At 49.7% G+C, this 243,793-nt stretch overlaps 1 protein-coding gene, 1 long non-coding RNA gene and 1 other non-coding gene across 3 annotated transcripts; all 3 read right to left on the minus strand.

Annotated features, from left to right (window-relative positions):
* Nucleotides 1-31,414: 31,414 nt before the first annotated feature.
* On the minus strand, nt 31,415-33,033 carry LOC128813699 (uncharacterized). Its single transcript, XR_008439133.1, has 2 exons — nt 32,948-33,033; nt 31,415-31,511 (listed from the first exon to the last, which is right to left on the minus strand). It is a non-coding gene; the product is annotated as an uncharacterized LOC128813699 (long non-coding RNA).
* A 27,388-nt stretch (nt 33,034-60,421) lies between these two features.
* TRNAL-UAA (transfer RNA leucine (anticodon UAA)) lies at nt 60,422-60,504 on the minus strand. Its single transcript has one exon. It is a non-coding gene; the product is annotated as a tRNA-Leu (tRNA).
* A 63,189-nt stretch (nt 60,505-123,693) lies between these two features.
* PLXNA1 (plexin A1) lies at nt 123,694-239,131 on the minus strand. Its single transcript, XM_053989233.1, has 32 exons — nt 239,055-239,131; nt 223,974-225,320; nt 217,627-217,809; nt 189,388-189,528; nt 187,218-187,318; nt 186,642-186,765; nt 184,379-184,532; nt 183,601-183,700; nt 174,709-174,823; nt 169,914-170,114; nt 161,666-161,762; nt 161,162-161,352; nt 157,442-157,593; nt 157,030-157,150; nt 156,552-156,688; nt 155,839-156,006; nt 154,872-154,965; nt 154,266-154,505; nt 154,009-154,152; nt 153,071-153,305; nt 151,564-151,706; nt 148,806-149,062; nt 144,921-144,987; nt 140,250-140,396; nt 139,289-139,448; nt 138,630-138,733; nt 138,100-138,196; nt 137,249-137,439; nt 136,406-136,575; nt 134,540-134,752; nt 131,467-131,617; nt 123,694-128,051 (listed from the first exon to the last, which is right to left on the minus strand). Exons 2-32 carry the CDS (start codon nt 225,174-225,176, stop codon nt 127,956-127,958), a joined length of 5,697 nt encoding a protein of 1,898 aa, XP_053845208.1. The 5' UTR covers nt 225,177-225,320; nt 239,055-239,131; the 3' UTR covers nt 123,694-127,955.
* Nucleotides 239,132-243,793: the final 4,662 nt, after the last annotated feature.

The raw sequence follows: 243,793 nt of genomic DNA on the forward strand, positions 1-243,793 counted from the left end.
ATCACAAACTGCATGAACGGATCCTGAGCAACTGCAGAGATCTCCACTCTGTATTGGTTTTTAAAGATTTCTTTCCCTGTAATCTGCCTTTTAGGATCTAAATGGGCCATGACAAAAGACCTCTGATTAAGCACTTCTTTTGCTTTGTTACACTTCTGGGTGAAATTGGTGTTCCTGAAAATAAAATAACTGAGTAAAAATGAAAAGAGAGAGGACTGATTGCTTGCTCTCAGTGCTGGAGGCTCTTCACTGTCTGGTCCAAAGTTGTTGGAATTTTAGCCATAAATAATTCTGGGTCAAATGCAACATTTTACTCAATCAAATAAATAATTTAATTTTAGGTTTTGGGAAACTTATTGTAGCTCTAAGAAACATTCATATAAAAAAATACTTAGGTTACTTTTTTTCCACTTTGAGGAAAACTTTTGAAGTATTTTAAAACAGAACCCGTTCACCAAAACAGACAAAGCTGCAAAATTATTTGGCTAACCCAATGCCTGCAATTCAATAAAATTATTATGAGCTAGGCCATCCAGCTTTACTATCAAAGGAAAGTAAGCTTCTCATTTAAGTTTCTTTTTCCAGTGGGATTTTACAGAGCTTAGAAGAGACATTTTTCCTAATTTTCTTTAAAAATTATCCAAGAATTATCTTTATAAGGACCATGGTGGCTGCAGGGGGAACAAGCAAATTAAACTAACTAAAACCAAAACCAACAAACACAGCAACGTTTCCCCAGTGCTTTCCCTGTGCTTGGGGAAAGGGAAGATAAAATTGAGCACCACAGTGCACAGGGAGCCCATCTCCTGTCCCTTCAGCAATCCAAGTGTTCCTTGTTCAGCAGTGAGGACATGCTTCAGCCATCACAGCCTGTACCAGTCCACAGCCATTTAGCAATCTGGGGCACACACACAAAATCAGCTCAAAGCTTTGATTTTTTGCTTTCCCTTAGGACAAGTCAAATGATAAATTACACAAATGTGGTACAAGCAAGTGGCATCTCTGCTGAACAGTGCTGATGATGCTCGCAGGACACATGCATGGCTGGAAGGTTAAGTCCCGAAGTGATGAAGTGACAAAGTGAGGAAGGATGGGGAGAGGAGCTCCTCTTTCCTCTGTGATGGCCATTGTGCTCTGGTAGGGAGGAGAGGCATATTTTTACTCATGGAATCTAAACTGCATACAAAATAGGGTGCTAAAGGGTGGAAGATAGCACATCTGAACATCTCTCAGAATTCTGCTCTTAGGAAGGATTGTTGGCATGTTGGCAGTGGAGGGGAAGCAGCAGAGGGAGTTCAGTCCCAGAAACTACTTCTGCAGTGCCAGGCACAAACACCTGAGCCAGTAAAGGGGTAAATGTCCCCATGGCTTGCCAAGCTAAAATCCCCAGCTTGGTAAGCAAGGCAATGCCTGTCACTTACAGCAGAATGAGTTTGTCTTTCTAACTCCTTCCCTCTGAAAAAGTGATTCTGTAACTCCCAGGTCACCAAGCAAAGGGAACCTGGATTGCAGAGCAATCCTGGTACAATTGAGGTAAATCCCCTTAAGAGGTCTTTCACTGCCTGGGAGGATTCTCCTTCATCTCAAGGGATTTTTTCACAAACCTTGGATCCCTTAGCAGCCCAAACACACATCTAGTTTTTATGGGTCCACCTAGTTCCCATCCAGGAAACTGAACAAAAATTTTGGTTAATGAAGTCTGGATTAGTTGTTAGTTCCAGCTGCTTCCTGAATTAAGCAGCCAGACTGGGAAGTCAGAAGCATCTTTGAGCAACTGGCCAAGCCCCTGGACCTGTAAATCTGATGGGCTGAATTCTGCTCTTCTTTGCCCTCCAGCACACACACCTGAAAAGGTCAGGGCAATCACTTCATCCTGACAGCTCTGGAGTAGGAGGCAAAAGCAGGAGAATATCTGAAAGACCCCTGTGTTTTTCAAGTTTATACACTGCTGTTCCAGGGGAGATAAGAAGTGAATTTCCTCTCAGCCCCAGAGACCTGACGATTCAACAATGTCCATACAGATGTCAGAACAGCTCTCTCCTTCATCTCTCCTTGAGATCTCAAACACCTGCTTCAACATTCCTTTAAGCAAAAGGGCAGCTGGTGTTCCAGATGTTTTACTTTGCAACTGAATGATTTTTTTTTTGTCCCTTCAGCATCCATCCTCATGCTTCTTTTTGCAATTCTATTGCCTAATTTGCAAGAGCAAATTGCATGAGAGGACAATCTTTCGCCTTTCACCTCTGCCCCATTACTCATTAGGTGTACAACTTTCAAAGTAAATGTTCCAGGGACAGAAGTAGGAGGTAGCTGAAGATTTTGTTTTTGGGGGTAGGCTCTACAGATAATTCTTGAATGGGGGAGATTAATAAAGCAGTAGGAAACCTGAAGATTTAGTGATTCAGCTCCTTTCCTATAAAACCTTGAAAAAACAGTGAAAGAGAGCCATGATTTGCCCAGAGAAGAAGGTAATTAGTTAAAGCAAGATGCATGTGTGTTTGATTAACTCTTCCCTCAAACCCTCAGTGGCTGTTACAGAATGTGCACAGAAGCTTGGTGTTCCCACCAAAAAGACGCATTTCCAAGGCTCTCCATTGGAACAGGCGAGGTGGAAGGTGGATGGAAGGTGGGAGGCAAGCACAAGGAATTGAGTTGTCCAAATTGAGCCTGCAGAGCCACATGTCATGTGCTACCCCCTCCAAGGTGTCCAAGTCCTGCTTGCCCTGGGATGCTGTACCATGAGCCCTTGGATGTGGCTGTCACCAGAGCCCTGAGCTGCAGCATCACAGCCCCTTGGTCCCAGCTCCACTGCTGTAAACGTTTGGCAAGGGCTGACTCCTCACTCCTCCAATGCTCAAATATCCTCAACCACACCTCTGGGGAGAGAGGAAATTGTCAGCCAAGCAAATTGCTTTTTGGATTGCTTTTTGTCCCCTTGTGAGAGCTTAACTTTAGGAGCTATCAGGAGAAGGGGTGACATGATCAGGTGAAAACCCCACATCCCAGAGGTTGCTGCAGGGGCATAATATATATTAATAAATTAATTCCTTGCAGCTGAGGCAAAAGCACAGAGCAGCTGCTGCTTCTTCAGAAGACTATAGATTTTTAATGAAGCAGCGTGGAGAAAAAGACCTATTTTATACCTAAATAATAAAAATAATAAAGGGAGACAAATAAATAAATAAGTAAATTCTGCTTGATAAATGCATTATTAGCTGTAGTAGGAGCAATTACAAGAAGAATGGGAAGTGACAGCTGCAGGTCCCTGATAGCCAAAGCACAAAAGGGGAATTTTAGACAAATGTCCTTCAGATAATGGATTTGTTTCTCATCTGGTTTGGGGAGGGAGGTGGGAGGTATGGGAAGCATTAACAGGCTGTGCCTCACATAAGGAACAGAGATGCTGCAGGAATAATTTAGCTTTTTTTTTTCTTCCCTAGTGCACTTGATTCCATATTTGTGTAAAGCAATGTGGGTTTCTCTGTCCTCACCCTCCTTGCTCAGAGCTATTCCCAATAAAGAGGAAGAAAAGATGGGATGACCTTCTCTATAAGCATGTCTGTTGCAGGACTGGGAGCTCAGATTAATAAGAGAGTGAGGTGACCTCTGGGAATGGGATCACCAGCTCTGGGAGTGTCCATGCAGGGGGGCAATGGAAACTTGATGGCAGCAGCCCAACAGAAACAATCCAGAGGCTGCTCTTAGGAGGCCACTTCCTCCAGACACCTCAGGGACTTGCAGAAGCAAGGTCTGCCATGGGTATCTCATTCACCAGGCTCTTTGCTTTGCCTGATCAGCCTCTCCAGCACATGAAATCCACTCTCCCCTTAGCCCAGCCCAAGTCCATTGCCCAGAGCAATGCATTTCAACACAGCAGCCCTACAGCCCTGGTGGGCCAAAGCAGCAGCTCTTCCACTGTGACACCTTCTATATTTGTGAGCCCTGGGCTGTCCAGCCTCAAGTCTTTGTATCCCCTCTGCTGACTGATGCTTGGCTGGGACATGGAGGAGAAGCAGCTCGATGGAGCCACAGGGGATCATTCTGCTCCAGACTTTGTGCCAAATATCCAAGGTAAAGTTGCTGGGATCTTGCTATAAAATCTTGCCTTAGTGCTTTTCCCAATAAGGATGAACCGTGAAAAGAAGTGAAGAAAATTCCTCCATTTTTTTCTACTGACCAGTTCTGTCCATGCCCCTAAGACTGGTATTTGGAGACACACCTGTTGCCCTTTTCATGAGGATCACACACTTTTTACTGTTTTAACCCACAGCACTTTTTAAGCCACGCAGTAATGAAAGATTTCAGCCTTTTCAGGAGCATGGCAAGGCATAGGTGATGGAAGGTGGAGGGAGAATGACTCCCCTGGATAGCAGTGCTTTCCATAATAACAGTGTGAGAACCAGTTGCAATTTTCTGGGGATGATGACACTGAGGTCAGACAAGCTGTATTGCAATTTACATCCAGGAAAATGTAACCAGACATGACCAGACAATGAAGGATCACTTTTTCAGTTATTATGAACAAAGAACATGCAGCAGGAAATCATAGAGGCCTCTCTACAAGACCTCTTTGCCTTCAGCTTAGCTCCATCCCAGCATAATTGCACTCCCAGGTTTGCATTAGTATTTTCTCCTGCTTCTCCCATGTCCTCTTCTCCCTGTGTGTCATTCAGAGCCATTAGCAAAGATTGCACAACCCTACTAGGGATCCCCTGAAGGCATATATAAACTTTCCTCACAAAATATGATCAGTCCAGCCTGAGGCAACACCCAGGAGGGAAGATTTCAACCTGAGTGGTTACAATTTGGGCAAGGTGCAACAGAAAGTGGCATATAATAATAGGAAATGTGAGGCAGCCCTAATAGAAAGCACATTATAGGCTTGTGCTCTGCATATAATGTCTTGCCTCCAAGTTAATTGCTCATCAGCTCAGTACACAAACAAAGACTGATGCTGTGACTGTGCAAGTGGCAGGTCTCATTCTACCATGAGCTTCTTGCTGCTAAAAAAGGCTTTCCCTGTGTGCTGTCCCCTGCCTGCCCAGGATGAAAAAGTGTCTGGGAGAACAGCTCCCACAAAACCAAATGGCTCTCCTGGACCTAAGGAGCTGAGGGTCTGTCACCCTGCAATGGCTGCACTCCCTCCTGTCAATAGAGGTGTCAAGCTGGAGCAGGGTTCCTGCAGTATCTGCTCATCTCCAATGCTTCTCCAGCCCCAAGAAGGCTTAAAGGCAGATCTTTGGTAATTGCAGCTCATGGCTGGTGTTTTGAAACTCTGCCAGTTTTGCTTTTGTAAAAACAGGCACCTACAGGCACTGGGACAGCAGCTGCTGATGCAGAATTATTAGAGCAAAGTCTGAGGCTGGGAACAGGGAGCATCCTGCAGTTAGGATAGGCCCAGAGGACTGGAGGCAAACCCAGCAGTGTCTCTACTGAGGTGTAAGAATATGCACAGGTCTGAAGCTGGAGGTCTGAAGGAATCTGAGGGAAGAGAATTTTTCAGGTGGGGTGGGTAAGGGTTGGAGGACAATAAAATGGGATTGGGAGAGGGTTACAGAAATGACAGGTTAACCACACATAGACTTGGTTATTCTTTTCTTACGGGGATCTAGATCCATCTCACATGAAGACAAGTTCATCCTACCCAGTCCTCCAAAGGTGTCACCTGGAAATATATTGGCACAGACAGCTGAGAACTCAGATCACATTTATAGATGACTGAAAAGAGGAGAGGAATCCTGTACACCATTATTTGTTTTGTTGGATTTTGCTTCTCCATCCCTTTTGCCAATCCTGTGTGCACAGGACTCTGTTTATTGCTCTTGAAGTGTTACCAAATAGTTCTACACAGCCATCATGCCCCTCTAAGCCTAGAAAGGGAAGGGGAGAGAAGGAGAAGCAGTATTCTTGTTTTGAGAGATGGATAGTGGCTCTGTGGTCCTTCACATCCAGGAGAGGTCAGTCCAGACCACCAAGTGAAGAATCCCTTCTTAAACATCCCTTACTCTCTCAGGAGTGGTTGTTCCTATGGTGGCAGCTGAAACTCCTGCATGGTTGTGACACAGATGGAAATGAGATCACTTCTCTCCCAGGCAGTGCAAAATTTAGCCTATTTCCACTCCTGTGCACAAACAATGGGTGAGGGCAACTCAGTCCCAGGGCTCAGTGTACACTTGCAGGGATAGGGGTGTGAAGAAGGGAGTGTTGCAGGGAGATGCCCAGTGACCAGAATTAATCCCTACACCACCCACAAAGTTGTCAGTCTCTGGATCTGGATCCAGAGATCCAAACCATCGTACCCATGACCCATGGGTACCCTTGGGTACCATGGTATCTCACAGGGGACTATTTCAAGAGCTATTTTCTCCTTTACCCACAAAGACTTTCCCACAGCACTTTTCCTGTGCTGAGTGTAAAGACAACAACCTGGGAGCCTGGAAAGGCTGTCTCCATCACATGGAAGATTGCACAGCCGTCCTAGGCAGAACAAACATCCCTTCTGCAACAGTTTCTGCTTTGTCCCTGAGGCTGCCCAGAATATCTCTGCTGGTTAGAAGGGTGTACACACACATCTTAAATATGTGTGCATGGACTGAGGTGGTCATGAGCAGGAACCCCATGTTCAGTACTCAGTAAGGTCAGCATCTCACAACTAATCTGATGGGTCTTTAAGTCTGCACCAAGCCTGTGGCCACCACATGGTACTGAAGACTGAATCTGCATGACTTGCTAAGAACTGCATCAGCATTCCTGTCTGTCCCTGCTGGGACAGAGCTCCTTGGCACTTGGCTTGGCAAGACTTTCTAAGTAGACTTAAGGGCTATCTATGAGAAAAACCAAAAATCTGGTATTCCTGATTGCATGAACAACTGGTCTCACCTGGAATAATGCAGCAGGAGGTGTAATGAAGTGTTGGTGTTTGGCAGCAAATAGGTCTGTTTCTAAACAGACAGATTACCAGGCTGTTTCTAAATGGCAGAGAATGAATGGCCAGAGGTGAAAATTGTCTCTTCTCGGGAGTGCGCTGTTTGCAATAGTCTCGCTGCCCAGGAGGATACTGTAAGTTATCCCATGGCAAAAGATATTCTAATTTGTCTTCAGCTCAGCCTACAAGTCTGTAATCAGTGCTGCTAATCTTTAATAAAAGGGGTTCACAGGAGCCTTTGTTTTTAATGACATGGTGGGTGATAGCTCTTTCTTGTTATAATCCCCTCTCAGAAAGCATCTGATGGGGAAAATGTCTCCCTTGACAGTTTGCTTAAATTTTCATTTGCCAAAACACTGAATAAAGTTCTTGTTTGTCTAATGGAACTAGAAGGAATTGTGACACTTTTATTGTTTGTTTACTTCCTCACTGGGGCACCAGCTAAATTGAAGATGTCATCACACAGCAATGAGAATCAAGCTTCTTAATTTAACTGACTGGTTTGCAAACAAGGGTCTCCAAAGGGTCTGTGCTGAACCACATAGACTTTACAGTGACCACGGACTGAAACACATCAGTGAACTACAAACAGAAGAAGCAATGCAATGGGGACATAATCCCAGAAAAGCTGCTTCTTTTACAGGGTATCTAACAGAGGCACTGGTCAGATGGTATCTGTAAAACCAGCAATAGGAAGACAAAGAGAGCAAATTTTCCTACAAATCCTACATAATTAGCAGCTGCTGCTGGATTAATGCTAGCTCTAATTCTGAATGGGTAGAGGGGGGTCTGCCTTTCTTGCCTGAATTCCCTCTATTATTCACTCTTTTTATGCCCTTAAAACCAGGAGTAGAATTACTCTCATTCTACACTACACTAAGCAAGGAGAGAAGGCAGCAGTCGAGATGCAGACAGAGGAGCAGTCCCCCACGGATCGGTGAGATTTTTAGACAGATCAAATGTTGAGCTTCAGGTAATTGGCAGAGATCCTTTAATGTCTGAGTTTAACACTCACCTACTAGAAGAGAACGCAATTAGGCAATGAGATTTGGAAGAGTCTGAAGTGCCAGGTATAATAATTCAGCTGTAGTGAGCTGTTCAGAGGAAAGCTGAAGGCTGAGAGCTGTCAATTACACCAGAGGTGAATTAATACAACCAAATTCATGCACTGAAGCATCTTATTATTGCTGTGATCACACTTTATTATGAAGCAGTTTGGGTGAGGTTATTTTTTTAATTTATTTATCTATGTTAATTTTGTACAGAGGCAAATAAGTTATGAGCTGGGAATTGTATTAATTTCACTGCTTGAAAATATTTTAATAGCCGATTAGGTTGTTTGTTAGTTGATGCTTTTTTCCTCTCTTCTTTCTGCTCATTAGAAAATTAGTCTTTTTTACAAGAAACACCACAGGCTAGCAAACCATAACTTCTCCTTGTTTTCACCCCCCACAAAATTTACTGGTCGCCACCCCCTAAACTCAGCTTCCCTATAATACATTCCCTTGCCTTCCCTGTGTTCCTTTTGAGGGCTTACATCTCCAGTGCAAACAGAAGCTGATTTTACTGTCTGGAGGGAAATCTCCCCATCCTCCCCAAGGCAAAATACTGCATTTCACTCGTACAGCAAGCACAAGGGGGCTCAGCAATCAGAATCCACAATCAAGGAAAATCATCTAGAATCACAGAATGGTTACAGTTGGAAGGGACTTCAAACATTATTTAGTTTAAACTCCCCCTCCATAGTCAGGATCACCTTCCACTAGACCAAGTGGCTCGGCTCCACCAGCCTGGCCTTGAACACTTCCAGGGATGGAGAATCATAATTCAGCCATATCCTGCAAATAATGTCACATTTTGAGGGCAAGACTGCACTGCACCCTCCCAGCCTGCCGTCAGCAGCACTGCTCTTTGCAGACCAGGATGGCTGGAGGGGAATTACACAATTCAGGGAAGATACTGAAGTGCCTTCTGGTTCTAGGTCATGATATATCACCCAGGCAAAAGTCACTGGTGTGTGGTATACATTTGGGATTGGTAAGAAGCTGTTTTTTTTCACAGGATATGACACAGAGGACACCAGTGAAGCCAAGGACCATGTACACAGATTGGACACAGCACAGGAGACTGCAGGCTGATGCTGCATTCTTGCAGTGAACAATGCTCCTGGGGTCTCCAGCCAGCACCCTGTAACTGCACAGAACTGATCTTCTGAGAAGAAGAAAGGGAAAAGCAGAGTTGGGGGAAGAATAAATAAATTCTGCAATTTTTCATTTCCTTACAAAACTATGTGAGATAGAAATAACAATATTTGAAAGCCCTGAAATGATGCTGGGAGTTTTGCCCATCCCATTCAAAGAAACAGAGATCTCTGAATATGTGCCACTTTTACATTCTAGACATCTCAAAAAGTTTAGAGAAGTTAATTAGTTTTTCACCTTGAGAGGACAGTGCTCCAGGATTTTCCTCCTCCACACATGTGGCACAGGTGATGTGACGTTTGTGGTTTGCTAGGCATTTGTCTATGGTGGAGCAGGAGTGTCTGCAGATACCAGCCACAGCCCCTGCCTCTGGCAGGTCACTCAGTCCCTGGGCTGTCTCTGCCTTTCCATGACCTGCTCTGAATGGCAAGAGCCTTTAAGGGAGGGAAAAGTCCACTTCATTGCCCTGGCTGCACATATATCAGCACAGCCTCAACAACTCTAGCTGCTGGAAGCTCAGAAAGTTAGAGGAATGCTACAGTAACATTTTTCTTTGCCTTAATTACTGAAATAGACAAATGGGAAATTGGCCCATCATGAAGATAAATAGCAATAAAAAAATGCAGTTGAGAAAAGTGTTACTGCTAAATTATAATTAACCACCCACCAGCAGGTACCTGACAGAGGTGAGAGGAGAGGCTGTGAGCAGCCCCTCTCATTGGCCATCAGCACTCCTGCAACGCTCCTTGTTACTGCACCTCTGGGGCACTTAATGCACCATTTTGCTTTCAGTGCAATTATAAAAGGCCACTTACATTTGCCACCCCCCCTCTTTGTCTCCCCACCCCAAGATCTCTAATAGTCTAAATTATCAGCAAATTGCCTATTTGATAAGGGCAAGCCATTTTGCATTGAGAGCTGAACTATTTCCCACTTCTGGGGGATAATATTAGGCAAATAACAAGCATCATTCTTTTGACATGTACAATTATTTGGCAAGTGTATGTTTGAATAGCCTGCTCCTTTGTGTGACAGGGTCCGTTCCCCATTAGCATACTTGACAGATGAATATGCTTGGTCCTTGTGGAAAAACCTGGCAGTAACCATGGTGATTGGGAGACAATGTTTTGAGTGAGGGATGTATTATCAATTTCAACGGGAAGTGGAAAAAAAAAAAAAAAAAAAAGAAGTGCACCACTAACGAGCTGATCTGCAATACAGGAGATATACATTGTTCACAGGTAATTAAACCAATCTTGGTACTAGTTTTAAACTCACATAAATTAGAGTCAGAGGTGTCTACCTGTTTTGCTGTTTTGTTGGTTCCCAATGGAGGTTTTTCTCCTTGAGTTTTAATTAACTTTCCATTTGAAGGAACTGAAATATGGCTTTCTACATCCTCCAAAGTTTTGGGGATGCCAGGGCAAAGTGGATCATGAGGACACACCTTGTCCCCGGGTGTGCTGGGGAGGAGGTAAGCACCCAACCTTAGCAGTCCCCACCACCTTTTGGGTTGCTCTGGCTGTATTTGGAGCTGACCCTTTAGAGCTGAGGAAGGAGAAGTGGAGGGAGATGTTGCCCTCATGTCACCCATCAGAGCAGGGGCTGTAGAGATCTTTCCTGATCTTGCTGAACCAAAGCCAAAATGCAGAGACTACTTCCCACCTCGTGGATCTGATTTCATGTCAGGGTAGCTCTGATATTAGTGCTGGGTCCCAGCTCCTCCTGTGCACACAGATTTCCCAGTGGAAGTTCTAGGCATGGAGGCAGGCACTTGGTGCATCTGAAGAGACAGCTCTGGATACAGCACCAGACCCTCACAGGGAGGAGAGGTATTCTTATGCCTACATTTGATCAGAGCGGCTGTTCTTGTGCCTCACCCCCTTGGGAAAGAGACCAAATAACCCATGAGTAGTAATGATTTGCATTGAATCTTGTCCATTTAAATCTTTACGGAACAGATAAAAAGCATCTCCATTTTGTCCTGGTAATTACTTTGCATCAGCTTTGCTGGGAATAGAGTGACAAAACACCCAGGCAAGGAGGATCAGGACCAGCTTTTCCTCCATGTTATGTTAGGAATAAAACCAGCAAACTGAAAGCATTGCCTAGTTCCTCTCCAAAGTCCCTCACTCTCTGTCACACATAACCCCACTTTAAAGAAAAAAAAGGCAGATTATAGGAAAAAGGTTATTATTAGCTGTTTGGTTAGGAACATATTCTCTACAGTCCTTCATTAGAAGGAATGTCCCTGCCTTTTTAGACACGAATTTGCCACCATTTCCCACACCTGGTGCTCTCTCCCTTTTATTACTGTAAAATATCGACTTGGAAAATGCTGAGTCAGGTGCCTGAGGTCAGAGATGGCAATTTTTACTGGAGTAATGAAGCCCTCTGCCTTTTAGGAACTTTTTTTCTTGCTTTTTCTTTGTTACTGAGTCTATTTTAGGCAAATGTTTGATTTTTATTTTTTCCCCCCAACCCCAGCTTCTGTCCCCATTGGCAGGTTGAGAGCTGCAATTAGAGCCAGCGTTTCTGCTGTCGGCCATATGGCCGGCAATGCAAACCCCCAGCTGCATGGGGATCCGGGGACGAGCCCTCCCCGAGGTCACCGAGCGTGGCAGGGCGTGCCCGCCCACGTGGGACCGTGCCCGGGGGATGTGACCGCAGCGGGGCTTTGCCATGCCGGTGTCACCGAGGGGAACGCTGTGACAGCACCGGAGCCCGGAACGGCGGAGGCTTCTGGCCCCTCCTGGGGAGCCCAGCTGCAAACTCCTGCAAGACTGCAGCACCGCGGAGCGGCTTCTTTCACTGCAGCACCTGTGCGGCTCCCAAAGCTTCCAGCCAACCTGGTGAGCGTGGCTCTTGGGAGTTGCATGTGCTCCTGGGTTTTTGGTGTTTTTTTTTGGAATACTCCTTATTTGGGAGCATATAGTGCCTTAAATGCAAGGTCTAGGCCAGCAAGGGCACTGAGGTTTTTTCCTTTTGTCAGAGGGTCTTTTGGAGGGGGTTTGGCTCCCTGGAAGACCAGAGAGCCTGAGTACCACTGGTGGAGAGCCACACAAACAGGGGCTCACAGGGCACAAAGCGCCTCACTCTCCTGAATCAGGCAGATTTCTGACCTTTTTGTTGCAGCAGTGACTCTCTCCTTCCCACCCCAAAGATAACTGACAACATGATAAGAACTGTGTTTTTTTTTTTACTTGATCCGTAGTCTCAGCTGTGCCAGTGACAAAAACACGGCAAAAAAATCCATTCCTGCAATCATGAATGCATTACACCCATGTCTAAAGAGCAGAGCTTTGTCCCAGATGGCGCAGATTATTCTTTTTAGTGGAGAAGACTGTTTAAGTTACTTACTTTCTGTAGAAATAGTCCTGTGAAGAAGCAGCCTGAGCATCTTTTGCACCCAGCTGCTTTTCAGGAAACCTAGCACCAAGCTGACCAAGCTGGGATTTCCTCTGGGTCTCTCGTGACATTAGCAGATATGCTTTTAAAGATGTCACATTCATAAAAGAGCAAGGATGTGACCTGACTGAGGCAGGCATTTCCCAGGCTGTTTATCACCCTCCAGTGAATGAATGAGAGCATTTGATGCTCACAGACTCTAACTAGACCAGAAGGGCACTCCCTGGGACTGCGCCAGCTGCCCTGCTCCTCTCAGACACCATAAAACTCCATGTCCCAGGGACTAACACACAGGCCACTGAGCAGCTCTTCATCCTGAAGGAAGCTGGGGAGCTTTATACATCCCATGATGTGGCCTGCCTCTGAAATGTCCACTGCTGCATTTCCCGTGTGCTGCTGTGTAACAGTATGTGGCAACACCATGCAGCAATTCACGCGGGGGAAGGAAGGCTGCCACAAATACCTCAAACTGCCTGAAGGAATTAGCACAACACTAACCTTTTAACAGGATACAGCCTCCCAGCCCTCACCAGTCCGATTGTCATGGCTGATTTAGGACCTAAGGCTCTAATACTCACCTAAAAACCAGCAAGCAAGATCTTGTCTGCCTGTGTTAAAGATTGCCATCCTGCCCCAAACTAAATCTATATGAGAAGGGATGGGAGAGGTTTCCCAGCTAAGCACTTAATTCCCAGTGCTGTTATCTACAGTAACATGTTCAGTCCTCATAAGGTGCCCACAAAACGTAATGGAAAGGGAAAGAAGATGGAACATATAAAATTTCTAGTACATGTAAAAAGTTTTATGAATAGGTGTTCAGATTTCTAAAAGAGAAGAGCCTGAAACTAGAATAGTTTAAGTATGTAATAGAAGTGTTAAGTGAGCGAACAAGAATGAAAATAACTTAACTTCCATTACCTTGTGAGAGCCCAAAGCCCACTCACACAAAATAGGGCGGCAGCAAAAGCGCAAGGCACCCGAGGTGATGGGGCAGAAGTTTTTTCTGCGATCAGACCATGTTCCCTCTCATACAGATAGAATGCTGAAAGCATGGACATCTTCCTGTGAGTCTTTCACACTGCCTAATTTAGGTTTTATACAATGCATTGCTATGCATGGGGCTGCAGAGAGCAATTGAAAACATCTTAATGAGGTGCTTGGGCTCCTTACATAGTCCACGAAGAGAGTTGGTGACTGACAAACAGCTGAGGAAGCCTGGGAGCGATCAGAGCCGCTCTGCTCTGTAGAAAACACAAAGCACAGCACGGTATGAACTTTCTCCCTTCAGGCAGGAAATAATTGCCTGCCTTCCCAAACCAGGGCGCTTCTGTGTCTATGTGTCACTAGATAAAGTTTTCAGCTGAGTAAGGCACAAAATAGGAATTGGCCACCTTCAGGGTTTATCAGTGTGGGATGGAGGGCTTCTGGGTTGCAATTTGGGATGCAAATACAAATACCCCCTCTCACTTTGCTGAACTAGCTTCAACACATGAGGCCCTGAGGAACTGCTTTTTGGAGAGAAAATCCAAATCTGGTGGTAAACTCAAGTTTTGGCAGCCAGAGCTGGTTGGGACCTTACTGTTGCCGGCAAACCTGTGCTCCGAGGTGGACGAACTGGGTGGTAAGGGTAAGACATGAACAACCTAATCTCCTTCTGTGAGACCCACAGCTGGCTGATGTGACCTGGACTGTCTCCAGAAGTGGAGACACATTTTGGGATTCCTAAAGTTCCCCACCATGAGACAGGGGCCAGTGGTGTGGTGCCCAGCTAGAGTCATACCCCACATGCAGGCTTTTCTGGGCTGCAACAGCCTGCTAATTCCAGAGAGATCCAGAATGAGCATTACTGTTAGACATAGGCCTAAAGACACATTAAAACATAATGAAGTGTCTTAATCACCCTTTACAAGCTAAATTTATCACAGGGAACCCTGTAAAATGAAAGTGAAAGAGTAATTCCACAATGACGCTTACCCAAGATGGATAGAGAGATATTATTTGTTGTTAATGAATGGCAAATTCATTGCTGTCTCATCTGCAGGAATGAAATTTGTGGGCACCTGGAGCAAGGGCCCTGGGCTGCTTTGAGAACATTCTGTAATCAGCTCACGGCACCTGTTAAAACTGCCTGGGAGCTTGGTTACACTGATGCTCTAAGGCCCAGGCACGGGCATGTCTGCCTCAAAATCCTCTGCTAACCTGGGGCTCAACAGCTCTGTGGCCCCTCCAGATTCAATTGACTCCATCAGCAGGATTTTCCTTCACAGAGCCCAGGGGGAGAGCACAATGATTTCTGCAGCTTCTTTAATGAAGCCAAGACATCTCTGCCTAAGTGGTATGTTTCTCTGCATAATTAAATATTTGGCAGTGGATAAATATTCCAGTCAAATACCCCAGGTTCCCAGTGTCTGCTGGGCACCTGCAAAGCTGCTGTCCCTATGCACGTGCATCCCCACCAGATGATGCAAAGCACAGGGAACTTCTGGTCTTTCCTTTCCCTGTCTCCCTGTGGCCCTCTCAGAGCTCCCAGCCCCCCAGACGTGCACAGCTCATTGCAGCCAAAGGGCAGTGCAGGCAGACATCCCTCAGGAGCTCTCTCTCCCACAGGCTGCCACTTGGGAAAAGCCCCAGCCAGCCTTCAGTGCTGCCCTGGAGAGCAAGAGTGTGATGAACATGCTGAGAGGCCAGATGGACCACATCCCACTGGGCTTCATTACAGACCTTTGCTCTGTTCAGCTCAAGTGGTCAACAATCTCTGTCCTCTAGACGTGCCCTGATGTGCTGTTTTCCTGTAGCCTTAATGACAGCCACGCTGTGTGTTGTGAATGCAGAAAAATACACAGACATGCCAGAAAGGCTCTTTGCTCACGTCTGCTTGAAGCCTCCAAGGACCCTGGGGCTAGGAGAGCACCCAGCTGCCCCTCCAGCTGAGCAGAAGCCATTGCCTCTGACTGTCACCAAGGGCATGTCCATTGGGCAAGCCAATGCAAACTCCTCTAAACACTGCAGGAGTGAATTGGAATAATTTCCATCACAGATCCACCAGACATCTCATGCTCCCCTGTGCCCATTTCATGAGTGCCCTTTCTGTGTGTCTTTTGTACTTTTTCAACCATGAGTTTACATCTATGTACTTTAAGACATCAGAACTCTGCTGTTTTCCTGCTCTAGCCCACGCCACTGAAAAGCTGAACTTTTCTTCACAGGGCTAATTTCTGCACAAAGCAGCAGGGGCAAGATGCACTCGTGAAGGATAAATGCTTTAGGACTGTTCCAATGGACATTATAGGAAGCCTCAAAGCACAGCTGGAGAGGTCCGGCTCACTGCTTTACCAGCAATTCACTGCATGAATGTGGATAAATAAATCATTTCACCTCTTTTTGCCCCCATATAAAAAGAACTGATGGTGCCTTTCCTTTGTCAAGCACTGAGAGATCCTGGGATAAAACACACTCAGAGTTTTATTAATTCTTCTTTTGGGCTCTTGTTATTAAAGTGATCTGTGTGGTCATGCACCTTTGAAGTAAATATCAGCAGGAAATAGAAAAAGAGAGCTCCCCAGCATCCAGGGATCAGACAGTCCCATCGATTGCAAACACACAGCCTCATTTAAACGAGTGGGTGCCGCACACACACAGCAGCTGGGACTGTCTGCTCCCAGCCAGTTCCAGCTAGATGTCCTGAGTAACCTCCTGGACACACATCCAATCAAACTGATGGTGCAGGGAAAAAATCCTTCCTTATACATTTGCAGTTCTGCCATCATCAGAAGCCGGTGGCGTCGTATGACCTTCCTGCCAGCAGACGATGGCTGAGCTGTGTATTTTCCTTGAGGGTCTCATATATCGTCCTCCTGAAACGTGGCTGAGGCAGGTAACTGTTTGTTAGGCTGTGTGCTGGAGGATTGTACAAATACAGCTTCTCCTTGTCCTTGAAGAGCCTATAAATAAATGGGCTCTTACCTTGACTGCAGGCTGCAGCATTAGTCAACACTCAAGCAGTTCATTTGGAAATTTGTACACAATAGAATCCAAGACACTTGAAAAAGCAGCAGAATGTACCTTTTTTGTGTGGAACTGGATTTAGCACTTGAGCAAACTGCTGGACTAATAGGCAGAGAGACCAAAGGTTTGTATCTGTCCACAGCAACGTGGCTCAGACAGCCATGGTGCTTGTGCTCCCTCCTTTGCCACCCTGCCAATGGCTCCAGAGCCTTCCAGGGGGAATGAAGAATCCCAACCAAGCCCCTGCCTTTGAAGGTGGTTATATCGCATAGTGACTATCTGTCCCTGGGTCATGGCTTTTTACTTGGCCTTGCAACCTGAGAAATAACAGGACCAATTCTCCTCCCACCAGCTATTCCCTTCCTACTTACCTGATCTGAGTTTGAAAAAAATTACTGTCTGTGTTGTCCAGGTCGGGATACCTGAAAAGCAGCATACCTGAAAAGCAGATTCAAAGCAGTGCACAGGAGCTGGATGTCAAAACACAATATTTCTCTGCTGGTAATTTTTTAAAATACGTAATGGTTATAGTAATTTTTTCTAGCTCTTATTAGCCTTATAGTTAGATGATTTAAATTATTACTCATTACCACACTACCACTTCCATAATTTATATTGTTTATGGTCTTGCCTCTTTAATTGTTTAATTTTGCAAAGTATTTTGGAGACTTGTTTGTCCACTGCAACATACTTTGTCAGCCTGACACATCTTGCACTGCTGTGATTTCTGGCAGTCCCACTGCACAGGAAAGCAGAGGGCAAAACAAAGAGTCCTCAGCCTTGTCACCTGCATGAAACGAGCCCAGACTGATGGGTCTTGTTCCATGAGTTATCATCTCTCACCTCAGTTGCATTGGTGGGATCCTGTGCTATTACTGAGGACCAAGAGCAGGCTCTACACAAATGCCTCTGAAGGAGGAATTAAAAACCATCACACGCTTAGTGAGGCTAAATGAGTATTCAAATTGGCTGATAAAAAAGTAATGAGGAATGCCTGCAGCCCTGAGCCACCTAAAGAAAATCAACAAATGCCAGCTACAATGCAAACACTTTCCATGGTCAGAAGTGGGGATTTCAAAACAAGGCACAGAGGGCTTGTGGGGATGACAGGGGAGAACAACACAGGGATTGCATCTGCTGGAAGATGTGCAATGGAAAATCATAGGAGAATTTCTCACTGAAGGCAAAGACAGAGCCAATCCACAGAGCTCCTATCTGAAACAGGGCACATAGGCAGAGACTCCTGCTCCATCCTCCCAAGGAGGAAAACCTCCCCTGGGTATTGTATGGTCTCCTTTAGAGCTGAGCAGTGGACTGACAAGCTTATTTCTTCAGCTTTGAAGCTCAAGGAGTATCTCTCAAGGACATCTTCAGGTTTGGGTTCAGGTTCTTCCCAGCCATCCCCAGGTTGCTGGAGGGATGTTCTGCCACCACACATGGTTTCATAAAGCATAAGGTCAGGCTCCCATTGCATTATAGTGGTTCCATAGCATGGTCCAGCTGGGGATGTTTATCCCTGTACTCACCCCCCATAAACACATGGGAACTTAGCCCACTTGTGGCTCCCCACCTTCAGATGAGTATAATTGACCTCTGGTGCTTTGTACCTCCTTCCATCAATGGTGGGGTCTTAAATTCCATGCCTTAAGCTGGGGTAGATAAAGTTGGTGAGATGAGTCCTGTTCCAGGGCAAACACCACAGTGCACAGAACTGGAATGGGCTACCAACCACCACGTCCCTCAGTCATCCCAGGGGGGGATGAAGGAGAGGAGGAGGTGATGGTGGAGATGTGTCTCTCAGAAACATGTGAAGAGAACTATATTAAAGATTGTGAAACGCACAGATACCCTGGAGACCATATAAGTATCTGTGACAAGACAGTGAGAATAATTAGCTCAACAGCTGTGGGTACTGATCAGGAGCATTTTTAACAATAGCCTGTCATGTTTGGGTCTATTACTACAGTCCAGTGAGGTATGATGCCATTTTTCCTGGTGATGGCTTTCTTTCCAGGAAGCATTGAGGTGAACTTATATTTCAGCAGGTATCTTGAGGGTCCTTGGCATATTTTGTCCCTCATTTAAAACTCAAAGCACCTTTTAAAAATGACAAGACAGAGAACTCGAGTCTAATAGACCTGTGGGAATAAAGGCTGGGTCTGCAGGTCCATGGTGTTAGAGTGTAAATGAGCTCAGAAGCAGGCCAAGCAAGATTTAGAACGCATACTTAAATGGGTAACAGGATTTCCTGGCCTTCCAGGCTCAAAATATTTCCCTCAGCAGGACGGTTGTTATATCTTTTGTGTTATTTATCTCTTCTGCTCAAGAATAGTGGCTTAGCAGAGCAGCCAAACTTCAAAATGTGAATGAACAAAGATGAAGAAGTTGCACCAAGTGTCATCCTCAGAGTATCCTGAGTCCAAGCTGGGGTGACAGCCTGTGGTGTCTCTCACACCCTCCAGAATGACACCTTCACGTGAAGAAGGCCAGCAGAGGAGGGACAAGGAACATTTGACATTCTACCACAGCTAGAAATGACAGGAGTGTGAAATAAGAAAATCCTGGAAGAGAGCCAGGGAATGTGTTTTCCAGAAGCATATAATCTGCAATTGGGCTAATTCTGATGTATTTGTGTCTCCAATTCTTTGTTTCCCTGTTGCTTGTATAACTCTTGATTGGAACATTTGACGTCGCTTTTGTGAGTTCCTAAATCCAATCCTCTCTGATGATGTACATGAATGTGCATCTGATGGATGTTTTCCAGCACCTTTTTGTTGCCTCAATTAAGGGATAATGAACAAGAATTGTTCCTATTTGTAAAACATCTCCTGCTATTTCCTGCTTCCCAATTGGTTGGACAATATGTCTTAATTAAACACAAAGCCTTGCAACTTCTTTCAGGGGAGAGCGACCGGAACTGGGAAGAGAGGAAGAAAAGGAGGAGGAAGGGAGAGGTGGGAGCCATTTGTACTTCCAGTGACTTGCTTGCAGAGGTGTTTTTGATTTGTTGCACTAATGGTCACACCTTGCAGTTTTCTCTGAGTCTGCTACTGGGGGAATGGGTAAGGACATCAGAGCAATCTCCACTCAAATCCATAACTTTATAGAATACCAAAATCAATGCCTCAGGGAATAAGAAATGAGATGTAGAGACTTTCATTTTTAGTTTTCAGACAGAATCTAGTTCATCTCCCAAGGTGCAAAGAGAAATAGCCATCACCTGCTAGGTCCTATGTAACATAAGCTTATAGATAAAATAAAATAAAATAAAATAAAATAAAATAAAATAAAATAAAATAAAATAAAATAAAATAAAATAAAATAAAATAAAACCAGAAGACATTGCACTGTATCTGCATCAACAGAGATCACAGGAAAGATGAGGTCATGAATTTTTAGCAAGCTCATCAGTGTGGGTTGATATCTACCAGGGTAGAGGATGAAGGTCCCTTTGCACTGCCTCTGCTGCTGTGTGAATGGAGAGCAGGCATGTCATGCCATCTTTCACCAACACACCGTACATTTGATTATATGATTCTAAATCACATCCCTCCAGATGTGAGCACAAGCATGTAACATGCAATTTCATGTTGTAGTCCAATTAAAGGTATTACAGAGTGTCATCTATTCTGCCCATGAAAAAGCAGCTTTAGCCTGATCTTTGGCCTCTAAGATCTCTGACTCCTGATTAAACGTCTATTTTGTCATCTTTGGATAAAGCCCAGAATGGGTGATGGTGTCAGCCCTAGGTCTGTTAGATCGGCTGCTCCTCTGCCTCCGCTTCCCTTTCCAGCGAGCGCAGGGTGCGACATTTGTGGGGAGGATCGGATTACGCGCTCCGGTGCCGTCGCTGACTAATCGAATTCCATCCGCCCTTCCTACGCCGGCTCTGCCAAACGTCCCCATCCGCAGAGGACGAGGGGCGACCGCAGCAAACGCTCGCCCCACGCGGGGAGCCTGGCCCCTGGTTTAAGTGGAGCCATATGTTTAATGCATAACACACAACGCTGGCAAAGGAGGGAGGCGATAGAAGTCTTGGAGCCTGTGTTGCACATGCAAATATCGCCTGTGAAAGGCAAGTCTGTCTCCTTTGACACTGCTTGTAATCCTGATGTCATCCTCTTCACTCCCTCTCGCGCACACGGTGTTTATTTTGTCACGGTGCATCTGAGCACAAGACTAAAACCCTGTGGGGCAGCAGAATTTTGCACATTTTCCGAAGCCAAGTCTTCATCCCCACAGAATATGCACGTTTAAATATAGAAAATGAGAGGCATGACAGAGGGATGAGGGAATTGCATCTGGTGTTTGTCATTGTAACGTAACTCTGTAGTGGCATCTGTGAGCCTAGAGTAGCTCCAGCTGAAATAACTGGACAACCCTTTCTCTCTGCTGGGATATCCCAAGCAAACCCATGCCCTGAGCTCTGCTTTTTCTTTATATTTGCTCCAAGAAATCTGGAAGCAAATATTGGATCTGTGCAGCAAAAACACTCCATTTGCTCTAGTGTATCTAACCCATCTGTAACTGAAAATGAGGAGATATTGATAGATGTTACACTCCATGACTTTGTGTGGACAAAAGAAGGGGCTTTAACCTATCTGAATCCTGGCATCATCTCCTGGTTCACAAAATCAAGAGCAGCAGCATAAGCATCTCCCATTGCTCTGCCTCAAAGTCCCAATCTGAAAGCACCTTGCCAGATAAGCAAGAAGAGCTGAATCTCCATGGTCCCCTCAAACCCGAGCTTCTCTGAAGCTGGCAGTGAAAGGACGAGCTACTTTGTTCTCTGTGTCGATACCATGTAAAATGTGCTTAGGTACTCTAGAGATGGAGGCTCCTGTAACAAAGAGATAAGCTGGAGGTGGTGGCGGCTCTGGTGATAGGGACGGGGATGTTGGAGTGCTGGACACAATGCTGAGGCTCTCAGGAAGACATCAAATGGGCTGATAAGAATATTCCCCATCCAGGCAGAGCAGAGACCCAGTGGCCAGTCCTTTATCTTTCCCCCCACATGGGCTCCCTCCTCTCCTTTGTGATAAAAAGCCTTGTGCTTAGACCAAGGGAAATAAAAAGCGCCAAACATCCCTGGGGCTCCTCTTCCTCAGAAGGGGACTGTGCCAGCTTGGCACTCTTTTCTCTTATTCCCTCCTTTCCTTCTCAACCTCTCATCTTTTCCTGGCTCTTCCAGTCCCATCCCTGTCCCTCCTGCCTGTGCCTTGCCCCAAGAGCTGGCAAAGCCGTGGACATCCCAGTGGGAGAATTGCTGTTCTGTGCACAGGAGATACCATAAGGTTTATTCTTTTTTTCCACTACAACTTAAAAAAAAAAAAAAATTCTGCTAGCCACTCAATAATTAATGCTTATGAGCACTGATTCAGCATGTCAGGAAGAGAATTTTGCACTCTTATTGTAGACTTTTGTAATTGAATCTTATGCTGTTATATTAGTGTGGCCCCAGGTGAGTATGCAATAGCTGAGGGGGAAAAAAGGTAAGATAAAGGAATTACAATAGAGCCAAGCTAATGTGAGAACAAGGAAATGTCTTCTGTGCCTCAAGGTGTTAAGTTAATCTCTGATAAGTTATTAACTTATTAATAGGTTGAGAAAGGATGAACTACTTTTCATCCAAAGTCCCAAGTGCTCCTTGTTTTCTTTCACATGCTTCTCCTTGTCAACTAATTCTCCTTTGGCACTGCTCCCCCATTGCACTGCCTCCCTCCCTCCATGTATCCTGTTTCAGCCTAAATGAAATTCACCCACAGAGCTGCTCTGTGCAGTGATCACATCGTGCTCAACACCAGGGATGTGGGGACTTCAGAAGAGATTCAGGGACAGAAATATGAAAGAATGAAAGATAAAGAACTCATTACAGAAGTTTCTAATTAATCTCTCCTCATGTTGTTGACTAATCACTGATGTGGAAAAACAAAAAGAGGGGAAAGGGGTCTTCAGATAAAAAAATGGACTTGGAGTTATGCACCTCCATCCCAGCTCTCAGTCCAGCAATGGTTTCACAAGTGAGTCTTTCTCCACTCAGGACCCAGTGTATGATGCATCACCTGAAGTCATGGCCTTTGATTCCAGTTCCTCCAAAACCAGAGCAGAAATTTCAAACTGATGAAATGGGGTGAAATTCTGAAAAGCTTTTATTGAGGGAAGAGGGACAGTCTCGTTCTTGTGGGATGTGGTTTCTCCTCATAGCTGGATTCCCTTTGCTACTGAACTCAGTAATCCTTCCTTTTGAAGCCACTGCTGTGCTTAAGGGAGGCTTTTCCCTCACTGTTCCCATTGCAAGTCTCAGAACACAGCTTGGAAACCACAGCTTGTACCCTCCTCCAGGTCTCTCCTGCCAAGGAGGGGCATCTCCCAATGGTGCAATGAGGATGTACTAAGCTGGTGGTCACAAAGTTCAAAGCTCTCCTTTAAGTGTGGTTCAACAAGGGATGGGTCCAGAGTTTCTGCCCAGAGCTGCTCCTTTCATCTGGCCAAAAATTAAAAGGGAAATGGCTTAAGCGTGCTGGATTGAGTTGCCATTCCCTTGGCCAAGAGAAGCAGAGTTAGAGAGGGTCAGAACATCAACACAACAGATTTCTGACTCTGCACCAGACCAGAGACCTCCCTGCCACATCCCACCAGAGCATGACACTGTTTCTCCAGTGTTAGAAACAAACTGTGCTTTCAAGCTTCCCTTCCAAGCTCAGACACCAGTGCTGAGATTGCAGGAAGCAGCAAAAGGATACTGTTCATTATAATCTGCAGAAGATGATGAACCTGATAATTCTTCCACATGAAAAAACAATGACCTTTTAGCTGGAGAAAGGCACAGGCCATCACATACCTTAGCACAAAGCAGGGAGGGAATAAAAACTAGCCAGCAGCCAACTTTGGAAAAGCACACAAGGGGTCTTCTTCAAATTAGCCGAGGCTTCAGCCCATCTTTCTGTTTGCTCAGAGACAGGTTGGCATCTCTGTCTCTGCTGCTGCTGCTGCTCCTGCACGGGGTAGAGAGCTCATCAGAGCATGAAAGAGATTGTGATAAAGATACACTGACTGCCAGCCTCCTTCCATTGGAAGCAGGCTCGACTTCATACCTGAGTGACATCTCAAACACCAGCACCAGAGAGGGGGAGGGAGGGAGCTGCTCTGTCTTTGCCCTTTCTGGTTTTGATATTATGATTATTATTTGCAATTATTCATTGCTAGGGCAACTTCTCAGGTATATAAATAGAAGCAAAAGAAGTCCCCTTTCCCCTCCCTGCTTCAGTGCATGCTGCTCTTTCATGCTGCACCCAAGCTGATTGAATTGTTTGATAGATAAAAGCCTTAGTTGAAGATTCCCCTGCATCCCCACTTTGTGAGCTATTCCCATGCCAGTTCTGCTTTCCAGCAATATCAGCTGTGCATATAAATTTTCAGGCTCATCTGGATGAATTCTCTTCTGCCAGCCAGCTGTTTGAAAGCATTCCCTGACACCACATGCCATTTGCTCTGTGGAGGTTGGCTGGCGCTGGGATGTTGCTGTTCTGCCAGGATGTGATGCACTTCTCACCATGACGGGGAAGGGGGAAAAACTCCTTCCAGCTCCAGGGCTTGCCCACGGTGAGTGGGTTAGTCTATATGAAGGCTTTTCTAAGCTTTGCCAGCTGAGAGCAGCTTAAAAATGGTCTTCTGTCAGCTGAAGTTCATAATTCATGCCAGATCCATGGGAGGATACCACAGGAACCATCACCAAAACACTTTCTTGTGTCATAGAACCAGTTATACTCAGGAAAGATGCCTTGCAAACACCCAGCCAGCAAAACTCAATGACCTACAAGTAACCAGGTTAAATCTATACTGTCCCAAGTGCCTCATGAAATCATTGGTGTGTTGTTCTCCCTCTGTAAATAGGGGGAAATAATAGCATTGTACCTCACAAAGGCACTGTCAGGATGAATACCCCAGTGACTAAGATTCTCACATCCTCCAGCATCAAAGGCCACCAAACACTTAAGAGAAACAGCTTTGCTTCAACAAAGCAGTATAAACATAGCCAGGGATGGAAAAAAGGATTTTCATATCTCAAAGAGTAACTCTGGGGAAGGACAAGGGAGGCATTGCACATCTTTACCAACCCAACTAATCCAAATTGTCATTCCCATTCATGTTTATGAAGTGTCAAGATCTGTAAGCATTTTCACTAAGACCTAACACTTGGTCAAATATTGAGGAATCAAAAAGAAATTGTGAAAAAACTTGTGGTTATGACCATAGCATAAATACAAGGAAGCAATCCCAGACCACAGCCAATACCTCATTGTCAGGAGATAATCATCCAAGCAGACTCCCAAGTGGTGAATTCGAGTGACAAATGGGAAGCAGACCTCCTCACAGACATGGGAATGCAGGCATTCTGTGTGTTTTTCTGCATGAAACCATAAATCATCCATAGCATTAAAATGGCTGGAGAACAGATAAAGGATCTCTGTGTAGCTGAGCAGGAATCTGAGGCCTCCTTTAAATGCAGGAATTGGCATCAAGCAGTTCACGCTCAGTTGGTGCACATGATCACACTGACTCCTTGTGTGAAGAGTTATTGTTTGAAGAATACCAACGACAGCACTGGTTTACCATCTTCCTCAGCCCTAAGGGTGTTCACAGTCCCGCAGCCAAAGAAAGCAATGGGACCCAAAGGACCCCAGAAATGAATCCAGCACAAACTTACGTGTACAAGAAAACCTGATCACACAGCCTTCAGTTTGAAGCTTGATCATGTCTGGCTGGTTCCTCTGAGCAGATCAGCTCCCAAAGGTTCTAAGCTGGTATGACGGATGGAGCCCAGCACATGGGAACAGTTCAAATACAGGTTTGATTTCCCTTGGTTATCAATAGCTGTTGCTAGGCAGGAGAAATATCACTCTACCTCCTCCATGCCCTACCTGCCTTTGGTCATGCACAAAACAGAGAGTATGACTAATACGTAACTCCCCCAAGGGAGAAGTGAAGGTCACTGCACTTGCACTGTTTTCCATGTCCCTTTACCTGCACTTACAACACCTTTTGTGTCCCCAGAATTATTGCCCCCTGATGCAGCATTATCCCATGTTGACTTGTTGTCATATTCATGGCAGCATTACATTCCCTGGGGAAAAAGGGCTCCTGGCAGTCTTGCTTTGAGAGACCCTTTATTATATTGATGCCAACAGAGATTGCCTCTTTGATAAATGAGCATGTACCTATGAATAAATACAGGAGTACATTTTATATGTATTGTATATCTGCAGTGACAAGGGTAGAGGTTTGTGCAGGCGTGTGCTTTAAATATGCATGGAGGACACAAGGCAGCAGGAACTGGCAACTGTGGGCTGCTGCCTGTATATTCCAATGCCAAACAGAGGATCCCTGACTGTCATCTAGACAAGATGTTTCCACTGCATCCCTCACTTGAAGCAGTTGGAAGATACTCACTCTGCACACTGAGTGGGTAGGATGCTCTCTGGATGCAACAGGACCTCTCTGTGAACTGGCAAACTCAGCAATGCTGGCCTGTCTTTGGTCTCTTCTGAAGCAAGGAAGTGAAGGGAGCTGGAGCTACACATGTATTCCCAGACTGACATAACAAAGCAATTGCACATGAAAATTATTGTCCTCCTGGGAGGCCTTCCTGGAGGTGCTGAGTGGGCATGGGATTGTACTGCAATGCTTTGGTGCACAGCAAAGCTGGGAGGAAACTGATCCAAAATGGTTCAAGGAGCAGTGCCAGACTTCAGAGGCCATTTTGGTTTCCCAAGCTTCCCAATGAACGGCACCACTTCTCCCACAACGCCCACCCCAGGCAGAAGTGTGCTGCCCTGGGTGCAGAGCAGCGTGGGGAGTGACCACCACGCAGAAATGATCCCCAGCAAGAAGCCACTGCAGGGGTAGAGAGCATCATTTCACTCAAAGGGTAAAGCTTCCCCCAGAGTGCTCAACTGAGAGATGCCAGGGAGTTGACCGAAACCAGATTTCATCCTCCCAGCCAGGTCTGTAAGAGGGGAATTGAGAGGGAAGACAGAAAACACCTTAGCCGTTCTCATCCCTCCCCAAAACCAGCTCACAGTCCCCGGAGGAGGGAATAGCAGCCTACCCCTTACCAGTCACCTCCCTGCCTGACACCTTGCCTCTTTCCAGGGAGCAAAGGAAACACATTTCCCAGTTCCTTCTGACCCTGCCTGAACAGCTCCTTGTTACATTCTCTGGAAAGTTAAGAAGTTGCCTTTGAATACCACAACGTCAAGGTGATGGTTACCAAGGGAACTAAAAGGAACTGGCCAGGAGAAGGTCAGACTTTTCTGGGTATTTTTTTGTGCTTTATCTTGGTTGAATGCTTTTCCAGACAAATCAGATGGGTGTCTTTCTATCCTGGAGAAATAAAGCCATTATATACTTGGAAAAGGACTGATAAAAGCCAAAAGGGGTGGCTAAGATTTCTCACAACTGCACACCATGTTCTGGGAGAGTTAACCTCAAAATCACCTATGGTGGGAAAACCTTGTAGCACCACAAGCAATTGTGATTTCAATCAAGGGACGTAACTAGGAGAGTCCTGTGGTGAGGACTTTAAAACTGGATTTGCTTGGAGGCCACAGTAGAGATACAGAGTAAAAATATCTCCAGAGCATAAAATAGAAAACTGAACCAGCAACTTGCCTGAAGTAAATCAGCACAGCCCTTGGAGCATTTGCATTTCCATGGAGCTATGGCATTTTCACCAAGAGGAAATTCAGCTCTCCAGGAAAAGACAGTGAAGCTGAGGTCTAAACATAAGATCCCACACACCAGATCATCACCCAACCACACAGTGACAGAGATGTGGAATGATTTCTGCTATAATAAGAATCCCCAGCTGTGAAATTAAAATTAGTTAGCTAAACAAAAACAGAGCCTGATGCTGGCCTTCATATGCCAGTTGCTCAGCATGGATCCCCTGGACACAGAGGACTGGGTATCTGCTCTTTTAGAAGGTTGGTTATCCAATGAGCAGGTTCATTTTTCATGCTGCACATGGCAACTATTGTGCTACAGCTGCCAGTCACACCTTTGATTTGCAGTGCTGCTGGTACCCCCAACAGCTCCCTGAATTAAATGAGATACAGGAACCAAGGAATGGCCATTTTAAGCTCTTGGTGTGTGTTGAATACCAGCTGCTGCCAGTTTTTCTGCTCTAAGAGCCCTGCCAAGCATCCTTACCTTCTGCTCTTCAGTTTGGATCTCTACCAAAGTCCTTCACTAAGAAAAACACTCTTGCTAATGAAAACCTATAACTTTGCTAGCCCCAGTTGTGAGTACTGCTAATGGCAGGGGGGCCTCAGGAGACCCCATTTTTGTACAGCACAGCCACTTGACATTAGTCAATATTAGTTGCCCTTCCAATCCCTGATAGGGTCAGACAAACAAGCTCTCTCTACTGTAAACAAAGAGCTGGCTCTACTAAACAACTAAATGTCAAGGCAGGTCAGCCAAGGTGTAATCAGCTCTCATGGCATAGCTGTGAGCTGCAAGGCTTTGTACAGGTGGCCAAGCAGACTACTGCTGGGAAAGAAACTCTTCCTCAGCTCAAAAAGGAAATCAAAACTCTTACCTCCAGCTTGGCCTTCACAACAAAAAGCCCAGCAAATCAGGCTGATCGGTCAATGACACATGGTTTTGAAAGGTTTTGATTTTGCAGACAAATATGTGTTCCCAGCACCAGGGTGCTTGTGGTTTGTGCTGAAACAGGTGTTTTAGTGCTGAATTTCCTGGACTGAGGGTTTTTCTCTACTCTTTCTCAAAGAAAATATCAGTGCAAGTAGCCTTCACGATCTGTTCATGTGCAGCCTTCATGCTCTGTGTGTGTGGTGGGGGAATTGAGCAGTGGGAGCTGCCAGTGCAGGTGGCCCTGAGCACAGCCCTCACCAGCACACATTCATCAGGCCTGGGACGGGCACACTTCCAGATGATTTATTGATATTTACAATTTAAATGCCAGTGGATCATTTAGTCCTGGTGAGTAGATGTTCAATAGGAGCAGAGAGGAGCCCTCTCCTGCCAGCCCACCCTGGCTCCTCCATCATTTAATGCCAAGCATGGAGCCCTCTCTCTGCTCCCTGGCCTTGCTGTGGGAGCTGTGTTACACACAGCTCAGCTCCTCAAGTCCTTGCTGCCCTTCCCACCCATCCACCATGCCTTGCTGATGTCAGAGGCCTCTTGGCATTCACAGCATCAGGACCCAGCAAAGAGATTCATTCAAGGTATCTCCTAAATGGAACAGACAAAGCTCTGTTCCCCTCCCATCACCCTGTGGGGATAACAACTTCTGCACTGCTGGTGTCCATGTCTGTTCTTTCGATGTCAGCTTTTGCACAGCTCTTTAGCCTTGTCCATCTGACTTAAAACTGCCCTTTCTTAGCAAGCAAGGACCCTGCCCAGCATATAACAAAGTGCATCAGTGACCTTGAAATAATAATTTGCTGTCCTGACACAGGCAGCTGGAGCACAGAGGACTTTGTCCACTTAAAAACCACCACCATGCTTCTGGGACTCTGTGTCCAGCAGTACCTGAGATGACTGAAACAGGAAGAGTTTTTGAAAACCAATTTGCTCTCCACTCTACCTCTTTGTTTGCATTTTCCATTTCTCTCAGCGTGGGGGATGAGGCTCAGTACTAGGCTCATGTTTATCACTGCTTGGCTCTTCGATTGTCACTTTACAGCCCTGTCTGCAGGCCCTGCAGGTGGCACTTGCTTTCCCCTAGAGAAATAGCACCCCCACAATTTTTCTTCCAACTTCTGTCCAAAAAATAAGTAATACAAGAATGTTTCTGATGGTGTCAGGCTTTATAATAGTTCATTCATTTCAGCCCTAAATTTGGGACTGAATTTGAGCTGGCAGTAGCTCTTTAATATACAGGACCTGTCTTATTACATCTCCGTCTAATGCATATTTGGGAGCTTTCCCTGAAAGCTCTTGTATAAAGGAGTATTATGACATCAGGAAGTCTAAAAGTACCTGAACTGCAGATGTGATAAATTCAGCAGGATGATACGTGCCTGGAATTAGTAGTTACCTTTTTCCATTGGCAAATGGCTGCCTGGGCTCCATCCCCTGGGATAGCTGTAGAGAACAGCCAGTTTGATGAGCCTAACCAGCCATTGGATGTCACTTTGGCTCCACACTAATTCAAGGGAAACAGCATTTATCTGGCAGCCAGGCAGCCAGCTCTTCGGCAGCTGAGAGTTTAATTATCAAAGGTTCAGGCGAATCTTGCTCTTGCTATCTCCAACCAGCTGCTGCAGAAAAAGAGACCTTCTGGCCCCATCCAGAAGTTTGTGAATCTCTTGCAAGTTCCCTTTTGCTGCTAAAATGAGTCCCAGCCCATTTGCCCTTTCCTGTAAAAGCTCTGGGCTTGATGCCACTAGAAAAAGGAGAGAGTGAAAATAATACAGTGGGGAAGGGCTCTGGGCGGATGGGGCTGAGCAAGCAGCAGTCAGGAACAGGAGCACTGGGCAGGCTCCAGCTGGTGCTTTGATCCAGCCGTGGAGGCTTGCACTGATAGATGGATGTGGGCACAGCTTCCTCAAACTGCAGGATGTTGTTCTTTCACAGCTTCGCTCTGCAGGGGCGGAGCAGAGCTGCTGTCTGGCCCCGTTCAGGCCAGGCAAGCTGGTGTTCCCCCTTCCTTTGTGTTCCTGCTGGTGGAGCTCAGACTGAGCGGTCTCAAAGTAAAACACAAGGGCTACATCTGCCCCATCCCACTCTTCAGCAATACAGTGGGAAGGGTGGGGATTGGAGGGGGCAAAGCAAGCAAGCTGAAGGCAAAACAAGAAGAGAACAGACTCTACAAAGGCAGGTACTCTTTGCTCAGTATTTCTGCAGGAGTAAAGACCAAGAAGATGCACCAGGAAAATTGGTGGGGGAAAAGGGGACACCAAATGAAACCAATTTCACTGCAAGAAAACAAGAGGCCCGTGAGTGAGGAATGTGGAGGAGGTGGTGGGTTCATAGGAGCTGTCCTGCTCCACTCTTCACTCACTCTGCCCCAGTACCTCAGACACTTGACATGATTCCTCCACATCTGCATCCAGGGATCCCTGTATTCCTCTCTCAGCCTTGCTATCAATCACAGCCAGTCCAAACCCAAAGATTGTTGGTGCTCTTCCAGGTTCTGCTCAATATCCAGCTCTAAGTGGGACCCTCATAACCTGAATAAGGTGCCATTTCCTATAGATCCTTTGCACTTCTGTGCCAGGGATGTCCCTGCCCTTCCAGCCCTGCAGTGGCTGGTTAATAATGTGGCCACTTAAATGCTTATCAGGGAAGTTGGTAACTAATCTGCAAGTGATGCACCTGCTTTTCTTTATTCTCGGGCTCTCTGCAGACACAATCAGACACAATTGGCCATTCTCAAGGCACATTTATCTTTTCAATATGAAGGCAAGAGACTCAATTATCTCGTTCAAAAGCTAAGATTCTGGCGAGCAAATTATTTATCCTCCCCATTCTTCTTCAAAATGCCATCAGGAACCATCATAAGCAAATACTATCAATCACTATCTGTTTTGCCCAGTCTGCCTGAGCTATCAGTAGGGATCCACATAGGGAAATACATTGTCTCCACTCCTCTCCTAAGAAAAGTCTCTCCAAAGCTTGGGCACGACTTCTGTAGTTAAGACTCCAATAGAATAGTTAGACACAATAGAACAAGAGAGCTCAGGGCATGTGTGAACCTGAAGGAGATGGAAGGAGCAGAAACCCAAAAATACCTATTTTACTCTTTGGAAACACAGTGCTCTCCCTGCCTCTTTCCTACCAACTCAAATAAACTTGGAAGCCACCCAGCCAACTGCTTCAGATGAAAGAGAAACATGCCCTGGTAGCAAGTTCCTGCTAGAAATTTAATCTTGGGCTCCTCCTTGTAGTCCAGGACCGTTGTCATTAAGGGCAGGTTGCCTTGGGTGTCTCATTTTTCCATCCTGAATGAAAAAAAAGTGTTTATTTAACACCACTTCTCCAGGGTTCCCTCAGCTTCCTGGTCTCCAGACCTGTCAGTTTACTTACAGCACTGCTAACTGCAAACTGATTAGTCCAGTCCCCCTACCCATCTCCCCCATGGTTATCACTTTCATTAACAGCAAGGGAGTGATAATGGGGAAAGATGATCAAAGCTGCTGGTATTAACGCAGAGGATTAGCAGTATTTATATTCCTGATCAGTGCAGTCTCAGTGTGAACAGGGAGCTGCCACAAATCAGCCTTTTCCGACTGAGAGTTACTGCAGTGCCACTGTCTAAATAGCTGCTGGCTAATGAGTCCTTTGCAGCTGGCTGGGGGAAGAGCTCTCTCACTTGGCTACTGCCCCTGTGATATATGATGTGCCCAGGCTGGCACCCATGCTGGGGTGAGGGTCCCTGACCTCAGGTTTCAAAGTGTTCCTGAGGTCTTGGGGAAAAGGTCCCCACTGTTGGGATGAATCCAAGTAAAGCTGGATAACAACTGAACTGGCGTGGCCACTTCATGGTGGGATTGTATCATTACCACAGCAAGGGAAAACACAACTTCCAGCCCAGTCTGGGAGTTATGGGAAGTTCAATGAGCACCATGCTGGGGGAGGGAGGGGAGCCAAAAAAACTCTGTGCCAGGTTTTACAGAGAGGGCAGGAGACTGAAATCCTCTGCAACCATCCAACAAGCAAAAGAGATGTGTATATTGATTCCAGTGAGATTCCTGCAGCCACTCAGGTGCAGGCAGGGTTGCAGGGACAGGCAGGGTACCAGCCACCACCAGCAAACCAAGGTGGAGAGGTTTCACCTGGCAAGGGCTGGAGACCAATGCGATGAGCAAAGAGCAAACAGAGGATGCTGAGATCAGGGACACAGGGGATGCAGAATCTCACTTCACATGGAGGAATGAGGACCAAAGGAAAGTTTCCACTTCTCTTCTGCATCCCCTGAGGACATTTTCAGGGGCTCCATGACCCTCATCCTCAGAATGCCCACAGAAAGGCCCCATAGCAGCACCCCCTTCCAACCACAGAGCAATATATAAACGTTCAAAGATAAACTGAGGAACAAAGACATCTCCTTTCCAAACCACTCAGTGTGTGTAAGGTGATCAATATCTTCAAAACTTCAATATTGAGCCAAAGACAGGGCATTCTTATAAATAAATCTTCACAAAAGGCAGGAGAACAGATGTCTTGTCCACCAGTTTCAGGCAGATTTTGCTGTTAGCCCATCAAGAAAAGAGAAACCTAGGTTTGATGTCCAAGTTTGAACGCTGCTATTTGGGCCATAAGGTGCTTCCTCAGGAGAATTAACTGGAGATGGAATGGGAGCTCTTAATTATTGCTAGTAAGAAACAAGGATCTTGAAAATACCATTTGTTTGCATATCATTTAGGCTCATTAGTACCTTCATGGCCAGCTAGAGTTATCTTTGACTATCTACACAACTATTTCTTGTCCCCCAGCCCCATCCTGTTGTTCACCACTTTCCATCTCTCCTCCATGCAGTGCAATAGTATCGTAGAGGGTTTATTTATATCATCATAATTGGTTGCTGTGGAGACAATCATTATGTCACAAGTGTAGGCCGGGGAGCTCTGGCTGCAGGATGAATTGCAAAGAGGCCATGGAGGTGAGCCTTGTGGTTTTAGTGCACACTCCCATCCTCCCACTCACACCGTGGACCATCTGCATCCATACACAAGCCCAGCTCCACTTGCAGATGTTGGTCCCACATGTGGCCATGTGCAAACACAAGCTGACTCGCTCTGGCAAAATCTCAAAGCAGCTTTTACCCACAAAACAGGGAGTGACAGCTGAGGGGACGGGAGACACAGTGGTGAACTATAGGAGAAGGGTGGAGTAAGGGCAAGACAGAGGCCAACACTGATGCTCCCACCCCACCCATTCTTGAGCCACTCTCCACACACATGCCCAGTAAAAATGACTCTGAAGGTGTTGCAAAGCCAAGTGTGACCCAAGGGGACTAATGAACATTTTACACAACCCCATTACTGTTCCTCACTCATCAAAGCTGATGTGGATTACCCCACTGTCTCAGCCGCACAGTTCAATCAAGATAGAATTTTCTGGAGAAAACCTTTTTTCTCTTTTTTCCCCTCAGGCTGCTTCCAAGGTCGTGACACCTAGTCCAGTGTAACAGCACAGTGTCATAGAGGATGATGTGGACTTCTCATATTGTCTGTCTCCAGGATGTGTTTGTCAGCAGGTCATGCTCTGCTTGGGTCGTGTGTATAATCAGGAGCAAGAGATGGAGGCAAGTGTTTTCTCCATGTGCTACATCCATCCAAGATCAGCAAAACCACTCACAGACTGCCCTCCTCGTCAGATCCAATTGAAGGTGAATGTAGAAAAGCTGATTGGCAGTATTGGGCTCTGGATAAATGGAGCTGTTCACCTTGGGATCGTGAGTTCATGAGAAGGTCAGTTCATTGTTGACCACCATTCATTAGCCTCTGGCAGCAACTCAGCCTCAGTGAAATAAGGAACCAGTCTTGGCTTGGGTCCCAGTGGAAAGAAAGTCTGTGTCACTGCAGCTGCTGTGCTCACTGGACTCTTGGCTGGCCCCACAGGGAAATTACAAAGCAGTTCAGGGAGCCCATCCTCATGGCTTAGCACCTACCTGGGGGATCAGCCTGATAACACAACAGAGTTTCTGCAGTGTCTCAGTGTTCGTCGGTGCAGACACCACTGCTGAGCTCCAGCTCTGGTTCATAGCTGAAGACCAGGTGCTGCCACCAAAGAATTACAGCAAGGAAAAGCTCAGACTCAGATGGGGGAGGTAGGAGAAAGGTTGAATTTTCCTGTGGAAGAAGTCAAGAGAAAGGCAAATAAAATGACTGCAGAGCAGCTCATGTGAGGACAGGAGGCAGAAGGTGAGGTTAAAGCCTCACCCTGCTCTCACTCATCACTGTTGCACAGCTTTGGTGTTGAGGGGGAAGGAGAAAAGCCTTTCCCCACCCTCCTATCCCCCTTTGCCCTATGCCCAAAGCAGATGTGGGTTCCACAGCCCTACAACCCACTCCTGTGGGCTTCTCCATTGCAGGGCCACAGGAGACCCTGGACAGGAGGTGGGAGGGAAGGAAACACCGGCCAAATGAACCATCCAGGTGGCCTGCAGGCCTTAAATTGAACATTCTGGTACATATTAAAATAAATGCAATAAACCAGGTCAGTATCATTTGTGTGAAATTCACTTATTGTTTTAAATCATCATTATCACCATCATAATTAAAATCAAGCAACAGCTTAAAGAAACTAATGAATATTTTTATACGTGAACTTATCACGGGAAGGGGAGAAAAAAACATAAAGTGAAAATGTGCCTGTATTGCTAATAAATATTATTGGAGGGACTCCCAGCTTTTCACATTACCACAGTGTGATATGACAGCCTATAATGGATTACTCAACTGCCCGAAGCCATTGTAGGAATAAATCCCTTTTAATATTCATGTGCGGTCTTTGAGAAAATAGATGTAAGCAGTTAATACTTTTCTATAGACAAAACAATGCAGTTTATCAAAACAAAATGTGTGCTTGAAAACAAAAATCACAAAGCTTCTGGACTCATTCTATTTTTTTTTTTGTTAACCAGAAAAAATAGGACCCAAAGAAAAAGACAATTTGGGGAGCAACAGAGAATAGAAAACAAGATGGGGAGAGAGGATATTAGCAGATGGGGAGGGACAGGATCAGTAGAAAGGAGGAAGAGGCATAAGAAAAATGAATATTTTGTGAATCTGTGGTTGTAAAGAGAGCACCAAAGGAGCTGTGTGAGGAAGGTGTTATTTGGCTGTGGGGCTGGTAGTTGCCCTGTAAAGCTCTCAGTGGGACAGGAGGTAGTTTATGGGTGGCAAAGGAAGATCTGGCACTTCCCAGGAAGGAGGCACGGGGCTCTGTAAGGTGTAAGGATGCTGCTAGGTGATGCTAGGGCTTAGCCATGTTTTTAGGACAGTAAAGGATGTAGTAAAAGACGTGAACAGCAAAGCCTATGTAGTGCCAGCTGAGTGCTGCTCATTCCCAGCCCCTCTGCTCTATCTTTCTGCCTTTCCTTTTGTAACTGATCTATAAACCCTACCTGGTTTTTAATCTCTGGTTTGTTTGGGTTGGTTTTTTTTCTCCCTTTACACTGCAGATCAAGAGCAGCAGCAGCAGCATAGAGGAGGATTTGTAACTTTTTGTGTGGTCAGGAGTGAGGGAATTGGAGGTTAACCCTTCCTGCCCCAGCTGTTTGTGGGTAGTCGATGGCTGGAGGGAAAACCAGAGAGAAAAACTGCCTCAGGGACTGGAGGGAATGGCTGCAGCCTTTCAGAGGTGAGGGGGCAAAAATGACAGCTTCGATCTTACAGCACTGGATGCTGCTGAGATGTGAACCCAAGCTTTATTTGGCTGGTATGGTCTGTGGCTAAAAATGGCTGTATATGTGTCTGAAACTGTGAGGGAGAGAGAGGCAGAAGCTCTTCTGCTGTGAGATCTAGGCTTCAAAGACAAGCTTAAACTGAAGCATCAGGAATAAATAAGGCTCCCCTGGGACTCATGTGGCTTTGATATCTGAGGCTGCCTGATGGGTGGAAGAATTGAGTCACAGATTCCTTCTGCTTGCCCATGTTCTGAGACAGCCTCTGATGATACCCTTTGTCCCTGGTACAACCACAGCAAAAGCAGCTCAGGGTCTGCCTTGGGTTGGGTAGGTGCCATCCAGGCTGAAGGAGACACCATGTCCTTGAACCAAATTCAGCTCAAAATGTAGCCCAAGAGACTGACAGTGCTCTGAATGCTGCAGGTCTTGGTGAAAGTTGTGATTCTGCAAAGACCCACATGGTGCTTAACTGGACTTTCTTCCAAGTGCCACTGGCTCCCAGGGACCTGCTTGAAGGAATTCAGAATAACATGCTGAGCTAACTGCAGCACCCTGAGATCCTCCCATGCTTCAAAATGCTTGGGGGAAGGACACTATCCTTTAAGATATCCTATTTTATAGTAGTAATTCTGACCATTGGGACAGGAAAAAATCCATGAATTACTGTATTATGTGTCAGACCAATCCATTCAACTTTCTCAGATTTTATTCACATGTAATTTCCATGGAACAGTGCAGTTCCCTGTCTGGACAAAGCTTCAGCTGTGTAACCATTTATGTAGCCAGCAGTGTTGGAAAGAGTCTATAATTAGAAATATTCCAGGAATGCTTGTAGAGGCAACATTTTTCCTACATATATTTATTAATATATTGTAACAGTAATCTTGTCACTGTAAACACCATGAGAGTCCCTTTAAATGCCAGATATTTTTATAGAATGTATTGAGTGATATGAAAATGGGCCAGTTTTGTAGGTCATATATTTCTTTGAAATGGAATAGGTCCAGGAGACAATTGGGAACCAGAATGGGGAGAATTCCTCCCACCCACCTCCTTCCAGCAGAGCAGAGGTGTTTCTTGTCACGAAAAGGAAAGAAAAAGTTTCACCTTCTAATTGTTGTATTGAGTAGCTCATTGACTGCACTTTCTGTTCAATACCTTTTTTACCACTCAGATTGTCTAATCAAAGGCTTTTTCCTTCCTTGGTTTAGCTTTGCAGCCTCTAGCATTGATCCAAAATCAGAAACGAAAGAGAGAAACAGGCTCTGGGAAAAGAGAACACAATTAACACCCAAGCAGCTTCATTTTTTGGGGTGCCTTTAAACATCTTGCACTTCTCAGTCTATTCTCCCATTCTTTTATTTTTTCCTTTTGTGTTCCGGAGGTTTCTTTAAGGAAAGCCTTTATCAGCTGCTCAGGGAGAAGATTAAAGCACCAGTCACCGAGAAACAGGTTACTTTTTGTGTCCAAGTTCTTAATTCACTTTATTAAAATGTTCCAAATCTTCCTTCAAGAGGAGAGATCAGAAGGACATTTCCCTGTCACCCCTGGCATGCCTTCCTTCCGGATACTTGTGCTTCATTAGAGGCGAAAAAAAACCAAAGTCGAGGCAAGGAAAAGAAGAGAGAACAAGACTGCAGTGACTGGTTAATATGGGATGTGGAGCCTTCTACTTCATGGTCACTGGCACTGCTCTGGCCCCGGGCTGGAAGCAATTGAAAGCTTTTCCCATCTCAAAGACACTTGTGTGAACCGAGTCAGAGATCTCTGGCTATTTTTACCTTTCAGGTTCAAAGAAGAGAGCTTTGCAGTGAACAAAGCCAAGCATCCATCCAGCCTGCTGCCCTGCTGCTGAAAGCAGCAAGGAAAGGGCACAGAAAGGGTGAGGATATTGAGTCTGCTTTTCTGGGTATGCTACATGCTCCCCCAGGCCTTAGGTCAGGTATTGCCCACCTGAAATAATGGCTCTCTGTGGCTAATAAACTTTGATGGATTTTCTTCCACAGCATCATCTGATCTTTTTTTCTGCATATCCACAATCTTTCTCTGCACTATCACAGCCCTTCCAGAGCAAGGCTGAAGGACACCAATACAAGCTGCTGCCTGGGCACTTCTAATCTCTAGGAGTGCCTAAAAAGCCACTTTTTGTGATATTTCGTTTGAAGACTTCCTTATTAAGACCCTTAGAAACAGAAACAAAGCATGTGATTCTTCTGAGCAGCACTGGGAGATGTCTTGGGGGGGGAAAATATCAGGCCTAAATCCCACTTTAGATCTGGCACCAATTCCACACACAAAGATGCTTCACCCCAGCTCCCCTTTCCCTTCCCTTCAGGATTCTCACGTTGGATTTTCACAATCTGTCTGCCCTGAGCCAGGGTTTTGGCCACAACACAGTGCGAGACACACCACCTCCCATAGTGGAAAACTAAAATAAGGATAGGACAGAAACTGCTCCAAGTAGCCATGATAGAGGTCTAATGAGGCATCTGCCATGACAGCTTTTCTATGTACCCTGTCTTGGTTTTAAAAGGCCACTTGCTTTGCATAAGTAGCTGCTGTTTTGTAAAGCAAGTGTATATGATGCAGACACTCCTCGTGCTTCCTCAGGGTACAATTACTTTCTTATCTGTCTTGTACTGCTGTTTCTCTGCAGCTGAAGTAAGTTCTCCAGTGTGAGGCTGTAGGGTTAATCTTATGAGTAGGGAAAGTTAAAAGGGTTGGAGAAAAGCATGGCAGCCTAAGAGAGCAAAGAGCAAGGAGGTGACATCTTGGCAGGCAGAGACGAGGAGTAAGATGTTCCTGAAAGACAACCTTCACATTTCCCATCAGTTCTGACTCACAAAATGTCAGGTTCATTAAAGGTGAAATACACACAAACTAGAACTTGAGCAGTTTTATACCCAGCAAAGCATCTATGCAATTGGCTTTTCCCCTGCATCTTGACACTTCCAAGTCTCCTGAGTCAAGAGTATCAAAGTAATTTGATATTATAATGTGTCATCTAGTTAATAAAAGCATAGTTGAAGACTACATTTTATTTATTATTTAAATTAGTCAGTAGCAGTTTGAGGCCTTGGCTGCAACGCAGCCCTGCTTAGAACTCAAGAGGCAACTCTCTTCTGCTCCTACCCCAGTGAGTGCCACATCACAGGGGGGTTTCGGAGGGCACAGAGTTCTAGGTGTGGGATCCTGTTGATTCCCCTGCCTTCCTGACTGCCTTTGAAATGCCTTTGCAGAGCCTCCTCTCACAAGACCACTGCGTACACTGCAGGAAAGGGAGCCCAGAGCTCAGATCGCCTGCGACAGTCTCCAGCCACTCAGTGTCACTGCTGTTCCTCGGTCACAAATCATCCCTTTACTGCTTTCATAGCAGGCACACTGCCGTGTTCCCTGCCCACCAACACTCCTGTTCCAGGTGTGGCACAGTAAAGCACTCTGCCTGAGGCTATTCTGGTGTCTCCTGATGGCTTCCACAACATCTTTGCTCTGTTTTCAAAGCCTCTTTTTAAGCCACTTTGAATTCCCTTTGTGTTTAAAGATCTGCTTTGCTCTTCGAGCTCCGTGCACCCTCACCAGCCAGGTTTTAAAAGCAAGGCCGTCGCTGGAAGTTGTCATTGATACGTGATGCAGAACAAAATCCAGCTCGCTCGAATGCAGCTAGATTGGCTCAGCAGGGCTGACAATGGATGAACTGGGTCTTATCAGCGGCGGGAGCAGATAGAACACGGGAGCAGCGTGCAGGGAGCAGATAGCAGCTCGGCGAGAGCAGACAGACAGGCTGCTGATAGTGCAGGGCGGGGGCAAGGTATCACTCTTATTCCCTGGCTGGTTTTGAGGCCGTTGTTTCAAAGCTGGCACCTTTCTGACCACAGCCACTGCATTAGTGGGGAAAAGAAGCACAAGTGACAGACAAGCCAATGGAGCAGTGCTGTGATGAAAGGTCTCAGCGGGGCGCGTTTGTCCAAATGAGCCACTGCCTCCCCACACGATTTATTCCTTGCTCCAAATGCATTTGTTGGATTTAACGACAAGTTGGTGGCATTTCTGCAATTAATCCTATCAAAGGGAGGTAATTTTACACAGAGCTGGTCCCATATTTCCTAGGCCGGGTTTTTGTTTATGAGGAGAGGGGCTGCCAGCTGTCTCCCAAGTCTGGGCACTAGAGTTCATGGAAAGAAACAGTGGGTTATTAACCAAGTGTCTTCTCCTGACATCTGAAAGCAGCACAGCTAAAAAATACAACCTCATATGGTCCTAACAAGCAATCTCCAAACTGTAAATATGCAACAGCGAGAGAAAGTATTTCTTTACCAGTGAAACACTTTAATGAGTGGATGGCTCAGCAAATCTTTTATGCAGCTGCTTTCCCTGCTGCAGATACTGAGATTTATGGTAGGAAGGCAGGGGAGTTAACAACCAACCAGGGAACTGCAGTTCCTGTATATTGAGGTTCCACCTCATGTTCCAATTTGACTGGTCTGATCCTTCTGCAACTCTCCCTGGATAAACCATTAATGGTCCCATTTGCTGGGGTCTTTGGGACAGGAATGGAAGCAGGTCCCAGTGCCAGAAATCACGACTTGTCTAAGCAAAAAGGAACAATCCATCCTTCTGGTAAGGGTACTGATGTCACATACCCAAAGCCTTCAGATATGGAGTGCTCTTTGAATAGTGATGAGTTCATTTGGAGAAAGAGTGAACCAATGGAGATTATGTATTTTTGCAGTTCTGAGCTTTTCCATCTTCTCCTCCAATGGAGAGGTTCCTAAGCTCTTTATCCTTCTGTCCAATTAATGATCCAAAAGAAACAATCTTCTTTCATGACAGTGGTGGACTAAGGCAAAAGAATAAGCATTTTCAGAGCGTCCTTCCTAAAGATCAAAACCTCCAACAACAAAGCCTGTTTGCAGAACAGGATCCTCAGACATGCAATTAAACAGCAGAACAAACAAACAAACTACAAAAAAACCCAACAAAAACCAACTTTACAAACCAGCACATTCTCAAGTGATTCACAAACCCTCTGAGCTGGCCCTTGAGCCACTCTTGCTGTCATGATGAAATTTTCACTTCCCTTGGACCTGAGTTCCCAGCTGGAGGAAAAAGCTCACACCCTGACTTGGCCTTTGGCAGCAATGCATTCATCTGGAAAATCTGCTGTATCAGAGACAGTGTAGAGCAATTTTTGTTATGACACCACATCTTATTTTGAGCAATTTAATAGTCATAAACCGAGCAACAGTTATATTCTGATTTGAAAATAAAATGTCTCTAGAAACTGTTGCTGTTACCACACTTTGGTGTTGCAAACTGAGCCCTTCAGTCTGTTAGTTGTTGGGAAAAGACTTACCTAAGATCATCTCCAAAAGCATTTTCTGATTGATACTTGTTTGCAAAGGCTCTGAAGACAGACCAGCCAGACACAGAGACTTGATGAAAGCTCCTGAAGGAATGTGAAGGTCTTGCTGCTGAGGACACACAGATGAACACATCAGCAGAATACATAAGATGCTTTGCACTTTTCTTATTTATCCAAAAAGCTATTTTTGTTTATTAAAACCTAGTTACTAGCTGCATCTTGCCAATAACCTGGAGTGCTTGCTTGGTTAATTTAAGCAAGCAGAGCTTTGACAAAGTAATTTTACCATCCTCGGGGATCTGCCAGCTTATGCCGGTCTTCACTATTTCAGATGAAATTGAGTTAATTTTCACTGAAATTGCTTCTTAGCATACAAACACATTCCCCATCATTGCGAGCTTATGCCTCTGCAGCTCTATTATTCTTTAATTTACACAACCCAGCAGCGAGGGATTAATGCCTGAGACATACAAAAGGCTACAGTGTGGAGAGGAGAAGGCAAGGAGAGAGAGGGAGAGTGGAGCTCTGCAGGGAATAGGTAATGGTGTTTCAGTTTTATAGTCAAAACATTTAAAGTCCGGCATTAATACGGAGTCAGCTCCTGTTGTCCTTTCACTCTGGAAACACGTCGTCCAGCGTCTCAAGGCAGAAAACCTCTCAGATGCTCAGTCAAGCCAGAAGTGATGGCAGGTCCCTGCAGGATTGCCAGGCTGAGAGGGCATTCACTGGGATATTACAAACGGCTCCACATCAGCAACTGGCTGCAGGCAGTCGAGGCGATGCGGAGCAGAACTGCAGGGGAAGGCCAGGCTTTGCCTTTGCATCTTCCACAACACTCTTCCCTCAAAGAGGAGTTCCACTCTCTGCCACACTCCCCACGCCCTGCCATGAAAATGCTGCTGCCAAGGCTCTGGGGATGCCTTCAAATACTCAGAAATTAAAATCACGGATTCCCATAAGCATCTGGACAAAAAATATAACTAGTGCCAAAGCACCTGCAAATGGGTGGAAAAGGGGGACTATCTGGCTTTTCCAGAGAGAACTGGCAGAAGTGCCAAGTTCAGCAGTCCTTGTAAAGTCTCTGGTAAGATTTTAAAGTAGCTGCATTTTAAGCTAGTCCCAGCTGATGATTGATCAGAATAGCAATTATGCTCCTTTTTTATGTTATCACTTCAATTTTGCTTCTTTAATTAAATAGCTAACCATTTCCTCTTTTAATACATACACCTCTGAGGTATATGCAGGTTATTGGATAAAATATGGCAGTCCTGTATCATATATTGGTATGCACTTGGCAATGTCATAATGGGATGTTTAAATTCCTTACCTTCCTTTGAAGGGCTGCCTTTCTTTTCCCTTCCCTGACCAGTGCCATATCAGCACCCAGTGCATTCCAGGATCCCCCTCCACTGCCCACACATTGTACATCCATGACACACCAGTTGGCCTTTCAAGGCTCCTCAGGGAGCATTTTACCTTTCTGTCAGTGTCACAGATGTTTGGCTCTGAGTTCCTTGTGAGATATGTTGTTCTTTTCCCCAGTTTGCAGCCAGCACTGCACAGCACTGGCCAACACTTTCCATCACCAGCATGATGACACTTGACTCTGCCTCACACTAACACCTTAAGCTTCCTTTGCCTGATAACATTCCCTCCTGAAAATTGTTGTGCTTAACTGTGGATAGGATAGCAGTGGGGAAGGAAGTTCTCAATGCAACTCACGTTGAAGAAAATAAAAGGAAGTCTGGTTCCCTCCAGAAACAACCTCACCATATTTCAGTGTTAGCACCAGCTCTGCTGCACTGCTGGGAAATCCCAGCCTCTGGAGCAAGTCCTGTTTGAATCCAGGTGTAGGTCATGGTAAGAAAGGCTTTGTACTAAAGACAGACTCATGAGAAACTCCTGTGCAATTAGAGCAAGATCAAATTTGAGAACAAGATAAGTGCCCTTCCCATTTGCAGAAAAGGGAAGAAAAGAAAAAGCGTGAAAACATTAATGGACAAACGGTTCCATTGAGGTGAGTAGTGAAAACTGAAAACTGGCACTTTCAGCCACATGCAGTTGGGGTGCAGCAATTATCAGCTGGTAGAAATTCCCTCTGTTGGATCTGCATGACTTTTTCTTGAAAAACAGCCCAAAAAGTTTTATTACACCAGTGGTCTAAGGCAGTGTAGCACCAGCAACACACCAACAGTAAAGATGACTGGGACCAGTGGCTCAGGAAGTGTACTTTTTCCTCCCTCTGCCATCCAAGAGCAACTACTGCCATTTTCCCAGCAAAGTTATTTCAGAAATCAACTTCTTTCAGCTCAGCTGAGTTTTAGCTTCATGCATTTTTATACACTCTCTGCAAGAATGAGAAGGATATTTACATTTTTTAATAAGCCTGACAGTTTGAAAGTAATTGGGGATTTATAATGGGTTTGTTTAGGTCTTTTTTCCACTTGAATTCCAACTGCTAGTCTTGGGCCTAACAAGCAGTATTATCTCTATGGTGATGAGGGAACCTCAACAGGAGGCCCTGAAGCCAAAGAGGAAAGCACTGGCGTGTTTTGTTTTGTCTTTTTTTTTTTTTTCCTTTGAACCTGCATTTTAAAGCAAAAACAGCATAACAAAATTTGAAGCAAGATCAAAATTCCTCCAGCCATCCAGAGCTCATAACTCTGGCTTCTTCCACTGGTTCTCCAAGAGGCACACAAGCCAGTGTCTGATCTCCATTATGGTGGTTTTTTTTTATTCTTGGCAAAGATTTGGATTTATTTGCTCTAATATGACTCTAAAATCATCTCAATCTGATTTTTCTTTTGGGGAGTCAGGTGTTTGGTGGTAAGGATGGAATTAACCTGCAAAGGTCAAGGGCTGGAATCAGATTCCTGCAGGTAAATCTCAAGGACTCAGTCCTGCATATTCCTAAAATGAAAAGACAGCTGTTCCCAGTGGAAGAGATGAAGGAGTGAAAGCCAAGAAGGGGTCTGATCCAGTTGTGATAATGGGGTTTGCTGTGGGGACTGCTATCAAAACCTCAGACTCCTGTGGGTCTCTCTGGCCTCCTTGACATGGCTGAGCTTGCAGTGCTGATGTGTCCAAGACCCCTCTAGGCAAGGGCTGCTGACATTTCACAGGTGATAAGCTCTGAGACTAAATTTTAAATCGGGTCCTTGCTTCTTTGTGCCTCAGTTCCACACTTGCTTAAGAGAAGAAAGGACAGTCCCTGTCTTCTGCAAAACTAAGGATATAAATGCAACGGAGAACAGCAGGGCTTAGTTTAAGTAAGAATTACTTAGTTTAAGTAAGAATTGCCCAACAAAACCCACAAGAAACAGTCATAATGAGGAAAACACCCAAGCAGGAGTAGCACTGTCGCTCTGCTTAGCAGACATCAGCACATGCCTTCATTTCAGTGAAAGTGAGCCCCAAGCAATGGTGCCATGGGACATTCCTGACTTTGTTAAGGACAGATCCTCTCAGTTCAACTCTCTGTGCCTCACACATCCAGGGCATGCAGGGCACACCAGATAATCCCTTCCTGCACTCCACTGTGCTGTTCTTCCCTCAGAGCAGCTAAAACTGTGCAAAGAATTACCTTCATGAGCAAAGCAGAGCTGAGATGTTGCCGCTGCTTTTGCTTGCTCCTCACTGAGTGCTTTGGATTGACACCCAGGCAAGGCATCGAGCCAAGGGGCAGCTTTCCTCAGTGGGTCTCTGGCATGGGACTGTGCATTCTTATTTCCTTCCCCTGTGGAGCAAGGAGATACAAAAAGGACAATGCCTATTCCTAGTGTTTCCTTACTCCCACAACCCCAGGAGGGGCTTCTCCAGTAGCAGAGAGAGCTGTTGTGCCTCTCCTTGCCCTGGCATCTGTGGCAATGCTGTCCACTCCCTGCTGTACCTTCCCAGCACATACATCATGCATCTGCAATGATGCTCAGGTCTTGTCTCCATCTGGGAGGGCAGCAGGCAGCAAGGGGGCTGCAGGCAGGCTGGAGGGACACATGGAGGGAGGAGTGGGAGAAGAGTCAAAGTCAGGGAGAGGAGATAAAGAGAGGTGGGATGGGAATGGGAGAAAGGCAGCAGGGATGAGAGGGGAAAGTGGGAAATGAATTGAAATGAGTTAGAAAATTCCAGGCAGATGAGCTCTCATTCAGCAGCTGAGATGTGGGGCCTCATTAGTACAGACCGACTGAAGATAGAGACATTAAGGAAGGAAATGTGTGACTCACGGGGGAAAATGGGAAAAACAGCACACACCATAGCAGCTGCTGCGTTTACTTCAATTAAAGAACAGCTCAAAGGGTATGTTAAGGGGAAAGGAGGGGGAAGCAAACAAAGGCACAAACAGCAGAAAAAAATAAAGCCAACCAGATGAAGCAACTGTTACCCCCAAACATCTAAATGAACTGAGTCAGGTATTTGAACAAGGAGCCAGCATTCCCCACCCTGTCCCTCCAAATTGGTCAAGCTGCCCAGGGAACCTGGAGCCAGGTACAAGGCAGTGAGCACTCACAAAAATACTGTCCCAGCTATCAGGTGGGGAAGGGGAAGGCAGTTTGCCTTAGCATGGCTCCATGACACCTGGGGAATGGGCAGGCAGGGCCCTGGCTGCACCTGACCCACCAGCCACAGCATCTGAGTGAGGGAGGAGGACAGCAGCAGTGGATGCTTTAATCACAGCTACAGCTCACAGCAGAGCTGTGGTGCCTAAAGGGAAGCAAATTGACTTGGCTCCAGAGTAGTGGGGAGCACTGTGGCAGCTTCTCCATCATCTAGTGCCACCCCACAGCCATCCCAGCTCACCTGTCCCAGGCTTGCTGGCAGCATCAGCCAGAGCCAGGCAGCCCCTCACAGTTACCTCACGAGTCACCATCCCTAGCTGGGATGAAAACACTTCTCTTACCTCCTTCTGTGGTGTATGGGGATGCAAAGAGCTCACTGAGATTGGTTTTCTGCTTTTTTCAGAGAGAAAAAAAGATTGACATTAATTCCAGCTGGAGACTTCAGTTATTCCAGCCACAGAGGTGTGAACATCCTGGGAAAAGAGAAGAATAAGAACACTGGGAAAAGAGAAGAATAAGTAAGGTGACACCCATCTCTTCCTTGCTCCAATAAATGTCAACCCTAATTTCTCAGACCTTGTGAACACTGAGAAATGTTATGTTAAAAAGGTCCTGGATTGCAGTGAATCCTGTTTTCCGCTTCCAGGTCATAAATACAGAAATTGAAGGGAAAAGTAGACCCAGGAGAAAAAGCAAGACACAGGAGAAGGAAGGGACAGAAGAAACTTTCATGCCTCTAGATGTCTTCTCCTTGCACTTTCCGCCAGGACAAAATGTGTTAAGGATTTCTAGGGGAAGAAAGTTTTCTGTTTGGAGCCCCCTGACTGCCATAGATCTCTGCTTTCTTTACCAGTGCCCTCACGTAGGAGGTTTATCACTCTGCTCCAGCTGTGACACCAGCCTGCAAGGGTTAGTTGCTTTGCTTGGTTGACTGAAGCCTCAAATCTGGAGGCTACTGGGTCAATCCTAACTTATGGCCTTCCCAGATGATCAAGACAGACAACTCCACGATGTCAGAAAACATCTGCTTTCATCTTTGGTTGGGGAAAATCTTTGCTCAGATTCGATCCTTCTCTCCTTACCTCTGTGGATGCTTCCCAATTCCCGGATACACCAAATCCATGACCCTTGGCTGACTCATTCCCTATATGAGCATGGCAGTGGATTTCATGACAAAGTCCCGTGGTCTCAGGATAATTACCTGCCCAAAGTCTCAGATGGAGAGCCTAGATACAAGCAAACTCCCAAACTCCTGACATTTATCACTCTAAAAAGCAGCCAGTGGAAAAGCAGCCCCCATCAGATAAGAAATGTCAGTCAAGATTTCAATGTAACTTGTAAAGGACACATCACAGCATATCTGCAGGACAAAGTGTGGTGAATGTTAAATCTCCACAGCGTGGGAACCAGCACAATGGATCACATCTCCATACGTGATAATGGGAAACTCATAATTCTCTCACACAAACTTTAATGCCAAAAAGTTGCCACAGAGAACCACAGAGGACACAAGGGCTTCTTCAAAGCATCTGAGGCTGGCAGCATTAAAGACGCTCGCTTTGAGCTGGCTCTGTGTTAAGCTTCCTCTCTGTCCCTTCATCTCTCCCCAGTCAAGCTGTGCCTCAGTCAGCACCCAGTTGTTAAATTTGGGATGGATTAAAGAGCCTGAGAAAGTGCTTTTTTAGGAAAGTGATGTTTATCCATCACTGATCTACGTGAGTGTTAAATTTCAGATCTTCAGCTCCTCTAATGATTGTTACATGGTGGCGCATTCAGAGCCTTTGCTTTGCACAGTAGTGGGGATGTTTGATCTAAAGGCTTCTCTTTGCCCAAGATTAAATCTGAATTTGAATCATCCTTTGGGGCCTAATTGCATAGGATTTTGGTGACAGTGCAGCAGGGCCACAGAGTGTATTGGCAGGAAGAAGAGGACAGGAATTCATCAAATGATGGAGCCCAGGAGATTTCAATAACATTTTGGGCGGAGAAGAAAATGAAATTCAAAGATAGAAAAAACCCAGATTTTCTTGTGCAGTGTTAAAAATGGAAAAAGGAGAAGGATAATCTCTCTAATTAAATTCCTAAAATTCCTGCAGGCTTCCAACTATTGCCAACTTAGAAGAAGTATTGACCATTTTCAGACTCTCTCTGATGGAACTGTGGGTGGACAGGGTTCAGACTGACAGTAAATTCTTCAAAACTGCAAAGTTTTGACACTGCATTAGGCATAATTACACCTGACAAAGATAACATACTCCTGGAGGTTTTCTGTTGCAGAGCTAATGGCAGAGGGCCTCTTGCAAAACCCTCCACAATAATTTCTGGATGCCTCAGGCCTTCAGGAACATCATCTTGACAGGATGATGACATCTTGCTGTGCAACCGAAGGCTCTGCTTCAACTACAGGTGGTGTGGGACCAAGCAGTTTGAAGCTTCTTTGCTTTTCTTCACCTGGAAAAGTCCATCCTTTGCACTTCAGCATTGCCACCACTTACAGAGGCACAAGAAATATGAAGTCATAAAATGGGCACTTGCCAGTCAGTTCCTCTGGTCTGTCACCTCCACTAAAGGGTAAACACCTCAACACAGCAAGGAAACACATGATAATACTGAGCTTTGTGGTAAGACAAGCCCCTTCTTCTCCCCTTCTCAATCCTAAAAATTACTTTATAAAAAGAAAAAGGAGATGTACCCCACCACACCCCCCAAAAAACACCTATCACTTACAGGGCTAAGCACAGCACTGATGGTAGGCAAGAAATACATGCAGTAACTTCAATATCCCTCCCTCACTCGATTTCTTGCAAAGCCAGCAGTGCAAGGATTGATGTGAAGAACAGCAGCTTTCCTCCCCTCAAAGGAAAGCTCAACCAGACTGGGGCTAAGTAGGAGGGAAAGGTCTGTGTTAGAGCAGGACTTGCTACAGCTTTTCCTCGGCTCCTACTCTAGTCTATCCCAGTGCCTGCCTTGCCCAGGTGGATCTGGAAAACTGCCCTAGAGATCCTAGACAAAGACAGCCTATGCCGTGTACACTGGGCATGAGCCAAGGAACACACAAAGGTGTGTCAGCATTGCCTCAGAGCCTGCTAACCATGCTCACATGAGGCTTTTTCTTCCTTCCCAGCGGCACTTCTTTCACTGCCACACCACCACACCCTTCCAGCTCCAAATTTGCATGCCCTGGGGAGCAGGAAGGTCAGCACTCAGTGCCAAAGGATGAAATGTTGAAATCCTCTTGCAGCTGAGATTAAATTAAGGGAGAAGGGATGGAGCATGCCAAAGGCAGTGAGGCTTAGATAAAAGCTCATTGTCTTCACCGGGAGCTGGGTTTGAATAAGGAGTTCAGGATTTGGCAGACTCTGTGTAAAGCATTGCAGAATGACTGCTATGTGCATGCAGCTAGTTTCATGCATAATATATATAGGAGCATACCATATGTTTAAAGCATCAGACAATCAGGCCAATCTCAGATGATATTATAAAGCTTTCCTTCAGTGTTGCATTTGTTTTAAACAGATGCATTTTTCCTTTTCTCCCTCCTCCCCCTAAGCTTCCCAGCCTGCCAACACTCATTTATAAGAAAACCAGGTGTCCGTCTTTAAAAAACAAAATAAATCAGTATACAAAGGAATCTGTCCAGGAAGAAAGCAAGTGCCCATCTCTTCTATTTTTGTTTCAAACAGGAAATATGTTGATAAACAAACTAACAAATGGACAAACAAGAATCAAAACAAGGAAAAGGAAGACATGAAAACTCACAGGAATTAGGTTCTGAATTCTACAAAGCCAAGCACTAATCATGCCAGTCCCCAAATGTACAGAACAGATGAATTCAAGAACAGAAAGTGCGCCAGTGATAGCAGATATGCTCTGGATGAAACATGTCCTGCATCAGTTATGAGAAGGGCTGGATGCTCTTGTCTTTAAAGTGTATGGTTTGATTTTATATTAATTTGTCATCAGCATCACCGGTCTCAGGGGCTCGTCTCTGCTCATTATAGGTGCTTTGCATACGTGGTTGGAAAAGAACCACCGTCTGATTTGCCTCGTTGCTGCTCTCTGCTGTTGCCGTGTTACCCTGTTAGGGAGCTGCTGGCAGCCCCCGCCTCGCATCAGGAGCTCTGCTGGGCCAGGCTCAGCCCCAGCGGCTGCCGCTGTCCCGGCAGCCGAGCAGCTCTGACCGCTGGGAGACAGCCCAGCATCTCCCAGCACGCTGGGCGCTGGCAGCACAGGGAAGGGATGTGAGAAAATCCAAGGCCAACCCACCTTGTGTGAATCATTGGTTCAAGTAAGAGCAGCTCTGTCCTCCTGCAGTGTTTCAAGCAACGTTGCCTCCATCAGTCCTTGGCGGAACAGCAAAACCACCTTGCAGGCAAAAGCCACCAGGCTCAGCAGCAGAGCAGCTGGGAATCCCCTGGTTCCCTGTCCTTCACGTGGAGTTCCCTCCACTCATCCAAGCTCTTAAGGCCATGTTCTATATCCTAATTAAACCGAAACAAAAGGAATTGGATAACAGTCTAAAAGATTTGCAAGCTACATCTATTTCACAAAATTACTCCTGTTCCCACTAGTGTAGCTCATCAGGTCCAGCACATGCTCTAATGTGTGGGACTAATAGATTTGTAACAGTGATAGCTAATATGAGTCTGTTCCGGTTACATACTTATCATGGGTCCTTGCAGGCTTTCCATCAAAGCTGCTGAATGAGAGCACTTTTTATTAAAGGAAGAAGAAAAAAAAAAAACCCTCTTTGCCCATAAATCTCTCAGCACATTAGCCCTCAAAACAATTCACTGAGGCAAGGTCGTATTTCTCTTGCATTAATTTAGATCCTTGGAAAGTTCAGTGAGATGAGAAGACAAGACAAAACACAAAAGGCTGTGTCTTCAGCTGCCATGAATCAGTGTGGCTTCCCATCCACTGAGAATCCAGCCATACATCTAAAGAGAGCCATAGGAAATATGGAACTATTTCTTTAAAGTCTTGGGGTCTGGTAGTGATAATCCATATGTTGTATTATTTTTTCAAAAGGAAGGTAGATACTAAAAGGACAGATTATATTTGAGAGGTGAGAACAGCTTTAATAGCCCAATAGAGAAAGATTTTTCAATTTCAGCAGGATCGGGTTTGCCCTGTGATGTTGGGAGTCACCAGGTTTAAGAGGAGGGAAAATATTCTGTTGCTTTGTTTTGTGTCCAGGCAGTATTTCTGTGGGACGAGCCCTGATACCAGACACAGGGCTGGAGTAGAACATGACAAATCAAGTCACAGAGGGAGAGGCTGAAGTGAAGTATCTGATCATGCTCTGCCTCCCAGTTATGTTCCATCCACTGCTCTGAACAGCAAGGAAAGCTGCCAGCTCTGAGTCCTGTACTCAGCGCTGTCCCTTTGATACCACAGCTCTCTCAGTCATGTTTACACCCTTCAGATATTTTTAGGCCTTTTTTTCCCACATGCAGAACTACACGTTGTCATCTCATAGCCTAGTTTAGTGGTTTGAGCCTTCCCACATAAATCATTTTTCCCAGACATCTGATCATTTAGTGATCAGAAGGCAGAAGGGTGGTCTGGTTGCTTTTCTTTTATCTTTCTCCCAGGTCCTGTCATCTGGTCACGTCATGGTGGCCAGGACCAAGAATGTGATGTGTTTCAAGGACAAATCAGAAACAAATTGGGAAGAGCTGTTTCTTTCCCATGGCCCAACTTGCCTCTGTGGAAGCAGATTATTTTATTTGCAATAATATACTAGTTCAAATTGATCTCCAGTTTGTCATCCACTGGCACTTCAAGGACCCCCAAGCCTTACCTGGAACTGGTGGACAATAACTTGTCAAAACTGTTAATTGCTGATATAGTTTGGAGGAGAAAGGGACCCCTTGAAAGCAGCTTATGGTTTAGGATGAATTATTTCTAGAAGAAGGAACTTGATTTTAAAAAGTTATTTTAACAATAAATCCACTTTTCTCCTCAAGAGAATAAGATTTTAATCTTCTTCACTTTGAGACCTTCCAAATCTCTTCTTTTTGTGAGTTGTTTCAACTTTTTTGGGTAGTGTTCTTGCACATACACATATTTGGCTGGTTTACCAGAAAGCAAATATCACATTACAGTAACGGATTTGTGGGCATGATCTGGTCCAACTAGACAGACAGCTAAGCACTGTAAAGAGTTCTGTCAAGTAATTATTCTCATCAAATTTCATTCTCCATCATGGTTGCGTTATCCAGATCAAATCCTTGGTTCTTCTGTAAAAATATCTTAGAATATCCCACACAAGCACCATTAAAATAAGCTATGCCAGATCATGAAATAGAAATGCATCCAACCCATTATTCTGTGAAGAAAAAGCTTTTACAGGCCAAATCCAATTACATGCCATGCTTGTAAATGAATTCCAGAAAATCTTTGTGGCCGAAAAGGTCCATGTTAGCCATTATGGGGTGTTTCTTAGCAAAAAATCTCCTATTGCTGCAACCACTCCTCCCCATCCCATCCTTGCAATGACCTCCAGCTAGTGCCAGATCCCAGCTGGTGTTGGCATGAAGCTGAGGAGTTGGGTGCTTGGGAGCAGCATGACAAGTACCCGAGGCTGGACAAGGTGTCCTCCCTTTGCCCACCCCTGACTCTCAACCCTGGCACTTCCCAGCACGAGGAACGTCTCCCAGAGCAGCAGCCTCACAACCAGGACCTGGCTATGGGTTAGCACTTCATCAGGTATTATACCCATCACTGTACACGACAGGCCTTGCTGCTGTGGAATATAATCCTGCCTCCTTCTGGGCTCTGTGGGCTCTGGAGGGTGGTGGGTGACCATAGAAACAACATTGTAAAACAGCACGGGAGGTGATGTGTAATAAACTGCTACCGCCGTGCAACACCTGGGCAGAGCGCTCCAGGAGGAGCCCTTGTGGATGCCCTGGCATGGGCTCCAGCAGGGATGTCCTGTGTGCAAAGCCAGGAGTGGCCCAGAGGACAGTTAGCATGGGAAGGGTGGCACCAACCATCAACGCAACTTAAATTCCTTAAATTAAAGCCCAGAAACCCATTATCCTTGCACACTTTTTCATTCTGTTTCTGAAGGCAGCAGGTCATGCTTGAGCTCTGCTCCATGTCCCCACACAGCTGTAATGCTGTGTAATGCTGTGCTCACCAAAACCTCCTATGAGCACATGTAGGACACTGTAAGTCTTGTCAGATATTTCTGAAGGAAATTCAGTCTCTTTTTGGCTTGTTTCAAAGCTTGTTCATGTATGGAGAACATCTTCTAATTATACAGAAGTACTTAAATATGAGATATCCTAGAAAAAGTGATATTCAGTAACCTGCAGTAACCTGCGGAGCAGGTTCCCAGATCACCATCATAAAAATATCAGCTTCTGTTCTGTCAAACAGGTTGAATGACTGTGGTGCTCAAATTTGCCATACCAAGGAGGTTTCCATTTTAACAATGAGCTTCCTGGCTTTCTCTCAAGATGTTCCCATGAATCTCAATATTTTGTGAGGACTGTGGAAGGTACAACTATAAAAGCCATGGTTTTAGGAGAAGAGAAAAAGCAGATGCTTTTCCTCCACCTTCATTATCCATCTGCACTGGGAACAGTCACCACTTGGACCTGAGATTTCAGCCCAGCGTTAACACTTCTCTTGCCATATCTACACCTTCAGCTGTGGAAAACAGTGATGCAAGTGCAGCACAGTCTTAAACTGACACTGGTTTCTGTCTGTGAATTCTCTTACACACAGGACATGATAATAAATCATACACAGAGCTTGCTGATCGATTCTGCCCAAGTAGTATGTTGGTCTCCAGGGCCAACAAACCAGCACTTAAATTAAGTTTCCTTGCTCAGTGTGCCATGCTGCAACAAAAAAAAAAAAAGTTGTGCATCCCAGGCAGGTCATTTAGCCTCTTGTGCAATGAGAATGGCAAAAAGATACACATGTAGGCTTTAGAAAATGCTCCCTCCTGATGTTCCTAAAGTGAGCTCTCCAACAGCTCAACATTTTCCCCGTAGTCTTCCTAACAATTAATGGAAAAATAGAGTCTTCTGGGAAAATTGTCACTGGGTAATTAATAAAAAATGAAAGTGAGAGAGCAAGAACCACAGAGAAGTTGCAGAAAGCCTGCAATTTGAAAGAGGTGGACTTAGAGTTGTGATGCCTTCCCAGTCTCAGAGGGAACTTAACACGTGCTCCCTGTTCCTCAGTGTTGTACTCTGGACTCTCCACCTCTTCCATTCCCACTTCTGAAAGAAGAGACATTGTGATGGAAATGTTCATGCCCTGCCACACTTCTCAGTGGCCCAGCATGAACAGACCTGTTCAAACAGATGGGGAATGGCTGTGAAGGACAAATCTCCAGAGTAATTTGGTGATCTGTTACCAGGTGATCACTTGCAAATAAAGGTCACTGCTTGTTTTCTACCTGTGGTTTCAATCTGTTTATCATTTTGATGTGGAGGGTTCATTAAAACCCAGGAAAGGGGTCCTTTCTCTATCAAAGCAGTGATGCAATGTCCTTTTGCTTTAGAATCTCTGAAATGGTTCCCCAAAGAGCAAACACTCAAGCACATTTGTATCACAGTTCCCAAAGCAGACTAGAGTTTTAAAAAACCCTAAGCTTTCAAGGTCAAAATTGATGTTCTGTTGGGATATGGGGTTGAGAAAGCATTGCTGGAAATGCCCATCTCACAGTTCTGTCTCCACCTGCAGTTTGCCAACATGAGTGCCTAAGCTGTCACAGATGCTGGCGAATCCTGAGGGGAAAGAGGATGAAGATGGATGGTCTTATGATTAAGCCAGAGGACAGGGATTCAAGGGACCTGGCATCACTTATAGACCTCCTGTGCTGACTTTGGGCAAGTCAATTAACCTCTCTGTGCTTCTGCTTGCCATCTGTAAAATGGAGATAAGAGGCTTCCCTACAGCACAGGAGTGTTCGAAGGAGACTTGTGTGGTTGACAGATGCTCTCATCCGATGCCAACAGGAGTCATGAGATTTCATTGACAGGAGAGTGATGGAGTGGAGAAGACCCACGGCCATTTGGGGTTATGTGGCTTTGTGAAAACTCAATAGGTATCTGTTCTGCTTCCCTTGCCACCTGCTTCACACCTGTCTGTCTTACAAGGCACAAACACTCTCCTGACCGAGCACTGGCTCCAATACCAGCTGTGGGAACCCACGTGTCTCATAGGATGATCCCACGAGAGGAAATGGACAAGTGAGGATTTTTGGCATTGAAAATGTCATGTGAGTCTCAGAAATAGCTATGGAGAGGCCAGCCCTGTCTTACCCCCATGAGTGTGGAAGTGCCTGAGGTGAACGGTTCTGCTTCCCTGGCCTGCTGCCCTTGTGCCCATGGGGCACCCAGATAATTCCCAGCATGGGGAGGGGTGTCCTGCCCATCACAGTAATGCAAGAGGTACCACAGCTGGCCCCACCTGTCCTTCTCTCCCACCAAGGTAGAGGAGCTCACTAATATCTCCAAGACTTCTACAGCTCCGTAAACAAGGGAACATAATTTGTGATTAGGCTTTTTGATTTCTTGTTTTTTTTTGTTGTTGTTTTTTTTTTTTTTTTGGTTTTTTTGGTTTTTTTGTTGTTGTTGTTGTTGTTGGTTTTTTTTAAGACACCAGAAAAGCATTCCTGTGCTTTCACAGGAAACACTCTATTTCCCCTTCCAATTTCACAAGACGAGTTAAAGCTTCTAATCCTGACCCTGGCAAAGCCTGCCTGACCCTTTCCTGCAAGGCTCAGGGGAAGGATTTCTTTCCCTCTCCTGGTGGGTTTGTGGGTGGTTTGGTTAGGTTTTTTTCTTCTATTAAAAACCCATAGTATTATCAAAAGGAATTGTTCAATTCGTTTAATTGGCTCAGAGGATAAATTCTTCCCTCAGCCCAGGGGGTCATGGCCATCAGCAGCTATTTATTAGCAGCATTGATTGAGAAGAACAGCCTTTAAATGGAAATAAATTCAATTCTATGGCAAAGAGTATTCCATACAGGCTATTAATATAAGACAAGGAGCTTAACAGTTTTATTTCATATTTATTTGTTCCCCTCCTCAGCTCATGGCTATCTTCACTACTCCCAGTTACTTTCCATGTTTCCCACCAACCGTCCCCTCCTCATCAGGGGAATTTCCTTACCTGCATGGGTGAGAGCAGGCACAAGAGTGATAATGACGATAGAGACTTGAATAAGCTCAGGGAGGCTCCAAATCAGGTCCCTGGGAACCACTGGAGGAAGGAGGGGTGATGGGGAGCAAGATGAGACTTCCACATGCATGCACAATAGAAATGAGAGGGGGAGAAGAGCTCTCCTATGCTCTCTGGGGAATTTTTTGTTTTATTTTTGCCTTCTCCACTGCTCAAAAACTGTCTTTGCCACCCTCTTGTCGACCCCAGAATACATTCATAGTGCACACCTTCATTCCAGTGTTTAATTGCTTGAGATTGTTACTTGTAGGCTGCTAATTTATTAAAACCAGATCTCTCGTGTTACTTTGGAGCCCACAAGAATCATTGCCTTCTATTAAAGGCAGTGGTGCATGCCTGCTTGTCTTTTTTCTCTGGCCACCTCTGTAATTGCAACCCATTGTTAAGATGTGAAACTCTCCCCTACCAGCTCAGCATCCTCCACTGGGAGTGTTTGGATGAGGAACAAATGCAGGAGACAAATTCATTTGGGATATAATCAGAAATAACTGTTCTGATGTTCACAGAGATTGCACTGGGGACACACAAAGCCTCTGAACTGTTCAGGTCACATTTCACAGATGGGCCAAAAAGTGAAGCCAGAGCCTCCTGACACAGATGGTCACTGGAAGCATCATGCAGACCTGACCTTGACAAAATATGATGATGGATCCCTACAGCATCCAATGCAGCCAGCACTGTCCTTGCCCAGCTAAGCACAGAAAGATCTTCCCTGGTCATATGGGCCATCTTTCAAGTCAAACACATCCCTCAAAGCAGACATGTGCTCCATATACTGGTGCCACAAGCACAGATGGGACTCCCATACCAGGAGATAGAGAGATACACATAGCACACATATGTCCATACACCAAGTGGCTGATACAGGCCAGAAGCTCCCTACTTCTTCTCAGCCATCACCTCTCCAACAGGTCTGTCTATCTCCAAAAGGCTGCCCAGCTGCCTTCATCATCTTCTGACTCTGCTCTGCCTTTGAAGAGCTTCCTGGCAGCCCCATGCACACACCTGATCCTACAAAACTGCTCCGTAGCATCTAACACAGAGAAGTAGCATCCCTTAAAGCAGTGCCTGAGCCTGGTTTTCAAACTCCTAAAGAAAAGAAATCGACAGACAATTCGGTGATGGAAAATTACTCTGTACTTGAGATTCTGCTGAGCAGCAGTGGGGAAGTTGTCCATCCCTCTCACATCGTTTTCTGAGATCCTGTAATCTCAAGAGGCAGATACCTCTCAGTATATAAGGACAATACCACGGCCTTCTTGTGTCATGGCACAGCTCATGTTTTAGACACAGGGTGTTTCTCTCAAATTTGGGTTCCTATGATTCACATCCTCATCTGGATTTGGCATTTAGCTCCACTGATGTACAGGTGCAAGTTCACACGTAACATCAAACCACCACCACATGTTGGGATGGTCACTGGATCCAGACCAGCTGGGAGATGCCTTGTGGAGTTTCCAGCCAGCTGTCAGAAGGACTCAGGAATCTAAATACTCCCGTGGTCCAAAGGCCACCAATACTCCACAATTCACCCAGACAGCCCATGACACTTTTCACAGTCAGTCTGGGACAGAGCTAACAGCACCTGCAGGCAGGTGCAGGCAGAGGAGGCAGAGGCATAGGAAGAGTCACAGGTACCAGCTCTCAATACTCAGCAGCCAGCAATTAGAACAACAGCAATACAAGACTAAAACAATAACATTCTCTTTATCCCCCAAACAGTTAGCTCATTTTAGCACTCTGCCTCCAAGTGCTAGGTAACAACAGGATACAAGGCAAGTGGCAGCTTTCAGTATCCAAAACAGTGTGGGTGCATCTGTGCTTGTAAAGTGGATTGCTGCTCTGGACCCCCAGTCCTGGAAATGCTGTGGTTGCAGGTGGTGGTATGAGCTCCAGACTGAATATGGGGATTTCTCAGGGATATGGAGTGGAGGCAAGCTAGACTAGCTGCTCTGGTGTCTGTGGACTGGCTTTGACCTACATCCTTTGAAGATCTGGCTCCCTGATCCTGAAATAGCCTGCCTTATTCTAGGACTGTTCTGCTTTTACCTAAGTATTTGATTTATTTGATGTCCAAATGTCCCAGGATCTATCTGAGACCTGCAAGCAGGACCACAAAGCAAAAGACAGACTTACAAAGATACAAAAAAAACCATTTCATTTAGATTAAACAAGGCCATTATTGTGGTTTAATATAGGAATTGATTATTATAAGTATGCATATTGAGCTTAACAGCTTAGATTTGTATCTGTTTCATCACTGTTAATCTTTGATAAATATGTTTTTAATAATCTCTGGGTATTTATTGAACATAAAACTGTCATATGAAATTGAGAATAAGATTGCTAAAGATACTTATTATACACTACTTCAACACAAATTCATTATTAAAAACCTTTCACTGAGGCTTACTTTTAACCACAACATAACTGATGCGGATACTGCATAGTTAATCTATAATAAATATATTTGCAATAAACTATTGATATTTAACCTGCAGTAACTGTCTTAATAAATATGATACATGGAAATGGCTTTTGAACAAGCTGCTCTTTTTTTAGCTCTGTCAGACCCTTGGAGGATGTGGGGTGAGAAGGGGGAAAGCTATGGCCTCGTATAAGGCAGTTCACTTATCAGTCCCCACAGCCCTCCCCTACCCTGGTCACTGGACTCATTGCTGTTTCAATCCCCACATCTCCAGCCCCAGACTCTTACAGGGATTTGTCATTTGATCTCAGTCCTGACTCATATTAACGTCTGGCCCCAGCCATCCCTACAATGCTGGTGGGCCATGCCATACAAAGGCTGTTAATTCAGCTCCTGGTGCCCCCAGATGATGCTCTGTCTGCCCAACAGTTTTGTAAAGTGGATAAACACCCTCAAGGGATCTGAAACACACAGAACCCATACTCTTGGGCAGTAAAAACACAAGCTTTGTGAGAATATGGATCAACAGAGACACTCAGATGAGGAGATTTCAGTTTTGAACTCAGCAGAGGCCACCAAATGCCTTTGACACATGAATTAGACAGGAGTCTGACTCCTAGCCATCAGAGGCAAAGGACTTGACCCACAGTGCTGTTGAGACCCCCTGGGATATCTCAGAGCTGTGTTTGTCATTCTTTGCATCACTTAATGACTGAGGTTAGTTGCAACAAGTCAACTATAGCAGATATGCACAAAATTTCCCTCCCAGCACTAATCAAATGGGAGAGGAGCAGAGTAATTCCTCCCCTGTCCTCTCCTCTGGGTCTTGCCCCATTTGTTATATGGCCATTCATAAGGCCCTTTAAGACATCCTGGAGGCCACCATCTGATTCTCACATATCAGAGAGAGCCAAAGATCTCAACGTGCAACTTTTAATTGAGCTGTATCATCTGCCACAAACATGAAATTAATGGTCCTACATCATAATCATAAATTCATACATAACCCCATGCACCAGCAAATAACTCTTTGCAGTGATACTACAATGGTAAGCTGATTTGCAAGAAGCGCACGCTTCCCAGGAATCCTAATTAACCAAATTAACACCATCACTTCAAATCATGTCCCAGCAGTAGGACATTTCTGACTGGCCTCGGGCTGGAGCAAAGCAGCCAAATGAAAACCTGACAGCATCTCTGTGAGTCCAGCAGCCTAACCCTCTACTGGGGGAAATATCTGCTGCCCAGCCAAGCACACAAGGAAGGGAACAAAAGTCTCGTGAGCACTTGGAGGCACTGACCCAAAATAGACCACAGCACAGTGACCCTGTGCAACGGAGGAGCAGCTCTCAGCTCCTCATGCATTTCCTAAATCTAAGCAGCAGCATGAGGAATATCGTCCTGCCATGCTGGCTTCTTCCAGGGGGTTGTGACACTGCCAAATCCCCTAAGAGAGTGCCAAATGTTGCTTTGGGTGAGTCTGAAATGGGTCTGGGGTCATGGGGCAAGGCTGATAAAAGGAACGAACTCCAGAAACCCCAAACCTGTTTTCCTGAACCCACTTGTTTGCACTGGTTTCTCCTTGTGACTTGCCCAAAATATTTAGTGCTCAACACCTTTTTTTTCTCCCCTTCTGGGTAGTCAGGTTTTTCTATTTCTGCCACGGGAAAAACAAGTCACTATTTTGGGAGCATGTGGGATTCAAGCCCATGACTGTCTCAGCACTCCCTGCATGGAAGAGGAGATCCACAGCCTGCTTATGCCTCTGTACATATTCAGCCTGGATGGCAGGGAGGCCCAGTCCCACCAGGGTCCTCACGCTGGAGCACGGAACGGCTTCAGTTCCCCAGGCACAGGGCCAGAGATCCCATCCCTTCTCTGAAGTGATGCTCCAAAAGCTGGGCTGGGAGCTTTGGAGCTGGAGAAAAAGGAGTCTCCTACCAGAAGTGGGGTTCGAACCCACGCGGGCATGCACCCATTGGATCTTAAGTCCAACGCCTTCACCACTCGGCCATCCTGGTGGGCTCTGGCCTCTCCCCTGGCCCACCAGCTCCTCCCTGAGAGCTCACACCTCACCAAGCCCCAGGGTCCCAACCCAAGGCACTTCCCAAGCCCAGTGACACCATTCTCTCCTCACTGCTTTCTTTAACGTCTCCAGCAACTGATGGAACATCTCATTAGGAGCGAGCAGGTCTCATGGGCCATGAAGAATGGCACAGCCCCTGTGTGCCACCCTAGATCCTCATGCAAGAACCACAGTCACTGGTGGTGATGCCAACAGGGACCCTGGAGCAGGAAGGACATCTCTGGGAGGTCCCTCCTGATCCCACTGGGTCCTCAGGGGAAGGGAGCAGCTCTGACAGCCTGGCAGCTCTCAGCCAGACACAGCACACAGTTAAAGCCCTGGCTCTGCACCTCAGGTGCTACTCCTTACCCCCTCCTGTCTGCATAAGGTACTCTGCTAGTGCATTTAGCTGGGACAGACAGTGCTACAGGAAGGTCTTTATTTTTCCTTTGGGATGAAGTACAGCTTTGTTTCTACTATCAAGGAGAACAAAAAAACCCCAAACACCACTATTGAACCTCATGGGATTCAAACCCACAACTCTCAGGTGCCCATGTGCAGGAAGTCTTTAGCCCTTAAGCCACAGGAGCCTGATAATTTATGTTTCTGAATTCGGCCATCCTCAATCTTCTCAGGCCAGCACCTCTACACAGAGATGTTACCACAGAGAAACTCTGCAAGGCCCTTTCACCAGAGTATTCTGTCTGCTGGAGATACTCTCAGCCAGGCTGTCCTGGTCCTGTCCTGCTTCATAGTGAGAGCAATTTCCTCCTTTCTTCCACAGGGACCCCTCATTGCTGCGCCCTGGGGTAGCTGAGCCACTTGGAGGGCTTCTGATTGGCTGATGGAAAGGTGGGAGGCACCGAAAAGGGATATTTCCCAGCCTCCAGACAGGGTGACACAGAGCTCCTCAGTTTGTGGGGGGGGGGGGGGGGGGGGGGGGGGGGGGGGGGGGTCGGGTCACCCTGGCCTCCAGAGATAATTCACAGGTGATAGGGAAAAAGGCAACAATATTCCAGACATCCCATGAGGGAATGCTGCACGTCCTGGGCTCAGCAGAGGACTGGGTCAGCCTATTCATATGCTGACAGCAGGAGAAAAACTCACAAGAGGGAACAGAAACTTTCCCTTTTTACCCTGTTCATTACAGCCACAGCAATCTGCCGTGCTGGTCTGTGTGTGCAGAATCACAGCACAGCATCCCTGGATGCCTCCAGCTGCAGCACCCACATTAATATCAAATGAAGTCATGCTCACAAAGGGTGTTGTGCTCGCCAGCTCCCGAGGAATCTGCTCCTAATGAGCGACTTCAAAGCATTAATGAGCTTGCAAAGCTCTCCTCTTCGTTTACAGAGCTGGATCTCACACGCTTGGCATTAAGACAGGGGTCACCCATCAGCAGAGGAGAATGCGTGTGCATGTCAGCGAATATAATATATTTGTCATCCTCTAAGAAGCAAAGATTAATCATGCCCTCCCAAAAAGGAAGTTTTTACGCCACATCTGCTCTTCACAGCAGGGAGAGAAGGGACCTGCCCGCAAGGATGTCCACAACCCACACTGCTCAGATCCCCAAAGAGCTCAGCTTTGAAGTTAACAACCCACCTTAACCCCTTGGGTCCAGGCTGGGAAATGCTACTTGAATTGGCAGCCCGAGGGATGAATAAAGTGGTGGAATTCTGCTCCAGTGAAGGTTTAATGCATGCATGGAGGGAGGGAGTGGTATGGATGTGTGAGAGAGCAAGCTTGACTGATGCTTCTTGCTCCATGGCATCCATCCAGCACAGGCAGGGAAGGGAGATGCTGGCCCAGAACAGCAGGGCTGCACAATGCATCTGCTGCTCTCTCCAGGGGCCACTCTCTCCCAGACACAACCCCCTCCAAGCCTCCCTGAGTTCACCATAAATCCTTGTCTTGAAACAGCCTCCAGTGGCTGGCCAAGAGCCCATTCACACCCATTTGAGGAGCTGAGCTGATCCATTGTGCTGAACTTGGAGGCAGCCAACGATCAAATTGGGAAGAGACCAGCCTGAGCACAGACCTGCTGCTGGGCACTGATTGCCCTTCCTCCAAAACCCCTGAGCCTTTTCAGCCTTTGCAGAGCCTTCTTTTTGGCTGGTGTTTCTGCTGATGCAGGGAGGGTTGGACGAGGTACGGGACAATGGGATATGAGCCTGTTCTTGCACCACTGCTGCCCAGATTTCAGACAATCTCCACATACGGCCTACAGAGGCACAGGAGTGGGGACAGCTCAGCTTCCTTGGCCTGGTTCAAACTTACCATGACACATATCCAAGGGGGTCACAGGCACAACCTGACTGTATTTAAAAATTCAGCTGCTTCCCAGGGTCTGCCCTGGCTGTGCATCATTCACAAGGTTGGTTGGCTTCACCTGCAAACCTGCACAGAGCCCTGGCTGTGTCCAGAGTCAGCCTTGCCTCTGGCAGGCTTGTAATATCAGCTGAATTACATGTACTGTCTTGGATGTCTCCTGTGCAATCCCAAGCCAGGCTGGCTGTACTTTGCTTGCAGTATCCCCACGAAATGTCAGCTTGAAGATGACACAGTGGCTATAGGCTTTCAGAACATATGTTCTGCCACAGAAAGACAATAATGTCCTGAAGTCAGAAAGGTATCATCCTTTGGTTCAGAAATACATTGGCAATGTTAACTGGAAAGCTGTTTCTCCCCTCTTCTCCCTCCAAAGGAGCTCTTCTGGCACTTGGTGTCTATTCAGTAGGTCTGTGTTTAATTTAAATAGCCTCTGGAAGCAACTCTGTCCCACATGCTAATAGTGCAGCTAAAGAGTGGTTGATTAGTAAATAATAAAAAAATCCAAAGCCTTAAAGTTAAGAGCAAAGTAGAGTAAAAAATGACACTTTGAGGGATTTCAGGCTGACACTGCTCCATATTAATGTGGAGGCAAAAATATTCTCAATATCATTACTTTAGTTAGATACAGTTGGAAAAGGGGAAAAGTGGGACAGGGTTCTCATCTGTGGTCCTCTTGTGCCCTTCCCCTGCTATGAAAGCAGCTCAGCACTGTGCTCCCTTTGGAGCTCTGTGACCTGAAGTTTTGGCAGCCCTACAAGAGTCATCTTAGGTTAAGTATGAGATGACAGCTTGGCTCCACCTTGTGCCATAGGCTTGGGGGGAAACTTTGTCCTGCTTATAGCCGTGTTCATGTAGAAATTAATGGGGAAGCTCTTAGGACTTTGTCAAAATACACTACTGATGTCCCTCGTGTCTGGAAACTACCGCATTTTGAGAGTAGCTGGAGTTCATTGACAAAAAGAAGAGTTGAACAGCATTACTATTAACTGGGCCTCAGTAGGTTTAAGAACAAACAGGCAAGCAAGCACAGAAGATCACTCTTGCTCCCTGTCTTTCCTCCCTCTTGAGAGGCAATTCAGGAAACCAAGTCAGCCTTTCTTTGTATTCACAGGATTTTTGTTATAGGACGGCTAGAAAATTCATGTTGTATTGCTATGGGTAAAGGCTTATACTCTGCAGAATGTGACATGATGCCCTGCTGCCTGTTGGTGTAAATCAGCCCCTGTGGAACTACAAACCTTATGGTGCTGTGTAGCTCCAGAGGAAAGGTTTTCCATGTAGCTTGCAAATACTGGTGTTTGGCCAGAAAACTAAAGACCACTTACTGTGGGCACACAGACTTGATTAAAAACCAATGGAGTTGTGCAATTACAGGAGGTTATTTATCCCAGAGGGAAAATATGTCTTCTTTCTTGAGTAAATTCTTTCAAAAAAACCAACTAAACCCCCATCAAACCAAAAGCAATGCAGCTACCAGAGCTAAAGTAGTAAGTCACAGACAATAACATATTTGCCTACTTTCTCCTTCTCAGGAATGGTGTCCCAGATGTTTATAATTTTCCACAAGGTATCGCTAGTCTAAATTATTCTCCCAGTTTTTTTTTCCGCAAATATTTCTTGGACAACAGAGAGTTTCTCAAAAAAATAATCTTGAGGGTTCAAAGCAGCCTGGCTTTGCTTCATTGTTTCTGCTTTGATTCTGAGTGGGCTCATAAGGAGATGTCAGGAATGAATGGTGATGGTTCAGCATTTCAAAGTCATCAACCACCCAATATTCAATTATTCCTAAAGATGTTCTGGACAGGATGCACAAGTGGTTCATCAAGACTTCACCTTTTTTCAGTCTGAATTAGATTTTGTGAAAGATACCATCATGGGCACATCTCTTCCTGTCAATGTTCCGTGTGTCTTCCAAACAGAGAAAATGAGTCACAGCTTTGCAGAAGGCAAAGCTCAAGAACACATCAAGAATCACAGTGCTGTGGTACTGATGCCTCAGATGCTGAGTGCCCAAACCATGAAGTCATAAAAGGACCTGATGTAAATAAGGACATTTGCTGCATGTTCATCTGTTCTTGCCAATGCAGTCAGCTTTTCTACAGTCACTGCAGAGAGAGAAACTCAGCCAGTCCTGACTTGAGGCACATGATCCCTTCCAGCCCCATTTTCCATGCCTGCATTTCAGCATGTATTGATCACCAGATGTCTGTAAACTGGGCTCTATAAGGGCATTCCAAAGTCACACAATAAAAACTTATGTGTTACTTACTTTTGGCTGCCTTTTCACATGACAGCTCTGGTAAACAACAGCTCAGTGAAGAACTCCATCCCTTCTGGGACCATAACTTAGGAAATACTGCAGTAACTCTCCTCTGAATCAACCCAGAGGGGAAAATGAGGTGACTGAGTTACACGTGGAAAAACACCAGTAGAAGAGGTTCACATTTGTCAAAAAAGCCTCCTACAATTATTCACATACCTTGGACAAAAGTGCTGGAATGAATGGGAAAAACCTTTTGCTCTCCACCTGCAGCATCAGCAGTGCCCACTCCTGCTTGTTAGCTCAGCAGGGAAGTGTGCAGGCGACAGATCACATCCCAGATGTCAAGGTGCATCTGCATGAATTCCTAAAATGACATGTGTTCTTTAGCCTAGAGCTTGGCTGCAGGCTAAGAGCTAAATTTGATGTTCTCTGAGGCTAAAACTTCTTCAAAAAACATTCAGGTTAATTAGGGAAGGAAAATTTTGGCTGCAGTCTGTTCAAGAAGATTGACTTGGGAAATGGTATGAAAGTCATGGTTTTTGCAAGAGCAAAGAGAAATAACAGACTCATTTCTAAAAGCCCTGCACCTAAGAACTTCAGAAAAGTGCAGAACTTCACTGAAATATAATAAAAGGGATTGCCTAAAAGCAGAACATCTCCTTTGGCTCCACGTACCATCTCCCAGAGGCACCACATCATTCCTGCTGCTCACAAAACAGCTTCTGCCTCCTTTTAATAGTTTTATTTTTAGGCTTCTCATATTTAACTCCCTTTTTCCTTATGTAAGGTGCTTGGAAAAGCTGCAGTGTCAAACAATAATTACATCAGAGGAAATTTAGAATCCACAGTGTTAAAATGAGCCTGCTCCTGACATGTGAATGAATGTAGGAAGTGAGGGGATACCGTTTTGCTGAAGAGAGCACCCAGCTGGCAGTGTCACAGCATCTCTGGTGGGCTGGGGTACCCGCCCTCGGGTGTGGGCAGGCTCAGCCTGGAGCACATCAGTTCATGCCTGCAGTAGCGTGGGATGCGATGCAGGCACTTGTTCAGGCAGTGCTGTCAGTGCCTCTCCCCAGGAGCAAGCTTGAACTAGGCTTAAAATGCAATTTTGACATCCACTTTCCACCCCTGGGTGGGCTAAAGTGTATGTGCCTATCTATAGCTGTAGCTTCACCTCAGCTAAGGATCAGGCATTCCTGGGGCCAGGATTCACCCCCATGACCACCATTATTCTGCTTATATTAGAACTGAAAGAAGGAAAAGATCTGTCTGCTTCACCCAGTCTGTGTTTCTGAGGATATGGGTACCTACCTCAGGCAGCATTCCAATACCTTTATAACTTACTCCTCACCATATGTGCTGAAGTAACTGGACATATATCTGCTGTGCTAAATTAAATTGTTTTAAAGTTAGAACTCAAACTGACATGACACTGAATCTTGGACTATGCCCAAGTATTGCCACTGCCAGGGTGTTAAAGGAGCTCACTGGTGATAATCTCCAAGAACCTGCATTGTGTTTTCCAGCAAATAATCAGATTAGAGTGAATTTGATCTTCCATCCATAAAAGCAATGTGGAAATCACTGATGACTGAGACTGCTGTGGGTGACCAAAAACTTATGGGAAGACCAGGAAAATATTTTCCTCTCTAAAAGAGAGCATCACCTGCCTTACAGTGGATTCCAAGTAGAAATATTAAAATGTTGACAGGTATCTGCTATCTGTCATGCAATGTCTAAAATCAGGTTGTGGAGAAGAGTAGGTGTATAGAGTGAGCTCACACATAGTATATACAAGAAGTTTTCTAGGGATAACAAGTTTATGGAATATATATATTTTTCTCCATATGGGTTCCCAGCTGGACTTCTTTGCTGCCTTGGAAGAGACCAACTTGCTAAAAACATCAATAATGTCAAAATTCAGGATCATCCTAATTAGATGTGACCTTTGGAGGGAACTGCTGAAGGCTGAGCACTCACCTGCTTCTGTGAGTTTACCCCTGCCTGCTAGGGGACACCACAACCATGGATGGCATTTCTGTTTTCATTTGTTGCCTCATGACTCATGCTCATGCTACCAAGATAAAGGGAAAAGAGGTTTATGAAAGAGAAGGATGGGGGTGAAGGAGGGCAGACCTGTGAAGTTCAACAGCTTCAGATCCAAGTCAGTCTTCTGTCTGGCATTTGACACCCTTAAGTTTGCTTTTCCTGATCCATTTCATTCCCATCAGCTGGCTCCTGTCCTTCTCATTCTTTGCTTCTCCCACGGAACAGAGGCCTTTGAGGGGCAAGGCCATCTCCAAGAGGAACTGGCCACCAGGAACCGTACAACACAAGCAAGCTGTCTCAAATCATGTGGCTGGTGGCTTCCTGGGAAACTGGAGAAGAAACTTCTGGAGTTAAAAAGATAGGAAAAAAATAGTTCTTCAAATTTATGCTAATTTGCTGCAACTATGATTTTTTTTTTTTACACTCAGTTTTCAGAAAAGCCACAGTGAAATGAGTACTACAGCCCCTCTGAACATCAAGCACTTCTCTCCAATGGCTTCTTTCAGAACTTCTGATCATAAACAACAGTCAGACAAACTCTAACATATTTCATTCTTAATTTGCTTTCTTTTGGTTGGACTTTCTTCTGTGTTTGGGTTTTTTTAAAGTAAGATATATCCTTTCTTCTAGGATTTATAGCCTGAGTTTGTAACAATTAGGCAAAGTAAGCCATGTGAAGATTTTTTATGATCTGCTTTAAACATAAAGTTTTGGAAAGTAGACAATGAAATTATTATTATTTTGCTGAACAGCTGTTCTAAAGCACAGGGGAAAGACTGAAAAGACACTACTATTTCTTTATTTGGCTTTCAATAGCTATGGCAAAGCAAATAACAGCTTTGGTCTTGGTCCACAATTGAGTTAATTGGTAACACCTCCAATTGTATGTCCTAAAAAACTCCTAATTAGCAGCTAAGCACAGGATAAACTAGGTAGTATGTGTTCATTTGTGTTCCTAGAGGACCAGCCAATACATAACAGACAGTTAACTGGAGATCCAAAGGCATCTGATTTAAAGTGTACACATGCAAGAAGGGATGTGTGGACGTGTGTGCAGTTCTGTCCTGTCCTGTGTCTGTACAGCACCCAGCACGAGGAGCTGGGCTCCCTAATGCATCCTCTACTCAACTGGGACCCAGTCTGAAAACTACAGAGAGTCTTTTCTGGGGACTTTTGCTGCCTCCAGCAGTCTCTGGGTCAAGGCCTGTTGGGAAATGTTTGCCACTGCCTTCCCTGGTTAATTTCAGAGAGCTCCCAAGGAGATTCCCTCTCTTTCATTTACTATTCAAGCCTCTCACACCGCAGGAAAGTACTCAGAGCACCGGGGAAGAAATGGTCCAGATATGAGCAGTGAAGGCACGGGGAAAGTAAACGTAGGTGTGCTCTGTAAAAAGAATGTTTCTGGGAGCAGTGCTAGGAATCATACACCAAGGCCAACAATTCAGACATCCAAGGAACACACTGAGAAACATGGGCAGCAGAGGCATGGGGATGAGACAACAGTTTACATTGGAGTGAGCAAGCACAGTCAGAGTCCTTTAACATATGCCTGCAATACAGGCCCAGGATCAGGGCTCAATTTCTTGCCTGCCTGATGATCCCCTAAAATGAGTTCATGCATCTCAGTGCATCTTCAATTTACTAAAAGCCTGCAGCACCAGGAGGACAGCTGGTGATGCTGGGGAACACCTCACCAACACCAAAGGGGAAGATTGGTAACTCAAGAAAGCAGCAGCTGTGTTTCAGTCTTTAGCAGCATCTGGGACACTTAAGGTTGATGGATAAAAGCAGGAGGCTGTAAGGCTGGCGCTCAAAAACTCACAAAGGACTGCTGGCTGCAGAAACAGAGGACAAGACAGTGTCAGAGCATTTTCCTGAAATGGAACATTAGTCCTCCTGTGGAGATGGATGAGGGAGAAGTTTGTAGCAGCTGTCCATGCTGCCTTCTTTCTGCTTTCTTTCTCTAAAGCACTAACATGGACAAGAGGGTGTGGTCACTTCCTCCTGTCTGCCTCTTGAGGCAAAATTTTGACAACTCCTGTACAACTACACCAAGCTGCATACGAGAAGCAGGGAGATAGTGACACACTAACCAGTCTCTCACAAGTGACTAAGCCCAGCACAGGGATGGGAACACAGCAGTCTTCTACCCAGACTGATGGAGAAAGACAGGACATGCTCCCACAGGGGGAAAATCTCTGTTAGATGCAGGTATCTCCCTCCAGCTCTCTTGCCTGGCAGGTGAAACACAACTGGTGCCATAAGGCCAGCAAGTGTTGAACAAAAGCCCTTCTTTTGGTGCTCTCTGCTCTGCTGTTTGCACGGCTCCATGAGGCAGATTGCTATCTCTTATTAACTAAATAAACAAGCAGCAAAAGTTGAGCAAAACGGAAACACATACACAGCTTGTCTGCAAATAGAGACAAACACCTCCATCGCATGGCTGCACCCAGCTGTCTGGCTGTTACCTGCTTAAACAGCTCTAATTTCCCATTAAGGTCAATGCAATCAGAGCCTCTCCTCCCAGCTGGAAAACCTGGCTAATGAAACACTCAGGCTTGTGTTGAGTCCACTTCAATGCATCAGCAGAGCTTTTTGAGGAGCTGAGGTGGGTGCCCTGACCTGTCTCCCATAAGGGTGAGTCTGCAGCCCAGACTGCAGGAGAAGGGCTGAGCAGAGGGTGCTCTGCAATCTCCTGCTGAAATGATGGGGCACTTCCAGCTTTCAACCAGAGCATTCTGCTGCCTGAATAATCCCACACTGGAGAGAGAGTGCAGAGAGCAGAGCCCTGGCCAGGTCTGTGCTCCTTTCTCCTGAATACTCCAGCTGGCTCCACTTCTAGCAAATGGTACTTATCCAGCTTATGCATCCCTTCCCCCTGTCATTCACACAGTACCCTGAAAACATACATGGGCTGAGTAAACAGTCTTTATATCTAGTCTGAGGGGTTTGAATTTTGAGCCTCATTTTTTATTCTTCAGTTTCTTTTACCTTCTCCTTTTCAAACACTGGAGCTCCTGACCAAGTTTTGATGAAGTCCATGAGGGTGACAAACAGCTAGACTATGACCACTTGTATGTAAGAAGCTATTTAACCTGATCTACGTTCTCCATGTTGCTTAAGATGAAATTTTCAAAAAAAAAAACAAAAAAAAAACCAAAACACCCATAGTCTTTCATGCCTTCAAAGTAACTATTCTGAGGATAATTTAATGTACTGAGACATTGATTCACTAAACACTGTTGGCCTGCTTACATGTGGGCAGGCAAAGTCACCCATTATTGGTGATTTATTAGCTGGAGCTGTCTCTTTGATCTTCTCCAACACCGTGCACTCGATATCCTGCTCCCATGAGGCAGCAGGGACAGCAGCCCTTTCAAGACTTTCACAATATTGTGACTTGCATTTCTTGTCCATGGAATCACCTCCACTTAAGATGCTGCTTTTTACTGGATTCAGGGGAATATTCCAGAGCCCTACAATATATGCAAAACCAGAAGTTGCTCTTGGATTGAGAAATTATTATACCAGCACCTCTAAATTGCTTTTAGCGGCTTTCTGTGCTGCCTCAGGCTCAGAAGTGCTTAGTTTGCTGACAAAAATCATAGACTTGTACACATTGGAGATGGAAAAGCCCTGCTAGCTTCAGCTAGTCCATTTCTCCTACCAAGGAGGGAATATTCCCAGCAATCTGCTTTCCCCGCTACTTTGTCTTGTCTATTTTTAAACATCCCATGTAGCAAAAATACATTTAGAATGTCAGGATTTCAGAGCCAAGTTAGCTGTGGAAGTACCAGCTGTAGCCTAACCTGCTTTGTCTAGTGGCAGCAGCTAAATTGCTCTCTGCTGCCTTTGAAGTCAATGGTAAAAGTCTTATTGGCTTCTGTGGGAGCATTCTCAGGCCTTTGGTACGGATGATTGGAGCAAATAGCTATGGAGCACTGATAAGCCATTCTTACACTATCGCTTTCCAGGCCATAACTGCATTTTAATAGGCAAGAAATTGTCTCAGCAGCAGTCAGGGTGCAATAACAGCAAAGCCATGTGGAGCACACAACACACTGGGTCTGCACTGAAGTGATTCCTGCTATGACCACACAAAGTCATATCCACGGGCCCAAACAGGTCTGGTGAATTGTGTGATCCAGGGGGAACAGTCAGAGGCAGCCCCTTTTGTACCTCCTTGATTCTAAAATCTACCAGAAGTCAGTTCTCTTCCTGGACGACTCCAATGTGTTTTCCTTTTTCCCTTTTGCTGTTTCACTTAACACCATGAATGAAGGGGGCTGGTCACATTAGTGTTCTCCTTTAGCCATCAATCATGCCTTGGCTAGAATATAGCATAGCTATGGCATTGCCCTATTATTTTAACCAAAGAATATAAAAAAAGACCAGTTGTTGAATCATAGAAGTTAAGATGTTGCCATATAAAACTTGATTCACCTTCTCTAGGATAAAACTGCCAACAGCTACCCTGTGAGATGGAGCACTCAGCAGTGGCAGTGACACAGCCCTGGTGCAGCTCAGTCCTTTTGCTTTCTCTTTTAATTTCAGTAACAATGGCAGGTAGTGAGAGCCAGGGTTGGATTTAATTTAACTGTTGTTGTGCTCTACTGGGACAACTTCCTCTGCCTCCACATTTCCTGTCTGGAAGTTCTCCCAAAAGGATGGATTAACCAATATATGACCTGTATGGGAAATGCACTTTATTGAAGCTATTTTTCTAGGGGGGAGCTGAACAGCTGTTTAACAGTACATAGCTGCACTACATGAGAGAGGGTAAAAACACAAAATATAACTGTATTCAGGTATAACCAGGATGTAAGGAGGCAGAGATAATTATATTGTGCTGTAATTTTTGCCTGTATGCAGAGGATACTGTCCTTGTGTGACAAAGCATGGGGTACCACAGCATAACAGCACAGGGGAAGGGACTTTCTTGTGCCATAAATACAGAATGATTAATACCACCATGGCAGGCCCCAGCATCCTGGCAAAGACAACTCACATGCTAAAGCTCTGTGGACATAGACACCTATCCAAAAACTGCTTTTTCTGACATGATGGAAGCAGCAAGTGACATGGCCTGTGGGGACAGCTGTAATGGAGACCAAGCACAGTTCAATCCTCTCATTTCTATAAGGCTATAGCAATCAATAGGGGCTATAAATATCCCAGAAACAGTTCCACACTAACTTCATGGCAATCCCTATCTGTAGGTATCCCAGGTCAGACTCAGCTCTTTGCCTGTACACAGGGAGCTGTTGGCTGCTGTGAGCTGCCACTGCCACCCATGGAGCACAGTCCCACTGGTGATGGCTCCTGTACCAGGCCATGAAGGATCATCTCTGGGTGGCAGCATGGGAGATGGAAGCATCCAGAATCTCTTCCAGAAGCCTCAGTAAAATCCCTGCATCCCATTCACATCCCTTCCTCCCCACCATAGCAGGTTAGCAGTGCAATTCAGTTATTGCAAATTTCCATCAGGGCTGGAGACAAGAGAAACTGAGCAGAGGCTTTAAAAGCCACTTTTTTTTTTTAATTTTTTATAAAGCCTACCATAAACCAGCAGCCAGATTTACCATGAGTTTCCTGTGTGTGCACATGAGTTATATGCACAGTAAGTGTCCCATCATCATGAATTCTGCCGATGTGCCTCTTTAACAGCCCTGATCATAGGGAATTCATTTGGTCTCCATATAGCTGTCACCTGTATTTCCAGAGTGATTTCATTCTAATTTAGCATTACTTAATGGTGAAGATAAAGTTAAGTGTTAGCCGTGTGGGTCTTTTCTTGGCTTCTCTCTCTGACACAGCAAGAGTGTGACTGCAGGGTGTTTTATGACCAATAATTCAAAAGAGCAGGGAAAAGAAGGAGCAGCAAATATCAACTGCTTGTCAATCATCCACAGTCTTTTAGCTCAAATGGTTATACCTGGACCTCTAACCTTTTCTTCTGCCATCTCTGATCCCCAGGTTTGTTTGGAGTTCTGTAGGTACTGCAACCACCAAAATATATTTTTTAGAGGTTCGGGCTTAGGAAACCTGCAGTGGTTACCCACAGAGATGGGAAACTGTGGTATAGAAAGCCATACCTAATGGCTGCAGTATAGCAGCCAAATTACAACCAGCCCTACAAGCTGACTGAACACATGAAAATGCTGTGGGGAAATGGAGGGGGTTTATAACATCAGTTGTACAGCAACAAGTAATTTGTCTCCCAAGCCCCTGTGCCCCCCCCTCCTTTTCCTCTGGCTCAGAAAGGTAATCATTCTGTATATATCACGAGCTTGTTTAAACTGGAGATGAAAAGCTACAAAAGTGCAACTTAATTGAACTCTGCATTGTGTTATTACAAATGCTGCCGACCTCACTTGCAGTCCATTATCAGAAGGTTCTGCTGAATGCTTTAATTAAAGACAATAAGGCTAATAAAAAGGCATCATTTTCTTGTCTTCAGCACTGCTGGAGAGTTGGGGCTGATGAGATTATTTCCTGTTAATGCTCTTCTGTTGTTGTTTTTAAATCTTTTTCTCCCCATGGTTTGCAAATACTGTCTGAGCCTGAGTTGTACTAGAATCATTAAGAACAAGAAAAAAATCAGCTTTGCTTCTAAAATGCTCACTAATATTTGACAAGCAGAGCTCCTCTTCCTGATGATTTCCAGTGCTTTACCCAAAGTATCAGTGCCTTTTGCTGTCAGATGCAGTCCCAGAGAAGGACAAAGCTTCCCCACGCAGGCACAGGGGCACATATGGACCGGCGGAAGGATGCGCTCTGCCCGTGGCACCTGTTTGCAGGGAGGACAGAGTGATGACAATGCCACTTGCCAGAGAGCAGGGTCTAGCCCACAGTGAGTAATGCAGCACCTCTCCATAATTAACATGCTTACTAACAGCCCATATGTGCCATCTCTACTTTCATACTGGTGATGGTATTAATGATACCATGCCAGCAGTGTTTCCAAAGCCAAATAAGGCAGTCTGCCTGGGCTGCCTTGTCTCCAGCTTTGGACCAACAAAGCAGAAGAAAAGGAGGACAACACAGGAAGGCATCAGTGAGGATTATCACAAGGAAAAGGAAATTTGTAGCCTCAGTGGGGGAAGGCAAAGTGCTGTGGGGGAGAGCTTTACACAAGGGAGATGGAAAGGTTTGCGGTACTACAGCTCTGCTCATCTGGCCCCAGGGGAATGTGCAGAGGGGTAAGTGAGGCAGGATGCTCTCTGCCTCTGGATTCACAGGGAGGACACACCACTCCCTGGCTGCATCCCTCAGACTTCAAGGACATCTGCAAGGGCTTGACCTTGTCCACCCCATGCATTCCTTGGTCTTTGGCAAATAGCACAAACTAAGAGTGGGGGGAGGTGGGGCGGGGCACAAAAAGAGCAATGGGAAATGCCCTGGTGCTCCTTGTGTAGATGTGTTTACTTAACAGGCACATCCACCCATCAACACACAGCCTGAACCCAGCAACTCCTCATCACTGGCCACAAAACAGTTAAAGCTTTGCTAGCAATCCAGGCCATATTTGAACAAGAGACCTAATAGCAATTGGCATTGTAGCCCTACTGCGAATAAGCCAAACCATCCAGTCCTACTGTGATTAAAAACTCCTTCTTGGATTAAGGAACAAGCAGCCAGATGCTAAGTAACTGAACTTTGCCCCTGCAAGGAAGAGAGCAAAGAACTAACCACTGAGCCAGCCCAGTTTGCCAAGACTTTTATAGGGAAGGAACTTTTACAATTAAATACAGCAAAAGGTTTCTTCCACTGTGAGCCTCTGAACACAGGTTGAAAGAAGCAAAGTCGAACGTGAAAGCCAAGTTAAGGAAGGAAAAAAAAAAAAAGAAAAAGTCTTGATCTGAAGGCTGGAGGCTCAAAGTAGCTGGAAACCCCATCAAGTGACTGAATGGGAACAGTGAGGGGCGGGCAAAGACCACAACTCCTCCCTGGGTAAAGGAAGAAGCTGTAATGTGAAGCAGACTGACCTAGTTACATATTTCTTCTTTGCTCCCCATTTCTCTCACTACAGTTGCCAGGCTGGCATGCTGCAAAGCAAATTGTACATGAAGTTTCTACCATCTAAGCCAGGACAAGGAGAAAGCAGGAGCTCTGCTCTGTAGACAGGAGCATATTGAGCAGCACCATCTCAGGTCTCCTTGGAGGAAAGGTGCTTGACTGTGCTACATCACCCCATACAAGGTGACTTTCTCCATCATGTCCTTCCCATCCTTCTTTTCTTCATGTGTCAACAGCTGCCTGTCATTTTTGGCACAGTGGGGAAATGATCCACAACCTGGTGACATTTGCAGTTTCATCCTCCTGAGCAAATGAGGCACATGCTCATTAAACAAACTCTCTCCATCCTTCTGGTCTGCAGTTCAAGTGAGGGAGTCTTCCTTTGGGCTAGGAAGGTCCTGCAGCCCCTGCTGCTGGACAGGTGCTGCACTAAACAGGTGCTGCCCTGGACTACTAAAAAGCCAGCAAGTATAGGGGTGACATGGTGCTGCCATGTACAAGTGCTGCTGATCCCCTTAATTCGGATAGAGTTGGGAATCAGGAGGAGAGAGGGTGGTGTCTTTCACTCACTGTGTCTTTTGACAGAGTCAAGAGCCCTCTGACAGCTTTAACTCATTCCCAGATACACCCATGTGCTATTGGAGAAGGGCCCATGGTGAGGCCCTGTTCCGCTCTGCATTTTGCATCCTTTGCAAAGCCAATCCCCAAACTGCACCTGGATTTTCCCAACATATGACAGAGCTGCTCTGGCTATGGCACAAGGTGTCACGCAGGGCACACGTCAGGCTGGGCTGGCACAGCTCACACCACGCTCCTGCAGCAGGCACTGGAGATCAGCAGGCTGCCATGGATCCCAGGTGAGATCGTGATGTTTGGCCCTTTTGTACCCAAGGATGGCCAAGGATACCTGAGCACGCTGAACTAGTGAGTGTCTGGAGGTCAGGAAGTTTGGAGCAGCACACAAGATCTGGATCCACTGACTGCAGATCTCCAAAGTATCCACTATTACTGCAGACTCACAAGCCTGACAATCTTAAACCATAACCCACCAAGATACGATGGGGTGCAGGGAAAGCTCTGCTCTTGCTGAGCAATTAGATAAAGGAGCAGCTTCCAGGAGAGGCAAGAGAAACTACCAAGGGAAGCATTTCCAAAAGATGAACAAACCCTTTGGGGAAGACAGTACTTTGGAAGAATCGATGCTAAATGTAGGAGCTTTAATGACTTGTGGGGAGTCTCCAGTCTATAACTTCTAACTGGAAATGAGGGGAAAAGAACACTGAAATCTTCTGAACTTTCCAGCATTCAGCACTACCAATGGTGCTTTTTTTGGCCCAGGACTCTTTTTGATACAAGCATGTCTCATTTTCAATGAAAAAATGCCTTGACAGAGAGAACTGGCAGTCATATGAGGAGATTCATGCCCTCAGTCACAGCTACCCCCTCCAGCTGGAGCAAGGGCTCTCCAGAAAAGGAGTGCTGCAGATGCTGAAGCAGATGCTAAACAAGTATTAAGCCAGACAGTGCTCATTTGGTAAACAGCTGCTGTGACCCCACTTTTCAGCATCACTCATTTACTTAAAGCCTTGCTCCTATCCCACCATCACTTTCAGAATAGGGTAAAAGAATGGGTTTGCCTGTATGTGTGGGTTTGTCTATCCCAACTAGCTGAGGTGATCCAAGGTCCTGTGGACAACCAGGTAGAGCAATTTTTCCAGTACACCAAGTAAACATTGCTGTTGTGGACATATTTTTCTGTGCCTCAGCAGTTCTGAGGATTTGACACTACAAGAGGGTTTACCCAAAACAAAGCCACATCCCACCCCCTCTCCCTTCCCTTGCACATCTCGGATGTGTTTCAAAACCCAAAACACGTCACAGGTACAGTGTCACACCTAACCTACAGCAAGGCCTGTACTCAGGCTTTGTCAGCTGAGGCTGCTGGAACACATCAGGGGGGCAGTGCCCTGAAGGAGGGAGCAGGGGATGCCAGAGCCTGCATCCCACTGCCCAGTCCAGCTCCCAAGGGGTGATGGGACACCTGCAGCCATACAGCTGGGACTGGCACAGGGGGCTGTCACTCTCATCCATCAGGAGGGTAATTAGGGAGCAATGCTCCAAACAGAGCTGCCTGTGCTATGTGAAAGCTGCCCCATGCTTGTGCCCAACAGGCAGTTCCCAACCACATCCCAGCAGCGCAGGAGCAAACCTACTCTCTTCCCTCACCACTGCCCCAAACAAAAGCTTAGAAGCCAGCAATCATTGCAGACAGGTCAGTGGTTGGTCACCACTTTCCAGCCTTCCCAATCCACAATTTGCTCTATGAGCATCCTGAAGAGAGAGAAAAGGGTAGGTCACTATAGATGTGTTCTCAGGAAGAGATAAACCCATTCCATGTCTTAGTAAGCTCCACAATCATCACTGCTGGAAGCTGAGGGTTTATGTGAACTGGCTCCTTTGTAAGAGCTGTACAAACACAGTGTGGGGTGAATACCAACTTCAATAGGGGAAACCAAAAGATTTGGACCAAATAAAACAGTATGATGCATAAACAGAGTATGATTTGCCTCAAATCTCAGCTTTGGGGGAAAGTAAAACAAAACAACATTCAATGTGGGACAACTACAAATGACTCATTCAATCCTGACAGGAATTTTGTTTGAACTGAGTTATTATTTGACCTATTTACTTTTCTAGAAAAGAGGCCCGCTCTCATTTTAACTGAAAAAAACTATATCAAAATGTAAGTTTAACATGTAAAGATCTTGCCTCAGAAAGTTTCACCTGGTAAAGAAAAGACATGTCCTATTCTGAAACCTGCAAACCAACACTTCCAGCCTTTGTGATTCCCCTCGCTCCATCCCTCACCAGAGATATGCACTGACTCCAGTTCATGAGCAGTTTCCATCCTCCTGGAATTTTTCACTAATTGGCAAATTTACTGTGCACTGCACATATTTTACCCAGATCTGCGAGAATCAGATTTTCTGTTCTCCCCATTCCCTTCTCTCCCCCTTCTGCTCTCCAGTCCCCACCTCTGCCTTTCTTCTTAGAACTCACACACACATAAATATAGCCTCTATTTTGTCTGCAACATCTGTACAGCTTGACCAGTTTCCTCAGAATTTTTTAATACAAACAAACTCAACAAATAATGCAAATGAGTCACCACTTAATTATTTCCTCAACTTGTCACACAAGGAGCAATTTGGAGTGAGGGCCGGAGGTGGTGAGAGAGGCAGCACTGCTGCTCTCCCTGGTCCCACCGACCCACCCTCCAGCTTTCCAGCAAAGACTCTCTTCACAAAATTTAATTACTCTGCTAACATGTCCCATATGCTGTGCGGCAGGCAGGGAAGGCTTTAATTACATCTGCTCTAGACATGCCGGGTAGCCCTGATACCCCATCTCCCAGAGACTCCACACACACCCGTGGGGTTGAAGGGGTTTCCAGAACCAAAATGGAGGCTCAGTGTCAGGCCCTGGGTACCAAAACACCCTATTTTCCCTCCTTCTGCCCCTATGCACACATACACATCCACAGACAATGGTAGGGCTGCAGCAAGAGAGGGCTCTACTCTCTAGAGGAAAACAATTCATCCCTCTTAAAAAATGCCGACCATCACTGTTAATGAACTGATTTTCAATCACTAATTATTAGAAAGCTCTTCCACACCACTGCTCATTTGTGTGGCACTTGAGAGACATCATCTCTCATTTGGAAAGTGGAGGACAAAACCCATTCCCAGCTGGCCTTCCTCTTCCCTCCATTGTCCCAACACTTCAGCACACCATGGAGCTGGCTTTTCCCCTCCTTCCTCCACCCCATTTTACTGTTCATTTTCACAGCTGCCTCTGCAATTGCTACTTTCATAGCCAGCGGGTGCTGCTGAGGTGGCAGGTAGTCAAAACCATTTTGGGGCACAATACATCAGGTGGTAGACAAGGAGGAGGCAGGAATTTCTTTGACATGACATTGTTATGCAAAGATGCTCACGGTTCCCAAGGCCCTTCATGCAACTGGATGGCATTTTCTGGAGACAGAAATCCTGCTTAAGGGGAAGAAGGGCTGGAGGCAGGGGAAATCCTTTCATTTAGGATCATGTTTAAGTGTGAGAGCAGAATATCTATTGTTGTCCCTACTCTTTTAATGTGGTTTGTGGCTTATATGATCCAGTCTGTAATCTGTTCCACATCTTATGCTGCCTTGAATTTGATCAAGCCACATCTGAATTATGATAGACTGCTCTGCTGACTGCCGTGTGGTGAGCCATCTCCCACCAGCTACAGCTAGTGTTTTGAACAAGGGCCAGTCATTATTGTTGAGGGTAGAGGGGCAATTTCCAAGAATCTTGTGGATAGGAGAAATTCCACAGAAGATGCCTTTGATCTGAACTTTCCAAGTGTGGGGTATGAGTGTACATGTCCACACAATTTCTTTAGTAAACTCCCTGTGCATCCTCCATCAAAGATGCAGCTTCAGGATCATGATTTGAAGCAGGAGCAGCACTGCTTTCCCAGGGATCAAGGATTATGCCAGGGTTATTCACGGGCTGTGCATTTCCAAGCCCCACTGCAGCCATCTGCAGCATCCATCAGCTTTCCTGCTGCATCAGGGCATCCCTGACCCAGCCAAGCTCCAGTCACATTTGGCAGCCACAGAGAGGTGCAGGCAGTGATGTGCTGAGCAGTGGGAGAAGAACAGGGTAAGAGGCTTTTCCTGAGCTGCACTCTTTGCCTTCTTGCATGAACTGCTCCGCTTGAACAGTGCTTAGTCCACATTTTACAATTGTTTTTGTTCCTATGGAGACATGGAATGGGAGCTTGCCTTTCCCCCTGCACTAAGTGGAGTCTTGTCCCATGAGCAAGCTCTGGAGTTATGAGAGCAAGGCTCGTGGCTTGTGGCATCAACTTCAATCCTCCCTGTCCCTCTCCACTCTGGAGCTGCTACATGGAGCATGAAATGAGCACGTCCTCGAGCTCCACATTGCTGATTTCTCCTGTGAAAGGGAGATAATCCACAAAGCACTTGGTGGAAGGGTGGCACAATGCATTCTCTTTCAGGAGATGTTCATCTCAATGCCCTTCTTTCTCCACCTGAGGTCCCAGTGAGGTCACATATATGGAATATTCCTTCAGGAGAACACTGGTCTACTCCCTCCCTTTCCCAGAAGTATCTAAACTGTGTTAAGGTTATCCAGGTTCCATGCCAGGGAATGGACATGTGGCTGGTCCAGCTCCATTCTAAGCTTTGTATAGAAGCCAGTTCCTTTTTCAGGACCATCATTATTTCTTTTTAGCCTACAGCCTAAAATTGCCACTACTCAAGCTGAGGGATGGGAAGAGGAGGGGAGGAAAAGAAAAGGGAATAAAGGGAACAGACAGAGAGTGAAGCCAGCACTTGGGACATGGCAGCTAGAAAAGATCAGGCTGCATTTTTGAATGGCTCATCCCCTTATTTTGGTTCATGGTAATGGGAGATCCTGCTCTCTTCTGTTTTATACATTTCAGTAGCATCACTGTCTTTAGGGTGAATCAAATTGATTTAGTCCAGTCCCCCAGTTCAATTTCTAGGGCTGCTCAGCCAGGACTCCCTAATCTGTGAACAGGATTTCATTGTGGCTGGGTGCTCCTGATCCTTCAATTTATGGCTTGGCATTAAATTGGCTTCCAGTGATGCAGGTCCACTTAGATTATGAGTCTGAAAGATCAAGCAACTGTAGCTCAAGGAGTGGGAATATAGAGGAATGCTTGTGGAAGTGAGCCTCCCTCCCTGAGTAAAATAATCCTGTGACACCCTGTCTGTGTGATCCAAAGGGCTGTGGTTTTGAGGTCAGGATGAAATCTCATTCAGGAAGAAAAAGGAATAAATTATCATTGAAAGCTGGTTTGCAATTAAAAGAAGTATTTCTTTCTAAAGTGCCTGTTCCTCACTTGCAACAATTAAATGAGTTGAGCAGCTGGAGTTGTTTCAGCCTCCAAGTCTGTTTTTCCATTTTGGAGGGCAGGAATTTATGCAAAAATATCTCACAGGTTTGTTGGGTTTTTTTTTCCATTCCTGGGGGAGAGGCACACAATACAAAACCACCTAATTATAGAAGCAATGTTTGGAAATAGAAATTTCAAGTCCACTATTGTGGCCTTAAACCAGAGCTTATCACTTCCAGGCATAAAGAGATGCTGCAGCCATTGCCTAGACATGCTAAACTTACCCTGATTGGTGCTGGGAGCTGGGTGGGCAGGTCTGAGCTATGACAAAGGAATTTGTCTCCTTCCTGTCTCAGAGCAGAACATGTCTCCCAAGCATATATTTTAAGAGCAACCAGGGCTGCACAAGCTCAGCTTTTGGCAGGAACCAACCTGCCTGTCCTTCAGTACTGCATTTTATCCATGACCTCAAAGCACTGAGCAAGACACCCCAAAGTTTACCACTGGTTAACTTTTCAATCCCTAAATATTCGAGATGACTGGAGGGCTGCCCAGCAGCTTGCCAGAGCAATATCATCTGCTGCTGTGAGATGTGTGCCCGGAGGTACTGCAAGAAAGCACATGGAGATGCTCAGGAGTGTAGAGCCAGCCAGGGCATTCTGCTTGGGAATGTGAAGTCTGATTCCTGCTGCCATTTAGGCATGGCTCCTAGGCTGAGCCAACTTCCAGAAGGTGCCCAGGTACACCCTGGAGAAAACCCAAGACAAAGCCCAGAAGTAACTTCACAAAGGATTCGCCTGGACCATGGGGCCTCTGCCTAGGGCAGCCCAGCAGAGCTGCCCACCCACACCAGCCTCCCTCACCCTGCAGCTGACCCAGAGCACAGCTGTGCCCAGGCAACATCCCCTCCTCGTGAGTAATTTCCTAGGCCCTGTGTTGTTTCAGGAAGACACGTACTTGGCAGCTCATGTTTTCCGAACCACCAGCCAGCAAGGGTGGAAATAAGATTTTTCCCAAAGAGTCTTTCTCCACTATGTCATGGGGTAAATATCCAGGGTGTGTTTCCTCATCCTTAATATGCACACAGAGTGGGTAGGAGGGTTTGCCAAGAGACCTCAAGGATCCAGTACATTGGGATAGCAGAGGCTAACCAGCCTCAGGGTCACTGCAAAAAGCACGGGGCTCCCCTGAGCACCAGATCAGCTCAGGCAGAGCCGCACAAACCCAAGCAAACACACATCTCCACCCCTGCACCTCGCTGCTCTGCCTATAAAATCAAGGGAGGGCTCCAGGAAGGAGGGCTCTGTGGAGACAAAGTCCCTCACAGCCTGGAGATGAGCACCCCCAGGGCTCACCCCAGCCCCCTTGGCAGTGGAGTGAGGGGCAGGTTGTGCCTCGTGCCCCCTTCTCATGCCCTATCGACTGGACACCACTGCGCTGCCTTCTGGACACAATCAATAAGCAGAGACAGGCACTACTGTTAAATTATCCCACCAGCCTCCTCCTGGTGATCTAATAGACTCTGCAGTAAGGTCTTATTAAATTCCAAGCCAAACTGCATCCAGTTACAGTAATTACTGAATATTTAAGAAACAGCAATTGGCTATTTAGAGCACACTAAAAAATATCTCATGGAAAATTTCATGCTCTTTAATTACTGTGCAACCTATCTTTTTGGTGACACCCTCCAACCTGGATTTATGTGTTAATTTGCATCTGCTCTTCTATGTTTCAGCATTTTCGAAAAGAAAAGAAATTAAAAATTAAAATTAAAAAATAAAAAATAAAAACAAAAATTGAGAGCATTTCTCCTGTTGAGGGTTGGGACCTGCAGGTAGAGAAAAGCCTAATGAAAGCAGGTGCTGTGCCAGCTTTCCCTATCCCTATGTGGAAAGTCCAAATGCTCCAGTCCATCACTGCAGCTCTCCACAACATGCCAGCTCCAAATCCAGCCCTGTCTCTCTGCACGCTCAGCCATGACCTCCACCACCCCCATCACTCCCACCCTAGGGCTCAAACGCTAAAAAAAAAAGCTAAGTCAAGCAAACCATGCCTTTGCTGACCGATGTGCATCCTCAGGAAGTAGGGCAACACCTGCCTGGAGCTCATTTCCCTGCACGCAGCAGAGCCGCGGCCAAATCCGAGCGCGGGTCCTCTGCGCTCTCCGAGAGCCGTAACCCCAGCTGTGCTCTCCAGCTCGCTCCCTGCCTTATTAGCACTGAACAGCATCCTTATTTAACACACTTCAATTTAGAGTGGAATGGATATTTCTTACTTCAGAAAGTCTCACCTGCCTCTCAAATGGCTCTTGGCATGTTGCCCGCTCTCACTCGCGCTCTGCCTTTAACAAGGCAAGCCTCATTCCTCTTGAACGGAAAAGAGCTGGCAGGGCTTGATTGAAAGTTTGGATTCCTTCCCCCTCCCCATCCACTCAGATGCCACAAGAGCCCCCAAATCTGTATTGCCTTCTTATTGCCAGGAAAGCAAAGCTTTTGCCAAGACATCTCCCAGGTTCCTCATCACAGAAAGTGAAGTTAAAACATCTAATGGAGGCACCAACAAAGATTGGCACAAAAAAGAAAGAGGGGGAGGATGAGCACTGTTTGCAGAGCTTGCCTGGCCTCCTGCTACCCCTGCTCCCATCTTTTCTTTCTTCACTGTTGAATCCTCAGAACATCCAAGCCCAAGGTAGAAATATCTAACAAGTAATTTTTTTTCTTTCCCATCCCCAACCACACTCCTTCTGCAGGCAGCTTGAAATGCAGAGATCCAAGAGAAAGGAGCATAACTCACCGCTCCCACTTTCCTAACAAGACCTCATTATGGTGCAAGAAAAACTTGACCCCATCGGAAGTGTCAGGCAGAGGCACCGTGTTTATTTCTCACATATTCCCCTTCACCTGAAACTTGGCAGGTGCTGTGGGGAGGTTATTCTTTCTTCCTTTGATTGCCATGGGGAGTAAGCTTTTCTTTTTTAACAAAGCTATTTTAAAATAGATGTTTAACTCTGTGCTATTTTAAATGATGCATAGAAAAAAGCCCACAGCAGAGCTGCAGTTCAGCACAAAGACTGGACAAACAGAAGCCCATGTGCTCCTAACTGTGTACAGAGGTGAAAGGAATACACAGATAACTGTCTTGAAGAAAATGGCTCTGTTTGGGCCAGATGATGGTCTTTCAGATGGGAACAGCTGCAAACCTGCTAGAGGCTTCCCCAGCTTGCTTTTGCAGGTCAGTGAATACCCATGGTCATCTCCAATCACTGTGAACTACATGTCTGCAAAGTGAGGAGCGGGCTGGAGGAAGGCTCCAGGCTGCTGGGTGCTGTGGACACCATGTTTCTGGCCATCCTTTGTGCTGGTGGTTAAGTTGAGTGAAAGCCCATCCACAGCTACAGGAGAGAAGAATTAGAAAGACACAATGCATGTCATCCAGGAAACAGACTTCATCTATATCCCCAACGGAAGGGAGGTAGGAGCCTCTAAGTATCAACAGTTCCAGGGACCCAGCTTGGATTTGCACTGTGATACAGAGGCAAAAGAGTTTACTCAACAGGCATTTATTATTTTGGTACACTGCAGATTATAACCCTCTGAAGTTACCAAACAATATAGTCAGTGTTTATCTCTGGTGTTCGATTATTACAAGTTGTTCATGCTCAGCAAATATGTTTTCTGATAATCAGCTGGTATTTACTTTATAGACATCTGTGTTATTAAATACACAGAGAGAGGGGATTTAGGGATTGTGACAGCAAATGGTCCTTGTTTTGTCCATAAAGCATCACATGCATTTTCCTATCTGCTCCATCACGATATGTTACTGTGGGTCAAAACTTCATCCAGCCCAGAGAGCCCTGCATCTCCCAGCACTCCCTCCCCTTAAGCAGGCAAGGCCATGTCTTCTGCATGGTAAAGGCATCCCATACCTCCAGCTGCATCGATGCTGCTGTCTGGCACTGAATTATTTAGTTTCCTCTCACTGTGAATGGAAATGATCTGCAGTTTAAATGGGATAAAGAGAAGTTTGAATCAAAGGCACCTTAACTCAGTCAAACACACATTGGAGACTTCCTTGCCTGTGACTGTCAGGGGTAATAACCACAGCTCTGATCAAACAAAAGGCCCTTCAGACCCACTTAGTCCCTGGAATCAGCAGGTTCACATCTCCTCTTCCAACTGTCGGGGAAGAAAGTATTTAAAGAAGTTGAGTCAGAGGGAAATGAGGATGTTGGGCTGTGGAACATGAACAACTTTCCTGTAGATTGGAGGCTGATTTAATGCTGGGCTTTCTCAACACCCAAACACTTTGTCATGCAGGCTGGCAACACTCTCCATTTCCTCCTGACCTGGCAGGGAGGAGGGTCAGTGCTAGCAGCACTCATGTTGGCTAATCCATACGGAAGTGCAGAGCTATTACAGCTGTCACTGCCACATCAGATGCCAGCTTTCTCATTTCCTAAACCTCTCTGCTCAAAATCCACCATCTCTGACCGCTCCTCCCCTACACACCTGAACCCAGCAGCAGCTCTGCACTCTACCCATAGCCAAGTCCTCCCGCCCATCTCCCCATCCAGGACTTGTTTCCCCATTTCTGTGTTGCCAGCACCTGGACCTCTGTAGACATCAGAATTCCTTGGATGGCAGTGTCCCTCTCCAGATCACAGATGATGCAGAGCACTGTTTAAGTGTCCTCATGGTATGACAAGAAGGATGGCACAAAGCTGGAGGCAAATCCTAACAGTCATTGGAGGGATCTCCTCATGGTCACTGCAGAGATCTGGCCAGTGTAGATCCAGGTTAAACTGGAATCTGTCAGCATTTGGAGAATCAGGGACTCTGCTGTCTGCCCTGCCCCTGCTCCGTTGCCCCCCAGCCCTGTTCTCTCCACAGGAAAATTCTCCCCTCCTATGCTTCCCTGTGAGCTGCCCCCAGTTTGGGATGCTTCCCTTGGGGGATGCCATTGGAGGGAAACAGAGGGATGCTCTGGCATCACAAAGCCAGGCTCTGACCAGCACCAGCACCACACCACAGCTCAAGCTTCCCCTGCTGCCCCTGCCACTCCCCACCCCCCAAGTTGCTAGCATTAAAAGGATTATGGAACAAAAAGATGAGAGAGAAGGGATTACAGGGAATTATCAGCCTTGATCCTCTCCTAATTAATTACTGGTCAGACATATGAAAGGCTGGCTGCAGCATACCCCACAACAGTGAAGAAGGAATGACACGTGCAACTGGAAAGACTTTGATAAATGCCAACTCTTATTTGCTGATGCAACTTTCTTCCCAGAAAAGGCTCATTTGGAGAGCAGTACCTAGACATGGCTGCTGCTATCATCTGTACAGTTTGTGTTCCTCCTCATACTCACCTTTTTCTTCTTTCTAATGCTTGCAATCTCTTGGGAGCCAAGCCTGCTCTGCCCCAAACCCTGGGACTGGCTCCACAGGGCATCCTTGTCCCTCAGCAGGCTGGGAAAGCTGATGCTTACCTGGCTGACTGGGGGTGCCTGGTTTTCTTGTGCGAGGCTGGGCTGACTAATCAAAAGGTATTTTTCTTAAAATTCTTATGGATTGAGGCAATCATCACAACAATCAGAGCAATCCTGCAATGAGGCAAAAGAGGAGGCATGCCATTTCAGCTCTGCTCTCTAGAGGAAGAGATAACAGAAGATCTATTTTTCTGTATTTCCTGGTCTGAAAGGAAAGGATGTTCTCATCCCTCCCAAACGACTGTTTACTGGGAATGGGCCAACTTCTATGTTATTTTTTAATTCTCAGAGTTACACCCCAGTAAATAAGACCTAAACTAATGGCTAGCCTCTGCATATTGTGCTTTGCATGCTTTCCAGGATCCAGCCCCTGCAGTGAGAAAGGGACTCCCTATAATGATGGATTGGTTTCACCAGTCACAGTCACTTTTCCTGAGAACAGCAGTCCATCTAGTCCCATAGGTTTGCTGGGCCTGTTCCTACCTCCTTCCCTGAGAGCCCAGCACTTTGACAGAGTCATGGTGCCGCCTGTGCAGAGTTAACTCCGATTGATTCATGATTCCTGACTAGGCTCACTTGCTTCCTCACTGAACTCCACACCTTGAATAAGGGTGCCCATGATTTTGGGGTGCCCAGCCTCCTCAGACAACCTCCATACTCTGACATCCCACAAGTCACCCTTAAATCTCACTGAAGCTCTCTGGTGCAGCACCCGGAGTCCCAACCCAAGTCAGGGGTTTCCAAGTTACCTGTAAGTGAAGTGGTTGTTTCCAGCCCTTAGTCCCAGCTACACCATCAGCATCTGCCAGCACCCTGGTCTGCTTCCTCACCCAGCTGAGCATTGCCAGCCTGATGGGTGATTTTCATCTGGCTTGGGAAGTGCAAGCTCTCTGTTTGCAAGCACCACACAGCTCAGCAGCCCTGGACTGACCAGTGCTCTGCCTTTAGGCTCAAAGAGGATGTGCAGTCACAGCAGGCTACAAAGTGGAAGGTACTTGCAGGAATGTGGCTGAAGATCATCTCTCTTTGCATCATACCTTTCCCATGCACTTTCCCTAACTACAGGATCATTCCCAAAAGAGTCACAGCCAAAACACTACATCAAGTTTCCATTCATAACCCACAAAGCCTTTCAGGGCAGAATTCAGACAAGACTTTTGTGCCAGCTCCAAGATCCTGCAGGTCTGTCCCCATTGCCTGCTTTTTTTCCCCTCTCTCTTTTAACCTGAACAACTCTGCAGCAACCTCAAATCAATAAAACAAAGAAAGGCAAGGCAAGCTGCCACTAAACAGCACCTGCTTAAAAAAGATCAGCTAGAATTATTTGCTGCTATACAACAAATTTCTGCCTGCTCAGTCCCCTGGTTGCTGCACCATAGATGCCAAGACGGAGCAGGATACAGAAGTGGAGGGACCAGCCGGCATCCCCTTCCTCACTGCACAGGGTACTCGGCTCTGCTGCAGCTGCAGTTTGCACCATATGTTCATGTAAGCGGTGAAGCAGGGGTGGCCACAGCCCTTCCCTTGCTTCTGGAGCTGAGAAACCCCAGTGGGGGAGCCCAGAGACCATCCTTCTGCACCCAGCTGAGAGCTTATCAAAAGGTATTCCCCCAGCTGTGGGACAGGCAGGCGGCTTCTGCACGTGAGCTCTGCTTTTGCCCAGGAGACAGAGGCTCTTCTCTGCTCTGCACAGAAAAGGTTAAGGGAAAGCAAAATTTCTGAGAAATACCAGCATGCTGGTTTTGACAAATGCACAAATTGGAGCCGATCTGGAATGCAGATGAATGTAAACACTCATGAAATTATCCGATCCCTCCAGCATAATGCCGCCTCGCAGCCGCAGAGGCTCTGAGCACTCTGCGAGGCCGAGCCAGTTTAGATCCATGGAAATCAGGGAAAAGATGCTGTAAAGGTACCAGGCAAGAGTGGGAAAAGAATGAGCAAAGAAGACACCTCGTCATTAAATTAAAGATGGTCCTGCTTGGCAGCAGGACACCCCGGCTTTGGGATTGGAGTCAGTGAGAGCTTCAAGAGCTGCTTCCCTGACCTGCCTGCAAACACCTTTAACCCTCAATCTCTAACCACTTTACTGGGGTTGGCATGGTAAGTGCCAGGTTACAGATATTGAACCAGTTGTCCCAAGATCACACTATGAACCCTGAAAACAGAAACCAGGTGTCCTGACTCCCACATCCTTGCCCTACCCACTTAATCTGTGCCCTCCATAGCTGTTGCCATGGAGATAACTTCAATGCCACCCATTCCTTACCAGGACATCACTGAAATGGTCCAGCAAAAGCAGTACATAAACCCTCAAGAAAAAACATCCTTCCATATTCCTGCTTCCATGGTGAGCTGCAGCAGGGCTGGGGCAAAGGTGAACAGCTTTCAAGGCTTTCTCCACATAAGAGCCCCTTTTTAATATCAAGCTCACATATTTTCTATTTACCCACTGCCAGCTGCACCTGCCCTGATCCCAGCCATAAGCCCCAGCAGAAGTTAATCTCCCCATCCCCACACAGCACCTGCAAAGCCTCAACTCCACTTTTCATAATGGTCTGTATGAACAGATCTCTTTCATTAATCCCCCACCTTGCCCTGGCCCCCGGAGAGCTTCTCAGCACCAGCCATCTCCCCTGTTCCAGCACTTCAAGCTGGATTTTGAGATGAGAGAAGCCTCTTGAGCACAAGATTTTCCGATTAAAATAGAGAGGGTGAGGGACACATAAAAAATGAACAGCAGAGCAGACATCCCATATTCTTCCAGGGAACTTTAAAAAATTCAGCTCTTGGAAATAAAGGAATAGAAGTGAAAGCAGTAAGTCTTGAACTGCCAAAGATATCTCACTCCCCTACCCCTCAGTGGGAGCATTGGGACTCACCAACCATCCTACTGAGGATCCAAAAACCCTTTTCCAAGAACAACTAAATCTGTAGGCTTCAGGGAAAGGTAAACAAGCACCCACACACATAAATAAAGCATGGTAATAAATGTCTTAATAATTAGCAGTGATACCGATGCAGCTGAGCAAACATCCCTGGATCCAAAAAACCAAACAAGCCTTCTGCTTTCTGTCCTAGCTCCAGTGATAATTGTTTGCATGCCTTCATCACAGGGGATCCCAAAGCTCTTAGTAAACAGAGACAGGGATGTCTATGGAATGGAAGCTGGGAGAGACAAAGGAATGGTGCAAACCTGCTGCACGGGCTCTCAGAGCCACCTTTGGGTCCAGCACAGTCACTGCCCACTGGTGCCACACTGGCCACACAGAGCATCTCCAGCAAATTCCTCTGCTTTCCAGGAACCCCACTTCCAGATTGCTGAGGGGGAAAAAAAGGGACTGAGGAAAACTGGGCATTTCCCTGCCTTGCAGAGCAGCCCCAGCCCCCAATATCTCTGTTCATAGGGTTGCTCCAAAGCTGCCTTTGGGCTCAGTGGGACAGCACAGAACAGCACTCGGCATCTGTGCTGGTCCGGGGCCATCTAGGACAAGACAAACACTCGGTCAGGAGCAAATATACAAGACTTTACTCTCAGTTATTTTTCGCTCAATTATACCAGAGGGAAATCATATTACGAGAGGGATCAATAAGGAAAACAGAGCTGGAGGAAGGAAGAGAGCAGTACAGAAATGCACACGCTCACACAAACCCCTCTCTTCTGAGCTCCAGCTGCAAAAAATCCCAGCCCTTTGAACTTTCCCTTTGAGTCCTGAGCGCTTCTAGCTTTTTTCCTTCTTTTTTTTTTTTTTTTTTTTTTAAATTTCCCCCTCCAGACTCAAGGATGAATTTCTAACCTCAGAAAGAAAATCCTCCTTCTGTAACAGTCATTAATTGGCTTTGGGGAATCTGGGCCACCAGATATGCCCCTAATCCTATACACACTTCCAGTCCCATGTTCAGAGTTGGGTTGGCTGGCACTTCTCTCTGCAAGAGACTTGTTAGGGGAATTAGCTGCTTTCTTCAGCCCCTGCAGCTGTCTGGATTGATGTATTTTTTAAATATGGGGGGGGAGGAAAAGGCAGTCAGCAGATCATGTTGGGGAGACACTGATGTGAATTTTTCTCTTTCTAAATAGCACATTTCTCCATTATCAAGACACACAAAGCATTGTCAATCACCTTGTCCTAATACAAAAGTAAAGAGCTTGCCAAAAGGTTGGCAGCAATCAGCACATCCTTGTGGGTGGCAGGGTGTTATGAGACTGAGTGCCAGTTTGATAGGAGCTGTTTCGACTGGGAGGGTGTTTGTCATGATTTAAAATGTTAAACTGTGAAAGTGGTACATAAAGGCTGACATAAAAATGTCTGAGGAACACATCCATGTGGCTTCTTCTCAAAGGTCCTAGGAGACAAACCATAGCTCAGGGTCATGAATTCCCAGCTGGCCTTAGGAAAAATGTATCTCAAACCTCTTCCCGTGCAGGGGAATTACAAAGCAGTCACCAATTGCAATTCACCATTTCCCCAGGTGGTCCTACCTCCAGACACTGCTCACACATACAGGGCATCTCCAGGCAGCAGGCGAGGGATCTTCCTCCACAACATGGGGAAGTGATTCCTGCAGAAGATAGTTCAGGCAGAGGTCAAACTTAGGTGCCCTAAGCCTCTTCCCAGAGATCCCATGTTCATATCCTTTCCAGTACATACCAATAGGAACCAAAATGAAATCAAAATTGAGTTGAATTACTGTATTGAACAAAAATAAACCTATTCACCAATCCAAACATATATGAGAATCCTCACTAGAAGGAAGAAAAAACAACACATATTGTTTATTAAATTATTCTTTTTCTTATTACTGTCTCTCCTGGTTCAGACTGAGGCACTGAAAAGCTACGAGACACATTGATCTTGTGCCATTTCCCATTTAATACTGAAGCATTGAAGCTCATGGGAAAGGTCATTCTGTTCACATCTCTACCTGAGGAGATTTGGATTGCACAAATGAACACCCAGATGCTCAAGTCTCCCACCTGTCACATGTGGCTATCCTTTCTGGGTCAAATCCTGCCAGGCTACCTTTAGCATCCCGTTGGTGCTTTTTGAAAGATGCAGAGTGTCCTTTAAAAGGAGAAAAGCCAGCATAAGATGGAGTCAAGAGGCTCTCCAGCTGGAACATTATCCTGGAAACCGCCATAAACTGTAGAGGTGAACTCCAAATGAAGGATCACACAGCAGGGACCTGGAGGTAAGCAGATGGCTTTGAGAACTGGGAGTCTCACACCAGCTACAAGCAAGTAATTACCAGCAAGTCACAGCTGGGCTGGACGACATGAGCAGGTGAAAATGTGACTATGCTAGGGTGACATGCTAGTGTGATCACACTGTCAGCATCCTCTGACACTTCTCCTCTTCCCTTGCTGGCCCTAATGCTTCTGAATGTAGGTATTATTTCCTTTAGAGAAATCAGAGACATTTCACCTTAGGAGGCCTCTAAAAACAGGGGTGGGAAGGAAGTTGCTCTGAAGTGGTGGATGAGTGTAGCTATCACTGCAAGAGGTAAGGAGCACATCCAGACGACTGCAGAGTTTGCCAAAGTGGCTTTTGAGACCTGGTGAAGCACAAGCTGAGGTTGGGAGGGAGATTTCTTCAATCAGAGCTTGGGAGGGCAGCCTGGGGCCACAATGTGGGAGTGACATTTCCACTAGGCTTGGCCATGAGGATAGGAAAAACTGGCTTCCTCACTGCCTGCTGTCCACGTGGGTCTGCACTTGAACAAATACAAACAGGCTGTTCTGAAATCTTGCGATTTACCTCCCTACTGAGTTCCTGGCTGTAAGCCCCAGTTGGGAGGGAGCAGCTAACACAATATTTCTGATCCAAAATTGTGGGCTGGGCTGTAAAAGCCAAACCAACTTCAGCAGCCAGTCTGCTCCCTGTGTCTGTTTTTTTTCCTCCAGCTTCTTTGTCCAATATTTCTGGAGTGTAGATATATTAACAAAGTCTCAGGAAGGACCATGATTTGTTTTTGTGCCTCTCTAGAAATGAGAGCAAGGAGAGGGATGATGCCAAAATGCCTTCTCCAGTCCCTGCAAGTTATTGTCAAGTAAGTTTAGAGCTCTTCATATCCATCATTGTGAAACTCCTGGGCAACAAGATGACTTCTGCCTTTGCTGAAACCTGGAAGTTCCTGGCCATTTCCTCATTGCTGGCCCTGGCAAGTAGGAAGAGGTGCTGAGCCCCCCGGTGCTGAACCAGCTGCAAACCACCCAAAAGTTCTGGCCTGGCCTGCTAGAAATTACTACAAACATCATTCAAGCAAGATAAATCAGAGCCCACACCTCCCTCAGATACCCTCCCCTTCTGCATTAGCTTTCTAGCAGTGCTGTAGAGGTCTCCTGCAAAGGATCACCTGATGCTTTTGGACAAAGGAGAGAAAAAGCATCTCATCAATGAAGGCAAACATACTCTTCCTCCCCGCTGCCTCACTTCTTCCCCATTCCTTGCGCCCATCATGCTGTCTCTTTTTTCTTTTTCTGGCATAGCAGCCAATTCTGACAGATTTGGGCAAAGGCAGGCAGCTCTATCGCAGCCGGTGTGCCGAGGATGTCAGTGTCAGATCCTCTGCCTTTCCCCTTTTTTCTCACGGGCGCTGGGAGCCAGCCTCTTGGATCGACTGGCGGATGACATGCCTGGCTGGGCTGAAGCACTCCCATCAACGTTTCCCCAGGGTGCTACTCCTGATGGAGTTTGCAGCAGGAGCTAAAAGCCGCATACAGATAACTCTTCCTTCCCCTTGCTTCCTCTCCTTCCTTCCTTTCAGCAATTCAGAGAGAAGTGGGCGAAGAAAATGGCACTTGGATTAAATAAACTAACAGCCAGCATGCAGGGCTTTTAGCTGTAAGTGAGCCAAGTGTCCTGTAACATTAAATAAATGCAAGATTAACCTTCAAGGCTTCCACACTAAATTATTTATCTTGAGAGGCAAAGAGGTCGAGATTGAAACAAAGGGTAAATATTTGAGGAGCGCACTGCGTGGCTGGCTCTGTGGCTGTTTGCCCACGGTGCCGGTGCTGCCAGCACTTCCCTGCCGTGGGGACAGCCCTGGGCTGGCTCTGTCCCCAGCCTGCCCTGGGATTCAGCTGTGAGGGCAGCAGAGGGGACAGCCCTTGTGCCACCAGGCACAGCATCCTGCCTGGCAGAAGTTGTGAGGCTGGGGGAGAGCCCAAGTGACCTGACAGAGGCTGATAAGTTGTTGTGATTTCACCGAGCATCCCAGGCTCCGCAATTAGCAGTTGCATCTGCCTTCTGTACTGGAGTATTATTAACTGCATGATTTACATCCAACCATTTCTGCAGCCACTGTAGGCAGGGAATTACCTGATAACAAAATATCCTGCTGTTCATGCTAAGTGACAGACTCAGAAATATTAGTCTGTTTAATCAAAGCACTAACAACACCAAACAGATGAAAATATTTTGCCATTCCCTAGCTGATCTCCCCTGTTAAGATCTTTAAGAATTATTCTGTCAAAGATATGCCAATTATTTTCCTTTCAGTAAAAAAAAATTCAAATTGTATCCACTACTGGGAAAGCATACAGCATCTGTTTAACAGTGAATTGCAACTTTACAATGTATTTTAAAGTGAGAAACACAAAAGGCAGCTATGGCCAGGACCAGTGTAATTAGTCAGCATGCACAACGCCTGAAATTAGCATCTCTGTACTTTCTAGAACTGCCAGGCTTCAGAAGGAGAAGCAGACACGATCTCAGTGTTAACTCATCTGAAAAAACCTCCCCTAACACACTTTTTCTCTAGAAAGAACACCACCAAATCACTAATCAATGACTGCTTGCAGTGCCCATTTCCTCACCCACGCTCCTGTCCCAGCCTGGTAGAGAGGCAGAGCACTGTAGGTGCCACAGACCTCACAAGATCACAACACACTGTGGCAATACCCCGCACCTGCCACAGATTTAGTGTTAGATGCAAAAAAAATGGAGGGGGGAGGGGGGAAGAAATTATAATGCTGCAACCTATCAAATAAAAACATTTCAGCTACTTGTCAATACACCAAATTCACAACATATTATTGAAAGTGTGTGCAGGAGGGAGCAAGAGCAGGCTGCCCTCTGCCCCAGGATGGTACTCAGCAGAATAGATGGAACTTCTCTGACAGCTTCTCAGTCTGTCCCATCCATGTACAATGCATTAAATTCCTTGAAAGGTGTAAGGTCAGGGATGGATTTTCTCTGAGTGAAGGGAATCACTGGAGTAGGATTTTACCATCCTTCACAGCAGGGTGTGTGCTTTGGATTGCTGGATCATCTGCTTATGTCCATGTAGCAAAGCCCTGCTGTTTCAGAAATCAAAGGCACTGGCACTGCTCTTGATCCCTCAGTGTCTTTGAGGATTGCTTTAGATGGTGGGGTTCAGTCTCCAGCACAGGGTGTGGGTGTGCCACAGGCTCCCCCTAAAAAATGCTGCATGCCCTCCCTCCTGCTCCTCTGCCCCCTGCTCTCCCTCCTGCTCCTCTCTCCCTTGCACCAAAGCCTCACCCACCCCACACAGCCCTGAGAGCTGCTTGCCAAAAGAACCCTTCACCCCCAGCACTCCCATGATATCCCAAGACACATCCAGGAGTAGTGTAGATCACAGAATCATAGATTAGATTGGGTTGGAAGAAGCCTTAAAGACCACCCAGCTCCAACCCCCCTGCCATGGGTAGAGACACCTTCCACTCAACCAGATTGTTCAAAGCATTGCTCAACCTGGCCTTGAACACTTTCAGGGATGGGACATCCATAGCCTGTCTGGGCAACTTGTGCCAGGGCCTCACCAAACTCAAAGCCATGAATTTATTCCTAATACCAAATGTAAGCCTACCATCTTTCAGTCTGAAGCCATCACCCCTTGTCCTATCACTCCCAGTTGACAGTGGGAAGAAAGCTGGAGATGAGATGCACAAAGGGACAGGCCACCTGCCCCTCCTGCCATGGTGATATGCAATGCCTTCACTCAATAGCAGATGAAGGCTTTCCCTCTGCTGCCAAAGGGCACAAGTTTTAGGGTAGGGTGAGGTGAGCAAGCTGTGAAACCCAAGTGGCACTGAGATTCATTGCTTTCTACCAATTATGAGCGTGACAATAGGTAAAGAAGCCATAGCAACAGAAACTTGACCTGTTCCACTACAGAGGTACAGCTGAAGCATATTCTAGCTGTAATGTAGTCTCTTAACACCTACTGCTATTAATGGTTCCTGCATAATAAGGGGGATTACAGATCTATTACAGATCTGTCACCTCCTAAAGAATATGCCATTAATCATGATCATTTATTTGCAAATTGGTTTATAATTTTGCAAATCTTTTGCAAATTACTTTAAATAGCAGAGTGGGGGGCAAGGGACTTTCAAAGGAGACTTACTTCTATTTCCCTCCTTGGCTAATGACCCATTTGAACCAAATCACTGTTTGTGCACATCTGCATGTGTATATAGGTATTTATGTATGGGAGCAAACTGGATGAGCACAACCAAACACGTGAGTGACAGCAGTTGGCAGAGGACACATAGGACAGTGTGTCTGTTTCTGCACAGATACCTTTTTACAGGCTGATTTTCACCTGGGCAGCTTTTACTGATGATGAGCAGCTGAGAATTTGTGTGTGCCTGCCCACTGGTGACAGTACTGCCTGGGACACAGTGAATATCCCTGTGTGCCTTTCCTTGGCCTTTCACCAAGCTGGTGTGCATGAGATTTGGAGGTTGGGCCCAAGATTCACACCCTCCTCATCTCAGCTGTGCAAAACCTTGCTGTTACACCTCACTCCAGAGCCAGCAGCTGATTCACTCTGACCAACTAATCCCTTCAGATGCTTGGAAAGTCCTGCAGGGCAGAGCACAGGGCAAGAACACATTGAACCCTTCCCACATCCCACAGTTCAGTCCAGGGTTGGGTGGGCACAGATTAACCCCCTACCCTCCCACCCTCACCCCTGTCTTCTGTGAGGCTCTGCCCTTCTTTCCAGCTTTCCTTTAAACTCATCCCAAAATCCCCTTCCCTACCAGAGCCTCCACTCTCCTCATCTCCAGCCTTTCACATCCACCCCTGCTTCCCACCCCTGTGGATTAAGTAGACTTTGCCTGGATTACAGCTGCCAATCAAGTTCAAGTGCATTTTTAATAGTTTAATTTGTGGCACAAGGTTTCAAATAAAATCATCAAGTGCAGTCGATTAAACTCATTAAGTCCTTACGGACTCGTCTGTGTACTGTGCTGTTATCAGATTCAGAGACATGAGAATTAATTAGGCTGCTGTTATCCTTTGTCTGGATTACTGTGCCAGGCCCAGCAGCTGGGTGTTTTCCTGTGAAAGCATGAGGTCCATAATCTCCTTACGAGCACAACCGGGGAGACAGTGGCCTAAGAGATTTCTTCAGCATTCCTCAAAGACCTAACAACACGAAACACACTGTTCTTTGATTTGTTTTTTACCCTCCCCTAGTTTTCTTTCTCTTTTTTTTCCCTCACCTGCACAGCACAGCTCATGACTAAAGGCAGTTCAGTGGTAAAAGGGCAGGTGAGTAGCAATGGGCTGCTGGTAGCAGGGCTCCACACACTAATGACCCCTTCCAGAGTACACCAGTGATGTCCTGCAAGGTTTCTTCTGCTTCAATGGGATGCCCAACAGCCCTAACATGCATTTACTGGGGCTATTTCTCCCCTGCCACATTCACTGGCTCACTGTCCACACTTGGGGAGAGAGACTAAGGGTACCCAGAGGGACTAAGGGCATCCACTGCACCCCTACAGATCCGGAGTAATGTGAAATCACAGCTGATGCACTGCACAACACGCCAGGATGCCCCAGATGCCGTCATTTCCACAGTGAGTGTGACACCTCCAGCACATGCTCTACTTGCTTCTGGGCACCAATGCAGATGGTGACCTGCTTGGAGAGGCAGATGTGCAGGTGGAAGGACAGTGCGAGCCACTGGCTGCCAGGTCTGTACAGACCTAGGGGTGAGGATGTACTGAGATGAGCACCCATGTGGGTGCTGCAGTCTGTACTGTGGGGCACAGTGGGCACATGGGCCAAGGTGAAGACAAACAGGATAAATGTCAACACCCTGCACCTGACTGTACTTCCACCTGCAGTATTCTGGCCCCTGCCCACAAAGCAGGATCCCACTGCACAAACATCAACACTACACAAGCTATATATTCTCTATATAATTTGCCCTCTACTCTGCTCTATGGAGCAGAAATACATATTATGTATGTATCTCAACAGGGCTTTTAACAAGGAAATTCTCTCATTTGTTACACCAACACAGGAAACCAGTGCCTGTATCATGCAAATGCCAACATAGGGAGGTGAACAACTAGACCTTTGCAGCAGGGGAGGCTTATGGAGGGGAGGCTTATGGACTGCCTTCCCACCCCAGCAGGATCCAGCCACAGGCCTGAGTAAGTGAAGATGTTACCAGAGAAGAATAAAAGTACCACAGACAGATAAGCATCTCTGACTTTCTAATGCCATGAGGAACTTCACTGAGATCAGGGATCTGAAAATCTCTCCCCTCATAGTAAGGCTGCATCTCATTTATTGAAGTAGCTATCACAGAGGAGGGCAGGAGGTGCGAGATCCACAGCAAGCGATGACAAGTGGGTGCCCATGTGTGACAGCCAAGGGTTGTTGCCTCAGTCAGACCTTTGATAGTGAAGTTAACAGGTCCTTGACAAAGCAGTTATTTCCTAGAGCAACCTGTGTGCAGGAGGACCTTAAAAAGGCATATTGCCAAAGAGGGGTTTATCCAAAAGGCTTTTCTGGTGGACACAAATCCTTTCCAATGGGTCAGCTGCTGGCAAACATGCTGCAACAAATTTATGAGAACATAACCATGCTGTAAGGAGATGAACTTAAGGGACAAAGAAAAGTAATCCATATTTAGGCTGGCAAGGGTTTTGTGCTTGCTAACAGTCCTGCTGAATTGTATTTGAGGGGAGCTGAACTATAGCAATTTCTAAACTAAATCACTTGGGCCTGCCAGTACTTTAACCAGTTTATTACAGAAATTTACTCACAAGGGTCAGTGACCCCTCAGTCAGTGACTCCCGCAGGTGACTTCCTGAGCCACACTAAGCTGCAAGCATTTGCTCTTATTCCCTCTGATGTTCTCTTTCTCTGCTCCTCCTCTCCCACTTCCCATTTCATTCGCGCCCACTGAATCCCTTCTTTTTTCCTCTCTATTGTCAAATCAAGGGAGAGGGTACAATGTGACAAGCCAGTGTCGGCGGAACAATAAGGGATGTAGACGTGAAGGAGCAACAGAGAGGCAAAAGGGCTGGGAAGGGATGCCGAGAAGCCTGAATGTGATGGAGGGGAAAGGGAGCTGCGAGGAGCCACAGGATCGGCAGTAAGGCAGCTGCACTTCTGGGAAAGATGAGAATTTTGATACCTGCTTCTCTGTACAGATAACATGAAGACAAGGATGAGGAAGAGAGCAAGTGCAGCCTCCTAAGATGCAAAAAGTCTCCAGAACCATTTTAGCTACTAAGGTGCACAGAAAACAATGGCAGCTGCAGGGCATAAGGGGATGAAGAGGCATTAAGATTTGGCATAGAGGAGGACTAAAGGGCAGAGCAGTGAAATGGACAAGAGGGAAAAATTAGAAAGTGTGATGGCACTGAAGGATATAAAAAAGAGGGATGACTTTTTAATAGAGAGGAGTGTGCTCCTTCCAATAGTGGGCAGCCAAGAGTGTCAGGAGAATTCTGCTCCCCTTTCCTAAAAGTGAGTGTAGACAATCATGCATTCTCTGAGCCCAGAACATCTACACTTGCACAAGATGAATCCTGCTGAAACCTTGTGTCACCTTAACCAAACTTATGCAGGTTCAGAGCACTTTTGGGCAAGGTCTCCAGGCCTGGCATAAATCTAACCCTCAGCATTTCCCCAGCAGAAATGTAAGATAAAGATATTCTTCAGAAATACTTAATACATATCCCTGGAATAGAAATTGCTGAAAGTATAAAGGCAACCTGTCTACAGCAGGATTTCTGCCACTGTCCCAGCCCAGCCAACCTCCTCCTGCTTCTGCAGTTCTCCACAGATTATTAATCACCAGTGAAAATATACAGAGCGAGCAGGCTTCCTTTTTCCTTCTCAAGTCCAAACGAGTCTCCTTGCAGTGTCTCCTTCTCAGTGGTTTGTTTTTTCTTTCCTCTCCCTCAGCCACGCTTAAGAAATTGATAAATGTCTCTTTAAGGACGTGTCTGCCGCCTTGCCGCGCACCCTTATAAATCAGATAAATATCTCGAGGATCCTTATCCTGGGAAAATTGAGATAATTGCACTAAATTGAAGAGCCTCTTTTTTTTTTTTTTTTTTTTTTTTTTCCCTCACCCCCTCCCATCCTTCTTCTCTTTTCAGCTGGAGTCTCTTGTAGTAACAGGTGTGCTGACTGCTAATTCCTGCACAGGAATTACACCCTCCATCTGAAGGGATGGCCCTCAATAGCTCCAGGCTACTTCCTGATGTGAATTTTAACCAAGATACCACATCAGTCAGGAACATTTTCATAGCTCCAACTGGGTCTCTCCTGGAACAGCTCACCCTTGCTGGTGCACTTCTGACACCTACCTGCCCAGGAAGCATCTCTGCAGCATGATTGGACAGTTGTGTCTGTGAGGGGTAAAGTTCAGCTCCAACACTCCTCTTCTTCCAGGGACTGGTGCTGTAGCTGGAAAATGGGAAAACAAAAAAAAAAAAATAATAAAATGGAAGGCTGGAGATGAATAAGATTTGGATGAAAGAAGATGAAGCATTAAGAAAGAGCAGAAAAAGTAGCATGGTAGTAAAGTCAAATTAAGTCAAGTCAAATCAAATCAAGAAGGCCCCCAGTGATCCTGTGCTCCAAGCAAGTCCTAAGATCTCTTTCAATCCATACCTCTTGGTCCCATGGCAGAACAGAGGAACATTATTGTTATGTGGGGGGAGGCAAAGACCCCAAAATCAGTCCCCATTTCTCATCATAATCACCATGTGCTTCTTCCTCACCTACAGAAATGAGAACACCTCCCATCAGCAGCACCAGTTACACTGAGGTCTTCTCCCTGCCCTCCACCAAGGAAAGTATCAAAGCCACCAGAAGAGCAGGGGACAGGGTAACAGGTGAAGAGATCAAGGAACAAACTATCGCCCTGCTGGTTTTCTCCCAGGTGAAGAAAACTCTGCAAACCAGAAGGCTACAGCTGTGTTTGACTTTTGGTGCTCTACAGTCAAACACACAAGAAAATTTGGACTGTCAGAGGGACTGAAGGTGACTGATGCTGCAATCCAAAGGGGGTGATTACTTCTCCAAGAGATTTCCAAGGAGCACCTGGGGTCACCGGGGGGGGGGGGGGCAGCAAAAAGCATTTTTAGGTGACTTTGCATAAGACAGGGAGATAAACTCAGAAGGCTCTCAGTGAGCAGAGATGACTCTATATGCAGAAAAATCAGGAGGTGGCAGGCAGCGGATGGTGACATGATGGTGCTAAAGATGGCCCTCAAAACCACAGGCCTCCTCCAAGTACAAATTAGACCTTCCAGCCCAGCCAGCTCCTCTAAAGCCTGCATTGGCTGGGGGAAAGCAGAGGAGACTGGCTCTAAGCCCCAGGAGATAATTGCTGAGCTTGGGCAAGTGGCCTTGAGCCTGCAGGTGGGTTGAGAGAGAGGAGGACAACAGCTGTTTCTACTTCACCCAGGTCCTCTGTGCCAGGACAACCTTCCTTCATTCCCAGCAAATCACCACTCTCTGCAAATTCATCAAGGCCCATTCTATGGAAAATGCTCTCATGTACACCAAAAATAGCCCACAAGCCCATGCAGGGCTGAAACAAGATAAGTGTGGTGGCAGAACAAAGTGGTTCAGAGTTGTGAGTTCACCCAGAGCTCTGCCAGCACATCTCTTGAGGAAACAGTTCCAAACTGAAGGACAGTCCATTCAGATTTGATATAAAGATTAAGTTTTGTACAATAAGGATGGTAAAACACTGGCAAAAGCTGCCCAGAATGGATGCAGTAGAAGGTGACTCCTCTGCTTGCTCTATGTCATCCACACAGACCCATGATGAGTTTAGAAGTAGCATCACCAATCCAGAAAAGGGGGGCTGGTTCTCCATAGCTCCCCCCAACCCTTGCCCTGGCTCTGCAAAGAGACTGAGTGCAGCTTTCAGTGCCTGTGGGACAGGATGATTCCTACCCAGCCTTCACAGTCTCTCCTGGCATCAGCAGGCTCCACACAACATCTCCATTCCTCTCAGGAAGAATAGGCTTGACGGTGTTTTGACTCCTTTCTCAGAGACTCCCACATGGCACTTTACAATACAACTTTGCTCTTAAATACACATCCTGGGCTGCATCCCAGAGATGTGTGTCAGGCACGAAGTGCTGTCAGTCAGCCCCAGTCACAACACATCAGGGCTTAGGAGAAGTCTGACTGATCAGGGCGAGGGGGGAAGGAGCACAGGAACGAGAAGAAAAGGCTGAACAGCAAAAAAAAAATGAGCAGAGAAAGACAAATCAAGTGGGAAGATGGCAGGAACTATTCCATACAGCAAAGGATGTTTGTCATCTGTAATACAACAGCAGTGTCAGGCATGGAAAAGGACAAAGATGTTCAGATACAGGGTCACAGGGAGGAGGGTGGAAGAAGCTCCTGGGAGGGCTCCTGGGCTGAAGTCCGATGTCCCTCGTCCATGTGGCTTCAGGCAGCAGGGGCTGAAACACACTGCCACATCAGCAGCATGGCATTTAATGTAAAATGGGCTGCAGGGACAAAGCTACCAGATAAAATGTGTGCCTGGCTAAATGCCACTCCAGAGCTGGCTCTGATATCAGCACCCTCAGCCAAGAACGACCAAATGGCCAAGGCACTGCGGCTGCCTCTCCTGTGCCACGGAGGAGTTCACAGAGCACAGGGAATGTTCACTGAAGGAATGACCATATTCATCACTGAGGCTCAGACCCCCTTGCATAAGCACTGTCTGCACTTCTGGCTTCATGGGCTGAGTTTAGCCAGCTCACATAGCACTGTGTTGGATTTTTCTTTCATGAAAAGACAAAGAGAATGAAGTGGGTGGTGTACACTCTGACTTCATGAGGCATTTGCTAATCTCTGAGGAGGAATCTCATTAAAGAAATTGAAGAGGTCATTAGGGGTAGGGATGGGAAGCTCTAGAAATTACACATCACCTAGAAAAATGACCAGGAGAAATGGGAGTTTCTGTGCAAGCTGGCTTATGAGGAAAAGTGATTCCATCACTCTTGCTTCCTTATATTCACCATATTCAAAATCACTGATGTGGTGAACTGACCCTGACTGGACATCAGGTGCCCACCAAAGCTGCTCTACCACTCCCCTTCTCAGCTGGAGAGAGGAGAGAAAATATAATGAAGACTCAAAAGTCAAGCTAAGGACAGGGAGAGATCACTCACAACTACCATCATGGGCAAAACAGACTCAGCTTGGGGAAATTAATTTAATTTAATCATTTAAACCTTGGGATCCTGTGCTCAATCACTTACTCTCATGTTGGAAGAGAGCTTGTGAGTCAGAACAGTAGGCCCTATAGCAGAGGTAAGGAGCCAGCACCCTTCCAAGTCACTTTTTTAATCCAGCAAAGGAAGAAATGGCTATAGAACAGACAATATGGAGAGCCTTGCATTTCACTGGCTCATCTGAATCATAATTAAAAAGTGCTGCAAAACATCTCTGCAAACCCAAGAGGAAACCAGCCTGCCCTCAACCTGTGGGGAGATCAGTCCAACAGCACGTGCTGGCAGGCCCAGCCCGGCTGTGGCTGGGTTAATGTGACAATCCATTTCTGACAGCGTGTCAATACAAAGCAATTTAGGAGTGCATGACAAATCGACCCGAGGTAACAGGCAATTTCTGCGCTCTGCTGGTCAGACGGAAGCAGGGACCAACGAGGCCACAATCTCGGAGCACACTGAGCTCGGCCTGCCCGGCCTGCTGTGCTGGCAGCTCAGCAGCCCTCACCAGAGAGAAGGATGGAACAAGGCAGGAGCAGGACAGCTGCTGTGGGACACTGTCTTGAGATGGTGACAAAGAAGAGCTGAGGGTAGCATCCCATAAAGATTTTGTTAATTGGGGAGTATTTGAATGTGTAAAGTAACAAACTGGCTGAAACAGAGTAGACAGACTTAAACATGCAGATGATTATAAGGCAGAACCTCAGCCTTAGTCCATGCCACCCTGTGGGCAGGGAACCACTGGCTGAACCTCGCCAAGCTGGAGAGGGGCAGCAGGTGGTGCAGACAACCCAGAAACCTGATTCCAAAAAGTCATTTCTTCTCTTAAGCCAGACTCGGAGCATGCTTGGATGGGAACCCAAGCACTAACACCATGCTGCTGCCCTTCTGCCATGTACTCAAGGAGCACATTTCACACTGGTGCACCTCCCCAGGCAGGGACTAAGAGAGGCCATGGGAATTGTCAGGGAGGTGCAGAGGGTGCTGTGGGACAGGAATTTGAAGGCACTGGCACCACTAAAGGTTGACCTGCCCTTCTTCCCTCTCTGTCACAGCACAGATTGCGGGGAGGACACTCATTTGCCTCTTGCCCACACGGTAGCCACCAGCAGCTATCTCAGAGTGCTGCTTCCCTGCCGTGAAAGCACATTGGCACGAACACCAGGGCTGGCTTGGAAAAGCAGAGGGTGAGCCCAATCCAAGCAAATCTGTTTGCAAATGCAGAGTGCAGCAGCAACGTGCTGGCAGTGCTTATCCAGTATGATGGGCTGAGGGACACTCCCACCACACTAAAAGCATCTCAGTCTGTCATTATTAAAGCAGAAAACACAACAGATGCAGCCTCTGCCTCTAAGTCCAAGCTTTTGCTTCCTTGCAACTCAGGATGTTGCACTCTGGAGAGTTGATTCAGATCACTCACTCACAGGCCAGAAGTGCCGCCTCCTCTGAAAGAGTCAGGAGAAATCACACTTGCTACCTATTTTTTGGATGGAATAACTTTAAACAAGGCTGAGCTTCCCACCTATGCCACACACAGAAACTCTGGAGGGTGCCAAGAATGGTAATGCAGAAGTCAAAAAAAGGAAGAACGGATAGAGAGAGGAAATATAACATTGTTGTAACTCTGCCAGAATAACATGCTGGTTTAAACCTATCCTTGGACATATTTTTATGTGGGGCATCATGGGATACAAGCAGGGAGGCAGAGTTTGAGGTTGAATCCTTTTTGTGCGGTTTCATTAAGACTCAGATTCCCACTTTATTCTGATTTAATAAGCTAGTTAAAGCGTGTTAACAAAATTAAAAGCCATTATTAAAGGCAGATGTACTGGTGTACAAATAGCTAAGCATCAGCTTTGACTTTAGATGATCCACAGCTTCAGTGTATGCTTCTAATAACCAGCTGTCACTTACCAGAGATGTGGTAACTCTTATGAAATCCTAAATGGGCATATGGATGTTATGTTTAAAGTAGTATTTTCCCCTCCTCACTTCTATCTTTTCCCACAGGCAACTGAGCCAACTCACAAACTTCCTGCATCATTTTTTCCCTTCATTAATGGGAAGCATGTTGAGATCAGAAGGGCCAAGTGATGACCTGTCTTTTTGTTTTTTACATCCATTTGGAAAAATCCATATGACACTGTGTGTGTCAAAAGAGTCGTAACACATCCCAGATGCCACAGCACTAATTGCACTTTTTCTGCTTGAAGCCACCAAGGTCCCCTGAGAAGCCATTCAACCACAAGCCCAGTTTGTCCAGCACTGCCATTTTCCTGAACAGCTTTGAAGAAACAGGCTGGTGTGCCCAGCTCTTGAAGGAGCCACCACCACCAGCCCAGCACAAACACCTCCTTCAACACAAACTACATGTTCAGGGGATCTGGAAACTCAGGCACTGTTGGGCTTGTGAGAAGCAAATCTGTTTCTAGGATGGGAGTAGGGGAGAAGGGTTAAGAGAGAAAATCAATCTCAGTTGCAAGGTTCCAATAGGACTACATTAGAAGTGCCAACAAATTGAAACTTGAAATCGGCAGCTTGAAATCAGGGCAACACTTCTACCATCTACTGTTTTTCATATCTTTTGCTTTTTAACTGGGGTAAATGCACTCAAGAGTGCAGGAGTCAGTACCTTCCAACACTGTGGTCTCTACAGGATGCCATCCTCTGCCCAGGTGTCAGCCACATGCACCAGGCAGGAGGTGATGCCAGCAGGCCCCACCACACTGGTAAGCTTTGCCTTGGTCCTTTTTCCATGAGAAGGAGCTGCCACCCTCCTTTGACTCTGTGTTTCCTGACATCAGCAGAGGAAGACAAGGCTTTGGACACACCACAAAAGAGCATCTATGAATATGTTGCTGTAACAGAAACAGAGTTTCCTTGCCCTCCACAGAGATTGAGAGCTGGACTGCCTGCCCCAGGCAATGGTCACTGCTGCCCTGAGAAGCAGAGGAGAGCATCAGGGCAATTGCTCTCCTCTAGGTGCTGCTGTCAGCCATAAACACAGGATATTTGTGGTCTAAACCTTTCCATCCTTATGTCTGAAGGTCCTGTACATTGTGCTATCAATCATTCAGAGAAATATTAAACTGCTGGAGAGCTGACGATATCATTTGCTCTGTTTATTCCCTTGAGGATCAAGTGTCTCAGCCAGAGCAGGAGCAGAGTCCAAATGTGGAGCCTCCCCTATCGCTGATCTCATTACGGCCCTGCTGCTTCCACAAACCCCTTTTCCCTTCAGCTCTCTCTTCCCACAGCATTGACCACAGCTCATAAATTAATAAGTGCATGCATTTTTTAACATCAGGTTTGTGGCGAGCAGATGTTGAAATGGAGGGGAGAAGGGGGAAGAAAACAAAAACCAACACATACAAACAATTCAAACACTGTGAAATGTTTGTCCTTCAAAGTAAGTCCTTCAAAGCCACAAACCCCTTGGTCCCTATTCCTGGCTGGATTCACTAGTAGTTTTGCTATAGTGCCAGTGTGGAAGGCAGGGGTGCACAATGACCCAGAACCCTGTTTTGCCTCCAATTATGTGCCAAGTTAAAACTCAAGGAAAAAAAATAAAAACAACTAACCTAATCCACAGTCATTCTTTAATCCTGTGCAGCTTATTAAAAGCAAGAGGACAAGATAATCCACCCAGACTGGTAAATTGGAGGGCTGCTCATTCCCTGTCCAGTAGAAATCAGCTCATGTTTTCTCCTGAGGATCCCAAGAGGCTCAAGTTCAGTAGACACTGATTATATGCTACAGAAAGGAAAAAAAAATTTAAAAGAGAGGTAATTATGAAAAAGGTTCAGAGGAAAACATTTCTGTAGTGTTGCTGAGGCTGAGCAAGAGCTGTCCATGCAGCAGGAGCTGCTGGCTCCCCACTCCTGGCCATCAGAGGATCCCACTGGAGAGGCAAAGCTGTGACCGGAGCTCTTCGAGGGATGGGCAGCTCTAGGGACTGGGCGCCAACAGCCTGAGCTACAAGAAAGGCTGAAGGAGACAAAAGAGACTGCCTCTCCTGCTATGCAGCCAAAGAGGTCAAGGCTGACCATGTCACACAGATGGAAAGACTGAGGAGAGACCTTCATGGCGGGCACTCACTCAGCGCTTACATTCTCATCCCTTGCTCTGTCAGGTTCCCTTAGGCAAAGGATGGAGGCAGTTCAGAGGGACAAACACGCTCAGTGGGACACAGCAATTCTGCATGGCATGACCCTGGGTGCTGGAGAGGTGGCAAAAGCCAGGAGGAGCAACAAACCTAGTGGAGCAAAAGTACCAATGTGGCTGTTTCCCTCAGGAAAGGTGGGAAAGAGGAGGTGTAAAGTCAAAAATGCCTTCATGAATGTGATGGATGAAGACATATGACAGGATGGAAGAAGATCATTTTGGGCCACCACCACTTGGACAAAAAAATAGAAGTACTTCCATTAGGAGAGTGCTGAAAATTTGAATGGACACTGAGATTTCTGTTAACATTATTAATAGAAAGAGAGAAACTATGAAAAAAAAAATGCCCCTTCTAGGAGACTAACTACCAAAATAAACCTAAAAATGCAACAGTAAAAGCTCATGCAGCCTAGCTGCAACAGTTTAAGACTTGAACACCAACTGTAGATGCATCACCACGACATGATTGTGATTTAAACTCAATATTGGTGAATGATAAAAACAGAGTGGAAGAGATGGAACTGGAAAACAGCCTTGGACAGACTGATTTATTTAAAACTCATGTCTCATTTTGACTTCTTCTAAACAGAACAGACAGAAAACAGCTGAGTGCTGCCTAAAGGTTCCTGGTTTCAAAAGGGCAAACCTAGCCTTGCCTATAAAAGGTAGGCTCAAATGTCTTTGAAGCAAAGGCAAAATTCCCTGGGGACTTCACCCCAAACACAGAAAAATAGTGAAGGAATAAATCCTGGGTGGCTCCTAACTTGCTGGAGTGAGTAGAGCAGTGCAGATAAAATGAATAAAAAGAGAGCAAAGAAAGGGAAATGATTAATCAGCAAAGAGCAAAATTTTAGGGGCTGAAAATAGAAGAGATGGAGTGGGAAATGCCAAATGTCAAAGGAGTTAGACCTGAGGAAGGATATTAAATAGACAAAGTTCTCTGGTCATACAAACACAAAGGTAATAAAGACAGAACAAGCAGTGCTGTGATTCAGTCTGTGGGAAGAGAGTTCACAGGAAATCCAGGTGAGATCCCAAGACTAAGTGAATTCTTCTCAGCAGCTCTGGACAATGACAATAATTACAAGCATATGAACTTAGCTGGGTGTCTGATACAGAAAATGTACTTAGCACAGCCAAGAGAAGTGAATATCTAAGATCTTCCTGTGATCAAGCCACAAGGCCAAGTGTCTCACAACCCAAATTCCTGGAGAAACTATTCCATGAAACAGACAGATTGGGAGCAAGGCTTCAATAAATTCACCAGCAAGGAGGTGAGGAACATAAAATGCAGTACCTGTGAGTAAGAAGGATGAAAAAGCAATCTGCGCATTGTCACCCATGGCCATGTGCAAGGGAGGGAGCAAAAACTGGACAGGGCAAAAACGTGGGGGATGCCAGACTATCCCGCTTGGGATTGTTTTTATTCTTATCTCACCTTTTTTTGTTACTAACTGACCTTCTAGATAAGGGAAAATACACATTTTAGAGAATCATTTAATGCAGGGCCATGATGGGAAGTGATTTGTTATGATAAAGAGGAAGAGGCTTATCCCAGGCACTGTAGAGGCAGAGTAGGATCTGATGGAGGCATAGCTGTGGACAAGGAGGAAAAGGTACAGCTTGCATGGAGTTTGACAGTGGAGTTCCCTGCAGAGTGGTCTCAGGACTTGCCCTGGTCAACAATTTCCTTAATGAGTCTTTCTTAATTAAACTAGCCTATGAGAAGCAGGAGAAACCAGGGAAGACAATATGGATATCACACTGGAAGCACAGCTTGAGCATGGCTCAATCCCTGAAGCAAACCATGTAGTTTTCAGGAATTTCTGCTGCAAATGGGGAATTCATAAGTTGAAAATTACTGAAGAAGAAAAGCCTTTGATTGAAGGAGTCAGTTACAGGCTGATTAGTGAGATAAAGCCACCAAGCAGGTAAATTTGATCCTAACATGTATGCAGGGAAGGATTTCCAGCAGTGGAGGGCATCTCCCAGTTCACAAATTAAACAGGTCAGCCATATTCAAGAGCAGCAGTAGTCTCAAAGAAAGGCTGTCAGGATAACCAGTGGATGGAAAACAGCCCAAGAAGACTGGGGACATGATTTTTTTATTTATCAGGCTGAAGGAGATGTGATTTCTGTCTCCATTCCAACTGTAGTCAGTAAACATGGGAAAAAGCAATGGTGGTAGAAGGATGATATGAGTACTAAAAAGATGTCAGCTAGAAACATGTCTAAGCTCAAAATTATGCCTCACCAGAGTAGGGAGGCAGCTGAGGCAAACAATGAAAAAACAAGGAGGAAGTATTTTTAAGATGGCTCCTGCTAGGAGTATGAAAGGGATTTTATGAGGTGGTTCCCAGCTGGGAATTTAGCCAAGGTACTGGGGTTAACACACCCACTACTCTGAAAAGTACCGAGGGATTTTCAGCAATCCGAAATTGCCAAGACCTTGGTTTTAAATCTCCACTGCTGAAAAGCAACTATTTATTCAGCACAGTTCCACTTGAGCAACTATGTGAAATGCTGCTCTAAGGCTCTCAAAAGTCTCCCAGGGAGCAGGCAAAAAAAAATATATATATTCTGTCTGGAGCTGATTCTGTTTCCACACTTCTGTCCCTCTCATCCTGCTTCACCACTAACAGGATTTGCATCAGAGCAGCCCAGCTCTCAGAGCCAGACAGCTCCCGGCCCCTCTCCCCGAACCTGTCACACTGTGGAGACATCACCTTTGGACATTTGAGCACGAGAAGCAGGGTCCAGGGCAGCCGAGGGTGACATTGACCACACAACAAGCACCTCTGTGCCCCTTCTGGCAAGCAGAGAATGAGTTCAGGCATCACAGGGTATTGTACAGTTTAGACATGTCCAAGCAATTCCTGCTAGGAGCAGATGCTTTCAGAGCCACTCAAGACTTTCTTAATAACAAAGGCGTACCTGGGCTGAAAGAAAACTGAGCCATCTCCATCCTAAGCCAAATGAGAAGATGTGAGCAGCCTTCATGGTTCCCAGGCAGCAAAGAGCTCATTTTAGCAGGCACCATGTCTCCATGCACAGAGGAAGAGCCACTGTTTGGGATATCCAGGTGTTCCAATGCCTGCATAGAATTTTTTATTAGCTCAGTGCACTGTGTTTTCTTGCAACAACCACCAGGCTCTGTAAAAAAAGACTCTTCAGTCAAGGCTCCCAGTTTTGGGGGGAGTAATTTTGGGTTTTAAAACATTGTCCCTTCTTTTATTCCCTATTATTCGTGCTGAATGATACAGGTGAAAGACTCCACACCAAAGCCTGGACATGAACCAGGGAGCACTACAAGTCCTGCCCTGCCAGCAGTGACCAGCATGCACAGCACAGTGTGGAAATGCCAAAGCACCACAAAAGAGCAAACCTGAGCAGACTAAATCCTCCTCCAGCTGCTTGTCGTTCATCCCTTGCTGCCCAGTTTGGCAGCAGGGCTGAGCCAAGAGGGAAGCCCAGATGCTGGGAATGGGGCAGCAGGCAGAAGGGTGCTCAGCAGAGGGCTCTTCTTCCCACAGGTGCCTCTGGGCAGAGAGGTGGATGGAAGCAGATGAGGTGATTGACACACAGAGGTTTAGCAGTGAAACCTCCGACTCCTCTGAGCCTATAGCTTGGCACAAGAGTGGCAGGTCAGTCCCCAGCACAGTGACTTCTAAGGTTGCCAGCAAGATGAGGTACAGTTGACACTTACCTGTCCTGCTCCTTGTCCCAAGGAAGGGATAGGTATCAACTTTCACCTTCCTCAGCTTCAGGAGGCTGTGCAGAGCCTAAATCACAACAGAGAAGGGCCAAGCAAACTGCATGGGATGCCAGGAGAGATATGCCCAGTGCTGATCTGTCCCACCCCACAGCCAGCCCTGCCTTGGCACTTCAACCCACTGGTGAAGCCAGGCTGCCACTGCCACACCACACACCCCACACACTGCCTGGCACCCGTCACCCCCTTGGAGAAGGACCAGGAGGGGCCCAGGCTGCCCGGTCCTCAGTGGTCCCTGTCTCACCTGCCTTGCTACCCCCTGCACAGGCACACTCCCCTCCTCTCCCCTTCCCCTGCCCTTCCCCGCTTGTTGCACGAAGGGCTCGTTTGACCTCAATCTGTCTGCTCGGATTAGAGTCTGGAGCTGTTCCCCTCTGCTGAGCACAGAGCCCCAGCAGGGCTGCGAAGCCACATCTGCCACGGCGGGTTATTCCAGAGGGGCTCAGCCAGGGCTGCCACCATCACAGGGCGTGGGACTCAGGGGGGAGAAGGGGCAGTGCTGGCTGCACCCCGCCACAGCCACCGCTCCCGGCTGCTCTGGGGGACAGGCACCATCCCACCAAGCTCAGCTCGCCCTGAGAAGTGGAGGTGAAGCACAAAGGGTTAAGTGGTGAAGGAGAAGTGGGGACTTATTATTATCGTGGAGTGGAGATGGTTGCATAAGCTGAGCTCCAGCTGTAGGGATATGGATCCTTTGGGTTTGCAGCAGTGTTTCTTCAGAGTACTCCAGAGATGCTCACAAATAAAAGTAAGTAAAGGTAAGTATAGAAAATGCAGCATGGCACAGTCTTTGGCCCAAGGCAAGTGACTCAGCAGGGTTCAAAACAGCTGCACTCTACAACCTGCTCCCAAAAGCAGAGTGACCTCACTCAAACTGCTCTCTGGGAGGCATTGTTACCCATGACATCCCAAAAAAATGCCTGGTCAGGAGACAGGCTCCCACAGGAAGCCCCTTTAACTTCACTGCATCTTGTCCCATGCCACAAGCACCTTCTGCTCCGGCTGAAGGCCAGCACTACACCAAAGATGTATCCAAAGGAAGGACTGGAGAGAGGCAGCAAAGTGCAGGAAGGACCAGAGGGAGGAATGAAGATGCCTTCCACCACCAAATGGACAAAAAGGACAGAGACATCTGCACAAGAAGCTGACTGGTCAGTCTGGGAAGAAGCAGGAGGGTGACAGCTACTGTAACAGTCCTCACGTGCACACAGCCCAGTAAACTGGTCAGGAGGGAAGGGCAGCAAGCCCTGGAGGCTTCCACTGTGTTGGTTGAGGATGACAGGCCAAGTCTGACAGCTCTATGTGCTGTCACCATCTATTGTGTTGTGTTCCCTGAAGGACAGCAGGGCCAGCACAATGCCCAGAGTCCTAGCAAGGGCTCTGCCAGACAAGAACTGTCCCCAGCTGCACACGCCTCTCCACATCAAGCCTCCATCCTCTCTCTTAGGAACAGCAACAGAAGTATTTCCCCCTGTTCAGAGGACAGGTCTGCTGGCAGCACCCAACCCATCACAGCCATTTTTGACTGCATCAAAACCACTCCTTCAGGAGGGACCATCATGTCCAGTGTCAGGGTGGTCAATGTCCTGGGGACACGAAATTTCACAGCAGGCTGAAGGTTGCAGCCCATCGTACTGCACCAGTGTCCTGCACCACAGCAGCTGATTAACACAGTGCTGGGACTGAACAGCAGCCTCAGACCCCTGACCAATCCCAGAACTACTGGCAGTGGGGTTCATTCCACTTATTCTGCAGAGCAGGGTCAGCTGAGAAATGTAGATTTAGCTTGTGAAATGTCCCAAAACCTCAGGTACTCAAGTTATACACTTCCAACCCAGTTCTCCCCAGAGAGCAGGAGAGGTATCAGTGCTGAAGGAGAAGCTCTGCTAAGTCTTAGTTGTTTTGTCCGTGCCCAGAACTTCCAAAACTGTCCCATCCAGTGACAAGGACATATCACAAACACAGGAGCTGTGGCAAAGATGCACATATCTCACAGAGGATGCCTTTCAGCATTCCTCCTTCATTTTATCTTGCTCTGTCATCGCCCAGTTTGGAGTCACTGCCCATCAGACATGTTGGTGGGCAGTTGCTGGCAGTCCCTAGGTGGAAATCCAAAGGAAACCCCAGCTGAAGAAATGATGGGTCCAAAAGGACAATCCACACTCCACCCATTCTCAGCTCACCTCCAAAGGGAGAAGCCACCAAATGCTCTGGAGTTACAGCTCTGCAGGCAGAAAGTGTCACCCTGGGACTGCACAGCTCTGCTGCTGCCTGGGCTGTCTGCTCTGTCCCTGCAGCCACTGAAGCTCAGCCAGCAGCTGGGGTGCATGGTGACACGATGGTGACATGACAGAGGCTTGGCTTCAGCTTTGTGCTGGAGGCCATGTCCTGGGGCATCAGCAGTGAGGAGACTGGCATGTCCCTGCAGCTGCCCTGATGGCAGGGCCTGGCTGTGCTTTCCTTCCTCTGCTCCCTTGACCCTGCCTAGCCCTCAACCCACGACCCAAAAGGTTCCCCTTATTTCAGCCCAGTGACACAGAAAAACAGCCGTCAGGATGGGGGGAAGGGGTCAGATGCCAGCGTGGAGAAAACCTCCAAGTCAGACACAAACAAACCCAAATCATCGCTTCTCATGGATGTCACAATAAGTAGCACAAACTGTAGCTGCAGGAAAAAAATCCAATAGACACCAATTAAATGCATGACTTGACTGCCTCTGCCGTGGCAGCCAGTGGTGGCTTGCTGGTGGCAGCAAAGTATCACTGGTCACTGCTGACACTGCTGAGCTGCTGCCTCTCCCAGGGGATGCCAAGGACGGTCAGTCTCACCGGTGTGACACATCCCTGTGTACCAGCTGGCTTATTGCCAACTAAGCCATAAAGTCACTTATGTCCTGCCTTAAAATCAGGGGACTGTCACTCTGCCATGACCCCAGATGTCCCTGGAGTATTAGCAGTGGATGAACCCAATGGTAAAAAATAAAAATATCTTTTAGATTGTCCAAAATCTGGAGTAGTAGAGATGAGGGCATGTCTGCTGTTACTAAGCAGGATGCTACAGACAGGGCCAGCCCAGCAAAGGTCCTGCCACAGCCCCTGACTTGACAGAGAACAGGATCACCCCATGACAGAGCTATCCAGAGCAGCTGTGGGGTAGCAATGTGGGACAGCCAAGAGAAAACCCATGGTCCATCCATGAGTCACAGCTTTTCCTTGCCTACCCACAGTGATGCTGCCATCTGCTTTAGACATCCCAAAGACAGCTCTGGTGTGATAGCCACAACAGCACAATGCTGTGCCAGGCAGCCTGGCCACAGCATTCCCAGCCGCAGGCACTTCCAAAAACCAGCCCTCCTGGTGCTGGCAGTCAGGCATCGGGTATCACCATCACTCTGCAACTGGTGCTCTTCCTGGGGGGCTCTGGGCCCCAGTGTTCCCCATGGCACTGGTGCCTACTCCCCTGCAACCTCTGCTTGCCCTCTACACTGCGTCCCTGGACAGGAGCATTCAGTAAATCAGAGCCACGTCTGCAAGATTACACATCCCTCTTTTATTTAATCTGCAGCCACTAGAGGGTAATCCAGTCCTCCAAGTTAGATCAGCTCTTGCTTTGATACACTGGGCACCAGGTAAGTGCCTGAACCCCAGCAACTAATTACCAGGTGCCTTTCAACAGCTCCTGCCTCAATTAGCATCCGTGCCTCCATGGCTAGTCAGAGAGGCCCTCTGGCTACCCCTGAGCCCCACAGTCTGGAGAAGGCACCCTGAGCCAGTGCCACAGGCTCAGGTGCAGTTGAGACTGTTTCTTCCAGCTGGCTGCTGCCCCTCCTCCAAGCTGATTAAGAAGAGTACAAGATAATAACACAAATAAAGAAATAACATTTTAAAAACCCACCATAACCCTGAAATCTTCATTAATTATGAATTTTGCATGGCAACTGTTACTAAGAGAGTCTCCTCTGAAACTGATGTTCAAAGAACTTCATATCAAATCTTCAAACAGTTGAGAAGGTTCAAGCTACAAAGTCGAAACATCTGTTGCTTTCCATGCATTTTTCAATGGGGAGATCAGAGAGGAGGAAAAAAGTGTACAAAATAATCCTGGTTCTGCTCTATTATTTAAATACAATGACGGTCTATGATATACACTCTGTGCGAGAGAGAGAAATAAAAAATGAAGTCAGAGTGTTATACAGTTCTACCTACTGGAGCCAAAAATATAATATACTTCAATTTGCTTTAAATTTAGCCCTTCTGGGAAATGCTGTATTAACAGCCCTTGGGGATGAAGTCTAAAATAGGAAAAGAAGGGCAACTTCTCCAGCAGAAACTATGAACTGACAGTCCCATCCCTCCTCCCAGTGCCATGCAAAGCCTGGCCTTAATGAGAAAGTTTGGAGTCAAGACTATGGGATGCACCTCCCAGTGATAAATATGCCACCTCCCTTCATCCCTGCAGCCAGCAGGGAACAAGCAGAAAGGATTGTCCTCTCTGCCTGTGGGAAGCACCAAGCAGGCAGGACCATCTACTGAATCAGCCCTCAAAACATACTCCCTGCACTCAGCTTTTTGCCCTAAGGGCAGGCAGAAATCAAGAAACTGCTGCCTCTTCACACCTGATCAGTTCCATCTAGTGAGGTCTTCACTAGACCCAGCTGTGGCATTTTTCAAATTTTTCAGTTGGGAAAAAATAGCATCATTTTAGCCCAAACCAAACCTTTCAAGCAATAAAAAAATAACCAAGTTTCCCAATTTTTTTTCCAAGACTTTGCAAAATATATAGTGTCACACAGGATCGATGTGGCTTTCAGTATAACATTGATATTTTTTTTTTGTTGAACAGTGAGAGGAAATTTCTAACAACATTTGGATTGAAGACCTCAATCCAACACTCAGCACAGCAACCTCTCACCACAGTACCCTCAGAAACATGACCCAGAGGTCCCTGCACTTGTGGTGTTTCCACAGCTTTCCCTGGAGCCCCGAGCATTGCTGCATCATAGGACTGATCCCTGAGGAGAGAGCCTTTCTTTAAATGGGAAAACTGATGTCAGCTTTCAAACCTTGAGTTTTTTTTGGGGAATGCTGCTCCTCTGGGAGTTAATGCTGGAAGAAACCTGGTCTGTCACAGTTAGGTTCATCTAATGCCAGGAACCAAGACTAATTAACAAACTTCAAGGGAAGAGCTGGACATCAAGGACCTCTATAACATGGGGCTGGGAATGGCTCCCTGGCTCACTGCACCAGGTCCCTGTTGTCACAGACACCGCAATATATTATCCTCTAATAAACATAAAGTTCAAAGCTTTGGTTCAAATCCCCCAAAAATGAAGGTGGAGTGGGGCGTGAGAGAGAAACTGAGTGGCTCCCAGAAACCTTGTGAACCAGAAATTCATGTCCAAACCCTCTTCCTGCCTCAGACCCACCAAAACTATCCTCAAGACACAGTCTTCTCCTTCTACCGTGGCAAAGGTGAGGGTTTCCCACACTCATCCCTTCCAGTAGAAAGGTGTCAAACCCCTTCAAAGAGGCTTTTTTCTGCCCCCAGAACCTTCTTTCAGCCTCTGATCATTTGGAGGCAGCTGAGAAATTTATCTGCTGCTGGCTCCATAAGGGCAGGGATGAATTATCAAATGCTGTTCCTGAAGGCATGTAAAACATCCTAGTGGCAGCCACACTGAGCTCCTGGCCATCCTTTTGCTTTCTATGTAATTTGTCATTTCAATTTGGGCCCCAACAGTTCAACAGCCCTTGAGGCTTGGATGGGTCAGAAAGATCAGAACAAAAGAAGGAACCTGGAATTAACATTTTCAGAGAGCTCTGTCCCAGCAGCCTTCCCAGCCCCCATCTCATCCAGACCCACCTGGGCCCCCAGGCAGCTCCTGCCCTGTAAATCCCATCAGGTTTTGCTGGGTCCTGCCCGTGCAGCCAGCCAGGAGCAGTCAGAAGTGAAGGCTGAAGCCAGTGCAGAAATTCCTTCCTCCCCAGGCAGTGCATTTCAATTACCACAGCACGGGCTTCCAAGTGGATTTATCAAACTGGGCCTATAAAGAAAATTGAATAATCTCATGCTTCAGACCTATAAAATTTAAGTATTATACTTGAAAGTACTTTGACAAAGTAATAAAGATGGAGAGTGAAGGGAAGGAGTGAGGAGATCAACCAGCTCCTTCTTCATGTGTTGTAACCAAACCCCTAGCTCTAAGGTGCCCCTGCATCATGGGAGGCCTCAGGGCACATCCAGCTGTGAGACTGCATGATCTGGATGGAAAGCTGATAAACTCTAAGGCATAAAGGTGCTTGATCACCCATTTTGTCCAAGACTGTTTTCCTCACTGCTAAAACTTCAGAAATGTCAAAGAACTAAAGAGTGCAGGGGGAAGTTGGAGATAATTGAGACCTGGGAGTTAGAAGTCCTTCCAAAAACAGCATCTGTGAGCAATCAGGTCTTCACCTCTCTGCTGAGCAGGACCAGTAGAAAGGGGATTGATTATATTGCAACAAGGAAGGAAAAACCAACTGAGTGGAGGAAGTCTTGTTGCACATTGCCATTGATGAGTGCAAACATACAGCTGTTCCTGAAAAAGGCGTTGGGGAATACCATACCACAGATTAGGATGAGGAGAACACTGATGTATTAGGCAGGTCCATCATGAGGTCTTTTGTGATACTAAATCACGTGAAAATTGGGATGCCAGGCAACATGAAACACAGCCACACCAACAGCCATGGCTCTTTGGGAGTTCTTCTGCTCCACCCAGTTCTCCACACCAAAGACCCTTCTGTTTAACTCCATCCCTGACTGTAACACTAACTCCCAACCAGGGTTGTCTTCCCATACATCCTGATATTAAAAACGAACACAGGTTCCTCCCCACAATGGTGTCCTGTCCTCCTCCCTTTCATTCAAAGGGACCTCACAAATCTTGGCCACTGTAACAATGTAGTACTGGGATTAGCTGCAAACACCTCCTCCCTCTAGCAGAAAAAACATCCTTACCCTGACAGTACTATTTTCATTGTTTGGTAGGAACAATGGTAGGAACAGTGCTCCAGGTTTTGCTTTCCCAGGTCAGTCCCTGCCCTTCATCAATCCCTTGCAAACTACATTACCTCTGGAAACAGACAACCTGCAGTGATCACCCAGACAGGATCTGTAACCCCAAATGAGCAGCAAACTACAGAAAGGGCTGAACTTCTTGGCTCTGCCTCCATCCTGCGTCTCCAACACTTACGTGATCCAGGAGCATTAATCCAAGAAATGTATCTATAAATCCTTCTCTCTGTATCCTCCCTAACACAGACACAAGGGAGCCCACCTCTCTACATCATGTATTTCTAGCTGGTAATTCTGGAGTAGCATGCTCAGATACCCAAACTGATAACACATGTTGAACCAGCCCACAGGACATGCATCCCTTGACTGGACACCAGCTGAGGGGCACCTTTCCACCCAGGTGGGACACATGCCCAACCTTCCACTTCATGGCATGGGGTGTTTCACCTGCTAAATGAGCACCCAGATCTGGGAGATGGTGCAGGGTGGTAAAATCATACAACCAGCCCTTCAGAAAATTAAAAATAATTATCCAGCCTATTAATTTACCCCTGTGATTTCCCATCACAGTTAAACCCCTCTGGCCATCGTCTGGAGCTTGAGAAGACATCAGACCCTCTTCCTTGCTTATTATTTACTCTCCGCTCGCTGCTTTTCTTCTGCCCCAGTGACTCCACTGTTCACACATCCCTGCTCTGCCTTTAACCCCATTTTCATTTAGGGTCTGATTAACTCTTGGTGCTGAAGGTTTTCAGCATCAAAAGGCTTTGTTTCCATGGTAACTCCTGGGGGGGATTATTCAAACCAATGGGTCCAGCTAGCACAGGGTCAGCAGGATGGAGGAACCCCCAGGGATGCTCAAGTCCTGCTCCACAGTGGTGACAGTGCCTCCTCCCACCACCAATTACTGCAGATGAGAGCTGAAATCCCGCTGCCCCCTTTAATTCTCTCTGTGTTAGCACTGGCTCATAGACATTTTCTTCTTCTTTTTTTTTTTTTTTTTTTTTTTTTTTTTTTTCACCATGTGTCACTAATTTTACTCATTTTCTGAGTTTGTCTAGAATAGTAAAAGATTTGATTAGAGTGTTCCCGGTTTTAATTGTAATTAGGACAGTCATTGTACAAGCTATAAAAGGAAATTGGGCTACTGCTGAGTGGAAGAGCCCCTGAGAGAATAGGAGCTGCGAAGGGAGAATTTCGTTCATAAAAAAGAGGGAAAAAAAACAGTTTGAGGAAGAAATAAAACTCCAGCTCAGGATAGTGTGACAGCCAAAGCGGCCCAGGCATCTGGGACCATAATCAAAGTACATGTCCTGGGGATTTCAGTGTTGATTGTGAGTAGTTCCTTCCCCACTGCAAACTTCTGTACGACCTTGGGCCAAGCAGCTCTGCCCTCATGCCTCAGTTTCCCCACAGGGACTCATCTCAGTGGTCTGTGAGCTGTTGGCTTATTTTACAGTGTGCATTGTGATCCCTTGTGAAATGGGAGAGGTGACCACTGAAATAACCCATCCAGTTCCCATCCCTTACCAGCAGACACCTTGCTAGAGGCACCACAGCTGCTGAGGGACAGCACCTGGAGCAAGGGGACAGGAGATGCCCCTGGCTGCCATCCAGGTCCCAAGGATGGACACTGGACATATCTGCATTCTTCCAGCAGAGGGAGGGAAAGGCCCATTGAATCCCTTTGCAATGGGGTTACTGCTGGGAAGAGCACCCAGAAACAGCACATGCAGTGTCACATCAGTCACCTGAAAATCACCCAGAGAAGTGCAACTCCCTCACACATAGATAGCATCCCCCCAGGGTGTGCCAGCCCTCGGTGACCTTGCAGGCCACCTGGGCCAGAAACAGAGAGGTGAACCACCAAACCATTGAGGAGCAGAGAAACAGGCAGGATGCCTGCAGCGACGTTTCTCAGCTGATTTCACTGTATGGAAAAATTGTTCCTGACAGTCATGGCCAAGATTCCCAGTGGTCATGGTCTCCAGACTGGTCACTGCACCCCACTGCCACCCCCTCTAAAGGGTGACCCTCTGGAAAGGGGGAGGTTGACTGGCAGTGCCCAGATCCATGTCACCTGCCCTCTGCCCCACGGCTCTGCAGGGGGGGCAGATTGCTGAGCCTGAGCTGTCAATCTGGTGCAATAAAACTTGAGACAAATCAATTTTTCCCCTTCCCCTGCTCTAATTCCACCAGGGGAGACAGTCTTTTTCCTGAAGCAATAATTTGCTTCAGTTAAAAAAAACCCCACACAGTGGTGCTCTGCTCATGGCACATTAATGTGTATCAGCCATCGCCTGCCACCTCCTAATGATCCCACCTCCGATCCATGCCCAAAACTGTGGGCTTTTTACCACCACATTTAAAGCAAAGAACAAACATAAACCAGTTGCCTCCCAGCATGGCTGTGATTTTCATTAGTCCAGGCAGAGAGAGAAAGGGGTTGCTGCTCTGCTCAGCCCTTACTGCCTTCAAAATTTATAGATTTTCTTTTTTTTTTTTTTTTTCCTCTTCCTAGCAGCTCAGAAGAAACTTAATCATCACCTCTGAGGGGGAAGAAACCCCCCGTCGTATCCTTCAACTTGCAGGGTCACATGATGCTGCTCTGGCCTTTCCTATGCAATGTCTGAAGACAGCACATAGCCTGGCACTTGCAGCTCACATTAATCCTCTAGCTGGGTTTTCATTTATCTTCTATTCTCTTCTACTAATATACATAGCTATCAATTTTATATATACATTTAGATTATAGACTATGGATTATATATATATATATCTCATGTGTGAGAAGTAAAGCTTCTCTCCCATGGAAAGTGGCTGCTTGAGGACCTGACCATATGCCCTGAAGATGCGGCAGATCCCTTTCCTGCAGGGTTACAGAGCTCAGGGGGCAATGAGGGACAGCTCAATTAGCCCAGCTAATTGCTCTCTTCATTTGTGGGTCTCTGGACCATGGGGCAGCAGCATAAGGACCAGGACTGCCTGGGGTGATGGTGCAGGAGAGGAAGGGAAGGTGCAGGTGGCCACTGGTGGAATTTGGGAATGGTGAGCAAGGCAGATGTTCCTGCTGGTCTTTAGGAAGAGGATAAATCTATTGTCATTTTTAATGACTCTGTGTTTCTGAGCACACCAGTGGTGACACCAGAAGCAAACACACATTGGGAGACATCAGTGGCAGGTCAAAGAGGTGTTGAACCCCCAAGCCAAGCACTTGTTTCTTTCTGGAGCAAAGCTCACGAAGGGCAAGAGGAGCTTTACTGGTGACTGACACTGGCACCACCAGCATGTGGCTGTCCATGGCTGTGCCGAGGGAGATGAGTGTGTCCCTGTGCTGCAGGCCGTGGGTCCCCATGTCCCACACCCACCACAGCCCGAGGTGACACGTGGCACTGAGCACGCAGTTCTGCAGGAGCAGAGCTACCATCTGCATGTCCTGGCCCTCAGTGCATGTGTAAGACAAGCAAAGGATTATAGAGAGACTCAAAGGCAGGACAGCATCATCTCCCAGGGCAAGAGGACAAGGAGGTACACAGGGAAAGTACAAAACCACGGCGCTGGTGAGGGGATAGAGGTTTTTGTACAAAGAGCCCAAGATGAGACCTTCAGACTGCACACAGGTGCCCTGGGATGTGCCACTCACCTGGAGCCCACGTTTGGATGAGATGATGGCAAGGGGGTTTCCAAGAACCCCAGGTCAGCCAGGGAGGCCACAGGGAGGGCTGCCTCCACCTCCAAACCCTGGCCTGCTCCAGACACACGGAGGCTGCTGCAGATTTGCTGGATTAGCGCCGTCCCAGGCGGCAGCGGTGTATGTTATTGCTGGAAGGTTCATTTTATCATTTAATCAAATAAAGTGCATTTGTGGATTACACAATCATTTGCAGGCCTTGATAATCTTTTTCTGGTGAGCTCTGCACTAGGACTGAGGAGGCAAACAAAGACATTTTTAGCTGTCATTGGAGGTCCTGGCTTCCTGCCAGAAGCTCATACTCCTTGGGAAAACTGGTGTAATTTGTATTGAAGAACATGCTGGTGATGTTGAAATGCTAGATATTTATTTATTTGGTCAACCAGGAGGTTTTAAAGTTTTTGTCTCCTGGAAAAATAATAGAATAATTTTTAAAATAAAAATCCTGCTTGCAAAAGGCTCAGAGTAAAGCACCAAGGTGTAGCATGGTCTCTTGAGGGAGACACCCTCATCTCTATGCCTTGAAAAAAAGCAATGAAAGCCCCACTACATGTTGGACTGAACTTATTTAAATACAGTTTCTGTACCCACCACAGTGCTCACCTATTTGATGCTCAGCTGCCACCGGCTCCCACGTGGCCATGAGGATGTTTGGTGCAGCACAAAACTGGGGAAGATGAGGGTCGTTTTCCTGCTGCCCTCAGTTAAATCCTCCCAGAAACCTGATCAAAATTCAGTTAAAATTTTCTTAAGCATTTGAAAGGTTGGTAAAAGAAAACTTTATTTTTTCTAAGATAGGAAAACAAGATCAAAACAATCTTTGTTTTATTGATGCTATGGCAAAAATAGTGGATGCTTAATACCTGCCGATGATGTTTTTGCTGGAGAGCAGGAAAGCTGCAAGAGAAAACATGAAAAACATCCAGTTTATACACACACTAAATGCAGAGAAAATATGTATTCAGCATCCACAGTACAATCAGCCCTGCCAGCCCAATCAGATGACTGGCCCCAGGACAGGAAGAGGCTAAGGAAACCATAAAAAACAAAAAAGCAGCCTAATCTGTGTGACTTTGGTCTGTGTGCTGGGCTCCTGCTGACCCCACACCCCAGGGATTCACCCCCTCCTCTCTAGGAATGTGTCCCCACAGCTGCCACCGACCTTGCTGAGGAAGGTCCCCCTGTGAGGAGGGTGCTGAGGTGACCGGCTGCTGCCCTGGGCTTCCTCTCCTGGTGCTTCACTTTGGGACCCTGCAGAGACTACAATGCAGTTTGGAGGTACTCAGTTACAGGATGACACAGCTTTAAAAACAAGGATCAGGAACTAGAAAAGATGTCCCTGCAGTGTGCAGAGCCTGCAGAGACATGACTGCAGCATCACCTCACCACCGTGTACTTCCTCCCAAGCACTTGTGCTGTCACCCCATTATGTCCCAGGGGAGGAAGGGCCAGGATGTCCAAGGGGTAGAAGTGAAGCTGCCCCAGCCCTGGTCGGTTCCCATGGACCCCAGTGAGTGGCAGAACAGTCAGGCAGGTATCTATCTCTCTGTGCTTGCAGCGTGGCAGGTTCAGCTCCTCTGTGTCTGATCAGTAGCTCCGAGCAGTTTGAAAGGCAATGAGGAAATGACATAAAGCAATTTAACATGAGCTGCCCAGGAAAGGGCCTGATGGGGAAGCCACCTAAATTCCCCCTGTGAGTGTCTGGAGCTCCTTTGGTGGGTGTTAACAACCACACCTCAGGACCTCCACACCCACACAGGCACTGCACTGCTGGCACATCATGATGCTATTTTGCATCACATCCTCCTGGCACAGCCACAGATTTGCCCACTGCTCCCAAAGCTGCCTGCTCCATGCACCCACATCACCCCCAAAAACACAGGCAAAACACCAGCTTTAGCAAAAATGTTTAATCTCTCCTTGATGCATGTGTTTATTTACAAGTACTAAATCTGAAGAACATTAAAATAGGAAATAGCAGGATATTTACACGATCAAAGGGTGCTTGACCAGCCACGCTGGCCTGTTGCTTCAAGTCTGAAACAATCACAGAAAGGGAATCAGGACTCCAGAGTGTGATTTTTTTTTTTTCCCCATTTAATTTTCTAAAACTATTAGAATTCTCTGCCTCTCGCCGGGTCCACCTTAGGTTTCCCCCTGCTTTCTTAAAGGACAGCTTGTTGTGCGCTTTGGTCGGGTGAGCCCGCGGGGATCCCCCCACCTATCCCCCTGCTCACTGTCCCCAGGCTGGGGCCAGCTCTGGGTGTGACATGGGGCTCCTGCTAAGGGGGACACTGCCAGCCTGGACTGCACATTTTTTAACCCCAAACTGAAGCAAAAGGCAACGAGAGCAGGGAGGGACGTCCTTGCTTGCAATGGTGGGGATCAACCTGCACAGTCCAGCTGCCTCTGGTGGGGGGCCAGAGCAGGAGTACCCAGAAATGCAGGCTCACAGCAAAGGATGCTTCTCCATCTCACCCCATTCTGGGGCATGGGCTACACCAGCAGTAAGAGGAGTCTTGTGGATGCTTCCCAGCTTCTCCACACCTTTCCTCCTTCCGAGGCAGGGTCTGACAGGGCCAGTTCTGACCCCACCAAGCTGGTCAAGGGAGGGTGGGCAGCTGCCTGGCACAATTAAGGACGCTGGGCATCATGCGAAAGGCAAAGGTAGCACCAAGAAGCGCCAGAGGCTGCGGGCAGCACTGCAGTGCCCACCTCACTGACCAGCACCCTCCCTGTTAGGGGCAGCAAGGGGACCCCCGAGCGGTGGGGAGCTGCTGGGACATCCTTCAGTGGAGCAAACCACAGACACCCCAAAGCTCTCCAGGAGGAAGCCAACAGCAACTCATCCCAAGGATCACACTACGGGCAGTCAGCATCACCAGGAGGCTGGAAGAGCCAGGTGACAGCACAAGGGGAGCCCAGAAAGCAGAGCCACACCACGGCACTACCAGCCTGCCCAGCATGGCCTCCCCAGGAGCCCCTCTGCTTCCCAAATCCATCTCAGACCCACCATGGGCAAAAAACTCATCTGTCCCTCCAGGCTGGCTGAGGGAGCACCCACAGCATTGGTGCTGGGAAAGCAACAGGCATTAATAGACCTCAGCAATTAACAGTGCTTCCAGCCCTCTGTGTCAAAAGGGAATTTTTCAGGGAGGTGTTCTTAGAAACACATCTCCCTCCCCTCTCAACCACCACAAAACCCATGTGCTTGGCTGCCCCAAAAGCAACCAAAACTCCCCAAGACACTCTTACCACTGCAACAGGCAGAACCCACTCCAGTCCTGGACAGAGACCTCAAAGCCATCGCTCCCCTTCCATCACACCGCAGTGATCACCGATGCATTGCCGCCATCCTCCGGGCGATTTCCAGGACCTCCACCAGCACCACGCAGCCACCAATGCCACAAGGAAGAAGTTTTGCACAAAGGGAGCTGCAGGCACCCCTCTACCCCATCACAGCAGCAGTGAATCCTACAAAGGGACCCCCAGAGGGTTCTGTCCCACCAGAGCACCCAAAGAGATGCTGGCAGCCAGTAGTGGCCCCAGCACAGGGCACACAGCTATCCTTTAAGGCTCTCCAAGTACCATATTTGAGATGTGAACCTCTAAAGTCTTTCTTTTTGCTGTTTCTTTTTTTCTTTTTTCTTTTGGATGAGAAAGTGGCAAATTAATTTCAAATTAAAAAAAAATAGGTAACAGGTCTAAACAAACCTCTAATATTCAATACTCGCAGTTTCTTTGTTTTATGGGTTTTTTTTCTTCTGTTTCTTAAAAAGATCAACTCAGACTAAAATCTAGCACAGTCATGCAACAGCCCACAGCTCTCAGAAATCCAGCGACAGCTCAGGGTTTGTAGGTTTGGGAAACAATTAAAAATTCTTTTTCAAACAGTTTTGCTGTTGTGGTTGGATTATTTTGTTGTCTTTTTTTTTTTTTTTTCCTTTTTTTTTTTAATCAGCATCTTCTCTCCTTTCCCTCCTTATTAAAACAAAACAAAATCAAACAAAATTACAACATAATGAGAGATGTGCAGTCTTCAAACAGTTGTTCTGCATGGTGAGAAAGGCTTGGAAGTTCCCTCCACACCATTTGGTATCCTTTTTTAATTTTTTTTTTTTTTTTGCAGTGGTTGTTTGTTTTGTTTTAACTGGCTGTGTAAATTCATCTCATTTTTATATTGGTTCAATTCTCCTTCAGTTAACTATACAGCACCCCACTGGGGCACGAGAATTAGATTGTAACCACATATATATATATACACACTTTTATTATTTTTTTTTAATTAAAAACTTCATTATTTCTCCCTTTCCCCCCCTTAACTTGCAATTTAAGGGAATGGACAGAAATCAGCTGGGCTTCTCTCCACTCGGATTTCGACAGCCATCCACTCCTGGCAGTGTGGCCCCATGTACTGTGGCCTGGGCAGTGACAGGAGCTCTCAGTACAGAAAAGGAAAGGGTGTTTTGCTCTTTTTTTTTTTTTTTTTGGAAGTTTTTGGTCACCTGCTGCCATTCAGTGCAGCATTCAGCACCTTTTCATCTCTGGAAAGCACAAACCCACAAGGAACTGACATTTCCAAGGGGGAAACTGAGGGAGAGACCTCAGGTCTCCAGCAAGGCCCTGTCAGGGCAGAGGCAGTGGAGGGGAGATGGGGTGACAGCAAGGAGAGAAAGGGGGAGAAAGAAGGAAAAGATAGAGAAAGAAAGGTCAGTCTTGGGTGGAAGGGCCTGCACACGTTTGGGCTCCCCAGGTGGAAGAGCAGGTGACAGCCCCATGGCAGCCAGAATGCCAGTCCCTGCATGGGCTGGGAACCCAGTGGGGTTTGCCAGGGGGATCCCAGTCAGGAGTGCAGAGGAGCTGCCCTCCCTTTCACTGGAGATCTGGTCTCTTCCCCTGCATCAGCACAAAATGATGATGGGGAAAAATAAACGTAAAGGGGCTTTGTTCAGGCGGCTCCAGTGCCAAAGAATCTGACACAAAAAGCCAGGCTGGCTCTCCATCAACCCTCCTGACAGCCCCCAGGGCCCCACAGCCATCCTCCAGCCCACATCATCCCAGGGCAGGCAGGAGCAGGCAGCACTGCCCAGACCACCCCACGGCCACTGAACTGGGAAAACAAGGATGAGCTCAACAAAACACCAACCATCCCTCAGCAATCATCCAGGAAAAGAAAAACCAGCCTTGGGATCTCCCTTCCTCTCTGATTTTGACCTCCAGAACCACTCAGCAGCATTAAAATAACAGCATCTATCCAGCTAACAAAACTCCCAACTTTTTTTTCTTCAATTTTTTTTTTTTCGCACTAAACAACATTCAAATAAAACATGGCACAGGACATATTTTAGAAATATCAAAGCTCCCTTTCCTGCCCACCCCTAAAGCCCCAACCCCAAATCTCCCCAGCATCAGTCCTTTAGCTTATCTCTTAAAATCGTTTTTGTTAGTTTGTTGCAAAAAATTCAGAATATTTTTTCCCCTCCCATTTTTTGTTATAATTTTTTTCCCTTTAAATTAAAAATTTTGTTTGTCTCGTGTAAATTGTGCAAATATAGCAGTTAACACTAGTGGCAGAAGGCCAGAGAGAGAGAGAGAAGGGGGCAGAGACAGAAAGAGAGAAAGGAGGAGGAGAGGGGGTGGACAGCTGGGGGGAAGGAAGGGAGAGCAAGTCAAGTACAGTAAAAATAGGAGCCCACCCACCCTCCCTTCACCAAAGTAACAACAACATCCAAACGCCTTCCTAGAAAGCCCCGCGGTCCCGACCCTCCTTCCTGGTGGGCTCAGGGGCTCTGCCCAGGCAAGGGCTGCCCAGCAGGTCCGTGGGGCAGGCGAGCCCCTTCTCCTCCGCCCGCGTGGCCTCTCTGCAAGGTCCCTGCTGCATCCCGGTTGGACTGGGGGGTTTGTCTGTGGGTCAGGGAGTTCTGTCGACGCTGCTGCTGTCGTCGGGATTTGTGGTTTGTTCCGCTGAAGCGCGAGGTTTCTCCGTGTGTCCGTGGGAAGCGTGCGGAGGCGCGGCGGCTCCCGCGGGCCCGGCCGGTTCCAGCCCCAAAGTCTTGTGCCCGCGGCTGCCACTGGCCGGTCCTTCCTCCCTCTGTCCATCCATCCGTCCGTCCGTCCTGCCGCCCCGCTGCCGGACGCTGGCGCCGCCGCCGCCTTCTCAGCTGCTTAAGGCCATTGTGTCGATCGCCTGCTCCAGCTTACTCCGCAGTCGCTGCCTCCGGGCCTGCTCATCCTTCTCCAACGCAGCTAAAATCTGCAGAGAGAGGGTAGGAGAGAGGGTGAGGAGGTGCCCTCCTACCCAAAGTGGCTCCTTGTGGCCCGTTGGCTCTTTGATGGCATCAGGACATGGGGATGTGGCCCCATGGGAAGTGTTCTTGTGCCCCAACAGGGCCAAAGGAAGTGCAAGGTGAAAGGCACCACTGTGAGTGGTGCCATCCACAAATCGAGCCCGCCGGGACACCCAAGGGATCTGCAGTGACACCAGGGACCTGCCTGACACAAATGAGGAGCCAACTTGCACATGGGAAATGAAGAAAACACAGTCAAACAGAGGGTGAACCCCAAATCCAAGCCAACGACATCTTCCCACCACATCTGTGACTCCAACAATCCTGTAACGCCTTAGGGAAGCAGGGGTTGTGTTTCAGAGACCACAATCAAACCATGAACTGGTTCCACATGCACAAAACCACCAAATCCACAAGGCTTCAGCTGCCACCAGTGTTAAAACCTGTCTCATTTCATCCCAGCTGGGGGGCAGTGGGTGCTGGAAGGGGACATCAGACAGATGCACCAGCAAAGCCTGGGAGCCCCCAGTCCTGTTCAAGGGGTGCTCCCACAGACACCTGAGAATGACTTTCCACCCTTGAAATCTTTTCTCTAAACCAGCTGCTGATAAGGATGACAGACTGCAGGCTGGAGGGACAGTCCCCTGCCCTGGGCTGGATGTGACCGTGCCCCCAGGGCTGGGGAAGGACTAGCAGCAGCAGGAATGTAGAGGATGAGACTCAGAGAAAGGAGAAGGGAGTAACAAAGTGTAAAACAAAGGGGCAATTGCCCTCCCAGCAGCCAGGAGTTTCGTCTCAGTAACATCATGCCAGCAGAGCAGAAAAGCTGATTTAAAAAAAACAAACCTGACAGAAATCTCATCTCCTCGGGTGAGCTAGTTGAGAGAGCAAATTTTTTGCAATTATATATCAAGGCATCCGTCAAAGGGGACTTGATTAACCATTTCATTGGCTGCATAATTGGAAACCAACTGTTGTATAATTAATAGACTTACTAGGAGGCAGGCAAAGTCCATCAGGAGCCCTACAGGTAACTTCTTAATGGGGAATCAGCTCCCTTTGATTAAGAGCTGCTGCAGCGCTGGCGAGTTGTTGAGAGGCAGGCAGAGCGTGCTGAGGAGCATCCACCACACTGCCACAACCAGCCTCTGGCCACCAAGAGACTGGGTCTCCCCCAGGCTGTTTTGGGGCGGAACCAGACTGTGGCCCCTGTCTCCTGGGGCAGTAAGATATGCCTGATGGGGAGTCCCAAAAGAGAAGAGAAAGCTACATCTGGGTACTGGTGTCAGCTCCCAAGAATGGGAAAAATCACCAGCAAGAGCTGGACACTTCTGATTTACCTCCCCTGGCAGCAACAACCCAGGGCAGCAGCTGGACTGGGAAGAACTCACAGATTCTGCCACAAACCTGCTACTGGGGACACTCCCCAGAGATGCTGTCAGCCCTCAAGCTACACACAGAGTAAAATACCTTTAGTGACACACAGAAATCAAAACCCACATGCCTGGAAGGTGCCTGAGCTGGAACCAAGTGAGATTGGTCAGAGAAGTGAAGAGAAGCCTATTCCCCCTACCTGCCTCCTCTGCCTCTCCCAAGCAGACAGCAGTATATCCTGGAATGCTGAGGTGCCAAAGGATTCCCAAACTGCCCATGCATTTATTTACTCCTCTCTTATCTCAGCCTTATGGAAACAATGCAGTCAAAGGAAACCTGTGCTGAGTGTAGAGAGACCCAGGTTTGTCACCTGCTATAAGGAGCCAGGACCACTGATTACCAAGATGCAAGTACCCAAATGAAAATTAATTATGATTTTCATTCACAGCCAATGACAGCATATTATTGCACTGAACAACAGGAAAAATTATTCTCTCCCATTTTGCATCAAAGAGGGTGCAATCGGGCTGCATATAATTGTGCTTAATGATGAAAACAAACAAAGGGAACAGCTGCGATTTATTAATCCCATTACAAATAATAAAAGAAGTTCCTGAGAGCTGTGAGCACACTTGTGATGCTCAGAGAGCAGGCATCAGCAAGACACTCAACAGATGTCAGGCTGCTGTTGGCAGGCAAGAAGAGGACCTGTGCTCCTGAAGAGCAGTTCATTAATGCCATGGGTTCATCTCACATGGTCCCCTCCATGCTCTTGCCCAGGGCTTGGAGGATTTATTTAAGGACTGTGGGACTTTTAGCCTGGAGGAAGCAAGCACTGGATGATGTCTCAGGGATGATAGCTGGACCACAGCAAATCTAGATCTTCCAGACTGCTCCACTTTCACTCTCATGGTAGCCACAGAACTGTGTACAAACTGCAAAGCCCCAGAACCCCTGGGGCTGGTAATGGCCAACCCATTACCCAGAGCAACAGGGGTCTCTGGTATGTGCCATCAAAATCACCTAAGGACTGGCATAGAGGTCCCACCAGCATGGTCATCAGTACACGGCCACCAGCTGCATGGTGACCACCACACAGCATCTTCCCAAGAACCCGGAAAGCCAGGATCTCCTCTTCCCTCCTGTAAAGCACTGAGTTCCATAGGATATGGGCCACCACGATCCCAGTGCTGACCTTAAACCCATAAGCCAGGTCTGCTACAACCTGTCCATGGACCCCTTAAATTCACACCTCAAGGAGGCACTGGGAGAAGCCTCTTTGGATCACTGCATGGTACAACAGGCACCCCATTTCCTCTCCTGCCTCTGAGTGGGAAGATATTCTGGCATTCTGTCACCTAAATTAGCCACTGTTCAAATATAGTCATCAAACCCCTTTATTGGGACAATAAAACCTGTACTATCATACTATGTTGTATAGACCTATATTTTACTGTAGTTACATATTTTATTGCTTTAATAAGATGTAGGCTGTGGATTTGAGCAGAGTTTTGAGAAATTAATTTGTAAAAATTACAACAGAGGAGTTCTTAACCATCCTTACTGACATTCACAAAACAAGCACCAGAGAGGCCACCACATCCTCTAAGATCCCTGGGGAGAGGAGCCAAACACCACCTGTACAGTTCCACAGCATTAGTACCACCATGGTGCAGGATTGGTGGCAGTGGACAGGGGAAGCACACTGAGATAATGCTGGGAACTCTGCAGCCTCATGGAGCTCATGTGTCAAATGTGTAGAAAAATAGGTGTTTCCCACATTACTCACTGCAGGAAATATGAGGAGTGAGCACTGCCCACTCCAGCTCCTGGCTTCATGCCTCCCAAACCTTTCCTTCTCCACCAGCCCAAGCACAGACATGGAATATGTTACCATTTCGCATTTCATGGAGTGTTTTTCCATAGGAAAAAGCAGAGGACTGCAGAAACAAGGACTAAAAGACCCAAGTAGCAGCTCAGGCCTGACTCTGCCTCACCACATCTTACCTCATCCTTGTACTTGGTGATGTAGGAGTAGATCTCGTGCAGGGCACTCATGCTGTTGAACTGGCTGAGGTGTAACCGTGACTGCTCCGCCAGGTACGCGCTCATGTCCTGGTCACTGATCGCTGGCATTTTAGCTATATCTGCATAATATCTGCCAGGGAGGAACAGAAGAGTGGGTCAGAAATAGGGACAGGCAGGAAGGGATGGCTCCCCGCCACGATGGTCACAGAGAACAGCCATTGGAAAAGCAAGTGAAGAGCATCTTTCCTCCAAGCAGTGACATAAACTCACCCATTTTAACACTGCTCACTAAGAGGTCTCTGAGCACTCCACAGAGCAGTCAGCACTGTTAAGAATGTGGTCCTGATGGAGCAGCACCCAGCTCAGTCCAATTCTGCTCACCATGCTGGGAAGCCAAGCAATCTTGCTCTAAGGAATATTCCACCCTCTCCTAAACTACACATTTTTTGTCCTTCCCATCCTATTGGCATGTTTTGCCACCAAACTACAGGCACCAGGACCCTCCACACCTGCAGTAACACACAAAGTTTTTCTACTAATCTCCTAAGGTAAGAGCATATGTGTGAACACATGACAAGGTGACATCCTGCCCCTGCAGCAATATACGTGCTATGGTAGTGGAAAATCAGAATATCCAATAGGATGTTGATCACAACCCTGAGACGACAAAGCTGCAGCATCCCATTACAGCAGGAGAGTTACCCCAGGCAGACACACTGGTGGACTGGCTGCTGAGGACTTTTTGGAAACCAGGGCTGTGTCCACAAGCCTCGTTTTAAAAGAAACCCCACCCACAGCAAACAAGCTCTGGCTGCTCCCAGGGAGCAGTATTACCAGCATTTCCAGCTGGAAATACAGAGTGCCAGCCTCTCTCAGGTTTGCTCTGCTCCTCATGACTCCCCACTTGGTAAAGTTTCTGGTACAGTGATTAGCATCACTTAGCTGAACACTGAGATGGAACACTGCTGAAGCACTTGGATAGGAGCAGATGGCAGCAAGACCACTTGAGAAGATGAATATGAGGATCCACTCCATCCCACTGCACTGAACTCAACTAGTGATAAACTACTTGGGCAGTTTTTACAAAGAGGCTTATTCATACCCAGAAAATGATGCAAGAGAATTTCTGGATGCTACTGGGAGAGCAGTGGTCTGAGGTGAGGACCTCTGACTAAACCAGGCATCTCCTACACCTCTAGAGACATCACCCCAGAGTGACATCTCCTAAAGCAGTAGTTTCACGCTCCAGGTGTTATCATGACATATAGGATGGGAAGAAACCATCATTTTCCAATACAAGTATGCATGGCTGACATGGACCAAGATTCTAGTCACTCTGCCCATTTCCAGAGGACACCTGTGACCCCAGCAGTAGTCCCCTTGGGTTTCTCCAGGTTTCCCTCTTTCTAAGCCCTTCCCTGTGCTATTCCTGCCTGAAATTGGCAGGATGCCCTTCTTTCAGCTTGTGCCTGAGCCACAGCAGCAGACAGACCTGCTGCTGGGACTGGCAGTCCCACTCAGCCAGCCCCGCACCACTCCCATTCCTCCTCTGCAAAGCTTTGTGACTATAACTGTGCCAAAAGCCAGAAATGCTGATTATGCCATAAATCCCTGCAGTAGAGGAACAGTAGTAGACATAGTCACCCCCTGCACCGGACATCTTTGCCCCCTGCTCATCTTCCTCTGGACCATACTGGAGGTAAGCAATGGCAGGAACATCTGTCACCACTGAGATTTCCCACCTCCTCCCCAGGGATGCAGAATGTCTAGACCAATGTTTAACTCTGAAATGGTTTTATACCTTTTTTCTTCCAGACACATACACAGAGCTGAACATTTTTGTCATAGAGACGGCAAGGTCAGAGAAATTCACCTTATGAAGCTTGTGATGCTCCTACGGGACCCCACACCAAAGCCCCATCCAGCCCCATGCAAAGAACTTCCTCCTGTTACAATGCAGCTCATCTCAGGCATCATATTTCAGGGGCACCTTTCCTTCTGATCCAAGCCCTACCTTCCTCGAGGGAAGATGCTCGTCTTTATACTTGCCTGCGAAACAGCAAGCATGCCAATGGTGCAACAAAAATATCTGTGTACAAGCGAGTACCCAAGGATGATTTAGGCTACAAAGTTCCACCCTTACAAACTACAGAATATGACATTTACTGTTATCTGGACATCCTTAATTTAGTTCATTCTCTATTTGGTCTAAATGCTGAAAAAGGGCCCTGAGTTAAGAAAAAAGAATAATCTTTAGCCCAGCACATCATCACAAAGGAGAAGTTGCATAAGCAATCTGAAATCTGCCATTTTTTAAGTTTCATGAAGTTCCACTTCACAAGATGGCAATATTTTAACCGTAGCTCTGTTTGGAGGGCTTTGGAGGACATCTCCTAGGTTTCTCTCCCAAAAGGATAAAGCTAAACACAGCATTATGCCTGAGTGCATCAATTTGCAATCAGTCTCATTCAAACCCTGAACCTTTAACACTACATTAATTCAGCAGGACAGAGGGACATCTCTCCTCAGCTAACAGGGAAGGCGGAGGGTGTTGGAAGGTGTCAGAGGACCTGCTCCTCTCCCTGCTCCTCAGCACAGAGACTGCAGCCTGAGCACTGGGAAATTATAATTTTCAAGCATTTCAGCAAAACCTGCATGTATTGTTGTGATACAGAAAAAGCACTTCTCTAGTCCAAGACTGAGTTCTCACTGCCCTTCAAAAGCAATCAAGCGAGGTGTTAGTAATTCCCAGGACAGACCAAGTTTTTACAACAGAAAACATCAGACAACCTGATAGTGGACATTGCTTTTATCACCCCTTAAGCAAGTCATAAACAGCTCTTTAAAACAGCCACTGCAAACTCATTCCAGAAGACAATCATGAGAAAGCATCATCCCCCAAACAAGAGGACCACCTTCTGCGAGCATTAGTACAGTCCTGCTTCAGTCAGCTACCAAGAGGAGCCCTCCCAAAAACCCACATCCACACATACATGAGCATCCACTGCAAGTCCTCCAGGAGAAGCAAGGAGTTATTGCCAAGTCTACTCACCTTTCTACCCAGCTCTTGTAGTTGGGGATGTCCTTGGCGTACAGTAGTTTGTTGGAGGGAGAGTCCTTTCCTAGCTTGTGCTCAGAAGTTGAGCAGGAGTCCATGAATGTCTGAGCCACCACGGATAGGCAGGCATCAGTAATACTGTTCTTGTGAATGTCGAACACAAACTGGGGGTTCTTAATCACATTCACCCAAAAACGTAGAGGTAGACTGAGGGACGAAGGAAATAGGAGTCAGCACCTGAACCACACTCTGCAGGGCAGCTGGCAAATACATGCACCTCCAGTTGTGGAGAAGGAGCTTCCCATGACCCAGAATTGGGTAGGTTGCTTTTCCCAGCATTCCAGTGAGGCAAACACCCTGGGTAAATGACCATTTTCCCCTGCCCACCCCAAAAAGGCTGCAGTTCTCCATGAAGAAATTCCTCAGCACTGCCAACATCCCCAAAGGCAAGCCAGGGCAGTGCAGATCTGTGGTTTCTCCAAGGATCCACTCTCACTGAAGAGACCTTGCTGAGCCCGTGGGTCAAACCAGACACAATCCCTTTCTGTGACATTAATAATCCCTTCCAAGGCGCTGTGTGGCATTTCACACATCTCCCGTGTCAGAGAAGGGAGTTAGCTGAACTCCTCAAGGGACTCATTAGTACATTTAACACCAGAGGAAAATTTAGGTGGCCTCAGATGCTGGAAATAAAGCTCTCAGCTGTAGAGACAGCAGGTCTCCTGGTGAGCCATTGACTGGTTGTTTGCTGCATACTGACACACACGTGCCACCCTCCATGGCTCCACTGCCCAGTCCTGCTGCCCCGCTCCTCTCCTCGGAGCTTCCTCACTCTGTCATCCTCCAGCACCTACTCTCAGTGAATGCTTTTATCTTAAACAAAACACACTATGTTCCCTAGGACTTTCCTAATGAGGGTACTGGGTGCATGTACATATTTCATTTGTGAAAGGAATGGCCTGGAGAAATTAGCTCCACATGTCGAATTAGCACCCAGAGATAAGCACAGGCATTAGTATGCAAGAGCCTGCATGCCCAGCCCCTGAAGAGTGGGGCTTTTTTCCTCCCTTGCCTTTCACTCCTTCTTTTAATATAGGAAGCTGAGTTATAAATCAGTTCCAAGCACTTCCATGCTCTCACATCTCCATTTAAAAATGTTTCTTTTCTTGCCCTGCTAATTGCAAACAGTTACTGAACTACACAAAAGCGATTTGGCTGCCATTTAACAAATGCCAGAGACGGGGAACATACGTACCCATCTCCAGTCACAGTAAAACCAGAGAGATGAAATCAGTGAGGCAGCAGAAATGAAAAATGCCAAAGGGGGCTAAGGAGCCAACACCTGCCAGAGCCCCAGCGGCACCAGGAGGTCTCACAAGCTGCCCCGCCCCAGTGTTCAGCCAGCGATTAGCAGAGCAGGGGCTGGCTCTGCAGGCAAGGGCAGGGAGGATGTGCACACAGAGCTGTGCTTACTTTGGGCACGGCTGAGTGACAGCAAGAAGTGTGGAAACACCTTCAGGACAGCAGAGATGAGAATTGGGGCTGGCATCTCTGGAGGAGCCCGGAGGATGGAGAGGCCAAGGTGAGATGGGAGCGGAGCCGCTGCGGCCCTCAGCGACTGCAGCCATCAGGGGGAGTGTGGTGCTTGGGATCTGGGGAAGGGCTGAGGAAGCACTGCATTCCTGGGATTTTTTTCTTCGAAGGAAGGCATGCAAGGGATTTACCCACACCCGAAATACAGAGATATGGGCCTCTCTTGTCCTGGATCATTTCCAGGTTCATATTTCTGCTCCCTGCGGGAGGGCTTGGAAGCTGTGATGTTGTTAGCCCACCCCCCAGCCCACTGTCCTTCTCCATTACCAGTTACTCTTCCAGGTGTGCCTGACATCATAATCATTGATCTGATGCTTATCAGCTTGTTCATCCAGGAAATCAAACATGTATTTAATGGCGAGGGGCAGTGCACTCCCACGGTGAGCTGTGCTAAAGATAGTCTCAAACAGGTCATCCACAAATTTCTGCAGGGTGCCCTGGGGAGGAGAAAGAGAAAAGGGCTGCTCAGCAACACCCTGGGCCAGCAGAGAGGTGAGTCTTTAACTAATGGTCAGCCTCTAAACCAATTTCACTTCTATTCCTACACCTGAAAGAGCAGCACAGTACAGTCTGTGTAACCCTGCTGGTTCTCAGTGGTTTATACTGGGAAACAGACACTGCAGTGATGAAGTATCTCCTTCACTGTATGATCTGGCATGCTAAAGGTATACAAAGAAAAACACCACACAAAACAAAAAAGTGTTGTATGTGCTGAGGGAAGTGGAACATGCTGTAGTGCCAAATGCCTGGGGTAATCACCCTTCCCACATCACCAGTTCTGCAGTTTTATCCCAAACACCAAAGAGGCACCTATCCCAGGGCACCTCTGCTTTGCAGACCAACATCTGCTCAAAGATACAGGGAATAGTAAAAGCACCAAAAGGTGCAAAGAGCAAACAGGAAAATCCACTCAGGGGATATTCACTAATGGTTTCAACACAGAAACCGTTCACCTCCAGCTCAGAAGAGACCAAATGAGGACCTCTTCCTGTGCTAGAGCAGGAGGCTAACAAAAGAGCAGTGCTTACCACTTTTGGACAACCCAGATCACTACCCTTCCCCATTCAGATTTCCAAAGCCAGGCACCAGCTCTGGGTCTCTGGGCCATACCTTGGTGGCCAACAGACGGGTCAGGTAGATCTCGGAGACCATCTTGCTGCCCCGGTCGCCCTCCCGCTGGTCCATGTGGTCGTGGTTCTTCACCAGGTGCCAGAGCTTTGTGCCGCTCTCCAGGTCAGGGGTGATCATGGGGGTCCGCGAGCGCAGGCTGTCAGGGCTGCTGGCTGTCCTCAGCATGCTCTCTGCAAGCACAGGGGATGCTCCTACCCTGCCACCTCTGCCTCACCACCAGCCCCATCATTCCCCTTCCCCCCATAGGAGCTTTGGGATTCAGCCTCTGCAGCCACCATGAACTGGGAGCTCTGCTGTGACCATCCTCACAGCCTGCTGGGCCACATGCTAGCCTGGCTGATGTACAGGGGCCAGGACAACCATGGAAGGAATTCTGCAGAGCCTGTCCTGCTCCCAGCACACAAGTGCCAGGATCACAGATGCTTCCTGTGCCAGTTTGAGCTGATCACACTATTCCCTTTCAAACCAAGGCTGAAGTACACCTGCCAGTACATTCGTGGCAGACTTCAACTCTGTGCTTTTAAGTGCTAAGTGCCTCTGTGCTTATTTTAATTAGATTTCAGGGGAATAAAAGGGAAAGGATCCCTTAACAGCAGCCATCTAACATTTGCCTTTTTCCCCTGAGTCCAACACACTGCAAAGAAAGATGGCTCTGAGGGCACCTGCTCCCTCTCCAACACTAGAATAAGTAGCATCGTGCAGAAGAGCTGGGAGTTTGGAGGACTTTGTTCACATGAGTTACAGTTATAGTCACTTGCCCCTTGGTCCACATGCCCAGCCCAGTGCCACCTCCCCAGCCAGCCCAGAGGAGGATGCCCATGTGCACTCACCATATCTGCTGAGGGACTTGGTGAAGGTGGAGGAGTTGGAGATGTTGTATGCTGAGTTCTGCTTGGGCACCAGGGCTACCGAGGAGCCGTCCGTCACCTGCGGGGAGAAATGGGCTGAGCAGGCTGCCACACCAGAGAGGCACAGGGGGAACAGCCCCAGCATGGGGAGAAACCAGCCCCAGAGGGATGCAGTGGCACTGCCACCACCCCAGGGACATCATCTCCAGCAAAGGAGCCTGACATATCTCTATGACATCTGGGGGAAGGGGAAGAACAGGAACACACCAGAAAGCTCAGCATGAAAATGGCAGAGTAAGGTCAGAGTGGGAAACAGCCTCTATGTACCCTGGAAATATCCCATTTAAAAGTACCACAAACATGAGGTGCAGGCAGGAAAGTGACTGCAGAGCTCCTGGCCATGGCCCTGGAGAGCTGAGCCCAGGCCCTGACCAAGCTGAGGAGGGAGAAAAGATGCTCAAGCTCAAAGCAGCTGGTGACTGCTCCATGTTCTCCATCATGGACAGCCTTACCTGGTAGTGGGCCAGGGTGTTCAGCCTCTTCCAGTCATTGTCAATCTTTGTGGTGACATCTTCATCCTGCAGTATGATGCGGGCCATCCTGCCCTGCCGCCACTCTGTCCCCATGAGGGAGAAGGGCTCATGGTTAGTGGATAATAGGAGCACAAAGATAAGGCAAGGGTACGAGCACAGTCCCAAGGCATCAACTTAAGAGGCCTCCCACCCCTCTCTGAGCCCCAGGGCTGATGACTATCAATGTGTTGGACAAATCCAAGTACTCAGGGACAGACAGCATCAGTTTGACCCTGGTGACGGTTACCTTTGCTCCTCTCCATTCCCCTGTCCCCCCTTTAAGAACAGGACTATTAACACTGCTCTCAAATATTGCTGGCCTCCTTGGATCTCAAGACACCTCAAGCCTGCAATTCAGACCCCAGAATACCCAAGGGGTCTCTCCTCCCTACCTCCTCCACTGGCAGGATCCACACTCTCGTGTCAGGGCTCCCCACACAGTCAGTGCCACCAGCATGGCAAAACTGGACTGAACAAATCCACCACAAATGTGCTTCTGTAGAATCTATTGATTTTCCTGCCCTGCACAGATCTATTGGCACTTCTGCTCTTAGTCACATCCCTGTTCCCCACAGGGAAGTGCTTGGCCTCTCTCTTACCCAGGTCCATGTCTCCAGCTTTGGGTCGCTGGGAATAGGGCACACCCTTGTAGACAGCATCCAGCAGCTTCTCCTTCACCTGCGTGATGGTGTCGCAGTTCAGCACCTTGACAGGGATCTCTGGGGCATTCTCATTCTCAGGGTTCACACAGTTGAGGGTCTGCACAGGGTCAGAAAGGTCGAGTGAGAGGCTGTGACACACTGGCTGCAAAGGCAGGTCCAAGGACACAGGGCTACAGCTGTCTACAGGCCATGTCTTCTCATCTCCTGAGCCGCTGTGGAGTTGTAGTCACATGGCACATTCCTGCTCCCCTTTCCCCACCTCTCCCTGCCACTCTCAAACCTCTAATTCCCAGAAAGGAAGCACAGTGTCAGTGAAGGAATACTGGGCCAGCAAACCATGCCCAGTGCAGCAAAGCCTGTTGAGAATGAGCAATGCTCAGGCACACTCCACTCCCCACCCAAACCATCCCTGTGGAGACTGAGCTGCAGGTGAAGAACCAGCTGCAGGCTCAGCCAGGGGAAGAGTCTGGCTTATCATTTAGCTGGACAGAGTACATGGCTCAGAAGGAAGAGGCAGAAGTATCTCTCCATCTCCTGCAGTAACCTCAAAGCTCTAACTTTGATCCCCACTGAACATGAGCTGTGGGCTGCTCCATATAGCACAGGCTCAACAGCATCTCCCACCCAAACCTGCCATTGCCAGGGGTTTGCTTGGAAAGTTATGGAGCAGGATTCAGTTCATGTTTGGCTTCCTTGAGCCCATGGCAAGAGCAAACCTTGCCAAGAAAAGTCCCTGTTTCTGACCGTGTCTGAGATGAGCCCCACTCAGACAGAGTGAGAGGCACCCCAGGAATGCTGGAGAGAACAACAGACAAAACTCTCTCTAAAGTATTTTGTGTGCCTCCAAGAAATGGACCTGGCAGTCCTAGCAAGCACTGAGGCTTCTGCTTGCACTAACCAGCATTTTGTAGTCAATCTGCTGCCGGATGAGCTTGTCCTCACTGAGGGAGTAGCGAGCCTCTCCTGTGATGGCATCAATGGGTCCCTTCTCCATCTGCTGCTTGATGGCACAGTAGAGCATGAAGAGTGGTTCCCCAGCACATTCCTGTGGGACAGAGGGATGGAGGAGAGGAGAGAGAGGAGTTAGAAGGTGCCAGGCACCAGCTTTGCCTTTCAATAACCACCACCATGTCAGAAGTCTCCTGTGGCCCTGCAGCATCAATCCCCACACATGGCATTACAAGAAGTCTTCATCCCTTGCTCAAGACTACAAGGAGAGGGGTCCATGGTAAAATTCATCCTGTGAAGGAACTCACTCTCCTTCCAAGCCCACTGGAAGTTGTTTGTCTATCAACCTGTACGCTCAGATTTCCAGGGCTTCCAGACACTTCTAGGTGAATTCTGCTCATTCTGCAAGCCAAAGATGAGCTCAAAAGGGTAAATTCAGTTCTACTGAAGAGCAGATTGAATCTGAGGACCTTGAGTATGGGATACAGCCTGTCCTTTGAGCTGCTCCAGACAAGAGAAGCACCTGAGGACTGGAAAGAGCACGCTGCAGTGGGACAGCATGGGGGATCTTGCCCAGATATCACAATGCAGTTCTGACATCTGCCAGGAGCCCAAGTCTCACATGAGAGAACGTCAAAGGAGGCTTCTCCAAATGACAGCTGGGCACAGCCAGCCAGACCCACTGGAAAGGAAAAGCAAGGGAGCAACCCTCAGACAACCCTGAGTCTCCAGGTGATGGAGGGGACCAGGCAATGAGGTTTCCTGCAGTTAAACCATTTGCCACCTACTCATCTCCACTGCCAAAGCCTTGTAGTCAGAGCCAGCTTTAGCTACCAAACAGAGCCACATCAGCATCTATCTCATACATGGGAGGAAGGGAAAGGGAAACTGGACCAGACACTTCCCCCTAAAACATGCTGGATGCTGGATTCAGAAACACTAAAGGACCTGCCAAGGTTGGAAGAACCAACCAGCCCGGAGCCAGGATTTGGCATAGCAGGACTGGGAATAGACACCCGTTCATAACCCAGGGCCCAAACATATCCCCTGAGCTGCATCCCAATGAGCCCTTCCAGATACAGGCATTAACTCTAAGGGAGAAAAAAGATTACAATGGGAACAGAGAGGATGGAGAGAAGTCCCAGCAGATTTTACCCCACTAACCCTCATCCCTCCCTCCCGGCCGCCTCACAAATAAATTGTACTTTGGTGCAAAGTGCGGCTGCTCTCCCTGTCACCATATGCTGTTAGCATCTCGTTAGCATCTGCGGTAATTAAAGAGACAGCTGCTAACGAGCAGGAACAGGCATACATCATCCCCAGACCTTTCGACAACATGCCTGTCTTTGAAATTATGTTTCATTTGCAAACTTGGCTTCATTAAGTCAGCTTGGAAAAGTGAGAGACCCAGTGGGTGCTAGGCTGCACATCACCGGCTGCCTGCAAAGCGAGGTTGGCTGGAGAGTGGTGAGAGCCCAGGGTCCCAGGGCACCCCAAGCCTACCCCTCTGGTTCTGGTGGAAGGACTTAAATTCCCTTTTTTGGCTGTTTGCAAAAACTCCTTGTAAAAATTCCAAGTCTGTGGAAGTGGTATGGATGGAGGATGGTTTGGAGCAGGACTCTTTCTTCCATCTGACATGGTTGCTACAGTCTCAGCCCACAGATTTCACCTCTCCAGTAAGGCATGGCTGCTGCCCCCACATTTGCAGCTCTGCACCCACCTCTAGGGATTCACACAAGAAAGGTGGGCTCAGTCTTTCCTACACTGGCTCCTCTGTCTGTTGCTAGTGTGGATCCTACCCTTAAAATGCAACACCTCACTCCTAGCCTCACTGTCCCCACCAGCTCTTGAAGACCAGGGCCAAGGTGTTGCTGTGGGTCACAGCTCACTGTGAGGATGGTTTAGGGATCACCTTTGACAGAGACCAACAAAATTAACGGGACCAAAGAAATCAGTGCTGGGCAGTTCACCTGAGATGAACTCCATCAGATGAAATACAGAAGGAGACCACTGAGATGTGGCCAGGGGGTCCCTCAGGTTGATGAAGGGCAGCCTGTTCCCCAAATATGACTGTGCCCACCCTGCCAGCCCTTATGCAGTTTGCTCACTGCATAAGGGACCTGACTGAGGGGAGCTCTGAGGGCTCTCCATGGAAGCCAAGCTGGAGGAGGGCAGCTGCAGACACCCTGTGCATGCCCGTGTTGATATGTTGGGAGCAGGCTGAGACAAGCCAGCTAATTCCCAAACTGTCTTACTGACTAGATCTAGCTCATCAGGCACCTAATATTGTGCATTTTTCAGCACTTGTCTCTATTTATCCACCTCCCTTTCCCTGAGGTGTCTCATTAAGAGTCTGATAAATGCTACTACAGGGTCCTCCTGAAAGCACCAGCCCTCGCTGGCTCCCCACGCTGCTGGCCCTGGGCATGAGGGGCTGTCCTGTGCCTGTCCCCATCCCTCACCCCAGTGTATCTTGCTCTGCTCAGGGCAGGTTTGCTGAGAGCTGATCCAGTAGCTGGGCACGTGGCTGTCTGTCTCATTTACATGTACAATTACTGCAGTTTGGGGCACTTTCCCTGCTGGCAAGCTGTCTGTTGTGATACTCTCCAGCTACTCCACAGCCTTCTCCTGCTGTTGCTGCCACCTGTAATCCTCACTGTCCAGAGAAAGGTGAGAACAGCCTCGTGGGTCTCCTCTGGTGGGACCAACCCAGAAGAGGGCATGAGCACATCCTCAAGTCTCTTCCAGTTTAACTCAAGTGACTCAAGAAGTGGAGTTTCAACCACTTGTAAAGGAGATGAATCCCAGTGTAACAAATTTCTCAGCCAGCAAGTTCATCCAGGCCTGCTGTGTATGTTTTTCTTCTAATGGTGCACATAGATCAGACCTTTCTCCTGCTGCTACTACCCAGAGACTGGAGGTGTTTTCCAACACGTAAGTTATGGTGTAGCCAAGGACTTTTTTATAAAGAGGCATTGCCCTGGTTCCACCATCCCCACACCTCTCACCTGCTACTCCTCATCCTCAGACCTGCTCCACAACTGGTAATGTGCCCAGAAGCCTCTCTGAAGGGGGACAAAGGACAGTAGCTTCTGAACATGGCCCAGTCCAGCCAGAGACATGTCAAGGATGTCAGGTCACACACACAAATAATTTCCCCAAACCCTGCTGTGGGTGTTCATAGGCTGTGCACTGCACTTTGCTCAGCCAAAGCATAACCCTGTTCACTTCAAGGAGCCTTGGAGGAGTTTATCCACAAGGAGAGCTACTCCTGCCTGTCCCACCAAGTTCACAGAGCCCAAAGAGCTTTCTGCCAGTGTTCTACTTGATCCCACTGGCCACTGCTGATGGAAAAGGGCCCTGCAGGGTAAAGCCCTGGCACAAAGGGGCAGTGGGAGGTTTGACATCTCCCTGTGACCAGCACATCTCTTCTCCTCTCCCACCTCTGGCAAGCAATCTCCAGCATGCTAGATAGATTTTTATAGATACAGGCTATTCCTCGACAGAGGCAAAAAGCCAAGTGCATGTAAGTGATATTATAAATCACCTCTCGCTGACGATCACTTGAGTTCTGCTGAGACTCCTGCTCACTCTCATCTCTTGGCTGGAAATAGTTCAAACCCTCTTTATCTTAATGAGGGATGAAATCCCACAAAAACAGCAGTGTGCCACCCAGTGTGCCACCAACACCAGGCAGGATCCCAAGAAACAGCCCTGCTGCCTGACAAATCAGCGGCACGATTGCAGGCATCATTGACCCATCAAAGTCATCCCAAAGTTGCAGCAGGACTGAGCCTGGGGTCCATGCACTGGAGGGGCTGCTGTGTAATCTGCATGGAAACTGGTGCAGCTGTAGCAGGTGGAAGCACTGGTGCTGATGGAATAGATGTTCTCAAAATGCACCAGTGGTAAAAACAAAGCTTACACTGTGGTGTCCTCTTCTCCTACCCCGATGAAATTTGAAACAGGTGAATTCAAGCTAAAAGGCTCTGCAGCCTCATGCAGGTGCAGTGGAGAGCTCTGTCCCTGGCTGTCAACAAGCCCCTCAAGGCATCCATCCCCACCAGGGCACCTTTGTCAGGGGAAGCAGCAGCAGAAGTGGAGATGCCTGCAGGAAACAATTCCCCTACCCCAGAACCTCAGGGTTGGAGAAATGAAGGAAAAGCAGTGGTATTACATGAAGAGCACAACTCATCAAACTACAGCTCAGAGAGGCAGAAACAGCCCCTGATCACAGCCATGCCTACAGAAGGATCAGCTCTAAGGGCTTTTTCCTCCTGAGTTACACAAGCAAAGGCAAGAAGAGAGGAATGGGGACCACTCCAAGACTCAGCTGAGTTGCTTCAGATTTATCTTTCCTCAGGGCACCATTGTTAAAATCTCAAACCCACTATGCATTAAGCAATCCCGATCTGGATTTCATTTCCCAATCTCAACTATTTCCCAAAAAGGAGACCAGAAGTGCATCTCAGAAAACCAGGATGGAAATGGAGATCTGGGAAGCAATCCTCCCTCTGGGAGGGAGCAGCAATGCTCAGGAGCATGTCAGCCTGGGCTTTGGGTAGCATGCTACCTGGCCCAGCGAGGTAGGAACCACCTCCCTGTCCCTTCCCAAACTCACCTTCAGAAACTTGTACAGCAGAAACGTGAACCAATTTGTCAGCATCTTCTCTGCCACTGACTCCGTTCTGTTGGGAAGGTAGAGAGCAAAGCCATCAGCTGAGAATATTAAAGGTCTCTGATCTCACCCATTGCCACCTCACCCTTAGACTATAGCTAAATTATTTTTGGCTTTAAAAGGCTTCATCTGGAAAGGAGGCTCAAAGCAAGGTGCACAAGCAGGCAGCACAAGCTCTGCTGGAAAGCCTGCCCATCAGCAGCCCCCCAGGAGAGAAAAGCAAATTGGTCTCCAGTGTATTTGGAGAACTGCAACAAGTCAAGCTCAACTTGTTCCACTGGGAGTCTCACCAGGAGATGAGAAGCTTTCTGCTTTTCCCTGGTACCTTCTACTTCAATGAACTTTGTTTCTTCTATGATGTCCCATTGGAACCAGGCAGCTTTCTCCACAGGAGGATTGTATGAGGCACCTAAGCCAAGTACAATATCTCCAAATGTAGCTCAGGCTCCCCAGATAAAGTACAACCTGAAAGAAGGGCTGAGGTTGCAGGCAAAGACGGATCTAGCTGGAAGCCCCTTTTACCACCTGGGAGCTGCTGTTGCCTTCTGGTCCTGCAGTGCCTCAGTACTGCCATTGCCCTGATGCAGGCCACCAGTACTGGTGACATGGGACTTCCCTGCAACTCCTGAAGCAGCCCTTGATCTCTAAAGCATCAAAGTCCAGGGCCCACAGTAGTGCAAGAGGACATTGACCACCACCAGTTCACTGGTACATGGCCTTTGTTAAAGCTACAACCAGATTTCGGTCTGGAAACTTTGACCCAAATATGTTTTTGATCAAACTTATCCTCACTACTAATTCAGCTGAAAACAAGGGCATTAAAGAAGGAGGGAGTAAGAGCAGTGGTTGGAAACTTAACCTGTTTTCCATGTACTTTTTGGAAGACAGACACTGTGCCAGGCTTGGAAACCCTTCCATGCCTGCATGGTGAAGTTTAGGGTTGCTGTGTGTCTCCTTGGAGTGGGGTGGTCATGCAGGAGTTTGCAAGTGTACACTGCTGCACCCACTTGCTTCAAAAGAAATTTTAAAATGGAGCTGTGCCTCTCAGCTTTTGGATATGCAGTTAAAGGAAGCAGCCAAAGCTGCCTTGAGAAAACCTATGTATTACCCCTAGTTTCCTAAAGCACAGTTCAAATTCAGGTGCCAAAGCAGCATAGCAGGGAAGGTCCAGGGAGTTGCCTGTGTCTGCTGGGGACAATGCACAAAAGGGAGAGCAGGATCCCTCAGGATGGGTGTGAAATGTGTGAATGGAATGAGGGTACTGCAGCCAGGATGTGCCACAGCAATAGAGAGAGGGACATGGAGGCATGGAGGGAGCTGAGGGTGACACCAGACCCTGGTGAACCCTGCAGCCCTACAGGTGCAGCTGACATGCCTGTCTCTGCACCACACCTTATCTCTCTGCCATAAGATTAAAACTCCCCTTAACATGTCCATTATTTTTAACATGGCCTTCACTCCTAAAATCTTCAGCTTATCCACCCATTAATTATCAGATCAGCCACTTGCAAATGCAGATGGTCCTGAAAGCACAGGCAATACTAATAACCTCAGGGACATGGCTGCATTCCTCTTGCATCAGGGAAACAAATACAAATGGTTGACTCAAGAAACAAAATCCAGAAGGAACCAAAATGTTAGAGCCACCAGAAGGAGTCCCACTGCCCAACTGCAATGCCATGCTCAGCAGATGGGCCAGGAGCAGTTCCCAAAGACCAGATGGCTGGGGCAAGAAATCCACTTTCCCAGAGTTTATTCAAGCTGACTCGATGTCATATGGTCCCTTCCAAGGTTTTCTCTTGTGCTAATGGGGCTTAGCCCTTTTTGCCCTCCCTGGAATAGCACAGCCCTCCTTAAACCATTTGAGGACAGCATTACCTTAGCCTTCAGGGAAGGGAAGGCTCCATGCCCCCACGAGGAAAGAATAATACACCACAGGGAACAAAAAAAGGGAGAAGGAAAGGGACATGGAGAGAAAGCCAAGGGAGAAGTGGACTGCAGCTATTTAGCAGTCATCCTCCCTGGCCCTAGAAATGACCTGACAAGCCCATAATGCTTATCTGAAGTGCCACCACTCAGGCTTTGGAGGATGTTTGTCTTTATCCATGATAGAGCCAGATGCCACAGCAATGGGGGGATTATCCAACAACCAAATAAATAAGTAGCAGCTCTCCCCAGTTAGATCAATGCTAATCCAGTTGCCCTGGGCAGTAAGCACACTCTCACACCCAACAGCAAAGCTAATCAAACAGATAGAGAAGCACAGCTCTCTGCACCGTGGCTTCAAGAACAGTGTCTCTTTGTTAAATATCACTCAGGGAGGCAGCAGCAAGGTGCTGGCCAGGGGACTTATCCCTGTCCTAACTGCAATGGCCCTCGAGCTGGTGGAGGCTGGGCTCTGCCCCTGTGCCGCTGCCACAGCTCAGTCACTGCTGCTGCCGGCCTCCTCATGATGCCTTTTATTTATATTTTATTGATTTGCTTCAGGAGCTGGGAATGCATTCTAAATATTTCAGCAAAACCTGGTGTTATGGAGGACTGGAAGAGAAGAGCCTAAGAATGCAGTCAGGGGACAGGGATGGGGAACAGCAGTTGGCACCTCCAAGACCCACCCCACTCCCAGACAGTCATCATCAGCACAACACACCCCCTCTGACACACTGCTAATGAGATGCTTTGAGACATTAAGGGCACCCTTGTAATGTGATAAATGAAGCAGAGAGAGTAAGAAAGCAACGTGCCTAATGAGACGGGCAACACGAATCTAACTGGGACCAGCTCACATCTGGGTCTTCTCCAGGTGTTTCCCCATGGCCAAGCATACAAAACCTGACAGGCTTTGTCCAGTCTGGCCATGCCATGAACATCAGTTTATCTTTGAGAGATGCCCTGGGTTTCTTGAGCCTTTCTGGTAATATGCCAGCCCTGTGCCTCTCAGCCATCCTTACATCTCTGCCAAATGTGGTAAGCACATAATGTGCTTACCACAGCCAAAGGCTGGTGGCACCAGGCTGCAGGATGTTGGGATGGGGAGGCACCACATGGTGTGCAAAGGAAGAAGATGGCACGTCAGGCCTCGAGCTGAACCAGTGGAGCTTATTAATAGTTTTTGTTCAGGACTTGGTGTATCTTTCAATATTCATCAGCCCGTGATGAAGGAGAGCTCAGAGCTATCGTTAAATATTGATGGGGCAGGCAGACTCACGGCAGGGCTTGGCAGGCTGCCTCCTGCTTGCACTTCCCCCAGCCCCAGCGAGACTCCCAGCTTGCAGAGATCTGAGTGACTTTCCCAGGAAAACCCCCATGTGACTGGCAAGGCAGGTAAGCCCTGAGGAGACAGCAGGGAAGGAAGGACTCCTGCCTGCTGCCAGCCCACAGAGGCACCCACGCAGCCACCAGGCAAGGCAAGACTGCCCCACATGCCAAGTGATGTGGGGGGCCACCTGGTCACCTTCCCTTCTCCAGGTGACCTACAGCAACACACCACAGTGCCTGGCACCAGCATATACCTACCTGCACCAGCCTGAACAGCTGGCGAGCACCTTGCTGTTTCCTGGCCAGGCAGCATGAGCCCACACAGGCCAAACTGGAGTGAGAACATCCCACGGGTGCTCCTGAGTTGGCTGGGGCCAGGTAGTCCCATATCCCTCTCATACTTGCACACAGACAAGCAAGGAAATGCTTGACCACAAACTCAGTGCTCTCACTGCCACAGCCAACACCAAAGCCATCACTGGTGGCATCCCCAAAGGACACGGGCTCATGTCACTGTGCTCAGACGTGCCTGGGCACTGTCCCACAGCTCCAGCCACTCAGGGGGACACTCACCTCCGCAAAAGCAGCTTGGGGTGGTTCTTGCTCTCCAAGTTCTTCTCAATAAGGTCGGACAGGAGCTGTTTCAGCACCCCTGTGGCATACTCCATCTCGCCCTGCAGTGCTGTCATGATGAGCGAGGCCACGTTGCCGCGGTCCCGCATGGAGAAGCTCCGCTGGGCCTCCAGAGTACGGATGAAGGTCAGCAAGAAGTGCTTCTTGTTCAGGAGCTGACCAAAGAGGGTCAAGGACTTCTCCACATTAGCCTGGACCTGCAAGGATAGAGCAAAGCTGAGAGACAGGAATGATGGGGAGGGTGATGAGAAGGTGGCTGGACAGAACCACACCCTCAATTCACTCTCAATCCCACAATCGGAAATGATGAAAAAGAGTCAAGAAGCAGCTGAACTAGGTCTCTCCCTACTATCTAGCTTCCCCTTTGGTGATCAGTCTCAGTTCCTCCAGAAGAGTTACCTAGTTTGTAAAATTCCAGCATCAGGTTAACACAGTCTCAGGGCATCAATGTATATATATGTCTGTATAGACACACCCTTCCACACAAAGACTCTCTCCCACCTGTGTGCAGACACAAACACACTTCTCTCCCATAAACAAACACTCCTCTCCCAAGCACACACACAAATTATAATTTTCAATTTCAGCTAACAAGCAGCTCAATTCCCACCCAAGTCACTGCAACATGCGCTTTGGGTATTACATAGAAAGCAAATAAAGCCACAACCCCAAGCTCCACCAGCAGCAAACCTGCCTGGTTTGGGGGGAATGGATTTCAGATAGGGAAATAATAGCAGAAATCTGTCTCTGTTCCACTGCAGATACACCCTAAAAAAGTCTCTGTACTCATGAGACATTTGAAGTGGTATTTCTGGCCATATTTGCCCACATAGGACCCAGCAGGAATTGGCTCGGCTGCTTTCACACCTGCATTGCCATCAGCAGCCCAGCTCTGGCCAGCCCTAACCACATTTGTTATCAGAAATTAATATTTTTACAATACTCCATTTTCCCCATTAGAAAATATGCTTTCCTCTGAATAAAAGCCTTCCTGTGATAAAACATCAGGTTTTTTTCTTTAATTCCCCCCCGTGTCTTCCTGATTGGGAGAATAAGCATTAAATTTAGCTTCATGTCGGTATTTGGAGACAAAACAACACTTTTCATTTCAAAACACCAACTCAAAATGAAGAGCAAAGTTTTGACACATCAAATCATTTCATTTCAATCAAAACTTTGGATTGGTGCTCCTCAGTTCAGTGAAATTCCTTGCAGTTGTAACTTCCCTCTCCAAAATACTGGAGAGGTTTTTTTTTTTTTTTTGTCCCGCTGGAGAAAAATTCTGTTTCCCACCCAAGTCTTTGTCAATTCAAAGCTCCCATGTTCAACTTGCTGATCATTAGCAGAAATAAATGAACAATAGTGAGTTAAATATTTAATCAGGCTTAAATTCTCATAAAGCAGCCAGCCTCCCCCTAAACCCTGCAGAGGAAGGGAGCTGGTACCGGTGCTCACTGTGGATTAGCGTGTGCATGAGCAAGCTTCCTTCCGTCACTTGCAATAGCTAATGTTACACTCTGAGTAAAGAGACAAATAAAAGCAAACCTGATTAAATTATATGAAGCTTACACAACTCTAGTTGCTTTATTTAATCTCTTTTGGGGATTTTTTTTCCCCCTTCGCAAATTTAACCCCTCGCTTCCCAGGCCAGGCTGAGCTGGTGTGCTCTCTCAGGCAGGATTTTTTGAGTTAGGAGCTGGAAATGGACAAAGTCCACCCAGCCTGCCACAGCAAACGCAAAATTCCTCCTCTGATACCCTTTTTGATACCCTTTCCACTTTCGCTCTTTAGGGAAAATCTTTAAGAGCAAGAGCAGAGGTGAGAGGAGAGCCAGGCATCTGCACAGACAGGAAGGGCTGTGCCCCAGGGAGACGTACACGCCTGCTTTGGCTCTGAGCATCCGGAAACCTGAGCTGCAAGGGGAAATCCATGGAAACAGGGTCCCCACCATCCTCCAGAGCTGGGATTAGGGGCTGGGGAAACAGAGCAGGCAGAAGGCCAGGGCCCACGCCATAGCCATGCTGCCGTACAACACCAGCACGTGCACTTGCAGTTGGTAAGAGCTTGTTGTGCTGTAATTAGTGACCGTGCATCTTGCAGCAGGGCCAATTACTTCTCCTAAATACATTGTGAAGCCCACGTCGACATTAATTACTGTGCTGGGTCAGCAGTGAGGGGAAGGGAAGGTCACCCCCCTCCTTCCTCTTGTAATCAAGAGTGGCCTCAGCAGCCCAGCACACAAGAAGCAATTGCTATGCAATTGCATGCACTAAATTATACAGAGGTGGGGAGGACAGGAGAAGAGAAGGAGCTGGTTTGGGGAGCAGAGGAAGGATGCCAAGGATGGGTTCTGCATGGGGAAATGGAGCCAAGCAAGCAGGCGATGTCAGACAACCCTGCTAAAAACAAGCGACCAGTCAGGCATCAAACAAACCCAATTGAATAAAGCAAGTGCTGTAGAAAATGACAGCAGCAATGATATTAATATAAATATTGATATTAATGTCAGAGAACGCAGTAACCATTTGGCAGCCAGTCCACATCCGCGCCGGCTGCCACGTGGAGAGATGCACCACGCCGGGCCAGCATCCAACCAAAGCATCTCTCCAGCCTGGGGGCACAGGGGCTCGTGCAGGGGACTGTGCAGGGGCACATCCCCAATGTGAAACACTACAGAGACAGACAGACAGACCCACACCTCCATCTCTTTCAGCACAGGGTGGTCTTCTATCCCCGGGAAGAGAACCCGCATGGCGTAGGTGCGGTAATCCAGAAAGGGGATGCCAGCCCCATCCAGGTCGTTGGTCAGCTCGTTGATGTCTGTCTGCAGCTCAGCAAAGGCTAGGGTGGGAAAAGCAGAATTAAACAACACATCCTGGAATCTCAGCACACAGCATTGGCACTCAGCCCCTCATCACACCCCCAGCACCCCACAGGAGGACCCTCCCCTCCCCAGGGCATGAATATTCTCAGCATTTCTCTTCCTGGCAGGCTGTGATTGCTGTCCCCATCTCACAGATGGAGAAATTGAGTTGCAGAGTGTGGGGATGACATCCCCGGAATAAATGAAGTGGCAGATTTGGGAACAGAACTGCCAGGTCCCAGGGGGGTCAAATCCCCCCTGCCCAGCACTTGCAGCCTCCCAGGGATGCTGGGGGCAGGGGGGAACAGCAAGGTTTGAACAAAAACAGAGCTTCTTGAGGAAAATGTTAGCCTAAACCACAAGATTGCCCTCATTTCTTTTTGACCTAAATACTACTTGAGAGAAGAGCTTGAACACACCCACCCCAGAACCTCACGATCCCAGCAGAGGCAGCTGTGACTCCCAGGGGAACATGATCCAGGGGGGTCCTGAACCTCTAATTGCACCTACAGGGAAAAGCTGATGGGAGAAGAGTCCTGGAAATGCACCAGGGAAGGGGGTTGGGGTGGGGGGAGAAAACCCTCAGAAAAATCAAATTAACAGCACTTTAAAGGGAGCTGAAAGCCAGGCAGAGGACTGCAGGCTCGTCAGCCTGATGAGAAAAAACAAACCGTCAGCTTGAAAGGCGTGCTATCTTATCTGTAACTAGTGGGACTAGAAAAGAGAAAAGGCAGGGAAGAGATTGTGCCTTTTAATTAAAAGCAGATCCTTTTATCTGCCAGCTGTGGAAGACAAGACACCATCCCCTCCACCAGCTCCCTCCCCTCTCCCTGTCACCAGTGCCATCCACAGGCATGTGAAGGGATGGGGACTTGGGGGAGCAAAGGTTTGTCTTTCTTTCCCCTTTTTATTATCTCGTTTTCAGTGCCTGCTTCATTCACAGTGTCCGGGCTGCTTGTGGCTGTGGCTGGCAGGGTCAGGGCCTCTGGAGCCAGCTCAGGGGGATAATGGGCAATTAGGTTTTATCAGCAGTATCATACAAGGAATTCTGTCCCATTTCACAGCTTCTGTCTGTCACATAATGAGAGATCCACTGCCCACTCACAGGAAGCCATCGCTACCCTGCTTACTCTTTCTCCCACTTGGAGAAATGGAGAAGAACTTCTTAACTGGAAAAATCCCCAAATCCCACCTAGAAAGAGTTCACTTCCACTGACAAAGCAGCTCTGCCATTCCCATTCCCTTTCTGAAAGGCAGTAAGGAAAGGGTAGGAGCACACTGAGCCTTGGAGCAGTAAGAAACACCCAAAGACCCCCATACTGATGGCAAAGGGACCCCTCACCCTCTTTGCACTCCAGGGCCACCCGGGACTCCAGGTTGTCCATCTGCAGCTGGAGACGTTTCAGGGTCCGGTCAGCATCCCGGGACTTGCGCTTGTAGGCGATGAGGACGATGATGATGATGAGGAGGAGCAGGCCGCCGCCGCCACCGATGCCGATGATGGCGGGCAGGGTGAGCAGGCTGTCTGAGTAGATCTGCAGCGTCCCCGGCGAGAACTCAAACCCTCCAGCCTTGATCTGCACCACAGCAGGGGAAGAATGGACTGGCTGTCAGGGAATATCTGCCACAGGTAGCCCTCCCTGCTGTGCCCACCATGCTGGGAACCGGATCATGACTCCCAGCCCATGGCACGAATGATGTGGACAAATGCAGGTATGGCAGGGGCTGGTCTGGAGCAGTGTGAGGCGCTTTAATGGCATGCAGCACGCATGCTGCCAGTGCACGTGGAGCAGGCAGAGAGTTTGATGTCTCATTCAGACAACATTACAGTAACAGATGGGATGTAAAGCGAGTTTCCCCACGGATGGGGAGCCTGGGGAGGACTGTGCTGGGTCCCTTTTAACACGGCAGAGTCCTGGAGCGTGAGCACTGCTGCACTACAACCCCACAAACAAAGGACCCTGCCTTGCAGCACGTGCCAGCACTGAGTGGGAGAGGTGGGAAACCCCCCTGCCTTCCATTCAGTGCCAGCCAGGGCACAGTAACACCAAGCTGAGTGTGGGGGAGGGTGATAAAGTATTTGGTCTTACCAAACATGTAATTAGGAAGAGGGATGCCTAGGGAGCAGGAAGATGACTCCTGAGTAACGCTCCTGCTCGTACACCTATTATCTGGTCCTCATTCAAGGACGAGCACACAGCAGGGCTGGTGCTGGGATAAAGACTGACATTTTGAGACACATGAGGCACAAGGAGCAAAGGCACCAGTGTCAGCACTTACTGTGACTTTGTGTTGGCCAGTGAGGTTGGGGGACTCGCAGAGGAGCTGTGTCTCAGACACCGTGAGGGTGCAGGGAGTGTCTCCAATCAGCACCGTGTAGTTGAGGCGGGAGTTACCAGCAGCTGGTGGAAGCAGGTTCCTGCCCTTTGAGGGAACAAGGAATGAGACTGTCAGTTTTCATGCAATGGGGAATGTTTAAATGCCACCTCCACAGAGGGACATGTCCCTACCTCTGCCCCCAGGCACAGACTCTTTACCTTGAGGATGAGGGGAGAGCTGGGCTTCAGCTCCAGCATCCCTGTGGGGCTGAGTGGCTCAAAGACAGGGTCTGGGTAGTAGACGAAATTGGTGGTGTTGATGATCAGCAGGGCCTGGACGTTATCCATGACAAAGCCGATCTCATCCGGGCGGTCGCCAAGCTCCGGAGGGCTCCGCACAGGATTGTCAATGGAGGGAGCGTAGCACACCATGGTGGTGTCATTGTAGACGGTGCAGTTCTGCAGGAGGCACAGAACGAGATCAGACCCGCTCCCAGCAAGGTGGGCAGGATCAGACCCCACAAGGACTCCTGAAAGCAGCAGCTCTGGACACAGGGGAGGAGCTCTTTCTGTCAATATCCTATAGACATCCCACAAACCTCCCACCAGTTTTGAATGCTGAGATCTCAACCCTCTCCTGAAAGCACCTCACTGGACGGTCTGCAGAGAGATTGGTGCCTCTCTTTGGGGCAGCAGCCCCTGGACCTCAGCCTCTCCAGACCATCACATCTGAAGGGCAAAGGGTGCACTTTCTGCCCTGCGTTGCACACAGACAGTGTCCCTCCTCTTTGTGCTCTGCCCCCAGCCCCAGCCAGCACCACTTACATTCTCCCTTTCAGAGCTGGAGTACTTGGCCCGGATCCTGGGCTCTTTGATGGTGGCCAGGTTGGTGCCAGTCACAGTCAGCAATGTCCCACCACTAGAGACATGGAAGCAGTGGATTAGGAAAGGCAGCTTGGTGCTGGATCCCCAGTTTTAGGAAGGAAGCAGCCATCATCTCCAGGCAGATGCCCATCTGCCCCAGCCTGGGTGAGCCACCATGCCCCAAGTATCTCTTATCCCACCCACGTTGCATGGCTGGCAGAACCTGGCATGTACCAATGTCAAATCATTTCAGCTGACTCAAGGGCCAACTAGAGATATAAAACCTGGTAATTAACACTGACATCCCACCCTGTGTGAAGGTTTAGGGTCTGAAGATGGCTCCCAAGCTAAAGTCAACTAAGCATTCACAACAGGAAAGCATCCCAAGAAGTACAAGCTCCTCTCTGCCACCCTTTCTCCACCACAGAGGCAATGGGTGACAGGAGAGGCTGAACTCTGCCAGGTTTTCTCCATGACTTGGTGTTAAAAGCCCCGTGCTCCCAGAGACCTTGCCCATGCCTCTGGGGAGCTTGCTCCTCAGCAACAGCCTGGGGAAGGTTTCCCTTGGCACTAGCTCTTAATGGATTCCTTCGCCTCCTCTCCAGCCAATTCAAGCCTTTTAGAAAAATATGTAAACATTTCAAAAAATCCCCCGATGGGAAATATTTTAATTTTATTTGCCGCCACCAAATGTCAAGCTGAAATTAAGCAGATCCAAAGCGCTCTCTGCTCTTGCCCCCTGCCAGGCTGAGCACTGTAGGCCAGGAGTTAGCAGGGCCCTGGTGCCAAGCCATTGCTCACACTCCTCCTGCCACATCTCTGGAGTGCAGCCTGGCAGTTATCACAGCACTGAGATGTGACCATCAGGAGCAGGAAATCCCTATGGGACACAGTCCCCCATGCATCCCACAAGCTCCTTGCAATTCACCTGTTGATGCTCCATTCAGGATCAATCTTCTGGATGGTGGGGTCCTCTGTGTAGTTGTACTTTACCTCCGGGTTGCTCAGCTCTGCCCGGTTGATGTTGATGAGGATGGGGGAGCCACCAGGGGTGTGCCCTGGGGGGGTCCTGCACCGAATCTCACGGGCGCTTCTCCTGCGGCAGAAACACACAACCTGTCAGTGCCTGGGCAGGAGGGAGGTCAGGGCAGCCAGGGAGCCCCCTGCCCCAGCCCCTCTCCCCTTCTGAAACAGCTGGGGGGTGAAGAGAGAAAGGAGGAAAAAAAGAAAGAACAAAAATCCAAGAAATGAAACAAAAGGCAGCCAGGAAAGACTGAGCAGCTCCTGAGCGTTCCCATCGTGCGGCGGCTGCAAACAGCAGCGATTAGGGCTGATAACCAGTAATTACCGCAGGAAAATATTTAAAGAGCCGCTCCATTATCATCCCTAATCTAAAAATTATCCACTTCATGCCTCAGGGCTTTGTGCTTTTAGAGAAAAATCTCTGTTCTTAGGGCTCTTCCTGCAGCCTCTGACACATAGAGGTTTCAAGAGGAGACACCTTTGGCCACCCAGGGGGTTTGGCTCCCATGGTTTCTCCTGGCTTCCTAGCCCAGGCCTCTTGCTGCTGCTCTGTCTGGGGGCCCCACTGCTTTTGAAGGTGCCTGTTGCCCACCCTCCACCACCCTCTGTGCCCCTCACCATGAAAAAGCACAGGGCCGTCCCCCGATGGTCACGGAGACGTTGCTGCCGGCATTGAGGTGGGTGCCTTCGATGGCGATCCAGGTGCCACCAGAGAGAGGACCCCGGGCTGGGACAACACGGGAGAAAGTGGGCATCTGTCAAAGGAAAAGGGCATCCCTGGAGTCAGGCTGGGAACTGAAACCCACATCCCGAGGCAGCTCCAACCAGGTGACAGGGCCACAGAGGAGAGGGACCTATGAGACAGCAGCTGGGCACAGTACTAAAGCCTGGCAGTGCCAGCAGGACAGTGGGGAGGCAGAGCAGTGGCAGCTTTGGAGAAATTCAATCATCATGACTCAATGCCTGACCAGAGAACCCCTGCCTCCCCCTCAGGAAAATGATGGCAAATTTTCCAACTCAGCCAGAAAACCACCCAAAACCACCCAGCATCACCTCCCTTTTGAGGTGACAGACCTGTCCCCAGCACAGGACTTACCACAAAGGTGAAGGTCTTGGGGGATATGGCCCGGTAGCTGGGTGTGCAGTCACGGATGCACACTTCTACCCGTGCCTCATGCACCTTGCTCAGGCTGGCATCTCCAATTTCACACACAATCCTAAGAGATAAGAGTAAGAAACTCTCAGTGTCCTGGCACCAAGACACTCCTGTGCAAAGTAAAGGTCTCAGGTGTCAGCAGATCCATGAGAAACCAAGGTGGTGGCAGTTGACACTACCAGCCCCAAAGCCTTTGAGCTCTTCCCAGAGCAACCATAACCAGCAGATACTTCCCTCCCAGTTCAGCCCAGTCAGATCTTTGCAGCCACAGGCAGCATTTGAACACCATCACTGCTGTCCCTAACCCTCCTGAGGTGATTTGGAGCACGCCCACCCCTCGCCAGGCACTTACTGCTCGGCGCTGATGTACTCGCTCTCGATGGGGATGCACACCACTTTGCCCACTCGGACTCCCCAGCGAACGTCTTCAAACTTCAGGCCCAGGTTCTCGCCAGTGATGGTCAGACGGGTCCCTCCTTGTCTGGGGCCGGTCTCAGGGAACAACTAGGAGAGAGCATGGTCTGTCACCAGGATGCAGAGCCGCAGGGACACCTCACTTGGGCAGGCTGCAGCCCAGGCAGCTGCAGGATGTGTGTTACAAGCAGCAAGGAGCAGGCAGGTGTTGAGAAATGCCAGCACATCTGTAAGCTGCCCACAGAGCAGGAAAGACCACCCCAGTGACAGCTGTATGCACAAAATCTCCCCAGGAACAAGCCAGGAGACATGAGATGTGTCCAAGCAGGGGGCTGGGATATGGACACCCTGCTGCAGGCACAGCCATCTCCTAGGTGACAAGGATACAAGAGTTGAAGGAGACAGGGCAGCTTCAGCCATGAACCAGCAAGGAAGTCCCTGGATGTGCCTGGCTTTTGGCCAGGTTCCAGGTGCCCAGGGATGAGATTCCCATGTCCAAGATGTCCTCAAAGGAGAAAGCATCTCCAACAGGTCCCTGCAGAGGTGAAATGGCAGGCGGGGGGAAATTTCTCTTCACCAGCAAACCCTTTTCTGAGGCCAGCTGGGAAGGGAGGGGACCTCAGCACAGCACCACGCCTCATTTACCAGGATGATGCCAAATAAAGCAGACAGGTGTGGCCTGACAGACAGTGACAGAATGAGGGATGAACAGAGGTGTGGGCCCTGTTCCAAGGTACGTGGGGACGCTGCCTCTAACCAGGCAATTACAGGCAGTTTTACATCGGCGATTGCTGGCCCACCTGCAGCACTAACTGGGATGAATGGCAGAGCTGCATGCCCTGAGTGGGCCCAGGGACACAGCTGGGTCCCCAGTGACACGAAGACACAGCAGAGAAGGCAGTTACAGGCAGCAGGAGAAGGAGAGGGGAATGTGGGCTGGGTCAGTCCAGGAAGAAATCACACCCTCACCCAGGGGAAGGGATGGTTCTGTTGCAGGTGACGGCCTCCTCTGCTCTCCTGGCTGAGAGCAGCCTCTTCTCCCCTCTAGCACTGGCAGGCACCTCTGCCTGACTAAGCCCAGCTCCTGGACAGGTTCAAGCCATGACCAAGCACGTGTAAGCTCTTTCCATTCTTGGCAAATCTGGGCAGCTGTAGCCTTGGGGCCTGAGCCAGATGGATCCTCCTCCTCCTCGTGAAGGGCTCATTCTTAAACATCATCTCCACAGCAAGGAAAAGTGGATGAGCTGAGGATGGGAAACATGCAGCAGTGGACACTGTCCACAACATCAACCCTGATGGACGGCATGGAGCCAAGGGCTGTTTCAGCACAGTCCCACTACAGCCACTGCCACTGGGATTAACTTCTGCCCTCTGGATTCACACTGGGCTGGTGACCTTCAGCACACACGAACTCAGACAGGAGCACCCAGTCCCCTTCCACACAAGCATCCTGCAGGACATGTCCCAGGCCAGCATCAGAGCTAGGACTGCTGCCTGAGCCCTGGGTCATGCCGAGGCAGTCACAGCTCACTATTTACACAGCAACAAAACCCTCTGGGGCTGTGGGGAACCACTGTTTGCCTAAACCTTGTTCAGCTCCTGCCCAAGTCTGGGATTGGAGCTCGTTCTAGCAGCTGCAGCCAGCAGCAGGTTGGGTCTTCCCCTTAAGAAAAGCTGTGGCGGGGTGGCTGGCAAGAAGCGACTGTTTGTTTGGTGTTTCCAAATGAGTGTTAAAAGCTGATCCAGCGTGTTCGAGTCCCCCTCCTCCGCAGCAAAGCTGACAAGGGCCACGTGTTCGGGGAGGAAGGAGCCCAGGAACAAAATGACATCGTTGGCCACCCAGCACAGGGAGGTCACAGCTAAACAAGGTGTGTGGGAGGGGGGAGCTGCCAAGGAGAGCAATAGCTGCTCAACCCCCCCTTTCCCCTCTCCACCTCCGGACCCCTGGCCCCAACAAACAATGCTGCTTTTCTCCTAATTGGTTTCATAGGGTCCTTTTACATCAACAAGCAAGCAGCTCCAGCAGGTACAAGCAGCTGGCTTGCTCTCAGCTCCGGTGGCACAGCCAGGAGATGCAGAGGCCAAGGGGTACCCCCTTCCCAAGGGAAAGGATGTCACTCTGAGGGTCACAGTGAGCACTAGGCAAGACACCACAGAGGTTTGGAAGGGGCTTGTCCCCACCACTGAACAATAGGTAAATGATTCAAGGCTGAAGAATCATGGTCATCTCCCAGCCCAGCCCCACCACCCATGAAGGCACCTGCATTCCAGTGAGCTGGCCAGGAAGGAGGTTCCACCTCCTCAAGAAACCACTGTAGGAGACTCTTCTCCCCCATTGGCCTGTGCTGCCCTCTCTGCACTAGGCTTTTCTCTGGACCATTTGCAAGCATGCCCACAGCCCAGATGTGGGACTGGGGTAGTGGGAGGCAGCAGGCAACAGGCAGGCTACAGGAGCAGCATCACACCAACAACTACTGCGCATCCACATTGACAGCCACCTCCCAGGGCACTAACACAGAGCAGTGCCAAGGTCAAGCCCACCTGCTAACAAATCTGTTCCTGCTACACCTGCAATTACTGTAAAATCTCATAATGATTCAGGGTGGGAGAGCTGTTACCATCAGCTCTGGACCAACTGCTGTGACCAATGCTGGGCACCATCAGCTGCTGGGAAGCTGCAGTGAGTGGTGTGTGTGTAAATTCCTGCAGCCCTGGTCACCTGAACACAAGAGGACCAGGCCTCACAGCAAGGCCACCCTAGCCATGACCTGCCCCACAGCATTCTCCATTCCCATCATCCCTAGGGGTCCAGATTTGGGAAGGTCAGCCTGAGCACAGTGGGAAGCTGACAGGGAGCCCTGCAGCTCTGCACACAACAGCAAACTTCCATGTAGGGATGCAGGCTCTGAGGTTCAATCCCACTTTCTCAGGAAAGGATCCCTTCTCCTGCCAGAACTCCACCAGCTCCAGGCAACTCTGCAGGCAGTGCTCTTTGCAGGCAGGAATGTGCCTAGCAGGGCTGTTCCCCTCTCTCTCCACATGGCTGCCACCCAGCACACTGCAGGGCCCATCCCTGTGAGAGGCAGGCAGCATGCACTGGGAAAAGCCAAGACTCTCATTTCCAGCCTCCATCAGATAAGGCACTGAAACCCAAACAAATCAGATCCTGTGCTAAGACTCCAGTAATTAACACCTTTGAGGCCTGGCCAGCCGTGGGTTAGCAGAAGGTATCCAGCTGAAATACCCACCAGTCCCTCCTTATGAACCTGGATCCCAGCCCAACAGGCATGTGAATATTAATATACACAATCTTAAAAGCAAAGGTCATAAAAGCTGTCAGGGAAATGGGATGATGATGATGAACTACTGGCCCCAGTGCACACGGCAACACAAGAAGCAACGTGGAGCTTTCCTGGATTCCTCAGTCATGTGCAGGAGGGGTCGGAATTTTGGAAATGAGCCAAAAAGTCCAGTGCACAGGGGTGGTGGAGAGAGGATTTTAGGCTTGGAAATGAAACTGGTGTCGAAAACCACTCGATTACTAAACACTGAGTAGATCTGGCTGCTGTGAGCTGCCCCTGGAGAGCCCCATCCCCATCTCCATCCCCCATCACAGTCCCTCGGCACAGGGCATCACCAGCCACCCATCCCCACATACCTTGGTGATCTTGGGGTCAGTGCAGCGGCTGTTGCCGCTGCTGGCGTGCATCCAGCTGTTCTCGTAGGCCAGGCAGTGCTGGCGCAGGGAGCAGCGCCGCTCCGACACGCACCAGCCGCACTCGAAGCGCGGGTCGGCCTTGAGGCACAGCCCGCAGCTCTCCCGCAGCGCCGAGCACTTGTACAGGTGGGCTGCAATGGCAGGAGGAGGGCTGGGTCAGCATGGGCCCCCCAACCCATGGGAAAAGGTTTTGGGGGAAAAAAGGCACCTGCTCTTGCCCCTTCTCATCAACTCCCAGTAAGACAAACCCTCACAAGCAGGAGCCAGCAGCATCCTGGACTCAACACCAAAGTAGAGTGCATCCCAAAGCTTCTTGTTTAGAAAACCTCTTGTTAGAAAAGCCTCTTGTTTAGAAACCCACCAAAGCATGGTGCAAACTATGGTCAGAGCCAGAGCAGGCTGGAGGCTGAGGGGGCACTGGGCCAGGTCCCATCCCTCACTCACCCTGGATATTCTGGGGGTTGTCAATGACAAAGTTCCCATTCCAGACCACAGACAAGTTGACGGGCAGGTCACTGATGTCATTCCCTTCGTAGAAATACTGCAGGAGGAAACAGAAGGAGGCAGATCCTGTTAATTATTGAGACAAAATGTCCTGGTGGCAAGGTGCATAGAGAGACATACAATCCCATTGCATGGATGTCTCCCATCAGTCCAGGGGAGAGGGATGGGGTCCTGGCTGGGACTTGCTGGCTAGGGACAAACAGGTCTGACAGTCACTCGTCAAAGTGTCAGTCACAGCACATGAAACCAGTGGGCTGGACTGACAAAAAAAAGATAAAGCAGCAGAACAGAGGGTTTGTAAATAGACCCAAAGCCCATCAACCCAAAGGTTTGAAGCTGCTGCTGCTGAAAGAGGAAGAAACAGATGGTGCCTCCACAGCACAGATGTACTTCTCCCCACAAGGCTCCTGAGCCCTTCTCCATGTCCTCCCCACTCCAGGGATGCTCAGTTGGATATCTGGGATTATGGTCATCACTAGAGAAGCTTGGGGAGGACAGGCTGGGCACATCACAGGAGTGGATTCAGTAGAGTCACCTTCTACAGCTGGTGGGAGGATGTCCCTCACAGTCCCCTCCAGCCCCATCACCCATAACAAAATGACAAAGCTGTGGCCACATGGCTGTGGGTGGGACAGAGCCAAGGACCACTCCACTGTCACATTAGCCCTCAGAAAGATCTCAGGAGAGAGCACTCCTCCCCTCCATACCACACCCCGAGATGCCCCACTCTGAGCTCCACACTGTGCTTGGACATTGGCTGCTCTCCATTTCAGGACTGGAACTACCACCCTGAGTTTCCATGTAGGAAGGTGACACCAAGGAATCCTACCCCCCCAGCTTTAGGGGACCCAAAACTCAGGCCCTTGGACCTGCTGCTGTCCAGACAAATCCACCTCAATTTCTCCTTCTGTCCTGTCCAGCACCTTCTCCCCACCCAGACCCCTCTCCCCTGCCTCAACGTCTGAGTCCCAGCCCCAGCAGCACCATCAGTATTCCCTGCAAAGCCCCTGCATGCAGACAGAGAGGTTTAATCGATACGGAGGCAGGAAGGCATTTGGAACCATCCCTGACAGCTAATGACCTCCTTCGGCAAGAGATTCCCCGCTCCTCGCCTGAGAAAATGACAGGCGTGTCAGGAGAGATTAAATGAATGATTCATGGGTTGCTGGAGTTTGTTAGAGAGCGGTGGATGCACTGGCAGTGGTTCACCCGGCCATGGGCTGGCCACAGCCCTGCCACCGCCTCCAGCTAGTCCCAGCATCACCTTTCCAGCTCCAGGCTGTACCAAGAGGAGGTGGCCTCAGCATCTGCTCCAGCACTGCCTCAGCTGCTGCCCCACACAGGACCCTCTGCAGTGGGTCTGTTCGACTCAACCCCTCCCCAAGGCCTGGTATGTACCCATGAAGGAGGCCAGTGTGCCCTGGAAAAAACAACACTTCAGTCTTTTCACCTGGCCATCAAAGCTGGTCCCTTCTCTGCTGAGTCTCCCAGACAGGCATCACCAGTCCAGCATCAGACATGGCACCAAAATGGGGCACATGCCCAGTGTGAGACCTGGCTATGGCAATACACCCCTCCCTCAGCGCTACAGGCTGCCAATGAGAGCCACACCTGGTCCTCCATTACAGCTTTTTCTTGGTGATCCCTTGCCCACAAGCCACCCCACCGAAACACAGGGTGGAGGACCCCAAAACGCAGCCCTCCCCAGGAAGGAAGGCTGCTGCTGGTCAGCTGCACACAGCTGTTGTCAGACATAACACAGCCAGCTGCAAATCCAAGAGCTCCACCACCATCTCCTCTCTACAGGCAGAGCCCCATCACCCCCAACACAACCCCCTGCACATGGCACCTCTCGTTGTGTTTGCTCAGACGACTTTCATCACATCTCCACCATGCACCATCCACCACCAGAGCCTCTCTGCAACATTCCTCTTACCAAGCCTGGAAAGATGAAGCTAGAACTTGGCTAGGAGTCCAGATCTGTTCACCTTGCCCTATCCTACTCCACCCAAGGATATCTTCAACAGAACCACAACAAGGAGCTGGCCAGACCCATAGCAGTGAGCAGAGACCATTCCCCGGCAGCAGGAGGGAGCGCATGCTGGGGAGGGTGGTGGCAGCGCCGGAGCAGAATTTAGCTGTGACGAGCCACGTGGCAGCATAAGTGAAATTGGCATTTTCAATTTGTACTCTGACATGTCTCATTTGGGGCCCTGGCATCTCGGGAAGGCATCCAGCCTGCAGCTGTCCAAAACATTTATTTGCATCTCTCTGCCCCGGCTGCTTTTGGAAATTAGTTCTTCTGGGAGGTGGGTTGGAGGAAGAAGAATAGGGGGAGAGGGAGGGAGAACATTAACTCTTCATGCACCGGTCCTGAGACAGCAAGAGGCCAACTGCATGAGAGACTGTCTCCCTCTGGGAAAGGACACAGTACTGAGGATGCTGACTTTGCTGTGGCAGGGAGCTGGAGCAGACAGCGGGGAGCAGCGGGAGCACAGGACTGTGTGAAGGGAAGTGGCAGACCAGGAGTCGTTGCCTCAGCTGGTGTTCAAAGTGTGGGATCACTAAGGGAACATGGATATCAATGAAAAACGTGTCCTCTGCATCTGCATGTCTGTCAGCAGCCTCTAACCTGCCCTGCAGAGATAGCAGTGGGTCTGTGGCTTGGATACTGTTCCTGGTCCCTGTGGAACACTGGAGCTGAAGTCAGCACTTGGCTATGCACAGGCAGGAGCTGCAGCTGCAGGGGCTCCAGGCTTGGCCTCCTGGGACTTGGAGATCCATCAGATCTAATTTCCAAAGCATCTCGTATTTTGAAAGGTGTTTCCAAAAGGCCTCCTCACGACAGCCTTTGCCATACTGTAAGCACAAAAGTGGCCTCTCCACCCACAGGCACAGCCACAGCCACGGAGGCGGCAGCATCCAGGTAAAGCAGCAGCCCTGAAGGCCCCACAACTGGTGGGGATCAGGCAGGGGGTGTTTACCAATCTGTCCATCCTATGGGAACCAAAAAAGAGCCCACAGACAGCCAACAAGTTCCATCACACTGGCCCCTCCCTGTTCAGAGCTAACATGGTGTTAAACACCCATTAAACTGTTATTAACCTCCCAGTTAATCAATCCCAGTGGCTGGCAGCAGACTGGGATGAGTGGCAGGAGAGTAGGCCAGGAGGGGTGTGAGTGGGGGGATGCACCTACCTACCCAGGCAGTCCTGCTGTCAGACCACCTTTCACTCTACAGAGGTGCCCAGGACCCTCAGCTGTGCCAAAGGATGATTTGGCTTGGCAACTGCTATGAGGAGAAGCTATGGGAAAGGGATGTTTGCTCTGGGAGCAAAATACAACAGGCACAGCCTGAGAGCAAACCAACAGTGCCCAAAAGTGATGTGCTCTGATGCAGCACAGCCCACAGAAGGGGATGGGAGAAAAGATGTCATCAAGTGAATCAGCAATTGAGATGAGAACTGCCTGGCTCCTTACCTAACCCAGCCAGTCTCCCTGTCCCTCCCTGAAGAGCTTACAAGGTGAATGTGGAAGAGAGGACAGAGGATGTTTCAGCCCCACCTACCTGGATACTGGTCTTCCCAGCAAGATCTCCTCCTGCAGAGATCAGTTCAGGCAAGAGAACTCCTCGCTAAGCCTTTCTCAAGGCTCTTTACCCAAAACTTATCTCAGGCATCTTCCCAAGTAACAACCACCAACCTCACATTCTTTTCACATCTCTGATTCTCACATCCACCCTGCCTCCATGCAGGGAATGCCACCAACCCTGCACACAATAAGGACTGTGGCTGTCACCTGCCCTGAAAGTCCCACTTCTGATTCTAGGAAGCCCACTGCTCACACACCCACCAGCTAGCAGCAACAGACACTAAGAGCTACCCAGCTTCCCTTGGGATGAGAGATTCAGCACTCTGAGAAGGTGCCTCCAGGGAACCACACAGGAGACACAGCTGCAGCTAGCAGGAAACACCCCAAATCTGTGGGCAGATTGCACTGAGATGCACTTCAGGATGCTCCTGCAAATGCCTTGCCAACTGGATGAGGCACTAGCCCTTCTCATGCCAGAGGAGGCCGGGCAGTCCCACAGCCATCACACCCCTTTCCACAGGGCATCCATCCCACTTCAGCCACAACCTGCCCAGCCCATCCCTGGGGAAGGCAGCAGAGGGACTGCTCCTCTGCAAGCAAACCCACACATCCAAATTTCCTGTGCAGCCCCCCTCACTCCCACATGCACCATCCCCCTGGGCTGCATTTCTGGAGGAGCGCTTGGGCTGCAGCTGTGTCCTATTTTTCTGTAGTTGATGACCTCAACTCCTTCCCCGCACTACAGGGACGGCAGTAATGTACATCGCGTCTCGCCAGGGCTCAACTGCAATTCATCATTATTTTATCTGCTGGAATTTAATTGGATCCTATCAAACTCTCCTGATACTCCCTTTTCACTTTAAACACTGCTGCAGGAAAGATAAATGTAGGCACCGCTAGGATGGAGAGTGCGGCTTTGTTGGCGAACGGAGCTGGGGCTGTGGGCTCCAATCCTGCTTCCCTCTCCACGGCTGGTTAATTAGAGATACATATACTGGAGGTGTGCAGTGCTCAGAACAGGGCATGTGTGTATGATTTATGTTCCTCTATAAATATACCCTGGGCCGAGTAAAATACTGTCATCCGCACACAGCACAACTTGACAGCAACGCTCAGCCTCTGATTCTGCATCTCCTTTTTCTCTTTTCACATGGATCTCCTCCTTTTCTCCCCAGTCACACACAAGCTTCTTCACCTGGATTCTTCTTGCCTCAAATCCAGCGTGATATGACAACCTGAGACCCTGGGATTATGTCAGAGCAACACCCAGGTTCTACAGCAACAAAAAAATATCCAGAAAACATAAATCTGAGAGGTCTTACTTCACTCCCTAGCATCCACACTTGGGACTGGGCTTCAGCATCCACACTGGGGTACCACACATGAGCCCACCCTTCCAGCCCAGCTTGCTCTGCACCCACATCACTTTGTCCCAGCAATAATGCTCACTCCAGGTGAACACCCCAGTCCGAGTCAAACCTCCACAGCCACAGCAGAAACAGTGGGCAAGGTGGGCTCTCCATGCCATGGGCACTGGTGAGAAAGAAACCAAAAGGGAGCCAGGGAGGTGGTACAGCTGCTCCTTACCACGTGGGGCTTTGGTTAAAAAGAAAGGGAAATAACTGAGGCATGATGCTTAATTTAAAGTGCTGAGACAACAAGCTCATGAAAAGGAGATCAGGGGTTCTTCCTATTTATACATTTAAAGGGAAACGGCAGCTCTGGGGCTATTGCAGCCTTAAGAAGAACATTTTAGAGAGAAAAATCCAAAGCCTTGACAGCGAGAAACACCTGTAGCCATTTTGCAAAGGCCAAGACTAAATCAGATCAAGTCCAATGTTACAGACATTAGTGCAGATTCGGGACTGTGGCACTTTTCAACGGCTAAACTGTTTCATTTTTGCAGCAATCAGGAGGATGAACTCTGTTGAGCGATGTCAGATGGGAAAGAATAGGCAAAGGCAAGGGTATTTGGAAAATTAATCTCAGTAGCATCAACCTTATGCATCAAGACAGGTGACTGTTTCTCCATCCTCTGCTGCAAAAAGCAAGCCTGGAAAAGTCTGCCTCCAGAAGATTAAAAGCAATCAATTCACAAAAATTCGTTTATTGGCAAAGATCTTCATTTTGTTAGTTAGGCTTGTCTTTTCTTTTTGCATCTTTACAATACATGTGAAAAACCATTCGGGTTGCTTTCCTCTTGAAGAGCAGAAAGAGACCAAAGTGAGGAGGCAGAAAATGTTCCTTCAGCTTGGTTTATGGCCTGGGATGCTGGGGAATACCAGAGCTGATCTCCCTTGAGTTTGCCGAAGATCTATTGGGTGTTTCAAACGATGTTTATAGTCAACACTCAGACCTTAATGAATGCACTGCTGAATATTTAACCAAGATGTCCTTTCTTCAAAGTGCTAACAAGTCATTGGAGTTTGACAAGCACTAAAACAAAAGACAAATAGTTTTAAGGGGCCTGACTTATTATGCCTTTCATTCACCAGTGATTCAGGAGAGCATCCCTTATTCCACAGAGTATTTAACCTCTTGTTTAGATCCCACTGAACTCCTGAAAACACTCTGTGCTTAAATGCCTTTTGGCATCCATCCTTCACTTGGAGGGAAGATGTCATCCTTTTCCTATTTCTCCACTTGCCAGTGTTCTCCACACCAAAATCCTAACCCAAAGGATGAAGTGCAATGGAAGAAGTCATTGGGCCATGGCTGGGAGAGCCTGAAGCACTATCAAGCAACCAGATGGACTGCAAAAAGGCATGAAGGAGACAAACACCACACAAGTGTGAATCTGAATCCCCCACACCATAATGCAGCCTGGCTCAATGCCCTCAAACATTAAAGTAGGCAAGCAGACCCTCAAAGCAAAGCAGCTTCTTTCAAGTCAAAACTCTATTTTTCTCTTTGTGAAGTCACCCTGCACCCAAAAGCCACATTTCCTGCCCCAGACTGCAGCCCCATGGAGCTGCAGCTACCTGTTCCCCATGGACCTCACAACACCACACACATGCCCTTCTGACAATTTGTGCTGTTTTCACAGCATCCCTGACAATTTCCAGGTCAAACATCCACCACTGTCAGCCCATGAAAAGACAGTGGTTACAGCTGTGCTATCCCTCTGGAGAAGAGCTGCAGAGGCCATGCAACCCTGGCAGCCATGGCATCCCTTGGGAAACAGGGAATGCATTGTGCTTCAGACTCTCCCCACTGCTTGACAAGTTGAAACATACTGGGGAGAAATGAGTCCACATCGTTCAGAGCCTCTCTGCAAGCTCCACCTCCGTTATGTAAAGGCTCTCCTCTGGCACAGGCACCTCTCCCTGACACCCCACAGGAGCCATCAGGCTGCTGCTGTCAGCACTGCGCAGCCACAGCACTTCCCTACAGGAGCATCCTGCAGCACACATGTCCCAGACTGCTTTGGAATACTCAGCCAAACCTCACACTACAAAACTGGGCAGGAGACAGCTGCCAGCTCCAGGCAGAGGAGACCTGGCAGGAGGCTGGACTGGCTGCACAGCATCCCCCCAGGACTGCTGCCCAGGACAAGAGGCAATGGCTCAGGATGCCCTTCCTGTCCAAAGGCTCTGTAGCCCTGGAATCACTGGAGGAGAGAGGGAGCCAGTGCTCATCTTCAGTGCCTTCTAAATGTCACTTGTGCCACCAAAGAGAGCAGGGATCAGCACTGGTGTTAGGCTGCAAATGAGCTTGCACAGTATGAGAGATGCAAAACAAATTTTAAAAGGATTAAACGGGAGAGCAAAGGGAGAAGCTGGCTGCATTCGGATGAGGACAGGTTGGTGTAGAGCACAGCAGGCAGCTGAGGAGCTGAGCAATGGCAGCTCCCAGTGGGGCTATTAGCATCCAGAGTGGCTTTGTTCATGGGCCTAGTGCTCAGCGAGAGGCACACACACAGCTCATCCAGGGCTGCTACACCCCCCCCACCACTTAGGGAATAAGGTGCCTGGAGAGGACAGAGAAGGCAGAGACGCCTGCAGGAGAGAGCTGAAGTGACAGGGCTGCAGGGGGCAAGGACATAGAGGCAGGGAGCGATGCAGGGAGCATGGGATGGAGGACAGGCAGGCAGGGGAAGAAGGCAGCTGCTGGTCAGATCAGGGATAGAGTCAGGGATGGACAGAGGCTGCAGGGGAGGAGGGGAAGTGCTTGCAGGGCTGGCAGGCACAGCTGCATGTGGAGGGCTCCACGTGTGCAATGGGACACAGAGGTGTTACCTCCTTCCCGCCTGTAAAATGGGACTGCTTGGTGTCGGGGGCTCCAGCACATCTGGGCCCAGCTGGCTCCAGTCCAGGCAACTTTCTTCAGCTTTGCAAACCCAATTTCCTCGGAAGTGCTCCCTAAAGCCTGGTGGCTTCAGCATTGATCCTATCTGGAACAACCCCAAGCAGCCTCCCAATGCAGCAGGGGATAGTGGCAGAGAGCCCTCCTCACACCCCACAAGCAACAGAAACCCTGTTACCTTCCACGAGAGAGCAAAACTGCCCATGCAACGAGCTGGGATGGTCCTGGGGCAGGCAGGAAGGAGCAGCCCACAGACAGGGCCCACAGCAAGGAGAGCTCCTGTCACACTCACCGAGGTGTTCTGGCACTGGATGCTGGTGCTGTTGAAGCGCAGGGCGGTGACGCGGGTGGTGCTGCCGGGGATGTGGAAGATGCACTCGTAGTTGCGCTGCCCTGACTGCGGCTGGGGCAGGTTCTTGGCCGTCAGGGTGATGGGTTTCACCACACCCACGGGGATGTAGATCTGGGTGGAAGGCAGGATCTGAGGGCAGTCCTGCAAGGGGAACAAGAAGCAGATGATGAGATGGGAACACTGTCCAGCTTCCCCCAGCACCCCTGTGACCCTCTCCTGGCTGGCAGGCTTGGCAATGCACTGCAAAAACACCACCCTGAGCACATGCTTGAGAAAATCCTCATGTGCAGCAACGCCAAACCAGCATCCTATGCCTGCTCTGCCCAAAGCCCTGAAGACAGGAAAGAAGAGCACAGGAAAGGAATCTGGTGGCAGAGCAGTAGAGTGTTTTCTACAGCTCAGGCTGATTTAGTTGGGAGGTGGGGAGAGGATCCACCTCTGGAATCTGTAATGTGCCACTGCAACAGCAACACGTGTTTGGGCTGTCCAGTAACAACATGGACTTCAATGCCATCATTGCAGCCAGTAGGTTTCAGAGTCAATGTCCATTGGACTGTACATTGTCAAGCTACCTGCTCAGCCCTCCTATTTCCCTTACAGCCTCCATCCCCCTTCCTTCATAAGCAGACAGAAAAGCCTTTTCCCTCTTTGATACAGCAATGTGCTCCTGGAGTGTGGCAGAGAACCTGCTCTGCAGTAAATTTTGCTGCTGCTGCTCCTATTTGCACCAGCTCAAAGCGGTGTCACCCCAGCCAGCCCGGCTGCAGGCTGCCCAGCAGACAGTGATTCCAGCCAGGGGATGGTGCTGAGTCTGAGCTGGAGGAGAAAGCACCTCCCTGCCAGCCCCTGGGGAAGGAGACACTGGGAGGGTAAAGCACTCCACTTTTAATAGCCGCGGGCTCCCAGCTGCTCCAGGGGAGCTGGTGACTCTTGTGTGCAAAGCACAGGGGAGCAGGAGGGAGCAAAAATAAATGAGCTCAGGCAGCAAAACAGCTCTGTAGCCCTGGCGGGTAACACTTCTGCAACAACAGCCTGATGCAATCCCACACCAACTTTGCTGAGCTGGGCAGAGGTCTCACACCTATGGCAGCTACTCCTGGGAGTGTTGGCTTGAAATTACATCAAGAGGAAATGACATGTGAGCTCCTTTAGAAACAGAAATGCAGTGGATACAGCCGCTCCACTGCTCCCACAAAGCTTCCAATGGCCACAGTGCGGCTGCAGGGGCAGCTCTGGCCCCAAGGCCACCAGCAGTCATGTGTGACCAAGGCTGCCCAGCTGCCTCCTGCCCTCCTGCAGCAAGCCAGGCTGAACTTTGCAAAGTGCCAGGCTTTATCTCAGCCAGTATGATTAATTAACTTTCAAACAATGCAGAGAAAAGAAAAAAAAAAGTTTCATTTAGTGAATCTCGACAGAAAAACCCAACCACTTTTACTCTTTGGGTTTTCTGTTCTTCACAAGTCTGTATTCCCCAAAAACACAATTTTCAAGGGGAGAAACTATCTCCAAAACACACTAAACAAAATAAAAGCTGAGAGGAATGGTAGTGTTAGCCCCAAACTGGAGATGGCAACAGGGCTGGGGCAGTCTGGGGATGCTGGGCACTGCTCTGCCACCTCCCTGGGCCGTATCAAGGCTGCCACTCTGTAGAGTGGGGCTTCAGTTTCCCCCCACTTCCAGAATCAGCTCAACTCACAGTGGGGAGGCACCTCATGCCCACTGCCATTTCCATGGAGTGTCCCCATGACTGTGTGGTGGTTTTGACCCACCAGTTCCCAGCTTGAAAGTGCTGTCAGAGGAAGCAGCCCCTGCCTGCTTGATCTCCTCCACATTGCAGGGGGACCCCATGGATGGCACAAGCCTTCCCCACGGGGCACACTCACTCTTGGCACGTATTAACTCCTGGCTCACTCTCCAACACGTCCATCTCCTCTTTTTTTGGTAATTATTGCTGCAGCCCAGCAGGGGTGGTGGGTAAGTCCACGCCCCCCAGGCTGGGCTTACCATGGCTGTTTGCAGCATGCCCAGGAAGCACAGCAGGCACGGGTGTCCCTCTCCCCACACAGGCAGGGGGCTCATTCTGCTCATTCGCAGTTCGAGCCGAATCCCCCCCATGACGTCACACGCTCCACATCTGCCAGCAGAAGTGTCTCATCCAGCAAAAATGTCAGCCTGTGCCCAAACAGGAAGCACCTGGTGCTGGTGGGCGCCCAGGGTGCCCGGAGGGGTGGGGGTACAAGGACAACTCATTTCCCCTATGAGCAAGTCCAACTGCTGACACAACTTGGTCTGGCATTGCCCAGCGCTTCCATCCCTTGGGAACACTCTGCACAGCCCACAGAGCTCTGTGTCCTGCCAAAAATAGCCCCTCCCAGCAGAGCCCCAGGCCTCAGGAGGAGGCAGCTATGAAGGCATGAGATAAGCAGAAAGCGAGGCCCCAGCTCACACAAATTCCCAAACATCACACAGCTCAGATTTTCTCCATTAAAACCATTTTTCTGTCTGGATGAGAACATGACATGGATGTCCAGGTTTGTCTGGAGAGGTAAGAGCTTTAGAATGACACTGCAAATGCTGCCATTTGGGTTTCTCTGGCAGCTCCCAGCTCCAGCTGCAAGGCTGTGCATCAGCAGAGATAGGATGAAGGCAGTCTGGGACTGGGCCTGACCTCAGCTTTGAGGTTCCTTCACGAAGTCCTCAGCCATTCCCACTGATGGGGAATGAAGAACAAATGCAAGCTGAACCTACCTAATCTGAGCTAACACACTTGTTCCCCACAGTCCAGGAGCCTTTCACCCTCCGCAGCAGCTCTGCATCAGCAGCGGCTGTCTCAGAAGAGCAGCTTTCTGGGATGGGATGCTCCGAAGTCCATCACTGACCACCCTTTGGCCACCACTGCACACCACGAGTGGAAAAAAATGAACAGCAGCCTGTGCTGCTTCATCACCTCTGCCCCAGCCCTGCACCCCCCCAGCAAAGCCACAGAGGAGGGCAATCTCAGAGCCCAGGCTTTAAAGCTACCACAGCCAGAGGACAGGGACATCCTGACTGCTGTCACCATTTCCAGGCACATTTATGTGAGTGGTGGCTCCTACCCATGCCCATTCCAGCCCTGCCACCCCCAGAAATACAGACAAGCATTCCTGGCATACCCAGGACACAGTGCCATGAATCACTCTGTTTTCCTACAAAACAACCACTCTCCCACTCAGGAAATTGTGGTGAACTACCCATGGGAAGGAGCAGAGACAGTTACCCTCTGTCCCTGCATTTCCTGACCAGTGCCCACCCCACTCCAGCCAACACAGACAGACCAAATCCTGCTTAAAATAACCTTCCTGCAGAGAGGATGGGGCTGGATGTCTACCATTAACTTGTCTGGTGGTGCCATGGGACTGACACCAAGCCCCCCCACCCACCACACCACCCTGCTGGGGACCAGGATGGCCAGGGATGGTGACAAGATGCCTCATCCCAGCCTGGGTCACAGAGCCCACAGCTGCAGCTGGTCTGAGGGTGCTGGGAACTGCTGAGGTCACACCAATGTGCAAACAGGCTGAGCCAGGCGATCCAAACCTCAAACCAGGCACTGGTCCATTTCCCAGTGTGGCCAAAAGGTCTGCTGGGGGACACCCTGTTCACACTGGGGAGTGACACAAGCTCCTGAGCAGCCAGTCCGTGGGAGAGCTGCACACGTCCCAAGGGCACCACCACTGTGGGTACAGCCAGATGCTTTGGGGTTCACCTGGCAGGGAGGGGGGCAGAGCCCATGACCTCAGTGAGGGGAATGGGCAGATGAGAACTGCTGTGTTCCAGACACACCACGTGTTGTATTTGCAGAAGCAATGCCAGGGCTGGCTGGAAGCGTGACCTCAGGAGCAGGCTTCTGGGATGCCTGAAATAGGCAGATTGCTCACTGGATTTCTTCACAGCACAAGTTAGGAGAAAACAGCTTTTTCCAACTTTCTCAGGTTAATAAATTCCCCCGGAGGCAGCAGGACCCTTCCCAGTGGGGCCATGTAGAGTCAGTGGGAAACCCAGATAAGTTAACTGGAGCCCCCTTCCAGAATAGGGACAGAGTTTCCTTCCCATTACTCTCCCTTCAGGAGCCAAATCAGCATTTACTGTAGAGCCAGCAGTGGCTTGCCAGACCTCCATACCCAAGCCAAGCAGCCAGTGATGCCACCACAGGCTGGGGACAGCAGGATGTCCTGCAAACACCCTGCCAATGGCAGATTTCCCCAGTGGGTGGCACGGATGCTGCACAGGATGAACCCCCCACAAAAGAACGTGATCCTTAGCAAAGCAGTTGAGATGAAGAAGGCGTGAGGTGCAGCAAAACAGTTTGTTTTACAGATTTCAACCTTCCCCTCTCCAAAAACAAGTTGTTCTGCAATGACAGTTCGAGCTTGCTCCCTTCACAAACATCAAAGGAAAATGCTTTAGCGTTTCTGCCTTTGTTTTTCCTTTCATTCAGCCTAAAGTGCTCCGGGCTTCAGCCGACTTCCCAAGCTGCCTCTCCTCAGCCACACAGCCTCTCCCCACCAGCAAGCACATAGTTCCATCAACATTTCCCTTTCCTTCCTCACTGCTCCTCAGGTAGTCCCAGCACCCCAGGAGAGGCAGTGGGAATGGTTTCTGAAGGGAGTTCACCTTCTTCTAACCCCTTCCCCAGAGGGCAGAGGACCCTGATAGGACCAGAACAGGCGAAGGGAGCAGTTTCACACTGTCTTACCTCAGAGAGCTTGACACGTCCCTCCAGGAAAGAGCAGTCAGCAGCGTTGTGGGTGCAGATGTGGCGGTACTTGCACCAGTGGCAGGGGAAGGAGCCGTTCACACAGGACAGGCAGCTGCAGAGGGAGAGAAGTGGGCAGTGTTAGGGCAGCATCAAGGCAGAGTCCACAGGGACATTTCTTGGGATCCTTCAGCAGGACAGCATCCCTAGGTGATCCTGTACCTCGGGGAAGGGATCCTTTATCCATGGGGCACAGGCCATGCACTCTGAGGGAGATGCCTGCACAGCCTGAACCTTCAGGCTTTGCCCGTGGCGGGGGTGGGGGACATGGTCTTTCAGGCACTGCAGGATTTGTGTCCCAGCCGAAGAGGCCACGTTCCCTCTTCCTCTTGGCAGGCTGACCCTGACTGCCCCACTCCAGCAGGGGCCGAGCTCCAGACTTTGGGAGCTTTATTTGGGTTCACTGAAAGGCAATTTTAGCAAGAGGCAGCAGAACAAGGGCTCTGCACCACAGGGGAACAGGGGAGAAAGGGCCAGATCAATGCATGCTCATTGAGAGGAAAATTATAACTGGCGAAAGGTTGGGTCAGATTAACATTTCGGGACTGTAGGGCCTTTCAGGCACTCACAATAGGTTGTGTGTGACCCCCTCCCTCACCCCCCCTGCCCCAGCCCAGCTCAGCCGCGCGTGCGTCGTGGCTGTGGCTTCCACCCCTCCTCAGCCCCAGACGCTCCCCCCCAGCCTCCTCTCAGGGCTCTTTGTGCACAGGGATCACTCCTGCTCCCCTCTCCCCATCTTTTCTGGGGTTGTGTTCAGGACCCAAAGAAGCCAGGAGCCCCATGCTCTGCTTTCCAATCCTCTTAGCAATTAAACCAGCCCCAAGGACCTGATGGCTCTCCCCAAAGCAGGAGGGGACACACAGAGTCCCACAGCCATTCACAGCAGTGGCATCTCAACAACCTGGTTAGCTTCCCTCGCTAACCCCCTCCCAGGCATCCCTGTTTGCATCCCACAGCTGGAGGGAGGCTTTTGGGGGTTTCACCCCTGTGAGGAGGGAAGGGGCTGAGCCCTCCCTGCCATGCTGTCTGGGGGGGCATAGCAGACAGGTCCCACATTTAGTACACGAGCCTTCACAGGGCGGGTCTGCACCAGGCATGTCTGTGCAGCCCAAGCTGTTCTCCCGAGGAGGAGATGGGAGAGCTGCTCAGACATAGGCTAAAAGGCAGCAAAAATAAGCAGCCTGGCTTAAAGAAAAAAAAAAAAAAAGAAAAAAAAGAAGAAAAGAAAAAAGCACCAGCACTAGTTTTCACCCTAGAAGGCTCATACCTGCTCCTCACCCATCCGAGCATCAAAAGGATCAGGCCCAAAGCAATTATATTTAAACAAAGACAGGCTCTTTCCCTGAACACAGCTCTGGCAGGAGGCAGGCAGCCCTGCCCAGCCCAATCCTCCTCCTAATCACAGCTACCTCTCTGCCTCTGCCCCTGGGAAACGACAGGAAAACACAGCATCACCCTGTGAGGCAGCAGAAAGACAATCTTCCTGGAGAAGATATCCTTGGTGGCAAAGCCTGGCATGCCAAATCCCTTGTCCTCCAGCAGAATTGTCACTTAGGAGGTGTGGGGACCTGAGGGGGCCACAGGGTGCAAAGACACACCCAAGGCTTTGCAGGACCAGGTCTCCCGGCCTGCCCTGGGGTTTCACACACCATTACATATACAGCAAGAGCTTCCCAAATCCATGCACACACACTAAGGAAATATTTAATTAAGCTGCTTGCAAAGGGGGCTGGAAGTCATTTCCATGTTTCGCTCACATTTTCACTTCCAAATGAACAGCCCTTTTAGCTTTACCCACAAATATGCTAATTGAGATGCTCCTTATGCAAATATATGCAATTTTATTTCAGCTGCAGAGATTCAACTTAAAAGCAGAGCCCCAGCCTCCTATCTCTGGTTGCTTTGATAGAGGGAGGTGCAGAGGGTGGGGGAAATAGGGAACACAAACAAAGGCAAAGGACAGTCCTGCCCTCCTGCTAAGGGCTCAGGCAGGACCAATGGACAGATAAATCCAGAATATGGAGGGGCAGGACAGGGAACATACAGATAAATCCTCATGGGCGTAGTTCAGCCCCAGAGAGGTCACGTAAGAGAAAAGCACAAGCAGCCACAAGCCACATGCTGGGGCACGACCTCCCATGAATCGCCCCCGCCATCCTCCAAATAAGAGATTTTCCAGTCACTAGGTCCTTCAGGATCTGCAAAGAGACTCCCCAGTCCTTTTCACCACCACACTAGGCATCTCAAAGCAGCTGGGTGAAGTTCCTGATGCAGCCCTGCCCCGGGCACACCAGCCCCAACAGCTGCAGCTCTACTTGCAGTTCTTCAGGGTCAAAGCCAAATCTTGGCTATTTCAAGACCCTCCTCACCTGAGGATCTCCTTTGCCATTTAATTGTTGCAGGTCCCAGCTGGTCTCCTGGTCTCCCCTTGTCACAGGATCTCAGGTTATCCTCCAAGTACACACTGAGGTGCACAGTTCCCCTTTCCTACTTTGGCCCTCCCAGTTGCTTCTAACTTAACTGAGCCATTCCAAAAGCCCCATCCTCAGCAATGGTTTCCATACTCTCCCTTCTGCCATAAGGACATCAAATGCCACTGTGAGAGCACTCACCATGCACACCTGCAGCACACTCTGCAGCATTTCTGCCGCATTTAAAGCCAGTCCAGGTCAAAGTGGTGAGTAAGTCAGCACCTGGGTGCCAGTAACATGGTGAAACACTGTTCACAGCCTGCCTCGGTCCTGCTGGCCTCAGCACGGCTGCTTGACCACCACAGCACCCTGCAAGGCTGCCCAAAGGCCAGCACAGGAGCTGAGGCAGGGATCCCTGGCTGCTGGTCAGGCTGGGCAGCACGGCTGGGGCTGTGTCCCAGTGTGTCCATGTGCCACTGCTGTCTGTTCCTGGCACGGGAGCAGGTTGCTCAGCAGCATGATGCCATCTGTGCCGTCTCTCTCCTTCCCACGGTCAGGCACTCTTCCCTCATCACTTCTTGCCTAAGAGGCTTTCATCACTCCTGGTAATTAGAGGGAGGCTCTCCTTCATGTGTTGAAGTGTTCCGCCTCCCCAGAGCGTGCCAGGAGAGCAAGAAGCCCAGTGAGGCAGGAAACTGATGGTGGGGGTGCAGCACTGATATGGACCCACAGCTTGTTCCCCATCTGCCTCCTACCCAGCCCTGCCAGGGGCCAGTGGAGATGAAGCCCAGGCAAGGCAGGGAAACGGGGCCAGACCCACTGGCAGTGCCCTCCTTGCCTCCTGATGACCTCGTGAGAGAGGTGTGCACCAGCCTCAGAGCAGCACTTCAGGGTCACTCTGTGCCAAGTGCCCCATCCCAAAACAAGTCCAGGCTCACTGCTGGCCTGAAACCTCCCCCAGCCAGGGCAGGCATCCTTGCAGGCAGCAAAGCAGCTCTGCTCAACTTTGAGTGCCCCAGGGTCAAAGCCAGAGCCTCCTCACAGCCGGGCCAAAAACTCCCCTCCACTTCATAAATGATCCTAAACTTGGTAATGCCATGCTAGGGAAAGGGTTGCAGAGAAGTACAGGTGCAGACAGGGCAGAAGGACAGCAAAGACCAGGGTGGGTACAGAGCCAAAAGCATCACTGCAGAATGGGCCCAGACCCAGGGGTAGCTTCAGGAACTGACTCCTCCCTGAGTGTGCAGGCACCTTCAGTGACCATGGAGAGGTTCCAGCTGTCTCCACACATGACCCAAAGCAAAGCTGTAGCTGATGGGAAGTTTGGAGAGCCAGCAGTGCTGGATCCAGACTCCTCACTCACTCTCCTTCCTGCACTGCCAGCCCCAGGCATGCCACGATGCCACGTGCCCAAAGGAGCCCAAAGCTCTTCATCACACTGAACAGCGGGGGCAGAAAACAAAAGCAGCATCCACAGGAGTGAGATAAGCCTGAGCAGCAAACACGAGCAGGACAGGGGGTGTGAGCGCTGCATGCACACACACACAGACACCGAGGCTATTTCTATGGCACAGCACGTCCCTGAAGGAAGGAAGGACATGGAGTGAAGGGCAGGGAGGAGGAACAGGGGGAAGTTGAATGGCACCAAGAGCAGAGCAGGGGAGGTCCATTAAGAAGGGAAATTATAAACACAGTGTTGATGAAAACAGCATCTGCACAGGCACAGCACAGCCGCCTGCGAGCCCCCTGACTGTTCCTCAGATCTCCTCTTGGCAGGAAGATGCATCCTTAGTGAATACTCAGCTCCAGCACAGCCTGCATCTGGAGCAGCAGCTGTCAGGGCTGAGGGGCTGAACTACAGTGCTTTGGGCTTTATATCCATCTCTCTACCCTAGGGAGAAGGGGAAATCCAGAAGAGCAGTGGAACCAGACACTCAGTGTCCCCCCAGCCCCACACAGACCCACAGGCAGCTTCCTCACTGGTGCCCAGGAAAGGTGTGGGGTGGGAGTCAGCTCTCATCTCCCTCCATCCCTGCCCATCTCAATCCATTTCTGCCTTTCCTTTCACACCAACCCAATTCTTTTCCATCCCTGCCAACTTTTGCCAAGGTCCTTACTCTCAGGGTGGTCCAGAGCATCCACCATCACACTGGAGGATGCAGAATCATGCCCTGGGTTTTAAGATAATTATCTTGAAAGACACTCAGCTGCCTCCCCTTACTGAAGCATAAGACCAGGCTGTACTAGCCCTCCCCATTCACAACATACATGATGTAAAACAGGTTATCCTGAGCTGTCTCTGGGGCCACCCTACAGGATTTTCCACCTGCCCCAGCTCAGGAACACACAGGCTCACTACCACACTACTCAGCCACAAAAACTCAGATACACTCGCTCAACTGCTTGCAGCCATCTGTCCATGCCTTTGAAAAGAAAGCATCTGTAAGCATCTGGAAACCAGCAGCAGTGGGCCAACAGAGAAGCAGCCACGCCATGTGTGGGCAGAAAAAAAGGCTGCAAAGAGGAGCCCAGTGGCACAAGGGTGCCAACGGGTGCCTTGGCCACCACAACAGCCCTGCCCTGCCTTAGCAGCACAACCCTGCTGCTCCCAGCCCTTGGGACATGCATTAAAATCCCATTTACTTAATGGAGGCTTACAGGGAAAGCCTGACCTGTGGGATTGAGACACAGCAGAGTCACATCTCTCCAGCCTGGAGGACTTAGAGCCATTTGGCATGTCTGCCCTTGCCCTAGTGTCAGAGAAATTCAGCACCCTGCAGCTGATGGGACATGGGTACCACAGCTGTCACTACATTGAGGCATGACCACAAGGATGGTAGCATCATGACCACCTCCTGGCCTGGAGGTTTCCAGGATGCTTGGATTCCCTCTTGGAATCAGACTTGCTGATATGATTTTCCCCCTTTCCCTGTGCCACACCTGGATTTTTGCTTCCACATTGCAGTGGCAGGACATGCTGGTGATGAGCTGAGCACGTTGGTGCTTGAAAAACCAGCAGCTCTGCAAAACCTGCCCACAGAATTGAAGGAAGCACCAAAGGCTCTCATCTTCTTCCCCATCCCACTCCACTTGCCAGCTCCCTTCCCGCAGCCACACACTCCAAAAAGCCAAACCACAACAGGAGTTATGAAACAGAGTTTCCAGAGGAGAAATCCAGCAAGGAAACATGGAAACAGCGGGAAGAAATAAATACATCTTACTATTCCCTGGAATTGCTCACTAGCCTTCTGTGAGGATTCCCTACTCCCCCACCTCGCCAGCAAGCTCTGCCAGAGGCAGGCAGGGAGCCTGGTGTTACATCTTTATCTTTAAAGGGGACTCATTTCCCCACAAATGCTTTGAAGAAGGCGTTTAACTCTGACAAAGACGACCTCAACATCTGCCTGTGCACGCGCTGGACTCGGGCTGATTCATTCCACGATCAAAGGTGCCGAGCAGCCTTTAAATGCCTGCACTCGATCGGCGTCCCATCGGAAACCCCCACGGGAATCCACCCAGTCCCTGCCACGGGGGTTTTCATCTCATTCTCCACTGCAGGCACCTGAGCCTGTCCCCAGGAGCTGCAGACAAGCCTGTGGGCAGCCCAGCTCCTCTGCTCCCTCAGCCACCCACATCCCCCTTTGCAAGGGCCCCATTTCCCTGCATCAAACCCTTGGTTTCCACTCCCCTGTTAAATCCATATCCCACAGCTCAGCCAGAAGCATCCCCTGCCCAATGCCCAAGCCTTTAGGAGCAGGATGTCCAAAAGACACCACTGCCTGAAAACACATGCCAGGGCCCCTCAGGAGCCCTGAGTACATAAAGCTGGGACCTCCACAGCTTCCCAGGTAACTCCTGGGAAGGAATGAAGCCCCAGAGAGGATGCAAATTCCAGACCAGGGCTCCCAGGGACCCTCCAAAAAGTATCCCAGGAGCCACTGATGCTGGTCTGTGATGAGAACAGTTCCATCACACAGGCATAAAGCCCTGCATTAACAGATGGGACAGCTTTGGAGCTCTAACTGGAAGGCACCCCCTCTGCTCAGAACATCACAGCCAAACATACAGGCAGCACAACCCCCTCTGTACCCTCCTCTCCTGTAGAAGTGATCAGATGCATCTTCCCTTCTGCAACCCCTCCCTTGGCCAGGCAGGCTCCAGCAGCCCTTGAAAATGCATGGGAAGAAGAGCTGCCAAGGTGGTGGGAAATAAGAGAGCCAGGATGCTCTCACAGCTGCAGGACCAGCCCCACAGCCCGCATTTTGCTGATGCCTTTCCAGATGTCTGCTGAAAATAAGAAGGGTCAGACTCCCCCCCATGCACATGGTGGAGCTGCATTGGTTTCCTTTGGAGCTACCCCAGCTGACATCAGCAAAGAGCTGCCTCACTAGCCTCCCATGTCTCCTCAACCATCTGAAAAATCTCACTCAAACACTTTGTCCTCAGCTGAGAAATGATTCGACATGCAGAACTCTGCCTTCCAACCTAAGCAAAGCCATCTAAATATAAAAAGAAAACATAACACACAGTGATTGGAGATCTCCACAGGAAAAACATTAGCCTCGTGGAAAAGCATATTGTTCCTAATACAGAATTTATCAAGCTGACGTATAGATTTTCCTCCACAAAATATGAAACCTGCATCTGAAAGGCTATTAACTCCAGAGAGATCCATTAAAGACGCCTGTCTGCAAATGGTATTTAAAAGTATTGCATCATCCCAGGAGGAATTGTCATGCTCTTTGGCTATGATTCGACTGCAGGTCACATAGTTAAAACTACCTCCAAATCCTAAAACTCTTGATGTCAAAAAAATAATAATGTTCACCAGCTTAGAACATGGACTTTTCTATCAGCTTCAGCTGGGGCCATAAATATTAATGCATCCATAATTAGCCCTTTTAAATAATGCATCCAAAATTAAACATCAACGCAGTAATAAATCAGTCAGGCTCTTTGTTGTAGGTTTGTTTCAGGGGGGGTAGGGGTTTTTTCCCCTCCTGTGTCAGGCACATAAAATAAAATGCCAATTCCCTCATCACCTCTTCCCACCGGACCACTGATTGGACCAAATCTGATGCCATTTGTACTTAAAAGTCATCTTTCTTTCAGTTACAAAAATAAAAGTCATATCTGCTTTTTGATTTGCAAAATACTGACATGCAGCCAGCCCGAGCCAAAGCTGAGCTAATGTTATTGAAACCACAGGACGTGAAGGGAGACAAAGCTCATCTCAGAGTCAAGGTGAGGGAGAAAGTCAAGTTTGCAAAGTCTCTCCTCCGTCACTGGCACAGTGCTCCCAGGAGGAGCCCTCTTCCCTGTGCAAAGAGCAGGAGGGAAGGAATCCCTGTGATGCAGAAACTTTGCAGGGACTCTCTTCTGACACATCCCTCCTGGAGCTCACTGCGGGTGGGTTCCCAGCCAGGGCACCTGCATCTCACCTGGTCTTCCCTGATCAAAGTGGAAACTCTGAACAGGCTTTGGAGGAGTGAACTTCCCCCAAGCCAGGCTCAACACCTTGCAAAAAGACATCCAAAAGAGATCACTTGGCATTTGCTTGTCTATAATTACTGATCAGCCAGAGCACCACCATCCATGGGAGGTTTCTGGCAGAGAAATGAAATCTCTTGCATTTTTGAGCTCCAAATTCTTTGCCAAAACACACCCCAGCATCAGCTCTGACGGTCCTACAGCACAGTCATCCCCCACTGCTCAAGAATACTGTCTGTAGCTCCTCAGCAGGAGCTGTGGTTTGAGACTTTAGACACCTTGCTTAGACAGCACATCAATAATCCACACCTCCTCTATTTTATCAAATGCATATCTCAAGCTGTCTAAAAACCCTTACAGGAGTAGATTTCACAGCAGCCTGACAAGAAAGCAAATTCACAATTACTTCCAGTTAGGAAATTCTTGGGTAAACGCCCCAGGACATGTGACATGTTTCATCCCATGTTGCTGTAACTTTCCAGCTCCCTCTCCAGCAAGCCTGGGAAGCAGGTACCGTGGCAGGAAAGTACAGGCTTCTCCTTTTGCATTGCCAAGTCACTCCTATTAACTGTTTCCAGGAATAACAAGACACTTGGCGTTTTTGGTCACATGGATTGATTTCTACAGTCTGCAGTGCAGTAAACTTGCTTTTTCTTCCAAAGTTTTGCCAAACCCAAAGCCCTGTTTTTATGTGAGGTTCTGCCCTGACGCTATATGTTCCCACACACCCAAACCAACTGTGGGTGCTCTGGTCACTGTCCCAGTTTACACGGGCAAAAGGAGAAGGTTTCTCACTGTAAACACCACTGTACTCAACTGCCCTTTCCTCTTGCAACATCAGTACCCACAAAGCTGAGAACTCTCTCTCCCAGTCTCACACCATCCCACCAATCTGTTCCTGGATGCCTCCCGCAAAGTCCAGGCCACTTACGACTGATGGACGCTGCAGTTGTAGAAAACAAAATCCACAGAGGCAAATTTCTTCCCCGTCTCCTTGGATTTCAGGTAGAGCTTCACCACTCGCTTGTCCCCTGCAAGAGACCCAGGCAAAAAAAGACATCAGAAAGGACACAGTGCATGGCCCAGCATTCAGTGCAAGGCTTGTGATGGGCTGGAGGGAGCTGGGCATCACCACTCAGTCCAGTTAATTAACAAAATCCTCCAAGCATGGCAATAAAAAGAGAGTGTTCATCCACTCCTGTTCAGACACCTAAGAGGCCAGCAGAGCCCAAGTACAGCTCTGAGCCCCTACAGCTAAACACAACCTGCTGGCATGGAGACTGGGGCCTTAGGTTATACTGGGTGTACTGAAGAGTGTTTAATAGTTTTGGGGTCAGGAGAATGTCCTAGATCCCATGGCCACATCTGCCCAGGAATGGTTCACAGATGGAAATAGGGCCAGGGTGCCCAGGAGTGGTCAGCAAATAAAATCACAAAATGGATTGGGTTGGAAGGGACCTTAAGGATTACGTAGTTCCAAGCCCACTACCACAGGCTGCATCAAAGCAGCTGTGTCCATGGCCTGGAGGAGACAAAAGAACCACCCTCCCATGAGCAGCAATTCCTTCCCCTGCAATAACCCAAGTGGGGTTCAGATCCCGAGACTGGGATCACTGTCACGGGAGGACTGTCCTCCTCCACCTCTGCCTGTGGGGTAATACATGGGACATTTGTCTCAGGCTTTCTTCCAGTCTGGGGCACAAGCTCACCGCGGCCCCTGGTGATGGGGATGACATCCTTGGCAGAAGGAGAGCTGCAGTAGATCTTCCCATCCTCAATGCGGCTCTCTGACTCAGTGAAGTCTTCAAAGGAGCAGTTGACTCCTGCCGAGAGGTCTGGGACGTTCCAGGCCTGCAGGACCAGCTAGGGAGGAGAGGCAAGAGCATCAACACAGAGAAGTAGGAAAATAGGCTCCTCTGTGTCTGCTGTGTGTAAGTCTAGCCAACAGAAAAGACCAGGGGGTGCAATCCTTCCTCTGCCACCCACACATGGCGAGAATACCTGCTCTGGGCTTTTGCAAGGGAGCCCCATCCATGCACCTCCCTGCTCAAGCAAGGAGCACAGGTTTAAATGGGTTAAGAGCTGGAATGACTCACAGCCTATCCTCTGCCCTTGACACACCACAAGCCATTATGCCTCAGCTTTCTACAGAGACCAAGAACAGCATTGAGACTGAAGTATGTTGCACAGAAAGGCAGAAAGGCACCCACTCCAGCAGAGGCGAGGAGGGGAAGAATCCACCTCTTCCTTCACAAAGTCATCCCCAGGGTCAGCAGTTCTCACTTTACAAAACGCTTGCCTTATTTCTAATTTGAATTTTTCACAGCTTCCAGCCATTAGTTCTTGTTATGCTTTTCCTTGATAGATTAAAAAGCCCTTTAGTCCCTGATATTTGCTCCTTGTAAAGGCACTTATACTCTGTAATCAAGTCACCTCTTAATCTTCTTTTTGATAAGCTAAGCAGATTGAGCTCTGGAAGTCTCTCACTGCAAGGCATTTTCTCCAGCCTTCAACTCATTTACATGATGTTTACGGGAGTTTTTCAGTCCCCCCCTTTGAAAGCTGCACTCCAGCCCAAGCAGAGCATCCTCGTGTCATCCACCCCAGACCTCTGTGCAGCATCCTGCCATCAGTATGGAGATAATTACCCCAGGAGTGAAAACACTGCCCAGCTCCTGGCTTCATCCCAGGAGCATCAAGAGTCTGCAGCAAGGGCTCAGCCCCAGCATCACTTTCCAGGACACCAGGTGAACCTCCATCCATGGTTAACTTTAGACTGGGCAATACCAAACCCCAATTTCTCTGCTAAACAGCCCTACTCAAACCCAGCTGCTCTGAAGGAACTTCACCTGTACCACCCTCCAGTCCCAGCATCCCAGCAGGTCCCATCTGCAGCCATTCCACATTTATCTCCACATTACCAAAGAACATTTACCCCTACACAAGTGCTTTCCAAACTGTTTCCATCCAGTGACAATTCCCCTCTGATGAGAACTTTTTGAGATCTGTCACGGAGCCAGTTCTTAATCCACTTAACATGTGCTTTATCAATATTGTATAATGCTAATTTTTAATCCGAATGTTGTGTTGTACCAAGTGAAAAGCCTTGTAGGAGCCTAAAGACATCACATCCCCACAGTCTCTCTTCTAATTCAAGTCATAAATTCACCAAAGAGCAAAATGGGGTTTGTCAGACACAAACCCACATTGACTGGCATAAATTATATTCCCATCCTTCAATCATTATCTGGTGTATTCTGCACCTGCTCTTTTTCTTCTTCTAATTCTGAAGTAAAACTAAGCAGTCTCTGGCTATTTGGTCCTTTATGCATCTGAGAAAAAAAAATTAGCACCTTTTCTGTTTCTGGGGATTTTCTCAACATTCAGTTATTTATTACAAAGTTATATTATTACATACATCCCCAGGCACAGAATTCCTTGGCCAACTTCTTTAGGATTCCTGAGTGCCAGATATTCAGGCCTGGCAGTTTATTACTAGTATATGCTCTTTCTTATTCTCTTGATGGTGCTAATGGCCTGAAAAATACTTCAGGGAAGTGCCTCATCCTTTCTGCTTGCACAGAGAGAGAGCAGCAAGTTAAGCATCAAAGTCTCATCCCAAAATATCTACTGCAGGCTGGAGTCAGAGACAGGCTATTGAACTGGAGCTAGATCGCTGGCCTATGAACAGCATTTCTGATGGTCGTGCTGTCATTATGGAGAAATATTTATTGCTTAGTTATGTCATTTCTGAATAATCATCAACTGGTTTACTATCTCTATCAAGATGGAGCCAATGGCCTGCCCTCATCAATGCCTTGCACTTTGCTCTGCTTCGTCTCAGATATCTCTTCCCCTTTTTCCCTATTCATCGTACAGTCATCAGTTATTTTTAATTGCCTCCTCCGCAGCCTTTGCCTCCAGAGGGTCAGGAGGTGGCAGGAGGAGTCTGAGGGAGCAGAGGTGTCTTACCGGGACCTCGGACATGGTGACCGAGATGTTCTTGGGCTGCACGGTGAGCTGGACACACTGCTGCAGGTCCGAGGCGAAGCGCTGGGGCTCGTCCGCCCGCTCGCACCGGTCCTTGCGGGAGCAGCTGCAGGGGGAGGAAAGCACCATGGTGAGGAGAATCCTCTGGGGTCCTGCAGGGCTTTGGGCTGGCACCGTGGCAAACAGACCCTTTGGCACGGAAATGATACCCAGGTAGGGACCTCAGATGACTGAGGCGCGTACCGGAGCTCTGCTGTCCCCTGAGAGTTCAGGAGTATTTTATATTCAGTTTTTCTTATTGGCACAAGAATGCTAAATCCAGGAGCCCATGGGCAGGATGAGCAGGCCCTGGCAGCAGCTTCACCATGTATGGAGGCTCCTAAGCACAGCCTGGGCACCACAGGAGGGGATGATTGACCCCTTGGACCATTCCATCTCTCAGCATTTTGGGGTCAAAGTCCAGAGGGATGCCCCCAAGGAGACCAGCGGTGGGGATGGACACATTTTGCCAGCTGTAGGTCACTGGCACAGCTGCAGGGACAATCCTGCTGTACTCACATGTTGTGGAGGACGCACCAGCCGCAGTGGGGGTCCCGGGAGCCCAGGCACAGCTCACAGCTCTCATACTGCTCACAGCTCTCCACCGGCACACGCGTCACCTGTGGGGAGCAGGCACGAGTGAAAGGGGTCAGGCTGCTGTGCCCACACCTTGACATGGCAGAGACAGACCCAGCACAGGCTCACCCTGGCCTGTTAGTGGGAAGGCAGGAGAGGGAGCAGGCTGAGCCCCTTGCCATCGCCCACTCCTCTCCCAGGCCCAGGCAGCACATTTGCAGACAACACTCCCACCCCAGAGAGGCTTTTACTCCAAACGAGTTCCTTTCATTGTTGTACCTTTGCAGTATTTGAGAGTGGGCTGGGCCAACTCAGCTCCACATCAGCTCCCAATGCCAGCCAGGCACCCCATGGCTGCTGCAGCCCTGCTCTGAAAGGGTTACCAGTCCTTTATTAATTGCTCCTCCAGATTTGATTAAAATCCCCTCGTTCTCCAAGCCCTTCGAGCTCTGTTACAACTGTTCATTTAATTACTTTCCACCAGCACTCTGATAACACCGAGCGTACTAGGGAAGAGAGTGGGCTTTATTAAGGAGAGGGGAGGAGAAGAGGGAGGACAGGGAGGGGGTGCAGGGAGAGGGTTCCTGCTTGCCTGCCACAAGAAATCTGCAGCACCAAGCAGCTGCCCATGCCTGCCGTGCTTGTGCCTCAGTTTCCCCGCTGCTCCCATGGGGCAGCACTCACTCATTTATTAAAATTTGCAAACTTCTCTACTGAAAGCTAAACCTGGGAGGTGTTCTCCCTCCAAACAGCACAGCAGAGCACAGGCTCAGCATGATGTCTACAGGGCTGGGATACGCTGGCCAACCAGTCCCCGCAGGGTGGTGAGGACACCTGTAATGTTCCCATTTGTTTGTCCCTGACATTGGCAGGTGGTGGCAGAGGGTACCCCCCTGGCAGACCCTGCACAGGCAAGCGTCAGGTCCCAGCAACTGTGGTGGTCCCTGGACAAGATTCCCAGTCCAGGACAATGCAACTGCCCCCTTGGCACCCACTTCTCCAACATCTGCCCCACAGAGGGGAAGCTCAGCTGAGCAAGCTCTGGGACAGAAACAGCCAGGGATGGAAACACAGCCCAGGACAGCTGCATGGAGGAGCCCAAATGCAGGTTCTGCCCCACCTGGAAAACTGCATGTTTCCTGCAGCAGAGCAGAAACGAGAAACAGCTACTGGGAGGAGGGGGAAAAGAAAAAGAACTCTGCTGTCCCCTCAGGACTGTCTAGACAAACCTACATTCCTGCTCCCTTGTCCTTTCCCCTCCCAAGCCCTCGGGCTGGTGGCCAGGAGACTGTGAGGCTCCCAGCTCTGCCTGCAGTCCCACTCACATGCACACACCCCTGGCTGGGCAGAGGAGCAGAGGTGCTGGGAGACACAGGGAGAGCAACCCCAGCACGGCCACCCTGTGTCACCTACCAGGCACAGTGTGCTGACACCAGATCCAGAGTGTCACCACCATGACAGGAACCCACTTCACTCCCTCCAATTCAGCCCATGGATGGATGAACTCACACCAGCAGCCCTCCCACAGGTCACAGGGACACTAAGACAACCAAAACTTCCTATCATGTGCCCAGACCATGCTGCCAGGACGACAGCACCAGATCCAGACTGGGTCTGTACCTCCAGTTAGCTCAGCACAAGCAGAGGCAGGGACCAAGGAGTGCACACCAGCAGTCTGGGGGTGCACCAGCCCTATGCTCCCCCTGCCCTGTCATGCAAAAGCAACTGCTCCAGAGGACAAAAAGATGTTTAGAGCACGGAGCTCCCGCTGACCTGCAAAACCCTTGCTCAGGAGGGGACGGCCAAAACAGGGAGGAGGTTTATGGCCAGCCACTCACAGCAAGGAAGGGTCAGGAAGCCCTTGGTCCCCAGGGACCATGGGAATTTCAAGCAGCTGCTGCTAACAATTAAAGCCTCAGGACAGTGTTTCTGCAGGGAGAAGCAGGGAGGAGCTGCCCCAAGGTCCCTAGGCAGCTCCAATCCCAGGAAGCAAAGGGCAGCCCCCCCCCAGAGAGCTGCTTAAAAGGCTTCCCAGCACACAGGACTGTAAACTAGGGCTGCAGTGTGGGCTGCCAAGTCAGGAGAGCAGAGGACTGCTGACCCCTCCCCTTACCTGTTTCTCAGTCATGGCATAGATGTGCTGACGGTCAGGGCTCAGCACCAGGTCTCGCAGGATGGAGCTGCCTTCGTGGGCCACAACATTCTCGTACTGCAGAGCTTGGTGCTTTCTCTCGGCTGGCAAGTCCACGAGGATCTGTGGGGAGAGCAAGGGGGGATGAGCATGATCCCTCACACACCTCAGCCCCCTCCAGGATGTGGGATACAGAATGTGCCCCATTAGGGACACCACCCCTCCATCCCACACCAATGTGGTGCCTCCACAGCCCCTGCAGCACAGAAAAGCATCAGCTGCTCTGCAAGCATCCCAACCCTTTGCAGAAGACCTAACTGCAATGCCTCCCATGCTTTACTACATTTGTGTGGTGCATTTGCACCACATTCATGCTGGTGGCATTCATCTCTCTCCAGGGAGGGAGGACACATCCCTGGTTCTCACATTGCACGCCACTATGTGCTGCTGCTCAGCCCCAAAACCTCTCCAAGTTGGAGCAAATGAGTCCCCATCTTGCAGCAAAGCAGCAAAGCCCATCTTGCCTCAGCGGTGCTGGGAGCAGCTCACACACCACAGGGCTCTGAGCTCTGCCAGGCAGGACGCTGCAGCGCACGCAGGCTCGGCTCCCATCCACCCATCCATCAGAGGAAACACTTGGACTCGTGACCGGGCAAGTCAAGAGGGTCTCAAGGAAGTTGGAGGTCAACAGAGGTTCAGAGAGCGCCTGTGTTCCCTGAGCAGGAACATGGCAAAGGCTTTAATCTCCTTATGGCTCACAATTACGTTAAAGCTCTTCCTAAGCACGCCGGGTCCTGGCTGTCCCGGTGATCAGCACATCAGGAGGCACCATGAGGCTGTAGGCACACACCACACAGGGCTAAACGCAGCTCTGCCACTTGGCATACCCTGACTGGCACCTCCACGAGCCAGAAGCACTTTGTGTTCATGCTATTACTTGTGATAATAGCATCAGATTCAGGCATGGGACAGCCTCAAGGGGGACAGTGCCAGAGAAATGCTCAGAGGATGGGATGGGATGGGATGGGATGGGATGGGATGGGATGGGATGGGATGGGAGCCACACCAGGCATACATTCTGCAAAAATCCCAGCAGCAGACAGTGAAGCATCATGCTCAGCAAGATGGAGCAAACTCTACCTGTGATTATCTCCATGCTGCTGCTGGCACACACAGAAACCTGGTCCAGCATTCCCATCCGCAGGACTCAGGATCCCCCCACAGGAGAGGGGCAAATTGGCTGCTTGGAAGCACCCCCCAACAAAATGCATCCCACAGCCCTGCCCTGATTATCACACCCAATCCCACAGCCCAGCACATCCATGACCACCCCTTGTGCCCCCACGGCAGCCACCTCAGCATCCTGACCACCTCGCCCGCTCCTGCAGTAAATTGCTGCCAGCATTTGCCCAGTTCCCAATCAGGAGGATAGGGGCTGGGAAAGCAGGATCCCGGTGTGCAGCTGATTAGCATGGAAATGTATGCGGCTCACAAACAAACCGGGGCCCGTTTAATTAGAGCGGCGCCTTTGATTCACTGCCAGCCTCCTGCATGCACCAGCCCCGGATTATTTTTAGGCAGTTTTACAAAACAAATGTATTTAATTAAGAAAGAGACCCCTGAGCAACCAGAGAGAGATGAGTCCTGCATAGCAGTGAGCAAAGGGGCTGCCCTCTCCCCAGGGATGTGACAACTGGGCTTGCAGGGCCAGGCTAACTCTTGGGAGCTCACGGCACAGCCAAAAACCCCCTGTACCTCCTTCCACAGGACTGAAGAGCCTTCACCATAACCTAAAAAACTGTCCTGGTATTCCACCTCTCCTCAGCATCCTTTGCTAGACCCCTGCACAGACTCTGCTCCCACTCAGCCTTGCCCTTGGTACCACTGTATGCTGGGGAACCCAGGGGTGCTAAAGCCTCTGCCTGCCTGTCTGGCAGGGGTATCTTTCTGCCCAGGTCTAGGACCATGTTTGTTCCTACTCCAAACAGATCAGAGGAGGTCAAGCCCAAGACACCTGTAGTACAGGGCCATGTGGCAGCCCTGCCCAGCAGAGTCCCTTGCTCAGTGGTACCCAGCATCAGCCCCAGAGCACAACCCTGCCTCCCCACGTCTCCTCATAAGCTGCTCCCCTGCCAGCTCTCAGTTTCTCCCCTACAAAGTCCTTCCCAAGCCAGCTCTCTGGAGGAGAGTAACAGGGAGCACCCCTTCCACTGCCCAGCAAGGCACCACCTCCCCACCTCACTATGGCAGAGTGACAAACGCACCTTTCCAATCCTTTTATGGGCCGCAGTTGCGGCACAGAATAATCGATACAGTTTTACCCTGGTTCTAAAATAGATCTATGGCTGCATGTCACACTGGCAGTAATTTTTAACTAGCGGGGTAATTTCCCCATTACATTATTGCACTGTGCAGTGCTGGGAAAGAGAAAGAGATGTATTAAAAAAACAACAGACATGAAGCACTTCCAGTTAATTTGAGGCTCCAGGAAGAACCTAAAAATACTCTCAGTAGTCAAAAGGGGCTGGATCCCAGACTGACACACATCAGGATGTTCTGGTGGGCCATGCACAGACAAGAACCCTTCTCTCTAGCACCTCTCCCCCTGTTAAGGATAACCTGTAGGCGTGTTTGGGAATCAGGAAAATTAAATTTGGAAGACTTGGTAATCAAGATGTTTTCTGGTTGACCAAAGTGCAGGGCACAGAGGGAGACTGTGACTTAGCTCGTGGCAGGAAAATGCATCCTAACACTCCTCTCCAGCATGAGATCATAGAATCACAGAAAGGTTTGGGTGGAAGGAAGCTTATAGTTCATCTGGTTCTAACACCTCTGTTCCAATTCCCGGGTTCCATTATACCATGTTGCTCAAAGCCCCATCCAACCTGGCTTGAACACTCCTGGGGATGAGGCATCCACAACTTCCATGAGCAACCTGTGTTGCAGATAGACCCCAGACTCCCCCATGCCAAACAGGACCCAACTGCCCAGAGTACCCACTGCTGTGCAGACAGAGGTGGAAATCCAGCATCAGGTTCTTTCCAGCAGGATTAGCCCAACATGAACCAACCCATCCTGGCCAGCAGGGTAAGGACTATAGCATGGTGGAGCAGCACAAGGAATGCACCAGGAATGCACAAGTAGCCTTCCATCTCTTACAGACACTGGAAGGGGCCGTTTTCCTCCCCCCTCCCTGCAGCCAGAGTAGCTGGGAGCAGGAAAAGGGGGAGAGGATGCAGTTTAATCAGAGCAGACCCCTTCAGAAACACTCTCCTTCCTGCCCACCCTGGCTGCCTTCCCACCCAGGGGAAAAGACATTTACCATAAATAAATAAATAAATAAACATATTAACCTTTCTCCTCATCCTGACGCTGATATAATTACCCAATACTAATAATTACTCACACTAATTTCTTGCTCAGGATTCCTGCCCTCACTTCTGCCTGCCTCGGGCTGGCTTCAGGCAGCAACTCGGTGGTGGTGCCTCCTCCCAGGAGCTGCAGGAGCCCCAAGGGGCAGCCAGCTCCCGGGGCTGTACTGAGGCACAGGAGCAGGAGTGAGGGTCGGCTTGAAGGGCTGCTGCCTTGTTAAGTACATGGGGAGGGCCAGAGGCATGAAATTATAAACTCCCTGCTTGGGTGAATCATCTCAAAGCAAGCCCAGGGGCTGCTCTGCCAGAAACCCATGTGCACACCCTCCCCACTCAAACAATGAGCCCAGCCCCATGGGGCCAACACCCAGCATAACTTCACTCTAAGAGGGGTTTAGGAGCTGCACCCCCAGAAGCTGAGAACCCTGTCAAAGGAAGGATGAGGGAAAGGATGGGGGGCAATGCCCCAACCCCTGGTGACCCCGGTGTAATGAGTGACTGCACACTGCACAACCCAGCTGGACAAATGCAAAGTCCTCTCCCAAGAGACCCAGAGATGGTTCCTGGGGATGGCTTTGTCTTGGCTGGAGAAAGGAGCTGCCATCCCATACAAGGCTTTGAGGGAGGCAAGCACGTCGCCTCGCTAAGAAAACAGCTCCTTCCATGGCAGCATGCTTCTCCCCCAGGCAAGGTGTCCTTCAGGCTTGTCCAGGTAAGGAGGCACTTCCCCACTGCCATAACCACTGCTGATCAGCCAACCGCCAGGAGAAGCATCTCCCAACATTCTTACAGCACCAGCAATGGGCACGAGGCAGAGAGGAGAATCTCCCCAGAGCCAACTTTTGGAAAGACAGGCAATGTGAGGAACGCGGGACAGCAGCCATGACCTGGCACCCACCCAGTGCTGGCAGCAGGTCCAGAGGAGGACAGGGCTTTACAGCTCAGTCTGGGCCAGGGACACCAGGTGGAGAGGGAGGAAGCACAGCTGGAGAGGGAAGGCAGCTGCAGACATGCCAAGGCTGCTTTTGGATTTAACACATGCCAGCAGAGGTCTGTGGGGTCTTGGAGGTGTCTGGGTGGGCCACTGGCTCCTCACAGGACCAAACCCACATTTTTGGGGGCCCACGGAGAAGGCCCCCAAGAGACCCGGTCTCACAGGGGACACACCTAAGCCCAGCACCAGGAAGAGGGGGCTCTGCATTGCCCCACAGCCAGTCTTCCCACAGGCACTCCCACCCCAGCCTTACATCTCCCCACCTCCAGGCTCTCCAGCCTCCATCCTGGGTCCCCAGCGGTCCCCCGCAGACCCCTCCTCCGGGCAGGAGAAGTGCTCAGTCAGGCTTTGTACTCTTATCTGTGCAGGGCTGTGATTAATTCGCAGCGGCTGGCAGCAGCTACAAGAGGAGGGCGCTTTTGCCCGCCTGCCACACTTCAAAGGCAGGGACTTATCTGCCTGAAACACACTCGGCAGCCTTTTCACGGGGACCCTTTCCAGTTCCACGGGGCTCGCACGGTACTGACAGGCAACGCGAAAGAAAGGCTTATTTATGGGAGTGCATTTCAAAGCCTTCCCTCTTCCCTCTCAACACACGCTGAGGGAAGCACAGAGTTCCCCAGCCCCAGTGATCTCCATTGGGGACAGAGATTAAACAGGCAGGGACAAGACATGGCTGTCCCTGGAGTAGGAGAGGATGCTGGAAAGAGGACCCTGCCCTACCTGTGCCCATGTCCTGGTCCCCTCCTGCCCCGTCATCTTACCAGTGAGCAGCTCTGTAGCACATCGCTGAGTTGGGAGGAGGAAGATGCTTTGTCATGGGTGGAGGGCAGAGTACAGCCCCAGGAGTGAAACCTTCCCCTCCCAAGGCCATTGGTGCTTGCGGCTCAGGCACCATGGAAGAACCAGGCTCCTACACCCAAATCAGCAGGTGCAAATGTCCCCTCCCTGAGAGCAGGGCTGTGTGAACACCCCCAACATTCTGCTTTGATTTTGGCACCATCCACCCAAAAGGCATAGGATAGGCCAAATATAACCAGGAGTGGGTCCTGGCAGAGCTGTCCTTGCAAGCCATGTGGCCACCTCCCAGAGGCAACAGAGGGCCTACGCAGCCTGGCCACACCGGGCAGAGGCAACAGCTGCTGCATAGTGTCACACAACACCACGCTGACAAGCCTACAGCAGGAAAAGGCACATCCCATGTCCAGCCAGGGGGACTTATGGGGAAAGGGATGGCCTTGGGGGGTCAGCCTGCATAGCCCCTCTTAGCAGATGGCCTGGGTTCACCCCAAGGCAGTAAGAATGTGGGGACAGGGACACCAGCTGCCCCTCCACATGTCTCTCCCCAGGACAAGCAGCTGCGATGCACACGCCCCTCTCCAGTTTCCAAAGGAAGGGAAAGGATTTAAATTAAATTTCTGGATCAGCTGCTCTAAGGAGACACACTCTCTTCTTCCCTTCACCCAGAAAGGTGCAGCAAAAGACAGTGACAGGAGCAGGTGCAGGGCCATGGCATCATCTATGCCATGGACACAGCCTTGGGAGCCTTGGGAGCTGGAGAAGGGGACACTGGCATGCTGGGTGTCAAGAGCAGGGAGGTCAAGGCAGTGGCTCCTGCTCCCTCCCACTGTATTTCAGGTTACCAAACTTTGGTGTCCAGGGTGGTGAGGATTTGCCTCTGGCTTTGCTCAGATAACCAGGAATTTGCCATTAGGAGTGCCTCAGCCACGCTTTACCAGGGCTAACCCTATGGGTGCTCTGTGCCACGGGGCAGGAGCCGGACACCAGTGGAAGGGTAGGGACAGCCAGCAGCAGGGCCGCGGGCAGGGCTGTGGGGATGCATCTTGCAGGGGCTTGTCCCAGGGCTGATGACAGGATGGGCCCCACAGAAACATCCCAGCTATGCGGGGTAGCCTGGCAGCTGACACCCCGGCTCCCAGCGCTCCCCCTGCTCCCCCAGCCGGCTGCCAGCCCCTTCCCTGCCATCCCGGCAGCTGCCTGCACAGGAATGCACCAGGAGCAGACACACACCTCCCGCCAGACGGGCAGGCAGCTGCGGGCTGCTCGGATCTGGCAGAGCTGGGTTCTGTCCTCTCGACCTCCCCTGCAAGAGAAGGCTTCACTGATCGCTCACACAGGGCTGGGAGGCTCCTGCCTCATCACTAACCTGCCGAGGAGCAAGGTAAGCTGAAATTCCATTCAGTGAAACCCATTCACTTGACAAAGATGAGTACAAGCCAGGCTTTTGTCCTGGGCCCAACATCACCCTGAGTTGGAGAATATTAGGACTTTAATCATATTGGTACAATAAAGCAAAAAACAAGGAGATACTTAATCTAAATCTATGCTCAAATGCTCAGCAACAAATGCAGCACCTCAGCGACACTGGCAGATGTGGCACAGGTTCAGCCAGCTGGTTTCAAAGCTCGTGTTACTGCCAATGTGCCATCCTTAGGCAGGATCCTGAGTTCAGCCAGATGGGCTGAGGACAGACACACTCACCGCACCTCTCTGGGAGGTGGGGTGGGAACTGAGTGAAGCACCGGGGTTTGCCATAGGAAAGAGAAGAGAGAAGGAGGCAGGGCAGCAACCCTGCTGAGCAGGCCCCCAAAACACAGCAACACCTTCCCCAGAACTTCTCAACCACCTTTTCCTTTCATTTAAACTCATTTCCATCTTTTCCTCTTGTTCAGCCACCCACACAAGTGGTGCTCCACCATGCTAAGTGGGCTCAGCAGAGCCAGTTACACCAGCACCAGCCCACGCAGCACAGCACAGGACTGACCAGCTCCCTGCTCACCATCTGCAAACCTTCCCAAAATCTCTCCTGACCAGGTCTGACAGCATTTCTCCATCAGCAGGATGGGAAGTACAGCCCAACACACTGTTCCAGCAATTTTGACAGAATTAAGACAATGTCAGAAAAATCCTTCTCATCTCTATGTACCAAAACTGAACTGCTGGAAAGAGGGAGCAAGTGCCAGGATAATGCACAGGGGAAGCACCTTTGGCAGAGTCAAACCCAAGTGGAGGCGGGACTGATGGATGGCGAAGTCACAATGAAGTGGCAGGAGGAATTACAGGCTCCCACTGGGAGCCACACAATGTGTGATGGGTTAAGGCAGCTGGCCCACTTTCATCCCAAATAAAGCCCTAGGTCCCATCCCCATCCCTGCCAGCCCCCAGGCCCACAGCAGCTCCCGCAGTCTTGAGCCATTGATTTCTCAGCTTTGCCCTTCAAAACCCTCCTGGCTCAGAGCCCAGTTCATATTGTCTAGTCACTCAGGAGCAAAATATCTCTATTATTATTGCAATTATTTCCCAATCAGCATTGCTCAGGGCTGAGGCAGTCAGAGGGGGCCCCCAACAAGCAAATCAATGGGCAGGCACTGCCCTGGGGCTTCCAGGGACCAGGCAGGAGGCACTGGCAGCTGTTGAGTGGCACAAGGGAAGGGGGATGGGGGACCCCAGGGACCCCTCCATGCGATGCTATGACCTGGCAAGGTGGCAGTCTTTGCTGACCCTCGGCCAAGCAACAGTGATGCAACTTAACCTCTGCACAGAGCGTTCGTGCAGCCACCAGCCCTGCACGATCTGGACACCACGCAAGGGCTCTGCCCCTGAGGCTGAAGAGAACTGACAGGAATTCCAGGGTGTCCCTGGGGGCAGCATGGCAGCTGCCAGGGCATCAGTTCCCTGGGGAGGGAGCGACAGAGCTATGCCTCCAGCAACACAGTGCCTGTGCCCATTCCAGCACAAATACCCTGTGAAACCCCAGCACCACATCCCACCAAAGAAATGTCCCTTGCAAGGGAGAGGAGCACAGGCAGGTAAGAAAATCCTGCTTTTTCTCAAGCCTTGGGAAGAAAGGAGGGAGGTCTGGAGGTAGGAAAGCCCAGTAACAGATGGAGAAGGAATTTTAGCCTTGCAAAATGGAAGGTAAGGGCAGGAATAGCACAAAGCAAAATGCAACAGGGATCTCCTCTCTGCATCCCACTGTTCTTTTCCATGTAAAAATAAAGTCCTGGGTGACAGCAGTGAAGGGCAGAGCACATCACAGAAATACTGGATTATTTTTTCTCCTGTTCATTAATTACTGCAGGCATCCCAAGAGTCCCAGCAGGCCCCAGGCATGAAAGGCATGAATGAAGCCATGGCAATGTGTCACCCTCCCAGCTCCCACAGGACTCAGACTGCACGTGACCAGTCTGGGGTGAGTTAATACCTAAACCTTCCAGAGAAGGCCCTGGGGAGAAAGCTCTCACCTGAAAGACTCAATACTGAGTTTTCAAGACAAAAGCCATCTCTTCCACTGCCAAGGCACTGGCTCCTCCAGAGATCACATGGCGACCAGCCCAAACCCTTGGCTACTGGTCCCCCTTCACACACAGCCCATCACAGCAAGCGGAGCAGACCCAGAGCCACCAGCCCCAGCCTCTCCATAGCTTAGAATTTGCTATTTATTCTGCAGATGCAAATTATTTACCTCTTAATGAGCTGCTCTACTCAACAGGTCAGCACAAACCTTCTTTCCTGAGCTTCCCTCAGCTTCTGCCCAGATATGCAACCAGACCAAGAAAATTTCAACATGAATGCCAAAGGCTTGTCCCACCATCCTCACCATCCTGCCCACTTGGGACATGGAGCAATAGACCAGCAAAGTCTTTGCCTGTGGCCAGGGCTCAAAGCCTTGCTCCCTGAGAACAGGAAAGTGGACCACCCCATTTCCAGGGAAAAAAGGCAGGGAGGGGGTAACAGACCTTCACCAGGGACATGTCAGGGAGGAAGTATCAGCTCCCAGGGCTGCAGCACAGCTGGAGATCAGCTGGATCCCTCCTCCAGCTCCAGGAAAATAGCTGTTTCCTTCCTGGTCCCTAAACAACATAGCAGTGAGAGAGGAGCTGCCTGAGGACTAGGCAGGGGCTTTGGCCTTGCAAACAGAGGAGCCAGTGGCAGGAAAAGCCCACAGAGTGGGGGCTGGAGAGAGGCATACCCCAAGAGGGGATCTGTTTCAGGTTACTCCCCCTGGTCAGCTCCCCTCCCACCCCAGCAGCCCCACACACAGATTCAGCACCAGTCAACCAGTGGGGCTGCCTGAGCAGGCACAATGGCTCATGTCTGGATTAACCCATCCATCAGACTCCAATACCTTCTGCATCCCCATCTCAGCCCCCCACTCATTCAGCTCCAACCACATAAGTGCACCAGCCACTATTTCCATGGCATGAGAGCCAAAAGCCATTTCCTGCAGCAAGGGGACTATAACAGGAACAAAATCCACTGCACATTCACCTCCACACAGGGAGAAGGACAACACCGATGGCACGGCGGGCTCAGCTTCAGCCATTTAACATCAGCTTTGATCCCTTCCTACCCATCAGTCCTCTTTTTACTGCACCTCTGGGCTGTCCTGGTGTTTTATCTCCATGGGCAAATCACACCAGACTGTCCGGGAGAAGCTGATAAGCAATAAACAATCAGGGTCTAAATATCACAGGGCACAGTGACATTAAATATTAAGAGCCAGCACAGGCAGCATGACTGGGCATGCAGAGTCTCTTACAGACTCATTGACAAAATCATACATTACCTGATGCACTCCATGAGAATGAAACCCATGTCATCAGAAGACAGAAAGTTACAGCCACACTTTTTCTTGAACTTTTCTGATCAACATCTCCACTATCAACATGCCATGATCAAAACTCCAGGTCCTGCCTTTCCTCATAAAACAGTCCCTGCTCCAAACACAAACACTTTCAAGATTAAAGAAGAAATCCTCCAACATTCCATGGCCAGTGATCCTGGTGATAACAGCCAGCTAAGCCTGGCTTCACACTGAGCACACCAGAGTGCCTGCAAATATTTTGCTTGAAATAGACTTAGACCCTCTCACTCACTCCAGCTTGAGCTCTTGATGCTAAATTCCCTGATCTTCCTTTCTGCTCACATTTTAAAATTTCATTCCCATACTCTAAACTTCTGGCCCTCCTACACTATTTCCAGTGCAGAGAGCCACGTCCCTGGCTACACTAGACCCTTCTATACATTTCCAAAAAGCCAAGGGAAAGCTATGGGGCTATGGCTCCCCACCATGCAGAACTCAGAGCAAAGAAAACCACTTGTCTGCAGTGGCCTCCCTGTTGAAAACCAGGATGGAAATTAGACCCTTCAGTCTGCATCATAGCAATTTCGAAGGAGAGATTGAGAAGATTTAAATACAGAGATTGCTTTCCCTAAGGATGCTGCTCAAGATATTTAAGAGCTCAGGTTTTACACAGCGTGGATTTCCTTTGGAACCAATGCAGAACTCCCTGCCCTGCTGCCACAGGCAGCAATCCCTTCTGCAGGCTCTCGGGGAGCACAGGGTCCTGTTGGCCAACACAGAGCCCATCACTGACCACAGGGTGCCGTGGCCACATTTTACCCAGGGGGGCAAAATGGGGTGCAGAGAGGCTGGAGCCCACCCTGAGCTTTCCAGGTGTGATAGCACAAATCATTGTGACCTCAGCTCTTGCAGGTCCATGCAATGAGAAATTAAAAGCCTGGCTGTCTCCTTAACAAGTTTCTCCTGGGAATGCAGGGCTGCTCTCTGAAAGCTCAGCTTTTGCTAAGACCAGACCAAACCACATGCCACATTCAAAACTAAGTTCTCAGAAGATCTTCAAGGAACACCTACCACCCTCTCCACCATTCCCAGTGCTTACAGGGGACATCAAGTGGAGCTGCTACCCACCAGGACTTGCCAGCACCTTGGCCATGGAACATTCCCAGACAGGAATGCAGCTGACACTTGGCAGCCTGGAGAGAGCTGGGCCGGGGTCAAGAATAGCTGGACCTTACCAGCCTCGTGCTGGAGGGAACAGAGATGGGGACAGGCAGAAGCATAAACAGCTTTATCCCAAGATGCAACCCTGGCAGACACCCATCACATGCCTGAATATCTGTAAAGGGAGGCCAAGGGGTGGGAAATGATGTTAATTAAAGTTTTAATTACTGTAACCAAACGAGTAGTATAATTACTTTATTCTCACAGAGACTTCAAACTGATTAAGGACCACGTGCACAATCTTCGGGTTGATGCGGTTTTTAATTAAACGTGCCATCGAAGATGGTGAGGGGTGGGCAGGACGATGGCCCAGCCCTTCCTGGACCTCCAGGGACCTCATGTGAGGAGGGAGCTCAGGCTGGCAGACATGTGGGTCAGCAGCAGCCAGTCTGCTCTGGGAAGACTGAAGTTGTGGGGTGCACACTGGTGTCTTGCAGGAATAGCTCCTCTCCTATACATCAGCCCTCAGCTTCACATTCCCCCAAAACATCTACCTTTACAAACATTTCCAAAACAGCCCCACATGGGCACTGAAAATATTAATAAACTGGTGCTGCCAACTGGAGGGAATGATTAAAAAACAATTTTGCAAAGGTATCCTTTTCAAATAATAATAATACTAAAAGACAAAGCAGTAGAAATTAAATTCCCAGTCCCCTACCTCAAATAAATAGTATCAGAATTTGAAATGAGACATAATTACCCCGGCAAGGTTAAAGCCACTAATGCACACGGAATACAGAATCACCATCCATCATAATCATATCTCATATCGCAGCCATTATTTATAATTAGGAGGCACAGTTTAAAAAACACATAAAGACGCCCATGCAATGCAGTAATTCTTCTGTTATTGCTCCTGGAGGGCCAATCCTGCTCCGATTTGTGGAGTCCAGGATCAAGCAAAAGTAATTCCCTAAAAGTCATTTCCAAAAATCTCCTCTCATGGAAGGGGAACCCACCTCAGCCCTCCCACAAGCCATGCTGGCAGCAGTAGGGCACATCCAGGCTGCACTGGGTTCCTCCCAGCCATTTCAAACCCAAGTGAGCTCACAAAGCATCCAGACATGAATTTACAGGTTTTTTCCCCAAATGTCAGTGCAGGAAGAGTGGAGCTGAGCAGACAGAAGAGCCACAGCCTGGCTCAGCAAGCAGGGACAGGCATGCCTGGTGGGCTTTGCCTGGGCTTTCTCCTCAGCTGGGTGGTTGGGGTTTTTTTACCTATTTTCAAAACCACAGAACGAGTTATAGCAAGAGCTGGGAAAACCAAAAGCTAACCCCAGAGCTGCTGAAAGCTGCCCTCCTTTGAAGCGTGGGCTTTGCAGTCTGCCCCCGTGCCCCGGTGAAATATTAACAAGCTTCCGGTGAAGCAGGAGGAAATTACGCTTAATATATTCTGGGGAAGTCCGCAGACAGCAGTGCCTAAGCAGCAGAGCCTGGCTCTAGAGGGACCTGCCTCCAAATCCCCTCTCCTGCCAGCAAGGAGGAGCAGCCAGTCTGCAGCCCTGCAGGGACATGCAGCAGCTCCGTCACACACACAGGACTGAGCAAAGCCTTGCACAGAAAAGCACAAAGCCCTTGCTCAGAAAAGCACAAACCCATGGCCATGGTGGGGTACGCAGCTGGTTCTGAGCCCCAGGAGTGTGGGAGAAGTGGATTTACACCCTTTGATGACAAAATAGAAAGCAAGAGTGCTTGGAGATCATGTCCTGGGGACATAGAGCCGTGATGGCAGAGGTGACAGCAAAAGCCCAGGTGTAAGGCCACAGGAATGAAAGATGCATGAACATATGTGTGTAAATCTAAGGTACAGTGTGTTTGTGGATGGAAAAGCAAGCTGGGATAAGAACAGGGAAGAGCTGAGGCAGAAGTCTCAGGCTCAAGCAGCCCCAAGAAGGAGCTCAACCCTCAGCAAGCCAAAGCCAGCTCGCCCCACCAGTCTCATGACTCTTACTCACAGCAGAGCTGCACTTTCTCAGAAGTTTCATTAAGCTGTAAAAGAAGAAAAAAATAAAAAGGAAGGGAAAAAAAAAAAAAAACAGCTTGCAGATGCACATACAAACACACATGCCACCAGAACCCAGAAAACACTTTTCAAATTAAAGTTGCCATAAAGAGAGCAAAACCTCAGCCAAGTTTTCAGCCCAGGTCCCATTACTGGGGGTGCTGTGCTCCTGCAGCACAAGAGGATAACTGGAAGGAGGGCACTGCCAGAAAGAGGGGCTCTGTGCAGAGCAGCACTGCCCCACTGCCACCATGAAATGGGGGGAATAAGCCTCTTTGGGGTTCAGACACTGTGCCCACCTGGCCATCAGCTCTCTGGGGCAGGCTGTCTTGTACGGTGAGTACCAGCCTATGCACCTCATTGTGAGTGAGGATTGACCTCCAGGGCTGCACACAGGGGGATGTAGGGCACCTCTTGGGCCTGCCCTGAGCATTTTCCAGCTCCTCCTCTATTTCAGACAGTCAGTGTACCACCCAGCATGCCAAGGACCTGCAGGCTTGCAGGAATCAGTAACTCTGGGGAAGACCACTTTGGGAACACCGGAGAGGGGATACTCCCCACAGACTATGGAGGAGGAATACTGCAAAGTCACAGGGGAGTGTGTCATCCCCCTGCAGCCAGTGCTTCCTCAAGCCCTGAAATGGTCACCAGCAGATCATCAGGCTCTGTCTGACATCCTTCAGCCATTTCAGCCCCGACAGCACGCACCAGAAGGACTTTTAACACCAGTGAAGGCTGAGTTTACCACAAGCAAAAGAAGCAGAGAGGAGGAGGTGCTTTGCAGGCTTGGGCAGAGGATCACTATTTGCCCGTCCAAGTGCTGAAAACTAATCCCCCTTTCCCCCTTTTTATCCCATTGAAAACTTGACAGAACCTCCTAGCGCTTTGCAGTTGAAATTGGCAGGTCTTAAATTAATTGACTGCAATTTTACACAACAACATGTTTAGCTGTGAGCTGGCCCGCAGCCCGCTTGGCTCGCCACCACTCCCCAGACACTTTTCAAGCAACCTCCAAAACTTCATAACACATCGAAGGCAAGGCGAGCAGGCTGCCAACGTGACCCTCTCCCTGCCAAAAGCCAGCCCTGCCTCCCCTCGCCCCCACCCCGACCCTGCTCCAGCTCCTCCACTGTTTTCCCCCACTCTCGTTAATGGCTCGTTAAATTATTCTTGTCATCTCCGAGGATTTTTGCTCCTCCAAATGCTGAGGAGCACGGGGCGGGCTGGGTTACAGGCCCGCTGCTTTACCATGGAAACAGCAGCCATGGGACCAATGCACGCAACAGGAGTGAGAAAAGTCAGGGTGTTTTTTTTTATTTCAATCCACCCTGACGCATTCCTCTTCTCCTTCTGCTTAATACCCTGAAGGACAAAACCCCAAGCAAAAGATGATGATGATGCAGTGGCAGGTTTGTGATGTCCCCATCCAGGACTGAGTACTTGGAGTAATGCAAAAATATAAAACCCCAGCACCCAGGAACAAGAAGACGCCTGCAACCCACCTCCCACCCACCCAAAAAACCACCATGCTCCTCTTAGGAGAGGGTCTGGGGGGGACCATGCCTCATGTGCAGCCTGCCTGCCTGCAACCAAGCCCCCAGAATTCAGGGCTGGTCCCGTCTCGAGGTCTCCAAGCTTTTCTCCTGGCTCCTGCGAGATGCTGCTGATGCTGCCGTGGCCAAGCACCCCAGTGATGAGTCAGCCCCAGCTCCCAACCCCGATGTAATCCCGTCCCCAGCGCCGGGCGGCTTTCCAGGGCATGTCCACAACATGAAAGGCGCGCTCTGGCCACACTGCTGGGCCGAGAGCTGGAGGAGGAGAGGGGAGGATTGCTCCGGCTCTGCCGAGGACTTGGGTCGAGCAGCTGATGCTCTGCGAAAGCCAAACTGGGGGTGGGTTGTTTGTGTGATTTCATGGCTTGAACAAACAGAAACATCCTGTATGTGATTAAGAGCCTTTATGAAAAACACACCAGCACTGAACCCCACAGCTGGGACCAAAGGTATGGCTGTGGCTGGAAGGCAGCACGCAGCAGGGTTCGGCTTCTCCGGGGCGTGCAGAGCTCCCTGGCAGGTTCACACAGCCACAGCACCCCAGGGATGTTTCAGAGCACGCACAGAAACAGACACCTCCACCAGGAAATCACCTCCCCCATAAAATGTCAGTTTTGCCATGCCAACTCCCCAAGCTCTAGGGAGCAAGAGGCACAGCAGGGTTACTGACAGCCCACAAGCCGCAGGCATGGCTGCTCCGGGAGAGGCAGCCAAGGCTCTAACATCACTCTGAAGCTTTCATTCTTTCCTTTATCACCTTCTGCCCCAGGATATCAAAGTACTCCACAAGTCTCAGGATTGCTCCTCCTTTTGGCTGCAGGCATCACCACCCATGGCTGGCACAAAGAAGAACTGGGAAATGTAGGCAGGAGAAGGGAACTGACCACAATTCATCACCACCTCCCTTTCCCCCGCCCCAAAAAAAGGGAGAACTCCAGTTCCTGCCAAAAACCAGGACTTGCCTGGACTTGTGCAGCCATCACCTCCCCAGCCCCTGCCCTCCCCTCCACCAGAGCTGCCTCGAGGGAGCCACGCCAGGAAAACACATGCTTTTGTTTAAGGAGCACAGGCTGAGCAGGAAAAAAAGCACTTAAACGTTACACACTCAAACAAAAAAAAAAAAAAAACCAAAAAAAAACCAAAAAAAAAAAAAAAGATGAAAATTAAAAAGAAAATTGAAGTTTTGTAGTTGTTTCTCTTTGGCAAGGTTCAAAATAGGGTAAGGCTTTTGTTTTGCTGGGAGGCTTTAAAAAAAGTGTATTTTATCCAAACCATTCTTGAAACATTCTTGACATTTATTACCAGAAACTTTTCCTCCAATTAATTGCCTCTATACAACTATCATTTTCCTGATGAAAAACAACACCAGAAACTCGCAAGCTATTTAAAAAACGTTCACTCTCTCTCTGTTTCTCCCTAGTCTCGAGCATAAACAGAATTTGGGAGGTTAGAGGGGTCGAAAACAACAATTTTGACTCAACAGCCTTGACCAGTGTGAGCTGCCACCCATGGAAGGGACACTGAGGGCAAGACTTGGAGCTTATTAGATACAGCAAAAATACCTCTGGTCCTCAGGTATGAGGTGTCACCTCTGGCTCAACTCAGAAATGCACAGTGGGCCAAGTCTCAGCCAAAAAATCCTGTACTTGGAGATTTGGGCTGGGTTTCTACCCAAGGCTTTCATAGCACAGTGGTGAGGATGCTCACAAGTGTGACAGCACATGAAAGGGGAAACCAAAGCCAAGCAGAGGTGAGTGGGATTCTTCCATGCCAGGAGGGAGGCATCAACAGCCACCTGGGCAGATAAGGTCTCAGGGAGTACCAGAGCTGTTTGGATGCTCTTCATCACCTTCACGTCCAAAACAAAGCCCAGTCTCCTTTCAGTATCCCAGGTAAGCAGGCAATGGGGAAGGACAACCTCAGCTGCATGAGGTCTGGAAGGATGAGGCTGCAGAAGGGAAGGCAAGTCGTGATGCTGGACTCCATGAAGGGTGGGACACAGATGGGCTCCATCTCTGGGATAAGTGGCTAAAGAGCAGGGGGACAGAGGGAGGTGCTCAAGGCACACCAAGCAAAATCCAGCAGGGACCACAGGTGGTGGGTGCCAACCCAGGCTGTGCCAGCCCTGCCACGGCCTCCAGCCAGAAATGCTGATGCTGCCATACAACCGAGTTACCACAGTTTGAGGAGCACACCTGCAGATGGGCAGCAGCATCACATCACTACACGGCGTGGCGTGCCCGTAGCCACCAAGGCGAACCACGCTTTGAAACTCGAGCAAGGACATTTACCGCTCCCCATTCCCTGCTCCTCCATCTCCATGCCAAAGGCAGCAATTTTTTGCCCTCTTTTAAAATAAGAAGCCACTGGAGGAAGAAGCCAAAGCTCACACATCCTGCATCAAAGCTGACTCATCCCCCTGGGAGAGCCCAGGAATCTCATTCCCAGGTTACGTGCTCCAGCCACAGGCTCACACTTTCCCACCGTCAGAGGTGAGGAGGGAAGGAGAGGCAGGAAGGAAACCCCCAGCTGAGACAGGGAGTGTTTATCTCACCTACTGGCAACACATCTTTAATTTTGAGCGTTGAGCATAAAAACAAGATCCCTTGAGGTTCATAAACATACCAGAAAGAGAAGGAGGGCAACACAGAGTAATCCTGGAGAAATAAAGGGAGAATTGAGTTTGGGAAGTTCCCATCCCTCACACAGGGTCTGGATCAGCTGGCAGGAGCCATGCATGCAAGGTGCAGTTTTCAGGGGTTTGGGTCTTTATAAAGGACTTGGCTTGGTTCTCAAATAAACCATCACAAGCATCACCCTCCCCCAGGAAACCAGGGCTGGTGGCAGTAAGCCCAACACAATCCAGTGTTTCCATCCAGGGGGCAGAGGCGGCTCCCCTCCCTCTGCCAAGGAAGCTGCCAGTACTAGATGCCTCCAAGGTCCCACATCCCAACATCCTCACCAGGGATGCTGAGCAGTGAAATCTGTGTGGCTGTCACCAAGACACCCACTTTCCTTAACTAATTACAGATGCAGCCACCCTGGCCAAGACACAGACCTATTTCTGGAAACTTTCAAAGAAAAATAAATACATATGTAGAAAGAGAGAGACACACATGCTTGCACACATCAAACTGCATCATATTTTCCTCCATTAATTTTTTCAGTTGCATTCTGCTCAACAACTACCAATTAATTTTTGACCATTGTTAACAGAAAGCAAAAAGTCAGGGGAACCAGAGAACAGCCAGGTGCTGACCCAGCCTCCAAGATCAGCAGGACTGCAAACTGCCCTACAGACCTCAAGCTTGCCCACAAGCACCTCTGATGAGCCTGAAATCCATGTTCAGAAGGATTTGGCTGTCTTTCAACAAAAATTTAGTTTTAAATCCTGCTTGGGAGGAGCATCAGCAGTGACATGAGTTTGGTGGAGCTCAGGTTTCGATTGGGGTTGCTGCTGGGAGGGCTGGGAGGATGCAAGAGGTACAGGGAGGACTGCAGGTTGGAAAAGCCCTGCTGGATACATATGGATACTGTGTCCTTCAAGGTGGGAAACATGACATGGGGCTCTCCACGGAAGTGACATCAGTGCGTCTCCAGCTCCCTCCTCCCTGAGCTCCACTGAAGAACACCACACCAAAATCTCATGTACATTTAACAACTTCACCTGTGACTAGTCCAACTCCCACTCCCACAGCTCCAGAGGTCCATCATATCCAGCAAGGACTACAAGTTGTCCCTAGAAAGGCAAGGAAACCCCTTACCTTGGGAGCTGCCTGCCCATGGAGCAGCATTGCCAGCGTTAAGCCTCCAGCTATAGCAGCACCACGTTTGCTCTGTGGATGCCAGCACATAATTAAGATCTACAGGGCTCTGTCAATCAAGGGGAGGAAAAAACAGCAGGGAACCCTCTCCTGGGACACAGCAGAAGCCCACATGTTGCTGGTGCCAGGATGCCCAAGGGATGCTGGTGGCATGGCACAAATCCAATCCATCCCTGGAGCAAGCAGCCAGTCTCTCCACCCTCCAAACTGCCTCTTCTCACCTGCTTTTATGAACTGTAAGCCCCCTAAAGCCAAGCCTGTGCTCTTCCAGTGCAGCACAATTCCTAATTCTTGCTCCAAAGGGAACAGCCTCTTAGCATGCATGGGATACTGCAACCCAGGGTGGCCCTGGAGAGAAGAGCCAGCACTGCATGCATGGGAGATGGGGTGCTACAGGGTTTGGGGCTTTGATCCAGATCCGGCCCACTAAGGGAGGGGGTGGGGGGGGCAAAAAACCTTTCCAGGGCTCCAGACACAGGGAGGAAAAGTCCAAGGAAAGCAGAGGCTGCAGAGGACAAGTCCTCTCCTGCTCCAAAACTTTCTCATCAACCCTTCCCTTCAGGCCAAACCACGGAGCTTGGACCCACCGGCTCCCAGCCCACACTGCAGCAGCATCAGGGAGCAGCATGGGAAAGCTGCACCACAGGAGCACACACAGCCTGGAGAGCAGTGGGACAACCCCCCTCTTTTACCCTGGAGCACCAACCTTTCCCAGTCTAATCCCAAAGAGGGAGTGCCCAGCAGGGTGGAGCAGCATCCTCAGTACTCCAGAGCCATGCACAGCCACGCTAGTGCACAAATTGCTTCATTAAATGTCATCGCATTAAGCCAGTTTCATGAATTTAACATTGTCCCCGGACTATTGTTTGCCTGAAAATTAAATTATGGCAACATTTGTTGTTTCAACGATTCTGTCTGTCAGGGAGAGGGCTGAAGGAGGAGATGCAGGCACAGGCAGGGGATTCAACTCCAGCAGTCGAGCTCTTGTGGACACGTGGCTTCAGTGAAGATGGACAACACATCCACAGCTTCCTTCATGGGGGTGGGAGAAGGGAAGAATCAAGCCCACATGTTGTTTCAATAAAAGCCAACCATGCCAGATGTGGAGACATGAGCCAAGCTGCCTGGAAAGGGAAACTATCTCTGTTTTGGTGCAAATAAAGGCTCTGATCAGCCCCAGCAGCCACTGGCCAGCACAGAAAAGCATCACCCCATATCTCTCAAGGCACCATGGACCCTGACTACCTCCACACAAGGAGCTCAGGTTGGCAGTCCAGGGCTTTTTGATCTTTCCAGATTACAAAGCTTTGCCGCATACAGGAACACTCTGAGAAATTTCTCATTTATTCTTCCTTTTCCCTAGAGCAGCTCCTCTCTGCAGTATCAGAAACAAAGGTGACAACCTTTCGCTTTGTAAAGAAAACTACCAAATGAAGCGGACTATAAATAGCGCCCAAAACTGACCTGCATCCCCAGCCAAGGGGAATGAAATGAAGACAAGTGAACGAACAGCTTCAAGGTCAGAGAGACTTTTTTATTTCCCCTTCATTCAAGGACTGGTAATTTTTATCCATGCAGGAGAGCAATCCAAAATACATCATTAGGGTTGTAGCTAATAAAAACCACACCGGCTTTTTTCAGCCCGGCGTTGTTTCCTTTGCCCATACAGGGATTATGGTGGGAAGGAGCTGCTTCCCCCAGCACCTGCTCTACCAGCAGAACCCCTCCTTGCATCCCAGGGCTGAGCACCCCGGTCATGCCAGATGTGTCCCAGCACAAAGCTACCAAACGATGCTGCCCTCAAGAGCACAAAGCGTGGACAAATTAAAGCACTATGACATTATCCTGCCTTTCTCTGCCAGACTGTAGGGATGCTCCCCACTACTTCAGCCCATTCTCTGACTGCAGAGAGCCGGCTTGTCACACAGCACTGCCTCTCTTCCTTCTCTCCAGCTGCTAAATGGCATTAAAAGAACTAAGCATCCATTAAATAAAACTTTCCCACTTGCTTCCCATGTAGACAATTGCTCTCACTGCCACGGGGAGGTTTCGTGCTGGCAGCTGGTCCATGGGTACACAAAGAGCAGGGAGGTGCCAGGATCAGCTCTGGCAGCACAGGTCATCCAGGGAAAGCACCGGAGAGAAACAGGGATGTTGTCCCAGGGGCCTGCACCCTCACCACTACCCAGTACCCACACCAGCTCCTCTATTCCTATTTCACCCCACAATGCCAACCCCATGGGACACCTTTCAGCTGCCTTCCCCATCAGCACCAGCCTGCCATTAGCATCCGTTCTCCTGTCCCACTTCAGGAAAGCCTGTAATTAATTAACCAGGGCAGGGGACAAGGGACCAAACAGCAGCTCTTCCAAGCAGCCTGGGACTGACACCATCCCCACCTGGACTTGGAGACAAATGACCACCCATGTATCAAAGTCTCAGAGATGGATTACAGGATCCAGCAGCCACTAAGGGGCAGCTGGAGTCTACATCCTGCATCCCCAAGTGCCATACCACACCTCCACCTTGCTCTTGATCTATGATGGATTTTCCTCCTAGCCCAGAAGGGAAAAGCAGGGAGGTCAGTTCATGGGGATGTCTGACCTTCCCCGCAATCATGTCTCTACCTGAGGCAGGGCTGGAACACGCAGAGACCCAGACAACACTGGGGCTGCCTGAGTTCCTGCTAAGCACACATCCTCCCTCCTCCAGCAGGCCAGGGGCTGAGGGCAAATTCCTCAGGCACCATTAAATCTGGGTTAATGGGCCTGCACAAAGGCGAAGCAGGACACCAGCACTGCCCCTTCACACCAGGCACACCGACAGTCCCTGCCTCCCAAACTGCTGCCTTCCTGATGAGCCAAGCCATCCTCCCTTGCTGCCTCTGGTGGGAAGTAGGGGCCATTCTCCCACCTGAAAAGCCAAAATTAGTCAGTGTTTGTGAAAGTTAGCCAGTGAATAGGCACAATGGCTCCAACAGGAGGGATCCAACAGAGCTGGGCCCTCCCAGCTCATTTCCATTTTAATGGGGTGGCTTTTCCCCCTGCCCTGTCCCTTTGAGGCCACCACAGAGGTCCCCAGCAGGAGGCACAATCCAAAGCAAGAGTCGTGCTCCCGCTCTTCCCAGCAGAATAGAGGGCACAGACAGAGGCCACAGCCCTGCGTTCAGGACCAGGGAGGCGCAGAAGAAAATGCTCAGCAGCTTCACGCTTCAGCAACCAAACCAACCGGCTAGGAGGGAAAACCCACTGCTCACTGCTGGCACTGCATGCTCCCAGCCAGCCAACACACCCCTTTTCCTAATAACAGCCCCCAATGAATGTGGCCCAAACATTTATGGGGGCTCAGCATCCCCATCAACGACCCCAAAGATCGCTCATGTGCCTTGTTCTCCCACCACTGCAAAACCATGGCCATCAATGCCTTACAGAGCCCTGCAACAACAGGGGCAGGAGCAGCGAGGCACACAGTCACAAGCCCCCACGGGCTCTTGCTTTTTCCTTTCCCAGCCTTATTTCCACAATACTTCCAGGGTGGCAGTCCCTGCCAGGCCACAGGACGGTCTGCAGGGAGCAGCTGTGAAGGTGATGCTGCCGTGTTTGGCTGGCACCTGCCAGCTCCTGAGCATACCCTGCAGGGCAGTACCAACTTGTCCCGAGGGATTGCCAAGCAGCCTTTTGCCCCAAACCCCCTCGCAGAGCGATTACAGAAGCCAGGTTTGCACCCAGTAGCCCTTTGGAAGTCACAGGGTCTTCGGTATCCACCTTCATCCCTGAGCCTCCTCCGGCTTTCACAAAGCTCTGCTGCCCAAAAGTCACCTTGCCTGACACGGGTAAAGTCCAGCAGCCACGCTGCGTTCCGTGGCAGCTCCAGAGCAGCCGGAGCGGGCTGATGGATGGGGGTGAGGCACACGGCTGCCTGCGGGCGCCCGGCGCCAGGGAAGGCGAGACGTGCACCGTCAGCACTTTCGGCAGCAAAGGTTGGAGTAGGGCTGGCTGCTGCTGCTGCCTCCCGGCTGGCCAGGCGCCAGGCTCCCAGGCCTCGCTCACCTGCCGGCTTTGCACTGAGAGCGGAGCAGATGGGGGGAAAGAAGAGAGAGTTGTGGCTTGTGAGTCAAAAAGCCTGAGGGCACGGAGGCTGGGGGGAGAAGGCTTCGAGGGCAGCGAGTCCCCTGACACCTCCTCTCCTTTCCCAAGGCTGTATGAGGATGCTGGAGCATCCCTTGGAGCACCAGGAGCCTGGAAATGTTCTTCCCCATCCATCCTGCACGAGGCAGGAGCAGGAACCCCAGTGGCATTCCCCTCCAGGAGTCACCCCAGGACGAAGCTGGCAGCTGCCTAGAGCCACGGCCTCTCGGCCCCGGCAGATCCCAGAGGCCAGCGGTTCACCATGAATTTCTAATTGTTTCCTCCAACAATGAGACATCCTGTTCAGAGCCGGGCGGCACAACAAAGCCCAACGCCGGCGAGCGGGGCCCCTTCCTGCTGAGCAGCAATGGGGCGATGCCGAGCTCTCCCTGCCACGAGCAAGGGGACGGGAAGGCTCCGCCGCCCCCTCCCCACCACCCCATCCACTTAACACTCTCCAGCCTCCACCTTGATTAAAACAGCTTAACGACTCCAGCGAGAGCTCTCGAGGGGGCGGGGAGCCGCCAAGAGGTATTTGATGGATTCACTTTGGCAACCGTCGGCTACCTTGTCATGCCAATAAAATTATTGCCATTGATTGGGGAGAGGCGTGGGCGCACGCTCCGAGGAGCGCATCTCCCTCACGGGCTGAGCACCGGCACCCACGGGGGCTGTAAGCGTGTGAGGAGGGGGCTATGGGTGTCCAGAGGATGGGATGGGGACGGAGCAGGAGAGGGCATAGGGAAGAGGCAGGAGGAACAAAAGGCCCTTGTGCTGGGCAGCCAGCTGGGAAGAGGCAGCAGCACGGGCAGGAGGGCATTTCCAGGGGCTGCGCAGGGGTCGATGCCTGGGGAGTCCTCAAGGGTCACCGGCTGACACTGCCAGGGCCAGGGCAGGGTTCATGCCCCAAATCTGTCCTGTGTCCCCCCACACACACCCCAAAAGAAAAGCCAGCCAAGGCACCGGCAGTAAGTAGGGTAGGCAGCAGCAGGGTCACGAGGCGGGCCAAGCCTTCCCGCACACTCCGGGAGCCGGATTTCACGAGTGAGACACAAAGGGCCCCTTTTCAGCAGAGCTGCTTACCCTGAGCACCAAGCAGAGGGTGATGTGAAAGGGTCTGTGGGGACAGGGACAGGGACAGGCAGGGTGGGAGGGGAGCCTGACAGCTTCTTCTCTCAGCTCACGTGGACCATGATCAGGTCATGCATCATACCCAGGAAGCCAGCACATGGGGGCTTTTGTGATAGAAGGGAGCCAGCAAGCAACAGGGAAATCCCAAAAAGGCCCTGGTCAGCAACTCCCTCTCCCCACAGCACCTATTTTCTGTCCAGACACACCAAGGGTTGTGAACACACTGAGGCATTCTTAATCCAAAGCTTTGAGAGAGCTCAAGGGGGCTGCCTCCATAGGCTGCCAAATCTGCTCCACCAAACACCATCATCTCCCTGCCCACAGGACAGGGAGCTGCAGGGGAGCCCCTCAACCCTCTCCAGGCCAGGAGAGGAGCACCATGTCCTGCTGTTAGGAATGGAGATGACCCACTTAGTGTGAAGAGTTTCTTATTAGTAGTATTAGTTGTATTATTATTATCAAAGCAGTGAAATCAAAGCAGCCAGACATAGGCCCAGTTCAGCTGTGCTTTCTGTGGGAGAGGATAAACAAGCCGTGGCAAGCACAAGCCCCAGGCAGGGAGCAGATTCCCAACGGAGACACGATGCGTTCATGCCCAAGGCCAGCCAGTTCCAGGACAGAACAGGGAGCTACAGGGACTGCAGTGGTGATGGGGAAGACAGATAATCCTCAAAAAATGAGAGCTCAGCTGGCTGCAAGGGATGCGTAGTCCGATGCTATCCTGGCTGGGATGCGCTGGCTGCACTGTCCTGTAACCACACCTGCCTTAGGGATCTCCAGTGCCTGGATCCCCACTGGTGCTGGGTATCTCCTGTAGGGCTGTGGCAGGGAGGGACAGCTCACAGCCTCCCTGTTCTGCAGCAGCCAGGGACAGCTGTGGGCAGGGAGCCACCAGCTGCTTTGGGAGAGGAACTCAGCTCATCCCCCCAAAAATAACCAGACAGCACCCAAAACTGGGTCAACCCACGAGGGCTACACTGAGCTCAGCAGAGCCCCAAGGCCATGCTGTGTTTGCATAACGAGGAGCAGATGGCAGTGAAGGAGGGCAGCCGGGTCTGTACTGCACCTCCCAGAACGTCCCACTGCTCCAGCTTCCAGCCGCCAGCCCAGCACGGTGCAGCTACTGGGAGGGGGTTGCACCATCTTCAGCACACCCTATTCAGTATCACCCTTCTTCCCTCTCTCCATACAACACTTCAAGCACACCCAAAATCAAGACTTTGGTATACACAGCTCAAGAGCTGACACGGGTGCAGTGTCAAATGTGCCTTTCCAGCACATGACTGAGCCCTCCCATTGCAATCATACACACAGCTTCCTATCCACCCGAAAAAAAGAAAATACAACCTGGGAAAATTATAACTGCCCAATAAAAACATTGCCAATTGAGGACAGGTGGTTTCCAGGAAAAAACCAAGCATTAGGACACAAGCTTCATTTCCCTTCCAAAAACATCCCCTGACATTCCTGCTGCAGCTTGCTCATAGCTCACGTCCCCATGTCACTTCCCCATCCACAGCACCCTCAGACTATAGGGTGCAAGGCCAGGTCCCTGCCATGCCAGCTCAGGAGTACAGAGGAAATGGGTCAGTGCCAGCTCCAGCAGTGCTGGAACCCATCCCTGTATTGTTCACCTGGGCATGGCTGGAATTCCCCGAGTGCCCCAGTCCCATGACTGCTGGCACGGAGAACAGCGAGCACGTGGGACCGAGGGCTTTCCAAGACTGGCCTCTCCACATAACTTGGGATCAGCCAAAGATAACCGCCTGCCTGGTAGTGTTGCAGGACAAGCTGAGATTGGGCTCTCACTGGTTCTGCTGCTGCAACCCGCTCAGCATCCCAGAGGTTGTGATCTCCATCCCCCAGTGCCTCCACATCCCAGCCCACAGCCCCTGTCCCACAGACAGTTTTGCAAATCTGACATTGCCTGCAAGATCCTTCCACCCCCTCAAAGTCAGGGTCTCTCTGCAGCTGTGGTGGCAGCAGGTGCTGCCCAGCACCCTGCCCTCCTGACAGCAACTGTTGGTGGCAGGGCTGGGGAGAGGCTGCAGGGCACCCACAGGCTCGCGTGGCTTTTTGGGGGGGACAAAGGGAGGCTGTGTCTGCACGCAACAGTCTGGACAAATGCTGGGCATGGGAGCTGCCATCCAAGGAAAAGCCAGACGCGGCAGTGACTCTGGCCTGACCTTACCCCGGCCCAGATGGCGAGATCGGTGCCCCTCAGCAGAGCAGCATCCATTACAGGGCTCCTGGGGGTGGGGAGGGAGGCACCCAGCTGTCAGTGCAGCCCTTCCTCTCCCAGAGGAGATACCAGGGCTTCTGGAAAGGGCTGGGGGGACGGCCGGCTGCACCAAGCCTAGTGTGGGTGTTTGCCAAGGGCACGGTGGGAAACACCAACAGTTTAAAAGCAGAGGGATTGCAACCACTGCTGAAGGTTGCACCCTCCCACACACATCCTCTCTGCCTGGAGGAGCCACCTTGGCTACACTCTGCTGAACCCCTGCCAGGTATCGCATCCGCTGGCCGGCGACACATTGGTTCCACTCAAAGACAGGTCAGCAGCCCCTCCTCGCCCTCCCCTGCCTCCGGCCCTGGCAGCCAGGCAGCAGGATCAGGTAGCTGCTGAGGCAGCGCTTTGCCGGGCAGCCAGGCAGCCCCTGCCGCAGGAGGGCTGGGCTGCCCACCTCAAGGTCACTGCAGGGACAAGGAGAGGACCTCGTGGTGCAGGACTTGGAGCCTGCAAAGTGCTCCCGTTAGAGAGCTCTGCAACACCAGGGGATCTAGGGGCTCCAGGCAGGATAAGCCTATAAAATCTACATAGCATCCCAGCACTGAGACAGGACTGAGACCCATCTCTTGAGTCTCATCAGCTCCATGTCCTCATGCCCTGCAGAGCCAGAGAGCCTCACCAGCTCTTTGGAGCACCAAGTTCAGAACTAGGAAAAAACAAAGCTTGAGAAAGCCCTGCAGGGAGGGAGGATGCTCAAACCACACTTGGGCATCGAGTTCTGGCTGCAGTCATGGCTGCAGCATGCAGCCCACACACCAACCAAGCACCCACACTAGTTAACCCCTTCCAAATGGCTCTGAAGGTGCAAAGACCAGGGAAAAACTGAAAAAAGTTAGAAGAAAAAATCCAATTCGCCATCTAAAAACCAACCATCAGCCCCTCTAGGTAACTGAGGAACCAGAGGTGTAACACTGTCACTGTGGCTTTTTGAACCCTCCTCCCACGTGCTCCTCCCTTCCCATCACCATCTAAAAGCTCCCATCTGGAGCCCAGCGGCAGGAGAAGCCGGCTGCAATATGACACCAGTCCCTCTGGATCCCTATTGATCGGGAAGGGAGGATGAGCTGCCTCCATCCCGACAGCCCTGCTGCCGCTGTGCACCCTCCAAGGACTGCAGAAAGACAAGTAGAAGGTGTGGGGCTAAAGAGGACCGGTCCATCATGCCCCCCATCCCAACGTGTGTTGCCCATGCCCCAGAAACGCTCCTAATAGTCAGGGGCACAGGCGGATCTGTCAGGGGTCATGGGGGAACAGGGGCAGAGCAAGAAGAACATATGGGGACTACACAATGGCATCCTGCTCCAGATTCCTGCCAGGAAAACCACCCTGCCTCCTGCAGGGCACCCTGGCCTGCACAGATCAGGAGATGTAACAAAAATGCAGAATGCTGTGCCCAAAACAGAGTGCTGAAGCACCTTATAAGTCACAGAGAGACAGGCCAAACCCCCCAGCCAAGCTCTGGTCCATAGCAGGGACCCTACCAGGTCCCACCCTTCACGTGGCCTCTCCCTGGCTGAGGATGTGTTAATGGAAGCTATGTTTATACAGGGCATGTACAGCTGTAATTATAGGCATGATGTTATGATAACAGGAAATCCGTGCCCTGTGGAGATGCAGGCAGAGAAAGGCACGCATGGAGCTATTTGCTAATTGCCACCGACAAGCAGCCTTTTGTGCCGAGGCAGGGTACAGGAAGTGAAGGCTCCCCCTCGCCGGGCTGGAGCCACCAGCACCCACCTCTGCCCACCCTGCCCAGGTCAGTGACAAGGCCAGATGGACAGAGGATCCAGATGGACAGAGCCTGCCTTGTGGCAGCTCAAGGGCAAGCCCACCTACCCCTGAGAAATGGCGGGATGGGTTCTGAACAGCCATCAGTAAGAACTCACCTTCCTAATGTAATAACCCTTCCAAAAGGGCAGAGGTTTTGTAAATTCAGTTGGCAGAGAGAAGAAAGAGGAGATTTCCCCTCATGGGCTCTTTGCACGTTACCCTAAATATATCAAGTCACTCTATTATGGAGGCCCAGCCCAGCCCTGCAAAGGGCCAGTGAGGCAAGGGGTCATCCCTCCCCATCAGCATCACTGAGGGCATTCCTACCTTTTTGATCTTCCCGCTCCGTGTGCCTGCAAAGACGACAGTTTGTCCTCTGTAGTCATAGGCAGCCACTGAGGTCATCCCGTCCTCCTTGTCCACAAACAGCGGGGTCCCCTCGATGGTGACAGTCCCGCCCAGTGGCTGGTTAAAATCCTGGCCACAGAAATTGTCGTCGATCTGCAGCGGCTGTTGGAAGAAAGCAGAGGAGAGATGAGCTTTTTGCCAATGCCTCAACACATTGGACCTCAGAGATGGCAGCCAGCCATCTCTTACCTTCACCCCACAGCTACAGCACCTTTGGCAGCCTCCTGCTGCAGCCATCCCACCTCGCCAGCCAAGGCAAGGCATGAGTTGTCATTTCCCTAACATTCCCTACACACTGATGTAAGGCACTTGGGACAGTTGCACTGCATGCAGGCCCTCTCTACATTTGAACAGGCTTTGCAGACCAAGACCAAGGCTCTCTGTCCTCTGCATCCTAAAGAGCAGCACTGACAAACACAGCATGAGCCAGTGGAGCATCCCTGCTCCCTGCTCCATCCCTGCCAATGACATCTCAGACACGTGGGATGCCAGCACAAGCTCCCCAGCACACACAAATTCCTCTCCTCCTCATCCCAGCACTAGCTTCAAAAAAAAACCCAGCTTGGCAGCGAGGCAGGAGGGGCTGAATCCTGCACCCCAGCCTTCCCCCAAAGACAAAACACTTCCCAGACAAGGCCATGCCAAGGCAAACAAGTCAGGGCTCCTGGAAGAGCCTCACTTCACATAGCAAAGCCTCCAGCAAACGCACTACCCACCTGCCAGCCCTGTTCCTCCTCCCGCAGGAACGTCTTCGGGAAATCCCCACATTTTTTCCACACTGCCTTGCCCCAGACAAGGCGCCTGACTCAGCCAGCTGCCTCCTCAGTTCAGCTCGAGCCCACAGATCTGGGAGAAGCTTTTGCAAACTTTCCGTCTGCCTGGGGAAAGGCAGAAGCAGGGCTGCACTGGCCTCTGTCCACTCTCACGGCCATGACAGCAGGGACCTCCATCAAGGACAGGCAAGGCAAAGGCAAACAGATGCCCTCTGTGAAAGCTGAGGTGCAGGCAGGGGAGTGGGACCAGGACCAGATCCACACCATTCACCCCTACCTCGAGCACCCTCAACCTGACCTGCTGAGCAGAACAGACCCTGGCCACAGCTGTCTGGCGTGGGGGGCACATGGGCCTCCCAGTGTTCCCAGACAAGGCAACAGCTTCACGTGGTCGGACAGCACAAGAAAAATCCCCATTCTGTCCCAGGCAGTGAAGGGCTTTGCCAAATCCCCAAGGGTGGCAGCGAGCTTGGATGCAGGAGGGTAAAGTGGCAAGGCAGGCATGGCTGACAGGGAGACAGCCTGCTCCGGTCACGGGATTCTTCCGCTTCACAAGGTTCCTTATATAATTTTGAATTTAAAGGGGAGAGAGGTTTTTTGGCAAGCAGCAGGCTCCAAATGCATGCCAGTCCCCAAGGGGTTTTAAATCCATACCGCATGTGTATAGAGCATATGGGAAAATGCCGAGCTCCCAAGCTCCACGTACGCAAGGGCAGTACAGAGCTCTGCAATTCCCACTCATCGCTGCCTGGGAAGCAAGGATCAGCCCAGACCGGCTCCCACCAACAGTCACCCATGTGGAGGGGAGAAAACACAGCACTTTTCTGTGCCCCAGCACAACACACTTGCAGCCACAATGCATCGGCCTCCCACAGCCATGGCAAGGCTGCTCCCCCTCCTCACCATGCCATCATTCCAGCTTCAGAGCCAGTGGTCGCAATCCCTGCTGCAGCAGGAACTCAGTGCTGTGCCAACCTTCCAAAAGGGAAGGACCAGTCACACTGAGCCCATCAGGCACTCTGGGGATGTTGGGCTGACCCCTCAGTTACTCTGACTTCTGGTTTTGGGCGTTGAGTTAGTGTACAAAGATCAACTCCCTTCCCCACCTGACTGTTGCTCATCCTTCCCTGAACTAGGGGAACTTTTACAGCCAGTCATGACAGACATGGGGATCCCCAAAACAGGAACATGGGGCAATGCACATCTCTGCAACCACAAGAAAAAGAGGGAAGGGAAATCACAACCTCTCCACTCATCCTCTGAATGCCAGCCTTGCCCTCTTCTATCCATTGGCTAATACACATACTAAGCATCCTCCTCTGCATTACGAGACTAGGAATTTTAAAACAGCAGATCCCAGAAAATTATCTTCCTAATCACAGAGTGAGATGCAAGCAATGCTCCAGCTGATACACAGCTCCCATCCAAATACCTGGGATTTCTCAGGTGCTTTGCTGGGGAAAAGATTCTCTCCCCCACAGCCCAAATAAACCCCATCACCTTCCACCCAGCCATCTGCAGTAGCAGAAGGGTTCAGGGCAATGCCACAAAGGTATTCAAGCCCTGGCACCCCTGGGCGCAGGTTCTGCTCTCTCTGAGCTCAATCTGCAGCTTCCCCAACCCCACGGCTGCTGAATATGCAAGAGGAGAGATGTTTATGGTGTTTACTGCTCTCTGCTTTGTCTCAACATACTCTCTGGGAAATGACAAATACAGCTGCGCTCTGGGACCGAGGAACTCCCGCCGCCGCCATGCCGACACCACCTCGATAAATAATTACGCCGACAATTAGCTCATTAACAGCAAACTGCCTCGTTAGGGAAGCGCAGGCGGCACAGAGGTCGGGCCAAGGGCGGCAGTGCCGGGGTTATGGAACCCACCGACATCCCTGGCAGATGCAGGCTGCGGGGAGAGGCAAGGCAGAGGGACGGAGGGAAGGATGGACAGAGGGGGACAGCTGCCCCCCAGCCGGTGCTGGCAGGGACCGGCACGCACCACGGCACGTGAGGACCAGTGACCTTGCAGCGTTTGAGCCTGCGGATGCTGGGATCTGCAAGAGACACTGGGATCTGCAAGAGACACTGGGATCGGCAGGAGGTGTTGGGATCTGCCCACTCTCACATTTGCACGGGTTTTTGCAGGGACCACAGCTTTCAGCCTATTGCAAGGGGGGTTGCGGTGTTTCTTTTGGGGGTTTGGGGGTTTTTTTTAATTATTTTTATCCTTTGTTTTTATTTCTATATTTTTCTTTGTCACCCTTCTCAGTTGCCCCTGGCTCAGACACCCCAGGGCAGCTATCTGCACAGCACAGCAGTCTTCTCTCTCCCAGCACTATTTTTTTCTCCCCAAAACAGGGTCAGGAAATCCAGATTTCCTGGGGAAAGGAACCTGAAGGAGGGGGAAAGCAGGCCCACAGCACCAAGCGAGCAGGAGCGGGTGTCTCCTGATATGCCTTGTCTCATTGCCTCTCTTCAAGCCCACTTACGAAAGCAATGAGGGAGCAGACAGCACGACAAGGCTCGCATCACTCAGCATTATTAATTAGCCAGTAATTCGCCAGTTAACACCATTATAGGCTCACCCCATTCCCCCTGTGCACCTCCAGGGGCTGTGATGGAGGATGTGGAGGGATGCAAAGAGCCAGGGAAGAGGTTAGAGGAGGCTGGTACTAAGTGCCAGGCTGGGGTGCCAGGCTTTTTGTGCATTAATCACTGAGGAATAATCTGAGTGTGGTACAGTTTGTTACCACCTGCATTTCTCTGGCTGCCCCGAAAAGGATTTGGCTTATCCTGGCCCACTTTCAGCCGGTTTGTCACCAGCCACTGTCCTGTGCCAGCAAGCTGGGCAGCAAGCCTTACTGAGGAGTCAAAACTCATTTTCTCCCTGGGGTAGCCCAGGGAAAGCTGATGCCACATCCTGCTGGCTCCAGGCACTGGCTCTGCCCACACAGCCAGCCCAGGAGTCAAGGGCTCCAGGAACTCTAAATAACTCCCTGCTGCAAGATCTGCACTCTAGCTCCAGCCCACTGCCCTTTCCCAACCCTGCTACACCAGTCGTTGTTCCCCCCAGTTTGGAGACAGGAGCACTGGACAGATGTGCTGAGCACATCTGGCCCCAGGCACAAAGATCTCCCAGCCCTGCGCTGCACAGGGGAAGAAAAGAGCCTGGCTACACATCACCAAATCCCTCTCAGTGAAACACTGGGAGCAGTAAAGCCTCTGGAGAGAGTCAGGGGCAATTTAGGCAGAAGGGCTGGCACAGGGAAATGGCCCGGGTGCTTCCACAAGGTGCCTCTGCTGCGTTTGGAAGTCCATGCTCAGGTCTGAGTGCACCAGTGCACCAGAGGAGTCCCCCTACAGAGCCAGTTCCCTTCCCCTTCCCACTTCCAGAGCACTGGATCCCAGAAGGAGGGAGAGAGAAATGGGAAGTAGGAATTCACTTCACTCACCAGCACTGGAGAGGAATCACTAACATCTCCTGAGCCACCTGCCAAACCTGGGAGCCTCTCCTCCCAGCTCCAGCACCAGCTCTGGAGAATCAGAGCTACTCGGCAGCTCTGGGGATGAGTACCCATTGGCCCTGCACTGCTTGAGGGAGTGCAGTGCTGACAAAACCTCCTCCAGCATGGGTCTGCCTCAGCCCCTTACTGCCATGAAGGAGCAGAGCAAGAGAGCTCCTTGCACCCTTCCATAGGGATGGTGTATCCATATGGAATCCCAAGCAACTACTGACTTGAGCAATTACATTTTGCCTCCTTATAAATTAAAAAGACAATATGTCTTTATTTTCTGGCCAGTCCTCACTACCAAGAGATGGTGACCCACTGTGACTGCCATGACCCACCCCAGAGGTGGCTTTATTTTATTAGGGTCACAGAAATTCCTGCCAGAAAGAGGGAACCAGTGGTGTGGTTTGGCCTGTGCTCAACACAGCAAGGTGCTGAGGGCTTGACTTATGATCCAGTCATGTCCTGCCCCACTCTGCCTGGCAGCTGGAGAAGGACTGGAACAGAAAACACCACCTGGTTCCTCTGGAGGAGGGAGTCACTCCCCAGCCCAACCCATATATAAGCAGGAGCCTCCCCATCACGGCACACATCCTTCCACCCCACAAGAGCCATATCTGCAGGATCCAGAGAGCACCTTGAGATCCACTTAGTCCCAGGGGTTGGTCACCCGGTAGCAACCCTAGGACCATCAGAGTTTAAAATCATCCCTGGAGTGCAGGGGGGCAGAGCAGCCTCCTCAAGCCCAGGGGAGGTGGCGCTGGTGGGGCACTGGGAGAGGCGAGCCGGGAGTGCGGGAGGCAGCAGTGAGCAGCTCCACCGCCGGAGCCAGCAGCTGCGCGGCCCAACAGGCAGCCGTGTAACGATTTCATCGTTTTCCAGCAAAATTGAATTAGTTCAAAGCCAAAATCTGATTTGCGAGCCCAGCGCTCTTGACAGCAAACCCTTTACTTTGTCAGGCAGCTGTTAGCTGTCTCCTTCAGAGCGGCGGCGAGGACGGTGGGAGAGAGGGCAGGGCTGCTCCACAGGGACACCCCCGCCTACCTGACTGCACCCAAAGCCCTGCTTGAGCAGGGCTGGGAGCTTGCTGATGGGTACTGAACACCAACAAGCTGGACTTGGGGGACGTGGGTGACAGCAGGTGTGTCAGGACCTCCACCAGACCCTCCCAAACACACACACCAGCAGCCCAAGCCTGCCCCAGCCCCATATCTGACCCTACTTGGGGACTATCCAGCCTATGACCTCTCTATCACCTGGAGTTGTAGCCTCCAGCAACTACTAGAGGTTTGTAACATTGCCCAGAAGAGAATGCAGTAACAGTATCAGTTCAATGAGAAAACAAACCCCAAGAGCCAAGCTGGGAGGTCCCCTGCCCACCAGGACTCAGAAGTCCCACACTGAGCAGCTGAGGCACCAGCAGGAAGCAGACGCACCCAGGTGAGAACCAGGTAGGAAAACACCTCTCAGGGGACAGAGGGAGTGCTCCATCAGTTGGGAATCACTGTTCCAGGAGGGCAGCACTCACCTCCTGCACCTCTGGATGACAGTTTGCACTGGTCACTCCCAACAGCCACCTCACTGACAGTGCCTTGTGCCTTCCTAGCACCCCATGGAGAGGATGTGGTCCCTCCATGCTGAACATCTGACCAACTTCTGCTGGGACCACCAGCCTCCCCACCTCCCTCCATCAGGTCTGTGCTCCCTGTCTTGCACATCCTGCTGCTTCCAGCACCTTCTGCTTGGCCACTGTCAAGTCCCATGTGACACAACACCCACAAACCCACACATGCCATCTGCAAGGGACTCCACAGCAGAGCTGCAGCAGATGCCCTGAGGCCTGAGCATACCACCCTCCCAGCCCCAACTCACTGCCCATATCCACAGGGAAAACACAGCTCAGTCAAATCACTGGGAAAGGTCCAGCTAGAGACTGCCACCAGAAACCAGAAACAGTCTGGCTTGAGGAAAGACAGGTGGGAACTTACCGAGTTGATGCAGCCCAGCTCCTTGTTCAAGAGCCAGGGCAGTGAGAGTTTCCCTTCCCCTCTGTAGCATGACTGGATACGCTCCTTGATCTTATCCTTGATCTTCTTCAACGTGAAGAGGCAGAGCACAGACTCCTTGGGAGGCTTAACCCTATTTTTCTGGCCCTGGGAGAAGATGGTGAAGAGGATATCCTCCTGCTCTGAGATGCCCAGGTACTTGGCCAAAGCCTTGCCAGGCTTGGTCAGGTAGGCGTCCTGGATCAGCCGGTACTCGATGCCGTCCTGCACGCAGCCAATGGGGAATTCCACATAGGAGTAGAACTTGGGGTCATCCACACAGAGGCGGACGATCTTGGAGGTGAAAAACTGCTCCCCAGTGGAGTCGGGAGAGGTCAGCTGGGTGTCCAGCTGCAGGGTCAGGTAGTAAACAAACTGCTCACTGCTGAAGCTGTAGATGTAGTAGATGTCAAAGGTGGGGAACTTGGAGAGTGTATCCGAGGGGATTTTGAGTTGCGAGGAGACAAACTCATCCTGGTAGACAAAGCCAAACATCTCCGCGTTCTCCTCGTTGGCCATCAGCTTGCGGCTGGAGAGAGTGGGGAAATACTCTGACTTCCCATCAATGGGCGTCCCAATGAAGAGCTTGTTCTGCCCATTCAGCACCTCGATGATGACACCGGACATGGTGCCCGACTCGTTGACACTGGAGAGGTAGTGCTCCTTGCGGTGGTGGGGCTCACCCAACTTGAAGAGGTCGTCCAGCCGCAGGAACTGGCAAATCCCCTGGGAGGCACTGCCGCAGGCAATCAGCCGATTCCCCGAGTAGTCCACCAGCAGCAGTTTGTTCACGTTGTTGGTCGTAACCAGCCCGTGTGGGCAGGACTGGACACTGGGCGGAGGGTAACACTTCTCATTGTCCTCCACGGGCCCCGTCACGTGGGTCCGCAGGAGTGTGAGGTTATTGGAGAGCTTGTAGATCCGATTGACAGCCCCAACGTAGACCTCCCCAGTTTTGTTATGGACCACCAAGTGTGTCAAGCTCCAGTCTGTGACCGGGAAAGTCCTAAAGGGAGATTTGGGGCTGCCTTCCGCCAGCGGTAGCCAGGTGCTCCCCAAGAGCAGCAAGGTCCAAATGTGGATGGACAAGTGGTGCTTGAGCCAAAGGAGCCACATTGCAGCAGCCTCACATCCAGCCAAGGCCATGCCCAAACCCAGCCACAAAATAAATAGAAACAAACCCAAACTAAAGGGATGGGGGAGGGAGGAGGAGCTAATGGGAAACACTCTCCTCTGCCTTCTCTGCACTCAGCATTCAGGGCATCGTGGGCGTGGCCAGTCCAGTCAACCCTAGAGGGAGAAAGACAAGAAAAGTGGGGTTAGGAGGCTTTCCTGCAGTCTCAAGCATGTTCCACCCCACCCAGAAGACTCCACTGCTTCACATTTTTCTAGCAGGCAGAGGAGACCCTGATCTGCTGCCCCAGTCCCACTCCACGGTGGTGCTGGGAATGGATGCAAAATCCCAGTTAGCAGCAAGCACAGCCCAAGCCCCTACACAGAGGAGGATCTCAAAAGCAGCTTTTAAAGGAGTTGAGAGAGCCAAGAGCCCTGGCATGTTGCCCACTTTCCTGCCACCTGCCTGCCAGGAAGGTCATGGGCAGGAAGGTTTGGAGGGAGCACGCAGGCATGGCAAGGACAAGCCTGTCCTTCTGGCATTTCTATGCACTAGAAAACACAGGTCCAGACATGAGACAGTTGGTTTGAGAGGCTCCAGAGAGACAAAAGGGCACAGGCAGGGGGGATGGAATGCTCTGCCTGCTGCTGTGCCACAGCTGGGGCTCACCAACAGGGAGCAGCAAAGCAGTGGGGAGCCAGCCAAATACCCCACACCAGGGTGACCTTGGCACCTGGCAGCGGGGAGGAGATGGCCACAGGAAGCCCATGCACAGCTCTGCTCTCTGCAGAGTTCAGCAGCCCCTCCGTTACAGCCTATCCCTGTGTCTTCTCCATCCACCCTCCCCACACAGGCACAAGCATCCCTCGATTAAACTGGGGTTGTGTAAACTGCCAGCACACCCAGCCCATCCTACCATCACAATCCATCCACCCCAGGTGGGACCAAGGTCCATGGCTGGGGCACCAGCTCAGTTTCCCAGCCAATGCAGATAAGCCACTCCAGAAGGGAGTGGAGGAGGAGAAGAGCCTCTCTCTCTCCCTCCACCCTCTCCTTATCATGCATCTCTGACTCAGCCCAGGATAACCTCCAAGAGGATCCCCAGCAGGGAGTGGCGCAGGTAGGAAATATGGCCCGCGGTGACTGGCACCTCTGCCAGATCCCAGCCCTGGTGAGGCAGGGTGTCAGAGGGCAGCCAATTGCCATATCAGCAGGGCTGAGCACTGCCCCAGCCTCAGCATCCTGCCCTTGGCAGGGCTGTGGGACCCATCAGCTAGGCCCCCATGCTTGGGGGGCTGCATCATCACTGAGCCAGCATTGAGCCATACAGCCAACCCAACATTCCATACAGCATCCTTCACTTCTGCTGCTCCCCTCCCAAGCTACAGAGCCAGACTGGGAGAGATCTAAAAAGAAGGAGAAACTTTTTTTCCCCTTCTCCAACTCACAACATACACAAGACTCCCCTCTCCTTTTTCAGGGCAAGCCCAGCCCTGGCCACCCCTGCAGCCCTGCCAGATCCCCTGAGCCCCAGATACGTTGGGCAAAGCTTCTGCACCGCTTCCAAACCTTCTCTGCAGATCTGCCTCTGCCCACAGTGCTCCTCACCCTGCTGTCTTCGACTTCCCAACACATCTACCTCCAAGGCAACAGTCTCAAGGGACATTTGGACAACGGCACGTGAGCAGCACTGAGACCAAATCCAGATGCCACAAAGCTCCATGGGTGTGGAGACAGTCAAAGCACCACCCTGGAAATCATCCCCATGGTCCTAATCACCCATTCCTACCACCTTTTACAACACTGGGAGCCTCCCAGCAAAGAATAGGTAGTGACAACACTATCAGGGCAAGGGCATTCCCAGAAGACACTCACACTGCTCAGAATCTTCATTTTTCTGAGCTTGTTGGTAAGAGAATAACAGCAAGCACCCCAGATCAGAGCTTATTAGCCCCAAACCACATTGACATGGGACCGAGTAGCACTGTCAGTACAAACCTACTGGTTAGCCCAGAAAGCCACAGCCCAGCAGCTGCAGGCATTGGGGTTTCCTGAAGGAAACCAGAGAGTGGTTTCCCACCCCAAGAAACTGGCACAGCTGTCACCAAGACACTGCTCCCATGAGGCTGAGCCCCTCAGGAACAGCACAGTGACTGCCTGGCAAGGAGACCAGCACCAACACCAAATTCATGTGTCAGTGATGTGCCAAGGAAAGAAGGAATGGGGAAGATGGGGAAGGTAACAGTGGGAGATTGGTGCAGCATGGGGATGCCAACCAGAGCATCTCCTGCCAGGATGAGAGAGCACGACAGGGAACTTGCTTTCTTGGTGCATTTCTATGATTCATTGCTTCTATTTCAGGAAGTGGGTGAGAGAACTAGAGGTCGAGCTGCTGCCACAAACCAGGGCTAGAAAGCCCAAAAGGAGATTCCCAAATTAACGTAGGGAGCTGCAAATCAGAAGTTGGAATGAGAGCAAAGTGAGGCAGAGCTGGGGCAAGCTGAGAGATGACACTCTGCAGAGCTCCTCAGAGATTTCTGCTCCTAAATATACTACAGCAGCAACATCTTGTCCTAGTGACCTGACACCAGTGGTGGTTTTGTCCAGTCCTGCTTGAAACCATCAGCAACAATTAATAAAAATAAAACAGCACAAATGGTTGGTTTATCTGCTTTCTTTGGGATTCAGTGATATGGGTTCCTGAACTTTGAACTAAAGCAGGGCTCAAGCCCACCACAGTGCAGGTAGTCCTGCACTGGAGCACGGGTGCCAGCACAGCCCCTGTTCCCCGCCTGTGGGAGCAGCAGCCAAAGGGCATTTCCCTGCTGTCACACAGCCTCCGAGTGCCATGGAGAGGTCACAGTGCAGGAAAGGCAGGGCAGCTCCTCCACTGGCACACTCTTTAAACCACAGGGCACCCAAACCCCCTGGGGCTGCATTCAAATAGCACCTCACCCTGGGCTCACCCAGGGCCACCATACAACTGCCACCACCAGGAAGCAAGACCTGCACCACAAACACACCCAGTGCAATCCAAAGGCATGGAAAACCCTGGGCAGATACCCTGGAGCTGAGCCCTGCCCTGAAACAGGCAGCAATAAAATAATTCACCCCAGCCCAGTCGCATGCACACCAGCTGGGAGAGTAGGATCACAAATGCAGCCAGCTGTGCTGCTGGGCAGCAAGTGATGCAGCACAGAGCATCTGCAGCACTGAGCATCCCCAGGGCTCACCCCACAGAGGGGCCACACCGCAGACCAGGCAGCACCACAGGCTTGTGTTTTGATTTCCATGTGCAGACAAACACACACACATATATATATATATACACACATACATATATTTATAGAAGGAAACCAACCATCAGAAACAAAGCCAGCACAAGAGCCAAATCCGCCCCAGTCCCCTTCATACCCCACTGGAAAGGACATTTGCTCACAGTTTCACCTCAAAGTGGCCACACTGAGATGGTTGCAGCCACTGCAAAACTTGGATGGGGATTACCCACCTTAGCATGGCCAACACTCACACATCCCAGCTTCTTCCAGTGAGCCCTTCAGCAACAAGCAATGGACATGCCCCAGAGATGCCAGTGTCCCCCTTCCTGGCTGCTGGAGAGGTGGCATGGGGCGGCAGCACTCATCCCTCGAGGGTGAGAGCTCTCTGGTCCTGCAATATGCCCAAAAACCTGCGTTTGGGATGGGAGATCACACTTTGGGAAAGCAATAATCACTTTTGATAGTACAAAGCAAGAGTACTGGGATGGAAAAACTAACCTTAAAAGGCAAAGACTGAACAGAGAGTCAAGGACCACCTCTCCACTCATCCAGGCAGCAAGTCCAAGTGTCAGCACTAGCCTACAAAGCAGCAGCCCTCATGGGAGCACCCGCAGACAGGGTTTAAACATGCAGACAAGCACAGAGGTGCATATCTGGCACTCACAGCCCCTCCTGCCATCCCTGCTTTTCCATCAGCATGACCCCAGCAGGTTCACTCCCAGCAAAACACCCCAAGAGCTTTATAGCCTTGCACTTTAGCAAGGGAGGTTAGAGGAGAGAAGGTGTGGGATTGAAAACCCACAAATAACTGACCCACAAAAGGGGAAATGGCATCTAAAGGGCCTTTGCCTGTAATCCCTCCAAGTCACTTGCTGCTCTCAGCAATAAGAAACAGTCAAGAAGGGACCAGATACAAGCTGCCAGTAATTAGCAAAGGGGAGAGAGGGGAGATTATCCAGGGGAGAAAAAAACCTCTGGGCCACAGGAGAGGCAGCCTCACCCTAGAGCTGGTGTATTTTTAGATTCATCTGCCTAGGAAAAGCCTTGCAATGAGGAAAGCCTGGTGGTGGTACAAATTCAAGCTGCACTACATATGCAATTGCTGCAACAGGGCTAAACTTTAACTCCTTCTTTAACTGCATACAGTCATTGAAAACTATTTGGCTGGGGTCCCTCCCTAGCCAGTGAGTTAAATCATTAAAAACCTTATCCCTAGCTCAAACCACACCCTGATGAAATCAATAGCAGACTCTGAAGCTGCCCCAGTGCCCCAATCTCCATTACTATCACCCAATCAAGAATATCTTCAGCACCTTCAGTTTCTTCCCAGGCTCCTGCCATCCCTCCCAGGCAGGGGCTGAGGACTCCATCCTGCCATCCATCCCAGCTTCCACTCCTGCCCTGCAAGGATCTTCTGGGGAAAGAATTCAGCCTCTTTTGTTCTGAGAAACATGACAAGGAGAAGCAGCCATCTACTGCCCAAGGGCTCATGAAGCTTGACCCTCAGCAAAAAGAAGCATGAAAGAACAAGCAGTGAGGAAATTAAATAACATTTCTCAAGTGCGCAATTCCCCTTCTCTGGTCCTCTGCAAGAAGCCATGTCACGCCAAGAACAGCTTGAACTCCAGAACAGCTCTGGAGCCACTACGTGCACTCACCACCAAGAGACTGCAGGCTGCTCTGCAGAGAGCCCTTCCAAAAAGGGCTCACAAGCATTTCCGACATGGAAACCCAGGCTCCCCGCAACCACAGCGTCCCGAGGCAAGGAGGCACATGAGGACAGCCTCAGCAGATCCTTCCAGGAAACCGGCCATGGACCGAGACCTTACACGTTTCCCAACTCCATCCAGCTACACCAGAAGTGAGAGTCGGTGGCTGTCCTTTGCCTTGTTCCCACAACTCAGCTGGGTAGCACAGTCCATGCAGGGACCCTGCAAGGGCTGCTGAGGGGCTTTCTGTTTGCAGCCCACATGCTGGATTTGGGCTTCCCAGGGGGAAAGTGCACCCCACCCTCCCTTGTGCTCCCTGCAGCTGCGAGAGGAGTACGCAGACCTGGTTTGACTTATGACTGGAATGGAGACCAATGCACAGCCAGTGGGTAATCATCCACATGGGACACAGCCTGCTGCTTCCCATCCTGCTTCAGGAAGTTTGTTCATCAGCATAAACAGAGCACAACACCTCCAACCCCTCTGTGCCTCTCATCATCCACACACTCCAACCCAAGGCACCAGGACACCAGCCATGGGACTGTGGCTTCCTACTATCAACACCCAGGTCAACTCAAGGCTTCAAACACCAGATTGATGTGAATTTTGTCACCTCAATCAGGATCAATTAATAACATCTTGCCCCTATCTTAAAAGCAAAGAAATACAGACCAAATTCCCTGAAGGCCACCTCCCCCTTTGGCTTTGGCCCACACACTCCCAGACTCTGATTCTCACAACCCATCAGTCCACTGCCCCACATAAATGTCCCAAAAACCAGCCCTGCTGGCAGAGGTCACCTTGGTCCAGCTGGACCTGCAGAGACCCAGAAGGTCACCCACAAGCAAGGTCTCTCAACAGCAGAGAAATCCAACGAGAGATCCTCTGGCCATCAGCATCCTTCCCTTGTCTGATTTCATTCCCTGGGGAATAATGCATCACTCTTCACTCCCCAGTCTGCTGCTCCACATCCCTCACTGGGCCAGAGCAGCCACAAACAAAAGCCATGATCTTACCCTCCCCAAATCAATGCCCCTCTTCCAGCCCAGCTCTCCAAGCTGCATTTTCACCTCTCTGTCATAAGCACTTCCCCCAAATCCCAGAGGGAATCTGGAGAACTTCCTCTTTGCAATGGAGTGCTGCCACAGGAGGATTCCTGGTTGCTGGATCCCCTCAACTCCAGCAAAGGGAGGTCATTCTGGGGTTGGTTTAATCCCAGCTAAGCTGAAATTCCCGTGCTTCTGCCTGGCCCCTTGCTGACACCAGCACTTGTGCTGCCCTGTGGCGAACCAAGCACAACTGCCATCACATTAGTTCTGATTAAAACAACCACAAAACTTCTCCAAACGAGCTTTTCCAAGCCATGTTGCTTCTCCTTCCCCTATCAACCTCCCATCCTTCCCCCTCTGCTGTTTCAGTTATGCTGCCCCAAGAACCACAGCTGGAAATGGCTCACGTTCTGGCTCTGCTTCCCCTGCGGAGTTTCAAGTTCAGCATAGCCCCATGTTTTATTTTCCCAAGGTGAAGCTGACCCAGGAGAAGTGAGACATCCAGACAGAGAGCAGAGCCTGACCTGGCAATGGTACAGGCAGAGACAGGAAGAGGAAAAGCCCAAAAGTCCCCCCACAGCAACACCACCACACGGAAAACTGTTCTGAGAGCTCAAAAGAAGCTTCATTCAGAGCACCATGGGCAAAGAGCATCTGATATTAACAAGGAGATGTCACAGCAGTGGCTGTGCCTGTGCTCTGCTTTCCTATGGGCAGTGCCACACAGCACACCCCACCCCCATTTCCCACAACAAGGGGGTCTCACCCACCCGACCCAGGCAGAGCACACTTCAAAGTGTGGGGCAGCCAAGAGCTGCTGGCTGGGAGAGGGAGCAGAGCAAGGCTTCTCCTCTTCCTGCAGATCCCAGCTGCAGCCCCAAGCCATGTTAGACACAGGCATCACCTTGCTACTATGGCCTGACGCCATGCATGAGGAGCTGCATCATGGCATCAGCATCATGGACCGGCTCCTTCAGTGCAAAACCGAGAGGAGGCGGCTGCTCGCCTGTGCTGGGAGAGCTGTCCAAGCACCTCTGCCAAAAACCCACTTTCTGCTAATGAAGGCAGCTGGATGGCAGCTCCAGCAAGTGCCACCACCCCCACAGAAAGCCAGGGAGCCATACAAGGCACAGCCAGTGGGCCAAGAGGTCCTGCTGTGCTGGGAGCTGACACGCTCCCCCGGCACCGTCGCATCCCTCCCTTCCAGCTCTCTCCCACGCAGGCATGAGGCCGTGCAGAGCAGGACCTCTCCTGCATGTGCCAGCAGCCCCCCGAGCACCTCGGCCGTGCTGATAAGGAATAACAGCGGGAGCCGTGGAAGCCGGGGCTGCTCTCGGCGTCACGGGGCTCGGCAGCGGCTCTCCTTCGGAAACGGCGCTGCTTTCCTGCCTTCCTCCTCCCCCATTTCTTCCCGATGACATCAGCCTGAAAAACAGGTTCTTGACTTCAGCAGGGCTCATCAGGCCGATTCTGGTCCCGCCAGAGAGGGGAGAGCCCCCCCTTGACTCCAGAAAGGAAGCAGCCATCCAGGAGCCGGACACGGAGATAAGCAGCAGCGGGCAGGCAGGGACCCTGCCAGCATGCCAACCCTTGTAGGAATAAAAACCATGGAGAAGTAGATGGGGGTGGAGGGAATGCGACACTGGGGAACAGATATAAATGTTTTGCAGAGGCCGTGGCAGCTGGAAGCTGGGGCTCACACCCCGGCTCTGACACTGCTCTGCCACAGGGCAGCCAGATCTACCCAGTGCAAAAGTCAAATCCCAGGGCAGATTCCCATCGCACTCCAGCTCCCAGAGCCCAACAGCAAGCCCTCAGGCTGGCCAAAATGACAATACAGGACTTAACACTATCCAGCAAAGCCTTCCGAGGGCCACAAAGCTGGACACAGACCAGCAGGGAACACGATCCTGCGAAACATCCTGCCCACCAGCCAAGCTCCAAGATTATTTTTAAACTCCTCCTAAAATATTTTTGGGTTTTCCTCTTCCCCTGTTGAAACTAACAGTCTGCACAGGAAGAGCGAAGCAACGCCCGTACACAAAGCCCGGCCGCATGCACTAAGCAAACAACTTAGTGCCATTATAATTACCTGCGATCTTATCGGCACCTCCGACGGGGTCGGCATTCGCAGAAGGAAATGCGGTTTGCACATTGTGCCACTCGAAACGAGTGTGACCATCCTTCCTCCCCCCTGCCCCCCAGCAGCACCCGCTCATGCCAACACCCTGGTAAAGTGGAGGAACAGCCTGTGGATGTGGGGCTACACACACAGGAAATTTCTCCCCCTAATACAGGAATCTGCATCTTCTCTTGCCAAGAATTTACTTCTGTGAGAGGGCCTGAATATTTTGATGCACAAACAGTTGTTTAACTAATCACATAAAGCAAAGGAACTCATAGGGCTCCTACAATGACACCAAGACTTGCCTGGATGGGGAGATGGATCTGCAAAGGATCGGGTCCCCGACACTGACACTACCCCAGAGGTGCTCAGATCATCCAAGCTTCCCAATAATTTTGGGAAACTATCCCCACTCCCAACCCCTCACATGCCAGACTGCATCTCTGCTCCTCCAAACTCCCAAGAAAACATGAAGAGTCACTCAACATTTATCAGTTCAAAACACACGTGCAATTAGCAGGAATTTTTTTTCCTCCCTCCAGTATAATTATACATGTTTTAATGCAATTACCACCCCTGTATTTTGTACATTAAACAGTAGGCAACCCAAGGAAGAGAGACGCTTTTATTTTTCTTGGCTTTGCCTTCCTGAAAATAATACTATGTTGCAAAATAACTCCGGAAGAAGGGCTTATCTTTACCAGAAAAAGAGGGAGAGAAGAAAAAAAAACGGGAAGAGGGAAGGAGAAATCTCACAAAGAGAAAGCAAGGATTGCAGTGTCCCTCCACGCTGCCCTCACCCTCCAGTCCCTACACATACCCATACCTGGAAACCGTCCCTGATACCACGGACAGGACTCAGAAGCAGCCTCAGCCCTTCGCCCTCGCCGACAGAAAGGAAAACTGAATCAAGAGAATGCTCCTGGTTGCTCAAGCTGGGGTCATTAGCCGGATTAAAGCTCCCGGGCTCCGGCCAGCAGCACTGAGAGCAAAGTGCAGCTAAACTGCCCAAATTGGATTACCAGCGCTCCCAGGTCCCCGTGCCAATTTGGCTGGCAGATTGCGGGATGCTCAGGATGAGGAGGTGGGCAGCGAGCCCCAGGGCTGATCTGCAGGCTGCCGGTGGGGAGGAGGAGAGATGAGGCAGAGACCTGCACAGCATGTCCTCCAGAGCCATGCAGCCTGTCTCTGGCACCCCTGGCATGTTCTCACCTCGGGCACTTTCTCCAGCAAAATCCCTCACAATCTCAGCTCAAGGAGCAAAGAGGATATCGCACCCTGGCTCACACCAGGCCCTGAGTTGACCCCAGCAATAAAAAATCTCCTCTGTGCTTCAGGCAACTCACGAGGGTCTCTGGCCCCAGGCACAGACCAGCACAGCTGGACACAGGGCAGGGGTGGATTTGGCTCTCATTACACTGAGACACCATGGTGACAGAGGAATCACCCAAAATAGTCCATCTTGCACCATGCAAGGCAACTTCAGAGAAGAAAGGAGCAAAGTGTTTGTGGAACGTGAGTCTGATGATCTGGATGTGGAGTTTTTTTCCAGACTCAAACATCTTAGCACACCAGCAACAAAGATGAGGTGTGCCAAGTCTTGGCTAAAGGGAAAATAAACTTTGAAATGTTTTTCATTCAGGTTTTTAAATGGTGGCTTCCACCTGGAACAAGGGTTGGAGGCAGCCGCAGGGTGCTCAGGGAAGCAAGGCAAACAAGTGTCTGGCCACGCTCTGACAAACCATGGGAAGGTGTGGGCTTGGCTACACCACATGCCGAGTGCAGGGCAGAGGAGCCAGGATGGCCATGCCTGGCACTGAAACCATCGAAACTTATTTATTGTCTGCACCTTTTCTCCTCCACAAGATGTTTGCTCAAATGTGACTTCCAAGCGTAGCAGGCAGACCATGTTGGGGTAGCTACGCAGCTTCCATGCTGCACCCTGGGGAAGACTAAGAAGGGCATGGATGAGGCTGTGGGTCAGGGACAGTGTCAGAGCACACATGTTCTCACCAAGCACCACATATCTGTAGTGGGATGTTCCCCAGAGCATTTCATGGAGCACTTCCCAGGTACAGCCAAAGAAGCTGGTTGTCTCCAGTCTAAAGCCAAACCAGTCACATCACCAGTGGATGGTGGCAAACACTTGCTTCTCCTCATTTTGCATGAAGCCATGGCACTCAGCACCTTGCTGGGAAAAGGGGGCCCAATCCAAACTCAGGAAAGTTAAGGTGTCATGGTACATGCTGAACCAAGCTCCACATCACTCATAATTCCCGGCCTTTGGGCCTTCCTCTACACACATGGTACATCACCAAGCCATTCACTGCTCAAACCCTGGCCAGGAACCCTCTAATCACTAGTTTTTTCCACATAGCACACAAACTTGAAGGAGACATTAATGGATCAGAGACAACAGCAATATAAGTTCTCAATACATGCATTCCACAAGTCCAGATCAATGAAAAAGTCCAGCTTGCAGGCAGTGAGGATGGCATTATGGGCATTGGGGTCACCCATGCCCACCCTCCTGTCGCTGCACAGAGACATGGCAGCACCTCAGCTGTCCTGGCTCTTTCAAGGCTCCCCTTCCACTGAGCCAGAGGTGCCAAAAACCATGACTGACTCCTCACCGAAGACACAAATGACCAAGGCACCAGAACACCCTAAACAGAAAGGCAATTACAACAAAGCCCAGCGGGACTCAGCAGAAGCCCGACACGGGTAATGCTCCCCCGGTTTGCAGGAGCCGGTGTCGGCAGCACCGGTCTCTGCTGCTCGGAAATTGCCAGCTCAGGGCTGGGTCCGGCTCCCGCGGCACTGCATGCTGCAGCCAGCAACAAAGGCCCTGACCCACACTCAGCCTAGAGAATAAACACATCCGAGCTTCCTTCATTAAGTCCTATCCGAGGGCCAGATCCTTCGCTTTGGTTCAGCAGAAGTCAAACGCAGCGAACCCACGGAAATAACCGGCCCGGCGTGACACTGGCACGCAGGGAGCAGGGCAGGGGCCAGCCCCGGCGGCCGCCGCCATGGAGGAGGGGAGGCAGCCCTGCCAGCGCGCAGCAGCGCCGCTTTATTACCCTTTCCATTTCGGCTGCGCAAAGCACCGGTGAAACACACTCCCCGGGAGCCGCCGACATGGCCCTCGGCCCCGTCTCCAGCGGAGTTCAGAGGAGTTTGTTTATCTCTCGCAGGGCACTGCCTCGCTCGGGGAAAGGGCTTTGTGTGACGGAGCACAAGGGCTCTGCTCCGCAGCTCCGTGCACAGCCCGAGCGGGCACGAAGGCAGATGCCTGCGCTCTGCTCCAAATCTGATGCTTCTATTAAAAAAAAAAAAATAATAAGCCAAGAGGGGAAAACTCTCCCCGACGCCGCTATCACCATGCTAACAAAAGCAACGTCGCCAAAAACTTTAATCTTCAGGGTAGCAGCTGCAGAAAGGCCAGGCACCCAACGGAGCAGGAGCCAGCCAGCCCCCGGCGCTGCCTCCCCGCAGCCCCTCGAGAGCAGCGAGCGCATCCAGGCTTGTCTCTCTCGCAGGAGCGGCACCGGCAGCCAAAGCCACAGGCGGATGGGGAGCACCAGATCACACTCACGATCGGGTATTTTGAATCCAAACTTCCTTACCAGCCTTCCTTACAGCCCCGTGTCGCCACACCGCTGCCGGCACCGGCATCCACTGGCACCAGCAGATCACTCGGCGGCGAGCGGGAAGAAGAAAAAGACCTTCCCTCCTTGCAGCCACTTAAGAAATTATCCATGCATCCTCCCAGAGGCATCTGCCCCACTGCTTTTCCTTGGCTTCTCCACCTTTCCGCCCCGTTCGGTCACCAGTGTCTTAGGAGAGAGACATCGAGTCACTCATTTTGCCCACTGAGTATATACAAAAGACCCTGGGATTGTTCAGGAAGCAATTAGCCGCTGTTCAGAGGAAAATGGTGTTTTCAAATGGATAACCTTTGATGTAGTCAATAGCCTCAGCTCCTCTTTCTTGTTGTTTTTTTTTTTTCCTTTTTTTAATTCTTGCAGCCGCACACGAAAGAAAATAAAAAATAAAAAAATTTAAAAAAGAAATCCAGCAAAAGGCTGATAATTCCCCCCGACACAGCTCCCGCTCAGCAAAAAAGGATTTTCTCGCAAGCTGGAGGAAAAGCAGCTTCGGGAGGCGGCTCATCTGCCCAACTTTTCTCCCCTCCGTGTCCCGGAGCATACGAGAAGCATCATGAATATTCATCCCCCCCGTTAGCAGGTTCTGCTTTTGTTTTGTCCTCCCCAAGCAGAAGCCAGGGGGGAGCTAACAAGTGAGGTTAATGCCTGTCTTTTCTCTCCCATCCGTCTCCTCTTTAACCAGTGACCTTCATGTTAAGCCCTGTTTACACACCAGCCCCCCTCCCCTGGCTCCCCCTACCCCGGCGCTCGGCCAGAGGCAGAAGGAAGAATTTTCCCCCAAGGAAGACAAGGGAGGAGAAGGCGATTGCGGGATTCCGGTATTTATTTCAGCATGCCACAGAGATTTTGCAAATCCCTCCCCGATCGCACGCCGGAGCTGCCGTGTGTGTTCGCTGGGCAAGAACGGAAAGGGGCTAAGGGACACCGAGCGCGCAGCCGGCTTTATTCGCCACCTTCCACGTTCATACCGGCGGCGGGAGGCGCGCACCGGCGCAGCCCCGCGCACAGGTACCGCAGCCTCCCACGCCTCGCTCGGAGGTGCCCAGCGCTGCGCTGCCAAACTACAGCGCGATCACAATAGTAACGATCACAACGAGGGCGACGGCAGCCATCTCACCCTATCCCATCCCATCCTATCCCATCCCATCCCGCAGGGCGCCCGCGGCACCTCCCCGCCGGCGGCTGGGGAACGGGGAGCGCGGAAGGAACGGCGGCGCTGTGGGCTTCAGGACGAGCCCAGCCCGGATGGCGCTCACCGCGCCCCGGCGGGATGCGGGGATGTAAAACAGCGAGAATACGTGAATGGATATGGGATAGCACAATGCGGGGATGGCAGCGGGGATACGGGGCAGTGCGGGCACAGCGATGACAGCGAGGATGTGGGGCAGCACGGTGCGGGGATGGCAGCGGGGATGCAGGGCAGATGCGTGATCCGAGGCGGCGAGCACGGGAAAGGCTGAGCCCGGTCCACGTCCCCAGCAGTGCCGGACCCGAGTGGGCAGCGAGGCTGGGGCAGCGAACGCCGCCGAGAGCCGGGGCGGGAGGGTGCAGCGGGGAGGGAGGGAAGGAGGGAGGCGGCCAAGCCCCGCCGCTACACCGGGTAGGGAGGCACCGCTGGCACCGGCTCCCCGCGGGAGCGCTCCGGCCCGAGCAGCTCCGAGATGGGAGGCGGCCCGAAGCCCGTCCAGCCCGTACCTGCCCGGTCCTCGGCACACACCGCTACGAGACCCACTCGGGGCGTGCGGCGGATAAAGAAAGAGGCTCGGTCCCGGCGCGGTTTTGTGCCCCCGCGGGAGGCGGCTCCCGGAGCCGCGGGGCGCAATGCGGGCTGGTCCCGGCGGCAGCAGCGCGGCGCCGGCCCTGCCCGGCCCAGCCCTGCCCGGCCCGGCCGCCGCGGCCCCTCCGCGCCCCCCGACGGGGCCGCCGTGCCCTGCCCGGGCCGGCCCCGCGCCGTCTCCGCGGTGGCAATAAAGCCAAATTTTTTAGGGGAGCAATAAAGCCAAATCCGCGGTTTTTTTAACGAACCGACCGATCGGGCTCATCGCGCCGCGCCCGAAAGTTGCAGCCGGGTTACTCACGGCTCCGGTCCCCGCTCGCCTCCGCCGTGCCAGCCATAATTGCATTCCACACCAAGCCGCCCGCCGGGCCGCCGCCGCCTTCTCCGCCGCCACTGCCTCCTTCTCCTCCGTCCCCTCCTCCTCCGCGCCCGCCTCCCCCCGCCGCCGCCGCCGCCCGGGGCTCCGCGCCCGCCTCGCTCTCGCCGCCGCCGCTGCCCCGCATGAATGGGACGGGGCGCGGGGCCCCGACGGAACGCCGCCCGCCGCGCGCGCCCCCGCCGCGCGCACGCGCGCCCGCCCCGCACCGGCGGCGCGAGGGAAGAGCCCGGGGAGGCGGGGGCGCGCCCGCGCGTCCGCCTCCAGGGGGCGCCCGAGGCGGGGAAGGGGCGGGGAGAAAGGGCGGGGCCGCCCCGCCGGGCCCCGCCCCCCGCCCGCCCTTAAAGGGGCGATGCCGCGAGGGGAGGGACGGAGGGAGGGGTCCCGCCGAACGCGAGCGGAGGCGACCGCGGGGGCTGCGGGGCGAGGAGCGGTCCGCACCCACCCGAGCGTCCTCGCCCGCCGCTCTCCTGCACCCCACGGCAGGACTTCCTTCCCCAGGGCTGTCCATTCAGCATCTTCCCACTGGCATCGCATCCACTCCGCCTAAAATTAAAATTACAAAAGAGAAGAAAAATAATAAAAACCATTAAAATATATTAATTGCGGGTCTGAGTGGTTGGTTGTTATTTTTAAGCACGCTCAATATCAACCACTCTTGTAACCTTCCCCTACTTTTCCCTCTCACCATGCCAGCCACAGAGCCCCTTCCCAGAGGCGGCAGTGCCACGGTGGCCCCCTGCCTCTGCCCTGTCCTCTGTTTGGTTAGGCCCTCATGAAATGCTCCATCATCTCTCCAAAGAAGGGACCTTTGTAAAAATCAGCGGGAGTAAATGGAGTGTTTGTCATCGGGACCTCCACAGCTTTCAGAAGAGACCTTTGAGATGGAAATGACAGGAGTGGAACTTTCCAGACCTCCCCATTAGGAGATGGAGCTGTAAATGGCTCTGGTTCACTGGGACCCCACCATTTGCTGCAGGACAGGGGCAATCAGCACTGAGTGGCTTGTTCAGCCAGGTTTTCCTGGCTGCAACCAGCCAGACTTTTAGCCCCACCAGCTCTCAGCACAGGGACACTTTGTCCTTTAGACACTTTGTCCTTTACACACCGTGGCAGTCTGGGAGCTGCCCCATCTGTGAAGGAAGGTGTGTGCTCACCTTGTGCAGACGTCCTCTGCAAGATGCCAGGGGGTGTGTGCGTGTTTACAAACCCATAGGAGCTCCTTGCCCTCTCTGACAGGAGGAACTCAATTCCAAAGCTGCGGAGAGCAGCACAGGGCACTTTGGGAGAGGACGTGAAAGGAGAGCACAAGGCACAGGTGAGTCTCAAGTACCAGAACAGAGAAGAAAATGGCCCTTCAGAGGCTCCTGTGAGAGTAGGGAGGAAAATGGAGGAGAAAAAGGGTGACTTGTTTGAGTTCAACAGCAGAGCTGCACTCCGCTCAGCACCCTCAGCATCTCAATGCTCACACCTCACTCAGAGCCCACCTGAGAGCAGAGATGATGTCCCTGCAAGTTGGACAACAAGGTTTTCTTCTCATTTATCCCCCCATCCAGCCCTCACCAGCATCCACTTCCAGGAGGCTGGAGAACAGCCCCGTTCCCCCAGGGCACAGCACCAGTGGCTGCATTCTCCCACCTCTTGCTTGTGCAGGGACACACATGGGGCCCAGACTTAAAAGCTTTCCAGACAGAGAAGCCATCACCAAGCTCCGCCGGCAGGGAAGTGGCTGGGATTTGGATCGCTTCCCCCAGACTGAAAGAAATGCTTCTCCTTTTTTTTTCCCCTTCCTCCAAGAGACTAAATTTAGTGAATACCTTTCACATTAAAAACTTGTCAGGTATTCACATCCAAAGAGGCTGCTGCTCCTGTCTCTCAGGGGAGTTACTGAGACAGCAAAACCTCTTAAACGAATGAAAAAGAAGGGAGAGATATTCAGGCAATCTCCCACTGCTGCTTTTAAATCCACTCTCTCCCAGGGCTGGTGCCAGGGCACCTGAGTCCCACGGCTGCCATCTCCTGCCACAGAGGCACAAAGAGAGGGATGAATTGTCCCTCCCCAGAGCGGGACTGAGTGACGCAGCAGCACCGACCCCCGGCCGGGGCTGCCATTCCCGTGTGCCCCTGGGACAGGAAACTGGAGCGATTTCTTTTTGCTGGAAGATGTATTTGTCCACATACACCCAGTGCAAGGGGAACCAAGGTGGTGGAGCTGAGAAAAGAATGGGCACCCGGCTGAGAGTGCTCCACCAGCCCCCCCTGATGCACCAAGGAGGGCCCAGCCCTGAGAGACGGGAAGGAAACAGAAAGAAAATCCAAGAACCGCTCATGCCCGTGCCCAGCAAGGGTCAGGGGGGAGCTGGCAGGGGAATCCCGGGGTTGTGTTGGGTGGGAAACAGCCTCAGGCTCACGGTGACCCGCAGAGCTGCCGCGGCTGCTCCCGTGGCTCATCGGCCACCACGCCCGGCGGGCACTGGGACACGCTTGTCACTCACAAGGCTTCCCCCACGTCTGGGCACCTCACCCCCGCAGAGAGACTCTCGTTATCTCGGGAAGCTTGGCCTTTTATCCTGCCTCCCAGGGGCTGCTGTGTTCATCCACAGCCTCCCTGCTCATCCTCACGCCCCTCCCGCCAGACCCCGCGGGCTGACAGCCCGGCTGTGCCCCCAGGAACCGGCTTGAGTGGCACCTCCAAAGCACTCCCGGCTCCGCAGGGTGCTGGGAGGGACGGCTGGAGGCTGAGGATGGCTCCGGAGGCAGCTGGATTCAAACCCCAGCAGTGAGGGGTGAGGGGCTCACCCGGCTCTTCCCATTGCGCTAAACGCTGACTCGGCGCTTCTTACCCAGCTTCCACCAAAATTACATCGAGACACAAACTCTTCTTGGGGTGTCTGGGGCACTTTGCCTACGTTACCAGAGAGACTGAGGGGCATCTTGTTCTCTAAAAGCAGCCTGACAGCTGCTTTGTCAAAACCAGAAACTAACTGGGAGAGGATTAAGTCACTGGAGAGAGCCCAAAGAGATGGGGAGGCTCTTCTACTCTGCTCTCCCAGTCTGAGTGGTGAGGGACCAAAAATAATCAGAAAAATTCACAACTTTTCTTCTGTTTGCAGTTTTTGATTGCTAAAAAATTCTGCTAAAAGGCAGAGTTCCACACAGTGCAGGAGTCAAGACCATGTGGTTCCCTTGGTTATCACCCACAGCTGGAAACATTTTCAGAAGATTAAACCCCAAGAATCTGCAACCCCAGTTTAAACGCCCTGCACTGAACACACAGGCATGAGAGAAACCCAGTGGCCTCAGCCCAAAGGTTTTTAGGCTGTGAAATCTGACTGGCCCAGAGAACAGTCTGGAATCCGAATGTGGGCTTTGGGGACCTTCACAGCCAAACTCTGCAGCTCTGCTCTGCCCAAATAGTTCCAGACTATCCCCCTGGTGGGCATGGGCATCAGGAGGGATCCACTCTGCCCAGATGGCAGCAATGGGTTTTTTTCCCTCCTCCCACCCTCACAGATGTCTTTGCTAATCCAGCCTCAGGAGCAGAAAGGCTGAGCAGCCAGGCTGGGGAGCAGCTCTGACCAGAGGGTTTGTCAAAGTTTTCCAGGAGGCATCAGCAGCTCTTTAAGCTCCTTGACAGCCAGGATAACAAACTGTGTCTGTGGACCTCTGGGGATCCAGGGTGGAATTAAGATGAGTAATGAACAGAGCCATTTTTCAGGGGACCCCAGCTGCAGAGGCATGAAGGGCAGCAGGCAAAAGGTGCTCGAGGGGCACACGGGGCAGGGACACAGGGTGGCACAAGGGGCTGTCACCAGGGTGGCAGCATTCTTGCACTCCTGGTTCTGCCCAGAAAGGAAGGCACTTTGCTGTCTGCCAGAACAGCTTTCATCCTCTGCCTGCTGCTACAGGCCCCTCCAGGTCACGGGTGTCCATAAAGAGGCAAGCAGCCCCCTTCGCCCAGCCCACCATGCTCACATTCCTGGGAATTTGCTGGCAGAGGCCTCACCAGGCTGGCAGCACCACTGCTCATTTCAGTAAGAAGAGGATCTTCTTGAAGGGGATCAGGAGAGAGGTGAGTCTGGGAATATCCTCATTTTCTCAGCCTGTCACACTGGCAGTGATGCACGCCCTGATTTGGGAAGAGGTTTGATGGGATGGGTGCTGGGAGCTGTGGGTGTGGGAGAGGCTCTGGGGGCCCCTGCCAGGTCTGTGACAGGAGATTGATCTGGACATCAGTGCCAGCACACGGGAGCCAGGGAAGGACACACAGCCACAGTGGGGGAAGACAGACACCCAGTGGGATGGCTCGCTCTGCTCTTCTCAAGGCTGATCCCTCAGCTCCCAAAAGACCCGCCCATCCCGATGACTGCGTATCCACCAGCCGACAAATCATGCATGCACCAGCCCATCCCCGGTGGCCAGGGAGGTCCTGCAGAGATCCCCTCTGGCCATACCTGCTCCGGCTGAGCTCCTTCATCCCTCAGCCCTGTGACTCATGACGGTGCTTAATTAGCAGGATGCCTGATGCAGACACCTGTCAACTCCTCCGAGACAACCAGCATTTCACGTTAGCTGCCCCGGGGCTGTTCGGCAGGAACAGCTCGCTTTCCTATTGATATTCCTTCATCTCAGCCTATTTTCCAAGCCGTCAAGCTGCCATCTCA

Source organism: Vidua macroura, chromosome 13, assembly GCF_024509145.1.
Source record: "Vidua macroura isolate BioBank_ID:100142 chromosome 13, ASM2450914v1, whole genome shotgun sequence".
In the NCBI taxonomy this organism is placed as follows: domain Eukaryota; kingdom Metazoa; phylum Chordata; class Aves; order Passeriformes; family Viduidae; genus Vidua; species Vidua macroura.

Bases quoted from the DNA above. Each gene is read 5' to 3' on its own strand.
- PLXNA1 (XM_053989233.1), bottom strand. From the start codon at position 225,176: ATGGCCTTGGCTGGATGTGAGGCTGCTGCAATGTGGCTCCTTTGGCTC. The intron at 157,151-157,441 runs GTAAGTGCCTGG...CTTATCTCTTAG, and splicing joins GAGTACATCAGCGCCGAGCA to GATTGTGTGTGAAATTGGAG. The intron at 140,397-144,920 runs GTGAGTTTGGGA...TCTGTCCCACAG, and splicing joins TGCTGTACAAGTTTCTGAAG to GAATGTGCTGGGGAACCACT.